At 35.6% G+C, this 276,203-nt stretch overlaps 3 protein-coding genes and 1 pseudogene across 3 annotated transcripts; 2 read left to right on the top strand and 2 right to left on the bottom strand.

Annotated features, from left to right (window-relative positions):
- Positions 1-62,565: 62,565 nt before the first annotated feature.
- IAPP (islet amyloid polypeptide) lies at positions 62,566-65,806 on the bottom strand. The gene is made up of 2 exons (XM_077167940.1): positions 65,727-65,806; positions 62,566-62,755 (listed from the first exon to the last, which is right to left on the bottom strand). Exons 1-2 carry the CDS (start codon positions 65,804-65,806, stop codon positions 62,566-62,568), a joined length of 270 nt encoding a protein of 89 aa, XP_077024055.1.
- Positions 65,807-116,758: 50,952 nt separating this feature from the next.
- On the top strand, positions 116,759-118,117 carry LOC143690518 (translation machinery-associated protein 16 pseudogene; annotated as a pseudogene).
- Positions 118,118-159,292: 41,175 nt separating this feature from the next.
- SLCO1A2 (solute carrier organic anion transporter family member 1A2) lies at positions 159,293-218,059 on the top strand. Its single transcript, XM_077167939.1, has 14 exons — positions 159,293-159,513; positions 162,583-162,724; positions 166,475-166,607; positions 171,178-171,284; positions 173,284-173,430; positions 176,966-177,064; positions 177,630-177,851; positions 184,351-184,515; positions 185,753-185,948; positions 188,292-188,457; positions 189,685-189,857; positions 197,174-197,238; positions 197,788-197,905; positions 217,391-218,059. Exons 1-14 carry the CDS (start codon positions 159,454-159,456, stop codon positions 217,608-217,610), a joined length of 2,013 nt encoding a protein of 670 aa, XP_077024054.1. The 5' UTR covers positions 159,293-159,453; the 3' UTR covers positions 217,611-218,059.
- Positions 218,060-222,665: 4,606 nt separating this feature from the next.
- LOC143691573 (solute carrier organic anion transporter family member 1B3-like) lies at positions 222,666-275,532 on the bottom strand. Its single transcript, XM_077170245.1, has 14 exons — positions 275,365-275,532; positions 258,194-258,335; positions 255,325-255,457; positions 253,791-253,912; positions 252,528-252,674; positions 252,232-252,330; positions 248,342-248,581; positions 244,816-244,980; positions 243,036-243,228; positions 240,563-240,728; positions 238,275-238,459; positions 231,031-231,095; positions 227,861-227,978; positions 222,666-226,135 (listed from the first exon to the last, which is right to left on the bottom strand). Exons 1-14 carry the CDS (start codon positions 275,449-275,451, stop codon positions 225,925-225,927), a joined length of 2,073 nt encoding a protein of 690 aa, XP_077026360.1. The 5' UTR covers positions 275,452-275,532; the 3' UTR covers positions 222,666-225,924.
- Between the last annotated feature and the right edge of the window lie 671 nt (positions 275,533-276,203).

The following is a 276,203-nucleotide window of genomic DNA, read 5'->3' as shown; positions in this document are numbered from 1 at the left end:
AAGTCTAAATTAAGGCACCAACAAGAGGTTACCTTCACTCAAGAAAGGTTGATGCCATACAAAACACCTCTGGGAAGGAAACTGGCTGGCATATGCTGGGGTCTCTGGTTTCTGGACACAATCTGTCAGCTGGGAAGGCATGTGGCAACACCTGCTAGCTTTCTCTACTAGCTTCTTCAGCGGCTTCCCTGGGGGCATTTTCTTTCATCTCCAAAGGTCTCTGGCTGTGTGGGCTCTGTCAGCACTTAAGCCTTTTCCAAAATGGTTCTCCTTTAAAGGACTCCAGTAAGCAACTCCACTTTAAATGGGTGGAAATGTATCTCCATGGAAACCACCTAATCAAAAGTTACCACCCACAATTGGGTGGATCATATCTCCATGGAAACAATAAAAAAGATCCTACCCAGCAATATTGGATGAGGATTAAAGGACATGACTTTTCTGGGATGTACAACAGTTTAAACCAGCACAGTGTGCTATAGAAAATGCAAATTTTGTACCAAATAAATGTCTCTTCCTCTGGTCTCATACAGAAGTTGAAGTTCTAAAACACAGTCAATATCATCCATTATCCTTTAATCTGATTTACCTTAGTCCTAACTAGATCAGTTTTAATCATATCTCTAAAAGGTCTGATCTCTTTTTCAGCCTTTTTAACTGTTGCTATATGGGTAATACAGACTTTCATAGCTGCAGAACTCTAGCTGTGAGTCTCAGTGTCACACAGATACCTAAAGTTTCAGGGGATGACCAGGTTATACACATAAAGCTCACATCTCAGAATTTAGAAATAAGTGTTACAACTCGAGAAGAAATGTGATTGCTCTAAGAACTTACAGTCTAGGAACCTTTACAATAAACTTTCCCCTGATAACCTTTGTCCCAAATTCAGTCCTCAGAGTTTACACATTATAGTTATTCCATATTTTTTAGTGAGATGTTATATTTGTCTTTTCATTCCTGATTTATTTCACTGAACATACAGTCCTCAAGATTCGTTCTCCTAGTTACATGCTTCACAACTTCATTGTCTTGCACCTGCTTAATAATCTATTGTTTGTATACACTGCAGTTCAAAGAAGTCTAAGAAACCATTTCCTATCCCAAGGCCCTGATGATGTTTCCCTGTATTTTCTTTGAGAAGTTTTACAATCCTGTTTCTTATATTTAGGTGTTTGATCCATTCTGAGTTGATTTTTGTTCATGATGTGAGTAGAGGTCTTCCTTTTTTTTGCAAATGGAGATCCATTTGTTGAAGAGACTATTCTTTCCCAGTTGAGTGATTTTTGCCACCATGTCAAAAATCAGTTTGCCTTAAATATGAGGGTTGATTTCAGAGCTCTTGATTCTGCCCTTGTGCCAGTGCCATGCTATTTTAATTACTGTAGCTTTGTAATAATTTTTAACATTCAGGAAGTATGAGTCCTCCAACTTTATTCCTCTTTTTCAAGATGGCTTTAGTTATTCAGGCCCCTTGCATTTCCATATAAGTTTGATGATTGGCTTTTCCATTTCTGCAAATAAGGTTGTTGGAATTTTGATTGTGATTGCATTGAATCTATAAATTGCTTTGAATAGTACTGACATTTTAACAATATTGAATTTCTATTCCATGAACACAGAATGTCCTTCTATTTATTTAGACCTTCTAAAATTTCTTTTAGTAATGTTTTGTAGTTTGTTGTGTACCTTTATGTATGTGGTTAGATTTATTCCTAGATATTTGATTCTTTTAGTTGCTATTGTGAATGGAATTTTTTTCTTTGTTTCTTCTTCTGATTGTTCATTGCTTATGTTTAGAAATACTACTTATTTTTGGATATTGATCTTGTGCCCCATGTCATTTTCATTTATTAGCTCTAAGAGCTTTGTTGTAGATTTTTTAAGGGTTTTTAAATATAGAATCATATCATCTGAAAGTTTTACTTTTTCCTTTCCAATTTGGATGCCTTTTATATCTTTTTTCTTGCCTAATTGCTCTGACAAGATGTTTCAGTACAATGTTGAATAACAGTGGTAACAGTGGGCATTCTTGTCCTGCTCTTAATCTCAGAAGAAAAGCTTTTTAGTCTTTCACCATTAAATAGGATATTATCTGTGGACTTTTCCTGTATGCCTTTTAACATGTTGAAGAAGTTTCTTTCAATTCCTAGCATTATAAGTGCTTTTGTTTATCTGAGAATGTCTTGATCTTAGCTGCATTTTTGAAAGAGAATCTTGCTGGATATAAAATTCTTGGCAGGCAGTTGTTTTCCTTATCAGTTTAACTATTTCTACCACTACTTTTTTGCTTCCATGGCTCCTTGATGAGAAATTGGCACTTAATCTAATTGTGCCTCCCTTGTACATAACATGTTCCTTTTCTCTTGTAGCTTTCAGAACTTTCTCCTTGTCCTTTGCATTCAATAGTATAGTCAATATATGACAGGGGATGTTTTTCTTCATGTTCATTCTGCTTTGTGTTCTCTGATCTTTTTGGATGTATATATTGACATCTTTTGCTGAGTTCAGGAAATTCTTTGTCATTACTTCTTTGGCTATTTCTTCTACCCCTTTCTCTTCTTGTCTTTCTTGGACTCCCATCACACACACATTGGTGTTCTTGATGGTGTCCCATAGCTGTCAGGCTGTTTTCTCTTTTAATATTTCCTTTTTCTTTCTGCTTCTCAGCCTGACTAATTTCAAGTGTCTTGTCTTCAAATTCACTAAGTCTTTTTTCTCCCAATTCCTTCTGCTCTTGAAACACTCCTGAGCCTTTTTTCATTTCAGTTATTATGATCTTCAACTCCAGTAGTTGTGTTTCATTTGTTGTTAAAATTTCTATCTCTTTACTTAGACTCTGATATTCATTGTTTTCCTGATCATCATTCATTGTTTTCCTGATATGCTTTAGTTCTTTCTCTGTATTTCCCTTCGTCTTTTGAGCATTTTTAAGATCCTTTTTTCTTTTAAAGGCTTTGTTTGGAATGTCCCCATTCTTCTCACCTGATGTTCTTTTTAATTTTATCTTCTTCCTTTGGATGGGCCATCATTTCCTGTTTCTTTGTCTTGTACCTTTTTGGTGCACACTGTATATTTCAAAATACTGAAATAATGACTCTGTGATTTATTCCCTCAGATGTCTGTTCCTTGGTTTTGTGGATGAGAGAGAGAAACTGAGGATGAGAGAGAAATTTTCTTGAGCTTCAGTCCTCTAGCAGGAAGGTCTGCCCAAAGCAAATGCAATGTGTAGGTTTTTCTCTGTCTTTTGGGGCCTCTGTCTTGTCCTGGGCTTTTGCTTATTAGTTGTTTTGGAGTTCCTCTGTTTATAGGAGTTTGGCTGTCCCTTCTGAAACATGCCTCCCTGAAACATACCTCCCTCTCCTGGGTATTCAAAGCAGGCAGTCTTTGCCCCAGACTTTCCACCTTTGCAGTTTTTTTACCCTCCTTTCTTTGTTCCAAGCTGCTTTTGGGGAGGACAGCCATGCCAGAGAGGACTTTCTCTAGTCAGTTTTCCCAGACTACAACATGGCCAGGGACCCATGGATAGTACATAGAACAGCGCCAAAATATCTTGGGGATGCTATTAGAAGGGCACCAAAATCTTCTCCAAGGGCTTCCTAAAGCTAAGTTTTCCTGGCCTGCCTAGCAAATGCAGCCATGTCGCTAAGTATCCCATGCAGTCCTGAGGAAGTGCTGCATCTTTCAATCTCCCATGGCCTTCACCCCTGTTCAAGAGGGGTTGAAACTGTATGCAGTTGCCTTTGAGGTGTCATTGAAACAATACCTGCTTGCTGCTGTCCCTGTCTGGGTGGGTTGAAACAGCTGTCCTCAGAGGGAGGCCCCAAGTGATCCTAATCAAAAGACATGATCAGTGATCTGCCCTGCCTACCCTTGTTCTTGGGGAAGAAGATGTTTATATCCCTTTCTGTCACTAGCAAGCTAGCCAGGGTTTTGACCCCAAGGCCACCTGCCACCAGAGTGGAGGATGGGCGCTGATAGCCACCTTGCAGGAACAGTGCAATTTATTCTTTACTGTAGTTTATGAGCCTCTTCTTTCTGCTCTTTCTTGGATGCTATATAGTGTTATTCCGGCCTCTGGAGTTTCACAATAGTTGTTTCAGACTATTAAACAGTTCCTGCTTTTTTTTTGCACGTGGGCAGGCACTGGGAATCGAACTCGAGTCTCCAGTGTGGCAAGCAAGCTCTGTCTGCTGAGCCACCATGGCCCGCCCAGTTTCTGCATTTTTAATAATTGTTTTGGTAGAAGGGCTGATTTCTGGAGTTCCATACTCGGCTGTCTTCCACAGAAATCTTAGGTGTATAAATATTTATGATATTCCTTCTTGGTGTATTAGTTCTTTCATTAATATACAGTGTCTTTCTTTGACTCTTGTAATAAGTTTTGACTTAAAGTCTTATTTTGTCTGATATTAAGATAGCTACTCCAGCTCTTTTTTTGGTTACTGTTTGCATGGAATATCTTTTTCCATCCTTTCACTTTCAATCTCTTTGTGTCTTTGAATTTAAGGTGAGTCTCCTGTAAACAACATATGGTTGGAGTATGCTTTTTTTTTTTTAATCCATTCTGCCAACCTGTGCGTTTTGTTTGAGGAATTTATCTCCTCCAGGAAAAAGCTTCCCTTCCTCTATTCCTTCTCCAGGAATCTTGATCTGTTCTGTTTGTTTTTGTGTAGAATATTTCTTCTAGTTCCTATGATTTGTTTAAATTCTCTCCCTTACTCAGTGCCCCCTTTTCCTTAAACCTTTTCAGTTTAGGACCCATCCTCTCTTATAGCAGTTCAGTTTTACCACCTCCACTTTTTTTATCTGTGATGTTTTTCTGCCTACAGTCTCTTCTCAGCTATGGTATCTAGCCCTGAGGACCGAGATGGGCTCAATCCAGAAAGTTCAGTCAATTCAGAAAGGTCCATTTCTCCTTCAGTAGGCCAGCAGTGACTGTACTGAGTGTGTGTGCACCTCTAGCCAGCACTTCTGCTCTTTCTCCTTTCTCCCCCCATGGGGGCACTTTTATATGTGGCACTTTTCTGCAGCTTCTTTTGCATTTATTTCTCTGCAGACTTATGTCTTTGGGATGCATATGCATTGGGTTCTAACTCACTGCTATGAATGGCACTACGGTTTTCATCTGTGGCAGGAGGTACCTGGGCTTTTCTGCCCTGTGCATCTCCTAAGTTGTGCAGGAAGGAGTGAGGGGGAGCGGTCCAAACGGGTAGGCCTAGGAAGAAAATCTACCTATGTGATTATCTTTTTTTTTCTTTGATTAATGTTTGTGGAATCAGTTTTCAGACTCTATCATTCTCCAGAGTTTGAAGCAAGTGGAATTTGCCCTTTAATTAGTTGACTCTAAAAGGAGACTTTTTCAGGAGATGTCTTGTGTCACTATGTTGATGACCTAACCTTCTGCATTGTAATAACAAGATCTAAAATTTGTCATTGTTTTTATCCTCCTTCCAAACAGTTCAGTAAACTGAACATAATTTAACTTCATTTTCAGATCCACTGACTCCCATCTTCTACATAATTATTATCGTTGAATACATTAGTTCCATATAGTTTTTAGACTGTATATATTGTTTTAAATTTATATATATCAAAATTACGCAAGCACAAATGTCAAATTATTTTAAAAGACATATGCCAAAATAAAAGTCTTCTTCAACACGTTTTCCCATTTCTGAATTTCCCTACTCAAAGAAACTGACTTCAATATTTTTGACGATTTCTTCTCACATTACCTGTTTTTACTAAGCAACTGGCTCTTTCTGTTTTCTATCTACTTCCTTCTGTGAAAGATTTAGTTTCCTTAAACAGCCCCCATTCTTCTACATAGTTACCCAAAATGCACACACATACATAGTTCTCCTTTTGATAGCACCCCAATATAGTCAATTATAATTTTTGAATAAATAAGTATTCAATATATGTGTATATATATATATATATATATAGCTAGATTTCTTATCTCCTGAATCCAAATATTCTTTTCTTAGTTCACTGCCTCATTTGTAATGAGAATACTCTTCAGTACTTTTCTGAGAAAAGGTGGTATGCTTGAGTTTTTTGAAACTCGAACATTTCTTTAATTCTACTCTTACCTTTGATAGCTAAGTATAGAATTAATGACCATATATAGAATTATAAGTTAAAATTATTTTTCCTGAGAATTTTGAAGGCACTAATTCATATGTTCTAGTTTAGTATTTGTCTGATTCCTGTTCCCTTGTTTGTACCAATTGTTTTTCTCCCAAGAGTTTTTTGAATCCCTGGTATTCTAAAATTTTAAAATAATATATGCTAGTAAATGATTTACAATTATTTTTTAACTCAGCATACTGAGTACTCAATGGCCTTTTAAATCTGGGAAATGTTGTTTTTTGAGAATTCTTCCTTTCCATTTTCCTTATTCTTTCTTTCTAAATTATGCTGAAATTGGTCCATCTCTACCTATCACCTGATTTTCTCATGTTTGTGGTACTATTTTTATTTCTGTGCAATATTTTATTTACTTTAATCTTCCCATTTTTTCTGAGGATTTTTTTGTTCTCATTTTTATAATGCTCTGAGATCATTTTTCTTCTCTCATATGTAGTTCTTGAAAAGTTCTTTTCTGTCCCTGTGTTATCGTTGTTTTCGTCAAATTGTGAATGCGTGTTTTTCTTTTCATTTACTTGGTTTGGTCTGTCTTTCATATAAGAGGAATTCTTTACACATCTGGAATGTCTTATCTATGATTACCAATGTCACATTAATGCATAATAAGCTTATGGAAGTTCTAAGTATGGGGGGACTCTTGAATGAGTGGGTTTTATTGTAGGATTATCAGGCCGGTCATTTACCTTTTATTTTTGGAAGGGAGGAACTCCTAATGGTCAGTCTCTGCAGATTTTTTGTTATTGTTATTGGGTAAGTATCTGGTCAGTATCTTTGGAGAGAAATCTTCTAATCTTTTGATGACTAGACGAAACACTGGCTGTCAGTCTTCTGGGATTTAATTGGAAAAGCTATATAGGGACTTAACATTTTATATATAGACTTTCACTTGATATCCATATTTCATCCCATCATCCAGGTTCTCACTGGGGGTTGTTACAATTAAGATGAGAGTTTCCAGAGAGTAAGCGTCAACTTTCTTAGTCTAGAGGAAAACCAGTTGCCATGCTTCATCATATGGGAGTCACATTGTTTCCCATACAGAATTTCAATTATATTCATATATTGGGCACATCCATGCTCTCAGTTAGTACCTAATGCCTCCAGTTCCTGAGATTTTCTGAGGTTTTCTCCAGATGTTTGTCTTGCTTTTGTACTTACCTCACTGCCAGCTTAAGTTTTAGGTTTTGATGCTCTGCTAAGTCAGTTACTATTTGTCCCAACTGCATTTTGGCTTCTAAAATTGTCTGAATGTTGCCTCTTTGCCCCCATTCTGTTTTTCCTTTTATACCTTTAAAAATGCTTCCTGTGTCTGATGCTCCTTTTATGTACCTTGCCAACAGATGAGTAGAACATAAGGAATAAAATTAAATAATAGGGGCAACAAATGTTAAAATAAATTTAGTTTGAAATGCTAGAGATCAATGAAAGCAAGGGGTAAGGGGTAAGATAGGTATAATCTTTTTTTTTTCTTTCCTGTGTTTGTTTTATTTCTTTTTCTATTGTTTTTTTGTTTCTTTTTCTGAATTAATGCAAATGTTCTAAGAAATGATGAATATGCAACTAGGTGATGATATTGTGAATTACTGATTATGTATGTTGTTTTATTTTGTTTCTTATTTTTTTAATTAATAAAAAAAAATGCTTCCTTGTCATTTTGTTGGGATTTTGAGAGGATGCAGAGGTATGCATGTGTATTCAACCTTTCCTGTTTAACTGGGAGGCACTTTAACTGGGAGGCGCCACTTATTTTTGAAGTTTCCCAAATAAATAATAATATATATTTTTAACAATTAATACTTATTTAGATTTACAACAAATTTTACCATTTTCTTTCCACATCCACAGTGAACCCTTTATCCTGGACTAGTTTTTAAGGCTGCTATTGAAAAATTTATTCCATCATTTTTGAGTGCCATAAGCCAATTTTTTAGCCATTGTTGACCAGAATGGGGAGAAAAGCACTTTTTAAAGTATTAGAATATGTTTTTTCTTTAAGGGTGGTAGAATAATGGCTTCCCCATTATTCCACAGAACCTATGAATATATTACCTTATATGACAAAAGTGACTTTGCACTTGTGATTAAGTTAAGGATATTCAAATGGGGAGATTATCCTGGATTACCCATTTGGGTTCAATGTAATCAAAACAATTTTAAATGTGAAAGAGGGAGGCAGAAGAGAAGAGTCAGAGAGTCAGAGGAAGATTTTATTACAGAAAAATGATCAGAGAGAGAGGCAACATTCCTGCCTTTTCAGATAGAAGAAAGATGCCAGAAGCCAAGAAATGTGGGCAGCCTCTAGAAGCCAGAAAAGGCAAGTATAAAGTATATTATTAATTTGTTAAGCTGCCAGAATGCAATATACAGGAAATGGAATGGCTTTTAAAAAGGAAGTTTATTAAGTTGCAAGTTTACAGTTCTAAGCCTATAAAAGTGTCCAAACTAAGGAATCCAGTAAAAGATACCTTAATTCAAGGAAGGCCATGGGTCTGGAACACCTCTGTCAGCTGGCAAGTCACATGGCTGATATCTGTTGATCCCTTGCTCCTGGGCTCCGTTGTTCTCAGCCTCTGTCTCTGGGGGTTCCTCATTTTGCTTCTCTGGGACTGGCTTTCATTTTGGGGGTTTTTTTTTTGGCTCTTTTCACGTTCTGGCTTGCTTAACATCTTATGACAATGTCTACTGGGTTCCAAGCATCTCCAAACATTCATGTCTCCATTCTCCGAGTGTTGGCATCTGCGCCACTCTGCTCTGAAGTTTCTGTCAGCTGTGTCATATCTAGGTCACATATTTTGAAACCAGCACAGCAAGGAAACAGATTCTCTCTTACAACCTTCAGAAAATAATGTATCCTTGCTGATATCTTGATTTTATCCCATTGAGACTGACAGAATTGTAAGATAATAAATTTTTCTTGTTTTAAGCCACTAAATTTATAATAGTTTTAACAGCATCAGTAGAAAACTAATGAACTTCAGGTCTACTTCCACTATAAATGCAAGCATTGAGAACATAAAATGGATACTCTTCAGTTAAAGGTGTATCAGCTGAGCAACTTCTGTTTGTCAAAAAGGAAATAAAATGGTGATTTAAGGCTTAGTTCAGTTATTCAGAATGATTAGAACTGAAATGAAAAGATGGCATATGTCAACATCTATGGTCAAAAGTTTTAGACTAGTGCATAGATCAAGAGTTTGGTAAAACTGTTCCCTATGGGACACTGTTTATATAAATAAAGTTTTAATAGAACGCAGTCTTACCCATTAGTTTATATATTGTCTAAGGCTGTTTCTGTGTTTCAACAGTAAAGTTGAGTAGATGCAACAGAGACCACATGATCTGCAAAATCCAAAATATTTACTACCTAGACCTTTACAGAGAAACTTTGCCCATTCTGCTGTAGACTCTGACAACATATGTCTTGTCTGAATTCACTAAAAAAACCCACATCTTTATGGATATATAGCTATTTTTATCTTTGATGTTTCCATATATTTGAGCTGCAGTCAATATTCCAAAGTACATTTCTGTGGTACAGTTGATAAAATAACTTGGATGGGAATTTTAAAGTGAGAAAAATGATGATCAAATTAACTAGAAAGTCTTAAGTTCCTTATCTCTAAATTGTGAGACTTCATTATGAAATTTTGTTGTCAAAAGCTTGATTTTATAATTTTTTCTACTAGAAGTATGTTTAAGAAGACTATTCAAATTATTGTCACAGGTGGGAAATTGCTACATATAAATATGAAAACCTTTAATATCTGCTGCCTTTCTTTCTTAAAGTCAACCTGGCAGAAACTAGAGACAGACAGCTGAAGAAACTGAGGAACTCCTAGATAACTGGTGTTTTGAATTGGTGCATGTGAAGTGGTGGCTTTGGTTTGGGGCAGGAGGAAGTCAGTATTGCTGTGGGAGAATTAAAAAGAGTAGGGGAACTTTTAGAATCCTGCTTTTGCTGCTTTCTTGCCTTTATCATGGGATGAAGAGGGATCCTTGCAATTACAGGCAACTTCTGTTCCAGGTGTTCTTGGGAGTACGAGGAGCAGCACAGAAATCTCATATTTGTTGAATGAAAAACAAAGAGGGAAAACTAGCCTTGGGCTAGTTGCTTCCTCCAGCTCTCATACTTATACCTCTCAGAGGTTTGTGTAGCCCAGTGCAAAATGAAAACGTGGGTCCTCTTGCTCAAAGTTCAGACAGAGATGGGAGAGCAGAAAAACCAAATGCAGGTGCCAGTAAGCATGAGGCCTTGTGTGACTCTACCAGCTACCGTTCACGCAATTGGCTCTGTTCTTAGAGCTAGGGAATTAAAATCTAAGGAATATTTACTCCTAGTGCTACAGCCCATTGAGGAGCAAATGATGGAAACCTGACCCAAAGTGTTATGGATACAGAAGTGCATAATTTATTGTGTTGTATGTGTGTCTGCACCCAGGATTGTACATCAAAGGGCACATTGTTTTCCACCCTGATCTAATTGGGGCTGACTGGAAATGGGGACTGGTCTTCCTTTCTAGCATTGCTTGACTGATTTAGCCAATAACTTCACAGTAAAATGAGCTCCTAGACCCAAATAACAAGACATTTGAAAGCAAGATCACTTGAAAAGAAAGACAACAGACTGGATTACAGATCTGAACAGAACCATACTATTAGAGCAGATATTACCAAAAATTGTAATTAGCATAATAAGCCTACAAAAAAAGGTAAGAAATAATATTAACAAAATGAAATAAGACAATAAAACACAAAAAGAAACTCACAGAAATATTATGTATAAAAATAAGTAACATAGGGCCATTAACAATGGTGGCTCAGTGGAGAATTCTCACTTGCCATGCCGAGACCCAGGTTTGATTTCTGGAGCCTGCCCATGCCAAAAAAATAAAAAATAATAATAATTAACATGGAAGTTGGAATAAGTAGTAGAATGTCTAAAAGTTGAGAAAGGAAGTAATTAAAGAGAAGACCAGATTGAGAAAGTCCTCTAGAAGAAGGAAAGGAGGAAGAAATAGGAAAACATAAAAGAAGGGTGAAGCAATAAAGAGGATAGCAATAGAAGTGCTAAGCTCCCCTCACCCCAAATTTAAAACTTTTGAAAGACCTTAGATTGAAAGGAACTATAGAACACCAAAGAAGATACAGAATGGAAAGTACACTCTAAAAATATTATAGTAAAATTCAAAACTATCAAAAATGAAGACAAATATAAAACCTTCTTGACAAAATGAAAAGTTTACATGGAAAGGAATAAGCAAAGATCAACATCAGGTTTTTGAGCTATAACACTAGAGTCAGGAAATAAATAGAACAGTAACTTTAAATTATTACAGAAAAAAGAAATTTGAATCTTGAATTTCATATTGGTCACATTGTCAATCAACAGCATATGGGCATACCCAGGGATGAATCCAGACCTGGGACTGTGGGATCAACAATTACATCCTGACCAAAAGGGGGAAAAGAGGTATAATTAATGAGGTATCAGTGGCAGAGAGTGTTCAAATAGAGTTGAGAAGCTACTCTGGAGTTTCCTCTATGCAAGCTTCAGGTAGACTTTGCTACCTATCATAACCTGCCAATCCCCAACCAGGACAATTCCAACCAATCCTAAAGAACATCTAGGGCAATATATAAGATTCCACAAGGGTTCCATGCACTAGAGTAACTTTCCAGAAACCTACAACCTACAGATGGGTCCCTGGTCCAGATAAATCCTGAAACCTAGAGGGCCCAGATTCTCTAAAACATCACATATTTCCATTTCCCTACCCCGTATTAGTGACTGATCCTTCCAATATGAAAAATTTAGAATTGCCATAGCCCAAACAACCCCAAAGAGAGGTATGGAAAGATCATAAGTGATGGTGGAATTATACATAGAAGATAGGACTTACTTAAATGAATATGAATGTTGAATCATTAAATTGATATATCTTTTAGTCTCCAGTATTTTAGAGCAGCTAGAAGTAAAAACCTAAAATTGTGAAAGTGTAACCCATGTCAAATCTGAAATATGTTCTACAACTATTTGTGGTGCTGTGTTTGGAAATTTATAGCTTTTTTGTATATATATTATTGCTCACAAAAAAAGAAGGAAAAAATTGATTGTAATGATTAAGTATTTAAGCCCTCTAGCCTCCTATATTCTGGAGCAGCTAGAAGGAAAAATCTGAGAGGATCATATGGCAAACTCTGGGATCTGTCTTGTAACTATTTGTAGAAGAGTGCTTTGAAAACTATTGTTTTTTATTTCTTTGCTTTGTATATATGTTATACTATACAATTACAAAAGCTAAAAAAAAAAAGTGTATGGGCATAGGGTGTACAGGTGGTTCAATGATAGACTGCTCGCCTTCCATGCAGGAGACCCGGGTTTGATTCCCTACCATGCACCGTGCCCCCCCCCCCAAAAAAAAAGTGTATGGGCATAGTATAAAAATAACATTCATAGAAGGATCCAGAAGTTTTACACAAAAACCAATACTGAAACAGTTTGGGATGAAAAATCTAAAAGGAGAGGAAAATCCAGGAGATATAAGAGATATTTGAGTAAAGGTGATCAAATCATTTGGTAAAATAGTTGGGTACTCCTTGCCCCCCAAAAGAAAATACATTCATAAAAATTTAGATTCAGAATTTAAAGTCTAGATAATGACAACATGGTAGGTATTGAAGGAATAGTTCTTGTCTTATTAGTGGGGAGGTGCAAATGTAAATTTAAAAATATAGTAATAAAGAATTAATAAGAAACTTAGAAAAAGTGTGACAAACTGAAAAAATAAATTAAGATGGTAGAAGCAGGCCCAAGATATCTATAATTAAATACAATTAGACTTAACTTTTCAGTTAAAAGATACAATTTGATAAATAGAATAAGTAGAAACATGCACATAAGCCATCAGTAACTATATGCCTTGATTTTGAAAACTGAAATGTGAGCGAATTCTCAGAAAACCTCACAAATGAATGAAAATTCTGAATGGTACCATCATTATAAAGTAAATTGAAGCAGTGATTATAAATGATTCCAATTTCATATAATATCTTCCAGACATAAAATAAGAAACTATCCCCAGTTCATTCCTTAACTCTAGTAGAACCTGAGATAAAAACCAGACAAGGGCATAAGAAAAGAAAATTACAGGCCCATTTCACTCATTAATATATGAGATAAGTGAAATGATAAGAAAATTTCTCAATAACCCAGTAGAGCATATGAAAGATAATGTATCACATCAAGGTGGGTTTATTTAAGGTATGCAAGGATGGTTTACTTTTAGAAATTTTTAAGTTCCATTTATACATTAGCAGATAGAGTTTAAAAAGAATCATTTGACAAAGATGATAAAATTCAGCAGCTAATCATGATATTTATTCCAAGCAACTTGGAAATAAAACGGAACCTTTAACAAAGGTTAAAATATATTGGGTAGATGGAAATACTAGTGGTCAATGAGGGGGAGCCGTAAGGGGTATGGTATGTATGAGTTTTTATCTTTTTTTCTTTTTTTGGAGTGATGCAAATGTTCTAAAAAATGATCATGGTGATGAATATACTATTATATGATGATACTGTGAACCATTGATTGTACCCCATGTATGGAATGTTTATATGTTAAGAAAATTCATGTTTGTATGTTGTTTTGGCTTGTCAATTTAAAAAAAAGAGAAAAGCACCTTAGAATTTAAAGATAATAAAGTTTATAATATAAGCTTTAACCTTTAAGAAAAAAAGAGCAGTGGGCATTTTCTTTTCAATATTTGAATCCAAATTCCATGTCATAGTGCCTATTTCATAGTCATTTCAGAAGTGTCTCACCTGATAAACCAAGAGAAAAAAAATCAGTATTACAGCATGTACCAAATAGGATTATTCTAAATTTATGGGGTTATATTAATATGCCTCAAATAATATAACTATAATTGTTTAACTTTAATGCTTTCTTTTATTTAGCTCAGAACTTTTACTAATAATGTCTTTTGAATTACCTGATGTGTGATCAAAATACTAAACAACTTATTTATTGGAAATAAGGAACATATATGTCATTAAAAATTACACGTACTGCATTTTAAAAGTGTCTATACCAATAAGGTAAATTATATTGTCAGAACACATTGACTTTGTTAACATTAATGATCATGTGTATAAAAAGCTTTGCAATATAATTGCAAATGTTACTAAACAATGATCATTGTTAAGACTCAAGAATATATATGGTTGAGTGCACTGATTCTTGTGAAGCAATGTAGTGTTATTTTAAAATGGACTCAGATTAGTTGTAAATGTATATTGAAGCATCTAGGGCAAGCACTGCAATTTTAAAAATAAAAAATAAAGTATAATTGACATGATAAAAAAGGGAGAAAATGGAATCATATAAAATGCTCAATTCAATTTAGAGAAGGCCTACTAATAAGGGTGAAAAAAGGAATAATGAACAAATGCAAAGCATAGGAAATAGTTATAAATGTAGTAGATATACTACAGCTATACCAATTTAAATATGAATGGTTAAGAAGAAAAATAGGAAGGGATCTTAAACTAAGACTGTAGAGAATACTATAAAATGATTACATTTAATAAAAGATGCTTGATATCTCTATAATGAAAATTATAAAACTTTTTTAGCAATGTTAAAAACAAAATTCTGAATAAATAGATATGCCATGCTCATGGATAGGATTTAATATCTTAGAAATGTCATTTCTCCCCAAATTGGTTGAGAGTCAATGCAATTAATGGTCATGAAACTTGATAAGATTATCCTAATTTTACGTGATCAAGTGAACGAACACAAGTAAAAAACCAACTAAGAAAAATTGGGCAGGAAATAGGGCCTAGACAAGAGGATCTAATACTTAATATTAAGCTATAGCAGTATACATAAGTGTGGTATGGGGCAGGGGCAGATAAACTGAAAAATGGAATTTAATCAGAGCCCTGAAAAAGGCTGTCATGTTTGGAAGTTTGATATATGAATTCAGTGGCATGAAAGATCAATGGGGAAAAGAGAGATTTTCCAATAAATTGAATTGGAAAAAAAGCTAATCCATATGGAAAATAACAATATGGGATTATTATCTCATTTTATATACAAAATAAACTAAAGTAGATTAAAAGTTCATATAAATATAAAAAAAATTTTAACATTTCTTTTTTATTTTAACATTTTGGGACAAGGTAAGATTTCCTTTAAAAGACATAAAGAAGTATTGACTATAAAAAAATGAAAAGTTTGACTGTTATAAAAGTAAGAATTTTTGTTCATTGGAAGGCACCATAAAGAAGGAAATAGTGAATAGCAAGTGGGAGAAAATATTTACAATACACATAGCTAACTGATTAGTATTAATAATATACCAAATCAGGGAAACCCCAGATACTGTGTCAAACATTAGGGACACCTAAATCAATAGGCCAAGCCGTTGATCTCGAGGCATGCTGTTGTGAAGCTGGTGCATGTAGCATAGAAGCTTATCCTACCTATAGGTATGCCCAAGAGTTATCTCCAGAGGACCTCTTCTGTTGGTCAAATTGGCCTCTCTAAGCCTAACTCTGAAAGTGAAACCATTGCCGCCCACCCCACACATGGGACATCTCATCCGGGGGTGAAAGTCTCCCTGGTGGCATGGGAGAAGACTCCCAGGGATGAGCCTGGCCCTGGCACTATGGGATCAACAATGCCATCCTGGCCAAAAGGGGGGAAAGAAGTGTAACAAATAAGGTATCAGTGGCTGAAAGAGTTCAAATAGAGCCAAGAGGCTACTTTGGAGATCACTCTTATGCAGACTTCAGTTAGATATTGCTACTTTCTTAACTTGTCAAACCCTGACCAAAACCATTCCTGTTAATCCTAAAGAATACCCAGGGCATTATATAAGATTCTACAAAGGTTCCATGCACTGGGGTAACTTTCCAGAACCTACAACCTCTAGAAAGGTACCTGAACCTGATAAGCCCTAAAATACAGAGGACCCAACCTCTCCAGACCATCAGCTAGTTCCATTCCCCTATACCATATTATCAATAGCTCCTTCCCAGATGAAAAAGTTAGGATGGGCATAGCCCAAATATCCCTAAGGAGTGGGAGAAAGATCAAAGTGATGATGGAGTTATACAGATAACGTAAGGTTTAACAAATGAGTATGGTGCTGAATCATTATATTGATATTTCTTCTTTTCTCCAATACCTTAGAGCAACCATAAGTAAACACCTAAAATTGTGGAATTGTAACCCATACCAAACTCTGAATTATATTCTACAACTAATTGTTGTAGTGTACTTTGAAATGTATTGCTTCTTTATATATATATAATATTTTTCACAAAAAGGAAAAAAAGAGAAGGAGTATGACAGAGAAGATAGAATTTAACAAATGAGTATGATTGTTGAATCATTACATTAATATTTCTTTTGGTCTCTAGTGTCTTGGACCAGCTACAATAAAAAATGAAAAACTGTGGAACTGTAACCCATACCAAACTTTAAAATCTTCTCTACAACTACTTGTTAAAATGTACTTGAAAATTTATTGCTTTTTTGTATATAGGTTGTATTTTACAGTTTTAAAAAATGTGAAAAAAAATTTTTTTTAAATACTCAGATACCAAGGGAAAAAAAAAGATACACACCAAGAACTCTACTTATCAATAGGAGCAGCACACATTGCCCAATAGAAAAATGGACAAGAGAAATGAGCAGGGATATCTCAGAATTAGGAACACATATGGTCAATAAATATGTAAAGAAAATCTTTAATCTCCTTTTTTTAAATTTCATTTTGTATTATCAAACCAAACAACATAAAAACATGAACATTCTTACCACACAAACATTCCGTATATGGTGTACAGTCAGTGGCTCACAATATCATCACATAGTAGTATATTCATCACCATGATCATTTTTTAGAACATTTAGTCTCCTTAATAGACATTTTTAATAAACATGAGATCACCAGATATCATTTTATACCCGTTCTTTTGACAAAAATTAAAATCTGAAAATACCAAGTGTTGGAGAGGATGCATTTCAATAGACTTTTTTACTAGCTCCTGGGAGTGTAAATTCATATAACTACTAGAAAACAGTTTGGCCTTACCTCATAAATTATACATTTACATGCCCTCTTATGTACCATTCCTCAGCTAAGTTTATTCCCAAAGAAACTTATATGCTTGTAAGACAGGAAATGTTTCAACTCTGCCCCAGACAGGTGTGGGGTCAAAGGAGATTTAAAGATGCATTGTCTACTTAGGGCTGTGGGGAACAATTTGCCAAAGAACACCATCTGCTGGGCAGATCAGGGAAGCACAGCAAAAATCAGAAAACAGCCTAAATGCTCATTGAAGGGAGATGACTTAAACTGTGGTGCCTTCACCCAATAAAGTATTATACAACAATAAAATTAAATTAACCAGGGACTCCCCAGCATGAGTAGGGAAGGGGAGGCACTGAGCTTTCAGCTGTAGTGGCAGGGGGTGAAAGTGAAGCAGCTGCTAGTACACGCTCACATGCTTCCTGCCCAGCTATGCTGCTGTTGACACTAGGGAGGAGGGGGAGGAGGAGGGGGAGGAGGAGCCAAATCCAGCTGAGCAAGTGGGAAGATGTCTTTGTTTCCCTCTACATTGTAAGTCTTCAAGAGTGAGAACTATGGACAACTTGCAAGGAAGATGGCAGAGTAGGGAGCAACATAACACTCTCCTCACCCCCGAAAAGCTAGTGAACAGGCATAATCTGTCGGAAACAATTGTTCTGGGGGCTGTAGAGGCCAGGAAAACACTGTACAGCCTCCAGGGAAGAAGGGACAGAGAGACTGAGAAACTGGTAAAAACCATGAGTAACTCACTCCACCATGCAGCCAGTGCCCATCCCCCATCATTGAGGCAGGCCACCTTGGGGCCATTCCCTGGCTGGTTGCTGTGTTAGAGAGGGACATGGAAGTCCCCAAGAACAGGGGGACACAGCTAAATACTGATCACGATTTTTGATTGGCGAATTTAGGCTGCTGGGTCCCAGTCCTGAACCACAGTTTTAGCCCACTATGGTCAGGAAACATAGCAACCACTGGTTCAACTCTGCCCCAGACAGGTATGGAGTCAAAGGAGATTTAAAGATACTTTGTTTACTTAGGGCTGTGGGGAACAATTTGCCAAAGAACACCATCTGCTGGGCAGATCAGGGAAGCACAGCTTTAGGGAGCTGATCAAAAGGCTTTTTGGCATCTTTCCTGACTCCCCAGGACCCTCCAGAACAAGTGTTTTGATTTGCTAAAGCTGCTGGAATGCAATATACCAGAAATGGATTGGCTATTTTAAAAATGATTTATTAAGTTACAACTTTACAGTTTTAAGACTCTGAAAATGTTCAAATTAAGGCACCAACAAGAGGATACATTCTCAGAGGAAAGGCAGCCAGCATCTGGAATACCTCTCTCAGCTGGGAAGGCACATAGTTAGCATTTGTTTGTCCTTTCTCCTGGTTCATTGCTTTCAGCTTCTGTTTCAAATGGCTCTCTCTCTCTAAGCATCTGTGAGTCCTTTCTTAGCTTTCTCTGTAGAAAACTCTGGATTTAATTTCCTAGCATCTCCAAACGAGTATGCCTGATTTTGTCTCTCTGCTCTTTGTGTTGGCTCTCGGCTCTCTGTATCAGCCCTTTTTAAGGACTCAGTTAATGAATTCAGACCCACCTTAAATAGGCAGGGTCATATCTCCATGGGAATAATCTAATCAAAAGGTCCCATTCACAATAAGTCTGCACCCAAAAGACTGAATTAAAAGAGCATGACTTTTTTGGGGGTATATACAGTTTCAAAGTAGCACAACTGGTCTGTGCCTCCTTTGTGGGTCCCTGGCTCTGTTTTGGCTGGGAAATTCTGACTTGGGAAAGTTCTTTCCTAGGTGACCACCTTCCAAACTTTGCCCATCAGGCAAAACAGCTAGAGACAATGAAAGGAAAACGAGCAAGCAAACAAAAAATATATAAAGGCAAAAAAAAAAAAAAAAAAACCCAACAATAAACAGAAGACATCAAAATTCCTGAGGAAGGAACAGAGGAAAGGAAGTTTTTCCTAAAGGTGAAACAATTGTACATACAAAGCAATCTTAAAATTGTACCGCATACCTAGGGCAATAATCAGATGTAGAAATGTTAAATTAATCTGATCAGTTAAACAGGTATAATTCTAAAGGGCAAGATGAAGTTGAACCAAGTATCAAAGAAAAGCCTTAACAAAAAGCCAATCCATAACAAAACCCTAGACAAGCAAGAATGTACGTATGTCAAGAAGATTTATGTTTCTTTATTGTTTACAATAAAAATATTTTTTTAAACCCTAGAGTGAGAGAGAAACTGACTTTCAAATAAAATCATCAAGATAATCAGATGCCCTGACATCAGCAAAAAATTACAAGCTGTACTAAGGAAACAGAAGAGGTAGCCCAGTAAATGAAGGAAATTATAAAAGTTGAAGGAGACACATAAATTGGAACAAATAATCAAAGATGTCCAAATAAATCTCCTAAATCAATTCAAGGAGATGAAGGGAAATATAATTAAAGAGATAAAGGATATTAAGAAGACTCTGGGTGAGCATAAAGAAGAATTTGAAAATATGAAAAAAACAACAGAACTTATCATAATGGAAAGCGCAATAGAAGAAATTAAAAATACACTAGAGACACATAATAGCAGATTTGAACAGGCAGAAGAAAGAATCAATGAAGTAGAAGATAGGACAATCAAAATCTTATAGACAGAAGAAGAGATAGAGGAAAGAATGGAAACAAATTGAGCAGGATCTCAGGGAATTGAATGAAGGTATGAAGTGCACAAACCCTGTTGTGGATGACCCAGAAGGAAAACAGAATGTAAAAGGGGCAGAAAGAATATTTAAGGATATAATGGCCCCACATTTCCCTACTCATATGAAAGACACAAATATATATATGCCCAAGAAGTACAATGTATTAGAAACAGAATGCATCCTAATAGACCTACTCTGTGCCAGTTTGAATCTGTTGTGTACCCCAGAAAAGCCATGTTATGTAATCCTCATTCAATATTGCTGGGTGGGATCTTTTTTGTTGTTTTCATGGAGATATGGCATACCCAATTGTGGGTGGTTAACTTTTGATTAGGTGGTATCCATGGAGATGTGTCTCCATGCATTCAAGATGTAGTTGCTTACTGGATCCCTCTAAGAGGGAACCATTTTGGAAAAAGCTTTAGTGCCAACAAAGACCTTTGTAGATGCAGCAATAAAATGCCTCCAAGGAAGTCCTTTGAAGGAGAAGCCAAGGAGAAGCTGGTAGAGAAAGCTAGCAGATGTTACCATTTGCCTTCCCAGTTAAGCGAGAAACCCTGAATGTCATCAGCCCTTTCTTTGGAGTTAAGGTATCTTTCTCTGGATGCCTTAATTTGGACATTCGTATGGTCTTAGAAATGTAAAGTTGAAACTTAATAAATTTCCTTTTTAAAACCATTCCATTTCTCTCTATATTGCATTCTGGCAGCGTTAACAAACTAAAACATACTCCAAGACACATACTAATCAGAATGCCTAATGCCAAAGGGAAGAGAAAATCTTGAAAGCAGCAAGAGAAGAGTTATTTGTCACATAAAAGGAACAGCTATAAGATTAAGTTCTGATTTTTCATCAGAAACCATGGAAATGAGAAGGCAGTGGTGTGATATTTTTGGGCACCAAAAGAGAAAAACTGCTAGCCCCAAATATTTTATCCAACAAAACTGTCCTTCAAAAATGAGGGGGAGGGCAGGCCATGGTGGCTAAGCAGGCAGGGTCCTCGCCTGCCATGTCAGAGACCCTGCCCATGCATAAAAAAAAAATAAAAGAGGAGGAGTTTAAAATATTCACAGATATCAGTAACTGAGAGAGTTCTTCAACAGGAGACTTGTCGTACAAAGGAAGTCTGCAGGCTGAAAGGAAAAGACAGGGGGGAGATGTTTGGAGGAGAGTGTAGAAATGAAGAATATTAATAAGGGTAAAAAGAGAGACAGGAAGAAGATAGGACACATTAAAAACTAAAGGCTAGGAGATGCGAGGGTAGTTCAGTGGTAGAATTCTCATCTGCCACGTGAGAGACCCTGGTTTGATTCCTGGCCTATGCTCTTCCCAAACAAACAAAACAAAGAAATCAACACAGAGAAACAAACAAACAAAATTCAACACAAGTGCTGCAATAATGGGCTAGTCACATGGAAAAAGAATGAAATGTGATCCTGCCATTCAGCATACAAAAAAAAAAGAAAGTATAAAATGGTTTAAGTAAGTACTGCCTTTACAGTAATATGATTGAAAGTTAATGTATTGAACACCTCAATGAAATGATGCAGATTGCAGAATGGATGAAAAGTATGATCCATCTATATGCTACCTATAAGAGATTCTCCTTAGACCCAAGAAAACAAAAAGGTTGAAAGTGAAAGGTTGACAAAAGATATTCCACACAAACTGTAACCAAAAAAGTGTTGGAGTATCTATCCTGACATCAGACAAAATAGACTTTAAGTGAAAAACTGGTATAAGAAACACAGAATGACACTATAATTAAAAGGGGCAATCCACCAAGAAGAAAGAAAAATCATAAATATTTATGCACCTAATGATGGTGCCCCCAAAACATGTGAAGCAAACACTCGCAAAATAATAGTTGGAAACTTCAATATCAATATCAAAAGATAGAATACGTAGACATCGTATCAATAAGGAAACAAAGTACTTGAATAATATGATAAACTAGACCTGTTGGACAAATACAGAACATTTCACCCCCAAACGCAGGGTACACATTCTTCTCAAGTGCTCATGGAATAGTCTCCAGGATAGACCACATGTTGGATCACAAAACAAGTCTCAATTCATTAAAAAATATTGAAATTATACAAAGCACTTTCTCTGACCATAATGGAATGAAGTTGTAAATCAATAACAGGTAGACAACTGGGAAATTCACAAATATATGGAGGTTAAATAACACACTCTCAAGCCATCAGTGAGTCAAAGAAAAAATTGCAAGAGAAATCACTAAATATCTCAAGATGAATGAAAATGGGAACACAACATCAAAACTTATGGGATGCAGTGAAGGCAGTGCTAAGAAGGAAAATTATCACCCCAAATACCTACATTAAACAAGAATAAAGAACTGCAATCAAAGACCTAACTGCATGTCTGGAAGAACTAGAAAAAGAATAGCAAACTAATCCCAAAGCAAGCAGAAGGAAAGAAAGGAAAAAGATTAGGACAGAAATTAGCTAGACTGACAAAGACAGAAAGAGAGAAGATGCAAATAAATAAAATCAGAAATGACAGTGGGTACATTTCTACTTACTCCACAGGCTAAAAATTATCATAAAAGAATACTATGAACAACTATATGCCAACAAATTAGACAACTTAGGTGAAACAGAAGATTCCTAGATACACACGAATAATCTAAATTGGCTCTAAAAGAAACAGAAGACATTAACTGACCAATTACAAGTAAAGAGATTGAATCAGTCATCAAAAATCTCTCAATGAAGAAAAGCCCAGGACCAGATGACTTTACAGGCAAAATTTTAAAAATTTTAAAAATTACCAGTAAAATGAACTCAAAGTGGATCAAAGACCTAAATATAAGAGATAGGACCATAGAACTCCTAGAAGAAATTGTAGGAATATGTCTTCATGATCTTGTGGTAGACAATACATCCAAAATCTTAGACTTACATCCAAAATCTAAGCCACAAGGGAAAAAAATAGATAAATTGGACCTCCTGAAAATTAAAAACTTTTGTGCCTTAAAGGGCCTTGTCAAGAAAGTGAAAAAGTACCCTACTCAATGGGAGAAAATATTTGGAGATACATATCTGTTAAGGGTTAATATCCAGAATATATAAAGAAATCCAACAACTCAACAATGAAAAAGACAGACAACCCAATTTAAAAATGGGCAAAAGACTTGAATAGACATTTTTCCAAGGAGGAGAAACAAATGGCTAAAACATACGTGAAAAGATGCTCATCATCACTAGTTATTAAGGAAATGCAAATCAAAACCACAGTGAGATATCTTTTCACATCTACTAGAATGGCTATTATTAAAAAAAAAAAGCTATAAGTGTTGGAGAGGAAGTAGAGAAATAGAAACACTTATTCACTACTGGAGGAATGTAGCATGGTGCAGCTGCTGTGGAAGACAATTTGACAGTCCCCTGGGAAGCTAAGTATAGAATTGCCATATGATCTGGCTATCCTGCTACTTGGCATATATGCAGAGCATACCAGAAGAACTGAAGAACTGAAAGCAGGGACACGGACAGACATTTTCAGACTCATGTTCATAGTGGCATTATTTAAAATTTCTAAAATATGGAAGCAACCCAAGTGTCCAGCAACCAAGAATGGATAAACAAAATGTGTGTATATATATATATATATATATATATATATATATATATATATATATATATATATATATATATATGATAGAATATTATTCAGCTCTACAAAGAAATAAGATCCTGATGTATGTGACAACATGGATGGAACCTTGAAGACATAAATAAGCCAGACACAAAAGGTACAAATATTGTATGATCTCACTGGCATGAACTAATTATAATAAGCAAACTCATAGAGTTAGTATTAAGAATATAGATTACCAGGAGATTGAATGAGATAGAGAATGGGAAGCTGATGTTAAACTTGCGCAGAATTTTAAATAGGTTAATTGTAAATGTTTGGGAATGGATAGATAATGGAAGCACATTACTGCAAGTGTAATTGACTGTGCTGAATCATATATGAATGTGGTTGAAAGGAGAAGTTTGGGGTTGTGTATGTGACTAGAAGGAAAACTAAAGGATAAAACATGAGTCTGAATAACACAGTGAATACTGTTGTGGTTGATGACTGTAGTTAATAGGACAAATATAAGAATATTCTTTCATGAACTAGAACAAATATACCTCACTATTATAAGGTGTTAATAATAGAGTGGTATATGGGAAAAATACAAAATATTGTAAAGTATGGACTACAGTTAACAGTAATTTAACTGTCATCAATTGTAACATTTAATATTCTGTCATCAATTGTAACAAAGGTACCACCCCAAGCTAAGTGTCAATAGTAGGGAGATGTAAGGGGTATGGAGTTTTTCTTTTTGGAGTAATAAAAATGTTCTAAAGTTGATTGTGGTGATTATACTGAAAGCCATTGATGGTACACTTTGGAGTTACTGTATGGTATGTGAATTTATCTCAATAAAGCTTCTTAAAAGCAAATTAACACAATGATAGGATATAGAACAATGTAGATGAATCTTTGCAATACAATGAAAAAAGTTGTCTCCAAATTACATATAGCTAACACTCTTTTTATAAAGTTTGAAACAAATAATCTCTCTCTTTTTAGGAATATACATAGATGCAAAACTATATAAAAATGAAAGCAGAGGAATGATAAACCTATGATTCAGGGTGGTGGTTACCTCAGACTGGAGGAGACAGGGGGTGGATTGGTTAGAGAAACCATATGGTTAGATGTAGTTTATTGACAAGGTTCTAGTTTTTGTAAATAAAAGCACACCATGCATGGACAGTGATGAGGCAATTCATAAGCAAAGGATTATGATTAACCCAATTCTATTTCCAAGGTTCATAAAATAAAATAAAATTTTCTCCAAATAAAGGCTTTCCTAATGGATTACTTTCCGCATTTCAATAATTATGAGGGACCATGCCTGACTAATCAAATGTTCAGTCAGATAAAATAACTTGTGCAACGGGGTGAAGAGAACACACATAATGTGTTTGATGTTCAGAGAGATAAGCAGGACATGCAGACTCTGATGGAAGCTCGTGTACAGTACAACTCAGAGATATGATAGTGATCTCAGGTTGCTGGTAAAAAATGAAAAGGGTAGTGGTGGCACCTGCCCAAATGATTTCATCCTAATACTACACATTGGTATCTATCTATCTATTAAGCTGTAAATCACAATATTTATTAGAACTCCTGCTGACACTACCACTAACTATTGGCCACCATATCTACCAGAAGTACTTTTCTCCAACATACACTTCACTCTTTGGCCCTTTTTCTGTAAAGGGCCAAATAATAAAGGTATCAGATCTTGCAGGCTATGAGATCTCTGTTGCAACTACTCAGCTTTGCTGTTGTAACATGAAAGCAGCCATTAAAAAATGTAAATGCTTGAGTGTGGCTGTGTTCCCATAAAACATGAATTACAAAAACATGTGGCAAGTCAGATATGGCCCACGGGCTATAGTTTGCTGATCCCTATATACTATACATTCCCTATTCTATCCATGTAGCTCTCTACATTTTATAGTGCGAGATTATCAATACAACATGCTTGCCAGCATGGTCAGATGGTCTTTAGCCTATGTCTTAGAATTTAGTAAGTTATCAGCCCCACAGTGTCCTCATTGTCCAATATTCAGAAGAAACAGACTCAATGACCCAGACTATAGGAATATTTTCAGTGGAATTATCGTCAAATGACAGTTTCTCCAGAATTGGAAATCTGAGAATGAGGGGGAGAAAACAGTAAAAGGATTTGGAAGGATCCTGTTTTCTAGGGTGTGAGATTTGTCAATGCTTCCAGAGCCCGGGATGCCATTCTGGGGTGATCTACAAACCTGGTCTGTCTACACCTTTACTGCCATTATATTTAGAAGTTGGTACATATTTGGAACAAAATTGAACCTTATTCTATCAGCCATTCAGAAGTTGTTGTAGGAGAACTTTGGAGGATCTTTGGTGATTTTTGGATACTTTTTTCCATATTGTTTTTTTTTAGGGTGAATAGCAACTTTAATTTTGGCAGTGATTGTGCTGTCTTATTGTAAAAATAAGTTTTAAAAATACTTTCCCTATTGTTATTAAGCCCCTTTTTGTACAATAATAGTTATCTTGTGTATACTGGGTAGGCACATCTAAATTAAGGGAAAGTTATTTGTGTAAAAAGTTACCAGAATTGCTAAGGTACTAGAGAGAATGATCTGGTGCCCTAGCTATTGGAAGCCCTTATCCTGGGAGCTGCCACAGAGTTATCTAAAGATCTCTGTTATGGAAAGCCCCTCAGAAAACGTCTATCACTAAACCCTTGAGTTTATCTGGGTTTATGCAGAGTTCTATATGGACAGGGCCACTATTTTTATACCAGCTGTTGAGAATCTCTTGCCTAGACTGGTGCAGTATTCCCTGGCTGCACTCTCGCTTCACCTGCCCAGCCCTTCCACCATCCTGAAGTAAAAATGGTCTTTAAAAACACAGATATGATCATGTCATTTCTCTGCTTCACACCCTCCAATGGCCATCCATTTCCATTAGAATAAAATCCAAACTCCTTGTAGTAGAGAATAGTACTGCTCATGATCTGGCCTCTGCTTACCACTCCAATTCTATCTTTTACCATTCTCTTCTTTGTGAGCACAGCTCCTCCTGCTCCAAGCACACCACCCTTCTTGCCAATCCTCAAATATATCAAACTTGTTTCCTTTCATCTTAGAGCTGTTGCACTTGCTGTTTCCTGTGCCTGGAGGGCTCAGTTTCTATTTGTTCACACAGTTACTCCTTATTATATTTTGGGTTTCTGCTCAAGTATATCTCTTCAAAGGGCTTCTCTGACCCCCCCCCCCCCAAAGTAGACCCCTGCCTCTCTCAATCCCATCACTCTATTTGACTTTCTTTATAGCAGTTATTGCTTCATGAAACTGTCTTAAGTTTTTCCATAAAAACTTTGGGTGATCCTGCTGGAAGATGGGGAAGTAGAGAGTGAGGTGGGAGGATTCAGGCATGGGGCAGGGGTGCTTTTGGATATCAGCAACGTGATTATTTTTCTTCTCAAGAAAAAATGGGATAGACAGACGGCTATTTTTTTTCTGGAGTATGGTTCTACAAGGCTTTGCACATTTTGTTATAAGAAATAATACATTTTAACAACATGGGAAGGAAATAGAAACATGCAATTCTTAGCAAAATTACTTTAATGCTCTTTTCTGCCTGCTTACTAATTTAATATCAACTATTGATGAGCAGTGTAGTAGAGTGTTTAAATGTGTAGGATCTGGAGTTGAACTGCGGAGATCTAAATCCCCACTCTTTGGCTTATCAACTGTGTGCTCTTGGAGACATTAAAGCCTGCTCATTTTTCAGTATCCTGGGATAATAATTGCACTCATTTTGTAAATTTGTTGAGAGCTTTGCATGAGTTGCTCTCTTACAATTGTCCATGGCACATAATAAACATTCAATACATGTTAATTGTCATTATTACCAAACAATAGAAAATAACCCTGCTTCTTGGGGCCTTTTAAGAGAAATGAAAGGTTTTCACTCCAGATGAGTTGACTGGAGAGATGAGGACACCTCCCCACTTTTGAAGCAGTCTCCAAGTTTTTTCCAGTAAGCTTCATCATGGGTCAATCTTTTCTCTTATCCATCCTTTGCCAAACTACTTAATCTGAAAAAAAAACAGTGATAGAAATCTCACCAGCAGTGTATGAAGAGCAGTACAGGTAACATCTGAGAATTACTAAATATTATCTTAGGCAGAAAAAAGGATTGTAGAAAAAAATGTTCTAACTGGTACAGTTGCTAAGTATTCACACACAGCTGGCAGCTCCTTAAATATTTTTATTAAGTAGGCCAACAAGGGGCAAAAGTTCCCTTTTAATTTTATTAGTTGACTTGTTTATTTTCTTTCTTCCTTCAACCAGAACAATCACTAGAACAAACAAAATCCATGAGAAAGTGATTAGATTGTTTTTCTTATTAAACCCTAGCACCTCAGATAATATTTGGCATAAAATAGGCACTCAACATATATTAGTCTGATGAAAGAACAGTTATTTTAGAAAACCTTTGAGGGAGGTGCTTTAATCATCCCATAGAATAGATGAGAAAACTGAGACTAATTCACTTGTCCAAGGTAACTAGTCAATGCTGGAGCTGCATTTGAAATCAGCCAGTGCTTTTAAACATCCCACAGTTTTATCATTTATCCTCTTTAAAACATCAATCTAGACAATCCTTTCCATTCCATCCCAAATTCTACTTGGATATTTCCACTTCAGTATCTGATGCAAACCCAATCTTTCATTCATCCAACCCAGCTAGCAATTTATTGATAGAATAATCCTTAAGCATTGTTTTCCAAACATCAATCTACTGTTCAAAAATGCCAGTGGCACCCTGTAGAATTGGATATTTCTGTCAACATCAACTCCATGCTTCCAAACTTATCCCTATTTTGGTACCATCTTTACTTAGGTTAGCTAATTACATGGAAAATTGCAGTAGCCACTCACACTCAAAATACAAGTGTCTTACTAAATAAACAAATTAATAAGTGATTCTTTGATATACAATAGACTTTTTAAATTCTTCTTAACCACAAATGAAAAAAAAATTCAGAAAACTGAAGTTCAGCGAAGTTAAGTAACTTAAGTAACTGAGTTTTTCTGAAATCTTTTGACAGGATGTTAGAATCAGAGTTGCTGCCCCATAAGAGTTAACTTTAAGAAAGCAAAGAGCAAGGAGGAGCCTCTGGCTCCAAGCAACTAATCTTTTCTATAACCTGTTTTATGCAACCCTCAGAGCCAAAGAAACTTTACCAAAGGATCAAAACGTATATAAACAACAGTCCTTTTATTTAGAACTCTGATTCTCTGGAGAACAAGAAGTTTCAGTTTACATGTTTGCAGTCCTTTGTTCATATTGGTTTCTCAATATGAACTTTAAAAAAGTCTAATGGCCTTACAGTATAGAAGCAGCAGTGAATGCAAATAATGGTGAATGCTAAGGTAAAAATGGTTATTTTACTCTGGTTGTTTGGGTTACAATTCAGTCACATTTGCTTGGAAAAATATAAGGCATATTTAATGCTTAATACTTAGTTAAAATACAGAAGATTCTTTGGGATTTCTAACTACCTTGCTTATACTTTTCTAACAGTGATGCCAATTCTATGTAATGCATGATTTGAGCAATAGTAATCCTATTGTTAGTTTATATGCATACTTACAAGCATATGGACATATATTTTGATTTTTCAACCATGTGGTTGGAGATTTAGAAGCAAGTCTAAATGATTCTGGAGAATGTTTTTTACCTCTTGCTTTATCTATGGCCTAAAAAGCTCCTTTTGGTTTACCCAGCTCTTCCACATCCATTTTTCAAGTTTCTTACCAAGTCCCATGTTCTCTACATCACTCTTGATCTCCTCAGAAATTCTAGAGCATTAGTTGCCTATATTATACACACATACACCCTCAACACACATGTACACACACACAACTATTCATTGGGGTTTTCTTTCAAAAATTCAAAAGTGAGAAAGTTATTTAAAAGACAAACAACAGAAAAATATAAAAAAGCAAAAGCCAATTTGGTGGCTATAGATATATAGTCATGTAAACAAATATGAAACATCTATAATTATATTCATTTATATACTTATGTTCACACCTACTTTTGTTTATAAGAATAGGATCATCATTATATATATATAGTTTGGCTTGCTGTATTAATTTAGCCATGTACTGTGGCCATCCCTGGGTCAGCACATATATCGAAACCATTCTTGGTCTACGGATCCTAGTCAGGAATGTACATTTCTATAGAATAGATTTCCAAAAGTGAAATAACAGAACCAACATATACTGAAATTCACAATCCTACCATTTTCCCTCACCATTTCATTGTGGTACATATCTTTTATTTTTGCCAATTTAATATATAAGAAATACATTATTTTGAATAATTTTTCCTTGCCTTGCTTGAGCATCTTTTATGAAAATATTCGTATATAAATCCTTATATCCATTTGTATTTCCTCTTTTATGAACCCCAGTTCATGTACCAGTTTTTAAAAATCAATTTGTTAGAGTCCTTTCTTTTTTTGCATTATATCTATAAACCCTATTCTCTCATACATGTCTGAAATATTTTCTCTTTAATTAATTTTTCTTTAACCTTGCTTATGGTAATTTATTTTTTGCCATTGTGTAATTTATATGTTTGAAATTCTCCCTTATGGATTTTTGGTTTCTTGTCTTTTAAAATAGGTTCTTCTTCACCCTTATATCCCTGAGGGTATATAAACATTTTCGTAATTTTTTCAAATATTTTTTTGTACATTTTATTTTTGAACATGATATTAGGCAGGGATATCATTCTTTTGTCCTAGATGGAGATCTAATTATGATATCAGTACCATTTATTAGATAAGATGTACTTTTCCTGCTGAACTATAATTGTGATGTCTATTGTATATTACATTTTTATTTATACTGAATATAGTTATAGACTCAGTTTTGTACCGAAGATCTGTTTGTCTGTTCTTGTGCTGAGATCATGCTGTTTTAATCACTTTAGCATTATAGAAGGTTTAATATCTCATTTGGCAAGTGCCCATCATCTTGTTCAATATTCTTAAGCAAAACTGATACATTTATTTCCATATAAACTTTAATATAGCTTTGTTCAATTCTAAAAGAAAACCTGAACAGTAAAAGCTATGATCTAAGTAAAATTATGTCTAATATTACATTGAATGTTTGTTTAGGAAAGATACATATTTTAATAATGCTATGTTTTCTTGTAGCATCACCCAGTAAGCAGGGTGATTTTTCTTAACTTATGCAGGCTCTATTTGATGTTCTTCAATATAACATTTTGTGGTTTTCTTCATATACTTCCTGTGCATTTTGTGTTAAAGTTTCCCAAATATTTTATAGTTTTAGCGTTATTGTGAATGAGGTTTTTATTGTATTTTTTTCATTTTTAAACGCTTTTTCTTCTGAAATATAACATATATTTAAAAAATCCAATAATTTTCAAAGTACATTTTAACGAGTAGTTACAGAACAGATTGTAATTGTAATTTTTATATGTTACTGCTACAATAAAGAAAGGCCTTTGGTTTTGTATATTTATCTTATGTCATATCACTGTATCAAACCCTTATAATAAGTATAGTTTTTTAAGATTACTTTTTAAATTTAAAACTATTAATAATTGCCTGCAATTGAAAAACTTAATTTTTCATCTACAATACTTATATATTTATTTCCTTTTCTTGTCATCTCGTGTTAACTAAAATTTGCGGAACAATGCTGAATAACAGTATTATTAAGTAACCTTTACTTGTTCCTGATTTTAGTAAGACTTGTTTAGTTATGACACAATTTACGTAGTATTTGAAATAATGTATTATATAGTCCTTAGTATAATACCTGCTTTTTTAACTGTCACCATCTTCATGCCAAGATGGTAAGCAACTGCCAGAACCATATTAGTGGAAGGATCTGCTATTTTATGTGAATTAATTTTCTCAGCCACTGTCTATCAGGGGCTTGGGTGTCCCACCCACTTCCAGATATTAGAAATGTCTAAATTTATGAAGAGAAAATATTGTTATATAGATCTCTTCCTGGGATAATTTACCATTCCTTTGTCATAGCATTCTGTGCACTCTTCTTCCTCCATGCAGAGCTGGAGTAGTACACGTGGCCATATAACCTTGTTCAGGAACAGGTGTCTCTAAATTCCAGATTGTCTCAAAGGAAGTCAGGACATTGTGGATTTTTGCTGAGTCACTAAGGCAAGTTGACCAGAATGGGAAGGAAGGTTCCCATGGGTCCCATAGTCACTCAGATAGAACTGTTTCAAAAGGCCCTACAGGCGGCTTCACTGAGTTCTGAAACACTGTTTTGGGCATAGGTCGATGCTTCTCCCTTGAAATCTCCTATCACCTGATCTGGGAACAGGCCTAGAACTCATAGAAACTCTAGAAATACTTTTTCAAAGGAGCAACTGTTGAATCATGACTATGCTTCTATTTATTTGGTATATTGAGTCAAGTTTTATTGCCAATTCAATTTTCATTATTTTATAAATGTAAGCACTAAGAAATATTGTTTACATGAAAATATAGTTGAGGGGAAGGAGTTTTCTTAAAGTAATGCCACTCCATTCTTTGAATTCCTTATAGTTATATGTCAAAAGTCAAATAGTGATGTCCCCAAAATTATTTTTATTGCTCTACTGACTGTCAACTTGGTTTTCTCTCAGTGTTGTTGAAAGCAATCAAAATCCTTACAGAAGAATTTGATACTTAGTTATTAAAATTATTCACTTTCTCAACCTTGAAAAATATATCTAAAGATTTTTTCTAGATGTATAAAAGCATTGCTTATTATACCTGTTTCTCTTTCATTAATAAGCACCTTGTTTTTGAACCTACAATTAGATAATATTGCCTTAAAAATAATATTAAATTGGACCGTGTGTATCATAGGACTTTTCTTCCCCATAGGCTGAGCAGAGACATATTTATGTGTGCCAAATTTTCATTTCCTATTCTGGCTTTTCTCTAAGATGCTTAAAAGATCTTGACAGCTGGACAGAAAAATGGATGTTTGATTAGAAATTTTGTTTCATGGTTGAAAACGATTATACTTATAACTATGTATCTAATGGACCTAATGAGTTTATCATCCTCTGAACAGAAGCAATTAATCCTAAATAAAGAAAGCTGGTTTTCTAAGGGTTAGAAAGAATTTTTAGTGCAATAAAGTCTTCCTTAGGAAAATTAACTACAAAAGTATAAGGTATTTGGCCACAAGTAAATGTGAGGATTCTACCTCAGGAGGAATATATTCTTTAATAATAATAGGGGAGGATGAGATGCGCCACAGTAAGATTTGGGGTAGGTGAGAGGTAACGCTTGCGAAAGAAGGTGGAAAGGAGAACTAGCATGATGTCTAAACTGTATGTCCATTTTCAGGCAGATCAATTTTACAAAAGATTCTAAATGGAAGTTCAAGGATTAGAAATTGATTCCCTTAAAACTATTTATGCCTGCATACCCATTAGAACATCTTTGTGTACCCTAAATGTCATATACCCTGGTCTAGAGACCACTGTTCTAGATCACCTATGCCCTTGCTCAGAAGAAGGATATGAATGGATTTTATGACTCTTAATTGACCACCCATTTCCAGCTTTCCAACACGTTTGTATAGGCAGAAAGGTGCATTGAATGTTCGGGAGAAGTTTCTTTGGAGAAAGTTGTGCTGTTATGTCCCATCCTTATCTTTTTGAAGAAAAGATGGGGAGTTCCTTCTCCTAACCTCAAGCCTAGTAAGCATGACTTAAAGAAGTTTGCTTGGCTTACTTTATTTTGACCTCTGCAGTTTGGGAGACACAGGGGCCTGGTGTCCAGCTCATACTTAAGAAGTCTCAAAGGCAAAAGACTGTTGCTATATCTGTTTCTAGGAGAAAAAAAACAAACAATGAGTCAACTGGAGCTAGTTTGAGAGTTATCTTAGATCTTGGCTGATTGGGTTATATGAGGGGTGACAAAACCTCAGAAAGATCATAAAAGTATCTGCCTTACACCCAAAGTTGAAGGAAAGAATTGTACCTGACTAGTGAGAAGAGAGGCATTTGCCCCTTCCAAGGATACTGCAGGTGACAGATCACTAATGAGGAGTGGGATTTCTGAAGAAACCCACGAAAGTGGCATATGTTTTAACTTCCTTGCAGTTAAAAAAAATACCATACAATGGATTGGCTTAATCTATTGGCTCAGTTTCAGAGGCCAGAAGGCTTGTTTTTTCCCAGTGTTGGTATCCTCTTGCAGTCTGGCAATCTTTGGGTTCATTGGTTTTTCTAGTACATGGCAATGCACATGGCAGTGTCTTCTTTCTCTTCTAGGTTCCATTAATTTCCAGCTTCCTGTTGCTTCCATGGTTTCCTCCGGCCAATTTTCTTTTGCATATAAAGATTTCAGCCATATTGGATTAGAGCTCACCCTCATTTAGTATAGGCACACCTTAACTAATAACATCTTCAAAAGTCCTATTTACAAATAGGCTCACATCCAAAGGACCAGGGGTTGAGATCTGAACATGTCTCTTGTTGGGGACACAGTTCAATCCCTAACACAATGAATAGAGTCGGTTCTAAATATCTGCCCTGGCCAAAGAAGGCAAGGATGGCATTTTCTGCTTCCTTAACTCCTCCCTTACAGGCTTCAACTCTGTGTGATACAGAAGCAGTCTTTCAGCAGTAGGGGAAGACTTGTAGCAGGAGTAGGGGAAGACTTATAGCAACTGCAGAAGATGAGAAAAAGAAAGAAGTGAGACTTTCCAACTGTAGACTTTGGACCTGCTGTGGTGGGAGGGAAGAAGTTTTCATTTAAATGAAGTGCAAAGTAGATTAGATATATTGATCCAGAATGATCCAGAGGGGATCTTTTTCTTATCTTTTGGAAGTGAACAGAAAGTGGTGTAGTCTTGTCTGAGATTTTCTTTAATTTCAGGAGAATAACTGGCACCATAGAACTAATCTAACAAGCAATAGAGAGAGAAGAATGAAACTATTTTCTTATGCCACATAAACCCCATTTGTTCGAGGTGCTTACACTTGCAATTCATTTTGAATGTAAATATTGCTTGGAAGAAGAGCATGGATTATTTCAACTTCAAAGACTTTTTCAGTAACACCCCTTAGTAAATATTTGGCCTTCTCCTCAGGAAGATATCAAGATTGTAATTTCTCCTCCCTTCACTTCACTATAGTGTACTAATTCTTCTGCTTACATAGACATATTTTGCCATTTTACCTTGAGATATCTTTATGAATTCTGGAAATAGATTTAGCTTCAGAGGCATGCCTTCAAATCCAATGAGATTATTATGTTTTACCTGAGAATCTGTGAGTACAGTTGAAGGATTTGTGCTAAATTTGCACCGCTCTATAAAGAAAGACTTTTAAAGTAAACTTATCAATTGTAATAGTGAAGATAATAATTTCAGAGATTTATAAAGCATTTTAAATATTTGAAAAGACAATTGAAAAGAAAGGTTGTAGGTGAGTAATACCTGAACTTTTCTGAAGCAAAGTTTCAGGAAAGAGCATATAGTAAAACATAACTGTAACAGTTTTAACATTTTTTTTAGATGAGTAAACATTATATCATACCCTGATGCCTCCCTGTGTTATATATGAAAAAAATAATTCACTTCAGATTACTGGTTATAGTGACTGGGCTCATTTTTAGTGGTAAGACAGTGCATTATCCATTTTAGGTGATTCAGTTTCCTAACTCAAATATACCAAAAGGGCAGCATGTATTAGAAATGTGTGAGATTTAAACGATATTAAAGAGCCTCAGCGCATTGTGTTCTAAAATAGCCACATTTAAGTAGTCATTAGATTGTTGTATTATGGTGTTTACAATGAAGTACGAAAGGGTCTTATCTACATATGAATGCGCTCAAAAAGACTAATCCTGCACCTGCAGTATTTTACCAGCTGTAACCGTTAAAATGCCCCAAGCATCTTGACCTGTATCATTATTTTTCTTTCTTTTTTTTTTTTGGTCATTAGTCTCAGAATCAAGATTGCGCCAAATGTGAAAGTAATGAAGTGAGACACACACACATATACACACACACACTCAACACAACACACACTAAACACTGCATGCTTCCATTAATGCCATAGTTAATAATGATCACAACTAAAATTTATTGTGTTTTATTAGCTGGTATTATATACTAAGAGCTTTTAATACATTATCTCTTATTCTCATATCTCTGCAAAATAGATTTATTTTCTTCATATAGAAATGAGAAAATTGAGGCTAAGAGAATTTAAGAAATGTATTTAAAATTTTGAAAAAGAACCAGGATACTCACAAAGATCTGACTGATATTTCAAATTATAGAAAGTTACAGGAATTAATTCTGAACAGGGAGTTCTGCTCAAGACCTGTTGTCTGATGATGCTATTCATATTTCTGAAAGTGAAGGTATGAATTCAAATAAAGAAAGTGAATTATTCAAAACTAGAACACAGTTTTATCACACTGTTGTAGCCATGTGTGGGACCAGAGCCTTCCAGCCTCGTGTAAGCATGCTAATTATTTTGCAATTAATTAAATTACATAGGCACCCATATTTATATGTCTGTAGGATAATCAGGACACTATATCCATGCAGATAAAGTGATTTTTTTTGGAAGTCTACAATTTTTTTATAGAATTAATTTCCTTTATATTATGCTTATCCAAGTTGTTTTTCAACAAAACTGCAGTTGAATTTCAGAAAATGTGTTAAGATATATATATATATATATACATCAATTACTGACATATGCTTAATGTTAGTATACACAAAATGATGCTTTTTCTTGAAACTGTATTTACGAAATGTACATTTTAATTTAAATACTTGTTATACAATGCACTTAATGTGCATGTTGCATTTATGAAATACGTTAAAATCTGTAATATATAAAACATTTTCTACATATGAAATTCAAAACTCCATTTTAAATAACAAAAGGTGGTTCATTTCATTTTTTGTTTGTTTGTTTGTTTTAGAACTAGTGTATAAAACAGTAGCTCAGCTCCACCATATACCACCTCTTCATTCTTTTTTAATTGACATTGTTCACAGATGAGTACATATTACATAAGAGTGCTGGATAAAAACATGAGTTATGAAAGTGGTTCAAAGATTGTTAGGTCATTCAGAGCATGGTAGAGAGGAAAAAAAGTTGTGACTGAGAAAACACTAAATAAATATACACAAAGAATGTACATTATAAAAAAAGCTGTTATACAACTTTGCTTCTTAAGTTACAAATAGGTTGAACAATTTCACAGTTTTTTATTTATACCTGAATAAAAAAGTTATTAGAAATGTCAAAAGGCAGAGGGGTCATGGCAATTTCTGTATTAGAAAGTAGGAACAAATGAACAAAGTTTTCTTTATCAAAATAGCCCAATTATTTATTATATCGTAATAACTGGTGACTACCTATACAGTTGCACTGTGGTCTTTATAGTTACACTATACAACATTTACATTCAAGGTGGGTCTTTACTACTGCAAATAAACACCAAAGGTTAATTGTCATTAATGTTAGAAATATGCCAAGATTCTTTTGTTCAATTATTGCCCAAACATTTTATCTAGTAAATGCAGTCCTTTCTTTCAATTCCTTTACTGATACTTGTATTTATTTTTTAAAAAATTAGAAAGTTCTGTGACATTGTTCATGTACATTATGAAAATAGCCCTGTAATAAATAAAACACAAATAAATGAAAACTTATGTAGGTGAATGTTACTGATACTGAGAGAAAACTGTTATTGATAATGTGATAGAAAGGGTAATTCATGAATAATAGGAAACATGGGGGAGCCACCAAAGCTCTTAAAGACCCCACCCCTGGACACCAGGAAAAATGCAGATTTTGCTCACATTAATAAACCCCATTTATTATTCTCCTTGTGTGCTGATAACATAGAACTGGACATCAACAGTGCTGCATGACATCTCAAAGAGAGGAAAACTCTTGTAGAATGGCTGCCTAAGACTGAGAAGGCCAAACACACAACCGAAGCATGGTTACTTGCTTTCATATAAAGTGGAGAGAACACAAATGGCATACAAGGATAGACTGCTTTCAGTTTTTTTCTTAATGAGGCAGGAAGGAGACATTTGGCTGCTGTAGAGGTTGCATCGGCTGTGGAGGCTGTGCCATCACTGCTTGCCATTGAGAAGTGCTACCGGGATTGGCCTGTTGGGCTGGAAGTTGGGATAATCAATCATTGTTTGAAAGAGATTTTACAGTGCATTTTCTCATTCAAGTAAAGAGTTTCTTTCAACTAATTCTTTTATTTGTTCCTTTAGAACTCCCACTTATTCTCTTACTGCATACACCAAATGCCCTTTAGATGAACCCAGTAAGACTTTTTAAGATTTTTATTTTAAAAATATTTAATTAACATATATTTGCTATAGATGGGGTAACATTTATGACTACTTAAATTCTGTCCTTAATTTACAATCCCCTTCTAGACTATTTACAGTCAGGAAAACCCTACCAAGTGTGTTGTCTCTAAATGGTCTGCTGTCTCCTACTTAGGATTTGTGTGCCACTTCCCCATGATCGTAACCTTTGATCTGAATCCAAAAAGAATGTTCTCACAAGGAAGTGGGTGGAGAGACAGGAGGAGAACAATCAGGGCAAGGATTTTCAGAACCTGTATCTTGAATGATTCTGTCAAAATGTTGTAATCCTAGATGCTGTTATACAGTGAAAGCGCCTTTGTGTCATCGGTTATAAGAGCAGCTAAGGTATCTGGCAATAAAATCCTATTTAGGATTTGGATAGATTATTATCATTATTCTATTTCCCTTTTTCTTTATCCTTGTTCCTTTCCCCAATTTGTTTTGCACCTACTTTTGTTACCTGCCTTTACCTTTCTCTCCCTCTTTAAATCCTTTAGTTTGTCCTTTAAATCCTTCTAGTTTGCTATTAATTACAAAAGCATCCACCATAATACCATTCTTTTGTTTCTGTACACGTCATAATGGCTATAACAGCTATCACTGGCTGAAAAACCATTGATGTACTTTTTGCATGTTATTTTTCAAATCTTTAATTAAAACCCTACAAGGTAGGTATTACTCGCCCTGTTTTAAAAAGGGATTTAAGATGCACAGTCTATTGCTTTCATTACACTGCCTTGAATCGTAACTATATTCTAGCCCTCTCAATGTTCATTCATTTTTATTTGTTCATTTATTTATCCAAAATATCTTGAGCCCCTATTACGTGCAAGTAATGTGCTTAGATATTGTGAGAATATGCATCCTTATCCTCAGGTAGTTTATAAGCAAATGAAGAAATAATACGTGGGCATACACAACCTAAATAAAAGGTAGAAACTATGACCTTATTCTTTAGGGTATTCCTGAAAAACAAAAGGCTAAAATGGTAACAATTCAAAAACAAGCTCATTAAACATGTGCTAAATGAATGAATACATTTGTTGAATGATTGAAAAAGCTGTCAGCAGAGAAATACAAATAAAAGTCTAAGTAAATTCAGAGGAGAGCTGAGATCATGAGAGGCTCTGGAGAGAATGTGGGATTTGAGCAAAACCTGAAGGCTATATTGAATTTGGCCCCAGAGATGAGGGAAGAATTTTCCAAGGTGAGCAAATTATCTGAGCAAAAGAATATAGGTGGGTAAGTATGAGGTGTGAGTGGGAAGTTGGTAGAAATTTAATACACAAATGGAGGGATAGAAAAAGCTGTTGGAAATGTGGATTGATGTCTCCTGAATAAAGACCTTGAAGGACTGGCTAGAGGATACAGGCCTATTCACTGAGCAGTTTTCATTCAACCAGCAAAAAAAAAGGTTTTCTAAATTTTATAAGAACAAAGAAATTAAGTCTCAATAGAAAACAGTATGATAATATAGGTAATATTGGCAATAAAAAAAATGAGCTACAAGCAATCTTTCGGTGTTGGAAATATTTAACATGTGTTATGTTTTTCAACTCTCTCCCAGTTGAAACCTTAAAACAAAGCAAAACTATCTCAAACTGGGTAAACTTAAGATTTTTTCTCAAAACATCAAATAAGTTCGTATTTTGAATAAATATTTTATTTCCTTTATTCTTTGGTCTGACTTGTTTATTCAGTTCCCCCCCCAAAAGTGATTTGGTGTGGCCCAACACCAAATAAACCACAATGGACGAAGAAACTATTTTTGTTTGATATAGAGAAATTAACTGAATTTCAAACCTAGCTAATATAACTAGGATCAAATCCTGCTTCCACCCTTATTAACTGTGTGATCTTGGATGAGTAGCTCATTTTCTATTCCTTAGTTTCTACCAGTAAAAGAGGATAGCAATACCTCCTAGGGGGTTTATGAGGATTAGCAATACTATACATTAAGTACATGTAGATGGTACTTAGAAAATAGTGACAATTTTTCTCTTAATTCTGCCCTGATTTCTTGTTTTCCTGACAATGCTTGTAATTTAGTTTATGCAGCTACAAAAGGGAGATAATAGATTTTTACAATTCTGTCAGGTTGGGCTAGTAGTATAACAGTGGCTAAGAAGACAAGCTCTGGTTCCTATAGCCAACTCAAACTAGAATTTAAGTTCCAAAAGGGCAGCAGATTTTGTCTTTCTGGTTTGCTACTGCATCCCAAGCATTTAAGGAGTATGTGACTTGTAATAAATGCTTAGCAAAACACATGGAATGAATGGAGGTTTGGATTAAAATCTTGGCTCCACCACTTGCTAGCTGTGTGACCTGGGGCAAATCACTTCACCTTCTACCTCATTTTGTTCATCTGTAAAATAGAGATAAAGTATTTAGTTCATAGGGTTGTTAATGAGGATTTAATCAGATAATCCATGTGAATGAGCTCGGAACAGCTTCTGGCACATAGTGAGTATGCTCTAAGTATATTTCTAAGAGGGAAGGCAATGGAAGATCAGCAATTAGTGGGTCTTATGAAGTACGTGTTGGGTTACATATGTAAACAGATAAGGACATTTATGCCTTCAGGCTTAAAGAAGATTCTCTCTCATTAAATAACATATTAAATGTCCCCTCAAGCACCTTCCTGAGATACCATCCCCCTACAAACTAGGGCCCAATGTCATTCTGTGGTACGGTGACCCTGGGAGATGTGTTTTTTGTTTTTTTTTTTTAGGGAGAAAGGTGAAGTTCCTCTACAAAGAAAGGGGGAAAGAACCAGCATTTATTGCATGACAGGTTTTATCCTAGCTATTTTCACTGACATAATTATATTTAATCTTTGCAGCCATTTTTTGATTTATTATTCTTTTCATATCACATATGAGAAAACAGGGTGTCAGAGTAACTTGATCAAAGTCATGGAGGTCTATGTGACTCTAGGAGACACAGACTTTCCACTACATTGCACTAATGATGAAACACAGTCTTTGGCTCTCCCCCAGTCCCTCCAAAGGCATTTGCTCTGAAACACTTGCATATCTCCTGAGTTGACAGCTGCACAGGTGACCAACAGCAAATGATATTTCTCTTCTAGGGAAAGAGAAGGATTTTCTATCTTCTATGCTCAGGCATGTTTATTTCTTGTCTTTCCAAGACGTGAAAGAAACTTAGGATCAATAATGATACAGCAAAATTCAAATCTCTGATCCATACTGTAGTTTATTTTTCACCTCATAAGCATTTCCACAGTGTCATCATGAAGAAATAACAGGTTTGAAATCATCAGGAATGCTATTGACACTTACACAACTGAAAAGAGGTGAAGAATTTGACTGCAATTTTTAAAGAAGTTGCCATTACTTACTTCCACCCATAGGGGTATTTCACGACATTAGTGGATGCCCGCGGGGCCCTGGGAACGATGGAGTTTTCCTCTGGGCCTTGTTACTCAGTGATTTCTTTAGAAGCAAGAAAAATGTCACTGTATTATAAAGTCTTTATAATATAAAAGCATTAGCCTTTGATAGATTCCAAAAGCAGATACTGGTATTTTCGCAAAACTCTATAGTATGGCTGTCAAAGTGACTCTCACTCAATAGACTTGCACTTTCAGATTCTCTCTATTACTCAACTGAAGAACAATGCTTGCTGCACCCACTGCAAAGAGTTTATGATCCACTGTGTAATCTGTAAAGTATATATATATGTATTCTAATTAATACCTGGCCTTCATACAGAATTCTAACTTGAGGTGTTTGGATAGCAGAGTAGAACAGTTAGTATGCAGGAAAGATGTCTGAGTCCCCAGAGGAAAAATATTATCTGTGACTAACTGCTACAGAATAATTGCTTAATCTTTTAAGAAATTGAGTGTCGATAACACAGTTTGGCAGTTTATTTCCTTAAGGATGTTAATTATAAGCCACATGATAATTCTATTGTACTAATTCATATGTGGCCTCATAAAAGAACATTTGGTTGCTAATATCTAAAATCTTTGCTCTTGTTTGACTTCTAAATTGATTAATCTACTTACCACAATTACTTGATTGATTTCTCTCCTGATTGATGGGAACGCTCAGATTGGTTATCAAAGCATCTTTGATCATCATGGGTGAATTACTTATTTGCCTTTTGTCTTTATTTCTCCAGTTGAAAAGCCACAGAACTATGTTCTTTGATGTCTCATGATAGCTATTAATGAACATTTCAAAGAAAAGATGTTTTAGCCAGTATGAATACTTTTCAAATAATGTAGGATAAAGAGCAGCATGAAGAGGAATTACCTAAGTATGGTTTCAAAAGAGTGATTAAAATTTAAATAATTTTTGAATTTGTGATAGGCAAAGATATGAATTTTGGGTATGAATTTTAAATGCTCAGTGTATATTCTAAAAAATAATAAGGGGAAAGGGAAGTATTCTAGCATGTTTTATTATCATTATTTAAATGGAAGAACATTTTTCCCCCAATAAAATTGGAAAACATGACCATTTTCCCTTCTCCTGCTCCACCAGAAAATCCCACTTGTAAAAATTTAATATTTTATTTCAATAGTTTTATAGAATTTTAATATTTGATTGTATAATACTCTGTTTAATTCACTGTGAAACAGTGTTTGTTTTGGTTTGCTAATGCTGCCTAAATGCAATATACCAGAAATGGATTGACTTTCACAATGGGGATTTATTAACTTAAAATTTTCAGTTCTTAGGCCATGAAAATGTTCCCATTAAGGCATCAACAGGATGATACCTGGACTCTGAAGACAGGCTACTAGCATCTGGAACACCTCTGTCTCGTGGGCATGCACATGGCTGGTGTCTGCTGGTCTTTTCTCCTGGGTTTCCTTGCTTTCAGCTTCTGGTTCCAGTGACTTCCTCTGTGGGTTCTCTCTTAGCTTCTCCAGCGTTTTTATTTTTCTGTCTGAGATTCTTTTGGTTTCATTTCTCTGACCTATCTTGGTCTTTTCTGTACTTATCCTCTCAAAGAGGACTCTAATAAGGGAATTAAGACCCACCTTGAATGGCTGGGCAACATCTCAATTGATCTAAACTAACCAGAAGGTCCCACCCACAATAGGTCCACACCCACAAGAATGGATTAAAAGAACATGGGTTTTACTGGGGTACATAATAGCTCTAAACCACCACAGGGTTAATTTCTTAAAGGGTTTGGTAACTCAAATCAGGGCAGAAAAACCATAGTTAATATGCCCTGGTATAATGAAGATACATTCCATAGCAATTTAGTCATTGTGTTTAGGTATATTACAAAACGTATCTAAGATAAAATGTTAGGTGCTTGCTTCTTCCTAAGCTATATACTTAATCCATTGCAACCAAAAAGGTGACTGTAATAAAATTCAAGTCATTTTTAGAAGGTAGGAACTTAAACTCTATACCAGCATAATATCAAGGATGGAACGTGGACACCACTCACATAGTCTAATTTTCTTCAGACTGAGCATATAGGCTTGAGCTCTTTGATCATGGAATGAAGACTGAGTCCTAGTGTCTGCTCTTAGTAACCTAGCAATGTTAAGGAGAAATGAGGCAATCACACAAATAATTTAGCAACAATGTAATTCTATAATATAGCATTTTAAATCTAAATGAAACAGTAATAGTGTAGTACTCTAATATAGTATTCCTTTTAAATCTCAAAGATACTTCAACATTGTGATGAGAGCTCAGTGTGGGAGGAGATCGTATTCAGCAGGGCAATGATGAAAGATTCTTGAAGACTTTGTCATTGATGTGTTTCCAGAGGCTGTGCTAGGACAGTTATTCAATTTGAAGGGAACAGGGAAAGAGACAGAGGCTGTAAAATATGACAAAATGTTCTGATAACAGTTTAAAAGAAATTACTAGAGCAAAACCGGTTTGGCATGAGCATATATGAAATGAAATGATGTGTGTTTAAGTTGGAGAAGTAGAGTGGGTTTAAACTATGGAGGGGCTTAAATGTTAGGCTAAATATTTTGATGTATTTTAATAGGCAAAAACAAGCCTTTGAAAACTTCTGTGTAGAACAATGAAAATAAGAAATGTGCATTTGGAAGCTTATTCTGATCTTGGTGTATAGAATGGCAGAAAAAAAATGGAGGATTGAGAACTACTGACAGGCTGTCATAATGGTCCTGGTTTGCAGTAAAGAGGACCTGAGTTATGTTATTGATGATGAGAGTGGAAAGGAGAGGTACATCTTAGAAGCAAGGAGGCATTACAGTACGTTTGTCCTGGTAACTGATTGAGTGTGTAGAGCAGGGAATTATGCAGAGATCATTCCAAGATTTCAAGATTGACTTACACTGGAAAAATGGTTGTGCTATTGTTAAATTTAAGGGAATAAACAGGAGAAGCAAGTTTGGGAGATAGCATGTGAGGTTTTATTTTGGTTATGGTCTTAGGATAGAATGTAGCTTTAACTCACAGGAGTTTGTCTCTTCTTCACACTCCACGTGCAAAACAGATCAGGCCTTTCTCTTCCATGAAGTCACTCAGTGACTGAACTTGATAGAGGCCTCCTGTACTGGTTTGAAAGGAAGTATGCCCCTTAAGAAAAGCCATGTTTTAATATAAATCCCATTTCATAAAGGTAGAATAATCTCTATTCAATACTGTATGTTTGAAACTGTAATGAGATCATCTCCCTGGGTGATGTGATTTAGTCAAGAATGGTTGTTAAACTGGATTAAGGGACAACATGTCTCCACCCATTTGGGTGGGTCTTGATTGGTTTATTGGAGTCCTATAAAAGAGGAAATATTTTGGAGAATGAGAGATTCAGAGAGAGCAGGAATGCTGCAGCACCGCGAAGCAGAGTCCACCAGCCAGTGACCTTCGGAGATGAAGAAGGAAAACACCTCCCTGGGAGCTTCATGAAATAGGAAGCCAGGAGAGAAAGCTAGAAGATGACGCTATATTCACCATGTGTCCTTCCAGCCTAGAGAGAAGCCCTGACTGTGTTCGCCATGTGCCTTCTCACTTGAGAGAGAAACCCTGAACTCATCGACCTTCTTGAACCAAGGTATCTTTCCCTGGATGCCTTTGAGTGGGCATTTCTATAGACTTGTTTTAATTGGGACATTTTCTCGGCCTTAGAACTGTAAACTAGAAACTTATTAAATTCCCCTTGTTAAAAGCCATTGCGTTTCTGGTATATTGCATTCCGGCTGCTAGCAAACTAGAACACCTCCCCATCAGGAACAGCAGACTACTACACCAGAGGGAAGAGAAACACTGAAAATTTGCACATAATCTTTTTACTGAATAAGCCTGGAAGTGACTTATATCCCTTCTCATACTTCATTAGCCAGAACTAGCCACAGAAGGCAACAGAAACTGAAAACTGTGATTTGTGTGCTCAGAAAGAACAGGATATCGGTGGACACTAATAATAGAAAGAACAGGATATCGGTGGACACTAATAATATCTACCACAAATGTACTGAATGTAAGGAAGGTGAATCTTTCCAAAGCTTTCCATGGTATATATGTGGCAGGGGGAAGAATGTGTAGGAAAAGAATAATTTTTCCCACTTTATATAAAAAGCCCCATCCAGGATTCAGGCTCTGTGTTAGCCAAGGGAGTTTTGGACTCATAATGCTTATTTTTCTACTATTAAACAAAAGTAATTTTTTAATCTAACCATAATATTGCCTGATAAGTCAGGATTGAGAGAAGCAAGAGGCTCATGCATAAGGTCCTCTTACAAAGCCCAAGAGGATTTCTAGAAGTTTTAAGTGTGGTATTACTAAGCAAATTCTTAGTCCTGACTCTGTATCAAAGCATAGAAGCTGGAAGAATCATTTGTTTTTATAAATGTTCAATAAAATACAGTTCATAGTAGGTATATGAAATATTTGGATGCTTAGCTCACTTTTAGATTGCTCAAGGGTACACATGATTTCATGTACCAGAGACACAAAGAGAAAGGTTGGGATAAATTTATTTTTTATTAGAGAAGTTGGGGATTTAGAGAACAGTAATGCATAAAATGCAGGATTCCCATGCATAATCCCATTACTAACATTTTGCACTCATGTGGAACATATGTTACAATTGATGATCTCACATTTATATAATTGTGATTTTATTAATAAAAGTCCATGGTTTAACTTAGAGTTCCCAGTTTGTATAGTGTAATTCCATGGATTTAAAAAAAAATGTATTCACTTGCCATATATATAATCTTTTAAATCATAATTCAGAATACATATTTCAGCTATTAACTACATTCACAGTGTTGTGCTACCATCACAACCATCCATTACCAAAACATTTCCATCATTCCAAATAGGAACTCTGTATATTTTAAAGCTTAACTTCCCATTCCTTATCCCCACCCTTACCCCCTGGTAACCTTATATTCTAGATTTTGACTTATGAGTTTGCTTATTCTAGTTGTTTCAAAATCGTGAGATATATGTATTTGTCCTTTTGCGTCTGGCTTATTTCATTCAACATGTCTTCAAGGTTCATTCATATTGTTACATGTATCAGGACAGTATTTGTTTTCTAAAGGTGAATGATATTCCATTGTATGTATATACCACATTTTGGTTACCCATTCATCAGCTGATAGACACTTGGGTTGCTTCCATCTTTTGACAATTGTGAATAATGACACTATGAATGTTGGTGTGCAAATATCTGTTCAAGTCCCTGCTTTCAATTCTTTGGGTTATATACCTAGTATATATAGGTATATAGTAGTGGGATTGCTGGTCACATGGTATTCTATATTTAGCTTTCTGAGAAACCTCCTAATGTTTTCCAGAGAGGCTATAACATTTTATAATTCCACCAGCAATAAATATGTATTACTATTTTTCTGCATCCTCTCCAGCACTTGGTGTTTTCCATTTTTAAAAAATATCAGTCATTCTAATAGATGTAGAATGGTAGCTCATTGTGGTTTTGATTTGCATTAACTGATTTCTAATGATGTTGAGCATTTTTTCATCTGCTTTCTGGCCATTTGTATATCTGCTATGAAGAGATGTCAGTTCAAGTCTTTTGCCCAATTTTTATTTGGGTTGTTTGTCTTTTTGTAGTTAAGTTGAAGGATTTCTTTGTCTATTCTGGATATTAATCCTTTATCAGCTATGTGATTTCCAACTATCTACTCCCACTTTATTGGTGGTCATTTTGCTTTGATGAGAAAGTCCTCTGAGGAACAAAGGTTTTTAATTTTGATGAGGTCTCACTTATCTATTTTTTGTTGTTGTTGCTTGTGCTTTTGTATGTAAAAAGAAATCATTGCCTAACATAAAATACTGAAGATGCTTCCTTACATTTTCTTCTATATGTTTGAGAGTTATAGATCTTATATTAGGGTATTTGGTACATATTTAGTTTATCTTTTAATATGGTGTAAAGTAAGGGGTCCTCTTCTTCTTTTTTTTCAAATGGAGATATGGTTTTCCTATCACCATACGTTGAATAGACTACTCTTTCCCAGTTGAGTGGTCTTTGCCACCTTCTCAAAAATCAGGTGATTGTAAATGTGAGATTTGATTTCTGAACCCTCAATTCTATTGTTCCAACGGTCTGTCCTTGTGGCAGTACCATGCTGTTTAGATTACTGTGGCTATACAATAGGTTTAAGGTTGGAAAGTGTGAGTCTTCCAACTTCATTCTTTTTCAAGATGGCTTTTGTCATTTGGGGCCTCTTTTGTATAAATTTGATTATTAGATTTTCAGTTTCTGCAAAGAAGGATTTTTGGAATTTTTTTTTTTTTTTTTTTTAATACATGAGCAGGCACCAGGAATCGAACCCGGGTCCTCGGGCATGGCAGGCAAGCACTCTTACCTGCTGAGCCACCATGGCCCACCCGGATTTTTGGAATTTTGATTGGGATTACGTGAACTCTATAAATTGCTTTGGGTAGTATTGATATCTTAAAGATATTGAATCTTCCAGTCCATGAACACAGACTATGTTTCTATTTATTTAGTTCTCCTTTGATTTCTATTAGCAATTTTTGTAGTTTTCTGTGTACAAGTCCTTTACATCATTGGTTAGATTTATTCCTAGATATTTTATTCTTTTAGTTGCTACTGTGAATGGAATTTTTGTCTTTATTTCTTTTTCTGATTGTTCATTGCCTGTTTGTGGAAACAATACTGATATTTGGGTATTGATCTTGTACCCTGTGATTTTGCTGAATTCATTTATTAGATCTAGGAGCCTAATTTTGGAATTTTCAGGATTTTTTGCATATAGGATTATATCATCTGCAAATCAGGAAAGATTTCCTTTTTCCTTCCCAATTGGAATGCCTTTTATTTCTTTTCTCTTATAATTGCTCTTGCAAGAACTTCCACTATAATGTTGAATAACAGTGGTGACAGTGGGCATCCTTGTCTCATTCCTGATTTCAAAAGGAAAGCTTTCAGGCTTTTACCAATAAGTAGGATGTTAGCCAACTTTTCATGTATACCCTTTATCATGCTGAGGAAATTTCCTTCAATTCTTAGCATTCTAAGTGTTTTGTTTTATTTTTTTAATCAAGAAAGGGCATTGTCTATTGTCAAATGCCTTTTCTGCATTGATTGAGGTGAACATGTGAGGGTTTTTTCATGATATTAATGTGATATATTACATTAATTGCCTTTCTTATGTCGAACCAATTTCACATACTGGGAATAAGGTCCACTTGATCATAGTGTACAATTTTTTTAATATGTAGTTGGATTTGTTTTATTAGTATTTTGCTTAGTTTTTTGCATTTATGTTCATAAGAGAATTTGTAATTTTCTTGTGGTATCTTTATCTTTGTTATAAGGGTAATATTGGTCTCATAATGAGTTATGGAATGTTGCCTCTTCTTAAACTTTTTGGAAGAGTTTGAGAAGAACTGGGGTTAAATCTTCTTGGAGTGTTGACAGAATTCCCCAGTTAAGGCATTTGGTCTTGGCCTTTCCTTTGTTAGGGATTCTTGATTGCTGATTCATTCTCTTTACTGGTAATTGATTTGTTGAAATCCATGTGTATTTTTTAGAAGAATGTGTATTGTGTTTTCACTGGGTGCACTGTCCTTTGTATGTCTGTTAGGTCTAATTAATTTAGTGTATCAGTCAGATTCTGGACTTTTTTTTATTGTTTTTCTCACCATATGTTCTAACAGTTATTCAGAGTTGAGTGCTAATATCTCTTACTATTAATATTGAATCATCAGTTTCTCCCTTTAAATCTGTTAGTATTTTATTAATGTATTTTGAAGCTCCACTGTTAGATGCATTTATAGTTATAGCATCTTCCTGTTGGATTGTCCCCTATATTAGTATATAATGATCACCTTTGTCCTTCATAACTCTTTTTGACTCAAAGTCTATTTTATCCAATATTGGTATAGTCACCACTGCTTTCTTTTGGATAATATTTTCATGGTTTATTTTTTTCATCCTTTTACCCTCAACCTACTTGTATCTTTGACATTAAGGTGTGTCTCCTGCAGAGAACATATAGTTGAGGCATGCTTTTTAAAATTTATTCTGCCAGTAGCTGACTTTTGACTGGAGAGCTTAATCCATTTACATTTAAAGTTACTACTGATAATACAGCACTTTCTTCTGCCATTTTGCTGTTTAGCTTTTTTGAGTCTCATACCTTTTTTTTGTCCCTCACTTCCATTAAAGCCTACCTTTATATTTATTTTCTTTCCGTGTTGTGCCATATTGAATGCCTTCTCACTTCTAACTTGATTTATATTTTCATTTATTTTCCTTGTGGTTTTGTGGTCCCCATGGAGTTAAATTTAACTTCCTACATATCCAACAATCATACATGGGTCCATATCAGCTTAATTTTAATAGTCTGCACATATACTTTTCTTATACCTCTCTGTCCCCTCACTATTTTTTGTAACAGTTATAATATTTGTACATTATATTTCCAGAAACCTAGATTTATTTCTTATTATGCATTTATAATTTAGCACTTACAGGAAGTGAGAAGTAGTATTATACATCAAACAATACAATAATACTGGAATTTATAATTACCCAGATGGTTATCTTAACCACAGGTCTTTTTAATTTTGCTGCTTTGAACCTGTCTAGAGGTCCTTCAGTCTGAGGAACTTCCTTTAGCATTTCTTGGAGGGCAGATTTAAGATGATGTGCCTCTTCAGTTTTTGTTTATCTGAGAATGTCTTAAACTCACTCTCATTTTTGAAAGAGTCTCACTGTATATACAGTTCTTGGCTGGTAGTTTTCTTTCAGCACTTTAAGTATTTCAACCCATTGCCTTCTCTTTTTTTTTTTGCATATTCATCATCATGATCACCTCCCAGAGCATCTGCATCAACTCAGAAAAAGACATAAAAAGGCAACAGAAAAAAATTCACACACACCACACCCTCACCCCTCCCCCTCACCGATCACCAGCACCTCAATCTAAATTTAACATTTGCTCTCCCCATCATTCACCTCCATTCTATATGTTTTACTTGTCTGCTGATAAGGCAGATGAAAGGAGCATCAGACACAAGGCTTTCACAATCATACAGTCACATTGTGAAAGCTACATCATTATACAAACATCCTCAATAAACATGGTTACTGGAACACAGCTCTACATCCTCAGGCAGTTCCCTCTAGCCTCTCCACCACATCCCAACCAACAAATTGACATCTATTTAGTGCATAAGAATAACCTCCAGGACAACCTCTCAACTCTGTTTGGAATCTCTCAGCCATTGATACATTATTCTTTCTCATGTTGCTCTTCCCCCTTTTGGTCGAGAAGGTTTTCTCAATTCCTTGGTGCTGAGTCCCAGCTCATTTCAGGACCTTCATCCCACGCTGCCAGGAAGGTCCACACCCCCAGGAGCCATGTCCCATGTAGACAGGGGGAGGGTGGTGAGTTTGCTTGTTGTGTTGGCTGGAGAGAGAGGCTAAATCTAAGCAACAAAAGAGTTTCTCCTGGGGGTGACTCTGAGGCCCAGTTTTAAGTAGGCTTGGCCTACCCCTTGTGGGGCTAAGTTTCATATGAACAAATCCCAAGACTGGAGGCTCAGCACACTGGCTGTCACCATTGCCCCTGAGAATACCAAGAATTCTCCACCTGGGGAAGCCAAATTTCCCCCCCTTCTCACCATTCCCCCAAGGGGACTTTGCAAACACCTTTCCACTCACTGTTCAAATCACTCTGGGATTTATTGGGGCATCACTCTGGACAAACCTATAAAATCTTATGCCCTGCTTAAGATTCCTGTACTTATGGTGTTCAATTAAGCTGCCCATGTAAGTTATATTAGAAACTGCACTAGACAAAATATAAATTTTGTACCAAATAAACATTTTTAGCTTTATCTCACACATAAGTTAAAATTTTAAAATATTAATTACCATCTGTTTTCAACACCCAGCAGTAATGACATTCCTTTGTTCTTCCTCATGCAAAAACACTTTTAAATTTGTACAGTCACTATCATTATACACTCAAGGCATTCCTAGATTATACCATCTCAGTCTTTATCATCTATCTTTCTTTCTGATTTCATTTGTGCCCCCAGCTCTCCTCCTTCTATTATTCTCACATTCAGCTTCATTCAGTGTTCTAACATAATTGTATTACAGTTGGGTACTATCATGCTATCCATTTCTGAGTTTTTACAATCAATCCTATTGCACAATCTGTATCCCTTCGGCTCCAATTACCCAATATCTTACCCTATTTCTATCTCCTGACGGCCTCTGTTACCAATGAAATTCTCCAAGTTTATTCATTAATGTCAGTTCATATCAGTGAGCCCATACAGTATATGTCCTTTTTTTTCTCACTAATCTCACTCAGCATAATGTCCTTAAATAGTCCATCCTAGTTGTTACATACTCCATAACTTAATTCTGTCTTAGAGCTGCATAATATTCCTTCGTATGTATATACCACAGCTTGTTTAGCCATTGTCTGTTGATGGACATTTTGGCTGTTTCCATCTCTTCGCACTTGTAAATAATGCTGCTATAAACATTGGTGTACAAATGTCCATTTGTGTCCTTGGTGTCATGTTCTCTGAGTAGATGCCTAGTGATGGTTTTGCCAGGTCATATGGCAATTCTGTACTTAGCTTCCTGAGGACCCACAAAACTGCCTTCCACAGCGGTTGTACTATTTGACATTCCCACCAACAGTGGATAAATGTGTCCCTTTCTCCACATCCTCTCCAGCACTTGTTGTTTTCTGTTTTATTGATAATGGCCATTCCGGTGGGTGTGAGATGATATCTCATTGTGGTTTTGATTTGCATTTCCCTAATAGCCAGGGGAGTTGAGCATTTTTTCATGTGCCTTTTGGCCATTTGTATTTCCTCTTTTGAGAAGTGTCTGTTCAAGTTTTTTGCCCATTTTGTAATTAGGTTGTCTGTCTTTTTGTTGCTGAGTTGAAGAATCTCTTTATGTGGTCTGGATACTAGACCTTTATCTGATATAATGTTTCCAAATATTGTCTCCCATTGTGTAGGCTGTCTTTTTACTTTCTTGACAAAGATCTTTGGTGCACAAAAGTGTTTAATTTTGAGGAGTTCCCATTTACTTATTTATTTCTTCAATGCTTGTGCTTTGGTTTTAAGGTCTAGGAAACCACCTCCTATTATAAGATATATAAGATATTTCCCTACATTTTCTTCTAACAGTTTTATGGTCTTAGATCTAATGTTTAGGTCTTTGATCCACTTTTGAATTAATTTTTGTATAAGATGTGAGATATGGATCCTCTTTCTTTTTTTTGCATATGGATATCCAGTTCTCTAGGCACCATTTATTGAAGAGACTGTTCTGTCCTAGGTGTGTTGGCTTGACTGCCTTATCAAAGATCAATTGTCCATAGATGAGAGGGTCTATATATGAACACTCTATTTGATTCCATTGGTCAGTATATCTATCTTTATGCATATTATGACCACTGTAGCTTCATAATATGCTTAAAGTCAGATAGTGTGAGCCTCCAACTTCATTTTTCTTTCTCAGGATACTTTTATTTATTTGGGGCATCCTGTCCGTCCGGATAAATTTGGATATTGGTTTTTCTATTTCTAAAAAGTAAGTTTTTGGGATTTTAATTGGTATTGCATTGAATCTGTAAATCAATTTAGGTAGAATTGACATCTTAACTATATTTAGTCTTCCAATCCATGAACACTGTATGCCCTTCCATTTATTTAGGTCTTCTGTGATTTCTTTTAACAATTTCTTGTGGTTTTCTTTGTATTTCTTTTGTCTCTTTAGTTAAATTTATTCCTAAATATTTTATTCCTTTGGTTGCAGTTGTAAATGGAATTTTTGTCATGATTCCCCCCTCAGATTGTTCATTACTAGTGTATAGAAACATTACAGATTTTTGAGTGTTGATCTTGTAATCTGCCACTTTGTTGTACTCATTTATTAGCTTTTATAATTTTGCTGTGAATTTTTCATATATTCCCTTTATCATTTTGAGGCGGTTCCCTTCTATTCCTATCCTTTGAAGTGTTTTCAACAGGAAAGGGTATTGAATTTTGCCAAAATCGAGATGATCTGCATCAATCGAGATGATCATGTGGTTCTTCTGCTTTGATTTGTTGATATGGTATATTACATTAATTGATTTTCTTATGTTGATCCATTCTTGCATACCTGAGATTAATCTTACTTGGTCATGGATATAATTCTTTTAATGTGCTGCTGGATTCGATTTGCTAGAATTTTATTGAGGATTTTTGCATCTATATTCATTAGAGAGATTGGTCTGTAGTTTTCTTTTTTGTAATATCTTTGTCTGGCTTTGGTATGCGGGTGATGTTGGCTTCGTAGAGTGAGTTAGGTAGCTTCCCCTCCTCTTCAATTTTTTTTGAAGAGTTTGAGCAGGATTGGTACTAATTCTTTCCAGACTGTTTGGTTGAATTCACATGTGAAGTCATCTGGTCCTGGACTTTTCTTTTTGGGGAGCTCCTTAAAGACTGATTCAATTTCTTTACTTGTGATTGGTTTGTTGAGGTCATCTGTTTCTTCTCAAGTCAGTGTTGGTTGTTCATGCCTTTCTAGGAAGTTGTCCAGTTCATCTACATTGTCAAGTTTATTAGCATAAAATTGTTCATAGTACCCTCTCATTACTTCCTTTATTTCTGTGGGGTCAGTGATTATGTCTCCTCTTCCAGTTCTGATTTTACTTATTTGCATCCTCTTCTTCTTCTTCTTTCTGTCACTGAGTCCATCAGTCTTATTGATTTTCTCATAGAACCAACTTCTGGTTTTGTTGTTTTTGTCAATTGTTTTCATTTTCTTAATTTCATTTATTCTGCTCTAATTATTTCTTTCCTTTTGCTTGCTTTGGGGTTAGTTTTCTGTTCTTTCTCTAGTTCTTCCAAGTAGACAGTTACTTCCTTAATTTTTGCCCTTTCTTCTTTTTTTGATATAGGCATTTAGGGCATAAATTTTCCTCTTAGCACTGCCTTTGCTGCATTCCATAAAGTTTTATATTTTCATATTCCTTTGCCTCAAGATGTTTACTGATTTCTCTTGTAATTTCTTCCTTGACCCACTGGTTTTTTAAGAGTGTGTTGTTGAGCTCCATATATTTGTGAATTTTCTGGCACTCTGCCTATTATTGATTTCCAACTTCATTCCTTTATGATCTGAGAAAGTGTTTTGTATGATTTCAGTCTTTTTAAATTTATTGAGACTTGCTTTGTGACCCAGCATATGGTCTATCCTTGAGAATGACCCATGAGCACTTGAGAAAAAGATGTATCCTGCTGTTGTGGGGTGTAATGTTCTATAAATGTCTGCTTAGTCTAGCTCATTTATTGTATTATTCAAATTCTCTGTTTCTTTATTGATCCTCTGTCTAGATGTTCTGTCCATTGATGAGAATGGGGAACTGAAACCTCCAACTACTATGGTAGATGCATCTATTTCTCTTTTCAGTGTTTGCCTCATGTATTTTGTAGCCTTCTGGCTTGGTGCATAAATACTTATGATTGTTGTGCCTTCTCATTGAATTGTTCCTTTTATTAATACATAGTGTCCTTCTTTGTCTCTTTTAACTGTTTTACATTTGAAGTATAATTTGTTGGATATTAGTATAGCTATTCCTGCTCTTTTCTGATTGTTATTTGCATGAAATATCTTTTCCCAACCTTTCACTTTCAACCTATGTTTATCCTTGGATCTAAGATGTGTTTCCTGCAGACAGCATATAGATGGGTCCTGTTTTTTAATCCATTCAACCAATCTATGTCTTTTGATTGGGGAGTTTAATCCATTAACATTTAGTGTTATTACTGTACGGGTAGTACTTCCTTCTACCATTTTGCCTTTTGGATTTTATATGTCACATCTAATTTTTCTTCTTTTGACCTTTACTGATAGTCTTCATTTCTATACTCTTCACACCTCTCTCTCCTGTCTTTTCATATCAGCCTCTAGTGTTCCCTTTAGTATTTCTTGCAGAGCTGTTCTCTTGGTCACAAATTCTCTCAGTGATTTTTTTGTCCAAAAATGTTTTAATTTCTCCCTCATTTTTGAAAGACAATTTTGCTGGATATAGAATTCTTGGTTGGTAGTTTTTTCCCTTTAGTAATTTAAATGTATCATCCCACTGTCTTCTTGCCTCCATGGTTTCCGCTGAGAAATCTATGCATCATCTTTCTGGGCTTCCCTTGTATGTGATGGATTGCTTTTCTCTTGCTGCTTTCAAGATTCTCTCTTTCTCTTTTACATCTGACATTCTAATTAGTAAGTATCTTGGAATATGTCAATTTGGATCTATTCTGTTTGGGGTACACTGCACTTCCTGGATCTGTCATTTTAAGTCTTTCATAAGTGTTGGGAAATTTCAGTGATAATTTCCTCCATTAGTTTTTCTCCTCCTTTTCCCTTCTCTTCTCCTCATGGGACACCCACAGCATGTACACTTGTGCACTTCATGTTGTCATTCAATTCCCTGAGTCCCTGTGCATATTTGTCCATTCTTTTTCCTATATTTTCTTTTGCTTGTTGGATTTCAGATGTTCCATCTTCCAGTTCACTAATCCTATCTTCTGCCTCCTGAAATCAATTGTAGGTGTCCATTGTTTTTTTCATCTCTTCTACTGTACCTTTCATTCCCATCAGTTCTGTGATTTGTTTTTTTCAGACTTTTGATTTCTTCTTTTTGTACATTCCTTGCCTTCTTTATATCCTCCCTCAATTCATTGATTTGATTTTTGATGAGGTTTTTCATGCGTGTTTGAACATTCTGAATTAATTGTTTCAACTCCTGTATCTCATTGAATTGTTGATTTGTTCCTTTGACTGGGCCATATCTTCAATTTTCCTAGTGTGATTTGTTATTTTTTGCTGGCATCTAGGCATTTAATTACCTTAATTAGTTTATTCTGGAGATTGTTTTCACTTAGTTTACCTAGGATTTTCTTGCTGGATGACTTTGTTGTCTATCTGTTCTTTGACATTCAGTTCAGCTTATTCTGGACCACTAGCTTATGCTTTAACAGAGCAGAATTTTTCAGTTCTTGTTTCTTGCCCTGCCTGTATGGTGCCTTTCTCCTCTGCTCTTAGGAGGTTCTAGTTAGGTATTATAGACCCCAGCCAGATTTTCCCAGACTAAGCTGGACTCCTGTCAGGAGGAAAGAGTCACCTGTGTCAGTTTTCCCTGAGGATGAGACCTAGCAGGTTGAAAGACTTTCATATGAAGTCTCTGGACTCTGTGTTTTTCCTATCCTTCCCAGTATGTGGTGCTTGTCTGCCTGCAGGTCCCACCAGCATAAGGTGATGTGGTACCTTTAACCTCAGCAGACTCTCCCTGCTGGGGGTGAGGTGGAGACAGAGGAGAGGTTGTAGACTGGGTTTAATCACTTCAATTTTCCAAATGCTGAGATCTGAATTCCTTGAGGGAGAGAATCCATCTGAGCTGGTCCCCACCCCTCTCCTGGGGAAGGCACTGGCTCCAGACAAGCTCTCAAATAAGTTTGTTTCTGCCTATGTCTGGGGCAATTGCAGCCTGAGAAGTCCTGCTGCTGTATCCAAAGGCAATCATGCCTTTGTAGAAATACAGCCACAAAAAAGAAAGAGAAAAATCCTTCTCAGAGCAGGACCCCCATCCCTCAGGTTTGCCAATCAAGAGCATAAGTTGGTATGTTGCTTTGTGTACCTTGAGATCCTGTGTGCCCCCTCCTTTCCTTCAGGGCCCAGGCCCTTTCAAGTATTATGTGCTATCTGGTCCAAAAAACCTCTTTTCTTTTTTTCTTTTTCCATCAGCCCTGCCCTCTTAGCACCGGGGCAAAAATCAGCACTCCCCCCCCCCCCTTGATGAGATTCAGCTGAGCTGGAGGCCTATTTTTAGTATCAGAATTTGTGAATTAATTCCACAATTAGAGCTTAGTCATGCTCAGCCCTTGCTGCTGGTAAAGTCCCTTTCTTTTCCCCACTGGGAAGCAGCCTGTGGGGGAGGGGCACCAGCTGTTGTGGCTTAGGGCACTCACAGTTCTGGGTGGGCTCACAGTTAGTCCAGGTGGTCTAGACTGGGGTATGGTGTGTGTCCGGTCACTGATGTGGCTCCAGAAGTTGTTCTGTACTGTTCCTGGCTATTTAGTAGCTGTTCTGGAGGATGAACTAAATCCCACACCTCACTAAGCCGCCATCTTGGCACCTCTCCTCCCCCATTGCCTACTTGTCTCCATGTTTCTGATGGGAAATCAGCACTAAATCTAATTGGAACTCCCTTGAAAGTAACATGTTGTTTTTCTCTTACAGCTTTCAGAACTCTATCCTTGTCCTTTGGATTTGATAGTAGAATCAATATATGACAGGGGATATTTTTCTTAAAATTAACTTGTTTGGTGTTTTCTGATCTTCTTGGAGGCACATATTTACATCTTTTGCTAAGTTCAGGAAGTTCTCTGTCATTATTTCTTTGACTATTCCTTCTGCCTCTTTCTTTTTTTTTTTTTTTTTTCCTCTCCCTCCCAGGACTCCCATAATGTGTGTATTAGTGTCCCATAGCTGTCTTGGGCTATGTTTGCTTTTATTATTTTATTTTTTCTTTCTGTTCCTCAGCCTGACTCATTTCAAGTGTTGTCTTCAATTTCACTGATTCTTTCTTCTGCTAGCTACAGTCTACTTATAAAACACTCTTGGGCATTTTTTTTTTTCAGGGGGGGATCATTTTCATTTCAGTTATTGTGTTCTTCAGCTCCAGTAGGTGTTTGATTTCTTTTTAACATTTGTAACTCTTTACTTGGACTCATATTTTTCATTCACTGTGTTCCTGATGTCTTTTAATTCTTTCCTTGTGTCTTCCTACATCTCCTTGATCATTTTTAAGATAATTTTTAAAAAGGCTTTGCTCAATATGTGCACATTCTTATCTCCTTCAGTGGTGTTTTCTGTGTATTTAGCCTCTTGCTTTGGAAGGGCCGTCATTTCCTGTTTCTTTGTTTGTCTTGCACTCTTTTGGTGCATACTGTATATTTTAATACCTTAACTTATTCACTCTGACATTTATTCCCTGACTTAATCACCACATTGGTGATAAGATACAGATTTTCTTGAGCTTCAGCCTTCCTATCAGAAAGGTCGTTCCAATGTTAATGCTGTATGTAAGGTTTTCCCTACCTTTCTGGGCCTCTGCCTTGTCCAGGGGTTTTGCTTGTTAGTTGTTTTGGAGTTCTCCTGTTTTCAGGAGTACTGTTGTCCCTTCTGTTTCCCAGAAGACAGAGTACCTTCTCCAGATTATTTGATTCAGGCAGGCCATGTCCTAGACTGTCTGCCTTTATAAATTTTTACACTGCTTTCATTGTCTCATGCTGCTTTTGCCTGGAGGGTGAATTCTAGGAGAAGGGGGTATCCCAGAGAGGATTTTCTGTGCCAATCTTTCCCAGCCAAAACAGAGCTAGGGGTCCAAAAGTGTCATGGGGAGGGAATCAAGAATGGCATCAAAAGCCTTTCCATTATCTCCTCAAAGGTGGGCTCCCCACCCCCCACCCCCATCTGCCTAGCAAAAGCATCCCTTCAGCTAACTCTCCCTTATAGCCCTTAGGAAGTACTGCATCATTAAATCTCTACCATCTCTGCTCCTGTCTGGGGAGGGTTAAGACTTGGCTGCTACTGTCTTAGGGCTGGGTTGAAACAATAGCTGCTCTCAATGCTGGGACCCAGCAATCCAAATTCACTAATGAAAACCTGTGATCCGTGATCAGCCATGTGCACCCTGTTCTTGGTGAAGAGGATTTTTATGTCCCTTTCTGTTACCAGCAGCTAGTCAAGACTGCACCCTGAAGGCAACTGGCTGCAAGAGTGGAGCATGGGTACCGACAGTTGCTGTGCAGAGATCAATTCATCATTCTTTACTGTAATTCATCAATCTGTTCTTCCTCCTCTTTCCTGGATACTGTACAATATTCTTCTGGCCTCTGGAGTTTCACAATGGTTGTTTCAGTCAGTTCCTTCCTGTTTAATTGTTGTTTTAGTGGGAGAACTATGTCCTGGAGCTCGCTACTCTGCCATCTTCCCCAGAAGTCCAGGTTCAGATGTATTTAGTCACCAAAATCTTTCTGTTGGTACCTCCAAATTACATTGATCAATTTATACTCATCAATATTTTTATATAGTAATTGTTAGAAACCAGGGAAAATATTTGGTAAGTTCCATGACAGTAAGGTTTTTTTGAACTTTTCATATTTAACATCCTTACTGATCTACAAATACCAATTCAATCAAGGAAATAATGCTGAATTTGTTTTAGTGTTTCACTTTGATAAGAAATTTAATGAAATAACTTTAGAATACTGTCTGCTATCTGTATCTGTTGTTTCAATGTAATTATTACAGCTTCTCATTCCTTCTCAAAAGTTTCTCATTTGGCCTCATACAGGAATTGTTTAAAAAGTAGGAAAAGGGAATCTGACTTCTACTAGGGATATGAATGAAGCTGATCTGGATAGGACTAAGGTAAATTAGAATACCAGGTAAAGGATGATATCATCCATATTTTAAAACTTCAACTTCTGTGAGACCAAAAGAAGAGATTTTTATTTGGTGCAAAATTTATATTTTGGGTAGCGCATTAGCTAATTTAACTTGTATGGTCAGTTTAGTTGAACACCATAAGTACATGGGATCTTGAATAGGGCATGAGGTCTTGTTGGTTTGTCCAGGTTAGTGTGATTCCCTGATATGCCCCAGACTAATTTGGGCAGTGAATCAAGAAGTATTTACAAACTCCCCTTAGGGGACTGGGAAGAAAGGAAGAAATATCCACCTTCCCTATTTGGAGATTTTGTGATATTCTTGCAAGCAGTGGGGACAACCAAATCAATAGGCTGAGCCTTCAATCTTGGGATTGAAACTTATTCGTGTAAAGGATATGCTAAGCCTACTTAAATTTATGCCTAAGAGTCACCCCCAAAGAACCTTTTTTGTTGCTCAGATGTGGTCTCTCTCTGCCCTCCCCCCCTACATTGGACATCCAAGGGTGTAAATCTCCCTGGCAGTGTGAAACAGAATTCCCAGGATGAGGCAGGACCTAGCATCATGGGATTGAGAAAGCCTTTTTGACCAAAATGAGAAAGTAAGAATTTGACAAAATAATGTTTCAGTGGCTGAGAGATTTCTAACAGAGTAGAGAGGTAATCCTGGAGGTTATTCTTATATCTTATGTATTATATAGATATCCCTTTTTAGCTTATGGTGTATTGGAGCGGCTGGAAGGAAGTACCTGAAACTGTTGAGCTGTACTCTAGTAGCCTTGATTCTTGAAGACGATTAGTATAATGATATAGCTTTTACAATATTACCCTGTGATTGTGAAAACTTGTATCTGATACTCCTTTAATCCAGGATATGGACAGATGAATTTTTAAAAAATGGATAAAAAATAAATAAATAATAGGGGGGATAAGGGGTTAAATAAATTGAGTAGATGGAAATATTAGTGGTCAACGAGAGGGAAGGGTAAGGAGTATGGGATGTATGAGTTTTTCTTTTTATTTCTTTTTCTGGAGTAATGCAAATATTATAAAAATGATTGTGGTGATGAATACACACCTATATAATATTATGACATTGATTTTACACCATGTTTGGACTGTATGTTTGTGAAGATTTGTCAATAAAAGAAAGTTTTCGAATTGGGATAATTAGTTATACAGTCACCTCTAACTATATCCTATTTCTTAGCACTGGAGGTTTTTAGGTTACTATCTGTACATTCTTCTGTTTTTACTCTTGGTAACTCTATGCTGCCATATACAAAGTCATTAACATCATATGCAATCATTAAATATTTTGTTGTTTCTTGAAGATAAATTGGAGAGTTGAAACTAACCTGAATATAAATGTGAGATTCAGTAAAACTTTATTTAAAGTACACTAGTATGTGAAAAATTTTAAATAAGTAAAGTTAAGAGTTTATAATTTCATGGCACCTTATTCGATTAGAAAAGTTGAACTTGAGTCCACTTTGAAAGAACAGCCAACAGTTGAACATCACAAATAGGAATTAAGCACTTATTTTTTATTTCAATGTGCAATATATGATAAAAATTCATGATACACTTCTTTTATTTGTGTACACTCACATAGAAAAACCAGTAACTTATAATTTGTTAATTTAAGGCACAATTCATAAGGGGAAAAATTTAATGTAGAAACCAATTCAACAAGACAGATTCTTACCTAGACTGACATGCTACTTCTCTTTTCTACTCTTTAAAATATATAAATTGGGTGCTTTTAGAAATGGCATAATGCAGCATAATAAGAGTTTATAAAAATTAATGTTATTTTCAAGGGAAGAGCTGATACCTTGTCTGAATCTAACCTAAAAAGACATTTGCATTTCACGTCTAGTATCACAGCTCTTTTCCAACAAACAAAACAAAACAAAAAATCAAATGCATTTCTCTATCAGAAATGTCTAATTAATTTAACAAAGAAAATAAGTTGGCATACAGCACATATTTCCAGAATTATGTGGTCTTTTAATTGAAGACATGATTAATACAGAAATATAAATTGCTTTTGCAATGCTTTTCATAAGAAGTTGAGTGTAGTTTGCTGAAAGTCACTTAAACAGAATAAAAGCACATATGCATTAAAAAAAATATCACTGATGATAATACACAATTAAATCCTCATGGACACAAATTGCTTTTATATTTTTAAATAACCACTTAGGACCAGCAAGTACAACATAGAATTGAATTTTTAAAACATTTTGACTGAGTCAGTAGTAGTATTTTATTTACTGATTTTTAAAAACAGCATCATTGCATTTTAGTGATCTGAAGCAGAAAGGGATTGCTTAATAACGGTACTTACAATTGCCGGTTTTCTAATGTTTAATACATTTCATCTTTAAAAATCTTGCCTTTTTATTTTGGGACTTTAATATTAAATTCAGAACAATTCTTGACTTGTATATATGTATTGGTAACTGAAACAGGGAATACACAGACATAAATGCTCACACTGGAAATTTAAAAGGCACTGTTAAATAATACAGGAAATCACTAGAGTTTTATACATAAAGCAATGAGGACTGCAGAAGGAAGTTGATCCCTAAAGGGGTAAGTAATTCCATGGTTCTCTATTTAAAACATCAACTGTATTCCTCTTGCCATAGGTGTTGGATCCCACGTTGGTAGGAGAGAGAACTGCACCAAAGTTGTTGCTGGAACGAACTAAAAAATTTGCCAGGCGTTGCATCATACAGGTGGCAGTGTTGCATTTCCGTTTTTCCACCTGATGACTGGTATCATCACATAAATGTGAAAGATTAGAGACTTACAATCTGAATTGGTTCTAGCTATGTGATGCCAAATATCTCATACTGATAAAAACTAAAGGAACTCTTTTCATAGTAACTCAATGTTTTGATTTGCAAATATCTAGATGATTGAAAAAAAATTTTGACACCTTGCAGTGGAACCAATATTTGATTAGGATATTTAGAGTCAGTTTTGCGTTTCTTAGTATAATTTTTTTCCTTTGGAGATTCAGGTTAAGTTTCAGACAAGGAAAAAAATGTGCTTTTGTTTTATAGTTTTCTAACCCTACTGACGCATTTCCCCACATACAAAATGAAAAAGAATGTAAAATTTATCTGTAACTTTGGAATATGTGGAAATTTGTTTTTCAAAAAATTATATATTCATTTCCCACAAGAATTAAGCAGCATTAGTTAAGTTTTATTAAGTTGTCTGAGATCACTGAATCAGGGCATTAAGAGAGAAATATCATGAATTACAGTTTCAAAAGGAATCAAATTGATCACCTATTAGGGCACTCTGACTATTGCAGGAGTTCTATTATTTCTAACATAAATATGAACTTTAGTTATAGCCTTCAGTTTTGTTGTTTTTTTTAAATTGTGAAACTGCTTCCCCAAACAAGGTTTTTTATCTCCACCTATTCTTCAGCATATATAAGATTCTATTCAAACTAATCATTAAGATGCAAAAACGCAGCAGAAAGGGCTAGCAAAGACATGGCACCCTTACCTTTTGGCATCTTTCCTCATTGAGCAGAGAAGTCCTGCCTGCCTGCTACTAACAAACACTAGATTTAAAGCTAATGAACACTTGGAACCACATATGCAGATATTGTTGACTTTATGAAATTTTGAGCAGTGATGACTATTGGTCAAACTAGAACTCTTAAATTGTCTCTCTATAAAAACTTCGCAATTTCAAGGGTTTTAAAATAGCCTGGGTTGTCCCTTATCTTAATCAACATTCATGTGTGGCTGTCCAATTAGTGACTAGAGCTTGGCCCCTATGTAATTTGTTTTATTTTTTTTGTAACTTGATTTTTGACTGCCCTTTGTTATGTGCCAAGCAGGTATTCAACCTAGTGTGAAATAGTTGGTGGGTAAACATAAATAATATGACCTTTCTGGGATAGCTTGTAATGTCAGTTTGTTACCTCTTACTCCCATCTAATAAATGTACAAAAGTTGGAAAAATCTCAAATGAGATGACTGATTTCATTAGAAAAATGACATTGAATAATAAATTTACATTGTTTTTTTAATTTTTAAGGTATTTAGAATTTGAGACATTTTCTATGTAGGTTTTCTGTTTTTTATGAAATTTGTAAAATATTACATGATTGAACAGGTGAGGATGATGAATCCTCTCCCTTTAAAAAATTACCAAAGGCACTGATTTCAGGAAACACATTATAAAGCAATTACTAGAATATTTTAGTTATATTTTGAACAATTCGAAGTAAGAGATTGTTAAGATTAGTATGAGAATAATATGATAATAATGGTGTATACTATCCTATTTCTGGTTAAAAATCACCTCATAATAAGCAAATGTCTATAAAGATATAGTAAGTAAAGATGATTAGCAAATGTCTATATCTAATGAAAGAAAAGATTTAAGATAGAGACAGAAATACTAAGTAACACTGATAATTTTCCTGTCATCACTCAATTGTTCTGCTAATCTATTGGAAACTTCATGTCAGTTTTAAAGTTATTTTTATCTGTGAAAAAGCCAATTGTACACTACATTCAGTTCCAAGAAGAACATCCTGTAAACTAGCTAAGCCCTAAAATGACAAGGAAAATCTTCCAATGTTTCTTGCTATTTATTATATGTAGGTACTCTAAAAATCTTTGCATATAGCCATAGATTCCACCCCAATAAAAAAAGCATCCGGAAAGAAAATAAAGACAAGATGCTAATAATGTTAATGAGAAGAGTTCTAGTGTGAAATACAACAAACTCTTTTCAAGAGTAAAATTAATTCTCCTTGGTCTTAAAGAATATACAAGTTCCGTCCCATGAAAATATATAGTGTCAAAACTAATTTAGGCACAAAGAAATCCTCATTATACTATTTATGATATATGCATGAAATTGGACTTCAGAATTTTGAAATAAGTGGAGAATTAAAAATCTAAAGGCATGCCATTTGAAAGTGGTAATTACTGCTAACATTTTCACCTGACATAGTTTTAAACTTCCTTAAAATTATCATTTAAATGACATAATACCTTTCAAAATATGCCCTCTTGGCAAAGCCAGATGCACATGTTACATATGGATGATATTTTCAAGAGGCATTAATTTACATTTATAGCTGCTCAGAAGTAATATCATGGAGGGTAAGTTTTTATAATTCTGTTGTAGTCACACAACAGCTAATAATATAGAATAAATTCCCTGATAGCAAATGGCTTTTTCACTAGTTCTTCTGTTTAACTTCTTAAAATCTTTAATTTTTCCCAGCTTAATTCTGTATATTTCAATTTCCAGAAGCAGATGCAAAAGCTTTGGAGATTGTCACACTTCTGTGAGAAAAAATCTTATGTAAATATGCAGTAAAATTCCCCCTGATATAAAATATATGCTTTACTTAAGTGTTTCTCAGTTTGCTTTAGGATGAGGCTAACACAGTAGAAATGACTACCTTTTGGTTTTTCCTACTTGTTGTTCTAGCTTTGCCTCTGTAAATTCCCACAGCATATTTCTTGACAAAGCTGGAACTATCCATTCCTGTCTGTCAGAAGTACCATCAGAAAGATCCACCAAACACTGTATTAATCTCTAAAGAACACAGAATTCAAGGGACAGTTGATCAGTTTAAGGTATTCTGAAGTATGATTCAACCTGGAATTTAATGCCATATGGGCAGTTAGTTATGTAGCAGTATTTACTTCTACTTTTTCCAAAGCTTTACAAAAGAAACATTTTGACGGTACTAACCTTCCAATGGGTATAGCTTCCAGATGGTTTAATGCAACAGAGAGCACAATGAGAACTATTGGCAGCTTTAGGGTGCACATTGCTTCTCAAATTTTCTGAAAAGAATAAGCCAGCACTGAAATAAAGAACTTCTTATAGCTTTGACTTGATAAAATTTTAAATTAGATTAATTAATTAATTAATTCTAAAAGAGAGACATAATCTACAAGAATAGTCTATTGCTATAGTCCCTTAATATTGTTCAGGCAATTTCCAAATATTTTCAATTTCCCATTTTCCTTATGCAAACAATCTGCAAAATTGATATTATCCCTTAGCTTTTATTTGAAATAACCACATATTTAATTCAAATTCTGCTCTAATTCAAATTCTGCTCTTCCCCGAATAAATAATACTTTCTCAGAAAAAAATGCATTCTTTACCTTTTAATGTTTCAGTGTCAGCAATATCAGAAAATGCCTTTGATAGCAAGAAAGCTTCAAGAAAAAAAATCCCAAGCTTGCATCCACTAGAGTATCCCTCCCCCCTCCCCACTTGCTAACTAGTCATTCAGCTCTTATATACCCATCACACCTTTCTCAGCTCTGACATCAGGCAGCTCAGAGAGACTCTGTCATTAATAATTTTCATCCCTATGGATAGAAAGCCTCATAGACAACAGAAGCAGATGGGTAATTATTACATTAACACATCAGTAAATATTAACCCATAGCAGATAAAGAATGCCTTTATGCACTTTATGGAGTGTCATACAAAGCAAAAGTTTGAATTTGCCATGTTTGTAAAGTGCCAATGTGACTTTGTAAGGATTAAATGAAGTATGACCTAGAAGGGAATTGATAAAAAAGAAGTGATTAAGAAAAAACAGCAAATGTGCTTATATGGAAAGAGTGAAAATTGAAGAGATATAATTAAATCCATTTGACCCCAATGACTTAATATCAGAAACTTTGAGAAAAAGATTGATATATAAGTGCAAAGTGTATAAACAAAGGATATAAAAGGGAAATAAAAAACCATTTATAGTGATAGGTAGGGGTGTAAAGACATTAAAAAAAATTTCCTGACCGCAAACTCATTGTCAGTATTTAAATTTAGACACATAGCTATATGTATTCTAGTAGTTTTTCACTGACTTTTTCCATTAATTATTGTTTAGAAATATCACGATTATTTTGAAGGAACAGATTTTTTTCCTTTGGTTTCATAGGAAAATTATGAATGGGTTGGCTCAGAAAAATATTGTCTAGTTAGCATTTAAAAATAGTTTGAATGTTGTCTAAATTATTATTTCTCCTCTATTATTCTATTATTATATTCTGAGCCATGACAACCTCAATAAATCCCAATTATTGGTAAAACTGTGCATATCTATGCTATCTGAAAAAGATGGAAGTTCTCCAAGTAAAAAACTAAGTTCACTAATTTCATCTGCTTTCTTAAACTTTGGTAACATAGTTTGAGAGTATTCAGTAAAGATTTCAGAAAAGAGAAATCCCCACATTTTTTCCATTCCTTTGTCTAATTCTTTAATGTTGTGCAATTTGACTATTTCTGTGAAATTTACTGATATTCCAAAAGGAAAAGAAGCATAAAATCAAAGGATTTGGAAGAATAATAGTGTCTTATAAGACGATGACTAATATACATAATACGGTATGTACAGTGATTTTGGAAATAATACAAAAGAGGCTCAGAGGTATCAAACAACTTATTCAAAATCACATATACTGCCAGTGCTAAAGCTGGACTAAAACTCAGCTTTTCTGACTATGTTCTAGTGTTAATTTAGACCAAAATGCATGCCTCTAACCCCCATATAAATTTATTTTCATAACTCTGTTTTTCCCTTCGAGATGTTAAGTGTGTCAAATATAACACTCAAAAACTGATTCTCTCTAACCACCCTGGGAAATTAATGTCATAAAGAAAATGTTTTACCTATGAGAGGAACAGGAGAACCTGATATTTTTTAAGGACTACATTATGCCAGGTACAGTTGTTTAATTGATATGTGATACCTCACTTCATCTTCACATCTCTGAGGTGGGTATCATTTGCTCCAATTGATAGATGATGAAACAGTTTCAAAGAATGTAATGACTTAATATTACACAGCTATTCAGGAGCAGAGCAAAACTCAAATTCTCATCTGTCTTTCTCAAGACATGTATCGTCTTTGCCATAAGGGATTCTTACCCCCATATAGTGGATTATCAGTAGCTTCCTCTAAGTTTTGTCCTTTACTGTAACACTTTAAATGATTCTGTCATAGCCAGATATGGCCTTGTTGGTCTTGTATAATGTCTAAGGTCAATATCTACCCCAATTTCAAAGAGCATTAGGTCTTATGTGCTTCCTACCAGTACTAATGAAGGTGAAGGGGATAATTAAGAGTGTCTTTATACAGTAACTCTGTTAGTAGTTCCCAAAAACCTTTCTGAAGGAAACCATCACTTCTCAGTCATCTTTATTTCCTCTTTACCCTTGCTGTTCAAAGGGTGTATTAAATACTGACAGCTTTGGCATCACCTGGGGGCTTGTTCGAAATACTAAATCTCGGGTCCCACACCAGATCTTCTTATCCAGAGTCTGCATGTCAACAAGATTCCCAGGTGGTTGTATGCACGTTAATATTTGAGAAAGACTGTCCTAAAGTGCATCGCACGTATTCATTGATTTAGTAATTATTTATTAAGTACCTACTCTGTGACAGGGATTATTCTAGGTACTGGAGATACAACAGCAAACAAAGGCAAGTCCCTGCCTCGCATTCAACTTAGAGTCTGTGGAGGAAACAAAGGCCGAGCAAATAAACAAATAAATATATAATTGCAAATAGTAAATACTGTAGGGAAAAATAATATGGTAGTGAGATAAAAAAAAAAAATTGCTAACAAGTATGCTGAATTCCAAAACATAGGACTTAACCAAGGCAAACATGAACGGGCAGTGTTTGAGACCAGCGCAACAGAATGTGCAAATTTAAGTGAAAGGGAAAGTGGTGTAAAGATGATGCTAGAGACAAAAGCAGGATCCTGTTGGTGGGTGCAGGAATCTAAGGGCCATGGTAAGAACACTGGATTCGTTCTGAGAGCAGTGGGAAGCTACTAAAGATGTCTCCCCACGAGTATGGCATATTCTTCTTTGCATCTTTCAAACTTCAGTCTCACTGCTGTGTGTAAAATGGATCAAAGGGGGACAAGATTAAAAACAGGAAATCTGTTAGGATAGAGATAAGAGATGGTGAGACCTTAATCCAGGTTGATGGCAGAGGAGTATAAGAAATAATTGAGTTCAAGACATATTCTAGATCTTAACTTGATTTGGTAATGGATTAGGTATAGAGGATAAATGAGAAGGAAAGTGAGAATAAGGGTGACTGCCAGTTAGGGTTTAACTCTTATTATGAATTAATGGACTTGTTCCCATCAAATTAAAAAAAAGTAAAATATTTTTATGTATCTTTTAAAAATAAATTTTGTTTTTTGTTAAATTTGTATATGTTCGTAGTTAAAAAAATAAATCGTATAGCATTACAGCGCTAACAGTGAAAACTGCAGTGCCTTGCTTTACCTGGCTGACTCTAGAGTTTTGTTCTCATAGGAAATAAATTTAACTATTTTAGTTGTTTCTCCATATTTCAAAAATATATCCTTTTCTGGACATTGTTGTTTTACCAGTTTTAAATGTTATATGTTGATATCCTATTCCAAAAAATGAAGAATCAACATTTAACACCATCATTTTTTTTCTTACCATCCTCCTGAAATGTCCTAACCAAAGATTTCATTTATATCAGTGTCCAGTGTATATGTTTTGCATTTACAGTTTTTTTTTCGGTAGTAGTGGTGGTGTATGTTCTGGGAATCGAAACCGGATCTCTTGCATGGAGGGTGAGCATTCTACCACTGAACTGCATTTACAATTTTTAAAGGTTTTTAATGGAAAATTTCAAATGTGTATATCATCTCAACAATTACCAACACTTGGCTTGTTTCCTCTATATTCCCACCCACTGTCCTCCAACCCTGTCTTAGATCATTTAAAACAGTTTCTAGATCTTATATCATTTTATCTGAAGAATCTTCAGTTATTATTGCTATGAAAGATAAGGACATGTTTAAAATGATAATTATAATATTATCACGCATAAAAGAAAAATTAAAAGTAATTCCTTATTAAAAGTAAATAATTCCTTCAGTGATTTTTTTCCTCCAAATTTTTTTAATTGATTTGCTGTAATCGGGTTCTAAATAAGATTTCATTTTGTTGCTCTGTCTCTTTTGAATTCTTTAATCTATAACTTTCCCTCTTACATTTCCCATACCATTGATTTATTTAAACACTAGGCCATTTGTTGTGAAGTTATTCCTATATCCTGCATTTTGTTGATTGCGTATGTCTGGTATCATTTAACGTGTTCCTTTCTTACCTGTATTTCCTGTAGACTGGTAGATCTAGAGGCATGATCCAATTTAGGTTTAATTATTTTGGCAATAATACTTCATGAGTGGTTGCATTTATTTACTATTGCCTCACATCACAAGGCACATAATAACTGGTTGAACCTTTTTTGTGATGTTGAGATTGATCAGTGAGTTCAGATGTCAGTCAGATTGTCCCATCTACATTCTTCACATCCTTTCACATACTGGTTTTGGCAGCTATTGGTGATCACTGCCTAGAATCCATTTTTTTTTGTATGTTTGTTTGTTTTAATTTTTAATTCCTATTAGGTTTTTTTTTAACTTTTTTATTGTATAGTATAACATATACACAAAACGAAGAAATAAAAAAGCAATCATTTTCAAAGCACCTTTCAACAAGTAGTTACAGGATAGATCCCAGAGTTTTTCATTGGCTACCATATGATCCTCTCAGATTATTTCTTCTAGCTGCTCCAGAATATAGGAGGCTAAAAAGCTTAAATATTTTTTATCATCACAATTGACTTTTTTCCTTCCTTTTTTGTGAAAAATAGTATATATACAAAAAAACTATAAATTTTAAAGCACAGCACCACAATTAGTTGTAGAACATATTTCAGAGTTTGACATGGGTTACAGTTCCATAATTTTAAAGTTTTTAATTCTAGCTGCTCTAAGATACTAGAGACTAAAAGAGATATCAGTTTAATGATTCAGCATTCATATTTGTTTGTTAAATCCTATCTTCACTGTATAACTCCACCATCAACTTTGATCTTTCCATCCCTCTCTTTAGGGGTGTTTGGGCTATGGCCATTCTAAATTTTTCATATTGGAAGGGTCTAATACAAATATGTGGTAGGAAAATAGTAGTATAGTAGTATATGATGTTTTGGAGAAGTTGGGCCTTCTAGGTTTCAGGACTTATTCTGGACCAGGGACCCATCTGGAGGTTGTAGGTTTCTGGAAAGTTACTCTAGTGCATGGGACCCTTGTGGGATCTTATATATTGCCCTAGATGTTCTTTAGGATTGGCTGGAATGGTCCTGGTTGGGTTATGGCAGATTATGATGGGTAGCAAGGTCTAACTGAAGCTCCAGAGTAGCCTCTCAACTCTATTTGAACACTGTCTGCCACTGCTACTTTATTAGTTACACTTCTTTTCCCCCTTTTGGTCAGGATGGAATTTTTGACCCCACGGTGCCAGGGCCAGACTCATCTCATCCCTGGGAGTCATCTCCCACATTGCCAGGGAAACTTTCACCCCTGGATGTCACATCCCACGTAGGCAGGACGGCAATGATTTCACTTGCAGAGTTAGGTTTAGAGAGAGTAAAGCCACATCTGAGCAACAAAGAGGTCCTTAAGAAGTAACTTTTACATGTGCCTATAGTAGTAGAGAAGTCTAATACATAAGCTTCACAAGAGTAAGGCTCAGGATCGAGGGTATGGCCTATTAATTTGGGTGTCCCTAAAGTTTGACACAGTATCAGGGGATTCCCTGATGGTAAGGTTTAATTCTTTCTCTCATATTCTTTCTCCCATCCCTCAAGGGAACTTTCCCAATACTTTGTGGCTATCTGCTTAATATACTCTAGGATGTATCCAAGCATTATGATAATCTATACAGGATTAAAGGACCTCTTTCTTATTCTGGGCTCCTTGTGTTTCAGTTGTTCAAATGAGCTATACAGATAGGTTGAGTTAGATTATGTGCTACAGAAAATTTCAGTTCCAGACCAAATAAATCTTTCTTCCTTTGGTCTCAAAGAGTATGTGTGGTTCTAAAATATAGACACTGTCTTCCTTACCCCTATGTTCTGAATTACTTTAACTCCAACCTGATCGGCTTCATTCTTATCTCTAAATATCAGGGTATATATAGAAAACAGCCTCTTGAAATCCAGTAATAATAATCTCCACTCTGGACTTAATGTGTCTGCTCTAAAAGCTTGCAGTCTAGGCCCCTGTTTTCTGATAAGCATTTTGTAAAGGTGACCACACCATTGTTGTCTTTTGTTTTGGTTTATTTTGCCTCACCAAACATCCCACATGTTCATTCACATCATTGCATGCCTCATGACTTTGTAGAATCATTTTTTTTTAGGGTTACAAGATAATTTTATCTTTCCCTCTATATTTATTAGTTAAAATTCTTCAGTAAAGAAAAATATCCCTCATTAACCATTAGGTAATGTTGAGGTACAGTTTTAAAGGAAAGCTAAAATATGTTAATTCTTTCCATGTATTTACTAGTTTTCAGAATACAGAAATGAATTGGCTTTCTAGCATACTCAAAAGATAACCAATGATGTTTACTGTTCACTTTTTAGTTTCATGGAGGCATGTGTTTTCACACGGATGGGCTTCTATCCCTTCATCTTTTTGATAATCAAATGACCTCTTCCTGTTGGTTTCTGTGTCTTTTTGACATTACCTCAATAGTTTGACAGCTCCCTTGCTTTCTCACAAGTGGATATATATATATATATGTATACACAAACTTTTTTTGCATGAGCAGTCTCTGGGAATTGAATGTGGGTCTCCCACAAAGCAGGCGAGAGTTCTACCATGGAAGTATCCTTGCACTGCCCACAAGTGGGTATATTTTTATGTCTACATAAACATTGTTCAATACTGAACATGTAGTATTGCAATGATTATATTTTGTTTCTTTTAAAACTTTTTGTTTTTCCTCTAATTAATATTTGTGTCACTGTTTGGATTGTTTAGTTTTAGATTTGCAAACTATCTCAGAGAATGGTAAAACTGTCTTAAAAGGGCAATATCTCCATTTTATTTCCAACATCCTCTATTCCCACCCACTCTGAGTGAGGTCTCTGTCCTAGCCACCTCCTCTATTCTGGAAAGGTTGTTTCCTAGAATAGCTGTATAACTGTTGCTGCACTTTGTGACCTATTGAGAAATACATTCATCATACTTTTGTTTTAGGTTCCCTGTTTTAGCTTTAGGTTTACTCCCTTAATTTGATACACCATATCCTACATAGCTTTCTGAGAATGAGTATGTAAGAAATTGAGCCCTTTTCCTTCTGAACATAAGTTAATTCAGTCTTCACCCTTGGTTGAAAATATGTTTGGATAAATAGCTCTGGACATATGATTTTTATTCAAAAGTGTAAAGGCATGGTTTCATTATGTATTTAACCACACTGGCTATACAGAAAAACAATTTCTGACTCCTTAAGCATGATATTGTGTTTTTAATGCAATTTTATTGAGATATATTCAAATACCATAAAATCATGCAAAGTCTACAGTCAGTGGCTCACAGTATCATCATATAGTTGTACATTCATTATCACCATCAGTTTTAGAAATTCTCATTACTCAAAAAAATACAAATAAAAATGAATAAGAACACCCAAAACATCCTATATTCCTTATCCACCCCCATTATTTATTTAATTATTTTTGTCTTTATTTTCTTAATCATCTGCCCATACACTGGATAAAGAGAGTATCACTCACAAGGTTTTCAGAATCACACAATCACACTGTAAAACCTGTATCTTTATACAGTCATTATCAAGAATCAGGCCAACTGGATTTACAGTTCAAGTTTCAGGTACTTCTTTCTAGCTATTCTAATGCACTAAAAACTAAAAAGGAATATCTATGTAATGCATAAAAATAATGTCCAGGATGACCTCTTGACTCTATTTGAAACCTCTTAGCCACTGAATCTTCATTTTGTTTCATTTTTCTCTCCCGCTTTTCATCGGGAAGGCTTTCTTAATTCCACAATGCCAGGGCCAGGCTCATCCCTGGGAGTCATGTCCCATGTAGGGGGAAAGGCAGTGAGTTTATTTGCAGAGTGGGCTTAAAGAGAAAGGCCACATCTGAATAAAAAAAGAGGTTCTCTGGGGTAACTCTTAGGTATAATTATGAGTAGTTTTAGCTTCTCCTTTGCAGGAATAAGCTTCACAAGGGCAAGCCCCAAGAAACAAGGGAATCCCTAATGCTTGCGAGAATATCAAGGATTCCTCAGGTGGGGAAGTACAATAGTTCCAAATTTTTCCCCAGTCCCAAATACTTTGGATGTTTCAAAGTATTACAGTGTTAGTTTGAAAGCTGCCAGAAAATAATATACCAGAAATGGAATAAGCTTTTAAAATAAATTACAAGCTTACACTTCTATGCCTTTAAAAATGTCCAAACTAAGGCATCCAGGGACAGATACTTAATTCAAGGAAGGTTAGTGTGTCAGAAACATGTCTGTGAACTGCGTAGTCATGTGACTGGCATCTAATGATTCCCTGCTCCTGAGCTCCATTGCTTTCAGCCTCTGTTCCTGTGGGGTTCCTCACTTTGCTTCTCCATGACTCACCTTCATCTCTTGGCTTCCCTTGGCTCCCTCCAGGTTCTGGCTTGCTTACCATCTCATGGCAACATCTGCTGGGCTCCAAGCATCTCCAAACGACTGTATCTCTGTTCTCCAAGTGTCAGCATCTGTGTCAGCTCCATTAGGAAGTTTCTGTCGGCTCTGAGGTTTCTGTCATTTCTGACTCTCTCTAAAATGTTTCCCCTTTTAAAGGATTCCAATAAGCTAATCAAGATCTGCCTGGAATGCATGGAGTCACATGTCCATGATGGAATCATGATTAAAACATGGCTTTTCTGGGGTACATAATATTTTCTAACCAGCACATACATTAACCTGTACAAAATAACAAGATCTCATTCCCTATTCAAGGTTTCATGTAATTATGTTGTTTGAATAAACTGATCATACAGGTTAAATGAGGTAATGCACTATAGAAAATATAAATTTTGTACCAGATAAACATCACAGAAGTTGAAGTTTTAAAATACAGTCAATATCATCTTTTACCCTGTGTTTATGATTTATGTTAGTGTTAAAAGATCAGCTTCATTCATATTTCTAATTGAAGTGATCTCTTTTTCAGCTTCTTTAACAGTTGCTATATGGGGTAATGCTGCCTACTTTCAGAACTGCAGAACTCTAACTCTGAGTCTCAGGTGTCACACAGATACCCAAAGTTCCAGGGAACTACCAGGAAATACACGAAGAGCTCAGCATCTCAGACTTTAGAAGTAACATTTAAAACTCAGGAAAAGATGTGACTGCTGTAAGAGCTTACAATCTAAGAACCTATACAATAAAATTTATTGAACACTCTGTACTCCATAATCATCGATTGCCCAGTATCTTCTCATGTTCTATCCCCTGATAACCAGTGTTCTCAAATTCAATTCTCAGAGTTTGCATATTATAGTTAGACCATATTAGTGGGCCTAACTATATTTGTCTTTTCACTTCTGGTTTATTTCCCTCAACAGAATGTCCTCAGGGATCACTAACCTAGCTTCGTGCCTCACAACTTCATTCCTTCTTACAGTCACTCGATTTTCCATTGTATGTATACACTGCAGTTTCCTCTTCTGTTCATCAGTCGATGTACCCTTTGGCCATCACCACCCACTGCAAATCATTAATAGAGCTGCCATAGACACCAGTATGCAAACGTCCATTAGTGTTCCTCCTTTCATTTCTTCCAAGTATGTAATAACAGGGTTGCAGGATCGTATGGCAACCCTGTACATAGCCTTCGGTGGAACCACCACACTGCCTTCCAGTGGGGCTGCACCATTCTACTTCCTTACCAACAATAAATAGTACCTCTCTCTACATTTTCTCCAGCACTTTTATCTTTCTGTTTAATTTTTAAACAGTTTTATTCACATACCATACAATCCATCCTACGTAAACAATCATGAGGCTCCTGGTATAATCACATAGTTACACTTCAGCACCACAATCTATGTGAGAAGATTTGCATTTCTTCTGCAGGGAAAGTGGAAGAGAGAGAGAAAAAAAAGAATGAAAAAATAAATAGGAGAAACAATAACAACAACAACAGCAGCAATCCCATACCCCTCCCCCATAGCCCCCTCTTACTGACAATTAGCTTTCGTGCATTGCCTATGTTACAATTAATGGAAACATATTACAATGTAACTGTTAACTATAGACCCTAGTTTGCATTTATTGTATTTTTTTTCGTATTCCATCCCATTTCAACACCTTGCATTGTTCAATCTATTTTTGCCCTTGGGTCTAAAGTGAGGGTCTTGTAGATGGCACATAGATGGGTACTGTTTTTAATCCATTCTATCAGTCTGCCTTTTGACTGGGGAGTTTAATCTATTAACAATTAATGTTATTACTATGAAGGCATACTTTCTTCTATCATTTTGTCTTTTGGATTTTGTATGTCATGTCTTATTTTCTCTCTCTCTTTTTACCCTTAATGATAATCTGATATTAGTAATACTGACAACCCTTCTCCAAATCTCTCTCTTCTGTCTTTTCCTGTCTACCTATAGTGCTCCCTTTAGTATTTCTTATAGAGCAGGACTCTTGTTCACAAACTCCCTCCTTGTCTGTTTGTCTGAATGTAACTCTCCCTTATTTTTGAAGGACACATTTGCCGGATATAGAATTCTCTGGCAGTTTAACTCTTTCAATATTTTAAATATTTCATACCACTGCCTTCTCACCTCCATGATATCTGCTGAAAAATCTGCACATGGTCTTATTGATCTCTCTTTGTATGTGATGGATCACTTTTCTCTTGCCGCTTTCAGAATTCTGTCTTTTTACATTTGACAGTGCAATTAGTAAGTGTCTTGGAGTAGGCCTATTCAGATCTGTTCTCTTTAGGGGATGCTGTACTTCTTGGATATATAATTTTATGTCTTTACATCCTTGGGCAGATTTATTCCTAGATACTTGATTCTTTTAGTGTCTGTTGTTAGTAGAATGTTTTCATTGATTTGGTCTTCAGATTGCTTATTACTAGTGGATAGAAACACTGTATTTTGCTTGTTGATCTTGTTTCCCACCACTTTGCTGAATTTTCATTTTTATTGATATGTTAATAGTTAATAGTTTCAGTAACTTTTGTTGTGGAGTTTCCAGGATTTTCTGTATATAGGATCATATCATCTGCAAATGGGGAAAGTTAAACTTCTTCCTTTCCAATTTGGTTGCCTTCTGTCTTTTTCTCTTGCCAATTTCTTAGCTAGAACTTCCAGTAAAATGTTGAATAACTGTGGTGCAGTGGGCATCTTTGTCTTGTTTCTTAATCTCAGAACAAAAGCTTTCATGTTTCACCGTTGTAATTAATTTTAGCTGTGAGTTTTCATATATGCTTTTTATGATGCTGAGGAAGTTTCCTTTTATTATTAGTTTTCAAATTGTTTTTATCAAGAAGGGGTCCTGAATTTTGTCAAATGCTTTTTCTGCTTCATTTAAGATGATCGTGTATTTTATTTTCTCCTGAGTTCTGTTAATGTTGTCTATTATATTTATTGATTTTCTTATGTTAAATCATTCTGCCATACCTGGGATAATTCTTGCTTGACCATGATGTGTAATTCTTTTGATGTGCTGTTGAATTTGATTTGCTAGTATTTTGTTGAAGATTTCACGTCTTTACTTATAACGGATATTGGTCTGTAGTTTTCTATTTATGTGGTATTTCTATCTGGCTTTGGTATGATGATGATGTTGATCTCATAAAATGAGTTAGGAATTTTTTCCCTCCTATCAAGTCTTTTGAACAGTTTGAGCAGAATGGGTGTTTATTCTTCTTGAAATAATTGGTAAAATTCCTCTATGTAGACATCTTATCCTGGGCTTTTCTTTGCTGTGAAGTTTTTGATTACTGAGTCAATCTCTATATTAATTATTGGATTGTTGAGATCTTCTATTTCATATTGAGTCAGTGTAGTCTATTTCTATGCTTCTAGGAATTTTTCCATTTCATCTAGGTTAAGTTATTTATTGGTGTATACTTGTTAATAGTATCTTCTCGTAGTCCTTTTTATTTTTGTGTAGGAAAGTCCTGTTTTTACTTCTGATTTTAATTATTATGTCCTCTGTCTTTGTTTCTTTGTCATTATAGCTAAAGCTTTTTCATTTTTATTGATATGTTAAAAACCAACTTTTGATTTTCAAGTTCCTGCCTTCAATTCTTTGGGGTATACGTAATAATGGAATTGCCATATCTTACGGTACTTCTATACTTAGCTTTCTCAGGAACCACCAAACTGTCTTCTATAGCAGATGTACCATTTTATATTGCCACTGACAATGAATGAGTATTGCTGTTTTTCTCCATCCTCTCCAACACTTGGTATGCTCTGTTTGTTTTTTTCTTAATAGTCATTCTAATGGGTGTGAAATGTTATCTTATTGTGGTTTTGATTTGCATTTCCCTGATGACTAATGTTGTTGAGCATTTTTTCATCTGCTTTTTGGCCAATTGTTTATCTGCTTTGGAGAGATGTCTGCTCAAGTCTTTTGCCCATTTTTTTAATTGAGCAATTTGTCTTTTTTGTTGTTAGGTTGAGGTATTTCTTTATCTATTCTGGATATTAATCCTTTATTGGATATGTGGTTTTCCAAATATCTCCTCCCATTACATGGGTTGCCATTTTGCTTTCACAATAAAAGATTTTTTTATTTTGATGAAGTTCAATTTATGTATTTTTCTTTTGTTGGATTTTGTGTGTAAAGTCTAAGAAACCATTTTCTAACACAAGGTACTGAAGATGCTTTCTATATTTTCTTCTAGGGTTTTGATAATTCTAGCTCTTATATTAAGGTATTTGATCCAGTTTTAATTGTTTTGTATATGGTGTGAGATAGGGGTCCACCTTGATTTTTTGGCAAATGGAAATCCAATTTTCCCAACACCATTAAAGAGACAATTCTTTCCCAATTGAGTGGTTGCCAGGTTGTCAAAAATCAGTTGGCCATAAATATGAAGGATAATTTCTGAACTCTCACTTCTATTTCTTCATTCAAAATGTCTGTCTTGTAGTAGTTCCATGCTGTTTTGATTACTGTGGCTAACAATAGGTTTTAAGATCGGGAAGTGTGAGTCCTCCAACTACATTTTTCTTTGTCAAGATGGCTTAAGTTATTTGGGGCCCCCATCCTACCCTATAAATTTGATGGTTTGCTTTTCCATTTTTGCAAAGATGGTTGTTGGAATTTTGAATGGGATTGCACTGAATCTATAAATTTCTTCAGGTAGATGAAATATTATCAATATTTAGCCTTCCAATTATGAACTTGGAATGTTCTTCCATTTAGTTCTTCTTTGATTTCTTTTAGCAAGATTTTGTAGTTTCTTTGTACAATTCCTTTACATCCTTGATTTGATTATTCCTAGATATTTGATTCTTTTAATTGCTATTGTTACAGGAATTATTTTCTTGATTTCCTTTTCCAGTTGTTCATTATTTGTGCATAGAAACACGACTGATATTTAGTTGTTGATCTTGTACCCCACCAGTTTGCTGAATTCGTTTATTAGCTCTGGTAGTTTAGTTGTGCAATTTTCAGGATATTCTGTATATAGGATCATATCATCTGCAAATCAGGAAAGTTTTACATCTTCCTTTCCAATTTGGATGCCTTTTGTTTCTTTTTCTTGTCAAATTGACTTGACAAGATCTTCCAGTACAATGTTGCATAACAGAGGAAACAGTGGACATCCTTTTCTTGTCTCTGACCTTAAAGTGAATGCTTTCAGTCTTTCACCATTACACAGGATGTTATCTGTGGGCTTTTCATATATGCCCTTTATCATGTTGAAGACATTTCATTCTATTCCTAGTGTTCTAAGTGTTTTTATCAAGAAACAGTGCTGTGTTTAATCAAATGCCTTTTGTGTATCAATTGAGATGATCATGTTTTTTTATTTCCTGCAATCTGTTAAAGTGGTATATTACATTAATTGATTTTTTTTATGTTGAGTCAACCTTGCTTATCATGGATAAATCCTCCTCCATGATTACAATTCTTTTAATATGCTGCTGGATTCAGTTTGCTAAGATTTTGTTGAGGATGTTTGCATCTATATTCATAAGAGGTCTACATCTGTAGTTTTCTTTACTTGTGGTATCTTTTTTTGGGGGGGGAGATGCATGGTCTGGGAATCGAAGGTGGGTCTTCTGCATGGAAGACAAGCATTCTACCACTGAACCACCCATGCATCGAACTTGTGGTATCTCTATTTGGCTTCTTGTGTTATCTTGTGGTATCATCATGAGATATGTTGGCAATGTTGGCCTCATAAAATGTTAAGCATGTTCCTTTCCCTTTAGTTTTTTTGGAAGAGTTTAAGCAGAATTGGAGTTAAGTCTTGGACTGTTTGGTAGAATTCCCCTGTGAAGCTATCTAATCCTGGCCTTCTTTTTCTTGTGGGGCTTCTTTTTCTTGGGTGACTCTTGATGACTGATTCTTTTTTTTTTACTAGTAATTAGTTTGTTGAGATCTTCTATATCTTTTTGAGTCAATATAGTAGTTTGTGTGTTTCTAGGAATTTGTCTAATTTGTTTAGGTTATCTAATTTATTGTCATACAATTGTTCATATATCATCCTCTTATCTTTTCATTTTAGTGGGGTTGCTAGTAATGCATGCCTTTTCATTTAGGAATTTAAAAATTGGTATCCTCTACTTTTTTCTTTGTTGACTAGGTAAAAGTTTATCCATTTATGGATCCTTTCAAGGAATCCACCTCTGATTGTGATGATTGTCTCTGTTGTTTTCTGTTTGTTTACTATTTCATTTATCTCTAATCTAATATTTGTCTTTTTTCTTCCTTCTGCCAGGTTTTGGTTTAAATTGCTGTTCTTTTCCTACTTTCCAGTTTTGTGGTTAGGTTTCTTATTGGATGTCTTTCTTCTTTTCTAATGTAAGCATTTATTACTATAAATTTCCCTTTCAACACTGCCTTCACTGTAGCTCCTAAATTTTGGCATTTTGTATTTTAATTTTCATTCACCTCAAGATTTTTCCTAATTTTACTTCTGGTTTTCTCTTTAGTCCATAGGTTGTTTAATAGTGCATTGTTTAGTTTCAACGTATTTGTGAATTTTCCATTTCTTCCTTTGTTACAGATTTCTAGGTTCATTCCACTGTGGTTGGAGTATATGCATTATGTGATTTCAACATTTTAGAATTTATGTGACCCAACGTATGGTCTATCCTGGAGAATGATCCATGTGCACTCAAGAAGAATGTGTATTCTGTTTTGTTGGGTGCAGTGCTCTATATATGTCTGTTAGGTCTAGTTGGTTTAGTGTGTTATTCAAGTACTGGCGTTCCTTACTGATCTTCTGTTTAATGTTCTTTCCATTATTGAGAGTGATGTGTTAAGCCACCTATTAATTTAGAACCACTAATTTTTCCATTCAAAGCTGTCAATATCTGCATCATATTTTGGGACTCTGCTGTGTACATATATATATAATTGTTACATCTCCCTGTTGAATTGTCTCCTTTATCAGTATATAATGACCATGTTTTCACCTCATAACTGTTTTTGACTTTAAGTCTATTTTATCTTATATTAGCATTGCCATCCCAGCTCTCTTTGCCTGTTAATAGTTTGCCTGGTGTATTTTTTTCCAGCCTTTCACCCTTAGCCTTTTACTTTCCCATCCTTTTATGTTCTGCCTGCTTATGTTTTTTAATGTAATCTGAGTCTCTTACAAGCAGCATAGAGTTGGATCATGCTTTTTTATGCATTCTGACAATCTCTGCCTTTTAACTGGAGTGCTTAAGCCATTTACAATTAAATTTACTGCTTATGGTGCAGCACTTCCTTTTTCCATTTTGCTATTTGGTTTTGTAAGTCATTCATTTCTTGACCCTTAGTTCTTCCATTATTGCCTTCTGTATTTATTTGATGTTGTTGTTCTAAAAGTTACCTTATTGAATCCCCTCTCATTTCTTTCTGAATATGTTTTTGATGAATGTTCTTTGATTCCCATGGGATTAAAATTTAGCATCATAAACCTATAACAATCACATTTGATTTGATACCTACTTATTTTCAATAACATACACTTTTACATTGTTCTTCTACCCTTATGACCCCTACCTTTTTTGTACTTGTTGCAAATTGTATCTTTGAAATTGTACTGAGCCATCAATTTGTCATTATGTTTTATGCTTTTGCACACTAGCACCTATAAGATGTAGGAAGTGGAGTTACATAACACAATGCAATACAGTAGTACTGACATTTATAATTACCCATTTGGTTACCTTTTTTGGATGTCGTTTTTCTTTATGCTGCTTCTATGTAGCACCCAGTGTCCTTCCCTTTCAGTCTGATGAACTCTATTTAATATTGCTTGTAGGGATGTTCTAGTGGTAATGATCTCCCTCAGATTTAGTTTTTTGGGGAATGTTTTAATTTCTCCCTTATTTTTAGAAAAAGGTGTTTCCTGATATACAATTCTTGGTTGGCAATTGTTTACTTTCAGTACTTTAAATATTTTGTACCACTGCCTTCTTGTATCCATTGTTTCAAATTGACACAATCTAATTGGGACTCCTGTGTACATAATTAGTTGCTTTTCTCTTGCAGTTTTCAGAACTCTCCTTCTACTTGGCACTGGACAATTTGATTACCATTTGTCTGAGAGTGGTTCTGTTTAAGTTAGTTCTGTTTTGTAGGTTCGTCCATCTTCTTGAATATGCATATTCATGCCTTTCATTAAATTTGGGATGTTTTATCCGATTATTTATTTGACTATTCCTTCTGTCCCTTTCTCTCTTTCTTCTTCTTCTGTGACTCCCATAATACATATTTTAGTATGCTAGATGATGTCCCTCAGCTTTCTTAAGCTCTGTTTGCTCCTTTTTATTCTTTTTTCTTTCTCCTCCTCAGCCTGAATCTTTTCAGTTGTCGTGTCTTCAAGATGACTGATTCTTTCTTCTGCCACCTCCAATTTTCTGCTGAAATCATCTAGGAAATTTTTTTTATTTATTTCATTGTGTTCTTCAATGTCAGTATTTCAATGGAGAGATTCCCATATTTTTCATCCATGATTTCCTCATATACTTTAATTCTTTCTTCTTTTTACCTTCATTGCCTTGAGCATATTGACCATCATTATTTTAAAGTCAGTGTCTGGCAAGTCCAAATCTGTTCCTCTATATTAATGTTTCTGAATTTTTATCTTGTGCCTTTGGAATGGCTATAATATCCCGTTTCTTTGCTTGTCTTGTAATATTTTGTTGCACAGTGTACTGTGCAATATTTTAAAGTGTTAACTCTGGAATTTAGTGTGTGAGCTGTCTGTTCTTTAAATTTCCATCCAGCTTAGTGATATAATAGAGATTTTTTTGAGTATCAGGAGCTTATCAAAACAAGCTAACCAATGCAAAAAGCACTTTTAATTGTCTTAGCAAATTGTTTGTACTTCAGCTGGTGGCCTCCTTCAGAGTTTAGCCCTTCTATCAAGAATATTAGCCTGAGGCAAATGGGAAGTGTAGCGTCCTCTCTGTCTTATCTGAGACTATGTGGACTGGAGCTGTAGAGCTTGCTTTCTTTTCATGGGCTTCTGCTTACCAGTGGACTTGGGAATTTCCTGTTAAATGTTTAGAGTAGTTTTAGTGAACTACTCTACGCCCTTTGAAACAAGGTGTTCTATTTATGACTTAGCGCATGTAGTTTTTTACCCTAGGCTGGTTCAGCTTAACTGTGTGTTAAATCACATTGTCTTAGTTGTCTGCAATCAATTTTCTGCCTTTAGGAGTTGGGAGCGTGTGCCCCAGACATGTTCCTGGCTCCATCTCTCACACTTCCACTAACAGATTGGTACTGGCATACAGGCACTCCAGGATGCACACAGGAGCCATTCTGCTCCCTCTTGAACATGGCCAGGGACCCACAGTGGGTGTGCAAGTTGGCCTCACCCTGCCTTGTGAAAAGATTGGGGGAAGCGCCAAGAAGGGCACCAGGAGCTTCTATTATGGCTTTTGAAGCTGCATTTTCTAAATTCCATACTTGCTTGGTTAATATGTCCCTTCAGCTGTTTTTCATAACTTTGAGGAACATTGTTATCTTTAATATTACTCTACCACTTTTGCCTGAGGGAGTTAAGAGCAATGGCTGCTCTCAGATCCAACACCAAGAGATCTGAAGTAGCTTATCTAAGTGGAGATCTGGGATCAGACCACACAATCCTGGAGTTTGGAGAACTAGTTCTTTATGTTTCACCCTGGGGCCAACTTGCTGCCCCTGGGACCCAAATTCCAGGCCCCACTGCTGTTTGCCATGAATCTAGGACAAAGCAGTGATAGCTTTCTCAGGGAGAGTGAAACTCATTGGAATTTATTGCAATTTATCAGTCTCTTCCTTCCACTCCTCCCTAGATGCTGTATAATATTCCCCTAGATTCCAGAGTTTCAATGTAGTTGATTCAAGCAGTTCCTGCCTATTCAATAGCTGTTTTGGTGGAGGGACTGATTCCTGGAGCTTCCTACTCTGCCGTCTTACCACAATCCTCTCTGACAATCATACTTCATAAATTTCAAGAGCTCTTGCTTTCTGATTGTCCTTTTTATAGCATCCTGTTATTGCTTCAGGATAAAATTTCCAACCTTCTGAGGATGTTAATTATTGCTTTCTGTGTGTATTTTTAAAAAAATCTGCTCCCTTTATGGTCTACATTTCCTTCAATCACCTTTTTTTTTCCTGTTTTGTTTGGTGTCTGTATTTATATTGGAACTTTCTTTTAACGTCTTTCTTTAAATGATCCTTAGTGATTCATTTATTTATTTTTTATGTTGTTCTTATTTTATAACCTGTTTTCAAGCTCTATTAAAATACATTAAACTGCATATATTTAAAGTGTAAAATTTCATCATTTTTGATCTATATATAAGCTCCTGAAACCATCATCACAATCAAGATTTCAGACCTCCAAAAAGTTTTCTTATGCCTTTTGGCAACTGGTAGGTTTCACTTTAAGGTTATTGGGTAGGAGCCAGGATGTTTATTTGAAAGGCTGCCAAATATCAGTATTGATAGTTCTTTTCTCTGGGACTTTCAATTTCTCCATAGAAAAATCTGCTACTGTCATCCTCAAGAAACGACTGTTCTTTTGTCAGGGCAGAGTACAGAATTAATCTGATTCTCCCTACTTTTAAATTTATGTTTCACTTCTTCCCATTGTGCTTAATGTTTTATACAGATTCAGAGTCTATCTTGTTTAATTTATCCAGATAGTAACCATGGTTGGGGTAGTGAGAGGTAGTTACTTGGTGACTTGGAGGGAAGTATAGTGCATACTCTGAAAGCCCATAAAAGACTGAAAGGTATAAAAAAAAAAACACCTCCAATTCTTAGTCCTATACCACACCCTTGCTTCTCATTACCTGGGAACTAAAAATCCCTAGATTTTCAGGGGTACTGTGGAGCATTCCAGCTTGCTTCTTAACATTGCCCTCTTAACAGAGTGAAAGAGAAACAAAGTTATTATAACTCCTCAATCTTTTATCCATCTTCCAATTGTACGTGGATATCTTCAGCTTGCTATTTGTTCCTGTCCTGTTCTCTCCGTCTTGGTGGCTTTACACATATTCTATTCTTTGCTTTCATTTTAATGGTTTTACTAGAGAGAGGAAATATAAATATTTTCATTCTGTCATGACTAAGTGGAGTCCAATGCCACATTTTTTAATCTCTCAGATACTACTTTGTTGCTTTTGTAGGTACCAAGACTTCTTTCCTAACAGCTTTGCCTTTTCATTTTGATTGTTTCTATGTTGTTCATTTCCTGCTTGTTGACCTGTTTTCACACTCTAAAGTTAATTTTTAACTATAAAAATTTAAAAAGCATCAACAATTTAAAACACTATGGACTAAGGATAAATGAAAATTAAAAGATACAAAATTGTCTATGTACTACATCTGGACTATACACAATATTTGCATATAAAGATAGAAAACATAAAAATAGCAATAGATACTAGGCTATAGATATTTTCACTCTGTGCAGTTTTTATGTTGCTACATGTTTTTAAAAGTGTCTTGTTAATGGACTGCCACACAGTTTGAGAGTGGAGACACTGGTCTAAAAGTTTTCAAAGAATAAATGTGTTTTTAAATCTGCATTTATTTATGTATCAAACATATTTTATTCATTTTACTCTACCATGGCTGCTTAAATAAGATAATTTTCAAGCAAAAAGTCACAAATTAGCAATCTGGATGATTTTTCTGACACATAATTTCACCTTCATTACTTTGCTGGAGATCAACGGAAGATTGACATTGTTTTCAACCATATAGTCATTTTTCATGCCACCATTTAAAATGTAATACAGAGGTATTTAAATCCCTAAAATGAAAGTAATATTTTTCTGATACTCATTTCACATCTTCTGTTACCAGATTCAGAACAAGTGAGAAAATTTTGGGAAAGAGAGAGAGACCCACACTACACCACAAAAGTCTAAAAAGGGTTCAGAAAATGAATTGAAAGATAGACAGAAAGACAGACAGATAAACGAATAGAAGGATAGATAGATAGATGGACTGATAATGATATGGCAAATGTGGCAAAATGTTAAAGTTGATGGATCTGGCTATCTGGGGCAGTATATAAAGGTATGGTGGAGTTCTTTGTATGGGATGCATATTCTTTTTGTAACTTCCCTGTAAATTTGAAAATATTTCAACATAAAAATGTAAATAAAAAGTCTAGGTGAGTGATGAGCAATGGCTTCTTACTTACACTTTAATTTTATTTTTATGCTTTTGGAGAAAAATCAGTACTTAAAGGATTACATCTTTGTATTTTTTAAGTTTCTTAAGAAATGATTTTACCCAAGAACATGTGTGTTCTTTCTATGAGGCTTTGGTATTTTGAAAAAAAGATATATTCTCCAGGACTTCTAAGATCCTGTTACTTCGGACACGCAGATTAGGAGCACTTCAAAGATTCCTCCAAATTGAAACAAAGCTAATGCATGAAGAAAGGAAAAACAATCTCCCAGTTAGAAGAGATCTTAAGGATCATTTAATTTAACTCTAATGCTTGAAATAGTCATTCAATAATATTTAGAACATCTGTTAGGTACAAAGCCCTTAAACATAGTCTAGTTGGGGATTTGGCTAACTAAACAGAAAATTACAATGACATTTTCAATCTACTAGAAAAATGGCAGAAAAAAGGGATTTGATTATAGCATGACATAGATGGGGTGATGAGAGTGCATTGAAGGAGTATCCACTGATATAATTTCTCAAATTCAGAAGAGGCAGTCAAAAACCTTTTTTCAATCAACTCAAAATGTCATTTAATTGATCAGTGAGCTCAGTATTTCTCTCTGCAAATAATGAAATATAGCAGGGATTTGGGCTACTCCCTATTTTATAAATAGAGTTTTATTGCACACAGCTACTATTATTTATTTATATATTGTCTATGGTTGCTTTGATGCTACAGTTACAAAGGTAGATAGTGATGATAGAGGCCATATGGTCCCAAAGTTGAAAGTATTTCCTATTTTGTCCTTTACAGAAAAAGTAATTACACTTATGTAATATTCATTATAAATAAAATGCTTTTGCACAGCTGGAGCTTGATCTCTTTGAGCCTCTGTTTCCTGTCCTATACAATTGGCCTATAATTTGTTTTTTTCATACATAGCGTTGTTGTGAAGATTCAATGACATAATTCATACAAAGTGCTTAGGACAGTTAATCAGTACCTGCTGGCAATTACCATGATGTCGTTTTTTCCTTTCAGCAACTCTACGTAATTGGTAAAATATGAATCACTGTCTCTGCTCTATAATTGAGGAAGCTGAAGCTTAGAGGTTATGAACATTTTCAAGAGACCAAATAAATAACTCTGACGTGCAGATAATATTACCCCTATTTTAAAGAATTGCATCTGATGGTTATGGATGCTCTGACTCAGTCAAGGTCATAAGTCAGTTTTCAAGGAAGGAGCCACAAGCCTAGGCCTTTAACTGTTTCCTCTTACAATATTCCTTCTCCCATATTGTCAGATTTAGTTCTGCCTGTCAGAGCTAAGTAAAAAAAAAAAATCTTCTTCCTTTTCACTTTCCATCCTTATATATTTGAAATCAATAGTCACCTGTCCCCCTCTCTCTTTTTGCCAAGCTAAAATAAATAAAATAGAAAATAGAGCTTCTTCTTTGTTCACTTTCTATCCTTAGTATTTGAAATCAATGATAACCTGAGGCCACCTCTCTTTTTTTGCCAAGTTAAATATTCTTGTTTTCTTCCATCATGTCTCATTTGACATAGTTCCCAGATTCTCCATCATTTTGGCTTACTCCCTCTGAGCAAACTCCATTTTTGTCCCACATATTTATGTAGAGGGTTTTTTCGGACTGTATATGTAAGGACACGTTTTCTCCCTGTGAGATTTCATCTTATCTTTGACCTCTTTTTTCTAGTTGACTAAAATATTTTTGAATATTATTTCTGCCATTCAATATATTAACTGTCTTTCCAGCTTTTTGTCATTTTAATACGTTAAAAGATGTTTTGCTTCCCATCCAATCCCTTGCTAAAAGTGTTGTACAAAGCCATTAGGCAAACCACTGGCCTTTTTCCAGTGCTGTTGATGAATTAATCATCACTTCTTTTGTATAGTTGTTCAGTTAGCTGTAAATATATTAATTTTTAACATTCATCAAGCAATTCTACTTATATTTCACAAGAATAGGAAAGTTTATTTTTTCCTTTCTGTCAAATGCTTATTGCATTTTCTGAATATACTAATTTATTAAACCTGTCTTAAAATAAAATAAGATTTTTCCTTAGGGAAGATATGCTATCTCCTTTTTAAAAAATTAAATGAAAAATCATAAATATTATATAAATCCTTTAAAAAGATTAAGAAAATGTATTTAGGAAAGAAAGAATATAATAAATAAATAAATAATCATAATCTACATCATGGTATATACTCTTTTCATTCATATTTGGGTTTGCCATGTATATGGCTGTGTGTCTGTGATAATTTTTAAATATATGTGTGTATGTGTGTGAGCTTTTATTACATGAATGGGATTTTGCTATGTATACTATTTTGCTATCTCCTTTTTGAATTTTCATTTGTTGGTATAGCAGGGATATATTTCCATTACATTAAATAGTAATTTACTCTGTTATATGGTTGTACCTATAGTATATTTTAAATATACTGTATTTTTTAATATTTAAAAATAAGGTGATAATTATCTTTATAGAAGAGACTTTGCTTGCTTTTATGATTACTTTCTTTTGAACTTAAAAAAAATCTCATGTTTCTATGGTTATCCCTCTATTGTTCTGTATTGTATGTATTTGTGGTTCTCTATGTTTTGTTTTGTTTTTAATTTGGTTAGCTGATGATTTTCTAGATCATTGTTTTCTTTTTTTTTTTAAAGCTTTACTCATTCATTCAACTCTTTTCTACACATTGATTTCTGTTTTTATTTTTATTAGTCCCTTCTTTCTGTATTCCTTTGGCTTATTTTGCTGCTTTTTAACCTAGTTTTTAATCATATATGTTCTTTTTTATTCTTTCCTTTTTATTGAAATCAATATTTAAAGATTTAAATTTTCTTTTGAGTACTGTTTAGCTGAATCCTATGAGTTATAATATGTACTGTGTTCATTATAGCTTTTTCTAGAAATTCTACAGTATTTATTTTTTCCTTTTCTTTAAATCCATAGTTTCTGTGTTAACATATTTCACAGTGGAAGAGCTTCTTTTCAATGTTTTGTGGACAAATTTTTCTCTATTATTTTAACTTTAGATTTTATTTGTCTTTATGGCCTAATATGTGATCAGTTTTAGTAAAGCTCCAGTGGGCACATGAAGAAAAGAAGGGATAGTTTTTATTACAGTTATAGAAGTTTAATGTGTATCCATAAGTTATACTTCAATGAAAATGTTATTTAAAGCTTCTAAACCCCTTTTTATGTTTTTATCTTGCTATGTCTTAGGCTGAGAGGTGAATTAATATTCCTGTTATTTGAGTGTCTCTGCCTGTTTGCCTTTATAGCTCCTGAATTTTCTGCTTTAAGAAAATTGCTGTGCTCTCATTGGGTGCATAGAAATGTATAATGCTATATATATTCAGTGTGAATTATTCACTTTAGTAGCTTTAAAGTGCCTTCTATGACTCCTTTAATTTTTTTCTCTGACTTTCTACCTTCTCTGATATTACAATCTTGACTCCTGTTTACTTGCTTTTTATTTTTGCACATACCATGCATATCATTGCCCATTCTTTTATTTTTTTTCTTTTCTGAATAACTTTTCAGTTATTCCATACATATAATTTTCAGTTATACACAGCATAGAGTTGGAATTTGTTGTATGGGTCAGTTTGAAAAACTCTTTCTTTAAATAGGCAAGCATCTTATAATAGATGTTTGGGCTTAGTTCTACCATAGTAATGATAACAATTATTCTACCATGCTTAATATTACCAGATATTGGAATAAACATTTTACATATATTATTTCATGTAATCTTTACACGAATCCCTATTTTTATAGATAGTGAGACTGAGGCTCAGAGATGCTAAGTAACCTGACCACGGTCATAGAGCTAGTTAGTGACAAAGGTAGGATTCAAATTTTGCCTGATTCCAGAACCCTTATGCTATCTACTAATTATATGGCCTTTTAATGTTATGCCTTCTTTGCCAGTTTTAGGTAACTTCCTTATATCTATTTTCCAGTTCATAAAGTCTCTCATCTGTGTCAGTTATGCTTTTTCTCTTTTAATTAAGTTTTTAATTTCAAAGATTAGGGTTTTTTGCTCTAAATGTTTTTCTTCTAAATATTCTTAGTCATTTTAATAATCTTTTTCTTCAGTTGATTAAAGAATAAACAATTTAAAATTTTGCATGAACCATATATAAAACTTCATATATGGTTAGTTTATATGGTATATCTGATAATTCCAGTATATGAATTTCTTTGGAATTTTAATTTGTTTCTGATAACTCAGTTTTAGTGGCTTAATTTCTGTTCATAGACTCATACATTCTTAAACTTAATATTGGGAAATCATAAGGGCCCAAATTAGGGATGTTTCCTCAGGGTAGATTTGGTTGTATCTACCACGATCCAGAATTTGCTGAGATCTTGGAGCACTTTAGCTCTGTTAGGGGTCCTGGGTAATATAGGAGACTCATGGTAGGTCCCTAACCTTGAGACAGACTCATGGTAGTTCCTTAACTTTGAGACAGAACTTAGGATCCCAAGATTCCAGAGCTGCTGTCAATATTTGTTCCCAGGCAACTTTATTTTACTTATTGCTTGCTTATTGCTCTCTGCTCAAATTTTAGCTCATTATCTTCCCTACCGCCCCCTACCTCTGTTAGAAATTTTTGTTCCTTCTTGTGAACTTAGCCATGCATTTAAAAGTATGCTTGTTTTAATTTGTCTCAGTTCTAGTAGTCTTTTGGTGGGAAGAACCTTTAGTGTGAAGTCATACATTGGGAAGCAGATGTGTTTATACCCTAAAGACTTCTGAGCTTTATAACCATACTCCCCAACAGAGAAGTGAATAAGCACATCTGTTTTTCTTTAATATTACCAACACAGGATATGATAATAGAAACAAAAATACTCACGGATCGTACAATAAAGCAAAGTAGTATTTTTTTAGTTAACTTGAATCTCATTGGTTACTAGTGAAGTTTAAAAATTTGAAGTGTATTTTTGGGCATTTAAACAATTTCTTTTTTAATCACCTGGAGATATGGGTTTGGAGATCAGCATACAGTTCTAATCTAGAGATGAGGAAAGCTTTAGGCATGGATTTTTTTATAGTCCACAGAAAGCAGGCATAACAAGAATAAATTAAAATGAAGCATACCTAAGGAAACACCAAAATTCATAAATCACGCTGATAAGCAGAAGCAAGAGAGAGACAGGACTGCTCAAAGATTACTAATTGAGGGATAAAAATAATTTCAGAAATCAACTGAACAAAGATTTCAAAGAAGGGGAGGTTGGCATGAGTGCCACTTGAGACAGAGCTATCACATGGGATGACAACTGAAAAATGAACTTTGAAATCAGCAAGTGACCATAGCTAGGATGCCTTCAGTGCTGGGTAGTGGCAGGAGAAGATACAATGGATTAGCCTGACAGTTGCTGAAGAAGCACTAAGTGTAGATCAATAGCTATTAATGTATTGGGAGTCATGAATCTATTTGAGAATAAGATGAGAAAAGTGGACTTTTTTTTTCCTGGAAAATGCTTGCATACATATATATATAGTCTGAATTTTGAAAACGTTATCTACACTTACATATTTCCCCTGACAATCATCTTTGTATGGATCTGTAGAGTTATGTACCCAAGAAAAACATATCCTTAAAGTTAATCAATTCCTGTGGGTTTGAACATTTATAAATAGGACCTTTTCATGAGGTTACTTCAGTTAAGGTGTGGCTCAGCTGAATTGGGAAGTATCTTAATCCTGTTATTGAAGGCCTCATAGGGAAGGTCACACAGTGAGAGGAAGCCAGAGGAAGCAGCCAAAGCTGGAAGTCAACAGAACCTAGAAGCGAAGAAAGGCCTCTGTGCACATTGGGATGTGACAAAAAGTAAAGCCAGCCCCAGAATGCCACAGTCTTTCTGGAAGAAAGCATCATCTTTACACTTGGATTTTGGACTTCTATTCTCAAAACCGTGTCTGTGATGTCCCTCTTGACACCTAACTGGGGTGTCCACCCAGATCTGCAGCTGCCTGGACCTTCTTCCTGCCCTCCTCTACTTCTGACAGTATTGGAAGTTGGGATTGGATCAGGCCACTGGGACAGGGCCAAGATATTTCACAGCTGATTCAAATATGAGCTAATGAAAAAGGAGGGAAAAAATTTATAATTAGGTCCATCAGAGTAATCAAGTATTATTATCTCTTACCAAAACCACAAAGCCTGTTTTTTTTTTTTTCCTCAGCACCACCCAGAAAATACAGAAAGAAGCTGTGAACCTTCCATAGTAGAAACCTTAGGACTCACCCTTTCTCCCTCTATATGATGTTACTGCCCATCTTGGTTCAGAAGATCATTAGCTCTTTGAAAAGGCTTAGTTTGATTACTACAGTTCCATAGTATCAGTAAACTCCCAGTCAATCCTATTCTATTTTTCTAGGAACTAAACCATTGTTGCATTTTTATTCTTTCTCCTGATTTCAATGAGGTTGCCCAATTTACGGAATCCCCAAATTGGCAATTTTATTTGAGTCTTCCTAGTGAGTGTGCTTCTTTAGCTATGAATGGGTGTGTCTAAAAATGCCAACCATCAATTGAATCCTTCATGATTGCCCAGATATGAATAATCCTTTTTGCATGTTATCTGTTGTTCATAGATAAAAATTTATTGCTGGGGGCCTCTGAAATACAAAATTTTTCTTCCGGATACAAAGATGTTTGCTCTTCCACCCATAAGCAAAAGTGTAATACAACAATACCTTAAGCATTTATACTGAAGTATATTAAAATAAAAGATGTTCCTTCCCTTTTGCTCTACGAAGTTGGTTGGTTGCTTCATTCATTGCTGATTGTTCCCACGAAGTGAAGGAGCATGGGTGAGAGGGTCTCTAAAATGTCTCATTAAGTTTGGCAATGTTGCCAACCAATCAACTTAAAGTGAAATCACAAATCCTTAAAGGAATTTTTAGCATGTGATTAAAATTTTTAATAGCAGCTGTAAAATAGCTAGATTTCAACTTTAAGTATATGTTACTTCTCTAAGCAGTGCTACAACATAATCACAGGGTATGCACTTTTAAATCATTATAAGATCTGTTTATACAATCAAATCCTAATCAATGTCCTTTTGACTACTCCTATCTATAATTAGATCCAACCACAGCATCCATAACTAGGAGAAATAGCTATCTAGAGGCAGTTAATTTTACTTATCACATTTCTACTTGGGTTGGAAGTTACTTAGCACTAGATCAAATTACAGTAAGACTCAAATATTAACAACAACTAAGCCTTTTGGGGCTTGAAATGGCTCAAAACTCTTAGGATTTATCAAATTTCTTCCATATACATTTCCTAATTTTTCTTCCCTTTGTATTTCCAGAGATGTCCAGGATGTAGGCCTGGACTGAAGTGCTTGGAGAAGTCCAGTTCTAATCTGTCAATCTGTGAAATAAAACAACAGACATTCCAAGGTAGTGATTAAGATGCAGTTGCAATTGGAAGCCTGATATTTTCCACAAGAATGTGAGCATTTGGGGGCATTGACATCTTGACTCCCTCTTAATCTGTCACATATTTTGTTTAGGTCATAAACTGGCAAGGTTCCTGAGGGCTTTTTGAAAACCGGAAGAAAACCTCCTAAAGTCAATTTCAAATTGGTTCAAACTAAGACCCAAAGGCCCAGGGGATATTGGTGGATTTGCATTGCATTTACCTGGTCTCAGATATTTGTAGACGTAATAAAGCTTGATCAATGGTCCTCAAGCTTTGTGAATTTTGCTAGTGATGTTTAAGTATTGAAAGGCATTTTTAAAAAAGGCATGGTGTCAAATGGATGATGTTCCTGGACATAACTTTAATTTCCCTGAGCTGGTTGGGATTTTTTCTTTTGAAAGTCTGGTATGGGCCCAGGAATATATTTCACGTGGGCTGCAGAACACACTTTGAGAATCTGCAGTAGTGAAAAAGGACAACTTGCTTTTTCCCTTCAAATACTCTGAACTTGGTGACCTCCTAGCTTATACCTCTTATGTTTCAGAGCACATTTTGCCATGTCATATAGTTGTGTACATGTTTTGGCTTATAAACTGCTTGAAGGTAAGACCTGTTAACTGCTAACTTCTTATGTTTGAGTTTCCCAACTGCTAAAACAAGCGCCATAAAATGGGTTCCCTTAAACAATGGGAAGTTATTGTCTTATCTTTTGGGGGGCTGGGAGAAGCCCAAAATCAAGGAATCAGCAAGGCAATGCTTTCTTCCCAAGGTCTCTAGCACTCTGGGGCTGGCCTCTGGCAATCCTGGTATCCTTGGCTTTGCTATGAATCAATGCACATAGCATTCTCTCCTGGCTTCTAAATCTGTCTGATTTTCACTCTGCCTGTAAAAGATTTGAGTAATCTAGATTAAACCAATCTGGTTCAGGATGGCCACACCTTAATTGAAGTAATATCTTGGAACGATCTTATGTAGAATGAATGCACACCCACTGGAATGCAGACCCAAATCAAAGAGCACGACTAAATTGGTATGCACAATTCAATACACCACATCTTATTTACCTATTACCTTTTAGCATAGTATCTTGTATACATGTAGATTACTTTATTATTATAATGTAATGGTTAAGAGAGGTAGAGCTTTAGAGGCTGACAAATTTGGGTTAAAATCCAGGCTGTGTGGCTTTGAGCAAATCAATACCTCTAAATCTTATTTTCTCATTTGTAACACTGGATAACAATAGCTACCTTTATGATTATGTAATAATTGAGTGACATAATGCATGTAAAACACTCCACACGGTGTCTGTCATATCATGAGTTCTCCATATATGGTAGTAATTTTGTGAGAAAAAAACTTAACCCAGTATATGTTCATTAAAAGAATACATAAAATATAGTTAAGAATATATTAAAATAAAATCAACCTTGGCCTTACCACCCAGAGATAATGAAACATAATATTTGATGATTATCACTTCCCAAATTAATTTTAATCTGTATCTATATATAAATTTTAAGTGATGTCATATGATTCCTATCATTTATGTAACCTGCTTTTTGTCATTTAAGAACATTTATGAATAATTTTCCATGTCAATAATGTTTGATACTATAATTTTAAATAGCTGTATTTTATTCTATTATATAGCTATAAAATAAGTAACCTTCTGTTGTTGGGCATTTAGTTTTATTGTTTCTTTTTTTCAATTTTACTGAAGCAACGCTGTGATGAATATTCCCTTGTGAATATTTTGCCTATAATTAATTTTTTAAGTTAATCTTCTTAGAAGTGGAGTTGCTAGGTCAAAGAACATATGCATTTTTAGTTTTGATACACAATACAAAATTGTCACTGAAATATTGTATCATTTACAGTTTCATCATCAGTGAGTGAAAGGTCTTTGCCAATGTTGAGTATTATAATAAAGAAACCTTTGACAAAAGATTGGGTTTCTATTTTGATGGAACTTAAAGTCTAACAGAATTAAAGGCATGAAACGTAGCAATTAAAGGTGTGATTAAGAGGAACATATCTAAGGAGATTTAACCTAGGCCAGGGTGTTAGATTAGGCCTTCTGGAGTGACACACATAAGAATGAATAAAAATTAGCCAACCCTTGAAGACTGCCAGCATTTATGGAGTGGTAGAAAAGGAGCATTCAAAGAAAACTAAGAAACATCAGATAGAGAAGGAGAAAACCCATGAAGGGCAGTATTGCTATTAATAATAAATGGCTGAATTGAAATGTATTAAAATTCAGTGATAAAAATGTCTTCTCTCACAAAGAGTGTGTGTCATCAAAGCCAAGGGAAGAGAATATTTTTTTAAAAAAGGGAATGATGCTCAGTGTCCCATATTGCTAAGAGATCAAAGAAAGAAAAAATGTTGCACTGAATTTGATAACACTGAATTCATTTGGGATCCTAATGAAAGATGTCTAATGCAGTGGTTTATCTGGAAGCCTAACTGCAGTTGGTTGAGGAGTCAAATGCAGAAATAACAATACTGATTATAGGCAATTTATCAAAAACTCTTTGAAGTTTATTATTTTAAAATATGGAAATTTACTTCTTAACTATTCATTTGTGGATCTTTTTCTATTTATTGTCCATGTTTTTAAAGCTGATATTTATTTTTTATTCATATGTAAGTGCTAATTACATATTAAGGTCATTAAAATTTGTCACATATGTTTCAGATTTAACAAGATTTTTATTTGGCTATTACTATACTTTTGATATTCTTTTTTTTTTTACTTTGGTCATTGTGGCCCTAAATTTTAACTTTTTAATATAGGTTTTCTGCTGCAGCTTGTATGTTTACAAAGGCCTTTTCTCCATCATGGCCAAATAGGAAAGTTTCTTCTAGACCTTTTTGGAATTTAACGTGGAGTATGGAATGAAGTGGAGATTTAATTTTTTTTCCAGTAGTAAATCAGTTATCCCAAAGAAATATAATAAGTACTTTGAGTTGAACTGATACAAAATAAAGTTTTAAAAGAGTCAGGTGGATTGATCATTTGTTGTTTGATATAAGACTCAAAGAGCATTGAGTGTGGGCAGTGAAGATGATACATCTGAATTCCCAGTTATTTTGGCAGCCTGAAGACAGGCCACAGTAGAGTGAGACCACTACTCATTAAGTCATATTTGAATTGTTGAGATGTCTTGAATCCATGTTATGGTACTACCTAGTAAGTATGAATGCAGTACAAATTCAGTGCTCTGTACTATATTAGGATATGCGGGTATAAAAATAAGGTAAGGGCATAGTGCTAAACCAGAGGAAGATTTAATATTCATGTTATATTAGCTAAGGTTCTCTAGAGAAACAGAATCAGCAGGAGATATCTGTAGATATAAAATTTATAAAAGTGCCTCATGTAACTATGGGAGTGTAGAGTCCAAGGTTTGTAAGGCAGGCCACAAGCTACTAACTCCAATGAAGGTCTGCGATGAACTCTCAGGAGAGGCTGGCTGGGCAACTGTGGAAATGTAAGGGTCCAAGATCTGCAGGGCAGGCCTCAAGCTGGCAACTCTGATGAAATTCCTCAATGAGCTCTCAGGAGAGGCTGGCAGGTCAATCATGGGAATGGAAGAGTCAAAATCCATAGGGCGGGCTGTGAAACTGACTATTCTGATGAAGGGTCTGGAACTCCACAGGAGAAGCTCACTGGCCGAAGCAGGAAGGAAGGACAATCTTTTCTGAATCTTCCTTAAAAGCCTTCCATGGAAGTATGCTGCACAAACTGGGAACCCTAAATTAAACCATGGACTTTAATTAATAATACAGTTGTAAAAGTGTGCCATCATCAATTGTAGCAAATATCCCACACCAATGCAAAATGGTGGTGGTGGGGTGGCGTATGGGGATCTTGTATTTTATGCATGGTTGTTCTGTAAGCTCACAAAGTCTCTAATAAAGGAAAAAATATTCTGTAGGAGAAGACATTCACACGTGAAACAATAAATCTGCCTGACCAGCAATAATAACATGAAAATAGTGAAGTAAAGACAATATGGCAAATGGAGTTTAAAATGATGAAAAAACGGCATTACTATTTCACTTCAAAGGCCAGTACTCTGCTTGGCATCCTGCAGGTATGACATAAATTGCCTTTGGGCAAGTAGATTGACTTGGGCTAATTTGGGAACCATTGATAATGAAAATTTAAACAAGTTTTATTTAAAGTTGTTTCACTTTCAACAATCAATTTCTTTTCAGTTCAAGTTACCAAAAGAATGGCAACTCATTTATATCTTAAAATATGCTTCATTTTGCAAAATGATATAATCTTGATAGATGGGCCATATAAATCATGGCCTTTTTCCCTGTAGTTTGAAATAAGCCTGAACTTAGGGTCAGTCATGTTACCAAAAGCTTCCCACAGGAGTGAAGGAAATACTCTACCTTATGTAGATGGATTTATGTTGACAATTACCATAAAATACAAATCAATCTACTATTTATTTTTATTCTTTTAAAAAATATTTTTGTTGAAATATCTTCCCATTCATACAGTCCATGCAAAATATACAATCAATGGCTCACAATGTCATCACATAGTGGGTATTCATCATGATGATCATTTTTCAAACATTAGCATCACTCCAGAAAAAGAAATAAAAAGGAAAAAAGAAAAAACTCATACATCCCATACCCCTTACCCCTCACTCTCATTGACACTCTTGTTTCAATCTGTGCAATTTTTTTTACCCTTTAATTTCCCCGTTGTTTATTTATCTTGTCCTTAATTTTTTTGCTCATCTATCCATACCCTGGATAAAGGGAGCATCAGACAAAAAGTTTTCACAATCACATGGTCACACTATAAAAGCTATAAAGTTATACAATCACCTTCAAGAATCAAAGCTACTGGAATACAGTTCAGCTGTTTCAGGTACTTCCCTCTAGCCACTCCAATACACCATAAACTAAAAAGGGATATCTATATAATACATAAGAATAACCTCCAGGATAACTTCTCGACTCTGTTTGAAATCTCTCAACCACTGAAACTTAATTTTGTCTCATTCCTCTCTTCCCTCTTTTGATCAAGAAAGCTTTCTCAATTCCATGATCTTGGGTCCCAGCTCATCACCAGGAGTCCTATCCCACATTGCCAGGGAGATTTACACCCCTGGGAGTCATGTCCCATGTAGTGGAGAGGGCAGGGAGTTTGCCTGCTGAGTTGGGTTAGAGAGAGAGAGGCTATATCTGAGCAACAAAAGAAGTTCCCTGGGGATGACTCATAGGCATAATTATAAGTAGGCTTAGCTTCTTCTTTGCAGGATTAAGTTTCGTAGGAGCAAATTCCAAGATTGAGGGCTCAGCCTATTGAATTGGTGATCCTCACTGCTTGTGAGAATATCGGGAATTTCCCAGGTGGGGAACTTTGATATTTCCTCCTTTCTCTCCAGTCCCCCAAGGCAATTTTGCAAATACTTTATTATTCTCTACCCAAATTACTTTGGGATATGTCACAGCATCACTAATTAACATTACTAATCTGTACAAACCAAGATTCCATGTAATTATAGTGTTCAAATAAACTGACTATCCAAGTTAAGTTACATAATACATTAACCAAAATATAAATTTTTGCACCAAATGAACATCTCTTCCTTTGGTCTCACACAGAAGTTGAAGGTTTAAAATATGGACTATATCATCCTTTACCCTGTATTCTGATTTACTTCAGTCCTCTCCAGTCAGCTTCTCTCATATCTCTAGTCAAAGTCTCATCACTTTTTCAACTTTTAAAACAGTTGCTGTATGGGGTAATGCTGACTTTCACAGCTTCAGAGCTCTAGCTGAGTCTCAGGTGTCACATAAATATCCAAAGTTTCAGGGAACAATCCAGTTATACAAATATGTAATCCAGTTATACAAATAACTCAATTCTCAGAATTTAGAAATAATAGTTACAACTCCAGAATAGAAGTGACTGCTGTAAGAGCTTACAGTCTAGGACCCTTTACAATAGGCCTAGACCTGATAACCCATGCTCTCAACTTCAATTCGAATTTGTGTAATATAGTTAGTTCATATAAGTGAGGCATGATAATATTTGTCTTTTTGTTTATGACATTTCATTCAACATACATCCTCAAGGTTCATTCATCTAGTTACATGTGTCACAAATTCCTTCCTTCCTATGGCTGCTCAGTTGTCCATTGTAGGTATACACCACAGTTCCCTTCCATTCCTCAGTCATCCCTCAGTCATCACAGGATCATAGGGCAACCCCAACCCTAGCCTCTTGTGGAAATACCACACTGCCCTCCAGAGGGACTGCACCTCTCAGCTTCCCTATCAACAGTGGATAGGTACAACTCTTTTTCTACATTTTTGCCAGCACTTGTTTCTCTCTTTTCATTTTTAAACAGTTTTATTTGCACATCATACAATCCAACCTAATTTAAAAAATCAGTGGTTCCTGGTATAATCACATAACCATGCTTTGCACCAACTTCCACTAAGAATCCCCTCCCCTCCCCCATATCCCTGGCTTGTTGACGTTTGGTTTTGGCATAATACCTTTGTTACAATGTAACTGTTGACTATAGACCCCAGCTTGCATTGACTGTATTTTTTCCTGTATATCATCACATTTTTAACACCTTGCAATGTTAACATTCGTTTGTTCTCCCTCATGCAAAAAACATTCTTATATTTTTGTACATTTAATCACCATTATTGTCCACTCTAGGCATTCCTAAGTTATTCTGTTTCAGTCTTATCCTCTATTTTTTCCTTCTGTCACCCTACTATTAATGCCACAATAGAAAATGTGTGGTTTTCTAGCTCATCTTGTTTCCAAATGAATGGGATGCACAAGATAAGTGTTTCATGGTGGAGTGGCACAGACAGTCATGGTTATATCTTTGCAAATTCAGAATGTATCTGATAGTGTTGGAGGTTATGCCAACAACAGGCCAAATCCCAGTCAAAGAAAAATCACTTTGGAGTCTGTAACACCATATAAATGCTGGGAATGTAGCTATGCCTGTGGCTTTTGCTGGAGCAAAGATAAAAAATAGTCATTGTTCCACATATTTTCTTTTGGTGTCCATATTGTCTCAATAAAAAGCCACATAATTGGCAGTTATACTTTAATTTGAACTGTGTATACTGTTAATGCAAATTCTTTAGATGACAAAACTCACCCTTAATCTACATCCTGTACTTAGCAGAAAAAGAATCTGTGTTTGAGCACTCTTCACTTCAGTATAACTCTCTTACCACAATTCTATGGAAGCAGGTGGATTCTTCAAAGATCAATTTACTTGTGGTGGATTGACATTAAGACATGTTCTTAATCTTAATCTGCATTCCTGTGGCTTAATCTGAATTCTATTATAAATAGAATCTCTTCAATATGTTATTTTTGTTAAATTATGGCCCAACTGAATAAGGGTGACCTTAATGCGATGACTGGAGTCCTTCATAAGCAGAAGAAATTCAGACATAGAGAAAGCTGTGGGGAGGAGCTGGAAACCAGAAGTCAATGGATCCTGGAAGGGAAAGGAGAAGCTGTCACCATTTAATATAAATCAGGGATATAAGCTAAGAACAACGATCACTGGCATCCAGCACCAGGATGTTATTGACTTTTGGGAGAAAGCATCACCTTGCTGATGTCTCAGTTTTGTATTTCTTATAGCTTCAAAACCGTGAGCCAATAAATTCCTATTTTTTAAGCCAAACTATTGTGTTGTATTTGTCATTGTAGCTCTGGAGAAACTAACACAGTACTGACAGCCATTTCCTGAATGGCCTAGTTGCTAATTTACTAGTTTACAAAAAAATTGTTTTAAAGGTAAATCTGCATGAGCATATTAAGTGATTGTGAATATATTTTCCTATAAACATATTCTTATTGACTCTCTTATATGAATATGAATATTTTCTCCTTGACTATACTCAAGCATTTATTGGGGAACATATTTATATGAATATATCCTTCAGAAATATGTTCTTCCTTACTGTATTCTTCAAGAATATCTTTTTCACAAATAAAAATATATTAAATGAATTTATTTTTCTCTATTATAGTATTACCTCTTTAAAACTTTTACTTTATTAATATATTTAAATACAGAGCATTTTATGTAGACTATACATTTATTAGAAAAATAGTCATAGAAAAACCAAATAAGCCTAGAATTCAGCTTTTTTGACAAATTGAATATTCCTTAAAATGTATTTAATGAGAATATAAGTATATTTAAAAATAACCTTCCTTATGAAACAATTTAGTGTATTTGCAAATTTGGCAAGTTCACATTTGGTAAATTAATGCTGTGGCTGACCTCAGGTTTCATTCTACTATCAATTCATCTATTTAACAAGCCATAACTTATGATTGTATTTCAAGATGTAGAATGGAAAGATAGAAATAGCTTTTATTCAGTCTTGCCTATTGGGGTTCTATAATGATATTAAAAGCTAATTTAAAATAAATTACAGTTTTTAACATGATATAATGAATCCATTTCCACAAACTGATAATGATCCCAAAACCTTTCAGGATTACCTCTCTGCCTAAATGAATGAGCTGATTTTTTGCCCAAAGGGGAGAAAAAATGCTATGTCCCTACAACTAGATGAACCAGTCATCTTTTCTCTGGTACTCAAATTTTAGAATAGTCTGAGCTATTCTTTCCCTCTTGTCTCCTATGTTTACATTATATGCATTGATCCTTAAATTTCCACTAATTTACTTTTTCTACTGCAAAGAGGAGGTGGATTCCACCTGAATATGCTAGTTTCATGAACATTTAATCTTAATTTTCTGAGATTTAGGTAATGGAAGGGCTGAATTTGACAACTCATAGTCTTAGAAAATTCTTCAATTTTACTTAGCTAAACCAAATGCAGAACAAAAAACAGAACAAAGCCAAAACTAAGCTTTAAATGCCTGAAAATTAAAAATTAAACTGCTTCCATGAATGTGTTACTATGGTTTTCAGATTTTTGTGTAATGAGACATACCATTTACCTACTCTTTCTTAGCAAGTTATTACCTTCTGTTTATATGAATATAAGGTAGGAAAATTGTTCTGTATATATGAGCTAGGTATTTTGAAGAAAGAATCTTTAATCCTAATACTGATTTACCAAGAGAAGGTACAAGCATCATTGCAGCCTATGTTAAAAAAAAAAGGTAGGATTTACTACATCTGAATTCAATACAAAGAAAGTCTTGCTCTAAATCTAGAAGCTCAAACTGCTACCTTTTCTTTAAAAAGAAAAATCTAATTTGTATATAATGATGAGTCAAATGCAATGTTAATTTTGCGTAGGGTAGGCCTTTAATACGTTTACTTTTTCTTTTCTCTCTTTTATACATATAATTTTCTACTACATTCATTCAGGTAAGAAGTCACAGTATCATGTGAAGGGTCTTAAAATGTTTTCCAGACCAAAATATCTGCCTCTCTGACCTTCAGTATGCTTAAATTCTTAACATGAATGCCAGTCCTTTTAATTAAAATTTCTCTAACGAAGGGCTCGCATTAAAATATCTAGCTTCCTGGAAGGGGCATATTAAATTCAAAATTAAAATGTAGTAATATATTGGTATGAATGTATTAATTAGATTAGCTTCATGATAACTAGGAAAGAGTAGACAGTGGAAAGTGAGTCAGGTAAGCACCATAACACACCACGGATTTATGATATGGTGAATAAGAGAGAGGGCTGCTCCTTGGGTTGTATCTTCTCTCAGGTTTCTTATAATGCAACATTTTTAGGTTCTGTGATTCTAGAGATTGCTGAAAGGCAGCACATATAACCTAAGATGCAACATTTTTAGGTTCTGTGATTCTAGAGATTGCTGAAAGGCAGCACATATAACCTAAGATCAGTGCAACATGCAAATAGTCACAGTAAATTCTCCCATAATAATGAGATTTTTCATATTTTTGAAGGTACGTTAATTCTTTTAGGGATGTGTCAGTTGGAATTGCTTTGTAGTAATTTTGTAAGATTTAAAGGACATTACTCATTAGATGAAAGAAAAAAGTTTGATGTGTAGAATTCCTCTGTTTTTCTTTAGCCATGACTAGGTATTCCTCCCACCCTCTATGTAAGAACTCATTTTAAGGGTAGGCAGAATAAGCGACCAATTATGAGTGAGATATGAAAAGTTTGTGCTATTCTTCCCTAGATCCCTGCCAACAGAAATGTCTATTCTCAAATTTTTCCTTTTGGGTGAGATAACTGAAGTGAGGATTTTTTTCCTGTGTTTTATTACAATGATTTTTTTTTCTAGGAAGAAGGAGGAGGATTGATTAAGTTATTTCCTAATCAGAATGGTGTTTTAGGTTAGCTGGTGTCACTTTGGAAGATAGCAAATTGAGGGGCTTCAGAAATACTTACTGGGAGTTAGGAGAAATCCATAGGAGAAAACGGACTGGTAAAAGATGTCTGCATAGTAGTTAGTCTTTGATTTAACCTGCTACCTTCTCTCATATAGATTAAGGAGTAAAAATATATGATCAGGAAATTTGACTCTTTCAAGATGACAGCTACACATCATGTGCATTTGTGCGTGTGTGTGTGTGCGTGTGGTTTCTCACAGTGTATAGAGATGTTTTAGCCTGAGTGGGGGAATATGGTGCAACTTTATGAACTTGATAGTTTATGTCAAGCTGTATTTATTAACCAAGTATCTTGCTGTACTAAGGTAATCTGATACAATATTAGCCGATCCAAAAATATTTTTGAGACTCTTACATATAAAAGTGATTTTTTAAAATAAGAACTCTTTAACACTTACTGCAAAGAAGTGTGGGAAATTTTATCCTGTGCATTTGATATTTTGAAGTCATTTCACTTAAAATCCCATTGGGTGACAACTTATGCTGCACTACTTGAAAGGAAAGAGTTAATGGACCACTAACAGATGCTTAATAAATTTTCTATAATTTGAACAAAAATTATATTGGCAAATTACATCTATTAGCTCTTCTTTCTAACCAAGAACCTTTGTGCCATTGTGGGATGAATTTGAAGACAGGTACTTTTCCACAAACTCATAGTTATGACCTGCTGAATAATGAAAGTAAAATGTTATCTAGATACATAAAACAGTGGTTGATGAATCATAGTTAATGACCTTTTGTGAAAAATTCAAGTCTTTGAGCTGCCAGTCAACATGCATCACTTTTCTTTCTTTAAGTCATATTAATCAAAGCCCTTTGGTAACATAGCTCATTTGCAAGCAACTCAGGTACTTGGATGAACTCAGATGGATTTCTGTTCATATTTTAACCCATGCCTATCTACCTTAAATGATACTATCATTAAGAGAGCTGTTTAAAGACTTGCCAGCCTAACTTGAGATAACACTTTAACTACTTGGGATATTGATGTCAGCTTTCTGCAGTCCTAAGTTAAAAGTAAAATTGGCCACTATCTATGTACAACTTGTGTTCAGAGAGATGGTTTGATATTTCTGCGGCATTTTTTCCCTGATTTTATTTTTGTTCCCTTTTCTTTATAGATAAACAATGGTTTTTGTGCCTGAGTTTTCATGTCCTTTTGGTGTGTAGACCTGACTTTTAACAGCAACCTTTTCTCATTCACACTCAATAGGGTTAGCCATAACTGGGTTACATGAAGGAATTCTTTGTGGAGTCACCTATTCTAAAAAGGCTCCTAATGGCAGGTTACAGGGCCATTCTCTTCTCTTCGATCTGAAACAAATCACTCCTTTGGGTTGGTCTAGACAAAATTGGAGTCATTGCCTCCAGGTGATCACATTAGAATGCACATTTATCTACTGATGAACCAGGTAAGTGTATGTGCCTGCTTGTGTATTGGGAGTTTGGGAGGTAGATTTGGGGAGAGACTGAAAGGGAATACAGGAAAGAAAATTGCTTGGGGTATTAGGCAGAGGATGGAAATGTCTTTCCCTTGCAAATATCCAGTTGTGCTAATCTATTAATGATTATGGTCTCAGTTTTCCCATCTGAAAAACAATGCAATTATCTAATCTGTCCTTATCTTTTTACACATGGAAAGAACACCAGATTAAAACAGTAGGAGAGTGAGAGAGGACATTCCAGAGTACTTGGGGCATAAAATAAAAACATATTTGCAAAGTCAGCTTGAGGGACTAGGGAAAAAAGTGAAAATATTTAACTGTCCTACCTAGGGAATTCCTGATATTCTCTCAGGCATCAAGTACTCCAAATTTAGTAAGGCAAGCCCTTGATCTTGAGGGCTATTCAGAAATAATATGAAACTTATTTCTGCAGTGGTGAAACTAGGTCTGCATGTAATTAACCTGAGTCACCTTCAGAGAATCTCTTTTGATGCTCAGATGTGGCCTCTCTCTCTAAGCCAACGCTGCAAACACGTTTACTACCCTCCTGCCTACTTGGGACATGATTCCCAGGGGTGTAAGTCTCCCTGACAACATGCAACATGACTCCCAGGGATGATCCTGGTCCTGGCATTGTGGGATTGAGAATGACCAAAAGAAAAGAAATGGACGAAATAAACTTCCAGTGGCTAAGAGATTTCAAATAGAGTTGAGAGGGCATTCTGGAGGTTACTCTTATACAAGCTTCAGCCAGGTATTTCAAACTATATACAGTGTGCCATTCCCCAACCAACAGTATTCCTGAAAACCCTAGGGAGTGCCCTGGGCTCTATCTAAGTCTCTATAAAAGTTTTTCTCAGTAAATTTATTCAAAACTAAGGCCTCCAAATTGAGCCCAGGTCAGATAAGTCCCAAACCTCAGAGGTACCAGTCCCTCCAACAACAACAACCAGGTTTATTCCTCTACCCCAGAAGGTCAACACTCCTTTCTTCATACTTTCTAGTATGAAGAAGTTAAAATGGTCATTGCCCAGCTACCCCTGAAGATTGAGAAAAAGATCAAATGAGAAGAAGGAGGTATAACTGAGAAATTAGGATTTAACAAATGACTGTGACTACTGACTCATTGTAAGATATTTCCTTTTAGAGTCTAGTGTTTTAGAATAGCCAGAAGGAAATATCTGAAGTCGCTAAACTGTAATCTAGTAGACTTGAACTTTGATAATGATTGTGTAACCTTACTGCCAAAAAAAAAAATCAGTTCACAGTGTATGGATCTACTTCTGGATGTTCTGTTTTTGTTCCACTGATAAAACTACCTCTGTCAATACTATACCTATTTTAATTAACCTACCTCTATTATAAGTCTTAAAATTGGGTGGATTGTAATACTAGTAGTCATTAAGAGGGAGGGGTAAGGGGTATGGGATGTATGGGGGTTTTCTTTTTATTTCTTTTTCTAGAGTTATGCAAATGTTCTAAAAGTTATCATGGTGATGAATACACAACTATGTGATGATAATGTGAACCACTGGCTGTATACATTGAATAGATTGTATGGTGGGTGAACATATCTTTATAAAAATACATAAAAAGTTAAAAAAAAAAAACAGGAGAGAGTGAGAGGAGACAGAGGGCAAAAGACATAAGCATTTTCTCCCTCATAATTAATTGCCCTTCTTATGAATTTCAGCCCTATCTCATATATATATATATCCAAGGTGGAAAATGGAGAGATTCTTAAAGGAGTCCTGCTTATTTTGTGTTAGTTCTTTGCTCTTTTGGTTTCCTATTTGGAATGTCCTTTCCCTTCACTCTATCTGTCTAGACTCTGTCAAGTCCAGCTTGAATGCTGCCTCATCCATTAAAACTTCTCTGATTCTCTAAGTCAGATGCGATGTTTCCTCAACATGAATAATAATGACTAATATTTATTGAACACTTTCTATGTGCTAGGCACAATGCTAAGATCTCTGTACATATTAAATAATGTACTAGTTAGGGTTCTCTAGAGAAACAAAATCAACAGGAAATATTTGTAAATATAAAATTTATGAAAGTGTCTCACGTAACTTTGGGAACATAGAGTCCAAAATCTGTAGGGCAGGCTGTGAAGCTGATGATTCCAGTGGAGGGTCTGGATGAACTCCACAGGCGAGGCTCACCAGCCAAAGCAGGAAGAGAGACTGTCTCTTCTGAATCCTCCTTAAAAGGCTTCCAGTGTCTTCTTTAATGAGTGAAGACACTCCCCTTGACTGATTACAGATGGAATCAGCTGTGGATGTAGCCTACATGATCATGATTTAATTCTATGAAATGTCCTCATACCAAAAGACAGGCCAGCACTTGCCCAAACAAACAAGTACAACCACCTGGCCAAGTTGACACATGAACCTGACCATGACAGTCCACCTCGTCAACTTGGCAGCTATACTCATCATCTTAAACCATACCTAATTTCTAAATAGAAAACAATGAAAGACATTGCTTTCTCACCTAGCAATACTCAACTGTCCCGCATATAACCGGAAACACATTAAATCTCTCCAGAATAGGGTGCAAGTCCTTGGGTAATAACCATTCTTAAACTTGATATCTCCCAACTTAAATAGTATAACATGAACAAAACAGCATTACAGTCCTCGTTTCTGTAACTTATCACGTGATCATAGTTCATATTTATCACTACCTTCTTCCCCTACCCATTCCATGTTCCCTTTACCCTCAGCAAGCACTTTAGTTGGCCGTGGTTCTTTACCTGGTGGGGTGACCCAAACCTTCATTCCTGAAGTTTCAGAGCCATTGGTAGCCCGGCCTGGATTGGGTTGTTGCAGTTTTCCATTGATTTTAATCACAGGGCATGGTAGTACCAAAAGATGCCCTAGGGGATCTCTATATTCCAGGAAATCTCTTCTTTACCTCCATTGTGTATTTGCAGTCCTATTTCCCCCTGATAGTCAGGATCAATCACCCCAGCCAGTAATGTAATCCCCTTCTTGGCTTATTGACCCAGGGGCATGAGTAGCCCAAAGTGACCAGGTAGTAATCTTAGATTCCAGTTCAATGGAATCATTGTTATTTCTCGTGGGGGAAGCAACCCCCCTTTTGGAACTAAAACCTGTAGAACAGCAGAGCTCAGGGTCACAGGGACAGGAAGCAAAAATTTACCTAGTGGATCACTAGGGGTAATGGTGAGTGGAGCCACTCCCATTTCCACTCCTTGGTTCCTGGATCCATGGATCCTAGCTGTGGGAGAAACAGCACCATACAGTGGACACTGATTCAGAGCACACACAGCTTCCTGGAGAACATCGCCCCAGTCCTGAAAGCTATTACCACATAGTTGGCACCGTAATTGAGTTTTCAAAAAGCCATTCCACCGTTCTATCAATCCAGCCACTTCTGGGTGATGGGGAACATGGAAAGACCAGAGAATTCCATGAGCATGTGCCCATTCCTGCACCACATTTGCTGTGAAGTATGTTTCCTGATCAGAAGCAATGCTGTATAGAGTACCATGATGATGGATACAACATTCTGTAAGCCCACGGATGGTAGTTTGGTCAGAAGCATTGCATGTAGGGAAAGCAAACCCATATCCAGAGTATGTGTTTATTCCAGTTAGAACAAATAGCTGCCCCTTCTATGAAGGGAATGGTCCAGTGTAATCAATCTGCCACCATGTAGCTGGCTGGTCACCTCGGGAAATGGTGCCATATCGGGTGCTGAATGTGGGTCTTTGCTGCTGGCAGATTCAGTACTCCGCAGTGGCTGTAGCCAAGTCAGCCTTGGTGAGTGGAAGTCCATGTTGCTGAGCCCATGCATAACCTCCATCCCTACCACCATGACCACTTTGTTCATGAGCCCATTGGGCAATGACAGGAGTTCCAGGGGAAAGAGGGTGACTGTTATCCACAGAACAGGTCATCTTCTCCACTTGATTATTAAAACCTTTCTCTGCTGAAGTCGGCCTTTGGTGCGCATTCACATGGGACACAAATATCTTCATGTTTTTAGCCCACTCAGAAAGGTCTATCCACATACTTCTTCCCCAGACCTCTTGTCACCAATTTTCCAATTCTGGTCTTTCCAAGTCCCTGATCATCCAGCCAAACCATTAGCAACAGCCCATGAGTCAATACATAAATGCACCTCTGGCCAATTCCCCTTCCAAGCAAAATGAACAACCAGGGGCACTGCTCGAAGTTCTGCCCACTGGGAGGATTTTCCCTCACCACTGCCCTTCAAGGACACCCCTGAAAGGGGTTGTAGTGCTGCAGCTGTCTGCTTTCAGGTGGTACCTGCATATCATCCTGAACCATCTGTAAACCAGGCCCGAGTTTTCTCTTCCTGAGTCAGTTCACTCTAAGGAACTCCCCAAGAGGCCATAGCTCTGGTCTGGGAAAGAGAAGGTAATGCCCATGGAAACCATGGGCATTTGGGCCACTTCTTCATGTAACTTACTTGTGCCTTCAGGACCTGTTCTGTCCCTACCTCATATATACCACTTCCATTTTATGATAGAGTGTGCTGCACACGCCCAACTTTATGGCTTGGTTGGTCAGACAACAACCAGCTCATGATAGGCAACTCAGGTCTCATGGTAACTTGGTGGCCCAAGATTAAGCATTCAGTCTCTACTAAGGCCCAGTAGCAGGCCAAAAGCTGTTTCTCAAAAGGAGAGTAGTTATCTGCAGCAGATGGTAAGGCTTTGCTCCAAAACCCTAAGGGTCTGTGTTGTGATTCTCCTATAAGGGCCTGCCAAAGGCTCCAAATAGCATCTCTGTTTGCCACTGACACTTCCAGCACCATTGGATTTGCTGGATCATATGGTCCAAGTGGCAGAGTAGCTTGTACAGCAGATTGGACCTTTCACAGAGCCACTCAAAATTAGCAGCTTTTCTGGTCACTCGATAAATGGGCCAGAGTAGCACACCCAAATGAGAAATATGTTGTCGCCAAAATCTAAAGAGACCGACTAGGCATTGTGCCTCTTTTTTGGTTGTAGGAGGGGTCAGATACAGCAACTTTTCCTTCACCTTAGAAGGGATATCTCAACATGCTCCACCCAACTGGATACCTACAAATTTCACTGAGGTGGAAGGCCCCTGTATTTTTGTTGGATTTATCTCCCATCCTCTGTCACGCAAATGCCTTACCAGTAAATCTAGAGTAGTTGCTACTTCTTGCTCACTAGGTCCAATCAACATGATATCATCAATATAAAGGAGCAGTGTTGTGTCTTGTGGGAGGGAGAAACAATCAAATTCCCTGCAGACAAGATTATGACATAGGGATGGAGAGTTGATATACTCCTGAGGTAGGACTTATGAAAGTATATTGCTAACCTTGCCAGCTGAAGGCAAACTGTTTCTGGTGGTCCTTACTAACAGCTATTGAGAAAAAAGCATTTGCCAGATCAATAGCTGCATATCAGGTACCAGGCAATGTATTGATTTGCTCAAGCAATGATACCACATCTGGAACAGCAGCTGCAGTTGGAGTTACCACCTGGTTGAGCTTATGATAATCCACTGTCATCCTCCAAGACCCATCTGGAGGGCCAAGTAGGAGAGTTGAATGGGGATGTGGTGGGAATCACCCCCTCTGCATCCTTAAAGTCCTTAAAAATGGCAGTAATCTCTACAATCCCTCCAGGAATCCAGTATTGCTTCTGATTTACTATTTTGCTAGGTAGGGGCAGTTCTAGTGGCTTCCACTTGGCTTTTCCTACCATAATAGCCCTCACTGCATGATTTAGAGAGCCAATGTGGGGATTCCACCAGTTCCTCAGAATGTCTATTCCAATTATGCATTCTGGAACTGGGGAAATAATTGCAGAATGGGTCCCACTAGACCCACTGTGAGATGGACCTGAGCTAACACTCCATCAATCACCTAACCTCCATAAGCCCCCACTCTGACTGGTAGACCAGAGTGATGCTTGGGTCCCCTGGAATTAATGTCACTTCTGAACCAGTGTCTAATAATCCCTGAAATATCTGATCATTTCCTTTTCTCCAGTGCACAGCTACCCTGGTAAAAGGCTGTCGGTCTCCTTGAGGAAGGCTTGGAGGAGATTAATGGTTTAGATTTGTGGCAGGGTTCTCCCCCAAAGGGACTTGGCTTCCCCTTCATTCAAGGGACTCTGGGTCTATAAACTGTCTCAAGTCTGGAAATTGATTAAAGGGCTGTTATTCTGTGCTTTTGTAATTCAAGTTAGAGTTCTGTTCACTTGACCTAGAAATCTTTGTTTATATAGCTCAAACAAGAATTTAGTAGACTGCCCATCTATTGTATTTCTAGGAACCCCATGATTTACTAGACAACACCACAAATCTCTGAGTCAAATTATTCTGACTCCTGCTTTGAGTTTGCTGTCTATTATGATAGTCATGTCCTCCCTGTCTTTGGTGATTAAGTGCTGCCACCTGGCTTCTGCCAACTTGAGATCCAGTCATCCCCATTGTGTTTAAGAATTCCAGCTCAGTGACAGCAGTTCCCACAGTAATATCTGACCTACAGAGAAATGCAACTACAGAGCTCTTCAGAGATGATGGTGCTAATCTCACAAATTTATTTCTCACTGTTCTAGTAAAAGGTGCATCCTCCGGACATTCCTGGGGTGTAAGAGCAGGCTTTGCATGATAAATCCACTCTAACATTCTTTTATTTATTTATTTATTTATTTTATTTATTTATTTTTTACATGGGCAGGCACTGGGAATCGAACCCATGTCCTCTGGCATGGCAGGCATTCTTGCCTGCTGAGCCACTGTAGCCTGCCCAATCCACTCTAACATTCTAATCTCTCTAAGCTTCTGGATCCCCTCATCTACATTATACCAGGGCAGTTCTGGTATTTCAACCTCAGGTAATGTCAGCCACCTTTTGATCCATGTTTCAGCCAACCATCCAAACAAACTGTTAATGCCTTTTCTAACCCCTCGAGCTATAACATTGAACACAGAATCTCTGCTTAATGGGCCCATATCAGTAAATTTAGCCTGATCCAGCCTTATATACCTCCCACCTTATCCCACACCCTTAAAATCCATTGCCACACATATTTCCCTGATTTCTGTCTATATAAATTGGAAAACTCACACAGTTCTTTTGGAGCATAATGTACCTCCTCATGTTTGATACTTTGTATCTCACCTTTAGGTGCCTGTTGGGACTTTAGTCTAGTTATAGGTCTGGAAAAAATGAGGGGTGGTGGGGTGAGTCATGAAAAGAATTAGAAGTATCTTCCAAGCCATTTGCTTTAGGGCATTCATTTGCAGTTTCATCTGGTGAAACGGGATTAATCACTCTAGGGCTAATCCCTTCAGGTGGAGGTTGGGTGGCCAACTCCTCAAGGTAGACTGGAGGTGGAGTGGGTATCTCCTCAGGGCAGACTATTACAGGGTTATCAAGAGAAGACTCAGCATGACCTAGGGTTTCAACCTTTCCACCAACATCATTATCAATCCATATGTTGCCATCCATTCTTCAGAGTCCCTGTGTTTTCTAATCAATATCCTCACTTTAATGGCAGACACCATGCAACACTGAGATTTCAGTTTATGTTGTAAAATTGCTACTCTAGCAATAAGATTCTGAATCTGATTTTCAGAGATCTCAAGTCTATGGCTACAGGAAATAAGATTTTCCTTTAGGACATTCACAAAAATAGCTACATCTGTCAGACGGTGCTTAAACTTCTTGTTTGAAGCCTTAAGCCCATCCCTTTCACTCATTAATGTATACTGTAAACATCTCTATATTTACTATTTCCACAAAACTCTGTAAAGGTGTCAAAAACATTATCCCCCAGAGCCTGGCTTCATATAAGCAAAGCATTGGAAGAATTGAATGGTGATATTTTGAGTATCTCATTTGCTAACTTGCTCCAAGGATTGGCAATGTCATTCTGATTATGGGAATCAGAGTCCTTAGTGCCTTTGAGTCCAGTCAATTTAGAAAACCATTCATAAAAATCTATTTTTAAGATTCTGTTTCTTAAGAACCACTCCTGGTACCAAGTTGTATTAGGGTTCTCTAGAGAAACAGAATCAACAGGAAATATTCATGTAAATATAAAATTTATGAAAGTGTCTCACATAACTGTGGGAACGTAGAGTCCAAAATCTGTAGGGCAGGCTGTGAAGTGGATGATTCTGATGGAGTGTCTGGATGAACGCCGCAGGAGAGGCTCACTGGCCAAAGCAGGAAGAGAGACTGGCTCTTCTGAATTCTCTTTAAAAGGCTTCCAGTGATTAGATTAAGCATCACTTATTGAAGAAGACACTCCCCTTGGCTGATTACAGATGGAATCAGCTGTGGATGTAGCCAATGTGATCATGATTTAATTCTATGAAATGTTCTCATAGCAAAAGATAGGCCAGCACTTGTCCAACCAGACAAACAGGTTCCGCCACCTAGCCAAGTTGACACATGAACCTGACCATGACAACTAATTTGAATTCATAATAGACCAATGAGGTAAGTGCTATGCTTGAGTTAATTCCATTGATAAGGAAACTGAGGTTAGAAAAGATTCCCAAGATTATATAAATAGAAATTTGTGCATCAGGATTAGAGTCCAGACCTGTACTCTTACCCTTTAGTTCCAGCACTTTCTACTCCTCTGGCATGGCACTAATTTTGAATCACTGTACTTGGTGTAGATAGCTTATTTAAGAGGTGGTAGGCCTCATATAAATAGAAACTTTGTCTTCTAAAGTTATCTACCCTCCCAGTATCTAGAACATTATTCTGAATACATTAAGTACATAATACATTTTTATTGAACAGATGTTATACAGAGAGGAAGAATCAGGAGAAGTATGCAATCAGATGAAGGAGAAAGAACTATTTTCTTTTACTGAATAAAAGTAAGACCACATGAGACAAGATGGCAAACTGAACGAGAACTGTGGAAAAAGAGATGAAACAAATTTAATTGATTCAAGCTCTACCTAGGGTAGGAACTGACAGGAAATTGAACAAGGCCACTCAAATTGCTTTTTCACAGGCTTTTTCTCCCTTCTTGGCAGATTTCTAAATTAAGGAATGTGCCTGGTATTTTTATCCACCTCGTCTGCACTGGTTTGAGTGTCATAAAAACAAAATAAGATGAGCACACAGCACCTTAGGAACAAATATAGGATTGAGGCATAACCCATTCTTTAAACACTCATCATATTTTCTGATTTCCTGTTTTGTGAGAAGGAGAATCAAATCACCCAAGGTTTAGATACAGATAAAATGGCCATATAGAAATTAAATTTGCGTCATAGCTCAACTTGGAATGTTTTCATCAGCCTCAAGGAAATATAATTTTTTCCTGACCTGAAGAAATATGTTGGACAACATTTCCTAGGCAAACATGTTTATTACCATCTAACGTATTTTTATTGGTTTGACTAGAGTATATTCAAGAAAGGAAAGTATGAGCCAATACTGCCTTTTACATGTATTCAAGTATGTTATTTTACATAATTATCGCAAACTCATTTTTCTATGTATGACCATCAAAATTGAGAAATCCTATTACAATTTATATTATTTCTGTATCCTAAACTCCAAAAAAGGTGTGATTCATGCTGACCAGAGGAATATTTTAAACTAAGAATATTTGCTTAGCCATATATGATTTTAAAATAATATTATCCATTTATAGAAAAGATGATATTGTCCATTCATTTATTCTATGAACATTTATTAAGTTTTTACTAACAGAACAATACGTGTCTTGGTATATTAAAGCTTTTTTCTATGATACACATAAAAAAGAGTATCTGTATTTCATATCAGGGTAAACAAAAGTGGCTGCTCCTGACTGGGGGTAACCAATCTAGGAGCTCTGCCTGCTGTAGGCCCAGACTAACCATCCTTTTTGTTGAGCTATTAATATCTCACCACACCTTTAATCCATCTGCTGAGTAAGTGGGATGCTATTTGAGAAGTGCTGTTGTAGAGGAGGACAATGAATAACATATCATGTTTTCCTTCAAAGAGATTATAACTTGGTTGGATAAACAGATATCTACATAGCTATAATGCAGATAAATAATTATAAACAATAAATTATGTGAACACACATAAAGATGGGATGGAGCAGATTTCAAATGTGGTGCTATTTGGGTTTGACCTTAAAGAATAAGAGAATTAAATAACAGAGACAGAAGAAATGCATCTAGTAAAATATAAGAGACTGAAGAAAGATAATTAGCAGTAACTAGCAGATATTTGTAGTTGAGTATAGGGTTAGTACAGAAAGGAATATGGATCTAACAGTTAGGGCTATGTGACTTAGCAGCAGCTCTCACTGTGAGTGAATATACTTCTCTGCCCTGCTGAGATTGGCTTGGCCTTTTGACATGCTGTGGCCAGTAAAATGCAGGCACAATGATATTGTTCCAATTTAAGGCATTGCTATGTTTCTCCTTGTTACACTAGCACTCCTGTTTTCCAACATGATAAGAACATAGGAGGTAACTTTTGTCCCAGATGAAAACATATGAAATAGAAGTAAACTAGAAGCTTGGTGTTCAGCCTGCCCCAGCCACACACAGTCTATATCTGAACCACAGTCAGCCAAAAGAGCTGTGAATGTGAAAATACTTGTTCAGCCATTGATATTTTTGAAGTCATTATGCAGCATTATTGGATCAAAAACTGATTAATACAGATTTTAGTGCTGGCGGTATGGTTCTGGTATAATAAAAACATGAAATATATATCAACATTTTGGGAACCAGAAGGTGGAAAACTAATATGGGCTAATGTGAAAAACTAATATGGAAAAATGTTGACTCATGCTATGTGGTGGTGATATATGTGGCCAAATAATTTGCCTATGATAACCTAGTAAACAGACAAAGTACCTAATGAATTGGTGGCATTGGCAAGGAATGGTTATAGCACGAACTGGTGTGGCTAACTGAAATTGATAAGGCACTAAGAGAAAGAGCTGACCTCTGATACTAGTTGGTTTATTTGCAGTAAGAAAAAATAAAAAGCCCAGAAATCTAGACTTGGAAAAGGATGTTTCTCAACAAATTAAATGTGTGGCCATTAAGGCACAGCCTCAGGACAAAAACCGTATCTAAGGCCTGCCCTTTAAGTACAATCTCAGAACGAAGAAATAGCCTTTATAAAGACTTCTGAAAGGACGAAGCCTATGCCTAAGAAGTTCCTTCATCTGGACAAGATGCCTTTTAAGAGCACAGTTCCTTGGAAGTCTGATACACTAAAGTATCTGTAATGAATACTAGAGCAGTAGAGGTGTTTCTCAACATAAATTGTGAGTGTGAGTTTGGGCACAAAAGGAATTTGGAGTCAAATTCCTAGAAAACCAGTATTTGGACAGGAGCTTCTTCAGGAAAAGTGCCCACTCTCTTCAGTGCAGTTGCCCCCATCTGGAGCTTGGAGGCCCACCCGGGTGGTGAGGACGTCACCAAGCCTAAAGCATCAAAGGAAAAAGGTATCGGAGAGGAAAAAAAAGAAAAAGGCATTCATCCATACAATAGAAAAGCAACTCAAATTATGAGAGAGGCCCACAAACAAGGAAAACTCAAAGAATGGAAAGGCCTTGTGTCTCAACATTATTGTTGAAAAACTAGTGGTTTCACAATCACTTGATTCCCCAAAAGTAGAATATTCAAAGAAAGACGTGAATTAATTGAAAAGTATTTAAATTGATACAGCAATTAATGGAGCAGATTGAGTTACATAAAAAATGCATCAAAGACGGGCGGGGAAGGAGGCACCATTCTGGGGAGACTACTATCAAGCAGACGATGGCTGGTGAGCAGCAGCTGTATGAAGGATATGGTTTTGAGATCCCAGACATTGTAAATGCAAGTAATCTGAAAACTTTTAGGGAATGGGATGTTGATTTGAAGAAATTGGCAAACATTAAAATGAAAAAAATCTGTGCTAATGATGCAGCTCCCAAGAAGTGCAAGAGAAAAAAATATTACAACTGTAGATAAAGATTTAGGGGAATTGCATCTAAAAGGTGAAACAGATGACTCAGATGAGGAAATGACTGCAGTGGCCTAATTGTCTTTGAGTTTAAAATAAATAATTGAAGAGCTGCAAGTTGTACTCATTGAAGACTCTATATACTGCCTAGATACAGGAATTTGCTATTAGATCATTCTCTTATGTGAAGAGAGCCCTGTTTCTAGTTTCAAAAATGATATTATGGTATTTTCTTAAAATACAAGTTTGCTTTATCATTTATATTGTGATGCTAGGTGGATATGAAATGACCTGCAAAACCCATTTAACCTGAATTTCCAGGGTGGCATGATATGAAGGAGGACAGGAAATGTTTTAATTCTTTACCTCATGTTTACTGACAACTTCCTAATCTCACATTTTGGGGCATGGGAGGTATTCTGTTCATAAAAGGGTCCTGTGGCTACTTTTCCAGCTGTGTGGATGGCAATACTGTCTTTCAGTAATAGTGTTATAAAAATCCTCTGAAATATTAAATCCACTTGCTTTTGTTATAAAATAGGAAAATATATGATGCGGAATTCTTATAGGCTGCTGGATTTTATGTTAATCATATTTGCAATCTTCTGAGCCAGAGTCAATTGGTTAAAACAAAAAAACACTTATATTGATCTACCATACTTAATCTCTTATCTTTCGACCATGAAGATAAATAATTTCAGGAGAGATTCTTTTAATTGTAAATTATTTTCTGCTTTCTCATCACAAAAATTAGGTTTTGTTTGTGGAAACATTGCGAAATTGGTCATCACAGATGATCAATATTTTTAATGGTACATTTTTGTGTTTTCCTCCAAGAGATAGGTTAAAATTACATGCAACTCAGTGTTTCAAGTGTGTTGGAGAAAACATGGATGTGGTAGAATGTTCTTTATGGAGCTCCTTATATGCAACATATATTTTAGTCTATTTTCTCAATGAGCAATGAAAGGGTGTTTGAATATTTTCAAGAAAAGAAAAAACATTAATGTTGTATGAGATCAACTAAGTCTTATTAACAATCTAAAGTGTTACAACTTTTTTATTTATGAAAATTAAGAATAAAATGTATTCACACACACAAAACTAGTGAAATTTTTGACAGTGCTGATTGCTGATGGTGACTAAAGAGATATAAACCTTTAAGTACCCAACTTTCTATAGACAGGAAATAGGCTCATAACCATCCTCAGTGTCAAGGAGTGCAAATTCTTTAATGTACTGATGTCATCAAGGAAGGTGTAGCCATGGAAGAAAATGAATTGACAGAGGTACTAAGGGACAATTAGAATTAGGCTCTAATCCAGTGATAATTGTTCAGTGGGATTTTGAAAATTGTAATTAACCAGGGACTGCCATGTGTTTTTTCCCACTCTTTCTTCTTTTGAATGGGAGCATTTACTTTGGTTATCCTATTCTGCTTCTACCATGGCATTTTAAGTGTGTGAGTGGCAGAAAATTCATCTTTTCAATTCAGAGGACTCTGGATAAAGAGGAACTACATCTGTAACTGACATAGATCATGCGTGTATCTTTGTGAATAGAAGGAAAGTGAGCATTCATGACCAGGAGGGAAAATTGTGGGAGATTGTCATATTATTCTCAATTCTTCTATCTTTCTCATAGTAAAATCATAACAATGATTTTATTATGAACACCACTTCCCCCTGTAGGAGAGTATACCCCCTGGCCTCCTTGATGCTGGGCTTGACCATGAAAATTGCTTTGGCCAATGTAAGGTGAAGAGAAGTAATAATGTTCCAGTTTTGAGCTGAGGTGTCAAGAGGCAGCATACTTTTGTATTCCTGTGAATTGCCATGACAAGAACATGGCCCAGGTGGATGCTGCCCCTTCAGCTTGGGCCCCTAAATGCAAACTAGTAGACTGGAATCTAGCTTACATTTGCTGATCTAAACTTAGATCAGATATATTGCAGTCAACCAGCAGAAAAATGAGTATATAAGTGTTTGTTATTGTATCCACTGATAATTTGAGATTATTTGCTCAAATAATCATTCATTATTATTCTTGCCACAAAAACTGACTAATATATCAAATTTCCACTGTAAGTGCCATTGTAAGGTATTGAGGTAAGGATATAACATTATCTGACCTGGGTTTAGGGAAATGTTTATCTTAATGGTTACACGGGTTGATTGGGCTAAGCTGGGAAGTACTTGCTTGGGCTCTTTCATGAGGTTTCAATCAAGTGGCAGCTGGGATTGGAGTCCTTAGAAGGCTCAACACAGCCGTATAATAACATGGCTTACTCACATGACTGGTAGTTGATGCTGGCTGTGAGCTGTGTGCTCAGCTGAGACTATCAACCAGAGTACCTATGCGTGGTCTTTTTGTGTGTTTTCAGCTCACAACAAGGCAATTGAGAAGGAGTATCCCAAGAGCTGCAATTCAAGAAGCAAGAACTAGAAGCTGCCAGGCAAGCTAAGGGCTATACCCAGTATTGGTAGTGTCATGTTTGTAATTTATTTTGGTTAAAGTGGTCACAGAATCCTCTAGATTCAAAGAGGTAGGGATATAGAGTCCATCTCTTAAGGGGGTAGGGACCAGTTATATTTCAAAAGAGAATGTGAATGGAAAAATAATGAAATGTGACCCTACATTGTACAAAAAAAAAAAGCAAACACCAAATTAAAAAAAGAGAATGTAAAGTAAGAGATATTGTTGCAGCCATCTTTAGAAAACAAACTCTGCCACTCAGTGGCACCGGAAACCCTGCCCAATCCCATAGGGATCTCTGAAGCTGAGATGCCCCTTCAGAGATATCACAAATTCAATCAAGGGGCCAGGATTTGTTATACCTGCATTAACCAGTCAATGGGTTGCACATTGCCCTTGGAAAGAGGCATGAAGTTAAGTGAAGCAGCTGCTTTTGCCAAAGGGAAGTCCCCAAGGAAGGACTCAGCTGTGTACCATTAGTAGTCAAAATTCCTGACAGTTGGGGAAATGAGTGTCTCTGCCCTGAGGAGGAATCTGGGTAGTGCACCAAATGCCTACTACAGTCCATTACTATGCTATTGTATATGTTTATTCTATATAATGGGTCTATCCTTTCTCAGAACAGTTATTAGAGGAATCTGGTTGGTTTCTTTTCCTGGGAAATGTACAAAAGAAGGTTAGAAGGATGAACTGCAACTTCTACTGTCATTGTTAACCTTCAGGCCAAAACTTATGATCATTGTCTCTCCCTCTGCTACCCATTCTAAGTTTTTTCTCCTTAGCTTAGCACTACTGCTGGTATAAGTAGCTTACCTGATGTGGTGACCCAGACTCTTTCATATTTGAGGGTCTCAACCCCTGGTTACCGTGCCCTTCTCTGGTGGTGGAAACTACAGTTGTCCTTCTATCACAAAAATTGGACAAGAAATACCCCAGTGACTCACTTGAATTCCAAATATACTATACTTTGTTCTCATTATATTACTGCAGCTCTAACTCCTCCTGATAACTGGGGTCAAGTACTCCTTACTTACTGGTCTCCTGGCACAAAGAACCAGAAGTGCTTGAGTGGTAGCCCTCACTGAACTTTTGATGAGTCTCTTAACTTTAGTCTCTGTTGGAAGGTTTCTTTTTCTAAGACCCAGTACCTCTATACCTACTTATCTTATATTTTCATGGATAGGAAGAACACATTCAGCAAAAGAGTGTTATGGTAAGGGAGACCACGCTTGCCATACATGTATTCTATATATATGTTGACACAGAACCATATAGTGGTTATTGATTTAATATATTCTACATTCTCTAGATTTGTACCTCATTATTGTAGGACATCATCTCCAAGTTGACTACTCAATTGTGCCTTCAAGATGTTATTTCATTTCTCTATTAGCTTGGTAGCTTCTGTGTACAGTATTTGATTGGACTAGTATGAATCCCATGGTAATGTGTCCATTGTTACATTTCCTTCACTGTAAAGTGCATCCTTTGGTCCAATGCAATGTTTTGGTGGACCCCCTTTCAATAGACCAAACACTCCATGAACATTCAGCTGGTGATACATACTCAGGCTGTGTGGACAAGAAAGACGTATCCACTGTAGAATATATTTCAGTTCCTGTCTCGATGAATCAATAATGTTTTCAGGGGAAGGGGTTCAATGTAATCAACTTGCAACCAAGTGACTCGTTTGTTAAGTGTATGATATTGGGGACTCAGAGTTGATTTCTGTTCCTGCAAGTTAGATATTCATCAATGACAATAGCTAGATCAGCCTTGGTCTGTGGAAATTCCTGCTAATGGGCCCATGCTTCCCCATGATTATTCTATTCATGTGCCCATTGTGTCATCGCTGGGGTGACCAGTGACAGAGCTGGATGATACCAACTTCTGAATCATTAGATTTGGTTACTTAGTGCTTCATACATAGTAGATGGTCTCTAGTGGGCATTCACATACCATATAAATATCTTTACACTTCATACTCGACCTATAAATCCATCTACATACCTCATCCTCAGAACTCCTTGATCCCTGTCTTCTAAATCTCTGACCAACCAGCCAAGCCATTTTACACTACTCTTGAGTTTGTGTATATTTTTACCTTAGTCCACCTCACTTTCCATACAAAGTGGATGACCCAGTGCATCTCCTGAGGCTCTGCTATTTGGGAGGATTTCCTGTCATCTGTGCATTTCTAGCCATCCCTCAGCAAGTTGCAGGACAGCAGTAATTCGTTTTTGGCTTAAACCCACATATTGAGCTCATTTATCTGTGAATGAGCTGTGAATTTGGTCTTTTTCTGTCTCCTCTATCACCTAATATTAAGAGACTGTTGTAGTGCTATAGAGGGATCTGAAGGAGAAATTCAGGTACAACCCTCATGGATGACATGGAGACTGACCTACCTGCTCGTGCAACTTACTTATGCCTGATTCTGAATGTATTGCTTCTCTCTCATGATGAATCACTGCTGGGTCTACTACATTTAATGACTTGGTGAGTCTGAGAGAGCTCAGTTCTTGATGGGAAGTTCTGGCTACGTGGTCACTTGATGTAACAGCTGACCAGTCACTCCATCCCTACCAGTAGCTACAAATAGCATGGCTTTGCTTTATAACCCTAGGAGTATGTATTGTGTTACTCATACTGGGGTTCACTACAACCTCCACACACTGTATTTTCCCACCATAGACATCTCTATAAATGCATATTGTTTCCCATCCCATGTAAATATAAATAACTGCTAGTCTTTTTTTTTTTTTTTTTTTGATAGGGATAGAAAATACATTTTCCAGATCATGGAAAGTGAGACCATGTGTGCCATTTTGAATCTGTTGTGTACCCCGAAAAGCCATGTCCTTTGATCCTCATTCAATATTGCTGGGTGGGACCTTTCTGATTGTATCCATGGAGATGTGATCCACCCAATTGTGGGTGTTAACTTTTGAGTAGATTGTTTGCATGGAGATTTGTCTCTACCCATTTAAGGTGGGGTTGCTTACTGGAGCCCATTAGAGGGAACCATTTTGGAAAAAACTTTAGAGCCCATGCAGCCAGAGACCATTGGATTTTTTTTTTTTTTTTTTTAGGCAAATCTAAAATTAAAGTAACAACAAATTGAACATGTTCAGATAAGAAGCTAAAATACTTGATTATCTGGTTCAACAGGGACTCCTGGCGAGTGTTGGTGGTGATTTTTCTGGCAAGTGAGCCCTGGTATTCAATCTTTGGATCCTGGCACCTACTTCTTTTCAGCCTGGCTCCCCATCCCTTTGCATTTTTTTTTTTAACCCTTTTCCTTTAGCTAGGAAACAGAAGATTAAAAGAGGAGCTCATTATCAAGGATGAGTATTCCCAAAGTGGCTAAAAACAAAAGAATATAATCAGGAAGTCTAAGCCTTATCCTGATGGAGCTTGAAATTACATTTTGAGCTAAAGAATAAGAAAAGGATAAAGGTTTGATGGAGTAGGGATGGATCATGTAAGGCTAAAAGACTGAAAACGAGCAGAATTCCTTAACTTTAATTTCACTTCTCTCTTCTCTACCAAGGAGAATGATGTTCAAACTAGAAAGAGCAGAACAAACATAGTTAAAAAGGAAAAGAAACCCCAGAAAAGGGAAGTGATTATAAGAAAACACACCTATTTTGAAGGTGCACAGGCCTGTGGTTAAACTGCATGCTAGAAGAATTCAAGTGCCTACAGATGTCGTTATGAAACTGCTCTTGGTACTTTTGAGGATTTTTGAAGGAGATGTTCACAAAGCCAGGGATGGCTAAGTATCTTAACTACTAATAAGGGGGGGAAAGTAGAGTTGAGTCACTGTAGATTAGTGATCAGTTGAAGTCAAGACTTGCTAGAAAGAGAAGAGATGACTCCTAGTAACAAGCATGAAATTAGAACATGCTTAATTTTCTCTCTCCTAAGTAAAGTACTTCTTTTTTTTTTGAAAGCTACGAGGCAGCCTGACATTATTTACTTTATTGATTCACGCATTCAATAAATAGGTATTTATTAAGTGCTTACCTATCTCTGAGGCCAGATATGTGGAGTTCAGAGATAAAAGAGACATAGACCTTTGACCTCAAAAGCTTCTGGTCTATTTGGGGACACAGGGACTATGGAAGGAGGAGCAGAACCGGGTAAGTAGACACTGAGTGTGGTTTGGGTGTGGTGACTTTTAGGTGCTGTGTGCCTTCAGACTGGGATGGCCAGTAATGGGATGGCTAGTAGTTATTTGGGCCTATACAGAGCTCCAGAGAGAGCTGTTGTCTGATAATGTAATAGCTTCATTTTGCAGCTGAGGAAATAGCAGTTCAGCATGGTGAAATAACTTGCCTAAACCCACACAGCTACTAATTGGAAGAACTGGGACCAAAATCCAGACCTTCTGATGTCAGTAAACCTGCAGTCATGGGTGAGAAGAAATGAGGATGAATCATGGAGAAAATGTGACTGGCAGGTGGGGCGGGGGGGCTGTTAATGGGCCAAGACAGAATCAACCAGAAGGGAGGGAAGCAACATGAAAGAGTGCTACGTGGAGACCAAAGGAAGTGAGAACATCAAGTGGAAACAATACAGTGATTAGAAGAATGAAACCTGCAGAGTCCACTACTTTTGGAATTAAATGATGGATGATAATAGCAAGGATAGTCTAGTGGAGTGGTAAGGACAGAAGATAATTGCAACAAGCTAAAAAGTGAATGAATTGTGAGAAAATGGAGACAGTCAATAGAGATTTGTGTGTGTGTGTGTGTGTGGTTTTTTTTAACTTTTTTATTAATTAAAAAAATTAACAAACAAAACATTAAGATATTCCATTCTACATATACAATCAGTAATTCTTAATATCATCACATAGTTGCATATTCATCATTTCTTAGAACATTTGCATCGATTTAAAAAAAGAAATAAAAAGACAACAGAAAAAGAAATAAAACAATAACAGAGAAAAAAAAAAAGATTATACATACCATACCCCTTACCCCTTGCTTTCATTTACCACTAGCATTTCAAACTAAATTTATTTTAACATTTGTTCCCCCATTGTTTATTTTTATTCCATATGTTCTACTCTTCTGTTGATATAGTAGCTAAAAGGAGCATCAGACACAAGATTTTCACATTCACGGAGTCTCATTGTGAAAGCTATATCATTGTTCAATCATCATCAAGAAACATGGCTACTGGAACACAGCTCTACATTTTCAGGCAGTTCCCTCCAGCCTCTCCACTACATCTTGAACAACAAGGTGATATCTACTTAATGCATAAGAATAACCTCCAGGATAACCTCTCAACTCTGTTTGGAATCTCTCAGCCGTTGACACTTAGTCTCATTTCACTCTTCCCCCTTTGGTCGAGAAGGTTCTCTCAATCCCTTGATGTTAATTCTCAGCTCATTCTAGGGTTTTACTCAGTCCCTTGATGCTGAGTCTCAGCTCCTTCCAGGAACTCTGTCCCACGTTGCCAGGAAGGTCCACACCCCTGGGAATCATGTCCCACACAGAGAAGGGGAGGGTGGTGAGACTGCTCGTCATGTTGGCTGGAGAGAGAGGCCACATCTGAGCAACAAAAGAGGCTCTCTTGGGGGTGACTCTTAGGCCTAAATTTTAAGTAGACTTGACCTATCCTTTGTGGGGTTAAGTTTCATATGAACAAACCCCAAGACTGGGGGCTCAGCCTATAGCTTTGGTTGTCCACACTGCTTGTGAGAATATCAAGAATTCAACTTGGGGAAGTTGAATTTCTCCCCACTCTCACCATTCCCCAAAGGGGGCTTGCAAATACTTTTCCAGTCACTGATCAAATCACTCTGGGATTCATCGGGGCATCCCTCTGGACAAACCAACAAAATCTCATGTCCTACCTGAGATTCCAAGTACTTATGACATTCAATCAAACTATCTACATGAGTTATATTAGGAAATGCTCTAGTCAAAATATAAATTTTGTAACAAATAAACATTTTTATTTGAAATGAAATCAGAAAGAAAGATAGATGGTAAAGATCAAGATGGTATAATCTAGGAATGCCTAGAGTGTATAATAATAGTGAAATGTACAATGTACAAATTTTAAAAATGTTTTTGCATGAGGAAGAACAAAGGAATGTCATTATTGCAGGGTGCTGAAAATAGATGATAATTAATACTTTAAAATGTCACCTTATGTGTGAGACTAAAGACCATTGGATTTGAAGAAGGAAAATGCTCCCGGAAGAGCTTCATGAAACAGGAAACCAGGAGAGAAAGCTAGCAGACTTCACCATGTGCCCTTCCAGCTGGGAGAGAAACCCTGAACTTCATTGGCCTTTCTTAGGTAAAGGTGCCACTTGTTGGTGCCTTAATTTGGACATCTTCATAGCCTTTCCTTAATATGGATGTTTTCACAGCCTTAGAACTATGAACTTGCAACTTAATAAATTCCCCCTTTTAAAAAGTCATTCTGTTTTTGGTATATTGAATTCCAGCAGCTTGCAAACTAGAACTCCACGTTAATCTGCTCAAGCAAAGATACCACATCCTGTACAGCAACTGCAAATGGGGGACCTGCTAGATCGAATTTGTGGTAATATATTATTATCCTTTTTATTAAAGTGGTACATTTTTTAGATCTTTCTGAGTATCATTAATCTCTGCAGCTCTCCATAGATCACTATAATAGTTCTTATTCCACAGGCACAGGAATAAATATGGGGGAACTCACCATCTACCAATAATGAGCTTTATTATGACTCTTTCAGAATTCTCTGTGTATAGGATCATGTCCAGCTTTACTTCTTCCTTTCCAATTTGGATTACTTTTATTTCTTTTTCCTTTTTTTGCAAATTGCTCTGGCTAGAACTTCTTGTAAAATGTTGAGTAACAGTTACTATTGTAAATGGAATTTTTTCTTGATTTCCTCCTCAGATTACTCTTTGCTAGAGTTTAGAAACCCTACTGATTTTTGTGTATTGATCCTGTACGCTGCCACTTAGCTGAAATTATCTTTTAGCTCTAGTAGCTTTGTTGTAGGCTTTTCAGGACTCTCTCTCTATAGGACCATGTCATCTGCAGATATACAAGGTCTGTCTTCCTTTCCAACTTGGATTCCTATTGTCTCTTTTTCTTACCTAACTGCTCTGGCTGGAACTTCTAGTACAATGTTGAATAACAGTGGTGACAGTGTACATTCTTGTTATTCTAGATCTTAAAGGGAACGTTTTCAGTCCTTCACCATTGAGATACATTGTTAGCAATGGATTTTTCACACATGCCTCTTATCATGTTGAGGGGGTTTCCTTCTATTCATATTTTTTGAAGTGTTTTTGTTGAGAATTGTTGCTGGATTTTGTCAAAGTCCCTTTCTGTGTCAATTGAGATAGTCATGTGTTTTTTTTTCCCTTTGTTCTGTTGAAGTGATGTATTAAATTAATTTATTTTCTTATGTTGAACCACCCTTGTACACTTCAAATAAACCCACTTTATCCTGATATGTAATTCTTGTAATGTGCTGTTGGACTCTATCTGCAAATCATTTGTTGAGGATTTTGCATTTATATTCATAAGGGAAATTAATCTGTAATTTTCTTTTCTGGTGGTATCTTTATCTGGTTTTGATATTAAGGTGATGTTGGCCTCATTGAATGAGGTAAGTAGTGTTCCCCTCTGTTCAATTTTTTTGGAGGAGCTTATTGATTCTTCTTGTAATGATTGGTAAAATTCCCTTATGAAGCCATCTGGTCCTGGACTTTTCTTTGTTGGGAGGTTTTTGGCAACTCATTCAGTCTTTCTACTTGTAATGGGTTTCTTGAGTCATCTACTTCTTCTAAAATCATTGTAGGTTGTTCATATGCCTCTAGAAATCTGTCCATTTCATCTAGGTTGTCTAATTTGTTGGCATAGAGTTGTTCATAGTATCCTCTCATGATCTGTGCTGGTTTGAAATGATGTATGTACACTAGAAAAGCCATGTTTTAATCCTAATCCCATTTTATAAAGGCAGCCATTTCTTCTAATAACCTATTCAGTATTGAATGTTTGAACCTGTAATTAGATCATATCCTTGGAGATGTGATTTAATCAAGAGTGGTTGTTAAACTGGATTAGGTAGAGGCATGTCTCCACCCATTTGGATGGGTCTTGATTAGTTTCTGGAGTCCTATAAAAGAGGAAACATTTTGGAGAAAGAAAGAGCAGAGAAGAATGACCTAGCCATGAGAAGCAGAGAGAACCAACTAGTGACCTTTGGAGATGAAGAAGGAAAACACCTCCCGGGGAGCTTTATGAAACAGGAAGCCAGGAGAGAAAGCTAGTAGATGACACCATGTTTGCCATGTGCCCTTCCAGCTGAGAGAGAAGACCTGAATGTGTTCACCATGTGCCTTCTCGCTTGAGAGAGAAACCCTGAACTTCATCGGCCTTCTGGAACCAAGGTATCTTTCCCTGGATGGATGACTTTGATTGGACATTTCTATAGATTTGTTTTAATTGGGACATTTTCTCAGCTTTAAAACTGTAAACTAGCAACTTATTGAATTCTCCTTTTTAAAAGCCATTCCATTTCTGGTATATTGCATTTTGGCAGCTAGCAAACTAGAGCGCCATCCTTTTTATTTCTGTGGGGTCAGTAGTAATGTCCCTTCTTTCATTTCTGATTTTTATTTATTTGCATCTTCTCTCCTTTTTTGCCAGTTTAGTTAAGGGTTTATTAATAATACTGATCTTTTCAGAGAACAAAATTTTGGTTTTTTAATGCTATCATTTTTTAATTCTTCATTTCATTTATTTCTGCTCTAATTTTTGTTATTTCTTTATTCCTAATTCTTTGTGTGTTGTTTGCACTTCTTTTTCTAGTTCTTCAAGGTATGCAGTTTGGTATTTGATTTTAGCTCTTTCTTATTTTTAATGTAAACATTTAAGATTATAAATTTCCCTCTCAACACTGCCTTCACTGCATCTCTTAAGTTTTGATGTGCTGTATTCTTATTTTCAATCATCTCAAGATAATTTACTTATTTCCATTGCAATTTCTTCTTTGACCCACTGATTCTTTAAGAATGTGTTTTTAAACATCCATGTATTGTTTGATTTTTCAGTTATCTGCCTGTTAATGATTTCCAGCTTCTATTCCATTATGGTCAGAGAAGATGCTTTATATAATTTTAATCTTTTTAAAATTATTGAGACCTGTTTTGTGACCTAACATGTGGTCTGTCCTGGAGAATGATCCATGTGCACTTTTGAAGAATGTATATGCTGCTATTTTGAGTGTGTCTGTTAGGTTAGTTCATTTATCATCTTATTCAAATTCTCTATTTCTTTATTGATGTTCTGTTATATGATCCATCTGTTATTGTAGAGGTGTATATTTCTCTCTTCAGTTTTGCCAGTGTTTGTCTCATGTATTTTGCAGCACTGTATTACTGATAAAAAAGGAAAACATACATAAAAACCAAAGAACAAAATGACTGAAGTAAGCACTGCCTTTACAGTAATAGCATTGAATGCTAATGGGATAAATTCCCCAATCAAAAGACACAAATTTGCAGAATGGATAAAAAAAGCTTGATAAAAAAGTTATGATCTTTCTTCTTGGTGGATTTCTCCTTTTATTAATATGCAGTGTCCATCTTTGTCTCTTGTAATAGCTTTTTACTTAAAGTCTATTTTGTCTGATATCAATATAGCTAGCCCAGCTCTCTTTTTATTAATGTTTGCATGGGATATCTTTTTCATCCTTTCATTTTAAAGCTATTTGTGTCTTTAGGTCTAAGATGAGTCTCTTGTAAGCAGCATATCATGCTTTTTAGATCATGCTTTTTTTATCCATTCTGCAAATTTGTGTCTTTTGATTGGGGGAATTTATTCCATTAGCATTCAATGTTATTACTGTAAAGGCAGTACTTACTTCAGTCATTTTGTTCTTTGGTTTTTATGTATGTTTTCCTTTTTAATCTCTCTTTTCCTTTGTTGCAATCTCCTTTTCTGTATAATAACTATTTTGTGATGTGTTTGACTGATCTCTTTCTCATTTGTCTTACTGTGTATGTATGTGTGTGTATATACACATATATTATTATTATTATTTTGCATGAGCAGGCACTGGGAATAGAACCCGGGTCTCCAGCATGGCAGGCAAGATCTCTGCCTGCTGAGCCACTGTAGGCTGCCTTTACTGTATATTTTTAAAATACTTTATTTTTGGTTACCCTGAGGTTTGTATGAAACAACTTATATCTATAACCTACTCATTTGAAAAGATACCAACTTAGCTTCAATAGCATAAACATTCTCTGCTTCCATATCCCTTCATTATGTTGTTTTTATTTTTATCACACATTACTTTACGTTTCTATGTCCATTATCCTGTTCAATTGTTTTAGTTTGCTAAAGCTGACAAAATGTTATATACCAAAATTGACCTAGCTTTAATAATGGGGATTTATTGGCATATGAGTTTAGAGTTTTAAGTCCATGAAAATGTCCAAATTAAAGCATTGACAGGATCATACCCTCTCTCCTAACACTGGCTTCCAGTGATCTTTAGCTTCTCTGTCACATGGCCTGACACATGGCGACACCTGCTGGTCTCTCCCTTCTCTCCAGGTTTCATTGCTTCTAGCATCTGGCTTCAGTGGCTTCCTCTCTGTTTTCTATGTGTATTTTAACTTCGTCTCTCTTAGCCTCTCTGGGAACTTCTTCCTGTGTCTTCTCTCTGTCTTTTATCCTCTTATAAAGGACTACAGTAGGGGGATTACTGAATGAGGTGGGTTAATCTTTTATTTACTCTTTCTGAAGATCTTCATACTAGTCCAAGCCATACTCTCCTATCTTTTCCTTTCAACATGCAGAACTTCCTTTAGTAATTCTTGCAAGGCAAGTCTTTTGTTGATGGCAGCTCTCAGTTTTTGTTTATCTGTGAATATCTTAAACACGCTCTCATTTTTGAAGGACAATTTTGTCAGATAAAGAATTTTTGGATGACAGTTTTACTCTTTCAATACTTTCAATATATTATACCACTGCCTTCTAGTCTCCATGGTTTCTGTTGAAAGCATTGCACTTAGTCTTATTAAGGTCCCTTTGTATGTGATGAATCACTTTTCTCCTGCTGTTTTCAGAATTCTCTCTTTATCTTTTGCATTTGACATTCTGATTGGTATATGTCTCAGAGTAGCCCTATTAGGATTTATCCTGTTGATTCTTGGACATTATATTTATGTCTTTCATAAAGAGTTGGAAAATTTTTTTACCATTATTTCCTCAAATATTCTTTCTGCCCCCTTTCCCTTATCACTTCCTTCTGGGACACCCATGATACATATGTCTGTGTACTTCATTCTGTCATTCAAATCCCTGAGACTATGCTCAATTTTTTTCCATTCTTTTTTCTATCTGTTCTTCTGACTGTATGACTTCAATTGTCCTGCCTTCTAGGTTGCTAAATTTTTCTCCTCCATGTTCAAATCTGCTATTGAATTCCTTTAGTGTATTGATAATCTCTATTATTGTGCATTACACCCCCATAATTTTATGTTTATTTTTATACTTTCAAGTTTTTCTCTAGGCTCACTCATTGTTTTCTTAATATCATTTAGCATTATATCCATCTTTTCCTTCATCTTCTTGAATTAATTTAGGAGATTTGTTTGAACTTCTTTGATTTGTTCTTCTGAATTCTATGTCTCCTCTGAGGTTTTAATTTGTTCCCTTAAATGAGACATATCTTCCTGTTTCTTAGTATGGCTTGTAATTTTGCTAATATTTAGACTTTTGATTGTCTTGATGAGTTAAACTCTAAAGAGTAGTTTCTTCCTCTTGTCCGGTGTTTTATTACTGATTGTCTTTGTACTGAGGCTCTTGTTTGATTCATGGTCCAACTTATTCTGTATCTTTAGAGTAGCCTGTGTTTAACTGTTCACATTTTCTCAGTTCTTCTTTATCTGATTCTTGCACTGGATATTTGGTACAATTGATAAGATTGCACTATTTGTGCGGTTGTTTCACCTCCAGGAGAAAGTTTCCTTTCCTCTGGAAATCTTGATCTGTTCTGTTTTTTTGTGTGTGTGTGCGTGCAGAATTTTCTCCCCAGCTCCTTTGATTTGTTTAATTTCTCTCCCTCCCTCAATGCCCCCTTTTCCTTACACTTTTCAGGTTGGGGACTTGTCTTGTCTTACAGCAGTTTAGTTCCTACCCTCTTTTCCCCCATCCCCACAGTTCTATAAGAATTTTCTGCCTCTATTTTCTTCCCTTCACCCCATGGAGCTAGAGGGCATCAATTCATAAAGGTAGGTCAAACAGAAAAAATATGTTTTGCATTTAGGTGTTCAGCCTATAGAAACTGGATTGAGTGCATGTTACTCTTTCAAAACATGTCTGCCAAGGACTCACTCTCTGCCCCCACCCCCTGCCCCTTTTATATGCAGCATGATTCAGCAGCTTATGTTATATCCTGGGACTCTGTGGACTTGGTTCCCTGTGTCTGATATGAGGTTTCCAACTCTTTTCTGTGAATGGCTCTAATCCATATCTGCAGCAAGAGGGACCCAGGCTGTGCTGCCTCTGTTTTACTCTCAAGTTGTGTAGGACTGTGTGAGGGGGAGAGGTCTGGACTGATGGGTCCAGGACATAAATTTCCTCTCTGATGTTGGAAACTATTTTTCTTTTGTTTTCAATTCAGCACTTGTGAGTCCTTCTCCAGAATCTATCATCCTCCAGAGTTCTAAGCAAGTACAATTTGTCCTTTAATTAGCTAATACTGAGGGAAGACTTTTCCAGGGAATGTCTTACAATCACCATGTTGATGGTATCAACACCTCTATCCTTGCATTTTGATTGCATAGATTGAGTAATGCCATTATTGGGCACCCATCTAACTTGCCTCCAAATATTTCATGTTCTATGAACTATCGTCATCTCTTTCTACAGTTCAGCTTGCTTTGGTTACCACCCCAGGCTTAATGCCCATTACAATAATTGTACCCATTTTGCTTTTCATGGTTAAGAGCTACTGGCTGGTGTCTCCGTGGTTTCACAACCCTAGCATGCTCTTTTCTCTCAGAGCACCAGGCTCTATAATAACATCTCTTAATGTTCTTGGCCTACAGAAGCCAGCCACCAGTGAGCTTCCCAGCAATGCTCCCCAGTATATTCCTTGCTCTGGTAAATGGAGTATCCTTTAGATCTTTCTGCAGAGCACAGGGGATTTTTGTTCACATTATGTGATATATCTACTCTAGCATGCCCACTTCTTTGAGCCTTTTGATCCCTTTTCTTACTATGGAAGTTCTGGCATTTTTATTATACTTAATGTAGAAACATCCTAGAAGCATGTTCACACATCTCTTGCCAGTTAAATATTTTATTGTAGGAGAATTCTCCCATTTTGCTAAACTTTTCCTTATCTAACTTTAGTTCTATCCCCTCTCTCTTTTCAACACCATCAAGACTCAGTCTCATACATTTTCTCCTAGCTCCTGTCAATAAATATTCACAGGTCCTGCAGCTTCTTTGGCATATAGTCTCTTTCCTACCTTAACAGGTCCAGCACTTCCCCAACTAGTTTATATTGTCTAAATCCTAGTTATTGTCTACGTGATAAGGAAGAAATATTGGAATAGATTCTTAAGGGGCATATGTTGTCTTTCAACACAGAGTCCTTGGCATCATCTTCAAGCAAGGGTGGTATGCTAGTCTTAAGCAAGAAGAAACAGAAAGTTTTTATGTGTATCTGGTGTTTCAAGATTTTCAAGTTTATCAACTCATGTGTCTCTATGCCAAGTCTCAGCATCCCACTTCTTTCCAATTAGGACACTGAAATTGGCATAGCAGATCATCTGGATTTGAGAATCCAATTTTCTATGAAACTTTGATTCTGTTTTAATTAAGTCTTGGAATGTATCTTCAGCTTTTACTGACCTTCAGATATAGGAGGTGATAGTGTCCTTTCTGTCTCTCATATTTAGATTAAATTTGCTATTGTCACTCAGTTTTTCATCATTTTCTCCAGTGTATTCCACTATCTCCAGAAACAGCCACTGGATTCTATGCTGCTTATGAGTAATTCCTTCTCCAAATATTGCAAATTCCTGTCAGTATTTTCTCTCCAATGGTATCCCTCCACCACTGAAGGTTTTAACAATTCTATTCTACTGCTTGTCAGGTATAATCAATATGACACCTATATTAGTGATGGAGTCCTTATGGCCAGATATTTGATGGATAATACAGTTCCAGCATCCTGTTTGTTTTAGAGTATGCTTCATCAGATCACTCCTGGCACCAATTGTGTTATGTTGAGTTCTCTGGAAAGTAGATTCTGAGATAAATATTAGCATACAAGTGGTTTATTAGATTGTGTTCAGAGAATAGCCCCTGTGCAGGAGACAGGAAAACAGAATTGGGTAAGAGGAAAAGGTTAAATATGATGCATTTGCAACAGTGGCCTTGGCTAATTCTATAAAAATCTCTGCAAGGGGAATGAACTTTGGAGAGGTTCCAAATTGAGGCAAGGAGGGCACATTATGTCCCTTGGAAGTGGGCATAATCTTGGACAAGGTTATCTTAACAAAGGATAATCCTTAAAGAGGGCCTCAGAATTAGCAGCCAACAACCATGAGTAATTTGGTACTGAAGGGGATATCTGGGCAGAATACTGAGCATCCATTACAGTAGTATTGATGATAGGTTGGAAGAATGAGAGACCTGTGTTATGGCCAGTCTTCTTACAGAGATAGGAAACAGAAAAGGAGGAGAAGGCTAGGTTGAGGGAAGCCAATGAATTTGTTTGTTTCAACTTAAGAAGGATATGACAAGCTGACAATTGGAGTCTTAACCCAGAGTTCAGTAGAGAGTTGAGTCTCAAAGATGTACGTCTGAAAACCCACTGGTATTTTGGATACTGAAAGCCATTAGATGGATGATATTATATGAGACAAGTGTATACAGCAAGAGAGGAAAGTCAAATATTAAACCTTGATAGACCTTTATATATAAAAAGTATCTTAGGAAGGGGAACAAAGCAAGAGGAAAACAGATATAGATTCTTTAAAAATATTGGCCATTAGCATTCTTTAAAAGTGGCAGAAGGCTCTATAGCCTTGCCCAAACTAACAGTAATATATACCAGAACATTTTAGGAGCAATGCGTTTGAAAAATCTTTTTGCTTAGTCTGGGTAAATTTCCCACCCTGTGGGTCAACTATTCAAACTCTGTGTTGCCTTGCAGAGTACTGTTCCATTGTAGTGACGTTCACTTCTACCTTCAGATCGACAATCATATCTGACCTCACTGCGAACTTGTCCTCTCAAGAAACAGCTCCCCATATATCCTACACCATAAAATCCACGTGAGTATATTTTTTCTTTAAGAGTAATACTTTATTTGTCTAACTCTGAAATCTTCTCAATTAACCAACCTTTCACCTGTATCATATGACCCTGCCTATGGTTTTAGTCTATCACTTCCTTCAGGCTTCTCTGTGTTCAAACCTGACTCCATGATCCGTAATTTTATACTTAGATGCCCTTCCTCGCTTAACCCATTGCTGAATACAAATTGTTGATTCCCAATTCTAGATAAACATCTATATCTACTTATCTCCCCCCTTTTTCCTATTTACCTCAATATTTCTCTAGATTTTCCATCAACTTTTCTCTTTCTAACATACTCTTTGTAATATAGTTCACATAACTTTCCTAATACAAGGAATATATATATATGAACATATAAAGGCTTGCACAAATGTGTATATCCCATCTCATTAATGAGTAGGAAGGAGTTAAGGAACAAAACCATCAACTGCTGTCCTTGGGAAGGGTGTTTAATAGTGGTAGGGGAAGTATGATAGACCCCACGTTTCTGCTGAATGCAGTGAAAGCTTTTTTCTTGGATCCACTCTAAAAGCAACCTTCTTGCAAACAGCGAATGGTAAACCAAAACCAAAACCAAACCAAACCGAAGCAAAACATAAAAAAAGTAAAACCTGAAGCAAACAAAACAGCAACAGCAATGAACAAGTTCAATAAAGACTTCTCATTGCTGCAGCTTATTAGAGGACACAGTCAACTGGACAGAGGACAAAGAGTGCTCAGAACAAATAGGCCGAAAAAATAACCAGGCAATTGCAAACAGAGATACTTGTTATACCTGGCTAATAATTTAAAAGGTGGCAAGCTCTTTTAGAACTTCAGTTTTACTTTAACTCAGTTAAGTAAGAAAGGGCAGGGACTTACTGACAAATACATCCAATGATAATTTTATGTTGTTTTAGGTTTGATAGTCAAATATATTGGAGAAAAACAAAACCTTCTTGCTTTAAGAACTCAAGATAAAAAAATTATCTGATATTGATAATAAAGGCCCCTGGAAAAAATAGTGATTATTTCAGTGCAGATCAGTGTGGTCACAGAGCAAAATGATTATTTCCCTTCTAATCTATAAGAAGGGAAATTCAGATGGCACCAGAAAAAAAGAAATTTCCTTACTTACATATGGCTAAGGATTTTATCTATTTCTTATTAATTTAGACTCTGTTGGGAAATTAATATCAGAACCCTATTTTAAATTACTTATATTTAGTAATAGAGTATTTAGTCATTGTCAATTAATTTATTTGTTGTTTTAAAAATGTTCTAGGTTAAAAGACTTCTAGTATTAGAAAACCTACACTGAGAAGATGCCAGATGGATTTAGCATTCAAATCCTGATGTCCATGAAAGACTTTCTGGGGTGATGGAAATGTTCTATGGCTTGATATGGGTATGGATTATATGGGTGTAGTCCATTGTCAAAACTCATTGAATTGTACACTTAAGATTTTGCTGTATGTTAATTTTACCTGCAAAGCTGTAAATAAGCATTTGATTTTTTTTTTCTTTAGTTAGTAGGTTTGCTTTTTACGCTGGTATGGGTTAACAATTCTGAAACTATTTTCCAATTATTTTAGGCTTGAGTAACTAAATAAATATATCATGGATAATAGGAAACTGGTTTTCCTGGGGGAGACAGGAGTTACAAGTATTGAAAGAAGGAATACTAAAACATACCCTACAGTGTTTTACTAGAATGGACAGTATCAATATGAACTCATGCTTAATATCTATACATTTATCCATATTATATCTACATTTATTGATACACATATATTCTTGGGTATATGTATATATATATATATATATATGTATGTATGCATGTCTCTATTTCTAAGTTTCTAAATATTATTCTCTACTTAAAGAAATTAATGTTTCTTAGAGAATGGGTTAATTTGAGGGCTGTGCCATGGAAAGTGAAATATTACCCTGGAATGTTTTTGGGAGTAAGAAAGTAAGGAGGTTCTGAAAGAATGATGGGGACATACAAAGGGCATAGAACTTGTTTGAAGGAGCTTCAAAGATATATATATATTTTTTTTTACATTTTTTTATTAATTAAAAAAATTAACTAACACAACATTTAGAAATCATTCCATTCTACATATGCAATCAGTAATTCTTAATATCATCACATAGATGTATGATCATTATTTCTTAGTACATATGCATCGATTTAGAAAAAGAAATAGCAAGACAACAGAAAAAGAAATAAAATGATAATATAGAGAAAAAATAAAAATAAAAAATACAAAAACATATAAGAAAAAAAATAAAAAAAAACTATAGCTCAGATGCAGCTTCATTCAGTGTTTTAACATAATTACATTACAATTAGGTAGTATTGTGCTGTCCATTTTTTTTTTTTTTTAGAAATCATACCATTCTACATATGCAATCAGTAATTCTTAACATCATCACATAGATGCATGCTCATCGTTTCTTAGTACATTTGCATCGGTTTAGAAGAACTAGCAATACAACCGAAAAAGATATAGAATGCTAATATAGAGAAAAAAAAATAAAAGTAATAATAGTAAGAACAAAACAAAACAAAACAAAACAAAAACCTATAGCTCGGATGCAGCTTCATACAGTGTTTTAACATTATTACTTTACAATTAGGTATTATTGTGCTGTCCATTTTTGAGTTTTTGTATCTAGTCCTGTTGCACAGTCTGTATCCCATCAGCTCCAATTACCCATTATCTTACCCTGTTTCTAACTCCTGCTGAACTCTGTTACCAATGACATATTCCAAGTTTATTCTCAAATATTGATTCACATCATTGGGACCATACAGTATTTGTCTTTTAGTTTTTGGCTAGACTCATTCAGCATAATGTTCTCTAGGTCCATCCATGTTATTACATGCTTCATAATTTTATCCTGTCTTAAAGCTGCATAATATTCCATCGTATGTATATACCACAGTTTGTTTAGCCACTCGTCTGTTGATGGACATTTTGGCTGTTTCCATCTCTTTGCAATTGTAAATAACGCTGCTATAAACATTGGTGTGCAAATGTCCGTCTGAGTTTTTGCCCTTAATTCCTTTGAGTAGATTCCCAGCAATGGTATTGCTGGGTCGTATGGCAATTCTATATTCAGCTTTTTGAGGAACTGCCAAATTGCCTTCCACAGTGGTTGCACCATTTGACATTCCCACCAACAGTGGATAAGTGTGCCTCTTTCTCCGCATCCTCTCCAGCACTTGTCATTTTCTGTTTTGTTGATAATGGCCTTTCTGGTGGGTGTGAGATGATATCTCATTGTGGTTTTGATTTGCATTTCTCTAATGGCCAGGGACGTTGAGCATTTCTTCATGTGCCTCTTGGCCATCCATATTTCCTCTTCTGGTAGGTGTCTGTTCAAGTCTTTTTCCCATTTTGTAATTGGGTTGGCTGTCTTTTTATTGTTGAGTTGAACAATCTCTTTATATATTCTGGATACTAGACCTTTATCTGATATGTCATTTCCAAATATTATCTCCCATTGTGTAGGCTGTCTTTCTACTTTCTTGATGAAGTTCTTTGATGCACAAAAGTGTTTAATTTTGAGGAGCTCCCGTTTATTTATTTCTTTCTTCAGTGCTCTTGCTTTAGGTTTAAGGTCCATAAAACCACCTCCAGTTGTAAGATTCATAAGATATCTCCCTACATTTTCCTCTAACGGTGTTATGGTCTTAGACCTAATGTTTAGATCTTTGATCCATTTTGAGTTAACTTTTGTCTAAGGTGTGAGATGCGGGTCTTCTTTCATTCTTTTACATATGGATATCCAGTTCTCTAGGCACCATTTATTGAAGAGACTGTTCTGTCCCAGGTGAGTTGGCTTGACTGCCTTATCAAAGATCAAATGTCCATAGATGAGAGGGTCTATATCTGAGCACTCTATTCGATTCCATTGGTCGATATATCTATCTTTATGCCAATACCATGCTGTTTTGACCACTGTGGCGTCATAATATGCCTTAAAGTCCAGCATTGCGAGACCTCCAGCTTCGTTTTTTTTCCTCAAGATGTTTTTAGCAATTCGGGGCATCCTGCCCTTCCAGATAAATTTGCTTATTGGTTTTTCTAATTCTGAAAAATAAGTTGTTGGGATTTTGATTGGTATTGCATTGAATCTGTAGATCAGTTTAGGTAGGATTGACATCTTAATTATATTTAGTCTTCCAATCCATGAACACGGTATGCCCTTCCATCTATTTAGGTCTTCTGTGATTTCTTTTAGCAGTTTTTTGTAGTTTTCTTTATATAGGTTTTTTGTCTCTTTAGTTAAATTTATTCCTAGGTATTTTATTCTTTTAGTTGCAATTGTAAATGGGATTCGTTTCTTGATTTCCCCCTCTGCTTGTTCATTGCTAGTGTATAGAAATGCTACAGATTTTTGAATGTTGATCTTGTAGCCTGCAACTTTGCTGTACTCATTTATTAGCTCTAGTAGTTTTGTTGTGGATTTTTCCGGATTTTCGACGTATAGTATCATATCGTCTGCAAACAGTGATAGTTTTACTACTTCATTTCCAATTTTGATGCCTTGTATTTCTTTTTCTTGTCTAATTGCTCTGGCTAGAACCTCCAACACAATGTTGAATAATAGTGGTGATAGTGGACATCCTTGTCTTGTTCCTGATCTTAGGGGGAAAGTTTTCAATTTTTCCCCATTGAGGATGATATTAGCTGTGGGTTTTTCATATATTCCCTCTATCATTTTAAGGAAGTTCCCTTGTATTCCTATCCTTTGAAGTGTTTTCAACAGGAAAGGATGTTGAATCTTGTCGAATGCCTTCTCTGCATCAATTGAGATGATCATGTGATTTTTCCGCTTTGATTTGTTGATATGGTTTATTACATTAATTGATTTTCTTATATTGAACCATCCTTGCATACCTGGGATGAATCCTACTTGGTCATGATGTATAATTCTTTTAATGTGTTGTTGGATACGATTTGCTAGAATTTTGTTGAGGATTTTTGCATCTATATTCATTAGAGAGATTGGCCTGTAGTTTTCTTTTTTTTTTTTTAATTTTTAAATTTTATTTTTTATTAACGGAAAGAGAGAAAAAAGAAAAAAAAAAGAAATTAACACAACATTTAGAAATCATACCATTCTACATATGCACTCAGCAATTCTTAACATCGTCACATAGATGCATGATCATCGTTTCTTAGTACATTTGCATCGGTTTAGAGGAACTAGCAACACAACAGAAAAAGATATAAAATGTTAATATAGAGAAGAGAAATAAAAGTAGTAATAATTGTAAAAAACAACAACAAAAAAAACCCTATAGCTCAGATGCAGCTTCATTCAGTGTTTTAACATGATTACTTTACAATTAGGTATTATTGTGCTGTCCATTTTTGAGTTTTTGTATCTAGTCCTATTGCACAGTCTGTATCCCTTCCGCTCCAATTACCCTTTATCTTACCCTGTTGCTAACTCCTGCTGGACTCTGTTACCAATGACATATTTCAAGTTTATTCTCGAATGTCCATTCACATCAGTGGGACCATACAGTACTTGTCCTTTAGTTTTTGGCTAGACTCACTCAGCATAATATTCTCTAGGTCCATCCATGTTATTACATGCTTCATAAGTTTATCTTGTCTTAAAGCTGCATAATATTCCATCATATGTATATACCACAGTTTATTTAGCCATTCTGCTGTTGATGGACATTTTGGCTGTTTCCATCTCTTTGCAATTGTAAACAATGCTGCTATAAACATCGGTGTGCAAATGTCCGTCTGTGTCTTTGCCCTCAAGTCCTTTGAGTAGATTCCCAGCAATGGTATTGCTGGGTCGTATGGCAATTCTATATTCAGCTTTTTGAGGAACCGCCAAACTGCCTTCCACAGTGGTTGCACCATTTGACATTCCCACCAACAGTGGATAAGTGTGCCTCTTTCTCCGCATCCTCTCCAGCACTTGTCATTTTCTGTTTTGTTGATAATGGCCTTTCTGGTGGGTGTGAGATGATATCTCATTGTGGTTTTGATTTGCATTTCTCTAATGGCCAGGGACGTTGAGCATTTCTTCATGTGCCTCTTGGCCATCCATATTTCCTCTTCTGGTAGGTGTCTGTTCAAGTCTTTTTCCCATTTTGTAATTGGGTTGGCTGTCTTTTTATTGTTGAGTTGAACAATCTCTTTATATATTCTGGATACTAGACCTTTATCTGATATGTCATTTCCAAATATTATCTCCCATTGTGTAGGCTGTCTTTCTACTTTCTTGATGAAGTTCTTTGATGCACAAAAGTGTTTAATTTTGAGGAGCTCCCGTTTATTTATTTCTTTCTTCAGTGCTCTTGCTTTAGGTTTAAGGTCCATAAAACCACCTCCAGTTGTAAGATTCATAAGATATCTCCCTACATTTTCCTCTAACGGTGTTATGGTCTTAGACCTAATGTTTAGATCTTTGATCCATTTTGAGTTAACTTTTGTCTAAGGTGTGAGATGCGGGTCTTCTTTCATTCTTTTACATATGGATATCCAGTTCTCTAGGCACCATTTATTGAAGAGACTGTTCTGTCCCAGGTGAGTTGGCTTGACTGCCTTATCAAAGATCAAATGTCCATAGATGAGAGGGTCTATATCTGAGCACTCTATTCGATTCCATTGGTCGATATATCTATCTTTATGCCAATACCATGCTGTTTTGACCACTGTGGCGTCATAATATGCCTTAAAGTCCAGCATTGCGAGACCTCCAGCTTCGTTTTTTTTCCTCAAGATGTTTTTAGCAATTCGGGGCATCCTGCCCTTCCAGATAAATTTGCTTATTGGTTTTTCTAATTCTGAAAAATAAGTTGTTGGGATTTTGATTGGTATTGCATTGAATCTGTAGATCAGTTTAGGTAGGATTGACATCTTAATTATATTTAGTCTTCCAATCCATGAACACGGTATGCCCTTCCATCTATTTAGGTCTTCTGTGATTTCTTTTAGCAGTTTTTTGTAGTTTTCTTTATATAGGTTTTTTGTCTCTTTAGTTAAATTTATTCCTAGGTATTTTATTCTTTTAGTTGCAATTGTAAATGGGATTCGTTTCTTGATTTCCCCCTCTGCTTGTTCATTGCTAGTGTATAGAAATGCTACAGATTTTTGAATGTTGATCTTGTAGCCTGCAACTTTGCTGTACTCATTTATTAGCTCTAGTAGTTTTGTTGTGGATTTTTCCGGATTTTCGACGTATAGTATCATATCGTCTGCAAACAGTGATAGTTTTACTACTTCATTTCCAATTTTGATGCCTTGTATTTCTTTTTCTTGTCTAATTGCTCTGGCTAGAACCTCCAACACAATGTTGAATAATAGTGGTGATAGTGGACATCCTTGTCTTGTTCCTGATCTTAGGGGGAAAGTTTTCAATTTTTCCCCATTGAGGATGATATTAGCTGTGGGTTTTTCATATATTCCCTCTATCATTTTAAGGAAGTTCCCTTGTATTCCTATCCTTTGAAGTGTTTTCAACAGGAAAGGATGTTGAATCTTGTCGAATGCCTTCTCTGCATCAATTGAGATGATCATGTGATTTTTCCGCTTTGATTTGTTGATATGGTTTATTACATTAATTGATTTTCTTATATTGAACCATCCTTGCATACCTGGGATGAATCCTACTTGGTCATGATGTATAATTCTTTTAATGTGTTGTTGGATACGATTTGCTAGAATTTTGTTGAGGATTTTTGCATCTATATTCATTAGAGAGATTGGCCTGTAGTTTTCTTTTTTTTTTTTTTAATTTTTAAATTTTATTTTTTATTAACGGAAAGAGAGAAAAAAGAAAAAAAAAAAGAAATTAACACAACATTTAGAAATCATACCATTCTACATATGCACTCAGCAATTCTTAACATCGTCACATAGATGCATGATCATCGTTTCTTAGTACATTTGCATCGGTTTAGAGGAACTAGCAACACAACAGAAAAAGATATAAAATGTTAATATAGAGAAGAGAAATAAAAGTAGTAATAATTGTAAAAAACAACAACAAAAAAACCCTATAGCTCAGATGCAGCTTCATTCAGTGTTTTAACATGATTACTTTACAATTAGGTATTATTGTGCTGTCCATTTTTGAGTTTTTGTATCTAGTCCTATTGCACAGTCTGTATCCCTTCCGCTCCAATTACCCTTTATCTTACCCTGTTGCTAACTCCTGCTGGACTCTGTTACCAATGACATATTTCAAGTTTATTCTCGAATGTCCATTCACATCAGTGGGACCATACAGTACTTGTCCTTTAGTTTTTGGCTAGACTCACTCAGCATAATATTCTCTAGGTCCATCCATGTTATTACATGCTTCATAAGTTTATCTTGTCTTAAAGCTGCATAATATTCCATCATATGTATATACCACAGTTTATTTAGCCATTCTGCTGTTGATGGACATTTTGGCTGTTTCCATCTCTTTGCAATTGTAAACAATGCTGCTATAAACATCGGTGTGCAAATGTCCGTCTGTGTCTTTGCCCTCAAGTCCTTTGAGTAGATTCCCAGCAATGGTATTGCTGGGTCGTATGGCAATTCTATATTCAGCTTTTTGAGGAACCGCCAAACTGCCTTCCACAGTGGTTGCACCATTTGACATTCCCACCAACAGTGGATAAGTGTGCCTCTTTCTCCGCATCCTCTCCAGCACTTGTCATTTTCTGTTTTGTTGATAATGGCCTTTCTGGTGGGTGTGAGATGATATCTCATTGTGGTTTTGATTTGCATTTCTCTAATGGCCAGGGACGTTGAGCATTTCTTCATGTGCCTCTTGGCCATCCATATTTCCTCTTCTGGTAGGTGTCTGTTCAAGTCTTTTTCCCATTTTGTAATTGGGTTGGCTGTCTTTTTATTGTTGAGTTGAACAATCTCTTTATATATTCTGGATACTAGACCTTTATCTGATATGTCATTTCCAAATATTATCTCCCATTGTGTAGGCTGTCTTTCTACTTTCTTGATGAAGTTCTTTGATGCACAAAAGTGTTTAATTTTGAGGAGCTCCCGTTTATTTATTTCTTTCTTCAGTGCTCTTGCTTTAGGTTTAAGGTCCATAAAACCACCTCCAGTTGTAAGATTCATAAGATATCTCCCTACATTTTCCTCTAACGGTGTTATGGTCTTAGACCTAATGTTTAGATCTTTGATCCATTTTGAGTTAACTTTTGTCTAAGGTGTGAGATGCGGGTCTTCTTTCATTCTTTTACATATGGATATCCAGTTCTCTAGGCACCATTTATTGAAGAGACTGTTCTGTCCCAGGTGAGTTGGCTTGACTGCCTTATCAAAGATCAAATGTCCATAGATGAGAGGGTCTATATCTGAGCACTCTATTCGATTCCATTGGTCGATATATCTATCTTTATGCCAATACCATGCTGTTTTGACCACTGTGGCGTCATAATATGCCTTAAAGTCCAGCATTGCGAGACCTCCAGCTTCGTTTTTTTTCCTCAAGATGTTTTTAGCAATTCGGGGCATCCTGCCCTTCCAGATAAATTTGCTTATTGGTTTTTCTATTTCTGAAAAATAAGTTGTTGGGATTTTGATTGGTATTGCATTGAATCTGTAGATCAGTTTAGGTAGGATTGACATCTTAATTATATTTAGTCTTCCAATCCATGCACACGGTATGCCCTTCCATCTATTTAGGTCTTCTGTGATTTCTTTTAGCAGTTTTTTGTAGTTTTCTTTATATAGGTTTTTTGTCTCTTTGGTTAAATTTATTCCTAGGTATTTTATTCTTTTAGTTGCAATTGTAAATGGGATTCGTTTCTTGATTTCCCCCTCAGCTTGTTCATTACTAGTGTATAGAAAAGCTACAGATTTTTGAATGTTGATCTTGTAGCCTGCAACTTTGCTGTACTCATTTATTAGCTCTAGTAGTTTTGTTGTGGATTTTTCCGGATTTTCGACGTATAGTATCATATCGTCTGCAAACAGTGATAGTTTTACTTCTTCCTTTCCAATTTTGATGCCTTATATTTCTTTTTCTTGTCTAATTGCTTTGGCTAGAACTTCTAACACAATGTTGAATAATAGTGGTTACAGTGGACATCCTTGTCTTGTTCCTGATCTTAGGGGGAAAGTTTTCCATTTTTCCCCATTGAGGATGATATTAGCTGTGGGTTTTTCATATATTCCCTCTATCATTTTAAGGAAGTTCCCTTGTATTCCTATCTTTTGAAGTGTTTTCAACAGGAAAGGATGTTGAATCTTGTCGAATGCCTTCTCTGCATCAATTGAGATGATCATGTGATTTTTCTGCTTTGATTTGTTGATGTGGTGTATTACATTAATTGATTTCCTTATACTGAACCATCCTTGCATACATGGGATGAATCCTACTTGGTCATGATGTATAATTCTTTTAATGTGTTGTTGGATACGATTTGCTAGAATTTTATTGAGGATTTTTGCACCTATATTCATTAGAGAGATTGGCCTGTAGTTTTCTTTTTTTGTAATATCTTTGCCTGGTTTTGGTATGAGCGTGATGTTGGCTTCATAGAATGAATTAGGTAGTTTTCCCTCCACTGCGATTATTTTGAAGAGTTTGAGGAGAGTTGGTACTAATTCCTTCTGGAATGTTTGATAGAATTCACATGTGAAGCTGTCTGGTCCTGGACTTTTCTTTTTAGGGAGCTTTTGAATGACTAATTCAATCTCTTTACTTGTGATTGATTTGTTGAGGTCATCTATGTCTTCTTGAGTCAAAGTTGGTTGTTCATGTCTTTCCAGGAACCCGTCCATTTCATCTAAATTGTTGTATTTATTAGCATAAAGTTGTTCATAGCATCCTGTTATTACCTCCTTTATTTCTGTGAGGTCAGTAGTTATGTCTCCTCTTCCATTTCTGATCTTATTTATTTGCATCCTCTCTCTTCTTCTTTTTGTCAGTCTTGCTAAGTGCCCATCAATCTTATTGATTTTCTCATAGAACCAACTTCTGGCCTTATTGATTTTCTCTATTGTTTTCATGTTTTCAATTTCATTTATTTCTGCTCTAATCTTTGTTATTTCTTTCCTTTTGCTTACTTTGGGATTAGTTTGCTGTTCTTTCTCCAGTTCTTCCAAGTGGACAGTTAATTCCTGCATTTTTGCCTTTTCTTCTTTTCTGATATAGGCATTTAGGGCAATAAATTTCCCTCTTAGCACTGCCTTTACTGCGTCCCATAAGTTTTGATATGTTGTGTTTTCATTTTCATTCACCTCGAGGTATTTGCTAATTTCTCTAGCAATTTCTTCTTTGACCCACTCGTTGTTTATGAGTGTGTTGTTGAGCCTCCACGTATTTGTGAATTTTCTGGCAGTCCGCCTATTATTGATTTCCAACTTCATTCCTTTATGATCCGAGAAAGTGTTGTGCATGATTTCAATCTTTTTAAATTTGTTAAGACTTGCTTTGTGACCCAGCATATGGTCTATCTTTGAGAATGATCCATGAGCACTTGAGAATAAGGTGTATCCTGCTGTTGTGAGATGTAATGTCCTATAAATGTCTGTTAAGTCTAGCTCATTTATAGTAATATTCAGATTCTCTATTTCTTTATTGATCCTCTGTCTAGATGTTCTGTCCATTGATGAGAGTGGTGAATTGAAGTCTACAACTATTATGGTATATGAGTCTATTTCCCTTTTCAGTGTTTGCAGTGTATTCCTCACGTATTTTTGGGCATTCTGGTTCGGTGCATAAATATTTATGATTGTTATGTCTTCTTGTTTAATTGTTCCTTTTATTAGTAGATAGTGTCCTTCTTTGTCTCTTTTAACTGTTTTACATTTGAAGTCTAATTTGTTGGATATTAGTATAGCCACTCCTGCTCTTTTCTGGTTGTTATTTGCATGAAATATCTTTTCCCAACCTTTCACTTTCAACCTATGTTTATCTTTGGGTCTAAGATGTGTTTCCTGTAGACAGCATATAGAAGGATCCTGTTTTTTAATCCATTCTGCCAATCTATGTCTTTCAATTGGGGAATTCAGTCCATTAACATTTAGTGTTATTACTGTTTGGATAATATTTTCCTCTACCATTTTACCTTTTGTATTATATATATCATATCTGATTTTCCTTCTTTCTGCACTCTTCTCCATACCTCTCTCTTCTGTCTTTTTGTATCTGACTCTAGTGCTCCCTTTAGTATTTCTTGCAGAGCTGGTCTCTTGGTCACAAATTCTCTCGGTGACTTTTTGTCTGAGAATGTTTTAATTTCTCCCTCATTTTTGAAGGATAATTTTGCTGGATATAGGAGTCTTGGTTGGCAGTTTTTCTCTTTTAGTAATTTAAATATATCATCCCACTGTCTTCTAGCTTCCATGGTTTCTGCTGAGAAATCTCCACATAGCCTTATTGGGTTTCCCTTGTATGTGATGGATTGTTTTTCTCTTGCTGCTTTCAAGATCCTCTCTTTCTCTTTGACCTCTGACATTCTAACTAGTAAGTGTCTTGGAGAACGCCTATTTGGGTCTAATCTCTTTGGAGTGCGCTGCACTTCTTGGTACTGTAATTTTAGGTCTTTCATAAGAGTTGGGAAATTTTCAGTGATAATTTCTTCCATTAGTTTTTCTCCTCCTTTTCCCTTCTCTTCTCCTTCTGGGACACCCACAACACGTATATTCGTGCTGTTCTTATTGTCCTTGAGTTCCCTGATACCCTGTTCAAATTTTTCCATTCTTTTCTAGATAGTTTCTGTTTGTTTTTGGAATTCAGATGTTCCATCCTCCAAATCACTAATTCTATCTTCTGTCTCTTTAAATCTATCATTGTAGGTATCCATTGTTTTTTCCATCTTTTCTACTTTATCCTTCACTTCCATAAGTTCTGTGATTTGGTTTTTCAGTTTTTCTATTTCTTCTTTATGTTCAGCCCATGTCCTCTTCATGTCCTCCCTCAATTTATCGATTTCATTTTTGAAGAGGTTTTCCATTTCTGTTCGTATATTCAGCATTAGTTGTCTCAGCTCTTGTATCTCATTTGAACTATTGGTTTGTTCCTTTAACTGGGCCATATTCTCAATCTTCTGAGCGTGGACCGTTATCTTCTGCTGCTGGCGTCTGGGCATTTAGTCAGATTTCCCTGGGTGTCGGACCCAACAAGGTTGTAAGATTTTTCTGTGAAATCTCTGGGTTCTGTTTTTCTTATCCTGCCCAGTAGGTGGTGCTCGTGGCACACGTTTGTCTCACTTGTTTGGAATGGATCCCCCCGGTCACCGATCTCCGCATCCTGGGGATTTCTGATCCAATTCTCTCCATTGGTTCGGGGGGCCGCATGTGGTGGGGGCGTCTGCCGCCGCGGCTTGAGGGGACCCTGTGGCTGGTCGCCGGCCGCAGCAGGCCCGGGGCACTCGCCACCGGATCAGGAAGTCGCCCGTGGGGGAGGGGCGTCGGTCACCGGCCGCCGCGGCCTGGGGAATTCCCCACCCGACCAGGAAGCCACCCGTGGGGGAGGGCCACCGCGGCTTGGATAGCCCTCTGATCTGAGACTCGTAGCCACGGACTCGAAGCCGAGACTCGAAGCCGCCTACAAAAGAGGGGCGCCAGCCACCTCAGCTTGGGAAACTTGCCTCTCCGAGACTCTCAGCCGGCCCGGGAAGGAGGGAGGGAGGAGCTCTGACCGCCGCAGCTGCCACTGCTCGGGAAATCGCGCGCCGCTCGGGGATCTCACTGCAGCCGAGTCTCGCAGTCAGACTAGCCAGTCCAGACTGGGGTACGCTGTGTGTCCATTCCCTTCCATAGCCCCGGGAGCTGTTCTGCACTGTTTCAGTTCACCTAGTAGTTGCTTTGGAGGAGGAACTAAGACGCACGTACCTTACTAAGCCGCCATCATGGCCCCACTTCAAAGATATTTTAACAAGAATATAAATAACGAAGTTTACAGATTATAACCCATTGAATAAAATAAAAATCCATGATTCCATACTGAACTAACTAAATAAAAGTATATAGAGGGAGGAAGAAAAGCTTTCTCTTATAGATTGCCAACTAATAATTTCTACCTATAAATGAATAATGGAGTCAGAAAAACCATCAGTGGATGCTAAAACTAGTGGAATAACATTTGATGAGGAAGAGGATATATATTTATAGTCCCAAAGTATCTCCATACAAATATTTATTAACTACAAAGAGAAAAATAATAAATTTATACTGAGAAAACTGGAAGAGATATTTTAACCATGTGATCAAAGTTAACATCACCTGCTTTAGGACAAACTAATATAATGTGACTCAAGACATGATTTACTGAAAACCACCTCGCTGGTGTTTCTGCCCCCAACACATTTCCAGAACATAATCATGAGGAAACATTAGACAAAATCTTATCAAGGGATATTTACAAATCAACAGACACTCTTCAGAAAATATCAACGTCAAGAAATAGCATACACACACAAAGGGCTGAGGAACCATTTTTGATCAAAGGGAATTAAAGAGATATGAATACTAAATGTAATGTGTGTTGTTGGTTTGGATCCTGCACCATAAAAACAAACAAATAACTAAATGACAGTATTATGACAGCTGTCACAATTTGATTATAGGGTATGGATTAGAGAAAAATGTCGAACCAATATAAGTTATCAAACTTTGATAATTGCTTTATGGTTATGAATAGGCTATCCCTGCTTTTAGAAAATGCACACTGAACTATTTAATGACAAAATACCATAATATCTCCAATTTATTCAAGTGGCTCTGGATCCAAATATATGTGTGTGTATATGTGTGTATTGAGAGAGGTGGGATAGGTGGAGAGGGTGAGACAGACAATAAAGTAAAATGTAAACACCTGGGTGAATGTAGGTAAAGAATATATAAAAATTCTCGCAACTTTTCTCTATGTTTGAAATTATACCAAAATAAGTTACCAAAACAATATTGGTGCCCAAAAGGATAAATCCAGTAAATAGAACACTACAAAAATCCGTTTTAGCAAAATTCATTTCTGTCAGGGAGGGTTATATAATATGGATAGGTGGAACGACAGACCAGCAGGAAGATAGTGGAGATATGTTTTCAGTAAGAATCATGGACTTCACCAAGTATTTTGGGGTTTTAATTAAAAGTGTGACTGTGTGTAAGTGCTTTACTAAGTGTTTTGTGTGCATATCTACTATGTGACACAAGTAAAAGTATGACTTTCATTTCCATATTTGCTAAATGAAAACTCTAAATCATGCTTGCCAATATCTTTTGACTAACAACTCTCTTTCATAAAGTTTATTTAAACATAGATGATTTTACCTTTAAAAGTTTGATTTTAATCAATATGTTTTTAGATCATTATAAATCCATGTCATGTTAATTTAGTAATAATAGCTATTAAGCTAAATTTCTACATTTCTTTATTTAACATGTAATATACACTTCTGATTTGAAATTAATGTTGTGGGAAAAAGCATAGCCTATTAAGGCAAAATTCAAAGATGACATGTTGTATTTGGTTTGAGGGAGTAATATATTAAAATGTAAACTGGATTTTTTATATATGCTAGGTGTTGAAACAAGAAAAAGTTGCTTTATGATGTTTGGAAATCTTGCATTTTGAGTAGAAATCATATAACTTGGTTTCATAAGGTTTCTGTTTTCTCAAATTAATGAAATAAGAAATGGATTTTATATTACTATTTGCAAATATTTCTCTGAGTGAGAAAGCCCATTTTCTTAATTTCCTAGGGCTGCTGTAACAAAGTACCACAAACTGGGAGGCTTAAATAGCAGAAATTTATTATGCGTTAAGAACATGTCCAAGCTGAGATACACAATTCAATCTACCACAAGCTTCTACCCTTGTTTTTCAGTATTCTCATGGAAGTGTCATTAGTCTTATCCACCAAACCAACATTTTGGCCAATATGTATGACAAATTAGGAATGTTCTCAAGTTCCATTTCCAACCAATGGCATCAGGCACCCCAGTTTTATTGAATGCAACAGTTGTTTCTATGACCGCTGGAGTCTTTGAGGCGCAGTTGCAGTTTAGGATGATACTTTTCCAAATACAAAAGTTGCTTGCAGTTAAAAGCTCCATGCCACTTTTGTCTTAGGAACTGTCCTGCATCTTTGTGTTTCATACTACCTTCAATTAATATTAGGGCAACAAGCACTGGAGCTCTCCCAAGACCTACAGCTCAGTGAACAGCAATACAACAACCAGGTACTTCATGAAACTTAATTTTTACAAACTTAGCCTGTCATCAACAATCTGGTTGGATGATGATACAGCATCAACAAAAAGCCAGTTGAGGACATGGATGGCTTCTTTTGCCACAAAGGCATGTCCGAAATTGTTTGTAAAATGCATTGTGGATTTCAATTCAACACTTCTATGTCCAGGCTAACTGGTCTCATAGGGGTTTCCTGGTGGAGTAGTAATGAAGTTGTACGGTTAACTGGTCTGCACAGTTTGTTGGAGAGATTGGTTCTCCTGTAGCCTCTTTCTTTTCCTTTGACTCCATCGTCATAATCTTCTTTTGTTCCTGTGAGTCCTGAAGGGCCAAAATTTTAGCTGTGATTAGTGACACAGCCATCCCTAGACTGTGTCCTAGCTCTGAAGAAAGCCCACACTAGCTGGAGTCTTTGAGGGGCACCCTCCCAGGGCCTGGAGTTCCCATCTATAATGTGCTTTTTAATTGGAAAAAATTATGATTCTCAGAGAAAACGGCACTAAAATTCCCGAAGGAAAAACAAAACAAAATCAACCATAGTCCAATCCAGAGATAACCTACTTTTTTTTCCATAACTTTTGATCATTCCGTTCTACATGTATAATCAGTAATTCACAATATCATCACATAGTTGCATATTCATCATCATGATCCTTTCTTGGAACATTTGCATGTATTCAGAAAAAGAAATAAAAAGAGAGCAGAAAAAAATTCATACATACCATATTCTCCACCCCTCCCCCTCACCGATCACCAGCATTTCACTCTAAATTTATTTTAACATTTGTTCCCTCTATTATTCATCTTTACTCCATATGTTTTACTCATCTGTTGATAAGGTGGATAAAAGGAGCATCAGACACAAGGTTTTCACAATCACACAGTCACATTGTGAAAGCTATATCATTATACAATCATCTTCAAGAAACATGGCTACTGGAACACAGCTCCACATTTTCAAGCAGTTCCCTCCAGCTTCTCCACTACATCTTGACTAACAAGGTGATGTCTATTTAATGCATAAGAATAACCTCCAGGATAACCTCTCAACTCTGTTTGGAATCTCTTAGCCATTGACACTTTATTTTGTCTCATTTCACTCTTCCCCCTTTTGGTCGAGAAGGTTTTCTCAATCCCCTGATGCTGAGTCTCAGCTCATTCTGGGGGTTTTCTCAATCCCTTGATGCTGAGTCTCAGCTCATCCCAGGATTTCTGTCCCATGTTGCCAGGAAGCTCCACACCCCTGGGAGTTATGTCCCACATAGACAGGGGGAGGGTGGTGAGTTTGCTTGTTGTGTTGGCTGGAGAGAGATGCCACATCTGAGCAACAAAAAAGGTTCTCTTGGGGGTGACTCTAAGGCCTAATTTTAAGTAGGCTTGATCTATCCTTTGTGAGGTTAAGTTTCATATGAACAAACCCCAAGATTGGGGGCTCAGCCTATAACTTTGATTGTCTGCACTGTTTGTGAGAATGAGATAACCCACTTTTAAGATTCTGGTTTAGGTCCTTCAGTATTTTATCCAGATGACTACAAAAGGGGGTACCCACCCATCCACCTATACAACTCACACACCTGTGGAGAGGTAGATTAGTACCAGATTGCACGGAGTTGAATTCTGCCTTTGCCACTTACTAGCTGTGTGTCACTTGATCTCTCTGCAACTCAGTTCCCACATCTTTAAAACTGGGATAGTAATAGTACCTATGTCATAAGATTTTATGAGGATTAAATGAATTGCCATCTCTAAAACTCCTTTAACAGTGCCTAGGATATAAAAAGCAGTATTTGAGTGTTTACATTTTTATTATCTCCAATTATACATAGTTTTACAAAAAATAGTATCACATCATACATATTAGATTGCAGACCATGTTTTTCCAATCTGTTGCTAGACTTTTAAGAATAATTTCCTTCTTCATGCTTTTCTTGTATGTTGGAGTCTTTGAGGATGTACAATAAATACTAGCTTTCTTCTCCCAACCTAATTGTGAATTAATTGAGAAGTAAAGACAGACAGCTATGGTTACATGGGATCCAAAATATCCCCTTTAATCCATAACAAGCTGATATTGGAGAATTTGGCTTGTGTCTATTGGCAAGTAGACTTCCTAACTATAAATCACCAAATTGGCAGACTTCCTTCTATGAAGTGAGGGAAGGTATAGAGAAAGCAAAGGAGTGTTATGCTAATGGAACTCCATCTACATAGAAGGAGTAATAGGAATGAGGAAGAAGCTTTCCTTCTATAATATTATCATTTCTTCTTTTTTATCTTCCACTTTAGAAGTATCTTAATTGGACTTTTATGTACTGTTTTTAATCTGGCTTTTGAAGCATTTTAACTTAGTGTTAACAAAGAACAGGTCTCATCAACTTGATTCTCTGGATATTTCCATTTGCACATAAAGTAAATAAGAAAATTGGATAAGCTTTGCTATGTGAAGATTTGGTTACTATAGATATGTGTACATGATGCCAAAGTAATTGTTTAATGCACTCACATCCGTTAAAAGTTGGTTGATTTGATAACAAAATCTCATCTCTTATTTACTATTATGCAGAGATTGCAAGATTGCAATGTCCATATATGTAAAGTAGTGAGCTGGCTATTTACGCAGAGTTAAGTCTCCTGAATCTTTTATTACTGAGAATAAAGAAAGCACTGAAGATTGGAGGTATGATTATCCTATATGAATAGCTACCCTTTATTGAATTTTGATTGTATGCTGATCTTGTATTAGGCATTTAACGTATACTAATACCAAATAAACTGAAGTTCTCCGTCCCCTGCACTTAACAGCCAAATCTATGACGCTAGAGTTTCAAAAAGAGAAAGAGTTTATTGTGGTACGAAGCAAGGAGAACAGATGTGGTTTAAGGGCCTAAAAATCTAACTCCAAGAGTCTGAGGAGTTTAGGATTTTCATGGATTCAAACAAAGGGAAATGGAATTGTTACTCTTACAATAACAGTATAAGCAGCTACAATTTACAAATGTAAATAGTTAGCCAGCTAGAGCTAAGCTAACTATTTCAATAACAAGTCAATGGCCAGTTCTGGGCTGATTAAATTTCCTTCATTAACATTAGGGGGTCATCTTTGTGATTATAAGACTAATGTTATAGGACAGGATAAGGGGATACAAGGCAGGGCCAGGCATGAGGTTTTTACAATTTGCAATTCAGTGGGTTTCAGTAACTACAGGTATTTCCTTTTGGCTATTCTACAATATACTAGTAAGTAGGAAAAAGACATCTGTATAGTGATTCAGTCACCACAATTATTTGTTAAGTCTTAATTTCTCAGTTACAATATTATCTTATTTAATTCTCCTACAACTCATTATAAGTGTGTTAGTCATTTGCCTTTCTAGGCTCACATCAATTCCTAGCTTTCCCTGATCTTCTCAGTTCCAGGAGACTGACTTCTGAAACTACATTTCCCAGCTGCTCTGGCAATGGCTTCCAGTTGTTGTGTTAAAGGGAGGATCGAGATTAGAATATGAAGAATGCTAAAGGCATGGCACAGTGTCTGTGTATCCCCAGGGACTCAAGCTTCTGCCGCACAGTCCTTTTCCTCTCTGATACAGCAAGCAAGCAACCTCCTGCTTTTATAAATCTCCGGTTGCTTCTCCATCCCCAGTTTTACCTTTGAACTCTTCTAATATCTTTATAGATACTTTTGTAACAAGGAATTTTACCATATAAAATTTCTTCCATTAAACTACCTAACATGGGCTCTTTGTATATAATTTCTTCCATTAAACTACCTGTCATAAGCTCTTTGTATATAATTATGAATATTATTCCAACATTATTAATTAGGAACAATAAGTTCAAAGAGTTTAAATAACTCACCATTCATTTGCAATTAAACCCAGGTGAGCTGGACTCCAAGGTCCGACATTTTGAGTATAGCTATCTACCTCCTACCTCCCTTAATGTGAATAAACAAATGCAAAAAATAAATGTGCTGGGAAAAAATCCAAACATTTTGTTGGATTTTCAGTTATCTTAGGCATTTTATAAATAGATAAAACCTTTATGATTAAAAGGAGCAGTTCTTACAACACTATAAATCTTTTTATTTTTAGAAGGAGCAATTCAGTATTCACTTGTCACAAATTAAATAGAGGTACTCATTTTTACATCTAAAACTATGTCTACCCAGGCAAAAGGAAGAGAAAAATTGGGATAGTAATTTAGGGAAATTAAACAGTTCATCTTGCAAATGAGGGAAACATTGGTTGCTTCCATAATTTTCTAATCATTCTCTAGAATTACTTGGTGTGAGATGTGACATTGATGACGTTTATAACTGCTTCTTCTAAACACATAAAGAATTCAGGTTTCAGCTTTACTTTTTTGCTTCTTGTTCTATTATTCAGAGTTAGACAGTATATTATCCAAAGTAACTAAGTAGATATTTTCATCAGCAATATTTTGATTGCTGATAAAAATTGTTTTTGCTTCTATTTCTGTGAGTCCCAATCTTTGCTATGCATGGTGAGAGCAAACTCTTGGGTACAATTCTCTAGCCCCACTAAGTCTCCTTTAGTTTTGCCTAGAGTGATGCATTTTGAGTACTTTCTTTGAATGAACCAAGTAAAATAATACCTATATTTGTAAGGCCATTTTATAGATTCCATTTTTTTATTCTTTAATTTCTGATGAAAATGAACTAGGAGAAGTGAAATAATTTGCTAGGCATCATACAAAAAGTCATTGTTGATTTTGCATGTACTTCGTTTGACATGTGTTTTGCTTGGTCTGGTATTGGTTGAAATTATTTCAGCTGGATACCTCCCAAGAGGCTGCTCTTTTTTCTCACATAGCTAAGAGCTGTTTGAAAATTGGGAAAATAAATGATTCATCAAAAGACTTTTTGCTGGCGTGATTCTCTCTTTTTTTCCCAGGAAATGATGTTCTCCTAAGTCTTCTTCATGTATGTATTAGCTTTTCCATGATAAAGTAAAGCCTTTGTTTCATTGATTCAATTGTAAATTGAAATAATGTAAAATGAGATGCAAGCATTATTTTCAGCTAATTCTTAATAGCCACGGCTATGTTAGTGTATTTAACACTGGGGGAAAAGCACAAGAAGGTTCTTTATTCATTTTGTAAAAGAAAATATTTTCTTGTAATTTGAGATATGTCATCAGGGGCTGGCAACCAAGAGGTGACAAAACCCCCAGTTTTGAGGAATAGGCATGGAAGAAACACATGACATTTGTGTGAGAAAGAATATTGAGGCATTCACTGCTCTTATTTGAATGCTGAGAAAAAGGAATTTGGGATATGAAATGATTCTCCACTTAATAAAACTCTAGTAAGAGAAGTAATTTTCATTAGCAGTGATGATTGATGGGGATCTGCCAGGGTGCTGTGTGGCCCCAGGAGCAAAAGTCACCATGTAAACAACACTGTGCTAACAAAAGGGGACTGTTCCCAGGGCTGGCACTTGTACTGCCAGCCTCAAGGATATGCAGAAACAATGCGTACACTCCCTGATCTGGGGCCAAAGCGCTCAAGAGTGACTGTACTATTAACTATTGGATTTCATGCAATTTGTGGAATAAGCAGGATAGATTTTATTCATTCATTCATTCACTTTCCTTCATTAAATTTTTTTCTTAATGTGGCTGAAAAGATAAAGCATTTTGGGGCCCAGATATTGACAAGGAGGAGTTGAAGGAAAAGAATAAGGGAGAAGAATTAGGGTCTAAATGCATAAGAAGGAAAAATGAGGGCAGTTGAGAGGTTTATGCTAAACATATATATATTAGTTGTGACTACCAAACACTGGCAGTTTTCATTCTTTAAAAAATTACTGAATGTAGTCAGTTTGTCCAAAAACAGCATCAGGTATTTACATTGGGATTTTATGTGAGAGATTTCAGTATGGATTCATTTGTATGGCCATTCAGAATTGACAGAAGTGTGTCTAATAATTCTTATTTATGACTTAAGAAATTTTTCACCACTTTCATGTCACAAAACTTATACTTGACCATACAGTATCTGATTCTGTTCCAATGTGGTTTATTTAAATGTTTACCTTTCTCAGTAAACATTTATTTTGGATTCTGAGTCCAAATATCTTCCATAGACTTTCCATGTACTTGTCTAACTAATTTATATTCTCTGTAGGACAGCTTGACCATCTAGTTCACTGCTGAATTCCTAGTGTAGAATGACTAGCACATAATGGGCTTTTGATAAATAGTTGTTTTATCAGTGAGAGAATGAATAAAGTGAACTATGCTCACACATAATTTTTCAGTAGGCATTGCCTTAATACCTACTAATTGCCTTGGGATTCAGCAGATTTGTAGAGGCAAAGCAGTTAGGTTTTTTAAAATAATAATATTCTGGATCATTTAAGTGGACATTGTTCAGAAGAATAAATTAACTCTGGGGATACTGTTAAGTTAGCATTTTGGCAACTTAGAATAGATCTTCTGGAACAAATATTGTCAAAGTGAAAAACTTCAGTTTTGGTGTAAAATTTTGCTCTATTTTTAAGACACAAAACAGACAAAATCTTAGACAATGAATTAGTAGTATTTAATAGAGTTTTTCATCTTTTTGTTTTACATATACAACGTATGCCTATATGATATCTATATGCTGAACATTTATTTCTGTATACATATTTACATATAGATCTCCACCTAAATGGTTAGTCTTCTCCTAAACCTTATATATTAACTTGCAACTGTAGAATTTTTTTTCCAGATCATAGAATCATTTATTATTTTATTTACGCTATTTCCATGATTAAAATTCCATGTCTCTTCAGGTTTCCGTGAATCAGCAGTACCCCTGAAAGCACGTCCCTTCCTGAGATTCCAAGGAAGTCTTGGAACTCAAAGAACTTGAAAAGGGAGGCTGGCCAAATAGAGATTTTTGAGTCTTGGTAGGTTTATTGAAGCAGACTTTTAGCACAAACAGAAATCAAAGTCTGCGTTCCAAAAGGCAGCAATTTTCATGTAAGTCCAAGGAGCTCACTTTGGCTCTATTTACTTTGGCTAATGAGATGAAAAGCTTTGTTTTAACCATATGGCCATTATTTTGCAAGGGGACTTAAAAAAACCATTCTAATATCTTTAATCTCGTTAAAGAGTAATTTAGGTTATTTAAGCTAACTCTTTCAATAGATAATTAACTAAATCTTCTTTAACGTCTTTATTTTCTGGATCTTAATCAAAGCTTCCCAAGTATTTTCATAATACAGTGGGTGTCAGTTATTTTGTTCAGATACATTACGCTCTTTAAAAGAATGACGATGTATGAATTTGTTGGCAGCTTAACAGATTTTTGTTTTCTAAAAAGGATAGGATTGAGAAACATCAAGATTTAAAAGATAAATACCTTGAAATCTTCAGAAGAGCAACATGGGAGAAACTGAGAAAAGAATTGAAACTCATAGAATAAGTTGTCTTTCCAAGGTGAAGGTATGGAATTTTTTATTGTGTATGTATTTGCATATACACACACACAACCACACACACACATATGCATATGTATTGTATTTTTTTAAAAAGTCCTCATAAATTTGCCCACGTCTGCATGAAGTCTCTCATATGAATGTCATACTACCTGAAATAGTAGTATATTTTTTGCCTGAAAGAACTTGGTTTTGTAACTGAGGGTCTGTCTAAATAGGATTATTGACTCTGTAATTTGGTCAGAAAAGATTTTAACGTTCTTAAATGAAGACAGGGTCTTAAAATTTTTCAGACATACATTATGTTATGGCAGGATCTATTTTCATGGATCAAAAGCCGATTCATGGTTCATCCTGCTGAGAATTCTATTCCAGAGGCATCTGGGGGGCTGTCCTAGAAAACAGTTTCTTCACAAAGATGCTTTATTGATCGATTTGCAGTGATTACTTCACAATGATCTAGTAAAACAAATTTTTTTCTTTAGGTTTCTCAACATAACAATCATTCTTTACAAGAAAAATGCCCATTTTGTGTTAGCATTTCTGCAGCTTTTGACTACTTCAGAATAAATTCTTTTTCTTAGTTTCAAAATTTGAATTTACTTTAAACCAAGGGATTGGAATATATGTCTTCACTTTGTAGCTAGTACCTGGAAATGGTTTCCAAACTAAGACACTCTACCGATTTTCTCTTTATCAAGGCAATTGTTTTTCCTTTATACATGTGGAGGGAAAATCTACACCTATGAACTTAAGTAGCAATTAAAATATGTAGAAAATTACTTTTGCCTAAAATATTGTGATAATTATGTAAATTTTTCTTCCCTGAAATTACCTCTCAATTCTCATTTCCTTCTCATATAATTGAGTGGTTAAAAACAAGGCTCTCCTGCCATGCCAGAGACCCGGGTTCGATTCCCGGAGCCTGCCATGCCAAAAAACAAAACAAAACAAAAAACAAGGCTCTGAGTACAGGCTCTCTGGATTACTCATAATATTTTTTTAAAACAGGCTCAAAACAATGACCACAATATTGTAAACTTTCAATAAACATTAACTATTAATAATTAATAGCATTTGTGGAGAAAAGTCATCAGGTGCTATTTATTAACAATAGGCTTTAAATTTAATTTTTGATTACTTCAGAGTTTGACAAAATTAGATAACATTGTGAAGGTTAAGAAAAATTTTATCAGATAAAAATGGGAGTTGGGCAATTGCTAAATAATCAGGTTTCTGTGCTTCACTGAAATTAGAAACCTACTGATTATGCAAAATACTTTAGGAAGGACCAAAGAACTGTCCCTGAAAAAGTTGCTGTAAGTCCTAAGGCATTATTGTTAAAAGCTGGTAGGACTAGCTTTATGAATATAGAGATTATTTTGCATTAGTCATAAGCTACTGGTTACTGTCACTCTGTGAGTAGAACCAAGATGTTGAGGCAACTCATCTAGTTATTTCATGAAAACAGTACTGGGGTCATGGACAAACTAGTTCCTTTCTTAAAATGTTAAATAAAATAACTTGTCCAAAATCTGATTTGTACCTTATTAGCTAGACCTAATGTATAAATATAAAACCTTTAAGTATAAAGCCTTAATTATAAACCCCTGTGAAAATTTACTCTCAACAATATGCCCTGTAAAACAGATGTAGAGTGTAAAGAGACAGCATTTTTGTAGTTATTTCATATTGAAGCAAATGTAGCTAAATGAATAACTATACTATCTTGATAGCCATATAACACTTGTGACTCAGATTGAGTCTGATAACATTTATACTCCCTAAGTACTTTTCATAATAAATTCTATTTAAATTCCTACAAACCAATTGGTAGAGATAACTTTTGCCTTTGGTTATCTTAATCCTATAACATTTCACTTACTTTCAGCTGACCGGTTCTTATGTTTCTGAATACTTATTCAATTAACTTGTCTTGAATGCCTACTGTTTATCAAGTACTCTGCTAGCCACCAAAGGCTACACAAATTACACAAATGCAATAATACATGGTTCTTATCTCTGAATTTCTTGCAGTACAGTGATGGGCATGTTATAGATATCCAAACACATAAATGAAGTGCAGTATGATCAGGGTGATAATAGACGTAGGTACACATCACATTTAAAAGACAAAGAGTAAGTCGTCAAGGCTAGAGGAGTCAAGGAAGGCTTCATACACACACACAAAAAAATGATGAGAATTTTTGGGAATTGAGTGTGCTGGCTAGAGAGTAGGTCAAATGGTTTCCTAGGATAAAAGGGTAATCAGGAAATATTAGAAAGTGCCAAGGAAAAAGCCCTGTGGTGTATCATTGGAAACTACCACTTAGATTGACAAAGGCCAATTTCTTTTCATTTTTGTTTTATTATGAAGCAGTAATTAATCTATCTATGCTACTAGCCAGTATACATTGTTCTTTCTTGGATTATTTCAGATCCTTTACTAAAAGCCTAATCTTTTTCTTTCTGATCTAAAATGCCTATCAAAATTTTAACTTTTCACATTTTTAGTAAAAAAGTGTTTTTTTACTGCTAGTCTTTGCAATGGGTTCTATTTATAAATTGATTTTTTATTATATCCCTTGATTTTTGTTGCATCCCTGCTGTCTGGAACTGTATTAAGTCATATGAAATATGATTCAATATATGAAAATTGGAGATATTCATATTAATTAATTCATATTAATTAATAGCTGGCACTTGTTCAGTTAATGTATATGTATTCTTCAGCACTACAGATAGAATTGTGCTGCTGATTATCTATTTGAATGACCACCTATGTCTTATTTAGAATGACTATTTGTTTCTATGTATGTACAAATGTGACCATAAATTAATGGGGTTATAGCTACCCACAAAATTCAATATCACTAACCTCTTGGTACCACTTTTGAGTTTTCAAAGAGAGAACGTGGCAAGACAGAACAGAATAGACACATAAAAAGTTTCTTGCAAGTTCAAATGTTATTTGATTTGATTTGGGGACAATCAATCTTGTAGTAAAAGATATTTGATCATCAGTAAACATTGTAAAAATAAATTTTAATGTTTTCTCATATCCTTTTCTTCCTAGATGTTCCTATTGGCAATCACATGCGCTTATATATCCAAAACACTATCTGGATCTTATATGAATTCCATGCTCACACAAATAGAGAGACAGTTCAACATCCCAACATCTTTAGTTGGATTTATTAATGGGAGCTTTGAGATTGGTAATGATTTATTTCTGCATTACTACTTATTATATTTTGGTTTATCCATGAAGTTGGGCTGAATTTTACTCTCTTTATTTGCTACCATAGTCTATTTAACCTGGCTGAGTCACATGTTTTCTAAAAAGTTTGTATAGCCTGACTAAATTTGGCATATGCTTAGAAGCAATTCACTTAAATATTACTTCTGAATAACACCTAAGTATTGCTTCACGTCCCACCTTTTTATTGTGATAATTTCTCAAGTATCTAGCTTGAATATATAGAATTATATCAAAGTATTTAGAATATTTATATTTGAACCTATCACTTTATAATCCTAAGGGAAAGTAAGGGCTCTATCTTAGTATTTAGAAATCATCACAGAAGACCAAACAAAATCTATTTTCTGAAGGAAAAAGCAAATAAGTTTCTGCTTCTGCTATGTCTGGGAAGTTGACAGTTCTCTTCGCTAAGTGCAAAGGGGAGAAAAATTTGTCTTTTATTCCCCTGAATTTATTTTGGAACACAATTAAATGTGTCTCTCAGGAAGCATAAAGGCTATTTTTAGGTTCTAATTTTTGTGGATGATTTAAACATAAGGGGGAAAGAGGGAGCATGCCGAGAAGAGAAATGTTTCCTCTATGAATAAAGTTGCAGAGAAAGGAAGGCCATCTCATTCTGTCCTTTTTGGTTTTATAATGGCTTCTCCTTCCTTCAAGATGAAAGTTGAATTTAGTATATTTAATCAGTCTAAAAAAAAAAAATCAGGGTTGAGGAGAAGCAAATTTGTGAAACTGGTAAACTCGTTCTTGTCTCCTACTGCTCAGCTCCCTCAGAGCTTACTCTTTACCACCTCTAGTGCTAGATCCTGGTGATGAAATTACAACTAAGTTTAGTTCCTATCCTTGAGTAGACTCAATGCATAGGGTAATGGTGGGTGTATCAATCAGGGTCCTCTGGAGAAAAAGATCAACAGGATATATAGAGATAAAGATAGATAAATAGCTTTAGGTAGATGATGGATAGAGATAGATAAAGATTGTGATAGAAAGCTAGAGGTAGATAAACTAGCTAGATAAACAGATATACATAAGAGCTGTAGATAGATGAGATAGATAGATAGATAGATAGATAGATAGATAGATAGATAGATAGATAGATAGATAGATAGATTTACAAAAATTACTTGTGTGATTGTGGGGACTGGCAAAACCAAATTCTGTAAGACAGGCAATAGGCTTGAAATTTCAAGAGCTGGTACTGCAGTCTTGAGTGGGAAATGGGCAGATGAGGCCAGTAGGCCGAAAACTCAGACAAGAGCAGATGCGGAAGTCCCAAGGTAAATTTTTTCTTCCTCCGGAAAACTTAGTTCTTTGCTTTTATAGCTGTCAACTGATTGTATGGGACCCATCCACATCATAGATGACAATCTCCTTTACTTAAAGCCAACTGATTGCAGATGCTAATAACATCTGCAAAATACTTTTATAGCAACTTCTAGGCTAGCATTTGACTAACAATTGGATGCTAAAACCATAACCACCATAACCAAGTTGACACATAAAATTAACCACCATACATATAGATGAAAAATAATAATTTTAACTTAATGCAGTAAGTATGGAGGCACATCATCCCCCTTAGGGAAGACTAAGTCTTGAAGAATGAATAAGAATTTTCCAGGTGAGGAAATGGGGTTAGGTAAGTGTGGAGGTAATTGCAATAGAAGAAGAAATATAAGCAAGGAGTCATATAGGTGAAACAGTATGGTACGTGGGGGGAGCAACATTTAGCTTAGTATTATTGATGGGCAAACCCAAGATGGAAATTATTAAGAGATGAGCCTGGGCAAATTGGCCATGGAGAGCCTGATGTGTTTGCTATGGAGCTTACCTTTTATTGTCTAGGTGAGGGAAAGTCACTAAGGGTTTGGCAGGGATTATTAATATTTTTGTTCCAAAGACCCCTTTGGCAATCTGGTGTCATATGATCCCTGAATAATATTTTGGATTGCACAAGATAAAAATCATAGGCATACCAAAGAAGCCAGTTATATTGAAATAGAATTATAAAATATTGAAACAACTTTTAGTAGTATTTGTGCTTGTTTATCAACACATTTATGTAACAAGATCTAGCACTAATTTTGATGTAATGAGTAGGGTAAATAATAATATTTACCGTATCTGCAACTGTATTATGGTATGCAAATAGCTGTAATTTCTGTTGGTAATACTCATGTACTCCAGAAAGGAGTTTGTGAATATGGAGACAAATTCTCAGAAGTCAAGAGAATGTGTAGATGAAAATTCAGTAGAGAAGGAAAAGCTTGAAATACATGAGAGAGATTTTAATTCTTGGAGTAAGTTGTTGGAGGGGGGGGGCGCATGAAATAGAGAATTCAGGTGGTTTGTTTGGCTTTGGATGGTCAGATAGGTACTACAACCTCAGAAATTGAAGGGAAAAGGAAAGGATGTAGGAGGTGGGAAACTCAGATACCTTATGTTTGATTGCTTTTAATTTCTTGACTAAGTACAGCCTATTAACTATGGAACACAAACTGACAGGTGACCCGAGAAGAATGATGAAGATCTGAAATAGATGTTGTGTGTAAAAAAGAGAGGAGATTTACAGATGTTAGTTAATAAAAGTATAACTTTGCTTACCTTTCCTCAGTCATTTTTTTTTCCTTAGTCATTTTTATAGGCAGTATTCTCCATACCCTTAACAAAGACTTACCTGTCTTTTCCTGCCCCATCTCATGGTGGTTGATTTTACTGATAGAGGCAATTTGAAAGATAAACTCACTGCTATGTGAGAAAAAAAAATCTCTTTCCTTCTCTTTGAAAGGTAGATATGGACTTTAAACAATGGCCTTCTGGAGACAATACCTTCAATATGAATGGCTTTGATGATGGGGATTTTAGAAACCTAGGCAGGCCAATGTAGCTGATGTGGTTATATATGTGAGACACTCTCCATAATATAATAACATAGGGGGCTGACATTTTTATCTACGTCTGAGACGGACTGTAGAAAAAACAGAGATCTAAAGAAAAGATTTCAAAACATACAACTCAACAAAGAGAATTATTAACTCTATGAGGAAATGATTTTTTTTTAATTTTGTAATCCTTGAGCTTATCACAAGGGCTTTCCTTGCATGTAGTGGGATCAGGATAAATTCAATTTTTTTGAATCCCAAAATTAATGGTCTGCAAAGAACTTAACTCCTATGTTTGCCTGTTTCAACCTTTTAATCCACACTCTTCAAGCACCCATTCATCAGAATGGAGCTTCCTTGACTGGCTTTTCTATCCAAAGAAAAGTTAGGACTTATCTACTCTTAAAATCTGGACTGACTGATTTCTAAGACCTCTCTGGAGATGTGTGAATATGGTGGTGGTGCTCCAATATTTTTGACTTACCTAAATTAGCTGATCTAGGGAAGAAGTAGAAATAAAAATAGATTTCTGCCTTGGTTCTGTTGCCCAACACAAAGTTACCTTTGAAGCATGAGTTACAGAACATACTCTTCAGTCCTCCCACTGGGTCTCTTCCTCTGCCCTCTGTGTATGTTTCTGTCCACACTGCAAAGTAAAGCCTTCCTTCAGGTAAGAGGTCATTTACCTTTTATGTGTCCCTAGTACCAACCCTAATATTTGATGTAGTTGTTATACAATAAATGCCAGATAGCAAATGATTGAGTGGGGATACTAATTAAGACTTTGCTCTTATTGAAATAAGCATTAAAAATTTGTTTTCTAGGGAATCTTTTGTTGATTATATTTGTGAGTTATTTTGGAACCAAACTTCATAGACCTATAGTAATTGGTGTTGGATGTGTGATTATGGGCTTAGGATGTTTCTTGCAATCGCTACCTCATTTCCTCATGAATCGGTAAGTATTCCAGTCTCTGATGATGTTTTAGATTTAGTTTTCAACTGCAGGAAGTGAAGCTTGGATTTTACTTTCTAGAGCTGTGATTTCTAAAATCACTGCACACTGCAATGGGAACTGAAAGATGCAGATTCTGTTCCACCAGTCTGTTTTGTGCTCTTGGCTGCCGCGCTTCCACTTTACATAGCCACATTGTGCCAATTTATTAACTAGGGATATAGGGCACCTTTTCCATGGAGTTTGATGAAAAGATTCTTAGGTCCTGACAAAATTTAGGATTATTCCTTTCTTGGGACTTTTTATTAGATATGTATAATTGCAATGAGATTCTTTTTAATTGTAAGACACCAAGATAAAGAGACTAGTCACAAGGTTGCTTTGTATTTTAATTTTTATCAAAATAATAAATGCACAAAATTGTAAAATTCAAATTATATTACTCTCTTGGCTTTTCTGTCTTTAATCTTCTCTGAAAGTACTCCAGTAAAGTATTAAGACCTACCTATCTCAATTGAAGCAACCTAATCAAAAAGGCTTACATTAAAAAAGAACCATCCTTTACCCCTTCTACTTTGCCCCATATTCTGCTTCTCAGAGGCAACACTTGCCAATCTTTTAGCTCTTTTTTCTTTTGTTTACCTCCATATGTCTAAGTAAATACTTGTCCTGTTCAGTTTTCGATACTTCGGTTTAATATATCGACTTTATACTGTAAAATCATATTCAGAGTTTACATTTTTATGACTATATAAGAATTTTTCACCACTGAGTGAAGTAGTTGATTATAATCCTTTTCTTATAAAACTTTTTATTTTTCTTGGATTGAATAATTGCTTCAATTTTTCATTTGATTAATTTTCTTTGTCTTTCATTAATTCATCACCAAATTCTACTGGTAACATATTCATTATCATTCAATATTCAACATATTCATGCACATGTTGTGCTCACTGACAGAGCATGACAATTTGAAAGATAAACTTACCCCCATGTGAGGAGGGAACACTCCATACTGCCCACTGATATGCGAGTTTCATTTTTTTGTTTTGGAGCTACCTCTCCTGTTAAGCTCAATTCTCCTTCTGAAGTATGAACTGGAAACTCTTGGTTTTCTAAACTGCCAGAATGCAATATACCAAAAATGGGTTGAATTTATAATGGAGATTCATTAGTTTACAAATTTACAGTTCTAGGGCCATGAAAATGTTCAAATTAAGGTATCAATAGGACAATACCTTCTCTGAAGAAAGGCCAATGGCATCTGGGGTTCCTTTGTCACACATGAAGGTGCATGGCCAGCATCTGCTGATTCTTCTCTCCCAGGGTTCATTGCTTTCAGGTTCTGGCTTCATTGGCTTTTTCTCTGAGTGGCACCAGGTCTACTGTTAGAATCTCTGGGGTGTTTCTCTCTCTCTCTCTCTCTGTCTCTAAGCTCTCTTGGCTTTTCTGTCTTTTATCTTCTCATAAAGGACTCTAGTAAAGGATTAAGACCCACCTTGAATGAGCTAAGTCACATCTCAGTTGAAACAAACTGATCAAAATGTCTGCATCCACAGGGATGGATTAAAAGAGCATAGCCTTTTCTGGAGTACATACCAGCTTCAAACTTGCACAACTCTCTAGGCCTGCTACATGCTTTCACTTTGAGATTTTCACTAATCATTATCCTTGGAATCTACTTTATTTCTGCTTTGCATTCGGTTACTTGTTTCCTGGGTCTTATGTTGTTCACTTTATTTTTTACTCTTTCTCCTTTGGTAAAGAACGCATGCAAGGGGGATAAAAATTGTTAAGACTTTGTCTGAAAACATTCACAATTTGCTCTCACACTTGATTGATAGTTTGGTGCAAAGTCATAGGTTAGAAATAATTTCCCTGGGGAATTTGAAGGCATTGTTCCCATATTTTCTAGCTTTTGAGCGTTACTGTTTAGGAATCCTGGGCCATTCTGAAAACTGTGACCAGCTTCTTTTCACAGGAAGATTTTGAGATTTGCTTTTAAGTTTCAGAATCTGAAATTTCATGATAATTGGCTTGGTATAAATTCTTTTCAATCTGGACATTTAGAAAAGTTACTTGTAGTATTTCTTTAATAGTTTTCTCCCCCGTTTCTTCTCATCCCTTCATTTCCTCTGGTTTTGCTTCCTAGAATGTCTACAACTTCATTATTGGATGTCCTGGATTAATCTTATGCTTTTATCATCCTAATTTTCTATCTCTGACTTTTATTGCTCTCTGGGGAATCTCTTCAACTTTATCTTCCAAACCTCCTAACGTATTTTCAATTTATTCTCTCATACTTTTCATTTCCAAGGAATCTTTTTTTCTTCAACAGTTTCTTTTTAAGAACTATTTTGTTCTTCTTACAAGAATGCAATGCCTTCTCCCATCTAAATTTACTTCAGCTATTTTCATTGTATCTTTCTCTTCCAAGTGTACAGTTTTTTGTTTGTTCTGTCTGTTTTTAATGTGATAGCCTTCCTTCAAATATCTGGTAGTTCTTTGTTGTCTGTTCATTTTTAAGAGGAAAGTTGACTGGAAGTTCTGTTTACACCGATATGACTTGCTGGATGGAAGACTTCTTTAGAGGGTGGTTGAGCCAGGATTAGATATTATTTTATTAGGTCTTCTTTTTTTTTTGTATGCTATATGGCAGGAATCACATTTCATTCTTTTCCCATGTGCATATTCTGTTATTGCAGCACGACTTGTTGAATTTTTATTGGTTTGTTTTTGTTGGTTTGTTTGTTTTTGGGAGGTGCATGGGCTGGGAATTGAACCCAGGTCTCTCGCCTGGCAGGCAAGAATTCTACCACTGAACTACCCTTGCACCCCAGTGAATATTATTTTGATGACTCACTACTACCCATGACTGTTTAGTTTTCCTAGAAAGGGATGCTTCAATCTTTTGCCTGAGAGGTAAAATCTTGGCAGCTATCCAAATAAAAGATGGAAATATTACTTTACAGTATTTTTTTTTATACTTAATCCTCCAATTTTTAGTACAGTCTGTGTATCCTCAGATGTGCTGGTTCAGACTTTCAAAAGTCAGTGGGCATTTTTAGTTGGAACCAGGAAGGGTTCTTTGGGAAACTAACTTCTCCTTATATATATGTTAAACCAAACTTCCTGTTTTTTTGAGACCATTTCCACTTCCATTTTTAATTTGTGATGTAAATTCTTCAAACTTTGCAGGGATATATGTGTGCTTTGGTTGCTCCCCTGTAGCCATTTACTTCAGGCTCTCTTTTCATATATGTTAACTCAGTGACTACTCAATAATCTGCTTTCCAGTTTTCAAAATATTGTCAATCCCCCTCATCCTGGTGGAATTATTTCTTTTTCTTTTTTTCTTTTCCTTTTAAAAATTCACTTACTGTCATTTTACTGGTGTTTTGGGTTTGAGCTATTGGATTTTGTTGCATGAATAAGTTAAATGAACAAAAAGATATTTTATCTTCTTAGGGATTTTCTGAAAGGATGAGAAGTCTCTAGGCAAAGACTTTTTACTGTCCCTTTATTTTCTATCCTACCAAAGACAATGCCAAGTAATATTCAGTCATTATTGACATTTCTCCCTGTTCCCTGAAGCTAGCATGTCTCACAGGGTCTTGGGAGTGGAGACAGAAGCCTTTGTCTTCAGTTCACAGCCACTCTTTGTGGACATGACTTGGCAATTGTTCTGAGGAGGTGGTTTTCTGATCCTTCTATTATATCCCATAGCATTGGGACCTTGGTGACATCCAAGCATAACACTCCTTTGCTCACTTGAACTCAAAAAGGCAAGTTTTCTTTTGTCTTTGGCTTATCTAATAGAAACATAAAAAGCAATCTCGCATAATTTCTAACAAAGAGAGACTTAACTGGGTATGTTCTCCTTCTTTATTGCATCATGTAATTTGCTTTTTGAGAAAGGGCATGCAGATCTTCTGGTAATTTGCCTAAGTTAAATGGCCCTAGTCTCTTAACCCTTCTCTTCTTATGGAAGGAAAAAAATGTCATTTCATTGTGTTGTCATGGTTTTTGAGATTCTCCCAAGTTCCCTTCATTACAATGGGCAAATATTTTGTTTTTCTTAGGGGTTAATGAACAAATGAAAGAATTGTTTGGATTCTCTGAAAGTGGTAGCATATTTCTTCAAGCAAAACTCAGAGAATTCAAAATTGGAGACTGTGTTGTTTCCTACACCCAAAGCTTTTATACTCTTAATTATACTTTGTTGATTATTTTAAGAAGCATTTGGTTTTTGTTCCTGCTCTCACACTAATTATTTCCAGGAAATGATTACCTAAAATCACAGAAGGATGATGTCAAATAGCCTAAAAGGTAGATCATCCACATATAGAATAATTGAAAGCTAACCATACAGGGGCTGCAAATTTACAGTGAGTGGCAAGTTCCTTTTAATAATATTAATTTATCGTGGTTAGGGTAGCAAAGATAAAAGACATCTTTGATACTGGATTTGGATGCTGTGTCTTAAGTGAAACAGGAGTTAATAATCTGGACAATGCTCGCATTATACTTATCAATTCCTTAATATAGATGTGTTTTCTTTGCATTCACACAGATATGAATATGAATCTACAGTTTCAGTTTCAGGCAACTTGTCCTCAAACAGTTTTTTGTGTGTGGAAAATGGAACCGAGATTTTCAAACCAACAGAAGATCCATCAGGTTACCTATTTCATTTTATTGCTTTCTGTGCAGTAAATTTTTAACTAAACACTTTCTGCTAAGGGACTTTGGATGAGTGATTGAGTTTTGTTAATTGAGTAAGGTAAATTTAACAATAGATATTTTCTGTTTTCAAGGATTTTGGAGGGGATCACAGTGAATAGATAGGAATGGCTAATAATACAGAATGTTATTCCTTTTATCTTTGAATGTATTAAGACTGCCTTTGTCTATTCCTTAAAATGGTTACTATAAAATGAGTTAAAGGTGTCTATCCAAGGACCACTGTAGAGTTAATTTCACGGAAGAAAACAGTCTAAAAGTATATTAATGATTTGCTCCACATTGTTATGTAAACAAGAGATAAAGATAGAAGTAGAGTTCTAAGATTCATGTTATGTCACTCCTCTTCTGTAGCTAGAAAAGCAGGCGAGTATGCTATAGTCCTGACTTGCTCTAATACTTTTCTTCTTAACTAGGAATTGTCTTATGCCTCACCTCTCCCTGTTTACCTGAGACACTGCTTTACAGTCCAACACAATAGTGGTGCCTCCTCTTGCTTTCTACAGACTTAGTTACCACGGTGCTGGGCTCTGCTCCCTCATGTGCTAAGGGACCTAGCTAATCTTCTATTGATATTTCACCTAGAGATGATCCTCCTGACTTACTTTAGACCAGAACTTCTCCTCCTTTGATGGAAACATTTTTATGCTGGATACACAGCAGTGGAAGGCACAGTGGCCCCGAGGTCTAGGAGTTTCACTGCTAGCGTTGAATCAGAGGAAATAAAAATAGTTTCAAGGAGCCTAAGGATGGCTGCCTCAGAAGTGCTAGGCCAGAGGAACCACCTGGGGAAACAAAGGAGAACAACGAAGTAAACAGCAGCCTGAGCATTCTTCTTAAGTTGGCTTTTGCCCAAGACTAACCCAAGGGGTGGTCTGGAATGTAGCAGATCAAACAAAACCTCCCCAGTCTTGTGTCTCCAGGAAAGTGCAATGACTCATTGATCACCTTTCAGTTTTGCCCCTAGAGTAAGCCTAGAATTTTCTTATGATCTCCTGAACAAAATAATTGTGCTCCATAGAAAAAAAAATTGAATACCTATAAATGAAGACTATGAATTTTTGGACTGGGAATGACTGAGAGTTAGAGCTCCCAAGGAGTACCCAGAGCCAGCTGCACTTAGGACCCTCACTTCTGTGGGTAGCACCCAGCCAGTTTATAGGAGGTGAGAGTAAATTGTTATTTGCTTCCCTGAAAAACATAACCCTTAGAGCTTTCTCCTAGTTTTTGAGCTACTTTGGCTTAAAACAGGTATGTCAAAAAAGTTGATACAAGTTTTCAGAGATCTACCTATCTTCCTTTCAATTCCTTTTGACCTAGTCTGTGTTTGTCTAATAAACAGCTGCTGCTCCAAAATTTAGAACTGATTTGTTTATTAAAAGATTTTTGGTGGTTGCAGTATGCAATAGACTCTATAGAGGAAATATGAATTACCACTTGGTTATACACTTTCAGTTTCTTTAAAGTAATGAGAGCTGTAATGGCACCATACAAACTTTAGTGAGATTCTTTTTTAAGTTACATAGGAATGGTAGCATTTATGACAGCTAAGTGGATTCAGTGGTTGCTGGTAAATTGAATCTCCAGGAAATAAAAAACCTAATTGTAGTGTTGCCAATTTCTGTGGTGTAAATACTCCCATCAAGCTACCAGTGTGATGACATTAAACACTCAGTTGGGAAGAGATGTGTATACTCAGCTCTTCCAACCCAGTAGGAACTGCTGTAGCACATCACGTAGACTTGTCCATGACTAAGTACTCTGTTAGCAAATGCAGTAGGGATGGGCTCATGATTCATTGGTGTCAAAGAAATATAAATTGTGAATTTGGTGCCATGGTCATGTAAGAATTGTGAAATGTTTATAGACCTTTAGAATTAAGTAGCACAAATCTTTTACTGTCAAAACACTAATGCAACATCTTTTCTAAATGCAGGGTGTGTGAAGGAAGTGAAATCATTGATGTGGGTGTATGTACTAGTAGGAAATATTATACGTGGAATTGGTGAAACCCCCATCATGCCTTTAGGCATTTCCTACATAGAAGATTTTGCCAAAACTGAAAATTCTCCTTTATATATAGGTAAGTGTGAAAATCTAAATGTTGGGGTCACTCATTTAATTAAGCAATATTCTTTTAGTTATTTTAGCTATTTGTTGTTATATGAATAATAGATTTTTCCCCATGAGGCCATTTTCACTGCAAAAGCAATTTATATAAACCTTGTGTATTCCACATATTTTCCTTAGGCTTCCAGTTCTTCTATTCTAAGCACTTAAGAACAATTGAGTAAAGAGAGAAATACACCTCCTGCCATATCCATCTCATTTCTGAGAAGGATATGTTCCTTTTCTTCTCTGTACTAACCCTTATACTCTTGAGCCCATTTTGTTCGTCTATTTTGGAGATCTACCTAACCCATGTCATGTGACTGCCATTTTTTAATATTTTCATTAGCTCAGTTTTGCCTTGGGTGCTGTCCTTCTTCATTAAAAAAGACTTGAACTTCTGAAATCCTGGTGGGGGTGGCGTGGGGGAAGTCTATTCTGTAGCTCTTTCTCAGGATTGCTCCCCTTGCCATTCCTTCTCTTTCTCAAATGTTTGCTTAAATAAGTTACTTTCAAGTCCTCACAATCATTAGGATGACATTATGGATGTCATCCTTTCCTTTGAAATTGTTTTATCTAAAGTCACCGTGAATCTTTTTATTGCCCACGATTAGCATTCAACTTTATCTCTCTTCTGAATCAAATACTCTCTCCTCATTTGGCTTCTATGCTTAAAGTGATGACTCTGTTATATCTCTGCCATCTTCTCTTGTTTTTCTTGGTTCCCTCTAAGGTTCTCTCCTTGAACTTTTGCTCTTCTCTTTTATATTTTGTTTCCTTAAGGAGTTCTTCACTCTCAATATGTAGTCTGTAAATGTATAATAGATAGCTCTAATCCTGACACATCTCTAACAGATCTATGTTTGACTAAATGAGTGTCACATGATACTCGGCATACAATATGCTCTGACTTCCTGAATTACCATTGCTTTAAATAGTTTACTTGTATAGTAAATTTAGCTTTCCTTCCTGTGTACTGTTTTAGTTCTTTTATAGTACAGTAAGTTCCTTGAGGACAGATATCAGTTACTTATTTGAACTCCTAGTGATTTCCAGGGTGAAGAGCAAGTGCCTTGGTGCTATTTGTTGTCAATAAAAGTTCGTTGAATGGAGCAATTATATGCTGACTCCAAATAAATCATTTTCCTAATTCTGCTTTTTGCTGTTGAAAATACCACTGTCTAGTGCCCTTGAGGTCCTCTGTGACTCTCCCATTTCCTTGACACTAGTCTATATCCAATCTGATAAGAGACTTACCATTTTTTTTCTCTAAAATGTGCCTTATATTCAAAACCTGTCTCATTATTTTCATTACCTCTGTCTTTATTAGGTCTTCATTGCTTCTTTTGAGGATTATTATAACGTCTTCATTTGTTGTCTTATTTCTAGTATTATCTTTTACTAATTCCTTATACACATTCTTACAGTATAATTTTTCTCAAATATTGTTCTAAACATCTCTTCCATTTTCAGGGAACTATACTGGCTCCTTATTTATTAAATTTGAATTCTCTACTTTATTACTCATGGCTCTGCCCCTCATTTATCTTTTTAGTTTCTTATATAGTTTCTTTTCATCACAGTCTCTATATACTAGTGAGACTTCACATTTTTTAAAAAACTGTCTTCATACTTTCGGTTATATTACTTGAAATTTTCTTTTCTAAAAATCCGTGAATGTCACTTTCCTCAAGACCTACCTTCTTATGTTGTCTTCCAGTCCCCTAGCATGTTCTTTTATGAATAACTGCTTACAATCTCTAGTTATTTCATCAGTAGTTGGTCATAAAACCATAACTTTGAATACAGGGACATTATGCTGTGAATGTAGACATATCTTTTTAAAAGCAGAAAAAATTTAAGGGGTTGAGAGAAGACTGTAATAAACCACATAGTCAAGGTAAATTAAAATATTTAGCAATAATTGTCCCCATTAAACTTTGGTACTTTTGGGCAAGTAACTGATTTTGCAATAATCCTTTTCAGTTTAGTCCTTTCAATTTCTTTCACATTTTTATATTTAAAGAATACGAGTTCTTACCTACAATAAATTAATGAATACCTTGATATGTTTTTCCCCATTCAATAAATACTAGGATGTATAATATATACAAATAACTGTTATAATCTCTGTATGTATTAAGATGAATAAACACACATATGGTTACTATATAAAGGGACATAAATTTATAAATCAGTGAGCTATATAAATAGCTTGGTAACCATAAATCAATTAATTATACATCAAGAAAAAAGTTTCATGTGTGGTTCTGGAGTTTAGGAGCTTTATAGCTCTCTTTATACAGAGACAATAAGTGAAATCAAGAAGGAGAAATAACATTCCCATGGGAGGTCATTAATATAGTGAGAAGTCCTTGGATGACATAGTGGGGAACATCTCTACTTAGTGAGTAGAGTAGGAGGAAGAAAAATCAAGGAGGAATTAGTCAAAGAAGAAAAAGCGAAACAAGAAAAGTAATGTGTTGTGAAAATCTTAGAAGGAAAGTGTCAGAGGAGGAGTTGGCTGGCAATATCAAACAACATGGAGAGTTAGGAGCAGGAGGTCCAGAAAAGGATATTGGGTCCAAGGAGACTGTGGGTGGTACCCAAGACTTTGAGTTTGAATGGAAAGTGAAATGATTTGAGCAGAGTGAGTGAATGGTATAGTGAAAGGAAAGAAAACAGAGTGGATTTGGAATATCGTAGGGATCAGTGCATAAGGAGAGAATTACTAAGCACAAGAGTGGGAGTCTTGGTAGAGCAAGACTTTGGAGAAGATAGGAGAGGTTGGCTTCGAGATGTCAGGAGTGTGTGGTAGGTTAGCCCATAGAACTACAAGACAGAGATAGTGGGTGAATACACATTTCAAAGTGAGAAGGAAGAAAGTTAAGAAAGTTCATAACTAGATTTTCAGTGAATAGGGAGGGGTCAGCAAAGATTCTGAAGTGGAGTGGCTGATGATGAAGTTCCAGGTAAGGAATAAGTCAGTAAGGCCAGAGGGGGCTAATGAAAATGGAGAATAGGATGTGGAGCATTAAGGAAGGAGATCATGAAGAAAGAGAAGAGAAGCAAGGGAGTAACCGTATGGGAGTTTTAAGTTGGAGATTTGGGAGTGGAGCTTTTCTGAGTAATGTGCACAAGAAAGCCATCATAATGCATTCTGTTTCGGAATTCACCTGAAAGTTTCATCATGGAAAGCATCAAAAGGACCTTGCTCTCTATCGAGGCTTTGTCCATAGCATGACACTAGCCTATGCTGTTACAGCAAATCTCTACCTGAGAGCCAGCATAACAGAGAATTTGCAGGCTGAGAGAATGTGGTTTTAAATTATGAGGCTTTTTTTCTGCAACAATTACAGAAACAAGTATTACCTAATATATATATACTAAGCTTAATTTCCTTACAAATTATCTAAGGCAAAATAAAACCTTCAGACTCTTCATGAACCAGAACTCTGTATGTGGGTATGAAACTCTACTATAACTTTATATTTTCCTTTATTTTTTAGGGTTTATAGAAACAGGTGCTATCATTGGTCCCTTGATTGGACTTTTGTTAGCATCATTCTGTGCAAATGTTTATGTTGACACTGGATCAGTGAACACAGGTAATTCAATAAAATCTATTTATACAGTGTCTAGAGTACATAAAGTATCTTTAGGTATGCTATCATAGTTAATCATTGCCTTACTTGACCCTCAGTTAGATAGATTACCTTCACTTTAGAGATCAGCAAAGTAAAGTTGAGGAGCTTAAGTGACTTTTCAAGTTTCAAACCTGTGAACAGGAAAACTAGATAAAATGCTAATGTCCTGAATCAAAATCTAGTGCTCTCTCTACTATACCATCGTCATGCTTATCATTTCAAAAGATGTAAGCACATTGATTTGAGTTTGTTTCAATCCAGCAATCATTCAAGGATAATGAAATAGACTCTTTAGTTATTTAATGACTAACTGTTTCTAAATTCCTGACATAAGACAGGCTAATTTTTTGCTATACTGGGTGATTTTATACCAATATGTATTGAGAGACACGTTTCATGAGTGCTTGAATTATAAACAAATTTTATATTTGAATAGAACCTGAGAATTATAATTTTAATAATTTTCTGTAGTACATATGGAGAATAGCGACTTTGAACTAATAAGAATGTGTACATTTCTTTACAGATGATCTGACCATAACTCCCACTGATACTCGTTGGGTTGGTGCATGGTGGTTTGGCTTTTTGATTTGCGCAGGAGTGAATGTGCTCACTGCCATTCCTTTTTTCTTTTTGCCCAAAACACTTCCAAAGGAAGGGCTAAAGGATAATGCTGATATCATTAGAAATTACAAGGAGGAGACACGTAAAAATCAGATCAAAAAGGAAAAGGACACAATCACTAAAGGTAAATAAAAATGTTTTAAATTCTGTATAATTTTATTTTACCTAGAAGTATCTGAATTTTAGTCTGACACTATAATATAGTAAAATATACTATGCTCATTAAATTAATTTGCCATTAACAGTCACCCGTCAATAATGTCTAACTAGTCTGTTTCCTCCTTTAAGACTATTTAAGAACAAATTATATAATTTGGAAGTTGAACTATCTCTGAATAAACTTTATGTAAAATTTTATGTTAAACACTCAATAAATATATTTATTTATTTGGTCCCATGTGCTTTAAAAATTTTAATTGACAAACATCTATTGAAAAATGAAGAAAGTCAAGAAGGAAAAGATATATATTAAATCCCAACAAGTAGTATAGTTGTGTAATTAAAATGTTAGATTAACTATATAGGTCATATAATTCTCTGACTGATAAAGGAAGACCAATAATTCTTAGAGAGAAAACTGTTACCCAAGTAACAAATTACAAAAGAAAAAAATTGAGATATGATTCATGTAATTTTCTAGGAAATGCAGGGACACATTTCTTAGTATAGTTTTTTTTTTTAATATGTAGAGATCCTTAATAAAAGCCCAAAGTTTACTACACAGGTGTTTCTGTGGCAAACTAAGCTGAAGTGGTCTAAATATTTAATATTCCAAAACACTGACTCTCAAACTTGGTGGCACATTGGAATCACCTTGGAGTTTTTAAAAATACTGATATTCAGAAATTTTATAGTATTCTCGGGAGGTTCTGATTTAATCAGTATAAGTTATGGCTTGGGCTCTGGAGTGTTTTAGAATATTTTGGAGGGAGTAAGGAGAGGCTCAGTTTCCTTATCTGTAAAATGGAGATGATAATAGTATTAGAGGATTGTTGCTATTTTTTTTTAACTCTCATTTAAAAAGTTAAAAAAGATTCTGGTGTATAATACTACTGTTATTGTTGATTAGTATTACTTGTTGCTATGTCTGCCATTACCCATAGATTATAATACAGATTTGAACAGAATTTTTATTAACTATTAAAAATCTGCATAAATCTCAGTTGAGCATAATTTTATCATGCTGGGTTCACTAGGAGCCTATTCAGAACCTTGTGAATTCTGAGTAATCATGATTACATTAACAACTCTTCTGAAAGGGCTGATATGGACTGATAGAAGATTTTAACACGGAATTGAATTTGTGGTCTGCAAAGTCAATTTGATTTTCAAAACTCAGAAAGAGGCTAGCTTATTATAAGACCTGTGGGCAAGAAATTTGAACTACTTGGATAAACACAGGTGGTTTTTTAAAGCTCCAAGGAACTCTTACCACACTTCACTTCCCTGCCATGTCTCTTATCTATGAATATAAGTTCTACACCTAGAATTCATTTATTTGCATTAGGCTGTGCTTCCTTTTCCAAGTTATCTGCTTTATTAATCAGACCTGGACAATACAAATTAAGTAAGGGAATTAAAACAGAATATGATGATAAGAAAAGTAAAAAGCAACTGGAAGTGAGAATTTGACCCTAAATGACAGGCCCACAAATTTGGTTCTGAGCTTTTTCTCAATCCACAAAAAGAGGGGTTAACAATTGGGGTTAAATCATTCACATTGTTCTTAGCATATGTCGATATAATCAGTGTCTCTGAGAGTGGTTGGTCATTTTTAAAAGGTCCCTAAGTGGATCCACTGTGCATCCAGTTGAGAGCCACTGGCAGGTATGCCACAACTGTTGTTCTGAAGAAGCAGAAATACGTACTTGAGAAAATTTCTTCCATTGAGTCCCACAAAAATCTTCACTTTAAATATTCAAGGGATAAGCATATCAAAATTTGTGTGAATTTATTTCTCATATTGATTAGATTGATGGCCTTCCAGACCTAGAGAACAGAATGGGCAGCATTTTCATTCTAGATGATCTAGAAAAGAGAATTTTAAAAGAAGGGAAACGAGAAGGATGAAAAGGAGATTTGAGTGTACACAGACAATATTTTGGCCACTTTATAGTTTTTTTTAAAACTTCTTTTATTGAAATACTTTCAAACTTACAGGACAGTTACAAAAATAATACAAATCCCATACAGAGAATGCCAACATATCCCTATCCCTCTGCCCCAGATACTCAGATTACCCAAATCCACCAATTTTAACATTTTGCCACATTTGCTGTATCTGGCTATCATTTTCTGAACATGTTAGTATAGGTTATATACCTCATGGCCTTTGAACACTTAACACTGCCATGTACAGTTCCTAAGAACAAGGATATTCATTTTGTGAATACATGTAGTTATTTTGATACATGTAGTTATCAAGTTCAAGAAATTTAGCATTGATATAATATATGGTCTTTATTCCATTTTTTTTCATATGACTCAATAATGTCCCTTGGAACTTTTTCTCTTCCCTTGCTAGGTCCCTTTCAAGTTCGTGTATTACTCTTTGGTTGCTCCTTCTACTTTTTTTAAATTTTGAATTGAACAGATATGCAACATAAACTTTCCCATCTCAACCACTTCCAAGCTTACCACTGAATGAGATTAATCATATTCACAATATTGCAGTACCCTCACCACCTTCCATTACTAAAACTTTCCCATCTCCCCAAACAGAAACCCTATATCCATTATGCATTAACTCCTCATTCCTCCTGTCCCCTGCCCCTGGAAACCTGTACTGTAATTTCTGTCTCCATGAGTTTACATATTCTCCAATATTTTCTTTGTCATTACCATAGGACTTTGTAGGAGGCAAGGGTTAATAGAAAACCTGCGGAATTTATTGGGAGTGGCTGGCTTCAGAGTGGCCTTGGCAGTAAACTGTGGAGACTGTTATCTGCTTACTTGGAGGACAGTCTGAGAGGGACAGAATGTTTGTTTTCTCTCTCTTTTTTTTTATTAATTAAAGAAAAAAAAAGAAATTAACCCAACATTTAGAAATCATTCCATTCTACATATGCAATCAGTAATTCTTAACATCATCACATAGATGCATGATCATCATTTCTTAGTACATTTGCATCGATTTGGGAAAAGAACTAGCAAAACAACAGAAAAAGATATAGAATGTTAATACAGAGAAAAAATAAAAATAATATTAATAGTAAAAAAAAAGAAAAGAAAAGGAAAAAAAAGACAAACAGACAGACAAAAAAAAAACACCTATAGTTCAGATGCAGCTTCACAGTGTTTTAACATGATTACTTTACAATTAGGTATTATTGTGCTGTCCATTTTTGAGTTTTTGTATCTAGTCCTGTTGCACAGTCTGTATCCCTTCAGCTCCAATTACCCATTATCTTACCCTGTTTCTAACTCCTGCTGGACTCTGTTACCAATGACATATTCCAAGTTTATTCTCTAATGTCGGTTCACATCAGTGGGACCATACAGTATTTGTCCTTTAGTTTTTGGCTAGTCTCACTCAGCATAATGTTCTCTAGGTCCATCCATGTTATTACGTGCTTCATAAGTTTATTCTGTCTTAAAGCTGCATAATATTCCATCGTATGTATATACCACAGTTTGTTTAGCCACTCGTCTGTTGATGGACATTTTGGCTGTTTCCATCTCTTTGCAATTGTAAATAATGCTGCTATAAACATTGGTGTGCAAATGTCCGTTTGTGTCTTTGCCCTTAAGTCCTTTGAGTAGATACCTAGCAATGGTATTGCTGGGTCGTATGGCAATTCTATATTCAGCTTTTTGAGGAACCGCCAAACTGCCTTCCACAGTGGTTGCACCATTTGACACTCCCACCAACAGTGGATAAGTGTGGGTGTTTGTTTTTTCTTAACCCCCAAGGTCTTTTTAGCTATCTCTTGTATGTAGGGAGTAATATACTAAAAAGCAGGCTTGGTCAGCAAAAGAGCTGTGAGAAAGGATATAAAATAAAGCAGCTGAAGCTCTTCGGGGCTGCAGTCATCTTGTACGTCTTGTATGTCTGTGTGTCTCATTTCGCAGGGGTTGCTGAAAGATAGCAACAAGTGTCCATGTCTGCAACAGGACTTCACTTTATAGTTTTGTCTTAAGTCACAATATTAACTTAGTGAAAGAAAAACTATTGTCTTCTGATCCCTACCCAGTCAGCTGTATCAATGAGTTCCAGAAACTACCAAAACAACTATATCACTTTACTGTCAAAAGGTAAAAAAGGAAGAAGTAAAACTATCACTGTTTGCAGATGATATGATACTATACGTTGAAAACCCGGAAAAATCCACAACAAAACTACTAGAGCTAATAAATGAGTACAGCAAAGTAGCAGGTTACAAGATCAACATTCAAAAATCTGTAGTGTTTCTATACACTAGCAATGAACAACCTGAGGGGGAAATCAAGAAACGAATTCCATTTACAATTGCAACTAAAAGAATAAAATACTTAGGAATAAATTTAACTAAAGAGACAAAAGACCTATACAAAGAAAACTACAAAAAAACTGTTAAAAGAAATCACAGAAGACCTAAATAGATGGAAAGGCATACCGTGTTCATGGACTGGAAGACTAAATATAGTTAAGGTGTCAATTCTACCTAAATTGATTTACAGAGTCAATGCAATACCAATCAAAATCCCAACAACTCATTTTTCAGAAATAGAAAAACCAATAAGCAAATTTATCTGGAAGGGCAGGGTGCCCCGAATCGCTAAAAGTATCTTGAGGAAAAAAAAAACGAAGCTGGAGGTCTCACACTGCCGGACTTTAAGGCATATTATGAAGCCACAGTGGTCAAAACAGCATGGTATTGGCATAAAGATAGATATATCGACCAATGGAATTGAATAGAGTGCTCAGATATAGACCTTCTCATCTATGGACATTTGATCTTTGATAAGGCAGTCAAACCAACTCACCTGGGACAGAACAGTCTCTTCAATAAATGGTGCCTAGAGAACTGGATATCCATATGCAAAAGAATGAAAGAGGACCTGTATCTCACACCTTAGACAAAAGTTAACTCAAAATGGATCAAAGATCTAAACATTAGGTCTAAGACCATAAAACAGTTAGAGGAAAATGTAGGGAGATATCTTATGAATCTTACAATTGGAGGCGGTTTTATAGACCTTAAACCTAAAGCAAGAGCACTGAAGAAAGAAAGAAATAAATGGGAGCTCCTCAAAATTAAACACTTTTGTGCATCAAAGAACTTCATCAAGAAAGTAGAAAGACAACCTACACAATGGGAGACAATATTTGGAAACGACATATCAGATAAAGGTCTAGTATCCAGAATTTATAATGAGATTGTTCAACTCAACAACAAAAAGACAGACAATCCAATTACAAAATGGGAAAAAGACTTGAACAGACACCTCTCAGAAGAGGAAATACAAATGGCCAAAAGGCACATGAAGAGATGCTCAATGTCCCTGGCCATTAGAGAAATGCAAATCAAAACCACAATGAGATATCATCTCACACCCACCAGAATGGCCATTATCAACAAAACAGAAAATGACAAGTGCTGGAGAGGATGCGGAGAAAGAGGCACACTTATCCACTGTTGGTGGGAATGTCAAATGGTGCAACCACTGTGGAAGGCAGTTTGGCAGTTCCTCAAAAAGCTGAATGTAGAATTGCCATACGACCCAGCAATACCATTGCTAGGTATCTACTCAAAGGACTTAAGGGCAAAGACACAAACGGACATTTGCACACCAATGTTTATAGCAGCGTTATTTACAATTGCAAAGAGATGGAAACAGCCAGAATGTCCATCAACAGACGAGTGGCTAAACAAACTGTGGTATATACATATGATGGAATATTATGCAGCTTTAAGACAGAATAAACTTATGAAGCACGTAATAACATGGATGGACCTAGAGAACATTATGCTGAGTGAGACTAGCCAAAAACTAAAGGACAAATACTGTATGGTCCCACTGATGTGAACCGACATTAGAGAATAAACTTGGAATATGTCATTGGTAACAGAGTCCAGCAGGAGTTAGAAACAGGGTAAGATAATGGGTAATTGGAGCTGAAGGGATACAGACTGTGCAACAGGACTAGATACAAAAACTCAAAAATGGACAGCACAATACTACCTAATTGTAATGTAGTTATGTTAAAACACTGAATGAAGCTGCATCTGAGCTATAGTTTTTTGGTTTTTTTTAATATATTTTTTGTATTTTTTATTTTTATTTTTTCTCTATATTATCATTTTATTTCTTTTTCTGTTGTCTTGCTAGTTCTTTTCCTAAATCGATGCAAATGTACTAAGAAATGATGATCATGCATCTATGTGATGATATTAAGAATTACTGATTGCATATGTAGAATGGAATGATTTCTAAATGTTGTGTTAGTTAATTTTTTTTAATTAATAAAAAAAGAAAAAAGAAAATTAGGAACAATTAAAAAAAAAGGTAAAAAAGAATTAACAAGCATATGTATCTTAAACAGAAAAACATAATTTGAGGAGGAGGTTGAATTTTCAGGAAAAGCCAGCCACGAAATACAAAGCCAATTTAGTTTGACATTTGTCATTCTATCATTTCAGATTTTTTCCCATTCATGAGAAGTCTTCTATGCAATCCAATTTACATGCTTTTCATACTTATAAGTGTGATACAGTTCAATGCATTTGTTAATATGATCTCCTTCATGCCTAAATATCTGGAACAGCAATATGGAAAATCATCTTCAGATGCAATCTTTTTAATTGGTATGTTTGTTTTTGGCATTATTGGTTCTCCTTTTTTCCCCCATGAAATGGTGAACAGTGCAATGATGGGTCTAGAAACTTTCTAAATTGAAGCCTCTCTTCTGTTTCTGGTATGTTTCTCTCTTCCACTTTCCAGAGGAATAGGTGGTTGGGAAGGGAAAAGTCCAGGAATATCCTGACTTTCTTTTCTTTTATGCTCTCTCTTTGGTTAGAACTTTTTTTAAATCATAATATTTGTGGAGATCTTGGAGAGTGCACAATTTAGGTGCGATTTTCAAACAGGCCATCTGTTTATTTAAGGAAGACTGTATTAACTCATTAGGATTTTTTTTTTTTCTTGTAGCCAGATTTGACTATTTTGGCTCCAATCCTGGATTCTTGTGTTCCTCCAGATTTAATTTCCTTGTCCCCCTAGTTGTTGTAGGTGTCTCTGCAGCCACATAAGTTCTGCTTTTCTTGTGAATACGCTGACCCCAACACTGTGCTTCTATCCCATCTTGAGTTTCTCCTGAGATTTTTCTACTCTTTTGAAAAGTGAATTTCTTGGAGTACCTGCACCTGAATCACCTAGAATATTTGTTAAAGGCCCACTTCAAATATGCTCAATCAGATGTCAGGCACTGGGATGGATTTTCATCAGGTGCTCCAGAAATGTAATTCAGTGAGCAGATCCTGGTATTATAAGAATGCAACCCAAGGTTGCCTTTTCCTTTTTCTGCTTTTTTTTTTCTTTGTGTGGGATGAAGTGGGGGAGGGGAGGGTGCAATTCAGTAGCAGCAAGACAAGAAATGTGAATACACTAGATAAGCACAGGTCCAGCAATGTGACTTAAGTACCTTGGGCCAAACTCTTAACAACCAGAGTGGGAATAGGCAAGGCTATTGTTATATAAAATCCACCTCACAGATAGTAGATGATTGGTCAACTTTGACCCTGCACTCTTGTCTAGACCCTAAGAAAAGAGATACTGATACCTGCTTGCAAGGGATTTATAACCAACTGCAATTAACTAAATTAGCAACAACACTAAAAATCTTCCAAAACATGCCTCAACTTTGTAGGGTATTTTGAAATCTCTCTGTAGTCTGTACCTAGGTGGGAATAAAATTGAATCAGGTTTCTTCACTGTGAGTTGGGCCTAAATGATTTCTTCTGTAAGACCTATTAGAGAAAAGTGATAAAATAAGTTTTCCTTTGCTAAGCCATTTCGTAAGTTATATTTTGCTTCTGTTTGTAGGTATTTACAACTTACCTCCAATATGCATTGGATATATAGTTGGTGGTTTACTTATGAAGAAGTTCAAGCTTACTGTCAAACAAGCTGCCCACATAGGATGTTGGCTATCTTTACTTGAATATCTTCTCCACTTTTTCTCTTTTCTCACCACCTGTGAAAATTCTTCAGTTGCTGGAATAACCACCTCTTATGAAGGGTATGTTGTTTTCTAATGAATATATCTTTATAACAAAGAGCTAGTAGCCTATTTTTTCTGATGATTTTCTAAATCCATATCATCTGCTTATTTGAGTTCATGACAGTGACCCATCATCTTCCTAATCTAATCCATATGGTTTGTAGGCTTATTAAAGTTTTTTGGGACATATCACAGGGTGGGTGAGTTGTATATGTGTGTGTGTGTGTGTATGAGAAAGAGAGAGAGAGAGAGATTATCTTTGTGAAATCCTAGTAGACATCAAATTAGATAGCAAAGAAACTACTTACAATTTTGTTTGTATTAGGATATGTTATCCATATATTTTACCTTCTCTTAAATGGGTATAAATTAAAAATTGACAATGTAGTCTAAAATAGCTTTACTTATTTTCACATTGTATGCTATATTAATTCATTTAATTGATATCTCATTTGTATAATTATGTCTAAAGCATTGAATCCTTTTATATTTTGTTTTTTTGAGGGTTATCTGAATTGATAGGAAGGTTTGCATAGTGATGTTGAATTTTAAAAATTCTTTGTAAGAGCATAATTGGATACCAGTTTAACCAGTTAAAGTGAAATGAGGGGCATCCTAAAATATTCCCTTTAAAATTATCATGGCATATAAGATTGAAATGGTTTTAAATGTAAAACTATAAAATAATTTCATTTAGATTTTCTGATTTGAGTCTTGTGAACTCCCTTAAAGGTAGTTATTATTATTTCCATTTTACAGATGAAGAAATTGAGATTCAGAGAGATTGACTAAGAAAGGGAATTCATGGCAAACCTCTTTAACTCTATCTATATAAAATACTAGAATTTAAATCGGAAACAATCTTAAAGGTTGTCTAGATGAACAAGCTACAATTATCTTCATTCCCAAAGAGATGAAGTAACCTATAGAGAGCCACACTGTGATGTAGTCACAGAGTTAGGACATGAATTCAGTCTCTAGAGTCCCATGCTAGCATTCCTTCAACCACATTAAACTGAGCATAAGAAAATTTTGTTTTGCTGGGAACTTTCTATACTAAAAGAATGTATTTGTTTGCTCAAGTAGCTATGTTTATGCAGCTAAATGCCTTCTCTACATTGTAAACAGAACTTGTAGAATTTGATTTTCAAAGTAGCCCTTGAATTTAACATTGCTGGTATGCCCTTGTGTATTACTTTCTGCCATATGAATCAACCAGAGAGATTAGAATCATATTCATTTGAATTCTTATATTATCTGGCAAAACACCTCTCATACAGTACTCATGCAACTATTGCTTATATTTTGGTTATAAGTTTATTTGAAATACGTCATTGAAAAAGTAGCTATATGGCCACTGAGGTAGATATCTTTTATGCCAGAGCCACAGTACCGAGGTGACATAAATGATTGTTGCAGGCATTTGGTCTAGAATGCATAGGGACCCAGAGGAGCAAAATGAATCTGATTATCCACTTCTGCATGTAACTGGATCTTTCAGAGACATTTCAGACTAGGAATAATCTTCAATTAAAGGGTCATGATGAAGCAGACAATAGTGATAAATAATAAAAATTACTTTTTATTTCCTGTCTGATAAATATTGGTAATAACTTCAAGAGATTCATTTTATTATTCTCATTTATGGATAAGAAAACTGATATCAGAGAGGTGAAGTCAATTCTCCAAGATCATGAAACTAGTAAGTAGTAGGGCAGGAAAAAAAACAGCTTGCTCCGACCCCACGGTGATGATGATTTAATTCTGTTGCATTGTTTTCGTATACCCCGTTCCTTGCCTTGGTCAGTTTGGGCATCCTAAATTTCTGAGGCTAGGACATAGCTCATGTTGGAGCAATATCCCTTATCGCTATCCCTGAGTAGCCTGTGTTCAGGAATCAAGCCCTGGGATAAATACACTCTCATCAATAAAGAGGTCATGCAACTTCACAGTAAAAAATCATGACCAAATCAAACTTTACCCTCAAAATCTCTTTTTCAAATAAATTATTAAAAGGACTTGAAAGCCATAAATTGTGACGTAGAAATGGGCTTAGCACCACCTTACACAAACCCGGCACTTCTTATAGTCTCTAATCTGTTGCTTCTCACTAAATATAATTCCGGGAGTTGTTTCTGGAGCTGTGAAGGCCCCAAAGAATTAAACAAGTTTAAGATAGTAAAAGTCTGAATTTAAGAATTCATGCTTTAATGTTAAAAATGTAGTGTCAGATTTCTGTTTGTTTGGTTTTTTGGAGTGGGGTAAGGACAGGAATATAAATGGAGATTGAGATGAGAGGAAGAAAAGGGAAATGTCTAAATCATCTTTCAATACCCATGGCATCATTTTAAATCATTTCAGAATGCAACATAATTTTTCTGTGGGAAATACTGTTTTTGCTGACTGCAACATGGACTGCAACTGCCCAACTAAAATATGGGATCCTGTTTGTGGCGACAATGGTTTGTCCTATATGTCAGCTTGTCTTGCTGGTTGTGAGAAATCTATTGGAACAGGAATAAACATGGTAACATAGCCTATCGGCTGTTTTTTTTTCATAGAAATTTTGTTTTGTATACCTGACACATTTCAAATATGAACTGGGTCTGCATTGGATAAAAGTAAATTTAAAGTTTTTCCTCAAAACCTATTTGCATGTGTGTGTGTGTGTGTGTGTGTAAAGAACCAGTTACTTTCTATATACTCACTTGATTTACTTTTTATTTCCTAGATCTTATTTAAAACCTTCATTGTGTCTGAATGCTGATCTGTAATTTGAAAGCATTTGAGATTACTTTTATAATTTGAGTTAAAAACCCTCTTGCCTGAAGTATTTAGATTAAGATAAAGTCAGCAGTTTTAACCCTACTTTTCCAACTAATTTTTCTTCATTTTTGTACATGTATATGCATGTACTTTCTGTGTTTTTCACATTTCTGACAGGTTTTTTTTTTTGTATGCTGTATGGCGGGGTCACATTTCGTTATTTTTCCATGTGAGTATGCTGTTATTGCAGCACCATTTGTTAGATTTTTTATTTGTTTGTTGTTTTGCTTGTTTGTTTGTTTTTGGGGAAGTGCGCTGACCAGGAACGAACCCACGTCTCCCACATGGTAGGTGGGAGTTCTACCTCTGAACTATCCTTGCACTCCCACATTCTGACAGTTTTTAATAAGATAGACTTAAGCATATTTTCTTGCCTCAAAATGTTACAATACTTATAGTTTGGTGACCAAAGTAAAATATAAATTTCATTCTTACTGAGTTGGCAACATTTAACCATTCAAAAAGGGTTCAATTGACTCTGATTTTTAAAATAAACTGTGTCTTTCTAATAAAATTTTATTTGTAAACGTCTAAATAGTTCAATGGAGCACTTGGTTTTGTTGTCGTATGTATTGTTATAGCTAAACAGTATGTGTTTTTTAAAAACTGTACCTTTAGGGGGTGGTGCAATGGTGGCTCAGTGGCAGAATTCTCACCTACCATGCTGGAGACTCGGGTTCAATTTCTGGTGCCTGCCCATGCAAAAAAAAAAAAAAGTGTACCTTTAGGATAGTTGAGCTATTGCACATATTTAGCGGAATATTCCATTTTTCTGAAGTCATATTTCTATGTTTTGTTTTATGCCATAACTATGAGAGATACATAAAGAAATTATAAAGGGAGTAGGCATCTTGATCCAATTGGTATGTAGAAAACATTTGAGATTTGTGCTCATGATTTTTCCTTCCTTTCCACGTATTTTTGACAGGTATTCCAAAATTGTAGCTGCATTCAAACATCAGAAAATTCCACTGCGGTACTTGGGCTATGTGAGAAAGGACATGACTGTTCCATGATGCTCCAGTACTATTTAATATTGTCAGCTACCAGCAGTTTCATTTATTCCTTAGCAGCTATACCTGGATATATGGTTCTTCTGAGGTACAAGAATTCTTTTTCTTTTTCTTTTTTTTTTTGGCATTAGCATTTATTATTCCAAACCTCATTGCATCAGAGCCCCAGATCAGGGGAGCATTTGTCTTGAACACTTGTGAACTCACACCAGCCAAGTTTCTTCACACTTTGTAGCTAATTCCAAAATATCCTTCAGATCTCACCTCAAATATCACTTTCACAGAAGGGCCTTCCTTCATACCCCAATCAGGTCAAATGCCCCAGTCTAAATGTTCTCAAGTTATGCTCTATATCTCCTTCAGAGAAATGTGTGTGTGTTATGTATATCATCATATAATATATAATATACTATACATATAATATACTACACAATATACTATGCAATATATATAATATACTATACAATTTACTTACTTGAAAATGTACCAGCCAATAGTTAGTAGTGTATTCACAGAGATACCATCAGCACAATAAACTTTAGAATATTTTCATCACCCCTAAAAAGAAATCCCATACCGTGATACATACTACAAATTTAATTTAATCCAATTTAAGAAGAATTGTTTTGAGTCTATACCTGCTGAATTAATGTGAGACCTTGACAGGGTTTGCAGTTGCATCTCCAGAATCTAGGACAGTGTCCGTCACAAGGGTCTCAATAAATTGTTGATTGCATCCTATCCTCAAGATAAACTATTCCATCTTTTCTAATCAGTCCATATTTATTTGTTATCTCAACTTTCCTTACAGTTAATTCAAACAAAACTAACTTATTTCACTGTGGCCAGCATAGCTACTTTTTCTTTGTATCAAAAAGAGGTTATTTGCTTCTTTTTTCTTTAGAGAAGTTGTAGGTATACAGAAAAATCAGGTATGAAATACAGAGTTCCCCTATGCCCCCCCATTATTATTATTTTTTCTTTTTTTATGGTTACTGGAACACAGCTTTACATTTTCAGGCAGTTCCCTCCAGCCTCCCCATTATTAACATCTTGCATTAGTGTGGTACATTTGTTACAGTTGATGAAAGTGTATTTTTGTAATCGTACGATTAACTATAGTATAATTTATTTATGTATGGGAATCCTGTACTTCATGCATGATTGTTCTGTAAACCCACAACTTCACTAATAGAAATAAAATATTTTCTTTTTTTGTATTAGATTGCTTTCAGGTCATTTATTAAAGTGACTTTTTCTTAGAAAGCCATTTAGAGTCATGACGGCTAAGAATTTAGAACTCTCATATACCTTATATTAAGAGTTTTGACTAATTGACTTACTACTTAAGATACTAAGCCTCAGTTATAATTCCTTTTTGTAAAAGTAAGTTATTTCACTGTCCCCAGAGCTAATAATAGGTAAAGGATGGTTGACTATCAGCCACTTTCTATGGTTCAATCTATAATACAGTAGAGTTTGAAGCTGTCAGAAGCCCCCAATTCACTAATTCTATCTATAAGAAATTACGCAAGTCAATTGATCTTCTGAGTTACATTTTTCTTAAATAAAAAATGACCATAATGATAATGCTCCATTGTCTTACAAGGTTATTGTGAGAAACAAATGATGAAGGACTTTTTAAAACTGGGAGGTACTTTACTATAGATGTTGGCTTTACATTACTATATTTTAAAGATTATTTTATTGATATTGGAAATAGTGATTGGGAAGAGAATTCTTTCCTTAACACCAACACCCACCCACACACAAATGTTCATTCAAGTTCAATAATGAAGTTATTTGTTAAAATCCACACAGCTAGAAAATTAAAGAGCTAAAATGCAAACTTAGATCTTCATACTTCTCAGCTCATAATACATTATCATCAGAGGCTGAGGCAAATTCTCTTTAATTTTCTGTTACTTTATTTTCATTTTATTTGACATTTATTTTTCTTTCATTCTATTCTCCACTTCTACCTTCCATAGAAACCCACTATAATATAATTGATAAATGACCTTAAATTTGTATTTTCCTTTGTAAATTAGGCAAGGAATTTTGTATGTGCATATGTTTTTATATTGACACAGATGGTATTGTGCCATCAATCTTGATCTGGGTCATAAAGGCATATGCATACATGAATTCACCAAACACTGTCAGAAATTATGACTTAATCTTTTTTTACTGTGAAAAATAACATATACAAAAACCAGTAAATTTCAAAGCCCACCACAATTGGCTGTAGAACAGATTTCAGAGTTTGGTTGGGTTACAATTCCACAATTTTAGGTTTTTCCTTCTAACTACTCCAAGACACTGGAGCCTAAAAGAAATAACAATATAATGATTCAGCAGTTATACTCATTTGTTAAATCCTATCTTCTCTGTTATAACTCCAACTTCTCCTTAGATCTTAAGCATGGGTTCCTTCAATTACACTACCCTTCATGCCATGAAAACAATCCTGTTCAATTTACTTCTTTTCTCTTTTCCTCTTCTTTTACTGAAACTTGAAAGCAAAAAACAAAAGCTTTGCTTTTGGGCTTGTTCTGATGTTCTTTTTCTAGATGTTTGAGTTTAACATTTAGATCACTTATTTTGATTAATGTATATCAAACCATATATTTTCCCTGAAGAATTGCTTTAACTATGCCTCAAATAGTGTTTACCTTGAAGTTTATTTCTAACTGTTTGTAATTCCTTTATAATTTCCCCACCATACCAAAATTTATATTTTGATATGTTCTATAACTTTCTTCTATATGGGAATTTTTAAGGCATCTTTTGTTATTGTTTTTCATTTTTATTATTGGAGAATATAGTCTGAAAGATGTAGTTTTCTTTTCAAAATATTAAGACTTGTTTTGGAATCTAGTACATAATCAATTTTTTGTGTTCCATGTGTTCCTGAAAAATATGTGAACCTCTGCATTTGGAATAAAAAATTCTCCATATCTCTTGAATCAAAGTTAATTATTCCTATATTTAAATTTTGTAAATTTATGCTTGTTCTTAGTCTGATTGATCCATAAGTTTTTCAAAGATATATGTTAAAATCTCTAACTATAACTACTGGTTTATTTATCCCTATAATACTATCAATATTTGATTTATATACTGGGAGGCTATATGGTGTAGTGCAAATGTGTTTATGATCATTAAACTTCTATCATCATCAATGTTATTCTTTACATTTTAGTAATTTTTTTTCAGGGAATCCTATTTTGTTTCTTGTAAAAACTACAGTTCTAGCTTTCTTTTGGTGCATTTGTCCTCAAACTTCCATTTTCTTCTGAGCAAATTTACTAGATCTTTTCTTCCAGTCTGAGATTGATGTGTTTAATCCACTAATATTTATTGTAATTACTGTGGTTAGGGCTTTTTTGTGATTTTATTTCATGTATTCTATTTCCTTGATATTTTGCTTTATTTTTTTTCAGTTTCCATTTTATCGATTTGATTTTTCTTCTGCTGCTTTGAAAGTTATGCCTTTCCAGTGGTTAACCTAATTATTGAGACTGTTAACTACATTTATGTTTTGCCTATCAATTTCACAACTTTTCAGGATGAATTTCTACTCTCTGGTAAGACAAGAACTTAAGCATGCTCCTATCCCTCTTTATGTCTCTACTCTGTTCTGCCATTTCTTCCCAAGATCATTTTATTGAGTTTAATGTCTGGATTTTTGTAGGTATACTTAATGCTTTTCTCTATTCTTATGGAAACTCCATTGATGGACTGGTAGAGGAATGTACTACCTCTGTTAGTGTTTCAGTTTGCTAAAGCTGCCAGAATGCAATTTACAGAAATGGGTTGGCTTTTACAGTGGAGATTTATTCGTTTACAAATTCACAGTTTTAAGGCCAAGAAAATGTCCAAATTAAGGCATCAACAGGATGATATCTTCTCTGAGGAAAGGTCTCTGGCATTTGGGACACCTCTGTCACTTGGAAAGGTACATGGAGAGCATCTGCTGGTCCTTTTCTCGTGGGTTCTATTGCTTTCAGCTTCTGATTCCAGCAGTTTTCTCTATGGTATTTATGGGTCCTCTTTTAATCTTTCCAGGGCATTGCCTCTGAACTGCCTTTTATTCTCTCATAAAGAGCTCCAGCAAAAAATTCAGACTCCTCTTGAATAGGCTGGGTCACATCTCAATTGAAACCACATAATCAAAAGTCCCACCCACAACAGGTCTACCGCCACAGGGATGTATTAAAAGAGCATGGCCTTTTCTGGGGAACGTAACAGCTTCATACCAGCACACTCAACCTTTGGACCCCCAAAAGACACAGTCTCTCTATGTGCAAAATACATTCATTCCATTCCAATATCACGAATGCCTTAAATCATTCCAGTAACAATTTTAAGCACAAGGTCTTATCAAAATCAGTTATAGGCATGGCCCATCCTAAGGCAAAATTCTCTGTCTATGGATCTATGAAACTCGGAGCAAGTTATTTGCTTCCAATATACAAAGGAAGAACAGCATAGAATAAAGGTTCCCATTTCCATGGGAGAAATTTGAAACAAAACAGGGGTCAAACTTCCCAAACAGTTCTGTAAACCTGCAGGGCAAACTCCACTAGATTTCACAGTCTAAGAGTCATCTACAGAAAGATATTTTATCCTTGGAGCTTGACAATTAAAGTCCCACCTTTTCCAAGGGCTTGTGCAGTGGCCTTGCTGTCTTCAAACACTGGGAGACCATCTCCAAACACAAGGGAAACTGCCATGTTCTTGGCCTCACTCTCCTAAAGCATCTGGGTGACAGCTGGACTCTCTGCAAATTCCAGGGCATTAGCTTACCCCTCTCAAAACAGTGGGGTGGTGGCCAGAATCTACCCAATCCTCAGAGATGTGCTCCTCCCTTTTTGAGGCCTGGGGCAGCAGCATTCTTCCTAAACAATGGGACAGCCATGCTCCCCTCAATTCTCCTGGCATATAAGAGTCATGCAATGGCAATACTATTCCTAAAAAATGGGAAGGAAGCCCTGCCCTCTGCAAATTCTGTGAAAACTTACCCTTTCCACATGCATGGGTGGGTCCACTCTCCTGGCCCTACTTTTGTGCTCCAGACCTCAGTTTCCATGGTTCTGCCTTTGTGGTTATTTTCCCTTCAATCTGTTCCTTTTCATTCATACTGGCAGTGGTTCTGTTTGTACAGATTCCACAACAAATTTGTTGGTTTCGCATATAGCATATAGGGGTCAATCATCAGCCAAAAGGACTTTCCACAAATCCTTTCTGGATAACTCCATTTCCAATCCTGGTTGTCCTGAAATGGCTAGCTAGTTACATGTTTGGTTAAATCTTCACATAGGCACCGTCTTCTAGGGACTTATTTTCTAAAAGCTCAGAATTTTCTATGCTATCAAGTTTTGGTCTCTTTATACCCAAGAGTTCAGTTCTAAGCTTATTGCTTTCCTTTAGCATTTTACTATAAGCTGCAAGAAGCTAGGCTACATTTTCCACATTTAGTTTAGAAATTTCCTCAGTTAGATATCCAAGCTCATCACTTTCAAATTCTGCCTTCCATCCAAAACCAGAACTCAATTTTGCAATTCTCTACCACTTTAAAACAAAGATCACCTGCTCTCCAGTATACAATGATGCAGTCTTCATTTCTATCTAGGCCTCATCAGAAATACCTTTAGTGTCCATATTTCTATCAACAGTTTCTTCAAAGCAATCTATCAGGTATCTCACAATTCTTGCAGAATCCTCCCCTTATGCATTTATAAAGCTGTTCCAGCATTTTTAGCATTTGTAAAGCATAGCATCCCATTCTTCTGGTACTGAAGCCTGTTTCAGTTTGCTTAAGCTGCTGGAACCAGGCATCTGCTGGTCCTTCACTCATGAGTACCATTGCCTCCAGCTTCTGATTGAGAAGCTTTCTCTCAAAGCATCTGGGGTCCTCTCTTAATCTCTCTGAGGCATTTCTCTCTGAACTCTGTCTCTCAGTTTTTCTGCCTTTTATCCTCTCATAAAAGACTCCAGTCAAGGATTAAGATCCACCTTGAATGAACTGGGTCACACATCAATAGAAACAACCTAATTAAAAAGTCCCACATACAATAGATCTGCTCCCACAGGATACCCTTTTCTGGGGTATATAACAGCTTCAAACCAGCACAGTTAGACATTTTTTGAGAAACCATTTGACTTTTTCCCTAAATTTTCCCCATAACTTGCATTCTAATTTTCCTTTCTGATTCCTAGGTCCTAAAAATTGATGTTATTATCAATGACAAGTACTGATCAAGCCCAGAAGACAGTTTAAACTGCTTATAATTCATGAGCTATTAGGATTTTGTGCTTCCAAGAGATCATGAATTAGAGTATTAGAGAGAGAGAGAGAGAGAGAAAAGCAACATTTTTCTATAAAATTTATGTTCTATTTTCTGTTTTGAAAGAAAGTCGGATGACCAAGAGAGTCATGTTAGGCCTCCTGGACTTTCTTACTCTCTTCTGATTGAGATTTTTAAATTTCTTCTAAACAAGCTATATGTGAAATAGATAGTATCCCAAAGATCTTTGTCTCACTCTGTGAGGTTATAGAGTTTCCATAAACTAATGAAATAATTGTACCAAGAAAATGCCAATAAATGATGCCTTTGGATAAAAATGTTTTGCATCTTTTTGTGAAGGAGAGCTGTTTTTATTTTCTCAGCCTTTTGTTAATAAGGAAAGGGGAGATGGCATTGAGGAGCTAGTTCTCAAATAATTCTTCAAAGAGATAGCCACACTGATGGTGAAGTGAGTGGGACACCAAAAATTCCCCTGGGAAATTATGGTCTTCAGTTTCACTATTTATAGGTATTTCAGGCAACAGTGAGAAAGCAGGAGAGTTTTTATAGAGATTGAAGGAATTCTTTTTGCAACTCTCGTGAATATCAATTCACTGAAAATTGTTTGCTTTGGACTTTTTAATCACTTTCCTTTGAAAAATGTTATGATTGTTTTATTCCTTCCTTGCATCTACTTTGCAAATTATTATCTTTCCTTTATTTTGTTAATGTAAATAATTTGAATACAGCTAGGATTGCATTGTTATTTCTTTTAGCTAACGGTTTAACCATTAGCATCATCAAAAATTACTAATGTCAATAAGAGGTACTGCTGTGGACCTTGATTGATTTGAATTATATTCTTCCTTGCCAACTTTCTGTTGGAAAATGAATGAGCAAGAACTGATAGGAAGAATGTCAAAGATTGGATATGGTGCTTCTGTGTAGGCTACAAATTGGATAATTAGCCCCTGGATAACCTAGGCCTAGCCATGCAAGTGAGAGTTTCTCATCCTCAGTGTGTGTTACTAGCACAAAAAATCCTTTTAAGAAACTATGGTAGTTTGTAAACCTCTGTTTTTCTTTTACTTATGCATGTATTTATTTTTAGGTGCATCAAGTCTGAAGAGAAGTCTCTTGGTGTGGGATTACATGCATTTTGCACAAGAGTATTTGGTAAAAATAGTTCCTTTTCATCCATCATGAATGAATGCTATGACCATTCATTACAGACTATTATTGAATGCTATATAACTGAAATCACTCTCTCTTCTTCTTATAAGCAACACTTTGTAATTAGTATGAGAGTGAAATACAAGAAGAGCTAGAGAATCTCCCCCTTTTACAGGAAAAGGTCCTTCCTGAACTTAATTCCACTTTTCATCTATTAGAAGACTTTTTAAAAAGCAGATAAACGTGAAGTTCTTTGTTAAAATAAAATGTTCACAAGATTGGGCAAAAACTTTGCAGGAAAACATATAAAGTTCAGAATCAATGTTTTTCCCTATCAATAATGATATATTTATCCATAAGACTGTATATCCTTTATAATCTAGCACATTTACAATAAAAGGAACTTTGAATTTCTAAAAAGCAATTAAGCACTAGCTTTATATTATGTTAAATTTGTTTTACAAGTGGAGAAAATCAAAATATTTCCAGGCAAAATAATGTGTTTTAATTCCTGCCTTTTTGATGATTTTTCTTTCTCTATTTTAATTGTAGCTGGAATTCCTGGACCTATATATTTTGGAGCTTTAGTGGATTTAACATGTTTACACTGGGGAACTTTGAAATGTGGTGAACCAGGAGCATGCAGGATATATAATTCCACCAACTTCAGGTAGAGATAATTTTTTAAAATTGTTTCGTAAGTAATAGACTACATACTTTCTTTGCAAAGTGACTTAAATATTTTTAGCTTTGTTTTCAGAGTAGATAGTAGATAGTAAAAGAATCCACATTTCATCCCAGATTATTTCATTGTTAGAGATGAATGGAATTGAAAACACAAATGCCAAAATTCATGGGATGTATCAAAGGTGGTGCTCAGAGGGAATTTTATAGTTGTTTAAAAAAAAAGTAGAATGATCTGAAATCAGTTTAGCAAAGCTAAAATGAGCAGAAAGAAAGAGATAATAAAGATTAGAGCAGAAATAAATGAAGTAGAGAATTTTAAAAATCTAGGGACTCAGCAAAATCAAAACTTCATTATTTGAAAAGCTCAATAGAATTGACTACCCTTTAGCTAGACTGACAAAATAAGGGAGGGGACACAAATAACTAAAATCAGAAATTAAAGTGGGGGCATAATACTGCTGATCTTACAGAAATTTTAAGAGTTATAAGAGAATACTATGAATAATTGTATGTCAACAATTATTGTTGTCAACAATTGTTGATGAAATGGGCAAATTCTGGGAAACATATAAACTACCTACATTTTCAAGAAGATAGATCTCAACAGACCTATAGCAAACACATAGACTGAATCAGTAATCAAAACCTCCCAACACAGAAAAGCATAGGACCACATGACTACCCTGGTGAATTCTACTGAAAGTTCAAATAATTAATACCAAGCCTTCTCAAATTCTTCCAAAACACTGAGAAGGAGGGAACCCATTCTAATTCATTCTGGCAGGCTAGCATTACTCTGATACCAAAGTCATATATGCCATCACAAAGAAAAGAAAATTATAGACTTATTTCCCTTAAGACTAGAGATGCAAAAATCCTCAACAAAAAATGCTAGTAAATCAAATATAACAACATTGAAAGGATTATGCAACCTGAACAAATTGAATTTATCTCAGAAATGCGAGGGTAAGATCAACAATAGAAAATCAATCAATGTAATACACCACATTAACAGAATAAAGGAAAAACATCGTATATACTCTCAATAGAGGTAGAACAAGTCTTTGACAAAATACAACACCCTTTCATGATTAAAACACTCATAAAAAAAGGATTAAAAGAAACCTTTTCAACATGATGAAGGACATTTATGAAAAACTCCCCATTATGATCATACTAAATGTGGAAAGACTGAAAATTTTCCCCTGAGATCAGAAAAAAGACAAAGATATTCACCTTCACTATTGTGCCATTCAACACTGTACTGGAAATTTTAGGAAGAGCAATTAGGCAAGAATAATAAATAATACATATTGAAAAGGAAGAATGAAAACTTTCCCTATATGCAGATATATCATCATATATATAGAATCCCCCCCCCCAAATCTATACCAAAGTTACTAGAGCTAATAAATTCAGAAATAGGGTGGGATACAAGATCAACATGCAAAATTCAGTAGTTTTTTTTTTTTTGGATGATTCAGAAAAATTCTATAGAGTTCCTCTTTTCTAATGCAATTTTATTGAGATATATTCATATACTATAAAATCCACCCAAAGTATTAAAAGTGTACAATCACAGCATCATCATATAGTTGTACATTCATCACCACAATAAATTTTAGAACATTTTCATTACTACAAAAAAATGAAATGAAATAAAAAATAAAAAGAGCACTTAAAGCATACTATATTAGTCAGGGTTCTCTATAGAAACGGAACCAACAGGAGAGATCTGTAAATATGAGATTTATAAAAGTGTCTCATGCAACCGTGGGAATGCAAGAGTCCAAAATCTATAGGGAAAACTGTAAAGTTGGCAACGCCGATGGAAGTTCTCAACGAACACCACAGAAGAGGCTCATTGGCTGAAGAAGAGGTGAAAATTCTCTCTTCCTTAAAAATTTTCAACCGATTGGACCAAATCCACCTGAATGGATTATCTCCTGTGTGGGAGAAAAGCCCTTAGTTGATAGTAGATGTAATCAGCCACAGCTGCAATCAACTGACTGATGATTTAATAAACCTGCCTTCTGGTTTATCAACCAGCCAAGAACTATCCTTGTAGTAATGGTTAGGCAAGTGGTGTGCACCATTACCTGGCCAAGTTGACACCAGAAACTAACCATTTCATATACCATACCTCTTATCCCCTCTAATATTTACTTATAGTATTTATTTATTTATTTGTTGTATTTACATATGTATGTATGCGTGTATGCATTTTGTATGCTATATGTCACATTTCATTATTTTTCCATGTGAGTATCCCATTTGTTGAATTTTGATTTGTTTGTTTGTTTGTTTTGTGGGAAGTGTGTGGACCGAGAATCAAATCCAGGTCTCCCGCATGGCAGGCGAGGATTCTACCACTGAACTATCCTTGCAACCCCCTATTGTATTTATTTTATTACTCATCTGCCCATACACTGGCTAAGGGGAGTGTCAGTCACAAAATTTACACAATCACACAAGTGTTTAAATCAACTGACTATATGGGTTAAATCAGATAGCATCTACAGTAAATATAAATTTTGTACCAATTTAACATCCCTTCCTTTGGTCTCATACAACACAGAAGTTTTAAAATGCAGGCAATGTCATCCTTTAACCCATATTTTGATTTACCTTAGTCCTAACCAAGTCTTTTTCATTCATATCTATAATTGAAGTCTGATCTTTTTTTCAGCTTCTATAACAGTTGCTTTATGGAGTAATGCTGATTTTCAGAGCTGTAGAACTCTAACTCTGAGTCTCAGGTGTCACACAGATGCCCAAAGTTCTAGGGAACTACCAGGTTATACATAAAGAGCTTAGCATCTCAGAATTTAGAAATAACAGTTAAAACTCGGGAATAGATGTGAATGCTGTAAAAGCTTACAATATAGAAATCTTTATAATAAGTCTTATTGAATGTTCTGTACTCCTTAATTATAGATTGTCCAGTCTCTGCCCGTGTTTCATTCCCCGATATCCTATGCTCTTATTCAATTCTCAGTGTTTGTTAATTATAGTTAGTTTATATTAGTGAGGCCTTACAATAGTTGTCCTTTTGTTTCTGGATTATTTTACTCAACAGAAACTCCTCAAGGTTCATTCACCAAGTTGCATGCCTCACAACTTCATTCCTTCTTGCAGACACTCAGTATTCCTTTGTATGTATATACCACAGTTTGCCCTTCTGTTCATCCATCAATGTGCTCTTAGGCCACCTCCATCCATTGCAAATCGTGAATAATGCTGTCAGAAACACCAGTGTGTAAATGTCCATTTGTGTCTGCTTTCAGTTCTTCCAACTGTATACCATATTACGGAGTTGCAGAATCATATGGCAACCCTATACTTAGCCTCCTGTGGAACCACCACACTGCCCTCCAGAGGGGCTGCACCATTCTACTTTCCTATCAACAGTGAATAGGTATCTCTTTCTCCACATCTTCTCCAACACTTGTATCTTATTGTTTATTTTTTAAACAGTTTTATTCACACACCATATAATCATCCTAAGTGAAAATAAGTGGCTCCCGATATAATCACATAGTTATGTATCCACGACCACAATCTATATTAGAACATTTCCATTTCTTCACAAAGAAAAAAGAAGAAGAAGAAAAAATAAAGAATAGAAAATTAAAAAGGAGAAACAACGGCAACGAGAATCCCATACCCCTCCCTTATATTCCTCTCTTATTGACATTTAACTTTGGTATACTGCCTTTGTTACAATTAATGCAAGAATATTACAATGTTACTGTTGACCAGAGACCTTAGTTGTTTGTATTTTTTTCCATATACCATCCAATTTTCAACATTGTGCAAGGGTGACATTCATTTGTTCTCTCTGTCTTATATTTAAATCATCATCATTATCCACTCAGTTTCACTAAGCTATACAGTACCAGTTTTTATCCTTTCTTTCTTTCTGGTATCATAATTGCCCCTAACTTCCTCTTTCAACGTAGTCACATTCAGCTATATTCATTATACTTATAATATTATGCTACCATCAGCTAGTATTGTGCTATCCATTTCTGGATCTTTACAACAATCAATCCTGTTGAACATTCCGTTCTCCTTCAGCATCAAATGCCCTATCTCTACACTCTTTCTATCTCCTGATAATCTGTGTTCTTAACTTTAATTCTCATAGTTTGCTCATTATTGTTAGTCCTTATTAGTGAGACCATACAGTATTTGTCCTTTTGTTTCTGGCTAATTTTGCTCAACATAATATCCTCAAGATTCATCTATGTTGCTGTATGCTCATAACTTTATTCTGTCTTATGGATGCATAGTATTCCATTGTATATATGTATATACAACAGTTTGTTTATTCACTAAGACATTGATAGACATTTGGGCTGTTTCTATCTTTTGGCAATTGTGAATAATGCCGCTATGAACATCAGTGTACAAATGTCCATTTGTGTCTCTGCCTTCAGTTACTCCAAGTATATGCCTAGTAATGAAATGCTGGATCATATGGAAATTATATTCCTATCTTCCTGGGGAACTGCCAAACTGCCTTCCAGAGCAGTTGCACCTTTCTACATTCCCTTCAACAGTGAATAAGTGTACCTCTTTCCCTACATCTTCTCCAGCACTTTTAGTTTTCTGGTTTTTTGATAATGGTTATTCTAGTAGGTATGAGATGATATCTCATTGTGGGTTTGATTTACATTTCCCTAATAACTAGTGAAGTTGAGCATCTTTTCATATGTTTTTGAGCCATTTGTATTCCTCTTTGGGAAGGTGTCTGCCCTTTGTTTTGCCCTTTCTTTTTCTTTTACATGGGCAGGCACCAGGAAACGAACCCTGGTCTCCAGCATGGCAGGTGAGAATTCTGCCAGTGAGCCACCATGGCCCGCCCTCTTTTGCCTATTTTTCAATTGGGTTGTTTGTCATTTTGTTGTTGAGTTGAAGTATCTCTTTATATATTCTGAATATTAAACCATTATATGATATATGGTTTCCAAACATTGTCTCCTATAGCATAGGCTGCCTTTTTACATTCCTGACAAAGCCCTTTAATGTGTAAAAGTTTTCAATTTTGAGAAGATCCCATTTGTTTATTTCTTCTTTCATTGCTTATGCTTTGGGTGTAAGGTTTAGGAAAACATCTCCTATCACAAGATCTGTAAGATATTTCCCTACATTTTATTCTAAAAGTTTTGTGGTCTTAGCTTTAATGTTTAGGTCTTTGATTCATTTTTAGTTAATTTTTGTATAAGATGTAAGATAGGGGTTCTCTTTCGTTCTTCTGGCTATGGATATCCAATTCTCCAAGCACCTTTTGTTGAAGAGGTGGCTCTGTCCCAGTTGAGTTGACTTGGCTGCTTTATTGAAGATTTATTGACAGTAGATGAGAGCATCTATTTCTGAATACTCAACTTGATTCCATTGGTCAATATACCTGTCTTTATGCTAGTTTCATAATATTTGACCACTGTAGCTTTGTAATATTCTTTAAAGTCAGGTAGTGTGAGACCCCCATATCATTTTTCTTTCTCAAGGTATTTTTAGCTATTCAGGGCACCCTGTCCTTTGAAATGAATTTGATTATTGTTTTTTCTATGTCTGCAAAGTAAGTTGTTGGGATTTTAATTGGCATTACATTGACTCTATAAGTCAATTTAGGTAGAATTGATATCTTATCTATATTTAGTTTTCTAATCCATGCTCATGTTATGTCTTTCCTTTAATTTAGGTCTTCCTTGATTTCTTTTAGCAATGTTTTATAGTTTTCTGTGTATAGGTCTTTTATATCCTTGGTTAAATTTATTCCTAAATATTTGATTCTTTTGTATATAGAATTTTTTCTTGATTTCCCCTTCAGATTACATGGCCATTGTATATGGAATTTTTTCTTGATTTCCTCCTCAGATTACTCCTTACTAGTGTATAGAAGCAGTACTGATTTTTTGTGTGTTGCCCTTGTATTCCTGACAAATTGCTGTACTTATTTTTTTAGCATTAATAGCTTTGCTGTAGATTTTTTTGGTTCTTCTGCATTTTCATGCCATCTACAAATAGTATAAGTTTTACTTCTTCCTTTCCATTTTGGATGACATTTATTTCATTTTCTTGCCTAACTGCTCGAGCTAGAACTTCCAGCACAATCCTGAATAGCAATGGTGACATTGAACATCCTGGACTTTTTTCTAATCTTGGTGGCAAAGCTTTCAGTCATTCTCCAATGAGTATGATGTTAGCTGGGGGGGTTTCATATACATACTTTATTAGATTGAGGAAGTTCCCTTCTATTCCTATCCTTTAAAGTGTTGTCATCAAGAAAAGATGTTGAATTTGGTCAAATGCCTTTTCTGTATCAATCAAGATGATCATGTAGTTTTTACCCTTTGATTTATGACATTGATTTTTTTGTGTTGAAACAACTTGCATACCTGGAAAAAAAAACCTACTTAGTCATAGTGTATAGTTTTTTTTAATGTGGTTCAATTTGGAAGTATTTTGTTGTGGATTTTTGGACCTATATTCATTAAAGAGATTGGTCTGTAATTTTCTTTTCTTGTAGTATCTTTGTTTGGTTTTGGTATTAGGAAATGAGTTGGCTTCATACAATGAATTATGTAGCCTTCCTTCCTCTTTAATATTTTGAAGAGTTTGAGCAAGATTCATACTAATTCTTTCTTGAATGCTTGGTAGAATTCACATGTGAAGCCATCTGGTCCTGGACTTTTTACTTGTGATTGGTTTGTTGACATCTTCCATTTCTTTTCACGTCAGTACTGATTGTTAATGCTTTTCTAGGAAATTGTCCATTTTGTCTAAGTTTCAGTTTTTTTAGCATATAGTTGTGCACATTATCCTCTCATTACCTCCTTTATTTCTGCAGGGTCAGTAATTATGTCCCCCTTCCCATTTCTGATTTAATTTATTGAATCCTCTCTCTTGCTCTTTCTTTTTTGTTAGCCTAGCTAAGGGTCCACTGATTTTATTGATTTTCTCAAGGAACCAACTTCTGGTTTTCTTGATTCTCTCTATTGTTTTCATGCTCTCAATTTCATTTATTTCTGCTCTAATCTTTGTTGCTTCTTTCCTTTGCTTTGCTTTGAGGTTAGTTTGCTGTTCTTTCTCTAGTTCTTCCAGGTGTGCTAATTCCTCAATTTTTGCTCTTCGGTTTAAATATATGTGTTTAGAGCAATAAATTTCCCTCTCAGTACTGCCTTTGTTGCATCCCATACGTTTTGATATGTTGTATTCTCATTTTCATTTGCCTCGAGATATTTACTGATTTCTCTTGTTATTTCTTCCTTTACCCTCTTGTTGCTGAAGAGTATGTTATATAATCTCTATATATTTGTGTATTTTCCAACCTTCTACCAGTTACTGATTTTCAGCTTCATTCCATTATGATCTGAGAAAGCATTTTGTATAATTTCAATCTTTATAAATTTATTAGACTTGTTTTGTGACACAACATGTGATCTATCCTGATGAATGACCCACAAGTATGTGAGAAAAATATATATCCTGCTGTTGTGGGCTGCAACGTTCTGTAAATGTCTGTTAAATCTAGTTCATTTATCATACTATTCAAAATCTTTGTTTACTTTTTGATTCTAGGCAAGGTGTTCTATCCATTAATGAAAATGGTGTATTGAAGTCTTCAACTATTTTGTACAGTTGTCTATTCTGCCCTTCAGTGCTGTCAGTGTTTGCCTCATGTATTTTTTAGCACACTGGCTCGATGAATAAATATTTATGATTGTTGTGTCTTCTTGATGAATTGTCCCTTTTATTAATATATATAGTCCTTCTTTGTCTCTTTTAATTGTTTTATATTTGAAGTCTAATTCTTCTGATATTAGGATATCTACTTGTTATTTTCTGATTGTTGTTTGCATGAAATATCTGTTTCCAGCCTTTCACTTTCAAACACTTTTGTCCTTGGGTCCAAAGTGAGTCTCTTATAGACAACATATAGATGGGTACTGTTTTTTAATCTATTCTGCTAGTCTATGTCTTTTGATTGGGGAGTTTAATCCATTAACATTTAAGGTTATTACAGTAAAGGTAGTACTTTCTTCTACCTTTTGTCTTTTGGATTTTATATGTCATATCTTGTTTTTTCTCTTCTTTAGCCCTTAATGATATTCATAATTTCTATACTCTTCTCCAAACCTCCTGCCCATCTTTTGCTATCTTCTCATAGCATTCCCTTTAGTATTTCTTGTAGAGCCAGGCTCTTAGGCCCAAATGATCTCAGTGATTATTTGTCTGAAATATTTTAAACTCTTGCTCATTTTTGAAGGATAATTTTTCTGGATATAGAATTCTTGTTTGGCAGTTTTTGTCTTTCAGTATGTTAAATATATCCTACCACTGCCTTCTTGTCTCCTTGGTTTCAGCTGAGAAATCTGCATATAATCTTATTGAGCTTCCATTGTATGTGATGGATCACTTTTCTCTTGCTGCTTTCAGCATTGTCTCTTTGTCTTTGACATTTGACAATCTGATTAGTAAGTTTCTTGGAGTAGGACTATTCATGTCTATTCTGTTTGAGGTGTGCTGCATTTCTTGGATCTGTAATTTTATGTCTTTCATAAGAATTGGAAAATTTTCAGTAATTATTTCCTCAATTTTTATTTCTTCCCCTTTTTCCATATCTTCTCCTTCTGAGATCCCCATGACATGTATATTCATGTGCTTCATGTTGTCATTCAATTTCTTGAGACCCTGCTCATAATTTTCCATTTTTTCCCTATCTGTTTTTCTGTGGATAGGATTTCAGACATCCTGTCCACTATTTTACCAATCCTTTCTTCTGCCTCTTCAAATGTACTGTTGTATGTCTCTATTACGTTTTTCATCTCTTCTATTGTGACTTTCATTTCCATAATTTCTTTTGAATTCTCCTATATGGTTACCCAGTATCTTCCTTATATCCTTCAGCTCTTTTACCACATTTTCCTTTAGCTCATTGATCTGATTTAGAACATTTGTATGAACATGTTTAATTAGTTGTTTTATCCCCTGAGTCCCATTTGAAAGGTTCATTTGTTCTTTTTACTGGGCCATATCTTCATGCTGCCTAATATGATTTGTGATTTTTTGCGGATGTCTAGGCATCTGGTTTCCTTGATTAGTTTACTCCAGAGGTCATTTTCTCTCTTTCACGTAGGCTTTTCTTGTTGGTTGGCTTTATTCTCTACTTGTTCTTTGGCATTCAGTTCAACTTATTCTAAACCTCTAACATAGCTTTTCTTTAACTGATCCACTTTTTTCAATTATGTCCTGAGAGGATAGGCCCAAGACTTAGCAAATGGCTATGATTGGTATCAAGGTTCCTGAGGATGAGACCCAGCAGGTTGCCTGTCTTTCCTGTGAAGCCTTTTGATTCTGTGCTTTTCCTATCCTACCCAGCATGTGGTACTTATCAGTCCACATCTGCCCACTGGCATAAAATGGCATGGTGTCTTTAATTCTCAGTAGACTCTGTCCTTAGGGGCATGGTTGAGACACAGGCTGAGGCAGAATGTAGATTGTTTCTTTTTTCAAGACCCTGGGGTTTGAAATCTCTGCATGAGAGCCACCATTTTTGCAGGCCTTGCCACCCCATTTTCTTGGGGAAGATACATCCTTTAGGGAATTACCTCCTTCACATGACTAGTTACTTGTCTCTCAAACATAACTTAAGTCTGCCCTTGCTGGAGAAAACAACTCAAAATGCCTGAGACTTTCTTTAATGGGCTGCTAAAGAGTTAAAAAAAAAAAAAGGAAAGAATGAAAGAAAATGAAAAAATAATTCCTTTTCAGAGCTGATGCCTAGCCAACTGGGTTCACCGATTGATCTAAAGTTGGTAGCTGGCTCTATGTGTCCCTTTTCTTGGGTCACAGCCCTTTTCCAGTATTCTGAGCCCAGCTGACTCCAAAAGCCTCTTTTCTTTTTTCATCAGCCCTGCCTCCTCTCAGGAGAGAACTCTAGGTTCCTTTTATGCTTGCCCCAGGTTTATCTGTGCTTGGAGCTTGTATTTAGCAGTCTGAATTTGTTAATTATATCCACAATCGAATCTTGGTTGAGCTATCTTCCCTTTCTCCTAGTAGATACTGCTTCTTTTTCCCCAAGGGAAGAGGCTCCAAACAGCTTGCCATGTCAGTGGGGGAATGGCACCAGCCTCCACAGTTTGGGAGGATTTACTTATAGTTCTGTACTTTGATCTTGGCTTTTCCACCTGTTCCAGATTTATATAGGATGTATGTCTGCTTATGGATATCCCTTAAACAGTTTTTCCAGAGAATTATTGGCCATTTGCTAACTACCCTATAGGATGAACTAAATTCCACACCTTTTTTCTCCACCAACTTGCCCTGCTTCTGTCAGTATTGCTTTTATACAGTAGTAATGAGCAATTTGAAGAGGAAATGAAAAAAATCTAGTTACTATAACAACTAAAAAATCAAATAACTAGGAAAATTTTAACCAAGGATGTAAGATTTATGCATGAAAACTACAAAACATTGCTAAAATAAATCAAAGAAGACCTAAATAAATGGAACAATATTCAATGTTCATGTTTTTGAAGTAAAAATATTACTAAATGTCGGTTCTACACAAAGCAATTTGCAGATTTACACAATCCCAATACAAATTCCAACAGCCTTCTTTGGAGAAATAGAAAAGCCAATTATCAAATTTATATGGAAAGGTGAGGGCCTTGAAAAGCCAAAACAATCTTTAAAAAGAAGAATGAAGTTAGAGGACTCACACTTCTGGTTTTAATACTAATTACAAAGCTACAGTGGTCAAAACAGCATAGTACTAGCACAAGGACAACTTTATAGACCAATGGAGTAGAATTAAAAGTTCAGAAATGGATCCTTACACTATGACCAATAGATTTTTTCAATTGAAAAAATCATAGGTTTACAGAAAAGTGGTGCATAAAATAGTCTTCCCATATATCATTTTATTGTTAAAACATTGCATTAGTATGGTGCATTTCTCACAATTCATGAAAGAACATTTATAATTATACTATTAACTATATTACATTGTTTACAATTCTGTTCACCATTTCTGTTTGTTTTCTAAAATTTTTATTCTAGTAACATATATACAAGCTAAAATTCCCCCTTTTATCCACCTTCCAATTTATAATTCAGTGCTATAAATTGCATTCGCTTTGTTGTCCTACCATCACCACCATCCATTTCCAAAACCTTACACTGAACCCAAAGAGAAACTCTTTTCAATTTAAGCCTTAACTCCTCATTCCCTACCCTAAATCTTTTCAAAGAACCAACTTTTGTTTTTGCTGATTCGCTCTCTGTTTTGTTTTCTGTGTGATTTATCGCCACTCTAATCTTTGTCATGTCATTCATTCTGCTCACTTAAGATTTAATTTGCTCTTCTTTTTCTGGTTCTTTCAGTTTTGTGGTTAGGGCTCTGATTTGAAATCTTTCATCTTTTTAAATACATACAATTAGATCTATAAAATTTCCTCTCAGCACTGCTCTGCCATGATCCTATAAGATTTGGTATGTTGCATTTTCATTTTCATTCACCTCAAGATATTTCTTAATTTTGCTTCTAATTTTCTCTTTAACCCATTTTTTGTTTATGAATATGTTGCTTAATTTCCAGATAGTTATGAATTTTCCAGTTCTTACTCTATTATTAATTTCTAGCTTCATTTTATTGTGACCCAGAGAATATACATTGTATGATTTCAATATTTTTAAACGTATTGAGTCCTTTTATAACTCAACATTTGGTCTGTCCTGGAGGATCATCCATGTACATTGAAAATAATGTATATTCTGGTTTTTTTGGGGTGAAGTACTCTATATATGTCTGTTAGACCTAGTTGGCTTAGAGTGTCCTTCAATTCTTGTATTCCTTATTGATCTTCTGACTAGATATCCTATCCATTATAGAGAGTGGTTTGTTAAAGTCTCCTACTATTAAGCTAGAACCATCGATTTCTCCCTTCAAATCTGTCAATATTTGGTTCATATATTTTGGACTTCTGCTTTAGGTGCTAGTATATTTGTAAGCATAACATCTAATTCCCCTTTTGTATATCCATGATTGTCCCTTATGAGTGTTTTTTACTTAAAGTCTCTTTTATCCAGTATTAGCATATCCACTTCAATTTTCTTGAGATGACTATTTGCATAGTATATTTTTTCTAGCCTTTCACCCTCAACCTACTTGTATCTTTGATGTTAAGGTGAGTCTCTTGCAGAGAACATATAGTTGAGTCATGCTTTTTTATCCATATGACTCTCTATATTGTTCATTCATTGCTTCCCAGATATTCTTTAGTTCTCTCTGCACTTTCCTTAATCTTTTTGAGCATGTTTAAGATAATTTTTTATAGACTTTATATGGTCTGTCTACATTCTCATCTTCTTCTTAGTGTTTTCTGGATTTTTATCTTCTTCCTTTGAATGGACCATTTCCTGTTTATTTGTTGTCTTTTACATTTTTATTTTATTTATTACATCTTATTGCATATTGCCCCCCCCCCCCACCTTTTTTTTAACATGGGCAGTGACCGGGAACTGAACCCAGGTCTCCAACATGGCAGGCGAGAACTCTGCCTGATAAGCCACCATGGTCTGCCCTACTGTCCATTTTAATATTTTAAAAAGTTAACTCTGTGATTTACTCCCTGAATGTCTATTTGTTGATTTTGTAACCAGATAGTGATAAAAGACATTTTCTTGAGCTTCAGCCCTCCTACCAGGAATGTCTGTCTAAGGCCAATGCAGCGTGCAGGATTTTCCCTGTCTTTCTGAGCCTCTGTCTTGTCCTGGGCTTTTGCTTATTAGTTGTTTTGGAGTTTCCCTGTTTACAGGAGTTTGGTGTCCCCTCTGTTTTCCAGAGAATGACCTCAATTCCTTGGGTGTTTCAAGTGACAGGGCTTTGTCCCAGACTCTCTGCCTCTGTAGATTTTACACTCCTTTTGTTGTCTTAAGCCGCTTTTGCTTGACATATTCATTTTGGGAGGAGGACACACCATAGAAGATTTTTCCAAGACAGTCTTTCCCAGTCAAAACAGGGCCAGGGGCCCACAAAGGGGGCACAGACTAGCTCCAAACTACCCTGGGGAGGGGATCAGGAAGGATGCCAGAAGCTTCTATGATGGCTCACCAAAGCTGAATTTTTCTGGCATGACCAGCAAATGCAGTCCCATGGCCAATGGTCCTCTGCACCCCTGAAGAAGCATAGCATCTTAAGTCTCCACCATGTCTACCCCTTTATGGGGCTGACTGAAACAGTGGCTACCACTGCCTTTGTCTGGACATGTTGCAACAATAGCTGCCCTCTGAGCCTGGCACCCAGTGATCCAAATTTGCTAATCAAAAGCTGTGATCAGTGATCAGCCATGCCCATCCCTGTTCTGGGGAAGAGGATTTTTATGTTCCTTTCTGTCACTAGAGAGCTAGACAGTGCTGTACCCAGAGCATTCTGCCACAAGAGTGGGATACGGGTGCCATTAACAGCTGGACAGAGAGAGCAATTTATTCTTCTTTACAGTAATTTATCACCCTCTTCCTCTGCTTGTCTCTGGACCCTGCTAAGTATTCTTCTGGCATCTGAAGTTTCAAAATTGTTGTTTCAGACGGTTTCTGACTGTTTAATATTTTCTTTGGTGGAAGACTGACTCCTGGAGTTCCATTCTCTGCCATCTTCCCACAATTCTTGAATCTGACTTTTTTATTATTATTATTATCTTTTGGCATGAGCAGGCACTGGGAATTGAACCCAGATCTCTGGTATGGCAGGCAAGAATTCTGCCACTGAGCTACTATTACACTACTTTGATGTGCTAACTCTAAAGGTCATTTTCTCTCTCTTGCCTAAGGTTTATAATAATTTGGCTATGTGTTAAGACTCTTCTTTGATGTTTAGTTCAACTTATATTGGACACTTAGAGTAACTTGAGTTTAACTTCAGATTTTCTTAGGTCTTCTGCATCTGTTTCTTTCCATGAACCTGTGGTACAACTTTTATGATTGCCCTTTTATATGCAGTTGATTGACCTCCACTGGAAAGCTTCCTTTCCTCTGTACCTTCTCTAGGACTCCTGATCTGTTGTGTTCATTTTTGTACAGAATTTTTACCCTAGCTCCTACCTTTTGCTGAACTTCTCCCCCTCACTCAGTGCTCTCTTTATAATTCTAAGTTCTGGGACCTGTGCTGCCTAATAGCATTTCAGTTTTCTTCATTCCCCTGCCCCCCCACCCCCGCCTCCATGAGGATTTTCTGTCTCTGGTTACTTCTTCTTTAGGGTATCCCTCCCCAGGAAGCCAGATAGGGTCAATGTTCAAAAGTTGCATGTTTTTTTCATTTTGCTATTTCAGCAATCAAAGGTTTAGTTGGGTGTGTGCACCTCATGTCAATAATTCTGCAGCAGTCTCTTTTATTTCCTGGGGGCCCTTTTGTATGCCCATGCTCACCAGCTGCTTATGTTGCACCCTGGATACCTGTGCTCTTCTTTACCTGTGTCTGGATGTGTATGGGATTCTAACTCACTGCTGTGAGTGGCTGTGAGGTCTGCCTCCACAGCAGGAGGTCTCCAGGCTATCCTGACTCTGGGTAGCTCTAAAGTTGCATGGGACCATGTTAGAGGGAGGGGCATTGACTGGGAGGACTGGGCTGTAGATCTCCTTCCTTTATTTTGGTGTTATTTTTCTTTTTCTTTGCTTCTGCATTTGTAGAATCCTTCTCCATTCTCTATCATCCTCTGGTGTTTTAAGCAAGTGGGACTTGTCCTTTTATTAGTTGTTTCTGTGGGGAGACTTTTTCAGGGGATGTATTACATCACCATGTTGATGATATCACTGCACAACTTTTTTTTGCATAGACAATATTAACACACTTGGAAACATATTTGAGGTCAAATCAATGAGGCCCGAACCATCAAAATCTATTTCCAGTGTCCATCTGGGAGATCTGAGTGGCATGGGTGCAAAGTCATCTGCAGCACTGCTGCTGGGTGCCAGTTGGGTTTTGCCATTTGATTTTTGAGAAAGGTGTCAAGTCCACTCAACTGAGAAAGAATGGTCTCTTTACCAAATGTTTCTGGGAAAACTGGATATCCATAAGAAAAACAATTATGTGTGAATCCTATATCATAACATATACAAAAAATGAACTTAAAATACATCAAAGACTTACATACAAGAACCAGGACTATACAACTCTTAGAAGAAAATGTATGGAAGCTTCCTCAGAACTTTGTGATAGTGAAAAAGTTTCACGTTTCTTAGACTTGAAAAACACAAGCAACAAAATATGAAAAAAATTGATAAATGCGATGCCATCAAAATTAAAAGCTTTTGGCATCAAGGACTTCATTATGAAAATAAAAAGGCAACCTACAGAATTGGCGAAAATATTTGGAAGCCAAATATTTGAGGTGTTAAATACCCAGAATTTATAAATAAATCCTACAACTCAGGAGCAAAAAGACCAACATCCCAATAAAAAATGGACAAAATATTTGAATAAAATTTCTCCAAAGATGGTATACAAATTGCTACAAGCATTTGAAAAGATGCTAAACATTTTTAGATGTTAGGAAATGCAAGTCAAAACCACAATGAAATACTATTTCACGTCCTCCAGAATGTTTACTATTCAAAAAATGATAAATCCTGTTGTAAAGAATGTAGAAAAAGAGGAATGCTTGTTCATTATTGCTGGGAATGTAATATGGTACAGTCACTGTGGAAAACAGCTTGAATGTTGATCAGAAAGTAAAGTATACCATAAGATTCAGTAAGCCCACTTCCATATAAATACCCCAAAATAATTGAAAGTAGGTGTTCTAGTTTGCTAGCTGCTGGAATGCAATATACCAGAAACAGAATGGCCTTTAAAAAGGGGGAATTTAATAAGTTGCTAGTTTACAGTTCTAAGGCTGTGAAATTGTCCAAATTAAAGCAAATCTATAGAAGTGTCCAATCTAAGGTATCCAGGGAAAAATACCTTGGTTCAAGAGGGCCAATGACGTTCAGTGTTTCTCTCTCAGCTGGACAGGAACATGGTGGCGACTGCTGGCTTTCTCTCCAGGCCTCTGGCTTCATGAAGCTCCCTGGGAGGCATTTTCCTTCTTCATCTCCAAAGGTCTCTGGCTTGTGGACTCTGTGGTTCTCTCATTCTGCTGTCATGGTTCTGTAGATCTCTCCTCATTCTCAAAAGGGATTCTTTCAAAAATGTTTCCTCTTTTATAGGATTCCAGTAAACTAATCAAGACACATGTAGAATGGGTGGAGATATGTCTCCATCTATTCAAGTTTAATACCCACAATTGATTGAGTCACATCTCCATGGAGATAACCTAGTCAAGTTTCCAACCTATAGTACTGAATAGGGCTTAAAAGAAACTGTTGATCCCACAAGACTGATTGGGATTAAAACATGGCTTTTCTAGGGTACATAAATCCTTTCAAACTGGTACAGTAGTTATTTGAACAGATATTTTCATGCTGATGCTCATAGAAGCATTATTAAAAATTGCTGAAAGAGGGCAAGCCATAGTGGCTTGGCAGGCAGAGTTCTCACCTGCCATGCCAGACACCCGGTTCAATTCCTGGTGACTGCCCATGCAAAAAAAAAAAAAAAAGATTGCTAAAAGGGGGATGCAACCCAAGCGTCCATCAACAGATTAATGTGTAAACAAAATGAGGACTATATATGCAATTGAATATTACTAAGCAGTGAAAAGGAATGAAGTTCTGAAACCTGCTATATGCTTTAACCTTAAAAATACCATGTTGAGTGAAATAAAACATACCCCAAAGACAGAGTACATAGTCTCACTGATATGAAATAATTAGAATAAGGAAATTCATTAGAGTCAGAAAGTAGTTTCCAGGGCCAGAGTGGGTGTAGGGAATTGGGAGTTAATGCTTAACTGGTATAATTAATTAACTGGTATAAATACTTGGGGTGATGAAAAAGTTTTGATAATGGCTTGTGGTGGTAGTAGCACAACATTGTGAATGCAATTAAAACCACTGAATTATATATATCTAAGTGTGGCTGAAAGGGAAATTTTAGTTGGTATATATTACTAGAATGAAAATTAAGAAAATGAAAACCAGCCACAGAGCTGTACAACACAAGCAGTGGACCCAGTATAAACTATAAGCTATAGTTAATAGTACAATTAAAGCAGTATTTGCTCATCAATTAAAGAAGATACCACAATAATGCAAAAATCTTAATAATGGGCTGGATATGTGAGAACTTTATTTTCTGCATCATTTTTTTCTGCAAACCTACAACTTCTCTATTTAAAAAAAAACTGCACTTCAAGTATCTAGCAGAGTAAACATAAGTAGATATAAAAAGAACAAAACTTAAATGCTACCAGAGAAATAAACATATTGCCTGCATAGAAATAACAATTAGACCACTAGCATATAGCTCATCTGCAACAATAGATGTTGCTTTCTTTAGGACCCTTATTGCTTTGGGTTTGGGTTGAGACAAAAACACAAACCAGAAAGTTAGACCTGGGCAAATTTGCTTATGAATCAAAGTTTACATTTTTTTTGCACAGCAAAAGACCCCATATACAATATGGAGTGATAGAAAAGAGATTGGAACATCAGGAACTCTCATACATTGCTGGTGGTGATATAATCTGGTAAACTACTTAAGAGAATTTTGGGACAATATCTACTTAGCTGTATATCTTATGATGCTTACACATATTTTAGAGAAACTCTTGCTCACCAGCAGAAAGAAGACATCTATAAAAGATATTTATTGCCGCACTGTTAGTGTTTGATAAAACTGAACAATGTGCATATCCAGGAACAAGAAACTGGTTTACTCACACACTGAAATTGATATGATAGTTAAAAATAAATGAAGTAGAACTACATATATCAACGTAGTTTTAAAATGTTGAACTACATAGAAAGTTTCAGAGTAAAACATGGTATGCCAATGTTTTAAAATAAAAAAAAATAGAATAGAATGGTATGCATTGTAGTGTATACACACACTTCATAAAGTGTAAGAATAAACTAGGAACCAAATCCGTAAAATTTAACATAGTGTCACATCTGGGATGAAGTAGAAGGGAAGAGATCATAGGAGGGATACACAAAGGACTTAAATATAGCTGTAGTATCTTTTCTCGTGAAAAAATACTGATCTGAAACAGAAATGGGAAAATGTAATCATTTTTAAAACCTGGGACATGAGTACAAAGATGTTACAGTTTTTTTTTCTGTATTCTTGAATTACTTCAAAATAAAGTAAAATATTAGAAGTAGAAAGATAAAAATAAAAGCAGAAGTTAATAAACAGAGTGTATATCATAGAATTAACCAACAAAATAAAAAGATGTGTTATTGAAAAGATCAATTCATAACAATAATAATAACACTCAAATGGCAAATCAAGAAAAAGAGATGGCATAAAGAAGCACTATTAAGAATGAAAAAGGGAAAATAAGTACACATTGGGATTTTTAACATAAAAATGTGGAAGCATATTACATAGATAATTTTCTGAACAAATCCAATATTACTAAAATTTATTATGAAGTAATATAAAACAGGGATATTCTAATAGCCACTTAAAAAATGAATCAGTTAAAAAAAAAAAGTCTCCCAAAGGCACCAGATCCAAATGCTTTCAAGGAAAGTTTTCTCAATGAACTGATGATGTCAATATTACACAAGTTATTCCAGGAAATAGAAAAGTGGAAAAACTTCCCAAATCATTTTACAAAGATAGTACAATCTTGACATTCAAAGAGTATTAGCTAAGTAAAAAAAAAAAAAAAGGATAAGCTCATCTTCCTTGTAAATGTACGTGCCAAAATATTAAGTAAAATATTAGCAAATTGAATCTAATAATGTCCAAAAACCCTATAGGGTTTATTCCAGGCTTGAAAAGTTGGTTCGAAATCTGAAAAATCTATTAATATAAGACACCCTATTAGTTCAATAAATGGGAAAAAAATCTTGCAGAAAAATATTGGATATTATTTTATACATTTAAAACTAAAAATTTGAGCAAACTCAAAATAGAAGAGAGGAACTTCCTTAATCCAACCCAATAAAGACCATCTAAAACATAACAGAAAATATAATTCATAGTGATTCTTTGGAAGCATTCTTATTAAATAATGGAATAAAACTACCATCATTACTATATATTTAATTTGCAGGTTCTGCTCACTGTGAAAAGATAAAATAAAAACAGTGATGAAAGATTAAGAAAGAAAAAATAAAATAAATTCAGACATTCTAAATGGAAAATCCTAAAGACTTTTTAACAAACATTTGAATTAATAAGAATGCTCAGCACAGATGCTTATTAAGATCAACATACAGAACAATTAGTTGCTGTTGTCCTGATAGGAATAAAATAATAATTAAAGAATAGACAATTAATTTGTACTTACCATGCCATTTATGTAAGATGTAATAAGTTCTAACTTTTTTTTTTTAAATAAAAAAACAGATACATCTTCCTTGGATTACCAGCAGCCCTACGAGGAGTAAGCTATATTCCAGCCTTATTGATCCTATTTCTTTTGAGGAAGCGTCGTCTACCTGGTGAAAATGTCTCTTCGGGAATTGTGCTTACAGAGACAAAGGTGACTGGAAAGGAAAATGAATGCAAAGATATGCACCAAAATTCCAAAGCTTCGAATGATGATGACTTGGAAACTAAGCTGTAATGCCCTGTCATATCATGCTTCTCAGAGTTGAAGAATACACTGTACAACTTAGTTGTTTCTAAATCAATGGTTATCTTATGTAGAGGTACTGTAGGGTGACTTTTTCTTGGCTTTAAGAACCTGCAAAGAAAAAACTTATTCAAGATAAAAATGTCCACTGATAATATTTCTGAGGCATCAATGGGGCACTTGAGATTTTCTACAGAGGACATTTGTAACAACCCTTAAAATGGGATATTACAGCCAGCATCATTTTTATGTTAAAAAAAAAGCAATTGCTTCCTTAACTCATGCATCTCTTTTTCCAAGTCCCCTCTCCCACAGTGCCTTTTCCAAGTGGTTCTAAAAATGACCTGTTATGAAAATTATTTCTGATTTGATGCTGGAGTTATTCAAAGACTGAAATCCTCATCCTACTTAAGAGAAAATTTGAATATTTTATGTAAATTTATCATAAAATTTTTTTGTGTGAAAGAACCCTACATTTTATTCTACTCAAGAATTGTTCTTTAAATATTCACCCATTCCAGACATGACTATTTTAAAATAGGTTAGCCATTAATATGATATTGCTTGCTTTCAATTCTTTCTCCACTTTATTGCTCAAATTATATATTTGATCATTTTTGTTCATAGTACTGACAAATTTAATCAGGTTATTAAAAATCATATAGCAAAGATTGTTGGAATTTTTTTTCCAGTGGTTTGAACCCTGGTGATTAAACTCTCCCTTAAAAACAAATGTCTGAGTCAAAAGTGAAAGGTAATTATTAGGAAAATGCTAAAGGCTGCTTTCTTGAGGCTTCAGATGTTGTCAAAGATACCCTTCCCCAGATTCTTGAGGCCTCCTCAGAGCAATGTTGATGCCACCCGTGGTGTCCTAAGTTGGAACACAATCACTAATTTTCCATAAATCTCCCTAGAGGATGAAGATTTTAAAAATGGAACTTCTCTTAGGAAACTGAAAATAATAAAATTCAAGACACATTTAAAATTTAGATTTGCTTTTTTTTGTATGCTGTATGGTGGAGGTCACATTTGATTCTTTCTCCATGTGATTATCCCATTATTGCCATACCATTTGTTGATTTTTCTTTTTGGACGTGCATGGGCTGGAAATTGAACCTGGGTCTCCTGGATCGTAAGCGAGAATTCTACCACCGAACTTCCCTTGCACCTCAAATGATACCATTTGCTTCTATGATTATTTTGTAATTCATGCATGGATTTTAGAGGTACAAGCAGTTTTGCTGATAATCTTGGCTTTAGATTCCAGAGTATAGTATGAAATGACATGTACTTCTTCCTATTTTCCCTCTTTTTTCTCCATTACATTGAAATGACAGTCAATATGTAAAAATGAGATGAATCCCTAATGCTAAGAAAAACATGGGACAAGAGTGCTGGGGAAGGAGTTGGCAATATACTTTGGTTATCTATGCATAATGTAAAGGGAATGAGAGTGTCTCTGGATCCACAATGGTGGCAGGTGTCATCCAGTCTACTCTGACTGTACTTGAAAGTAGGTGAGAGCCTCTGAGTTGCAGATTCTGTAGGGCCTCTGATGTTCAAGTTCAAAGAGTGGAAGTTGGTACCTGGATGAAAGACAGCCCAGTTAACTGAAGGACTGTCTTGAGATATTTTGCAGGTCAACAAGATTTCCTGACAAATTCTGGTATCACATGAAAAGAAAAAAAACAAAATAAGGAAGACTAAGTAGGGCAGGTATTGGGGAAATTATTAAGAGTTAAGTTTTGGACCCATGGACTTTGAGACTTTATCTGTGGGTCTATTACAATAACGAAGATTTAAGTCAGGGGTAGTGTTGAATGTGAGACAGGAGATAACATTTGGAGAAAGAAGGTAGGTATGACTACACTAATGGGGTGTAGTGAGTGTTACAGTCTGATAATATGAAATTTGAAGCTGCTTCTTGTTGGGAAGATATGGAGAGAATGGACTGGAAGCTGAAATAAGGTACAAAGGCTTACCCAACTTCTACATCCAAAAGTATGAGAGTTGTGAGAATAAGTAAATAGCTACCACATGAGATGTTTTCAGAGAAAGCAGTGTCTTCAGGAGAAATCCAGATTTTGATTAGGATGAAATGTTGGAGAATATTCACTTGTGAGCTTGAGGATCCAGAAAGTTTTGGTGATGATAGACTGTGAGTTTCGGAGAACAAGTGGATAGATTTCAAGAACTGAGGGAACCTGAGAGAAAAATCACAGAATGAGATGTGTGGAAATTAGACTTAGGGAAATTAGAAGGGGAATAAGTATCACCTAGAATTCAGGGCTTTTTAGGTGAATGATTTTAAACAGGAACAAGATAATGAGATTAGTCCTTACAGAGAGTGTTGGTGAGATTGTGGATGTCAAATAAGGAGAGATTGTGGATCCTTTGTCATGGAAACCCACTGGAGAAGCTGAATCTTACTTGAGTACCTAAGGGTCCTTTTTGACCCCCTGTTGATGGGTTTAAGGTGATCAGAGGTAGCTGAGTCTTACTCCATGCACAATTCACCCCCTTGATCTCCCAAATGGAGTGTAGAAAGCCCAGAGAGACATGATTTTGGACCCAGTGCCTTAGGTTCACTCTTATCCTTTCATAGGCAAGATGGAAATTTATTCTGAGTATATAGGGTTCTCCAATTACTTCAGTTGGATTAGGAGAGCAGGACAGAGAAAGTGAAACTTGGAGTGCTTGGGGGTCCTTCATTCCTTCTGCTGTTTGAGTCTAAGAGGTCAGTTCTTATTCTGAGCTTTTGAACTTCCTATGTCAAGTTAGAGGTAATAGAATAGCAGACAGGAGTGGAGAAGAGAAATAGGAGACTAATGGATAGCATGAAGTCTAAGGTAATTAATTTTCATATCTAATATTGTGGGAAGTCTAAAGTAAATGGAATTAGATATAATGGTTTAATATACTATTTATAATTCTAAATGCTACCAATATTTATAGAAACTTAAAAAAATAAGAACTTAAAAATAACATCAAAAACTTGATAGAAGATATGTAAAAGGAAGAAGAGGGGAAAACTATTCCATATTTTATAGTATAGAGTTAAATATATTTTAACTGGATAAATTAAGTTATAATAATATAAAATATTATTTAGCAATACAGGTCACTACTACAAGAACAAAAAGTAGAACCACTTAAAGTGGTAGCCTCTGGGGCACTGGATTAGTCATGGAAGTGGAGTGGGGCAAAGAGCAATAATTTTTTCTTTCATCTTACTTCCCATTGAACTCTAATTTTATTTTTTGCCACGTGCATGTAAGACATGATTGAAAAGAACCATTTCACTAAGAATAACAAATAAGTAAAAGCAACAATAATGAAAAAAAAAACATGATAATGAAAGAAAAAAATTATGCATTTGAGAGAAGAGAAAGATTCTTCAGTTTATAAGAGTTGTTGAGGGTCTCCAACAAGTCTTTATTGAACAATTGCTTTTGTCATTTCTATACTTAGTTTTAGAACATATGTGTGTAAATATGTGAGAAGATGATAACTAAATGTATTATTTCCTAGGGCTACTGCATTGGTGTGGACTAAAACAGAAATTTATTTTCTCATAGTTCTAGAGGCTAGAAGTCTGACATCAACGTGTCAGCAGGGCCGTGCACTCTCAGAAGGCTCGACGGGAGAATCCTTCCTTGTCTTCTGGTAGTCCTTCCAGCTTTTGGTGGTTGCCAGAGATTTTTGGCATTACTTGGCTTGTAGACAGGTGTATTAGTTAGGGTTCTCTAGAGAAACAGAATCAACAGGGAACACTTGCAAATACAAAATTTATAAAAGTGTCTCACGTGACCGTGGGAACGCAGAGTCCAAAATCCACAGGGCAGGCTGTGAAGCTGATGACTCCAATGGAGGGTCTGGACAAACTCCACAGGAGAGTCTCACCAGCCAAAGCAGGAATGGAACCTGTCTCCTCTGAATCCTGAAAAGGCTCCCCTTGATTAGATTAAGCATCACTCATTGTAGAAGACACTCCCCTTTGGCTGATTACAAATGGAATTAGCTGTGGATGCAGATGACGTGATCATGATCTAATTCTATGAAATGTCCTCATTGCAACAGACAGGCCAGCACTTGCCCAACCAGATAAACAGGTACCACAACTTGGAAGTTGACACATGTCCCCGACCATGACAACAGGTGACTCAATCTCAACCTCTGTCTTGCTGTGGACTTAATCCCTATTAGTCTCTTTCTGTCTTCACATGACCTTCTTATAAGGATAACAGTCATTGAATTTAGGGCTCACCCTAATCCGGTATGACCTCAACTTAACCAATTATATCTGGAAAGACCCTACTTCCAAATAAGGTCACATTCTGAGGTTCTAGATGGATATGAATTTTAAGGGGACACTATTCAATTCAGTGCCCTAAGTAAGTTGTAGACAGTAGAATTCAAGCAGGTGTCATTTAATTAGAGAATAAATACAAGCCAAAAAAAATTACAGAACAGTAAATAAAAGCACAAGATAAATTCAGACACTATGCATATGTGCTGAGTCACTAAGTAACCAGAATTTTTTATTTAAGTTTCCACTTCAGGTCTTGGTGGGAAATGATGACTACAGATTGACAGAAGGAAATCTAAAAATCTATTCCTTTTTGGAGGGAATATTAAAGCAAATATAAGACTGTCTCTTGATGCTGGCCACAGTTACAGCTGTTACTTAGCCAATGACATACTGGGACTGGCCTGCTAAAATGGGAAAGGATCTCCTTCCCAAATAAAAAAGGCAAAGCCTTCTGAGAAGGCATTTTGGTCCTTCTCCTTCTTTGTTCCTGGACTGCGGATACCAAGCCTAAAGGAGCAGTAGCGGTTCTGCAACCAAGAGGCAACACGCATAGAGTGAAAGACACACAGAGCATAACCAAGGGGAAGACAGTGACGCCTGGATGCCTGATGCAGCGCTGAGCATCTGCACCAGCAGGCATGGGGCGAGGTTTTGAGGAGGTCTGAGGTTTATAAAATGTGGGCAGAGGGCTCCTTAAGAAATAAAAAATCAAAATTATAAATACAAAATGATTTTTAAAAGTGAATATTTATTTAGAATAAGAAAAAGATCACAACAAATTCCATGTGATAAGATTCAGGACACAAGCTTTTTTTTTTTTTTTTAACACAGCAGTTATCATAGTTAAATGGAAAACAATAAAACCTTGCTCCTGATGTCAGGATTGAGGAGAGAACGCCATTTATTCAACATTATATAGATGTCCCAGTCAGAGAAATAGAGGAAGAAAAAACACTAAAATTTGTAAGGAGGAAAAAGAAAAATTATGTAGGAAATTTTAAAGTTTCTATAGATAAACTATCAAAATTAATAAGTAAATTTAGCAAGTTCGGTGGCTACAAGGGAAATACAGAAAATCAAATGTAGTTTTTTCTTACACAGTAACAATTAAAAATGATATTTGGCAAGGCATATCATTTAATGTAGCATCAAAAAACTGAAATCCTAGGAATAAATCTTATAACACATGTTCAAGATTTCGCTCTACCTCTCAAGCACAAAACATTATTCAGAGAAATTCAATACCAAGATCAAGTTATTGATTGAAAGACTTAATATTGAAAGAATGTCAGTTCTCTCCCACTTCATCTGTAGATTTAGCAAAACCCCAAATAACATCCCTTAACTTTTGAAATATGGAAATTGATGAGATTGTTTTGAATTTCAATCTCAAAATACTTCAAAACAACTGAAACACAATCTTATAACCTTAATGTAGCTATTTTTATTTTTGCGTGTTGTTGTCAGTTATTTATAAGATTCACATTTATATGACTCGTTTTGGGGGTTCCTCTATTTCATTCATTCATTCAAAAATAATTTTAAAAGCACCTGCTGTGTGTCAGGCACCAAGCTAGATGCTGGGAATAAAAATAGGTGGGTAAAAATGAATTTAATTCCTACCTTCCTGGAGCTTACCGCTAATGAGGGAGACTCAGAGTTATTAAATAATCATCAACACAAGGAATATTACAATTTCGATAGATGCCATACTGCTACAAATACAATTGGATGACTTTAACCAGCAAAGAAGTCATAGGAGTTGAAGGAATGGCAATTGAGTTCAGATCTGAATGCTGAGCAGGTGTTAATTAGAACTTTTCACAAGGTAAAAATATCATGTATAATCAAAGGCCCCATTGCATGAAATGGTTGGGAGGGTGCAGACAGAATAATGGTACTTCACCTTACATACTCAAGTCTTTATCGAAAGAAAGATTTCTCCCTTTATGTCTTCTGATGGATTTTTCTTTTTCAGTTTTGATTTTTTTCCTCAAAAACACTGAATTTCTTAGGTTGTGAATTGTTTCTCAACTACATTATCTACCTTCTTTCATTATTTCCGTTTTTGTCCTTCTCTCCTACATTTTCGGATGTAACTTATTCATCACTGATTTGATTTTTTGGCCATTGTTTTCTTTTACCCTTATCCAACGCACATTTTAGTTATATTTTTGCATTATTTTTCTCTATTACAAATTTTCCTCACCTTATTCATTTCTCTGTTGAATTTATCTTTTTTATTCCCTAGGATTTATATTCCTGCCTAATAAATGCCATTGGATTAAGTGTTAACTTTTGGTCTGGATTTTTGGATTCTGCTGTAGATCAAATAATCTGAGTGTATTTTTTAATGCTCCTTTTTCTTTTACTGCATATATCATATATTCACAAATGTCAACAAAACATTTTATTGCTTCATGACATTTTATAATTTAATTTTGTTAAATTCTGTCTCCTTTATTTAGTATGTAAAACCGATAAGATAAAGTCATGTTTTTATTCTTCCCATGTATTCCACGTGGCCTGAGAGTTTTATTAAGTTGGCACGTAATAAAAATTGTTGGATAATTAAATCTTCAAAGTGTTGACTTTATTTTCTTAGCAGTGTTTAAAAAAAATACCTCCATAATTTTTTCTTATTATCTGCTTTTTAATGACATAAGACCCTATTAGACTTGTTATGTACCAACCTAGCATGTGGGTGGTTTCTCCCAATTTCTACTTGGATGACTAGTGAATTTTTTCTTAGTTCTATGACTTGAGACAGGTCAATATATGTAACTTCCAGGCCAATTCCCAGCCTCTGGAAAGCATTCGTGTTGTGTGAGTTTGCTACCCTCACATATACTTTTTATCCTGTGGCTTGCTTTTCTGTATCTGTTTCAAGAGCTCTTCACATCATAAATGGAATATTGTTTCAAGGGAAATGTTCAGGCTCCATAACAGATGTGTCGAATCAGAATCTCTGGAGTGTGGCCTACGGTTGTATTTATTTTTTAAAAAGTTTCATGAGTGATTCTAATACCAAAAAATTAAATTAAAAATTGCTTTAACCAATTGAGAATCTCCAGAGTTGACTATAGAGACTGCCGCCTCTAGCAAATACAGTATTCAAATATTTGTCCTTATTTATACTAGTTCTGTCCTACTATTTTGAGAGAATTGGTATCAGGGAGAGTGCAGAGGTACAGAAAAATGAAATTACAAAAAAAAAAAACAAAACCCACACAACAGAGTGATAGTTGAAAAATTATCTGGTGAAGATTTTACTTTTCCTAGAGAGCAGACAGAGAACGAAGGCACATCTTTTAAATGGGCTTTGTTTTCTCAAAAGTCAGAGTCTGTGTTTACTTCATCTATCTCCACAGCCAATAGCAACTTAACATATTCTATAATTTGACGACCTTAGTTTGCAAATTTTCAACTGGTTTTGTTCCTTTACCAGTATTACAGTGGGAGCTAGGAAGAAGCATCCAGCATTGCTAGCCAAACACAGTTTTAAATGATATATTAATAAAGTTCATGAAAAATATGATTTAATATACAAATGACAGAAGTCCTGACAGCATACTCTTCCCTCTGGCTAAACTTCTGTCTTGAGTCACATGGTTCAAATTGGATTAAAAAAGATACTCGATTTTCCTTCTCACTTAGGCTGTTTTCTCTCCTCCTTTCCACCTCTCCCCAATTTCTATCCATTGGTTTCATTGAGGTAACAATTACCTCTCACTTTAAATTAGTAGGTATTGCATATTCTGATTTTAATTACAAATGTAGCCATACCAAAGCAATAAGATCCCCATTCTTTTTTATTTATAGTTTGTTTCATGATAAATTCACAGACTTATTCACTGTGTCATCATTAGTAAAAGAGTGTGGGAATTCTCAGTGAAAGGACCAGGAACCTCTGCTTAAAAATAACATTCTCTTAAATCAACTCATCGTTAGTTGGAAATACATCAGCAGAAGAGTTTTGCTTTTCTTCTCCTTTTAAGTACATAATTCACTGTCTGCTCCAGCAGAAGGTTCAATATGTCTATAATTTAAGGGTTCCAAGGTTGCTTCATCCAGAACTTTTCCTTCATTTTCTGGTGCCTTCATATCTTTATTTTCATATTTCTTCTTCATGACAAAAATGAATATAGCATATAAAACAAGTGCTGGGACTCTTAAACCTATCCTCAAACCCAAAAAAGTATATCTGTGAATAGAAAAAAAGATAGATTTTTATTTTAAATTGTGTGAAACAATTTTCAATGTCGTTCTTTTTAGTATACAGAAGACATTACAAAAGAAAAATGTTTGAAAGTATACAGAAATGTAGGAAGGCAGGACGGACCACAGTGGCTCAGCAGGCAGAGTTCTCGCCTGCCAAGCCGAAAACCTGGTTCGGTTCCCATTGCCTACATGTGCCAAAAAAAAAAAAAAAAAAAAGTGTGAAGGCAGATGTAAAAGTGATGCTTCTCTTTGGGACATGCAGCAGGTTGATTTATGTACCCTAATTTAGTCTTGTTCTTAATCTTATTCACTTTCCTGTGGGAGTGAACACATTATAAATCGGGACCTCTAGTTAAGGTGCGACCCAATGAATATAGGTGGGGCTTAATCCACGGTGCTGGAGACTTTATGAAAAGAAAGCTCCAGGAAGGAAGCTGGAAGCCAGAGGTCAGTAGAAAAAACTGCAAGAGGAAGGAGACGTCTTTTCAGTAATTTTCATCCAGGGATCTATCTTGAACTAGGAGGTTTCCCCTACTTTGAAATACATGATAGCATATTCCATATATATTCTTCCTTCTCCTTTTCTTCATGTGGTAATGTTTCCATATTAGTAAATAAACTGTTTCTTTCTTTTTTTAAAAGAAGATTTCAGAGTATTAATTTGCTTGAGTGTACCATTATTTATCTAATTGGCTCCTTATTGATGGACAATTAGGTTGTTTCCAATAGTTTGCCATTCCAAACAAAGCCTCAATACAATGCGAGTATTGAGTATATATGTATACTCATTTGGGAGTATATATGTAGGGTCAATTCCGGGAGGACTGTTGCTGACTCAGAGGTATGTGATTTTTCCACTACAGTGTGTGATTGGCATTTTTGATTGTTAAAAATCTGGTAGAATGCATCTTAGTATAATTTTAATTTGCAATTTATTTTTGCAAAATGAGTTGCGCAACTCATATATTTGGGACATTGGCCATTTGTGATATCAGTTGCAAATTTGCTTAAGAAAACTCTTACGGTGAATAGCTTTCAAATATTATTATTATCACCTTTTTTTCTAATTATGGTTTTGGGAGATTGGGTTAAATATAGACATATTTCCTGTTTCCTAAGTAACTAAAAGAAATTCTACTTCTGCTAATACTTTGTAGTTTCCTTTTTTAAATGAATATATTTGATTAATTTGCAATTAACTTTTACTTGAGACATAAGGTATTGAAATTGTTTTATTTTCCAGATGGTCATATAATTGACCTCACACTATTTGCAGAATATTTCTCCCCATCAATAGACTTATGACTAGAGCCCCAGCTGGCCACTTTGTCTTTCTAAAGAAGCCAGCAGGCATTGAATTTAGTTTTTTTAAAATGAGAAGAGTTTTTGGAAACAAAGAAAATTTGAGTACAACTCCCAGCTCTTTTTGTTATTACCTATATGAGTTTGGGCCAGGAATGCATTCTCCTTGAATCTTAGTTTCTTTTCCCCTTAGGGAAAAGGGGGAAAATATCCATCTCTACAGTTTCTATGAATAGTAAAATGAGATACCAGATTGTTTGACACAATACTGAACAGAAAGTAAGTGCTCATTAGATGGTGCCTATTTTTATGAACATTGCACTGAAAATGCCATCTCATTCTTTAAGAATCATTACAGTCAAAGGAAAATAAAATCAATAAATGAATTATATTCATACCAACTTACCCAAATAATATGGAATTATATATCCTGCAAGCCCCTTTCTTCCCACAGCTGTTGATGGACCATTTCATACATACTCTATCAATCAGGGCCCCAAAATATACTGGAGCTAGAACTCCTCCTGCAACATGATACAAAGAGATGTCAATCCAAAGATCATGTTTTAAAAGTTAACAGAGTGATATTTCACATGGCTATATTTACTAAGTAAGTTAATTTTGTTTTCCAGAAATTCATCACGAACTGTTATCTAGGTATAAGTTTCACGGACCAATGAATTTTTATTTGAAATGCAGTATCTCTTATACTAAAGGTTGATTCATTGGTCATACATCTTTATTTTCTAAGTTAAAAATAAAGCTAAGGGAAATAGCTTTAGAGTTAACTTGGGAACAGTTTTTAATTAACTATTAATTCTCTTTACAAGATGCTGCTCAAGTGCAATTTGTTTCGTGTTAACATTTTTATTACTAAATAACTCAATTATATTTGATTGTTAGTCAATTAGATAGCAGACACTTGACCCAGTAAAGTTGGGGAGAATGGAACAGTCAAGATAAAAATGATGAAGTTGTGGATTAAGTAAAAGCTGAAAATTTGGAGGGCTCTCCCATTTTCATGGCTTACGTCTACTCAAGAATCATGGTTTTTAGGAACCTTGAATGTTCAAACCTTATAGCCATGTCATAGACATCTTTTTATCTACTCCTGCCCCCTTCATACAGCCCAATATACATAGGCAAGGAGGAACATTAAATGTCCATACATTCTGTTCTTCTATAATATTAAGTACCTTATGCCTGACTGGTAAAAAGGAGATGTTATCAATAAAACACAGAAGTTATGTTGGTTCTTATGTCATTTTTCTTAAGGAAGGAGAGCTGGAATATTAGGAGTAAAATTATAACTTCACAAGTATAGGAAAATCTCTGAGCTCAATTGCTATAAAGGCAGGCAGTTTTGTGTGTGTGTGTGTTTGTTTATTGTTTGTTTTCAGCTCAATTTTAAGATTAAAAAGTCAGTGGTTGCATTATGGATTCCCCCCATAGAGAACAGGCCCAATATTGCAGAGTGCCAAGCTCCTGCCAGGTTGCACTTCCTTTTGACTCATAGTCCCACTTTCATTTTAGTGTCATTAGAGTTTACAACCCATCATCTCTCTATTGATTGTTTGCATTTTAATATCTCCTTAAGTGGCCTAGGCTGTCAAACTTAGGGTCTGTGGTGCTACATTTTGTTTCTATATCTGTTCTCTTCACTGTTTCATAGTTTTTCATTGGTCTGTCTCTATCCTAATTTCTATTTTGACATAATTTTGTAGAATGCAAGGCTTTTAGGGAACATACAGTTGTCATATAGCAGAGGTGCCCATTTGCTTTTACTGCTATTTTAATAAATTTCAAGATTGACTCTTATAAGTAATAAGTAATTTGAACAAAATCTGGGTGAAAATGCTACTAGAGATCTATCCCTCAGATAGTTGATATTTTGATGAAAGGTTTTCAAATTTTGTTATTTTGATGAATGATTTTCAAATTTTATTCTGTTACAGAAAAAAGTAATTAGTGGTCCATATTTCAAAGTTTTACTGACTCCATTTACTTTTAATCAGTCTCTCAAATTTCTGAGAAATCTTCAAATGACAAGGGACTGGCATGTGAGATCAATGTACCCAAGGAAAACTGGTACTTAGGCACTGCGTGAGAAATTGGCAAGTTTCTACAACTTACAAGCACCCTTTGAAAAATGAAAAATATATGCCAACAATTTATTCTCTCATATAATGCCAAACCATTTTGACCCAACTTAATGCATTAAATAATTTATGTAACAAAATTGGCCTTAATCATACCGGAATTTTAAAACTTCTAATAACCTACTAACCAAATACCTTTTTCAGTTTAATACACTCTATGGCCTTCTACAATTTATGTATATATTGTATTCAAGATGACCATTGGCTAATTCGAAGTTTGTTACTCTGTATTAGCAGTTAGGTTTCATTGTGCCATTTATTAGTCACATCAAATTAGAATTTTTTCCAATTAAAATGGCAAAATTTCTATTTTCCTCTGCCGGCTTCTGCGGCCTAGGACTCTAGAAGTGAGGTGTCTTTATTGGCTCCAGAGGTAGGGTGGCCAGAAGCTGTGAGGCTAGAGAAGCACAGAAGAGAACTCTGGGTAGAGGATGGTAATGGAAGCTTGTAGAACCTCCGTCTTCTACTCTATTTCCATTTCCTTTATATTGCCTTTGTTTATCTTGGAGGATCTGTGGCCTTCTTCCTAAATACCCTTCTTAGACAATGTCTCTTTTGTAATTTGGCCACCCAGTTATGCTGTTTTCTTTTACTTTCAAGGGTCCCAGGGTTGATTCCTCCCACTTCTCTTTCCTTCTGCCATCAGCATTTGTTCCTCACCATAATCACTCCTCTGCCCCAATCACTAGATGAATGTGTCCTTTTTCTACTTCTCAGGAACAAGCACACACTTTTTCCTACGTCTCTCATAAAGGGGTTGAATTAGAAGTTATTAAATTGCTGACATCAACAGGAATCTGCGGTAAACATGGTAAATGGCAACAAGAGAGAAAGGATAATTTCCTAAATCACCTCATTTGAATACTTAGAAATAGACCTTTAACCTCTGGAATCTTCAGCCCTACAAAAAGCACAATTTTCCTGAGGCTTATTTTGCTCAGAACATTCCTTTAATCCAAGATGGATAGAGGAGTCTGTTTTCCTTTCCTTTTACATTTTTGTCTCCTGATAATGGTTAGCTACTCCAACTTTGGAGAGCTAGGCAGTGGGAGGTGGGGACAGTTTGTCATTTTCTGTTATTTTGCACACTCTTGGCCTGACCAAATGGCCTCCCTCAGCATCAAAGTGAGTTCATCTAAAAGTAGAAAAACTTTAGAGAGCACACTCTTTGTGTTAGAAAGAGAGTAATACAAATATAGTTCTTCCTTGGTCTTGACAGATTAACTTTAAGTTAAATCAGTGATCAAATTCTCTTTTAGGTCTATCAATTTTCCTGTCTTTTATTATTTTTCATTTATTACAAAGTAAAAATGATTTTCACTTTTACTTTTCATAGTAGGAAATTAATTATATTCAGTCTTTGAGCTTTGACAAGAGTACTTCTAACATGAATTTATGGTCTATAAATTTATCATACCTAGTGATCGTATGGTCAGTGAATGGAAACCCACTGCAAGTGATTTCAGCTCAGGCGGAACATTTCTGTAATAAAATAAAGGCAAGGAAGCATTAAACATCTCTAAAATACTAACCTGAGTTCAATATTAAAACATCTCTCAGTAGAGTTTTTCATGATTAAAACTCAAATAGAATTCTCAAAGAGCAGACATCATTTAAAGTTTTTTCAGTTGTTCTAAAAAAAGGCAAACACCTGAGTGATAGCAATTATTATTATTCCCTTATTTATTCACTGTGTTAATGACTTTAAGACATTTTTAACTAAAATTTCCACATTTTATCATTTAGGAATCCCTGTGAGATAGTGGTTGGAACAGAGTCTGTTTTGCCTGTTAAGATCGCATGTGGTCTCGTCAGCTGACACAGTCCCTGTGGATTGAGAAGATGCTGATTTACGTCTTCTGTGACCTTAGCAGAGTTCTTTTCACCATCTTATTTCTGTCATTGATGTTAACAGAAAACTTTACCAATATGACTCATGGGTTGCATAATTCAACCAGGAAGGTCAAAAAAACGATCTGTATTCTAGCTGAGTGAGTGTCTTAAAGCTAGAGAGATCTTAGTATCCTCTCTTAGAAATTCACTTACTTTTACATTTAGAAAGTTATTTCCACAATTCCACTTTTCTGTGTCCAGTGAACCTTGCGACATTACCATCCTTGTGATAACCAAATACATACCAAGTGAAATGAAATTATTTGACAGGGGGTTGTGGGGCCAGGTGTCTGAGATTCAAAAGTCCCACTTTTGGTGAAATATTAAGTTAACAGATATAAAAACCTTATTTCCTCTTAAACTGCTTGGGTGACTGTTTTAGTCCAGAGACCCAATTTAGTGGTCTTAAATTATTTAGCAAATATTTTTTAAGTGCCTCCTATGAGATGCTTTACTAATTCTTATTCTTGAGAATAGAGATAAATGATGTTTCATATCAAATAAGTAAATTAGTTAAGTGATTTAACCTCTCTTGGTCTCAGTTTCCTTATCTGCTAGTTGGGGATTATAATGTCTATCTCAAATGTTGGGAGAATCAAATACAATTACCTAGCATGTGCAAAATTACTGGTCTATAGTAGAAACTCAATACTTGGTAGCTCTTCTCCTGAATTGCTTACTTAAGACACCATTATATGCAAAGAAAATTGAGGTTTAGAGTGCTTGTACTAAATGTAGATGTGAGAGCAGGACTACCGTATTTAACAAGTCCAATGTTTGATAAACAATTCCATTTTTCGAAAGAAAAAGAGAAGAAACTCTGTAAGCCACAAATTATTAATCTTCTTATCATTCTTAGGCAACATTCTACATCGTTAAGTAGATGGCTTGTGGTACTTTGAAAAAAAAATGGAGATCATTAGGAGTTAGAATAGATTTACTAAAAACACCTCAAATGTAATTTAACTTTAGAAATGTTGCCACAGTGGTAGGCAATGCAGATGTAGACATGGGGTATCATAATTTCAGCAGAATATATATTTAGAATCTTTTCCAAAAATATTTTAGAAAGCTTGTAAAGTTAAACTTGGCAAAAATTAAACATAGCATAATAAAATTAAGTATAGCACATTTATATATTAAAAGAGAAAATACATTGAAACTGTTTTGGCAATGCTTTTGCAGAGGGCAGAAAACTAGCTGAGCTGTGGGCAGTGAAGTCATGCCTGTAGATAGGTAAACTGATGTTATTAAAAGAGATGGTTTCTTCTGTAAGCAGGGTGGCATGAGGAAATCAGGAGGGGAAAGTTAACTTGCCCATCTGGCTTTCTCTCTCAGATATCAGCTTTCTCAAGGGGGCCTTTGGGAAGAGAGAGAGACTGTGGTTCTTCTTTAGTTGAATTTTCTGAGAAGAGCCTGATGTGCAGTTATTCACTGTTGTTGATTTTTAAAGCATGAATTTTTGGTTTAGATACCAAACACACAGGAGACAAAAGTCAATATTTGATGTCAACTTGTATTTTCACCAAGGGAGAGAGGTAGCATGCAGGAGAACTGGGGAGACTTGCAGATAGGGCTAATATTTTCTTGCAAAGGGGCTTGAAATCTGCCTGAAGTCTTAGACAACAGTCAGTGGCAATGACAGATTTGTGTGATCGAGTGATGCACATATACACTAACAGGCACATACAATCACTTGTAATGCTGAAATGTACACACTCAAATGCATGCACACTCACACCAAACCACACCGACTCACATCCTGCACCCCCACCTGGTCACGCAAACACGCGCACACACACACGCACGCATGCACACCATTAGCAAAATATTTATCACTGCATTTTGACTCTTACCTCTCATTTGATATTGATAAAATGTATTTTGATGGACTTCTCTGGAGGAATTCACCACAAAAAGCACCCCACGGAGTTAAGTGTATTATTTTCTTTTAATAATAGAAGAATGTCTTCTAAATACAACGATTTTAAATTTAATTAATGCTAAGTTCTCTCTAAATGACAGCCATCAGGACCTACTGCTTCTTGAGGGGATTATTAGTTAGGCCTGATAAAACCCTGCCAATAAATAGCATAGGTAGAGAATGCTTGTCTTCTTATTTACAAGAGGTTGAAAAAAAAAAAACTCAAATTCATTTCCTAGCGGATCCAAATCATTAAAATTTAAATTAAGAAAAAAAAATTCTAAAGGTTCTCTCCTCCTTTGGGCAATTTAAGAATGAACATTTTGTTAGTTATGAGCTTACCTTAGGCCCCACATCCCTCTGTCAGCAGCCGCGACACAAGATTTCCAGATCACCTCTGGGAACCAGGGCTCTGACCCCCACGTGGTTTACAGCATCCCTTAATGTGACCCAGCCAACTACTCCTTCTGTGCTACTCAAACCCTTCCTTGGGCCTCCTGGAACTCATATTCTGTTACCAGAAAAAGTCTCAGATCCTAAATTCTTCACAGTCCCTTCGCAGTCTTTGTTTCTTGTTCTAAACAAAGCCTGGCCGCCCATGATGAGTCTTCCCGTGCAGTTTTTTCAGGGGAAGGCTGTTCTCCTCCCACAGCCTGGGTATCACGGCCTGAAGCTTTCTTGCTTACAATTTTTCTTTTTTTGTCTACACTGCTTCCAGATGAGTCCCTCCTCACTCGAGGCCTCTAGCTCTCCTGAAAGAGCACCATCGTAATGTACAATTCCCCAACTTCCTAGTTGCAGTTAGTTAAACACTCTCGTCACTCCCGTGGTCTTGACAGTTCTAGTGCGGGGCTCTCTGTCACTGTGTCCAAAACTATTCCTGGCTATTTTAACATTCTTGTAGACCATCCACCCAGGGCTCTGGCCTCCCGGGTCCTCAACCAATTCACTCCAGTGGTCTTATTTCCCGCCCCTAACCCACCACTCCCACCTCATAGCAATCAAGGAATACTTTCCTTTTTTTTGGCGGGGCGGGGGGTGCATGGTCCAGGAACCGAACCCAGGTCTCCCGCATGGGAGGCAAGCATTCTACCACTGAACCACTCGTGCACCCAAGGAATACCTTCTTAATTCTTGGTTGTAAGCATCCTACTCTTGCAAGCCACCTCCTATCTTAAGTGCACTCCCTCTCATCCAACAACTGCAACAATGCCTCAGCCCCCCCAGTAGTCTTCAGGCCCTTGACTTCATTCACCTTTTCACGGGCCATTTCTACACCTAGTCTTTACTTTCTTCCTCACACAGCAAACTTAAAGCCCATTAGCTCTCATCATAATCACTCCTTTGCACATATTCTAGACTTCCTTTTCCATCTCATTCTCTTTTGTACTAGACAGCAAAAGCGCTTTCATCTGACCCTCAGCCTTTTCTGCACCAACACCCAAATTGTTGAATAGGCTGGAGAAAACCATTCAAACACAGAATGGACTCATTTTAAATACCCAAGTACCAACCTGATAGTGAGACTCTTGTACAATGCTATTAGATTTTACTTATTGGTTTTTCCAGCTGGTTTTCTCTCCCAGTCTTCAAGACTACTATTTCATATTTGTTGATTTTACCTCAAGCCTCTTTCTTTTCTTCCTCCTCACTCTCAGCTATTTACCTTCCCTTTTATTTAGCAGAGGAAATGGAAACAATCAGAAAATAATTTCCACACCTTTGCACCACTACCAATACTCATTTAACTGCCTCTGTGCTGTTGTACCTACACAGCCTAAATAATTTTGCTACCTCCCAAAGCCCTATGAGCTTGACATTATTATCTATGACTTAAAAATGCAGAAACTGATTTTTGAATGAATAGTCACATTGCTAGGAAGTAGCAGAAGCAATACGAACACGGGTCTGTCTGATCACAATCTCAGGAATGAGTTCTAAGTCTTGCTTTTTAACTACTTCCAGGAGTCTTTATTCTTCGCTCCTATCACTATCCAGTGTTTCTCCTGAATGGCAGGGTGTGTTTGGGACATTATTGCTGGATATCTAATAAGTATTTCAGACATACAGGAATAGAACAAATTTTTGCTTCTCTACTTCCTTCAACCTATTCTTCCCTAGTCATCTTCATTCAATAGAACTGCCATGCCCCCAGAGCCTTGGAGCAGCTTCAAATTCTCTCTTACATGCCACATTTAATTCACTAGCAAATCCTTTGGCTCTGCCTTAAGGAAAAAAGAAAGAAAAATTAAGCACTAGAGCATTTCCCGGTTTCTCTACCATCACCATCCTAAATCAAGTTCAAGTCTCCCTCATGTGAACCACTAGCCCAGCTTCCTGTTTTCCCTAATTTCATTCTTGCCTTCCCAAAACATTTGCACAGCAATCAGGGAGATCCTCTAATTAAGAAAGTCATCTGTATATTTCTAATGTTCAAGCCTCCCTGCTGGCCTCTTAAACTTAGAACAAACTTAAGTCTTTACCTTGACCCACAGAACTTCATGCTCTGGGCCATGCCACCTGTCTCCCAATTCTTTTTGCCTCTTTTCTCTTCCCACACTCCTCTGACATTCTCTGTGTCAGGCGTGCAACACCTTAGGACCTTTATCTTCGCTGCTGCCTTGCCAGGGTTGTGCTTTTCTCTCCCCATATTGACATTACTTGTGCCCTTAAACTTCCGTCAAATAACTTCCAATATATAGTATCTGAACTAGTATCTCTTACCTCTTTTTTTCTGTTTTCTTATCCTGATTTACTTTTCTTCCTGTTGAACCCTACCCGTATTTTACATTTTAACTTGCTTATTTGCGTCTTGTTTCTCCCCCTATACCATTCACTCCCCCACCTGCTCTGGGATATCAGCTAATGAAAGCAGGTCTCTGATCACTTTCGTTCAGTCATAGCTTCAGTGCCTAGAATTGCACCTGACATTCATAATGAATATGTAGAGAATGAGTAAATAGCATCACCCTTGCTCAGTCTATTTATTTTTAGCAGTAGCCTTATGGTTTCAGTGCTGAAAATCATTAGTAGACTGAAGTTTATATTTTGTTGTACAGTCTGCCTCACAAATGTTTTCTTTCAATATAGGCAAATGGTATGAGGGATCAACACATTTTTTTTTTTTTTTTTTTTTTTTTTTTTTAAACATTTTCTTGTTTTATTGTATTCTGTTTCTCCGTTTTTGTTACATGGGCTGGGGCCGGGAATCGAACCGAGGTCCTCCGGCATAGCAGGCAAGCACTTTGCCCGCTGAGCCACCGCGGCCCACCCCAACACATTTTTTTAAAGGAGTGGTAAGGTTGATCTTAACCACTTTCTTAGTACAATAAAATGTAGCTGTCATCCATGATGGAGCACAGACTTCTAAAATCCTTTCTCCTCATGAACAATTTTAACCAGGAAGTTAAAACTTGTTAAGAGGGAAGCTAGTATGGAGTTTTGAGATGATTTCCTGTAATTTAGTGAATCTGTACTTTGGCTGATAGGGAAGGCTTTGCTTTTGTAATAGACAGCACTTTATATTAAGGTGGAGCTCTTGTGGAATAAATTAGGATAAAAATTTTGACAAAATTTGGAGTCAGAATAGACTTAAAACAACTGTAGGCAAGATCCTTGAGGTCTATATTCATTTTAACAAAAGTTAACAGCACATTTGCTTTTCTTTTCCTCCATATCATGCTGTTGGCTGTCAGTGAACTTGTGTTTACCCAGGTTTTAGCTGTTAAGCCAGGTCACTATACTTATGCACCTGTGTTTCTTAGAGCCACATGCCAGCCTTTACATGTTCTCAGGTTGAAGTGATTCATTGATCAACTTGGCCACTATGGCTTGTATCATCTGCTCCTTTCCTAATTTTCCAATCTTTTCTTGTGCCACACTCCTCTCACCCAGCCTGTTCCTGCCAAAGGCCTTCTTGTTTTTTCTCAACCACACTAACCCTTTCCTCCCTCAAGGCACTGGGGCCTGGACCCTCTTACTAAAAGCCATTTATTTTGGAAATTTGAATCTGTTCCCTAGGTCTTTAGGTTAATGTCATTTCTTTTGAGAAGTACCCTCTAAGCCTTCCCCCTTCCAACCCCTCAGCTCAGTACTCCATTAGCTCTCCCTTTTTTATTCCCTTTAACAGCATTCTTTTTTTTCCCCTTATGAGTACTAATTCCATTTTGCAATTATACGTACATTTTTAAGCTAATTTATCTCATGACAGTTTTTCCTGTCATCCTCCAAGCTGTGTGGACAACAGGTATAATGCCCGTTTTGTTCACCACAAAATATTCTTCATTTAGCATAGCACTTTGTCATAATATTTGTCTAAGGAGTAAAGAGAAAAATGAATTCTGCTCATATGTTTTTCTCTTTTCTCCTACGGCACTATAAGAGAGTACTAGGTCAAAACCATTTTGAAGGTAAATTAAAGCTTTGGAATATCATTATAGAGTGAAGTTTATATTTCACAGTCTGGTTCCCAAGTGTTCTTTTCCAATGAAGTCAATATGATTCATCCCGGCAAACCTACCAGGAGGGAGGGCATTGCAAAGTTAAAGGTTCTTTTTGAAACATACAGAGGTTCTTTGATGATTGAGGCAAATGTCAACCAGCCTGCTCCTCAAAATTCTTATTAAGTGGAGAAAAAAATGGAATCTAGATTTTTTTATGAAAGAATAATTACTATCAATTATGGTATTCAAGTATCACAATAATCCTAAAACAATAAATTCTTGGAAAAACAAATTGTTATAAAATATACATTTGAGTTCCAATATATTATGAAAAATGTGTACGTTGTTAGATGTGTTTATAGCGTAATACATAAGAACACGGTTTTAAAAAGTCATACTTACTTAAAAACTAACATCATGTTTGAGACGCTTCCTATTGCAAAGGCAAAAGACTGCAGGGCTTGAAGTGTGAGGAAAATGTTAAATTTTGTTGTACAATGATCACTTCTTGGACATTCACCAAAACGGGCTGAGTTATTTCTGTTTTGCGAACCAGTTACTTCCACACACTTACAGTTATGAAACACCTAAAAAAGAGTTTTTGGAATATAACAGAATACACACAGAATGTAACAGAATAAATACAACTGGGCTATAAATACTTTTAGGTCTCATTTATTCAAACTAAAGTAATTATAATAAAAATTCAATTGCTTAATAGTTGAAGGAGTAAAATGGTTTCCTGAAATCCTTTCTAGACAAGCAAGGAAATGTTATTCACTATTAACATTTAATTTATTCAAATTTTTAAATTAGGAAAGGATTTAAGAAATTTGTATTTGAAGCTCTGCATATAAATTTTCTCTCTAACATGAACTATTACTTTTACTTTCTCTAACACACCTATTAATGCTCTTTAACAATCACTACTAAATGTCAGAGACTTTGACCAGGGAGGGATAACCAAGGAAATCCAGAAAACAGGGCAGTTTGGGAGGGCCCCAAACTTAGATCTAGAGCTGCCCATGGAATGGGACAGAGTCTAGGGGAAATGGAGCCAGGTAGTATTGGTGAAATTCTATATTGGTGGTCAAACACATTGAAGAACTTCAACATAGATGATTGGATGATCTTATTAGAGAGGTTTAAAGCATCAGGATGCCCTAGCTACTGATGACAGTAGAGAAAGGGGAAAAGTAGGAAAAAAAATGTTTTAGAGATGTAATCAGGCAGGTGATTGATGCCAATAGTGGCTTTTACAAATTCTGTTCTGAGTCTAAGCTAAAGTAAGGTTCAAAAGAATTCATCTTAAAACTCTTAGTGCTAAAGACTAACTATTGAAGGAGGAATTAGAGAAGAATTTGAATCCACTTTTGTCTGACTTTACCAATCTTCAGTGTTTCAATAGGAACAAAATGGGATTTCCTTCTGGAGCAAGCATATTGGCCTCTAAAACTAAAGTTAGGTGCAAGAGACATTATTTTGAGTGGTTTGAAGGAATGATTTATCAGTAAGGATTTGGTAAAAGAAATCCCTAGTGAACCCCAAATGGTATAGTTATTGTCAGTATCAAGATGGTAGATGGAGATTCCTTAGAATTCTAAAGTCAGGTCTACTTCAGCCATTCACTAGTGGGCAAAGTGGGATCATGGATTCCTGGCGCACTCTCAGTGGAAGGTCCTAGGGCCATGAATGTGTCATGAAGAATGTGGACTTTTGCATACAGTCTTTGGGGCTATATTTGTGCAAATTTATTAAAGTTGTGACTAAGCTTCAAAGAATCTAGGATATTTTATTCTTCAAATTTCTCAGTGGTCTTCAGTACTACACTTGGCAATGGCCAAGGGAAAAATAGAAAAAGTTTGAAAGTTGAAGATGGAAAGGTATGGTACAGGGCAATGATCGTAGCTGATTATATCGCTAATGTTGATAGGAAAGGAGCCAAGGAAATGGTTAAGCAACTTTGTTAGGTTGGGTGGATTGAAGCAGGATTGGCAGATACCATACCTGATCCCCCCAAACTGAGAGTATTTCAAAGAATTGGGGAGAATTCATAGTTTACATGGAAGAAAATGTTTTGTGTGAATACGGAAATGGCATTTCTAGGATGGTGTTGACAAGAGGTAAGCAGGGTACTAAGTTATCTTGGGTGGGGTAAGTGCCCGCTTCAGAGAAATCAAAACTTTGGAATAAGAATTGAACATAATACTATGTTTAATTTCTTGAAATGTCAGAAGAGTAGTAATCAGATTTAAAATATATTTTTAAATAAAATTTATCCTGGAAGGGCAGGTTATGTTAAAGAGTTGACTGAGGACTTCATCTTAACTTTTGCAAGCTAAAATACTGCCAAAAATTTAGTGGAAATCCATTTCTTTAGTCAAATGAAGTACTTCCTAGAGACCTTAAATGCACTCAGATTTTAAAAGGTGAGATTTTTACATTCTTGGGGGGTAGGGGGGGATGTGGGGTAATCTTATATTCGAATCTAAGCAGCAGAAAAACCTTGTGTCTTAAGCAGGATTTAATATATGGCTTTGTTTATACAACATCACAGCCATGATAATGACAGACAACTTTATCTTTTTCACTGGAGAGTCTAGTTACAGAAATTTTTAAAAAAATAATTGTTAGATCAAATCTGTGATTTTGATTCAGGAGAGAAGAGAAAGTAAAAAAATAATACTCACTGTAGACTTTTTATTGCCACTCAAAGATTTGCATCCTGCTAAACAAGGTGATATATAAGTTATTCCATTGTCTCCACAGATTGGTTCCCATTGACTTTCATCACAATTGCAGTCTGAGTTGCAATACGAAAGTGGTACATTTATGTGAGATTCCACTGGATTATTTCTGCAAATATATGATAGATGTATATTGAGAGAGAGGAGAGAGGCACAGAAGGAGAGAAATAAGGAAAAGGTTTGCCCTTTAATCAGAGAAATTTGGTAAGTGATGAGCCAAAATTGTCAAGTTAAAAAAAAAAAATTCTTAACTGTTTCCATTCTCCATTTTTACCAAGATGTAATATATCATCTAGGAAAAGTATAATTTAAAAGAGAAACCAAAATGGATAGTAAAACTTAGAAAAGAGGTCTTTGTGGTTCTACCAAGAAATTTCGCATTAGGTAAGTCACTTCATTTCTCTGGGACCTAGTTTCTCTTCAGCAAGGTAATGACATTAGATTGAATTTCCTCCCAGGTCACTGTAAATTCCTGTAAATCTCTGAATGTTGTATAACTTATTTTTAACTACATAAGAAAATCATTTAACAGAGCCCCTAAAGATCAAATTTGAAAAATCAAGATTAATAGAATAAATTGAGAATGATTAGAAAATCTCCATATATTTTTCAGTGAAACTGCAATAGACTTATAATTTATTTTATAACATGGTTATAGATTGTAATTTTATAACATGGGTAAATTACAAAACAGGTCTCATTTGAAAGATTTGAAAAACATTTCACTTTTGGAAGAAATGTTTGTCATAATTGGGAATTGATAAGTTACCTTTGAATGAACAAGTAAGGGAAAAGAGAAAAAGTAAAAAAAAATAAAAAAAGAAGCCAACTCATAAACTCAGATATTATCAGTAATCTTACTACAAAAGCATCTAACAGCTAACAACACTTGAAAACATGCTATTATAAGTAGTTAAGCAGCACAACTGAGAATTCAGTCCAGACATGGCAATCAGACAGGCTGTGTTCATTAGTTTCATTGCTTCCTAAAAAATATGACTATTCTTTCAAAAATTAGTTTCCTCATTTATAAGTCATAGATAATAATATCAACATCCTAGAGTTCTTTGGGAAGCAAATCTATTCAGCAGTTCTCAAACTTTCTAGTCTCAGGAGATCTTCACATTCTTAAAAAGTAAAACATCCCATAGAACTCTTACCATCTTCTTTTGAATTGATGGTACAGTTACTCTACTTGTTTTTCGGGAACTGACTTTAGGTGAAAGCCTGGTTGACCATCAGGGAGCAGGGAGCCCCTGGAACAAATAGTAGGATGTAGGATCTGTTTGGAGTCATATGTGACTTCAAACAAGTCGCAGTTCCTCTGAGTCTTAACTAATGAAGGAAGAGGATATAAGAGAGAGATGGGATGCATGATATTTAAGATTCTTTAACCTCTAAATTTCAGTGTTCTAGGTCCTCTGTGTTTTGATTTACTAGAGTGAGTGGTGGTGAACAGGGATGGCCACCAACAGTCAGGATTAGGAGGATCATTGAAGACTAGCATGGCAAGCGTTCAAGAACAGGATAGTGTTTAGGTAAGAAAATATGGGAAGACTGGACACGTTCAGTTGACACCCCACAGAAGCCAGTTTGAAAGGGCAGAGTTAACAATAAGCAGCACTAGTGAGCATGGTTATTGAACTGTGATCTGAGGATCTTTGAATGTGAACCTCCCTATGCTTAAATTGTTGGCTATGTAAGTAGGAGAGGAGAAGTCTACACAGGAATTTTGTCTTTGATTTGAGATAGAGACCATAGTACTAGGAATACTTCATATTATGTGTTAATAGAAAAGTAGAGGTTTTCTAGCTCTAATATACAATTATATATAGGATATATAATGATCCTACTTCTAATGAAAACAATACCTTAAGAAATAGTATTAGCTTACAGAAAGGGAGAATTCAGTACAATGTAAAGTGGTTTTTTAAATGAGAATATTAAGTACCAAAATGAACTATAGAGTAAGGCTATTCATTCACTGATGGAGAATGTCATTTATATTACTCTTGAGATCCATCCAAGATTGTAGTGGTTAAGATGCAAGGCTTTAGAGTCAAACACTCCATCTTTGGGTCAGACTCTTCACATTGCAACCCGGGTACCTCTGTGTACTTCTTTGAGCCTTACGTGCCATGTTTATAAATTGGTGTAAAAGTACTCACTACTCATTGTAAGCACCCCGCAAATGATAGCTATCATCATTGCTACCTATGCTGCTTTTCTTTGAAGAGAGAATGATAGGAGGGCTTTTTGAAGTTTTAAGAAATGGTTGTTTCAAGAATTTGTAAGTTGAACTTTCTCCCAATGAAAAGACAGTTTAGTTAAAATTGCTATCTGCCCTGTTTTCTTTACATAGGCTTTTGTTCAAATAGTTTACCCATCATGCATTTGATAAGTGATTTATACAAACCCGTCATAGGTCAAAGTTAGGCCAGCAACTGATTTTTCACAAATCATCGCAAAATCTGACAGTTGCAATAGGGAGCCGATCACCATGGAATAAAAGCCTAATTTGGCACTTCCAAGCAAGGAAAGTTTGAATTTTTTAATGATATATCCTCCTGTAAATATCCCAATTGCAAGTATAGGTAGGGCTATAATTCCTAGAAATAAAAGAAGGGAAAAATGTAATAATGTCAATGTTTTTCCCTGATGTGACTTTATGTATGACCCAAATTCATCTGATCTTAGTATTTCTTCTCTTGGGGGATGGCAGGCCAGAATAGAGAGGATGGGGTGGGCCAGTATATGAAATGGGAGAGACAAAAATAATTCCTTCCTGTCAATATCGAGGATTTGTTCTCACGAAAAAGCAAAGGAAGTGACTTAGAGTATTTTTGTTTTTGTTTTTTTCCCCTGGAAAGCAACAAGAATAAGAACAAATAAATCATTTTCCTGTACCTGGAACTTTCATTCTATCATCTAAATTCCTTCCATCTCTTTAAAATGAAGAGTTCCAACCTTCTGGGGCGGGCCGCGGTGGCTCAGCGGGCAAAGTGCTTGCCTGCTATGCCGGAGGACCTCGGTTCGATTCCCGGCCCCAGCCCATGTAACAAAAACGGAGAAACAGAATACAATAAAACAAGAAAATGTTTCCCTTCCTTCCTTCCTTCTATCCTTCCTTCCTTCTCTCTCTGTCTTTCCTTTAAAAAAAAAAAAAAAAAAAAAAAAAAGAGTTCCAACCTTCTAGAACCTCACTTGAAATTTATCCAGAACTTCAGAACTGAATATTTGAATTAATTTCTCTTCCTTCTTTACCTAAACAAACATGTACCCTGAGATGATAAACAGGCCTATATAAAGTGCTAAAAAAAAGATTGGGCTCTCTTAACTTTTCCATTTCGCTGTCCTGCAAGAATTATTAAAGATGAAGGTACCGCTGACGAAAAAAAATCAGATGAGAAGCTTCTTGGGAGTCAAAACTTAACCTTTGTGGTTTTAACTTTTCTCTTAAGATCAACAGGGTGATCATATAGAAGTCTGATCAATGCTTTTTTTTTCATATTATTGATTTCCTATTGTTTATGTATGACAGTCACATGCCACTTAATAAATTTAGTACAACTCACCAAATATTTGAGTTTCTACAATATACTGATTACCATACTGGCCAGTAAATGTCTCTTAACAATCTTATAGTGGGAACAGGAGAGGGGGGTCGGAAAAGATATAAGAAAACCTCTCCTCAATAATCAGATCTCAGTACCTACTGGAAATAGATATCATAGAATAAAACCTCTCTAAAGTATTTATTTTGAATTGTGCAAATTTTGGTAATGCGTTTTAATTGATGCTCCTTTTGGAAACATCAGTGTCCAATTTTTGTAAGTAGTTGAGTCTTGATTTCAATTTCTGTAAATTAAGGGAGAATAATTACATTACAGCTATATTTGTCTCAGGTTCTGAGCACTAAATTATAAGAACTAATTATGCGGATACCATGCCCATTCAGATACAACTTTTCCTTCAGGAAGCTATCTGCCATACAATATGAGATGCGACTTCAAATGTAGAACAATAAGAATATCACAGGATTAACAGACTTGGTATGGTTTGCAAAAGCATGAATATAAATTGTTTATTAAAATATAAAGTTTCCTTCACAACAAAATGAGACTGTCAGTTGCTTGGAACCCAACTACTTGGTAGCACATTGCTCTTCAAACAAACACATAAACAATATATCTTACCAAGCAAAAAGTTAGCTTCAGATATTGACCGACCAAACTGCTGTTCCACATATTTGAAGATATAAGTAAAAGAACCAATAAAGCTGCTTATGTGTAACAATGTCAAAAATAAGTACATAACATATAGAGTGTTGGTAAGGATGGTTTTCAAAGACTGGAAAAAACCTATAAGAATTTATGAAAATAAAGAAAGTATTATGCTGTGTCTTAAGTACATATTAATATCTTAATTTTACAAATATAATACAAATGGCATACGATTTGAAATTCATAAATATGTAACAGAGTGAGATTATCCTCTAATCTTGTCAACAGTTTTTTATATATTCCTTTAATTTTTTTCCATATGTAAGTTAATGTTTATTTAGTTTATTTTATCCTAAAATGGGATCATTCATCCATACTATTTTTCAATTTATTCCTTTCATAGTTGGTTATTCTTGTCACTCTGTCACACAGTTTGGTTTTCCATTGGGTATCAGGTAGTGACTACAATAGCACTGTTGCTAGAGAAACAATAATGAATAAGACAGTGTTAAATAAAAGTAATAATATAAAATAATAGCATATTACCTAATAATATAATTAGGTAGAAATTTACCTTAAAGATAGCATAATCTAAAACTCACAGAAATAAGAATATGAAGTTTCAAAGATATTAATGATGAATTTAGTAGCAGAACTTCTATCTCTTATTTTCTAATATATAGCTTTTCCACTATAGAATACTGTCTCTGTTAATCTGGCAGCATTATAAATCACCTGACTTAAGATGTAAGAAAGAAAGACAGGGGAGAATGATGTGTCTCAAGTGACATTACTACAGTAATAGTAAAACAATCTATGGCCACAAACAGATGTGTAAAAAATGCATAACCTCTGTCCATGGCAAATATGATGTAATTTGGGTCTGAGATCACCAGGTCAGCCAGCTGTAATAGGAGCTAAGACTGGAAGGAATTACTAGAAAAACAGTAGGGAGTATCAGTCAGACTCCAGCAAGACAGAATCAGGTCTGGTTATTGAGAGATGGATAATACAGACCGAATGATCTTGCTCAGAAGATCTCTAAAAGCTTCCATCAGATATGGTGTGGAAATTCAATGGTTAACTAGAGATGGTTTCATATGTTTATCATATGAAGAAAAGAGTGAGGGGAAAGGGCACAGAATATGAAAAGAAGAGAAGACGAAAAGCAGGCATGAACATTTAAAATAGGCCCAAATGCTGAACTTCCCTCTAGAGAGCTCTCTGGTTAGGAAGGACCACTGACTTTTGAGCTATTGCTAAGTGTTATGACCTTTGATCAAAAGGAATAGTCTATGGATGTACCAAATCATTGACTCTTTCAGGTTCTTTTGGGAACCTGGATGTCTTCCTTTCTGGATGTCTTCCTGTCTCGACGTCTTCCACACAGTCATGATTCACTTCATATTAGTCTTAATGGTTCAATAAACTCAAATGAAAGGAAGCTGACTGCCCCAGGATGCAACTCATCCCGTTTTTGGATAGTCCTCATTGTCCACAAATCGTCTTTGGGATGAACTGAATTCTTCCTTTATGGCTTTTTCAACCATTAGTCTTGGTTCTGCTCAAGAGTACATAGAACTAGTCTTTACTTCTTGCTCAATAATCTTAGTATTTTCACCCATTTCAAACTAGCACATAATTAAGGGTCTCTTTACTATTTTGGTCTTTATCCTACAACGGATTTGGAAATATAGATGATTACAATTGTTTTCACAGTAGGTCCTGTTTGTACATCTTCATTGTCCTCGTACTTCTTATTGGGCTCACAGTCAACTGTGGCCCTTATGGATTTTTCACACAATCCAACACAATTCAATAATTTTTATAGATTTAATCTAGTGTACTAGCAACAGGATATACCAAATAAAAATTTCTTGGTTTGCTGTTTTTACGGTAGATGCTAAATTTCAAAAAACTTCTAACTCAGTGTCATGCTGATTCTCTGGGGGAAACAAACCTTGATTTTTAGTATTATGCTGATTCCCATGATAATAAATGGTTGTAAATTCTCCCATCAGAGTCAATTTCAGATTACCAACATGGCTGAAAAGTTAGCAATCCTCCCTCATGAGCCAATGAAAACTGGCTCCAGAATACGTCTGCTCTTGGATTAGACTGAGTGGGAGTAGAAGGTGGCAAAAATGGTGAGTGGAAGAACTGATGAGAGGGAGAACTTGGGTATACCTGAGAATGTAATTGCACTTTGACTTAAAGTTGAAAGATTTGACAAAGGCAATTAGGCATTGCTCTGCTTTGGCTTTTACTATTTCACCATTTCTTTGCAATCTTAAACTTGCTGCTCTCAACACCTCATTGTTTCAACTATCATGCTTTCCTGCTGCATCATTCTCCAGACTGTTTCTCCTTTCTGCTTCTCCATTAGCCCCCAGGATGCAACTCATATTTGAGAAAGAAGGCATAGAAAATGGCAGAGAATCCTTAGCCACATGAGTGAATTCAATAATTTAACTACTGCTCTTGCTCTTACTTCATTTTTGAAGATTTAGTTAAGCAGTACATTTTTTTCTATGCAATTCCCAAGAAAATAATCTTACTCTGATTACATACAGGGAAACTTCCTTTGATTTCCTTTCTTCTGAGAATAGTTAAGTTGTCCAACTTTTAAGCACTCATAGCTCCTTATATTTGTTCCTATCTTAGTTCTTAAAACACTCTGTTACAATTGTATATTTACTTTTTGTCATCACCACTAGATTGCAAATTCTTAGAAAACAGTGTGTTGGGGATTGCATCACATCCCTCACAAGACGTATGTTCAGGTCCTACCCCCTAGTCCTGTAGTTGTGAACCTTCCTAGTTAAGGTGTGCCCAGACTGAATGGGGTTGGGCCTTAATCCATTAAGTCTGAAGTCTTTAAAAGCAAAGGAAATTAGACCTGGAAGAAGGAAGCCACTGGCAATAGCTGAAAGCCAAAATTCAGCTGGAACCCAGAGAAGAAAGGAGAGGAACCCAAGGATTGCGTGCTGGCCAGGCAGAACACTGCTAACCCTGGGGGAAGCCTACCTTCTAGCCTCTAGAATAAATTCCCATTGCTTTAGCCAAGCCAGTGTGTGGTATTTGTCATGGCAGCCAGGAAGCAGACACAGGAGCAAGATTCTTTCTCCAAGGCATACATGGTAGTTGGTACCGTTTATTTAAATGAAACATGATACTTCCTTTCACCCTCATAGTTTATACTATATAATTTTGAAATTAATGTATACTCTTTGGTTTATAAGTACACGTTTGCAGCCCTTAGTTGATTTTTCCCTGGTAAAGATCACGAACCTAATCATATTTTCTTCAGACAATTAGTATGTATGCAGGAAATACTTGCCAATTTTAGTAGGAGTCAGAGAAAAATAATTCAACTAAATTTAGTGCAAGGAAAGCTAACTCCACATGATTTGGATATGATTTATCATTTTGTAATACCCACAGCTCTCTTCCACTGGAGTTAACAACCCTAAATTGACTATGAAGGTGAAATACTTACCAGTCATATTTTCAGTAACATTTTGCTCATGGCTAGTTAATTTAGCTGTTTGTTTCCTTTCTTCATTTGTTTTGGGCCCATGCAAAGATATTGAAAGTTTCCTTTCTTCCTGTGGTTTGTTATTTGCAGAAAGGAAAAAGAATGGTAAAGAAGACGTAATGGAGACTAATCCAGACACAAGGGAACCAAGCCACCAAGCACCAACCCAAGTAGAGTCCTTAGGAGTAATTCTGATACTGCCTAGAATAAAGGATTAGAAAGAAAAGTCCAGTCAAAATTAAATTTGAAGTGCAATAAATTCTGGGTAATAATGAAAATGATTGCTGTTCTCCATTGATGAAGAAAGTAAGCTACAGTCATCAATTTTAAAATACCATTTTCTTTTTATCATATTTTTCACCTCTGAAGTTAAGATGACTCTGATGATTGATAACATCTTACAATTGCTGTTGTCCAGGAGTCAGTCATAGCATTGTTGCAATTGCCTGAGCATGTGTGAACTTGGTGGTTTTTCCTGGTGACATGATTGGACAACTGCCATCATTGGATATTTAAGCCTGCAAACCATTTGAGAATGATTTATGGAAGGAATATAAATCCTTGTTATCTGAAAACTTCTGGCCCCTTCTGCTGAAATCAAGAAAGGTCTAGCATTGAAATTTGTAACAAATTGTGAGCAACTGTCAAAGCCAGTAATGGAGGAGCATTTTCAGAGATCCTGCATTTCAACTTGCTGGCAGGCACAAAGGATGACATGGGTGGGTACATACCTTGAGAATACGAGTTTAAAATTAACCTATAATATTTGGACTTTAAATTTGGAGAATAAACCTTCAACTCTATTTTCCTTTTAATGTATAAGAATGATACGTAAATTCTATATCTAAATAGGGGTAAATGGACTCTTTCAACCAGTATAAAAAACTTATTGAGCAATGAAAAAGTACCCACACACATCACAGAAGTTTGAGGCACAACTTAACTGGTGCCATTACTCTTCTAAGAAAACGCATTAGCATAAGTAATGACTTAATTTATAGTTATATAGACATAATTTACTCATTCTATTTACAGAATTGGTTTTCAAGTCTTCAGAGAGCTAGGTTTAAAATTGATTTAATGATCATATTCTTCCATAGTCAACAACTCAGTCCAGGAAATGATTGGTTAAATCAGTGTCTCTGCCTACATGCTACTATTCATCATCTATTGGAGATGTTATATTGATGACTCATTTCCTGTTCTTTCATTGACCTAAATATGAGAACTAGCGGTCATAACCTATCTAGATATGGTCTGCCAAAGTGTTTTCCATGACCCACATACTGTCTCAAAATTTGGAAAATTCCACATAAAAACATGTTATTCTGGTTTTTCTTAAAAACTAATAGACCTTTTTAATGCTGGGTCCAAGTTTCTCCAGGAAAAGAACAGACTTGGTTGTGTAGCACATGTTTGCACACTTTGTGTGTTTGTGCATGTATGGGGGGGGGGAGGTTAAGGTGGGTAGTTCACCAGCAGCAACTTTTCCCAGTCCACCACTGTTCTATTTCTCATCCCGGACTCGCTTTATTCATGTATGTTACCCCTTTGGTTCCTCTAGATACTGAATAAGCCTGACTATTCAGTGATAGAAATAGAATCTCCTTGAATTCTAAATGCTGTGAGTACTAAATTCTGAAAAAAGTAGAGGGATTACAAGATCTTCACCCAAAATACTATCACCATTTATATTTTTATTGGTAGTAGAAAAAAAAATCACCAAAGGTGAACAAGTTACGCTAATATACAGAGTGTGAACCTAAAATAGAAGTTATCTAATATTTCATCAGGTACTTGATTCAGTTTTATATTAGCAAACACTTTCAAATTTGAGGCCTACTGTGATATCAACTCCATTTTGGAAATGCATCTTTTAATGCCTTCTGAGTGATCTATTGATGTCCTAATGAAGTAGAAAATCAGATTTGTTTGGTCACAAACACTGATCAATTACATGTTAAGACAGACACCCTTCTGTCGTGTTCTGAAAGAGATGTCAGGTAAGTACAACTATATTTAGGCCTCACTGTTAATTGGCAGGAACAGAGGAGGGGAGAGAACACTTAACTTGGGGCCATTTGGAGGTGGCTGTGAATAAGAGCTCTGAATAAGAGCCATATTTTGGAAGACACTTTAAGAGCTATGCAGATAGAAAAGGGAGAGAAATTTGAAGTATAAATTCAGAGAAATTTTCTATTACAGGGTACATTAAAGACTTGCAATTTGTTTGGCATGGTTAGCACATAGGGTATACATTAGAAAAGAGTAGGAGATAGAGAAGTAAAAAATAATAGATCCTCAAGAGACCTCGGTTCAATTCCTGGCCCATGCAGTTCCCTAAAAACAAACAAACAAGCAAAGCAAATACCAAAAAAAAAAAAAAAAAAATGCAACAAATGGTGCTGCAATAATGGGATTCCCACATGGAAAAAATAACGAAATGTGAACCCCATCATACAGTACACACACACAAAAAAGGAATAGATCCTAAAGAGTCATATATGCCATTCCGTGTATGCCACTGGCTTCTTTCCTTAGTGCAAGGAGAGGTCACTGAAGTATCTTAAAATAGATGACATCAGTCAGAATTGTTTTAGAAAGAGTGCTCTGGAAGAAGTATTAAAGAAGAATGAGAGTGGATGAGACTGGAGGCAGTCAGTTTAGGTGAAGGGTTAGGTAGTCATTCAGGCAATATTTGAATTAAGTTAAAAATATGCAACAAGGGAAGGAAAATAAGAAACAAAGTGGTTTAAAGGTAAGATGATGACCCAGATTTTGACATGTTGGGTTTTCGGTACCAATGGTACCTAAGGAGGAGAAAATGAGCAAGTGCTGGAAATTTCAATTAAAACAAGTTATAGAAAAGTCTCTAGAGTATAGTAGGTTGAGAGGTGGATGGATGGCAGATAAGAAGGTGGAGACACCTAAAATATATAGATAATTTCTTCAAGGTGCTTGGCAATGGACAGAAATAGTGAAACAGTATCAGCCAGAAAGTTGTTTTTGGGGGTGAAATTTTCTATATTTTTAAAATGATTGGAGAGTCTTCAGTTGCATTTGCTTAGGGAAAGAGGGTGAAGATGGGGAGGTTGAAGATGCAGAATGGAGCAGGCAGAGGATTAATGGAAGTAGATCTCTGAAGAGATGGAAGAGAATGTAAACTTCAGGTGTACCTGTTAATACCAGCTAAAGAGAGATGTCTTTCCCACTGAGATGGGAAAATAAGGAATAAAGATAGGTATGGTGTTGTTCTATTGGTTAGGAAGGAAGCTGAGATAGTTTCCATAACATGGCCTCTATTTTTTCTATGAAGTAAGAAGGAAAGCCTGCTTTGAGAGTGAGAAGGAATTATGCATGCATTCTTTCATGCATTCATTCCACTTGTTGAATGTCAACTTGTGCTAGGACAAGGGAGAAGGACTGTAAACGAAGCTCATGATGGAGTCCGTCAAATCATATCAGCCATGAGTCAACCACACAGTCACAAGGTTTTAGTAAAGAAAGCGAAATTTTGCACTGTAACATCCAAGCCACAATCAATTAGAAAATGGAATCTACTTGACTGGGCGATCAGTTCTGGGAGAGGAACGTTTTCAGTTTGGCTGTTTCAGGTCAAGTAATCCAAAATAAATTTGTTAAAATTTCCTCATTTTATAATTCGTTATAAAAGCATGATGTAGATGGAAGCTGAATTTTATTTTTATTTTGATTATTAGTACATTTATTTCATATTTGTAAATTTGGAGAAAGAGTAAGCACAGGGCTTATTGAAAGAATTCACTCTTTGGAAGAATAGGATCCCGTATGCTAAAGGCACTATCCTATTACCTTGTTCTGATTGTACTTACTTAAGTCTACATATCCGATGTCCACATACATAGAGGTAAACAAAGATCCCAGCAGGAAGGCCATGATGGGCCCAATCATCGTTACTGTATTCAGAATACCTAAAAATAGAAAACAGTTTTATCAGTTGCCAAGAATACATGGTTCTTATTTCCGCAATGTGTTTTAAGTAATATTACGTGATAGATTGCTCTAAATAGCTTTTTTAATATGTAAAAGAATGAATTTAGTAAAACGATTATTTCAAGGGCAGACCCAGGGAGAGTAATCACTCAATCTAATATTTTCTGTCCATTACCTAAATAAAAAGAAGAATGTCCTTCTGTAGCAAAATCATCAATGTAAGAAATTCCCAAGGGTACTATTGGGCTTTCCCCAATTCCACGAAGCATATTACCCATTAGTACATATATCCACAGATATGATCCAGATTCCTTTACACAACCTATGAAAACAAGGGAGTATTTTATTTCAAACATTATATTTAGCACTTAGTAAACACTCAATTGTTTTGACCCTTTAATTATTTCATTTAATACTTTTTTGCTTTTTTTTCTAATTGAGTGACTCAGATTCACATTACAAAATTTGAGAATACAGAAAAGCAAAAAAATAAAATAAGCAAAAACCATCTATGATCATACCATTCAAGAGAAAACCACTTCTAATGTTACATACCTTTCATGCTTTTAGTGCATGTGAAAATAAGCGCAATATTATTTATGCATAGTATATAATTAAGTGTCCAGTTCATATCATAGTCTACTTTTATATTTAACAACTTATTATGACAATTTCCCTGCATTAAGATTTCTCTTATAAGCATATATTGATAGTATTGTTATAAAAGTATTGTTGCATAGTATTGTATAGAATGAGCTTCAAAATTTATTTAATCCGTCCTCTACTTTTTAATCATAATCTCTTTTTTATTCTATTAATCAGAGATGTCATGACTGTAATTGTAAGTAAATCCTTGCACACATTCATGATTACTTCCTTAAGTTAAAAAAGTAGAATTATTGAGTTAAGGTGTGCCTATTTTTGCCCTTAAAGTATATTGAAGATTAGTCTCCAGAAAACATTGCGAATTCACACAGTCCCAAGTAAACCACACGTGTCTTTTTCTTCTATCTCATTTCTTTTTGTTTTAAAATCTCATTTCTTTTTTATTTACCTCTTTGCCTAAGAGGTAAATAAAAAATAACTTTATTGTTATAATTTGTAATTATAATTTATAGTTTGTGTTACAATAAGTAAAACAAATCTTTATTTAGTGTTATATTTTGCATTTTTCATTAAAAGTAAAGATATTTTTCACACATCTATGTCATTTCCCTCTTTATTTTAAATGCGTTTTTTATCAAAAGCTTTTCTTTTAACTTCTAAAAGTTTTGTATATAAAATACATGAACACTATGATATTGTCTGTATATAGGAGGCAAATATTCTTCCTGTTTTAAAAAATCAATTTGCTGATGAATACCTCAGTATTCTTCTTACAGATATAATTAAATTTATAAATTTCAGAATAATTATTAATGTTACCATAAATTCTTACCTTTTTCCATTATCGCAGGTGATGTTCTATTTAGCAATGCATTTTGATTAATTAAACAGACTGACAGGCTTGATGTTGAGTTCTCTGATACAAGAACATTGGTTTCTTTTGAATACTTGTAGCTGTAAGAATATCATTGGATTTAAAAGCTTTCTTATCTACTGAATAATTTCACTTTTTTTCCAGAAATACAAAGGAATTTCCCCTTTATTTGCACCACTCTATTCTCCAAATAACCAGAATCCACTTTGTCAATTTCCCAGCCTGTATTTTGGGAGAGGGGATGGGTGGCAGTGAAACGAGAGTGCCAAGAAAAACCATTTGATATTTCCCAAGAAAGATTAGTTATCCAATGCAGTCTTTCTAGGAGTGCTTACATTCTGGTCAAGATATGAAATATCTGCTCTCTCTGTCTTGCTCTCTTTCTCTCTAATAATTATGAACATGTATATATATACACATACAAAACTGGTAACAGTATTAATCTGTCCTTTTGCCTTATGCTTAAATATGGCCACACTCTAAGCTCCCTGATGATTTATGATGACATTTAATAAATTTTAGAGCAGTGTTTCCCAAATCACCCTATAATGCACACCTATTCATCTACATTTTCTATTAACAACATATCCCATTTTTCTTTCATAGATACCTTTCCCATCCATTTCCCCACCCCCCTGCCCCACAGCACTTATACATATCTGGTTCTTCAGAACTTTAAAAAATTCTAACCTATTTCAACTTGATTATGTGGCTCTTAATAGGAGGACTGATGAGCTAGAATAGGGACAACTACTGGTAAGCCAAAAATCTGAGCGATCAGATGAATTCCAAGGGCAGCCTGCTATATGCCAGGCATTATGCTAAGCCCCAAAATTAGGGTATCAGCAGCAGAAGAAAAGAATGGGCCTGATGAGCAAGCCACAAATTTAGGAAATAAATCAAGGAAACGTAAGGTGATGAAGATAAAAGTACTTATGAGGGTCAAATGGAGGAAAAAAGTAGAATTAATATGGTGAGCCAAAAGGCATGATTGTTGCGTTTGGCAGTGAAGAAATTATTGGTGTCTCTGACCGAAACCACTAATTGTTTTTCAATACCCATTCTCTTCTCCCTCCATAGAAATGGAAGGCAGGATTTTTTTTTTTTTTTTTTGCTGGGAACATGGCAGCCTGGAATAAAGTCTTTTTTTTTTCCATTGTCTTTGTATCTGGGTGTTGAGATGTAACTAAGTTCTGGGAAATTGTTATAGAAGCTTTATGCTTCTAGAAATATTTCTTAAGCCTCAGCATGTGTGCACTATTTGTTTCTTCTTCGTCTCGCCTTCTTCCCTTCTCCTCTGCTGATGCATGGAACAGCATCGCCTTAATTTGAAGGTAGAGTCCGCACCAGGCAGAGCAATAAAATAAAAAGATGCAGTAGCATACCATGCCTGGAATGGCTACATTAACTTTTATGTATAAATATAAGCCATAGCTATTTTAGGTTTTCTGTCATGAGTATTTAATAGCATCCAGAGCTGGTTAACACTTACTAGCCCATGAAGAAATGTGGTAAGGCAGTCAAAATACTTCCAGTTCCCATAATGATGCAACCAACTCCGATTACTTTTGGTCTGGGTAGTTTGGATCCAAAGTAACTTACAAATACAATCACAAGCAAATTTCCTACAGAGAGAACAAGATAATTTTTGATATGATTAATTGAAGTGAATATTTACCGAATTCAATGTTGTGCCCAGTAGAATAGATGGTCCCAGAATGGGTGAAAATAAAACACAGCACGTGGTACCTTCCCTCAAAGACCACAGAATTGAGAAGGTGAAACTTAACTACACAAAGCACTCCTTATAAAGTTGTATGGTTTTCATGATAAGTAAAATAGGTTTTAGACACAAAAGAAATCACTGGAGTTACTAGGCGATATTCATGAAGTAAAATCTTATTAGGGAATTTGGCATTGACTAGATCATATTTGAATGGAGAAAAAATGAAGTCTAACTCTCTGAGCTGAGGGAAAGGTACTCATCCATGCATTTATTATTTCACTCCTAGCATTCGTCACATGCCTATCCTGTACCCACCATAGTGTTCTAAGCCAGAAATATAGAAGAATAAACCATGATACCAGTCCTCAAGAAACCATCCAGTGATAACAACAGATAGGCTGACAGAGGTGCTGTGAGACCACAGGAAGGGGAGGTGAAATTAAGTGGGACTTTCTGGAAAGCTTCCTGGAGAAGATGCTTCTGAAAATTTAATGGTGAGTATACATTATCTCAATTAAAAAAGGGAAGGACAGCATCCCAGATGGAGGGAAGCATACTCTGTACTGATTCATGTACAGCTATGTGTTTAAAAGTGAGTAGACCCCAAGAAGTATTGACTATGTGATGGAAAAAAAGTTAACAAGAAAGAAAAGCTTCAAAATAAGCCAACAGAGAGAGTAATCCTTGAAGAAACCAAATTAAATAAGGAAACTGAGAAGAGGAGAAACTTTAAAAACTCGTTAGCTTTTCCAGAGAAGAAAAGAGCATGCAAAAGCCATAAAAATAAGAACTGGCAGATAAAAATGAGAACAATAAAGTATTGTTGTAAATCAAAAACGTGATAGAAGAAAAGTACAAATTGGAAACAAAAATGATAAAATGGACTATAGCATCAGAAAGGATTAATGGAACATAAAGACAAAAAGCAATTTAGAAAGAAGAATTTTATGGAAAAAATAGCTTGAAATTTTAATATTCCCCTTATAGATGTTTCAGAAAAAAGGAAATCAGAAAATAGAGGGAATAAACCAATAAAAATAAAAAATAAATTTGATGAGTGAAAGGAAGACTTAAGCCTTCCAATTAAAGTATTTCATCTCCTCAGAAGAAATAGGATGAAAAGAGATAGCCTTAAATATACATTGGTAAATTTTCTAAACTTCAGAGATAACAAGAGGATGCATGTCAGTTCATGAGAAACATATTGATAACGATTTCTCACATATAACATTGAGTGTTATGAAACAGCAGACACATGTAAAATGTTCTGAGGCAAAAAAATATTTTGAGCTTTTAATTCCACACAAATTATCACTTGAATATGATAGCAAGATATAAACATATTTTCTAATGAGCCAAGGGCACAGAAAGTGTGTCACGTGTTCACTCTTTTCTGGAAAAGATAATTCTTGAAGATGTTCTCCAGAAAAACTAGAGATGAGACTAGAAGTCACAAGATCTAAGAAACTGAGTAAAACTTACAGTCATGTCCAAATAATTGCTTTTAAATAGCTTTGAGGGTTAACACTTTTATTAAGAAGCAATTCCTCAGTAAAAGGAGACATACTTCGAAGCAAATATTAAAGCTACTAACATTATAACACTAAAATGTTAGAGATTTCAATAAAACTGGGTGGTAGGGGAGTGAAGGAAATATACAGCACAATCACCTCCAAATCACGAGAAGTCAGAATTCATAAGGAAAAGATAAATGTCTTACTTTATGCAACTGGAGTTTTTTTGGTATGCTGTATGGCGGGGTCACATTTCATTCTTTTTTTCCATATGAGTATCCCCTTATTGCAGCACCATTTGTTGAATTTTTCTTTAGTTTTTCCATTTGTTTTCTTGTTTGGGAAGTGCAAGGGCCAGGAATTGAACCCAGGTCTCCTACATGGCAGGCGAGAATTCTACCACTGAACTACTCTTGCACCCCCTATACAACTGGTTTTTAAATACTCACTAGTTAAATGTGTTGTCAACAAAATAAAAGATAAAAAACTTGTAGAAAATAGAAAATATTCGCAATCTAGGCAACTGACATGACTTTTAATAAGTCCTTTCAAATCATTAATTAAATAAAACCTCATTATTATTGGGTAAAATGAAGACAACAGAGCACATCTTCAAAGTTCTCATAAGAGGAATATTTTTAACTCTAAATTCTATACACAGTTAAACAACACACCCCTAATCTAGGTTGCTGCAAAGTTGTTCCTCCCTCCACAAGTTAAAAGAATCATAGCCCTTTCTCTTCCACCCTTCCTTTGTTCCAGGGCATCTCGAGAAAGGAAAGGTAAACCCAGACATGAATTAGTTTGTAAGCAATGAGTAAGTAAAATCGGGGTTTTTCAATCTCGGTACTGTTGACATTTTGGGTTAGATAATTCTTTCTTGTAGGGGCTGTGCTGGGCATTGAAGGAAGTTTAGCAGTGTCCCTGCTCTCTAACCTCTAGATTCCAGGAGCAACTAGTTTTGACAACAAAAATGTCTCCAGATTTTGCCAAATGGCATGGGGAGGTGTGGATAATAAATTCACTGCTGATGGAGAACCACTGGTATAGGGCATATATGGACCGTTTTACCTCTGCAAATCTGGTCACTAAGTAATAATTAAAATTGAAATAAAATTTACCAATTTCAAAGCTTCCATCAATCAAGCCAGCAACAGAAGAGGTTATGTCAAATCTTCTTTCTATTTGAGTGATGGAAGTTTTCATAAGGACTCCACTTAGAGTCTTAGCAATAAAGCTGAATGACAGAGCCACCAAGAACACCTAAGCAAAAACAGAGGGGAAAGGAAAAAATATGGTTAATCAAAGGAATAGATAATATTTATATGCGCATGGGATTGACATAGCTTTTCTTCTTTACTCAAAAACATTGTTTTATCATAAAAAGTATATTTACCTTTTCCCTATACCAGTTTGTACTTCTTAACTCTTTTGACCTCATCACTATACCAATTAAGCCTCATTTTCTAACTTAGTTATTTGAGCAGTACAGTCAAAGTTGTTAACTTTTAATTAATGCCATCAACTGATTTCTAAGAAGCTAGGTAATGGTCTCGACTGGTCATCATGAAAGCTATTCTTGGTTCTCAACTGGATTTAGGCTAACTGTGAAGGGAGTGGCTAAACATTCTTAGAGGTAGCATTTCCAGGAAGCCAGATGAAAAACACAAATTTGGGGAGGAAAAAGGAAGTTCTACGAGCAACACAAATGATTGACATTCTGCCTAACACTCAGTGATCATAGATATTTTAATTCAAATTTTACTTGAACAAAATGTATTGATTCGTTCTTTCTCTTACAGCCCGCATCCACAGCTATAAGCAAATTCCTCTCATCTCTGCTATTGAAAGCTGACCCTCCTTGCTCCATCCTCTCCTACTAGAGGTAGCTGCCACCATCTCAAGCCTGGATTATTGTAATAATAGATCTTCCTGCTTCTGTGCTTACTCCCCTAGCTGTCTCTTCTCAATGCAGTAGCCAGAGTAAATCTTTAAAAATCTAAAAAATCAGAGAAAATCTGATGCTGCTGCCACTCTGTCTTCCTGACTCACTCATGGTGAAATCTAAAATATTTCCAGTGGCCTACAAGGCTTTAAGTGGTTTGTCCCACTGATACACTTGCTCTTACCTAAGCTTTCCATGTTAGTTATCATGCCTCTCAGGATTTGTTCTTATTTTCCTCTCTGCATGGAAAGCTCTTCCCTTTGTCATAATCATATCACTCCCTAAATCCTTGTGGTTTTTGCTCAGTATAACCTTTACAAGTGAGCACCCTGCTTAAAATTACAGCACTTTGTTCTCACATTATATTTTCTTCTCTTTTTGTTTAAATTTCTTCCCCTCACTAGAATGTAAGCTTCAGTAAGGCAGGGGTCCTTTGGTCTTTTTCTTCACTGCTGTATTCACAGTTCATAGAACAGTGCCTGCCACAAAGATGTTCAAAACATATCTGTTGAATTTCTGTTTAACTCGGACCTCCTATGTGTCTTACAGAGGCCAGTTTGGAAGAGAGAGATTAGAGGCCAAATGTAGCTCTTCCATGGCTGGCAAGTTGTGGGTTTCTTCCTTCCTGCCCATGAAACTGATGATATGTGCTGTCAATGAAGGTGAAAGGCCTGGAGGATAGGTGGAAGAGTATCAAACTAGTTTTACTAAGTTAGGGAGGGGAAGAACAAGATTCATAAGAGAACAACATGGCATTGGTTCCATAGAGTTAGACAAAAATTATGAAGATTTTCATCAGAGTCACTTCTATATTTGTAGTTATCAATAGCCTTTAGGGCAAGAAAAATAATGAAAAAATTTCAGGTTCTAATCAGTTCAAAAAAACATGTTTTTGGCAGCTGAAATGAAGGAATGCTTAGGCTGGTCTCCACCAGAGAACTAACATCCCACTGGGTATGTTCAAAGGACCAGGGTGTCTGAAGAGTGGTGGGAGAGCACTGAGGTCTTCTCATTTGTTCCCGCCACTGCCCTTCCCTGTTCTGGAATCCTGGATCTATGAAGTTTTGTACAAATGCAGAACATCTTGATAAACATTCTCTCTATGAATTCAGGTTCTTTCAAACAGGAGTCATTTCTTCATTATCACATTTCATTAGATCTCATCAGTTTGTAATTAAATTATCAAATCCTTAGATTGAAGCGGCCAATTTCAATTTTTTTAGGTTATAAATCATGCTGGGCAATGTTATATATAGACCCATGAGAATAGTCCTCAAAGAGAATGTTTAGTTTTTTGGTACCTGGCATCCATTATTGCTTGCTTTTGGAATGTACCCCAGTTTGGCCTGGGGGACCACACTTTTCCCCTAATTGCTGCCCCAGTGCTTCTGGAGGGGTTCCACAAAGTCCAAGAGTGTCAGCGCAACCCCTTCCTGGCCACAGTGCAGAGTTTGGGGCAGTCGATGACAGGTGCAAGGTCTTTAAACTGAGAGAATTGTATGTGATATTTCTTCTTTATATTAAGATCATAGAATCTGGAGTTAATGTGCTTAAATTTGAATTGTGGCCTTGTCACACCTAACTGTATGACTCTGGCAGAATCTCTTGAAGGGTCTAAGTTTGTTTTGCCAGCTACAAAATGAGAAACAGAGGATCTTACCTTTTAGGACAGCTGTAGGGACTAAAGGAGAGAAGCAGTATAAATTGTTTACCACAGAAATCAGCACATAATTGTCGTTGGAGATGAAATTGTTCTTACCATTATCATCATCTGCATCATTTGCTTTTTTTCTTTTTAATCTGGACTGGAATACAGGGACTATATATGTCTTGTTTCCCAAAGCATTGCTCCTGGCACACAGTAGGCAGACATTTTTTTCCTTGGTGTCCAAGGAAAGTTTCCCTTGTTGGCCTGGTTTCCTTGGGGAGGCCCATTCCTCTCTGCCTCCCTGAACTGCACCCCTCTGGGAAGTAAGGAGCCTCCTCAGGGCTCACCACCCCCATGGTTCACCCTTTATTACTCCACATGGCTCTGCAGCCTGCCCCGTCCTTCATCCTTGCTGGAAAACTTCAACCACAAGTTTTTTCTTAGGAGCAGTGTCTCATACCCCAGATCCTCCAGAAAGATTTAACTCCAAGAAGAAAAAAAATAGGGGGCAAAGGAGAACTGATGGACATCCAAGGGGCCAAATCTGACTTCCAGTGGGGGGGCACAGCGTGAGGGGAAAACATCTAATTCCCTTGGGCAACAATTTAAAAATATTTTTAAAATAAATGAATCTTAATGAAATCACAGTTAAAAGACTGTAAGAGCTGCCAAAATGTTCTTGATAATAGCTAGGAATAGTATTTTGGCATTTGTCAAGAAATAATTGTTTGAAATTATATTTACAAGTGCCACTTGCGTCCTGAGTAAAACAGCATGCTAGCACCCCCAACTCCCAAGACACTCAAGCCATGATCCCCAGAACCTGTGACTAAGTTCCCTTCCATTGTAAAGGGAACTGCTGATGTGATTAAGTCTCGCCATGGGAAGAATATTTTGTATTATCCAGGCGGAGCCAGTGTAATCACAAGAGTCCTTATAAGAGAAAAGAAGACTGCACAATGGTCCCAGTCAGGGAAAGAAATGTAAGGACTCCACTCCAGCAGAGGGTCGAAGAGAGCCCATTGCTGGAAGAGCCATTAGCCAAGGAATGGGGCGGCCTCTTGAAGCAAGGAAAAAGGCAAGGAGCAGATTCTCCCCTAGTGCCTCTAGAAGGAACCGCTCTTGCCAACAGTAACAAATCAGTCCACTCGTTTGTGGACTTCTAAACATCCAGAATGGTGGCGGTGCTTAGTGACTGTAAGATAATACATGTGCATTGTTTTAAGCCTCTATATTTGTGGTAATTTGTACAATAGCCACAAGCAACTCATGTACCTCCCTAACCCCATCGATGAATTCCATTCCACACTGTAATCGGGTCATACTTTTTAAGTCTTCCTTCTCTTCCCAAACATTATTTCCACTAAGAAAAATAAGGAAACATATCATCTATGCCCCGAGTCCTTTGTTTTCTTAGATTAGCAAATTTTAGGCCTTTAGTAAGGATATATTGATAAGGAAATCATTAAATTGAAGGTAGTCTTCAGATTTGTTACTTTTTACTGATATGAAATAGGACTTTTTGTCCCTTTAATGATTTTAATTTTAAATGCTGTATTAGGTGATATTAATATTACTATACTCATTTAATTTGGTTTAACATTTACCTAGTACACATATCACTTTATTTCTTTTTTAATTTTTAACCCTCAGTATCATTTTTTTGGTGTACCTTTTCTAATTAGCAGATCTTTCTTTTCTTTTTTACTCAAAGAGCCTTTATTTTTATTTTTCGCCCTTTCTAACAGGTAAATCTAATCTGTTTGCATCTATGTGCTGGATGATAGATTTGGAAGTAGTTTTCCAATCTTATTTGGTTTTATTTTTCTTTAATTTATTTTGGGTTCTTATTTACTTTTTCCCTTTGCCTGATCTTTATTATATTCAGAATGATGCTGATACTGATGGTAGATAACACTTGCAAAGTATCATGTGCCAGGCATTTACATATTTAGACTTAATCCTCACAGCCCAGTACAGTGGATTTTATTATCATCCTTTTGACAAATATGGAAACTGAGGCTCAGAGAGGTCACATTTCTAGTTAGCGGTAGGGCCAAGCTTTGAATCCAGGCAGTTTCACTCTAGAATCTCTGAATTGACTCTTAAGTATAATACTTCTAATGCTTTTAGTTTCCAATCTTCCTTCTCTTTATCAACCTGCCTCTATTTGATATTATTTGGGATTTTAATCCCAGGCTTGTTTTTTTTTTTAAAAAAAACAAGAAACAATTATTTAGATGTAGCAATGATTTTATCGATTTCTTTGGTCACTATTGTTTCTCATACTTTAGTATTCTCCCCTTATTGTTGTTCTTAATAGAAAAATCAAGTAGTAATTCTTTTACTAAGACTGTGTAGATGATAAAATTTTTTAACCCTTCCATGTCTGGAAATGTTCTACTTGAAAAAGAGTTTGATTGGGTTCATAATTCTAGACCCCAAATCTTTTTCTCTGAAAGATATTGGTCTGTTGTCTTCTTGTCCTTAAGGTCGCAAATGAGAAGTCAGATATGCATCCGATTCTCATTTATTTGTAAAGCAATACAGGACTAGTTTGCTTTGCCACCTTAAAATCATTTAGGGTTGTCTCTTAATTTTTGGTATTCTAAAATTTTATCAGTCTGCTTGGCTGCACGTTTTAAAGGTATATCTTGCCAGATTTCCAGTGAGCCCTTTCTCCCTTAACGCAAACAATCTTTAAAATCAATTTCTTTATTCATATACCCTCAGGTTTACATGATTTTATACAGATATATAAATTAGATCATATACAGCCTTGTTAAAGTGCCATCTCATTTTTTTCATTTTTACTTCTTCATTTCTCGCTAATACCTCATCTCTAGATTTCCTTGTCCCAAATTAATTTATCAACACAGTACCTCACCATATTTTTTCTGAAATTTATATGATCCTCTCAAAGCATATATACATAATTATACTTATTTCATCTCTTCATCCTTCAGTGGCATATTCTGAGAAATTCCACAGTTTAAATTTAGTTCATTTTCAAGTATTGTATTAGCATATATGTCTATCAAATGGGTTTTCTTTGCCAGTTATCAAGTTTTGATGCCCCTTCACACGTATATGTTAATTTTGTGGTTTTAATTTTATCCCATGTCTCTCTGAGAACAATTTTATTAATTTTGAAGTCCTGCTCTTTTTTTTCTTTTTCTTTGTCATGGGGGGTGGTGAATTCATCCATCTGTTGACTTTAAGGGGGGCAAATTTCAAATACCTGTGATTCTTGGCTGTCTGCTTTGTTTCATTCATGCCAGTTTGTATTTCCTTGTCTCTGAATACTCGGTCCGTGAGGCCTGTTTAGGGAGGAGAGGTGGTGCTCATTTTTAGCAAGAGGAGCCAATAATGAATCTTCTTCATGGAAGGGGCTCTGCTTCTTCCTGAGTGTTCCAGCCACCTGGGCTCTGTCCTGTTTCATCTGTTCAGGTAGCTGTATTTCCCACCCAGGTCTGACTCGTCTTTTGTTTGCTGCCTGGGCTAGGTAGGGGTACGCTAATGTGCAGGAAAGAATGCTGAAAAGGGGGGAGGTGAGTGTTTCTTCTTATTGAGTGAGTGGGCTGCCCTGAATAATCACCTGTCAATTGCCCCTGTAACATGTTATCCCATTATCATGACTTCTGCTGTTGAAGCACCCAAGAAACACCATCTTTTGTCATTTTTTTTCTTCAGCCCAAATACTTCTACTTCTTATCTCTCAAAAATTCCCCACAGTTTCTGATTTGGAGAATATATCACTTCTTGTTTCTGGCAGAGTGACAAGTTGTATTTTAATACCTTTTATGTCATTTATTAAAATAGGAGGGGGGAGGTTGGCTATTGACTTCTGGTTATTCTCAATCTGTAGTTTTGAGCTGGAAGCCTTCACGTTTTATCTTTCTTTCTCTTTTACATCAGCAGAAAGAATGTGATGATTGGTGGTTTTTGAAACCCTGTTTTGGCTTTCCATCAGACCTCAGATGCCTGACACATAATGATTAAGTGCTCAACAGATATTTTTTGTTTGTTGAATAAATTGATATTCTCCATATTCAAATTATACATCTGGAATGGAGTCAAGAAATCATGCTATTGTACTATTTCAACCTATCTCTAATACTACTATATCAAAGCTAACCTCTCTTTTTTAATGTACTCAGCTTTTAAGAGTACGAGTTTTAAGAGAAATAATTATAAAATTCTTGGCACTCTGCTAGACACATAGCAAGCAATGATAAATGTCTATTTTTATTATTATCATTATCACTGTGAGCTGCTGTCATGCAGATATCTGCTGTAAGTTCATTAAGACAAAAACAGCCAAACATTTTTGTTCCAGGTACTGTGGTAGGTGCTACAGAATCAGTGCTGGGCATAGTGACACTAGCATTGACTGATTGTTGAAGAAGTGCGAAGGCAAAGATGTAGTACATTTCTTTAGCATATTTTTCTAGCTGCTGACCAATGAAACACTGATTAGTGAAACTGAAGTGGCAAGAATTTCAGAGAGTAACAGGACATGTTAAAATAATCGCAACATATCCAAATATAAATCCCGTCTGTTCTAGTTTGCTAGCTGCCAGAATGCACTATACCAGAAACGGAATGGCTTTTAAAAGGGGGAATATAACGAGTTGCGGGTTTACAGTTCTAAGGCTGAGAAAATCTCCCAGTTAAGACAAGTCTACAGAAATTTCCAATCTAAGGCATTCCAGGGAAAGATACCTTGGTTCAAGAAGGCCAATGAAATTGACGGTTTCTCTCTCAAGTGAGAAGGCACATGGCGAACACAGTCAGGGCTTCTCTCCCATCTGGAAGAGCACGTGTCGAACACAGCGTCATCTGCTAGCTTTCTCTCTTGGCTTCCGGTTCATGAAGCTCTTCGGGAGGCATTTTCCTTCTTCATCTCCAAAGGTCGCTGGCTGGTGGACTCTCTGCTTCGTGGTGCTGCAGCATTCTCTGCTCTCTCTGAATCTCCCATTCTCCCAAATGTTTCCTCTCTTATAAGACTCCAGTAAACCAATCAAGACCCACCCAAATGGGTGGAGACATATTGTCACCTAATCCAGTTTAACAACCACTCTTGACTAAATCACATCATCCAGGGAGATGATCTGATTACAGTTTCAAACATACAGTATTGAATAGGAATTGTTCTACCTTTATGAAATGGGATTTTGATTAAAACATGAATTTTCTAGGGGGCATACATCCTTTCAAACCAGCACCCTGTCTTATATAAAAAGTGCTTTCAAAAGTTCAGAGAAAAGACTTCATTATGCTAACTCAAAAACAAGAGTGGCTTGAGATAAAAAAAAAAAAAAAGATAAAAAAGACAAACTTCTCAGAATATCCATCCTATATTGCTCTTATTATAAAGAATAATAGGGGTAACAGATATGAACATGATGGCCACAAAAAGATCTTTCTAATAAGCTTAAGTTTTAAAACAATATGAAATGAATTAAGATTATAGATAGATATGCTTTCATTTAGTCTCACCATATCCCTGTGAAATGGGATGTCCTTAACATTCTTTCTGATAAATGATCAAAGTTTAGAGAAAGAATGATATAATGATGGTCTCAGAATTTAAAATATATATGTATATGCCAAAGGTATAAGATAGCTAAAACATCCAATGAAAAATATTTGAAAATCAATGTCATTAGAATGGAGAATTTAAGACTGAGAGATTTAAAAGCAGGAATACATATGTTCAAAATAACCTGGTAGATTTTAAAATATCACAGGCAGGAAGAAATCACTGGCATTGAGATAAGAAGTAAAGTCTGTATTTACCGCAGCCATGCCAGGCCAGCCGTTTATACATTCCTCAGTGGTGGTATTAGGCCGAGAGTCCAGGACTTGAAGTCAGAAGATAGTTCTAAGTTTATGTATTGCCAAAAGTAAAGACTTGATTAACTCAATTAACTCATCTGAGTTTGTTTTCTCACCAAACATTTATTGAGCAACTGTAACGTCAGTTACTCTGCTAAGCCTTGGAGTTGAGACAGGTACAGAGGAAGAAGGGAATTAAAAATATGAAGGAAACTAATTTAACAATGAGTTAAAACATAGGAATGTAGGTGGGCCACGGTGGCTCAGCAGGCAGAATTCTTGCCTGCCATGCAAGAGACCTGGGTTCGATTCCCGGTGCCTGCCCATGCAAAAAAAAAAAGAGTGGAATCCGAATGTCAGGGAAGAAATTGCAAAAGGAATCAAATGGAAAAAATGTAATACCGAAATAAATATGTATAACCAAGAGGTTAGATTATCTCACATCTTTTGCATAGATATTATCTGTGTACTCTATGTGTAATCTGTGCTTTTCTGTTACATGGAATTTAGCAAGTTTCCAAGTTTTCCTAAAGACTTTTTACTTACAGGGAACATTATGGGCAACATGACTTTTGAAAATATTTGATAGCAGAGATAAAAGAAGGGGATTACATCACACCTCCCCCAGCAGTAAAAAAAAATTATTTCTCATATCAATTTGATGATATAGTACATTTCTTTAGCATATTTTACTGAAATGCCAAAATTGGTTTGGTTGAATACTGCAAATTGTATTCACCCTTTCTTTGTCTTGCAAACTACCTTTAACATTTTTCCTGCCCTCGAGGATAAATTATACATCATTGATTAATCTTAATTCCAGATTGCTTGTAATCTAAAATTACTTTAGTAATTACTAGTACTCCAGTAAAAGTAAAATTTTATAAAAATAGTAATTTAGTAAAATTACTTTGTTTTACTGAAATAGATTTTTTCTTCTCATATTCAAATTGTACATTTGTGTACAGCAATTTGTGGTTAAAATGCTTTGTGTGTGTCTTTATTAGCTTGCAATTTCAAGAGTTTTAGTTTAATTTTTAACTTAACTTAAACATTATGATTTAATACAGTCGTACCTTGGACATTTTGAGTGCTCAGTTCCAGACTTCCCACAATAAAGCGAATATCACAATAGAGCAAGTCACATGAATTTTTTTTGGTTTCCCGGTGCATGTAAAAGTTAAGTTTATACTCTACTACAGTCTGCTAAGTGTGAAATAGCATTATATGTATTTTAAATGTATATATTTTAATCAGAATACTTTATCACTAAAAAAAAAAAACCATCATCTGAACCTTGAACAAGTAGTAATCTTTTTGCCATGAAAGTTCTTGCCTCTTGAAGTTTGCTGCATCAAACGATTCTTCCTTTCACAAAAGATTTCTCTGTTGTATGTGATGCTGTTTTATAGCATTTTACCCACAGTAGAACTTCTTCCAAATTTGGAGTTGATCCTTTCAAACTTTTCTGTTGTTTTGTCAACTAACAATATAATATTCTCAATCCTTTGCTGCTACTTCAACAATGTTCACAACATCTTCACTGGGAATAGATTCCATCTCAAGAAACCACTTTCTTTGCTCATTCATAAGAAGCAGCTCCTCATCCATTAAGTTTTATAATGAGATTGCGGCAATTCAGTCACCAATTCAGGCTCCACTTCTAATTCTAGTTCCCTTGCTGATTCTGCCACATTTGCAGTAACTTCCTCCATTGAAGTCTTAAACTCCTTAAAGTCATCCATGAGTGCTGGAATCAACTTCTTCCTAATTCCTGTTATTGTTGATATTTTAATTTCCTCCCATGACTCATGAATATTGCTAATCAGATCTAGAATTGTGAAAGCTTTCCAGGAGGTTTTCAAGCGACTTTGCTTAGATCCATCAGAGGAATCACTTTCTGTGGCACCTATAGCCTTATGAAATGTATTTCTTAAATAAGACTTAAAAGTCAAAACTACTTGCAGGTGGTATGACAGTGGCTCAGTGGCAGAATTCTTGCCTGCCATGCCACCAGTTCAATTCCTGGTGCTTTTCCACATTAAAAAAAAAAAAAAAAAAAAGATTACTTGCTCCACCGGCTGCAGAATGGATGTTGTTTTAGGAGGCATGAAGACAATATTAACCTCCTTGTACATCTCCACCAGAGCTCTTGGGTGACCAGGCACATTGACAATGAGCAGTCATATTTTGAAAGGAATCTTTTTCTGATTAATTATTCTCAACAGTGGGCTTTAAATATTCAGTAAACCTTGTTATAAACAGATGTGCTGTCATCCAGACTCTGTGGTTCCATTTATAAATCACAGGCAAAGTAAATTTAGCATAATTTTTAAGGGCTCAAGAATTTTCAGAATGGCGAAGAAACCTTGGCTTCAACTTAAAGCCACCAACTGCATTAGACCCTCACAAGAGTGTCAGCCTGCCCTTTTTCTGCTTTGAAGCTGGGCATTGACTTTTCCTCTCTCACTATGAAAGTCCTAGATGCCATCTTTCTCTGATAGAAGGCTGTTTCATCAATGTCAAAAATCTGTTGTTTAATGTAGCCATCTTCATCAATTATCTTAGCTAGATCTTCTGGAAAGCTTTGCTGAAACTTCTTCATCAGCTTTTGCTGTCTCATCCTTTGCATTTTTATGTTATAGAGACAGCTTCTTTCTTTAGACCTCATGAACCAACCTCTGCCAGCTTCAGACTTTTCTTCTTCAGCTTGCTCACCTCTCTCAACCTTCATAGAATTGAAGAGAGTTAGGGTCTTGCTCTGGATTCAGCTTTGGCTTAAGGAAATATGGTTTTCTCTATATCAGTAATGAAGCTGTTTCACTTTCTTATCATTTGCATGTTCACTGGAGTAGCACTTTCCATTTCCTTCAAGAACTTTTCCTTTGCATTCACAACTTGGCTATCTGTTTGGTGCAAGAGACCTAACTTTTGGCCTATCTCAGTTTCAACATGTCTTCCTCACTAAAGTTAATCATTTCTAGCTTTTAATTTAAAGTGAGAGATGTGGGATTCTTCCTTTTACTTGAACACTCAGAGGTTATTATAAGGTTATTAACTGGCTTAATTTCAATATAGGGAGGTCTGAAGAGAGGAAGAAACATAGGGAAACAGCAGGCAGTGGAGCAGTCAGAACACAGTGTTTATCAAGTTTGCCATCTTGCATGGGTGTGGTTAGTGGTGCCCCTAAACTATACATCAAAGATCACAGACCACCATAACAGATATAAACATAATGAAAAAGTTGGATGTATTGCAAAAATTTCCAAAATATGACACAGAGATAGGCAACAAGCGCATGCTGTTGGAAAAATGGCACCAACATACTTGCTTAACACAGAGTTGCCCCAAACTTTCAATTGGTAAGAAATTGCTATATCTGCAAAGCACAATAAAGCAAATTATGCCTGTATACTATTTCCAAACAGATTGGAATGCACTTTACTGGTGTGCTTTAGAAAAACTGTGCTCTAGATGCATTGTTTCTCTTTTTACGTGGTTTTATTTCGTATCTGGGTTCAGTATCTCATATTGTCCCCTTATTCCTCTTCCTCTCCTCACTCCCCCACCCAAGCACCACCTGTACTGTGTTCATCTCAGAAAAAGCAGTAAACATCCACAGACTTAGTGCCTATGTTTTGCAAGGAAAGCAATGTATTTTGAAATCATGAGATCTGGGTTGCTTTCTGCCTTTTTTTCTTTTTACTTAATCACCTAACAAAAGAAAATATTGTATAATTCATTGAACTTCAGTTTCCACATCCATAACAGGTTAATATCCAAAATCCAACTTGCTTATTTCATAGGGCTACTATAAGGTTCAAAAAAATTATGTTCTTGAATGTTTGTGAATGCATCAAAATGTATGGCATTTGGAAGACCACTATCGACTCATCTTTTTTATTCCCTTTTTATTAATGTAAAACTTGGATCTAAACCTTTGCCCTATTCACACTCCTCTTTTACACCACTTGTTTTTGGTTCTAAGAGAAGAACAGGAAAAGTACTTCGTACCGAGGCCCTCCCTACCACCTCTGTAAGATATATTTCAGCTGAGTTAGAAGCATGTATATTATAGAGTGAAAAATTTGTAAAGCACTTCTCTGATGCTGAAATAAGGTGATATATCCCAACCCAAAGATTTTATATGCATTTAATATCAACTTTATGTTTTTTTAAAAATATTTCCTTGTCTTTAGAAATCTATACATCTTTTATTTAATTTTGCTTTATATCAGGATTGAAAAAAACCACACTTTTTCTTTTGATGTTCTCACTCCTTTCTTTCTGCTCCTAGCTAATTATGAACAATTTTATCTCTATCAGCAGTCACTTTGAACATATGAACTGCTTATGGTTAATTCCTTTTGTATTTCTTATAAACTTTGTCATTTTTAATTTCTGTGTATGTCTGTGCTTTCTTATTTGATGATGTCAACCAAATACCAAATTATGGTATTCACTGTCATAATCTCTAGCTTTTTGTGGTATCTCATCAGTTGCCTACATGATTAGCTTTAATTGCTAAACTTCCTTGAAGTGCTTTACTTAAATGAAGATATTCTGTCATCAACTGTTTGCTTAATATAATAATTTTAATTTAATATTTAAAAATGTACTAGAGTTTCAAAATGGCATTTTTTAATCTAATTTTTTAATCACTCACCAGATACTGCTCATTAAGGAGTGGTGGTGAGGAGGTGCTCTTAGCAATTAAGGGCCTCTCTTAAAATCGTCACGAGCCTGTCTTTAGCCTGACTTTTGTCCCTTGGACTCAATACCTTCAGTAATGATCTTTGCTTCCCTCTTCAGCTGTGATGTTACTCTTCCTGTTTTGTTGCCTTCCATACAGCTTCATGTCCAGGTTGTTGTTTGGCCATCAGAGTCTTCCATCTCAGTGCAAGCATTGGCAATGACTGCCCAGACCTCAGTACAAGCATCCCCAGGAATAAAATCAGAGTAGCTCAGAAGCCCTGCCTGGCAGAGCAGCTGAGGAAAGCAGGTTGAGGTTGACAAGTCTTGGGCATTCTCTTCCACAGGTATTCTCCTCAGTTTCCTTTTACAGTCTCCTCTTATATACATTGATGGGACTGAGAGGGCCCTGGCTTGAGGAGTTGTTGAGTATAGAGTGGCATGTGGTTTTCTGGTGATGGGTGCTCTTCCCTTTAAAGCTCTTTCACCACCTCTCTTCCAGCACTCTTGGACACAAACCGAGAAGGGTCTATTCTTTAGCCTTTCCCCTGTTTTCCTTACCCAGGGTAGCCATTACAACCCGGCAAATATGAACCCTCGGCCAAAATAACAAGAACTTCGTGGAAGATAAATCATGTCATATGAGGGGAAAAAAGCTGGGATATAGACACCATGAAAACTATATATTTTAGATACATTTCACCGAGAGTTAAAATAAGTATCACAAATACACAAAAGAGATAAGGAAAATATTAGTAAACTAAATAATGACAAACTAAAACAACAAAAAAGAATACGTAAAAATACACAAAGTATGTTTTAAAAATAACATGATATATGAAATAAAAAGTAGAAAGAATCAGTTTGAAAATCAAATTTAGTACCTCACCCAGAATGAAAAGTTAAGGTATTCAAAGATTTGAATTAAATTGCCAATATCTGGATAATGCCTTAAAAGGAGTAAAAATTAAATTGGAGAGGAGAAATATATTAAAGAAATAACAAATATAAATATCCCAACACTAAACAACGATGAAAAGGCTCAAGTTGAATGTGCCCAGAGGAAAGGAAGAACCCACATGGAAAAACTAGATAAAGTATAGTAAGATGTAAGAATATCAAAGACCAAAACAAGCCTAAAGTTTCCCAGGAGAAGAGCAGATACCTTTTCAACAGCAAGCATGAATGCAAAATGGACACACACACACACACACACACACACACATATATTCATATATATATATATATATATACATTTTTTTTTCTTTCTTCTCATGGGCAGGTACCAGGAATCAAACCTGGGTCTCTGGCATGGCAGGTAAGAACTCTGCCACTGCACCACCATTGCCTGCTCTATATTTTTTAAAGTATCGAGGTAAAAAACAATTTTATTTTTAGCTAATTTATATACTTAAGCATATAAGTTCACTCCCAAATTTGGTACATAAATGTCCCCATTGAAAAGAGTTTTGGAGAAATTTCTTAAATAAGAGTAAATCTAGCTATTCTGTGAGATTTAAAAAATAAGGTGGATGATGATATATCTTGTTAAATTTTGTTATTTTCTTTAAAAACATCTTAAAAAGAGGAGAAGAGGGAGAATAGACATAATATCTAAAATAGCACAAATCTAAAATCCAGGTAACATCTGGTGAAGAGGCATATTAAAGTGTATAAGAACATGCTGGACTGTTTGCCTTGTAATGGAAATATAAAGATATCAATTCAAAATGTATAAGAAAGCATTAAAAAGTAACACAGAAAGTAACTAAGAGTTAAGATGGTAGAAACAAATCCGAATATAGTAATGCACACAATAAATGTAAATGGACAAATTCACTAGTTTAAAGATAGATTTTTAGTTTAAATTTCTTTTAAAAAATCCATTAAATTCCATTGATAAGAAACATACATAAAGTATGAGGAAATGTTACTTTTTATAGTAAAAGAATAAGAAAATACAACCACTAAAGAAAATACAACCACTTTTAGTTCTAGGAGCTAAAAGAAAGTTCCTAGAACTGTATTAATATCAAGTAAAATGAACTTTGAGATAGAAAAGGTCTCTATATATTTATGTAAGTGTATATCCATCTACCATATAAAATAATGCACTTAAAAGCTGCAAAATAAATAAGCAAAAATTAGTAGACTATAGTAGGAAATTTCAACACAATGCTTGTATGCATGCTCTCTCTTTCTCTCTCTAGATTATAACAGGTTAAGTATTTAAAATATTAGCAAGGATAGAGAAGATAAGAATATCAGCATCACTAACAACAAGATTTTTCTCTTGGACAAACAGAATCGAGCGTCTGTCAACTCAAAGAACATGCAATTTTTCTCTAGTATATATGAAACATTTACAAAAATTCACAACAAATTTCAAAAAGTAGTAGGTTACACAGACAATATCTCACCACAATGAAATTATGGTAGACATTAAATAGTGAAAAACTATGAAGAAGAATCCCTCTTTGTTTGGAAAATGTAAATGCATTTCTAAATAAGTTGTGTATTAATGAAGAAATCATATAGAAAATTTAAATTAAAACCTAGAATTGATAAACATAAGTGAGTACCATCAAAAACCATTTGCCAACAAAACAATAAGTTAAACATAATGAAAAAATGCTTAGAAAAAATAAATTTGTAAAATTGAATCAAAAAGAAAAATCTTGGATTTAGTATACTCCTGAAGATATTGAAGTGGTAGTTGATTTTTTTCTATTAAAAGCAACAACAAAAAACAAACTAGTATCAGGCAAGTTCTTCAAAATTTTCAAGGAAAAGATCATCCATATGTATATAAACCCTTACAGAGACTAGAAACATGAGTACTCTCCCAGCTCATTCTACAAAGCCAGCATAACTCTGATACCAAAACCAGGCAGAGATGCCATGAGTAAGGAAAATAATAGATCCATTTCACTTATGAATATGAATGTAAAAACTCTAATTGGGATATTCACAGACCCAATTCAATAAGGTATAAAAAAAGAGATAATCTATAACAGGCAGTGTGGTTATGCTAGGCACCTTCAAATGAAATCACTATAACACTTCATGTTTAAAAGCAGAAATATTCCAGCACACAGTATTACCCCTGAAAACAGTAATATAATTGCCTTAACCAATAATGCCATTCTGCTTAATTATTATTCAAACGTTTCATCAGAACTGGCTTTCTTAGTAATCTTTGAAAACAAACAGACTTTGTGTCCTTTGGAAAAAGTTAAAAAGGCCTTATATAACATTATTGCAATTGGTTCTGACCCCTGTGATCTTTATTGAGCTGGTTAAGACTACAAATTCAACTGAGTTTAAAACTTAAAATATTGGTACAGGGTCACCGAGATTCATTTTTTGTCCTCCCTATAGTGGCTTAAGGCCTGTGACTTGGATTCTAGGGTCTTCAGTATTCAAGCTAGGTGACTCTAGGAAAACTTTCTCAACTTCCCTGAGTCTTGGTTTCTTCATGTAACACGGTGTTTAAGGGGTCCTTTTTCCTGTCTATGAAAATTTCAAGCCAGTTTATATTATTTAAAACCCCACAGTTTTGGGACAAGAGTAAGAGAGGCAGGGTTATTACTTTTACCAGCTTGCATATGGAAGAATTAAATGACTTCCCTAAACTATCAAACATGGTCTTTGGGCCAGGTCTTTTCATTGTTATTGCAGATCTGTTTTCCGTCAGGCTACTGTGTATCATTTAAGTTATCAGAATAGAACATGCTGTATTTTGTGTCAAGACCACGAAGTGATCTACAAAACCAATTAATCTTCCAAGTTTATAGGTCAATCCTAAGAATATATTTTTATATATTATACACTATGTAACATTTGCTTTCAATTTAATCACATTTATAAATGCCTTTCAGTCTATCAAGAACTAAAGAGAAGATATCAAAATATTTCTAAATTTTCATCATCATTAAACTCTTAAATATCTGAAATATCACCAAAGAAATACCTTAATCAGATTTAAAGATTGATGCAAATCAAGATATGGATGATATTTTAAAGTTATAATATATACTTCAATTGAGAATTCTAATTTGAAATTTACTATTCTTTTTTTTTTTTTTTTACCAACTGGTTGCTTTTTTTTTAAATAAAATTCCTGATTCATTTATTTTAATTTGGAAACATGAAACTCATTCCACCTTGAATCCATCACAGCATCTAGTTTTCCTTTTGCCTGATGGCTGTTCCTCTTCTGTCTTATTTGTATGATGATTTTGGTCCATCATGGAATCACAGATATCACGTAAATGTTTTTCAATTGTTATCAATGCTTGATTTGAAACGATCACCTATTCAAGGAGAAAAAGTATTATTTATTTCACTTGAACAGAATAATTAAGAGAAAAGAAAAGCTGCAAGATCAAAACCAACCAACCAACGTATCTATCAATCCACTGATATTCTTTCAGGTCCTACTGTGAGTTAAGCATTGGCCTGGATACAAAAGGAGACCAGCCACCCTCCCCAACACACTCACACACAGAGTCCTAGCCTGAAGGAGATGATAATTTAATTGGAGATTTGAATTCATGGAGGCAAACTTTAAATAACAAATAAAATAATATAGAATCATAATTGAACAAAGTTTATGAATAAAATTTAAAATTACAGAAACAAGAAAAATATTTTTCTACATATCAAGACAATAAGATTTAAGAAGAAAAATTTCTTTAATATATCTTTATAATTTTACAAAGTATCAAGGAGTGCCTTGTACACAATAGATACTCCAATAAAATGGGTACAGAATTAATGTAATGAATTGTAATTGGAGTGATCCAAGAAGTTTTCATAAGAGAGACACCAAGTCCAAGCTGCAGGTAGAATTTGGATTTTTTTTTTTTTTTTTTTTTTTTTAAGAAAGGGAAACATAGACAGATAGAAGGAAGGAAGGATAGAAGGAAGGAAGGAAGGAAGAAAGGGAAACATCTTTAAACATTTTCTTGTTTTATTGTATTTTGTTTTTCCGTTTTTTTGT

The sequence above is a fragment of the Tamandua tetradactyla genome, chromosome 7, assembly GCF_023851605.1.
Source record: "Tamandua tetradactyla isolate mTamTet1 chromosome 7, mTamTet1.pri, whole genome shotgun sequence".
NCBI lineage: Eukaryota > Metazoa > Chordata > Mammalia > Pilosa > Myrmecophagidae > Tamandua > Tamandua tetradactyla.
This window is presented reverse-complemented; position numbering and strand designations above follow the sequence as displayed.

Bases quoted from the DNA above. Each gene is read 5' to 3' on its own strand.
- IAPP (XM_077167940.1), bottom strand. From the start codon at position 65,806: ATGTGCACCCTAAAGCTGCCAATAGTTCTCATTGTGCTCTCTGTTGCA. The intron at 62,756-65,726 runs GTTAGTACCGTC...TGATGATACCAG, and splicing joins GAAGCTATACCCATTGGAAG to TCATCAGGTGGAAAAACGGA.
- SLCO1A2 (XM_077167939.1), top strand. From the start codon at position 159,454: ATGGGAGAAACTGAGAAAAGAATTGAAACTCATAGAATAAGTTGTCTT. The intron at 177,065-177,629 runs GTAATTCAATAA...ATTTCTTTACAG, and splicing joins CACTGGATCAGTGAACACAG to ATGATCTGACCATAACTCCC. The intron at 185,949-188,291 runs GTATGTTGTTTT...AAATCATTTCAG, and splicing joins ATAACCACCTCTTATGAAGG to AATGCAACATAATTTTTCTG.
- LOC143691573 (XM_077170245.1), bottom strand. From the start codon at position 275,451: ATGATGGACCAAAATCATCATACAAATAAGACAGAAGAGGAACAGCCA. The intron at 252,675-253,790 runs GTAAGAATTTAT...TTGTTTTCATAG, and splicing joins ACCTGCGATAATGGAAAAAG to GTTGTGTAAAGGAATCTGGA. The intron at 248,582-252,231 runs GTAAGTACAATC...CCTTTATTCTAG, and splicing joins CATCGGATATGTAGACTTAA to GCAGTATCAGAATTACTCCT.